Raw genomic sequence first — 262292 nt, 5'->3', positions numbered from 1 at the left:
TGTCTTCCACAATGGTTGAACTAATTTACACTCCCACAAACAGTAGAAAAGCATTCCTATTTCTCCACATCTTCTCCAGCATCTGTTGTCTCCTGACTTTTTAATGGTCACCATTCTAAATGGCGTGAGGTGGTATCTCAATGTGGTTTTGATTCGCATTTCTCTATTGACCAGTGATGATGAGCTTTTTTTCATGTTTGTTGGCTGCATAAATGTCTTCTTTTGAAAAGTGTCTGTTCCTATCCTTTGCTCACTTTTTGATGGAGTTTGTTTTTTTTTTGTAAATTTGTTTAAGTTCTCCGTAGATTCTGGATATTAGCCCATTGTCAGATGGGTAGATTGCAAAACTTTTTTCCCATTCTGTTGGTTGCCAGTTTGCTCTAATGATAGTTTCTTTTTCTGTGCAGAAGCTCTTAAGTTTAATTAGATCCCATTTGTCTATTTTGGCTTTTGTTGCCATTGCTTTTGGTGTTTTAGTCAAGAAGTCCTTGCCTATGCCTATGTCCTGAATGGTATTGCCTAGGTTTGCTTCTAGAATTTTTATGGTGTTAAGCCTCATGTTTAAATCTTTAATCCATCTAGAGTTAATTTTTGTATAAGGTGTAAAGAAAGGATCCTGTTTCAGCTTTCTGCATAAAAATATGGAACGCTTCACAAATTTGCCTGTCATCCTTGCACAGGGGCCATGCTAATCTTCTCTGTATCATTCCAATTTTAGTATATGTGCTGCTGAAGCGAGCACAAAGTATAATACTTATAATAATTGACCAGGTGTGGTGGCTTATGAATGAGCCTGTAATTCCAGCACTTTGGGAGGCTAAGATGGGAGCATTGCTTGAGCCTAAGAGTTGGAGACCAGCCTGGGAAACATAGTGAGACCCTGTTTCTATGGAAACATTAAAACATTAGCTGGACATGATGGTGCACACCTATAGTCCTAGCCATTCAAGAGGCTGAGGCAGGAAGATCGATTGAGCACAGGAGTACAAGGCTTTAGGGAGCCATGATCGTGCCACTACACTCCAACCCAGGCAACAGAGCAAGACCCTGTCTCTAAAAAAATTATAAAACCTTCAGCAGCCTGGATTATTCCTCCTGGATTGCAGGAAATCCAGGGGATTCACTGAGATACCTCTTAGTACTTCCACTCAATAAGGGCTGTCTAAGAGCTTCAGATCGCCACCTTCTCCCCTAGGTATGAAGATCACCCAATCAGCAACCAATCTAGATGAATCAGCTGAAGTGCTGGATAAGAGTGAGGGAAGTCTAGCATGGGTGGTGGAGAAGGGAGATGATGAACATCAATTATAGCCTTAGGATCATAACAGTAGTTGAATGAATCAAGCCGCCTCTTCCATTAGGCCTTCCAGAATTGCAACTGGCCACAACTTTAAAGGGAACTTTATAAATAAATGGGTTTGTATTTCCTCTTTTAGAAAAGAGCTGAAGACGTTTTTTTTAAGAGAATGGCAGCTCCATATTCTAATGTGGGAGCCATCTATAATGGAAAGGCATGCCTTCTACTCTGGGGCAGTGATTTATTTTTACCAAAATCAATATGCCTAGCATATATGGGTTTGCTTTAATTGTCTACAAGGCTTCAACCAGCACCACCATCTGAAGTTTACAGAAGGTCGTATCCTTTGGCACGTTCCCCCACACAACTTTTCTGATTGGAGAATGGGTAGGCTGTATTGGATGTATCTTCTGATGTCTTCTCAGATTTCCTCGGCCTTGACTGCTGTTGTAGCCAGCCAGCTCCACCCAGTCCCACTGCCCAGGCCTTTCTCTATGGCTGCTGTTGTATAACCAGAGTGACTAGCTGGTGGATGAACTCTCTGGCTTCTCCTGCCACTTCCACACTTGCATAAACTACTATGTAACAGGATATGAAATCCAGCTTCTGAATGGCCACCAAAGGGTCTGAGTGACATGATCCAGAAGTATAGGGCTTAACTCTCTGAGGAGCAACCACTGGGAAACAGGAGATGGGAGGTTTAGGAGGATAACTCCCATACCTGCCTCCATTGCTGGATTTCTCCTGGGCAGGGTTTCTGCATACAGCCTGTCCAAACACTTGCCACATGGTCAAGTGCACACACCTGCCAAGCAACCCGTAGTGTCTTTTGAGACTCATTATAGAGGCAGAGTAGAAACCCACCACCATGCATTGCTCCCAGCTTTCTTGCCTTAATTCTCTTTTTTCCTACTCTTGTTATTCTGAGTTACCCCCCAAATAATGCATCAGCACTTAATCCTTGATTCAGGCTCTATTTTTAGGGCAGTGGTTCTCAAATTTTGCATCCCCCAGGGGGCTCATTAAAATGCAGATTCTGATTCAGTGAGTCTGAGGTGAGGCCTAAGCTTCTAGATTTTTAATAAGCTCTCCCTGATGCTGCTAGTTGAGGACCCCACTTTGAGAACCAAGTTTTAGGGAACCTGGGTTAAGACCTAGACTTAAGAAAAAAAATTTAAGGCTAGGTAGGCTAATGCCTGTAATTCCAGCACATTGGGAGGCCAAGGCGGGTGGATCACTGAGGTCAGGAGTTCGAGACCAGCCTGACCAACATGGTGAAACCCCATCTCTACTAAAAATACAAAATTACCCAGGTGTGGTGGTGCATGCCTGTAATCCCAGCTACTCGGGAGGCTGAGGCAGGAGATTCACTTGAACCCAGGAGGCAGAAGTTGCAGTGAGCTGAGATCGCACCATTGCACTCAGCCTGGGCAACAAGAGCAAAACTCCATCTCAAAAAAAAATAAAGTTTATAAATTCCAGGCGGGTTAATTATTTACATGAAAAACAAGGCCGGGTGTGGTGGCTCATGCCTGTAATCCCAACACTTTGGGAAGCCAAGGCAGACACATCGCTTGAGCCCAGGAGTTTGAGACCAACCTGGGCAACATGGTGAAACCTTGTCTCTACAACAAATACAAAAATTAGCTGGGCATGGTAGTACATGCCTGTAGTCCCAGCTACTTGGGAGGTTGAGGTGCGAGGATCATCTGAGCCTCGGGAGGTTGAGGCTACAGTGAGCTGTGACAGTGCCACTGCACTCCAGCCAGGCTGACAGAGTGAGACCCTATCTCAATGAAAAAAAAAAATAACAATAAAATAAAGAAAAACGAATGTAAAAATTTTAGAGGAAAACATAGGAAAATGACCCAGGATCAGGAAAATGTATGGGTAGAATTCTTCATAATAAGCACTAAAGCTGACTCTATTTGCCCATGTAGGGAAAAAACGATTTCTTAAAGTATGCTGAGTCGCTCACAGAATTCCTGGTAGGACTAGAGAACTATGCTTTAGGCTAAGCTTCCAAGGTCAATATCCAAAACCACATTGCAGAACTGGACTGACGAGGAATCTCTGCTACTGCCTTTGATACCAGACCACACAACTTGCATTGCCTCCAACTTGACTTTGCTGGAGTGGCCCTCGCTGCCACCTCCAATGCCATTTCTGTGTAGAGCTCCACCTAACACACTCAGTGGACTCTGAATTCCTGACTACTCAGCCATCAGCCATTGTCACCGATGTTTAGTGCAGAGCCTGTTCCTCCCATGGCTTTATTGTGGCATCTCACATGGTGAATGTGACTGGTAGAACCCAGGTAACTTATTTGTGCCCTACCTACAAAGAAGACTGGGAAGGGAATTTTCTAGATTTTATCTTAGGGAAAAAGGACTCACATGGTGGGAAATTCCACAGACATAGAGAGTGTTCAAAAGAGGTTACAACTCATTACAGGGTTTTTATATGAAAAAAAAAAAATTAAAAAAAAAGAGGTTGCACAATCCTGAAACTATTTTAGATGCCTTATAAGATTGAACAAAGAAGTAAATACATTGATATTGTTTGGAGACAGTGTTCTCACTATGGAAGAGATATACAAATATGGAATGAGGGGTAACAAAACCCCACAAAAACAAAACAAAACCCTGTGGCTCTGAGTCAAGCAGCAGAGACAGATATTTTTAAAGGAATTTAAAATTTAGAAAAAAAGGAACCCTGTGGGATGAACTGGAGTTGTAGGTATTAATAAGAACTCATTTCTAAAATATGTGTACGTGTGTATATACGTAGATACATATGTGTGCTTGTATGTATTATATATGTACATTTACTAGTGCCAGATGCTGAAACGGTCAAGAAGTAAAGATTCCCCAGTCGCAATGAGCAAGCCTGGAACCCATATCTTGGTTTTCAAATATCATTCCGCAACCTCCAAAAAACAAACCAAACAAAACCCAGGGATCCTTGGTGAAATGGCCAATTTGATGGCAGGTGCAAGGTAAATACAGGATGAGCCCAGATTGCCTTTGTATTAGGGCTCTCCAGAGAAAAAGAACCAACAGGTTATATAGAGATAATATTAGAGGCTATATATTATAGGAATTGGCTCACATGGTTACGGAGGTCAAGAAGTCCCAGGCTCTGTTGTTGCAAGCTGGCAAACTGGTGAAGCAAGTGGTATAATTCAGCCCAAGTCTGAAGGCCTGATAATTGGGGAGCTGATGGTCTAAGTCCCTAAGCTGATGGTCTGAGTCCAAAAGTCCAGGAACCAGGAGCACTGGCATCCAAGGGCAGGAGAAGATGAATGTCTCAGCTCAAACAGAGAGAGCAGATTCACCTTTCCTCCGTCTTTTTGTTTCATTCAGGCCCTCGGAGGATTGGAGGATGTTACCCACATGAAAAAGGACCATGTACTTTATTCAGTTCACTGATTTAAAGGATAATTTTTCCAGCAATAACTTCATGGACATACTCAGAAATAATATTTTATCAGCTATCTGGGCATCACTTAGCTCAGGTAAATTGGCACCCAAAAGTAACTATCACAATCTTATTCTGTCAGAAAGTAGCTGCTTAAAAAATAATAAGAGGCTGGGTGCGGTGGCTCAAGCCTGTAATCCCAGCACTTTGGGAGGCCGAGGCAGGTGGATCACGAGGTTAAGAGATCAAGACTATCCTGGTCAACATGGTGAAACGCCGTCTCTACTAATACAAAAAATTAGCTGGGCACGGTGGTGCGTGCCTGTAATCCCAGCTACTCAGGAGGCTGAGGCAGGAGAATTGCCTGAACCCAGGAGGCGGAGGTTGCAGTGAGCCGAGATTGCACCATTGCACTCCAGCCTGGGTAACGAGTGAAACTCCGTCTCAAAATAATAATAATAATAATAAGAGCATTTCACAAAGGCAGAAGGGGAAAGAGTTAGTTTCTACTGCTCAAATCTGGAACACTTTCAGTACAAAATAACAACACTAATGAATTACAAACCATGGGGAAACAAAATAGGAATGCATGAGTCCTTATTGGTTATAAATAGATAAACAAATAAATTGGGAAGAAGGGAAGATTCTTGTGTAGAGTACAATGCCAGTGTGGAGAGAGTACTAGGGTTAGAAAAATCATCATTTGGCAACCATTGAAATGAAGTCTAGTTTAGGCAAGAATCAGAAACCGATCCTAAATCTAGGGGGGTTATTCAGATGAGGAGTAGGCTATGCATGATATTAAAGTGTCTTCCTCTAGATTTCTTATTAGTTGCAAGGGGAAAAATAGTAACTATTCAGTCGAATAGTAATACAACAGGTGTAACTTTTGACCGGGTGATCAAAATGAACATCACTCTTGATGGACAGATGGGCATCATACGTATTCAGAGGTGATGTCCTGAGAAGGATACAACATTCCTCATGCAATATTCTGGCCAAGAATCCATAGCATGAATCTAGTCATGAAAAAAACATTGGCTGGGCGTGGTGGCTCACACCTGTAATCCAAGCACTTTGGAGACCAAGGCAGGCAGATCACCTGAGGTCGGGAGTTCAAGCCCAGCCTGACCAACATGGTGAAACCCCGTCTCAAAAAACAAATAATAATAATAACAAAAAAAGAACAAAACAACAGACCTCTGGGTGCGATGGCTCATGCCTGTAATCCCAGCACTTTGGGAGGCCAACTCGGGCAGATCACCTGAGGTCAGGAGTTCGAGACCAGCCTGACCAATATGGAGAAATCCCGTCGCTACTAAAAGTACAAAATTAGCCAGGCATGATGGTGCATGCCTGTAATCCCAGATACTCAGAAAGGCTGAGGCAGAAGAATCACTTGAACCTGGGAGGCAGAGGTTGCAGTGAGCCAAGATTGTGCCATTGCCCTCCAGCCTAGGCAACAAAGCAAAACTCTATGAAAGAAGGAAAGAAAGGAAGGAAGGAAAGAAGGAAGGAAGGAAGGGAGGGAGGGATGGAGGGAGGAAGATCAGACCAATCCAAAATAAAGACGTTTTATATTTTTTAAAAACTGCATATTTGGCCAGGGGGTGGGGAGGCGGGGGGGGCGGGGGGGGACGGGTGGGGGAGGGATATGGCAGAGAATTAGAAACTAAATGACCAAGGCCAGGGGAAAGAACCAAACTAGGATCTGCGTAATCCCCTGGAGAGCCTCAGGCCTAGATAATGGTTCTTCCTGCAATTTTAGGGTTCTAGGGTGCTTTGAGGACATTTGGTGAGAGGGAGCAGAAATTTAAGCCTTTCTTGGATGACAGCTGCTTTTTGTCCAGAGAAGAGGATCATCTGCTGTAAAATGACTGCCTTCTCTTACAATGGCAGCCTTCAGGGAGAAACCTGCCGTCACCTTTCTAGCAGTGCGGCTGCAGGCTCCGTGCCTGCCCTTCCTAGGAAAGCAGCCCTCCTTCAGCTACTCAGGGCTGGCCTCTGCGGGGGTTTCCCCGACAGATTTATACAGTGAGAAGTTGTTGCCCAGATGCCTTGGGACAGCAGCGATGGTGTGGGGAAGTTCCCCTTTGGGCTCCCTGGCACTTCAGAAAGACAAAAATGGAAAGAGTTTAATAAGATACCATCTTTATTCCAAGGGGAATGAGAACACACCGCTACAGGCCTGTCCAGTCAGATGAGCAAGATCTGAAGCAGTTGAGCTGGAGGCACGGCCCTGGGATTGTACAGGAGCACATGGGGAGTTTCTTTTTTCTTTTTTTTGAGATGGAGTTTCACTCGTTACCCAGGCTGGAGTGCAATGGCGTGATCTCAGCTCACCACAACCTCTGCCTCCTGGGTTCAAGCAATTCTCCTGCCTCAGCCTCCCGAGTAGCTGGGACTACAGGCGCGCGCCACCAGGCCCAGCTAATTTTTGTATTTTTAGTAGACACAGAGTTTCACCATGTTGACTAGGTTGGTCTCGATCTCTTGACCTCGTGATCCACCCGCCTCGGCCTCCCAAAGTGCTGGGATTATAGGCGTGAGCCATCGTGCCCGGCCCACATGGGGAGTTTCTGAGGGTCCAGGAACCTGTGTGCTGTGAAGGGAGTTATCCCTGCTTGTCTTAGCTCTGCCTGGAACATCCTGGGCGAGGCAGGTAGCAGTCCCTACCTATATTTTTTTTGAGACGGAGTCTCGCTCTGTTGCCAGGTTGGAGGTCAGTGGCGCGATCTCGGCTCACTGCAACCTCTGCCTCCCAGGTTAAAGTGATTCTCCTGCCTCAGCCTCCCAAGTAGCTGGGACTACAGGTGCATGCCACCATGCCCAGCTAATTTCTGTACTTTTAGTAAAGACAGGGTTTCATCACATTGGCCAGGCTGGTCTTGATCTTTTGACCTCGTGGTCCGCCCGAGTCGGCCGCCCAAAGTGCTGGTATTACAGGTGTGAGCCATTGCGCCCTGCATCCCTACCTATTTAGTGAATGCCAGAGGATTTGTATTATGAATATTCAGGAAAATTAGAGTCAGAACTCTTCCCTGAGCACAATGGGTGCATTCCCTTCATGTCTGGCCATTGAACAGTGTTATCTGAATTCAGACTTCTCCACTATTCCCCAGAAAACTATATACACAGCTCAGATTCCTCCTGTATCAGTCAAGGGGCAAGCAGGACGCAGGTGGAACTCTGAAAAGGGTGTAAGTGAAATCAATTTGTGAAGGGAATGTTAATAGACGTATAAGCAGGATTAAGGGAAACACCAGGATGGTGAAGCATCCAGGACTGGAAACATCTGAAAAGCTCTCCCACCGAGGCCTGGAGGAACCAGCAAGGGCAGGAGCCCAGTCCCCTGAGGGCAGCCTCCTTCGCACAGAGCAGGGAAGAAAGCAGATTTGGGGAACAGTCAGAGACTACTGCATGCGTCTCCAATCTTCAGGGCACTGGCATATACCCCATGCCTTCTAGGGGGCGTTTCACACACAGAGATGAAAGGGAAAAACAGATCAGACATAACAAGGATGAATAATACATGAGGGAAAACAAGACATTGGTGTGTTCGGACTGTCAGCATCAGCACATTCGGAGGCTGAATCTGCTCCTGGATGTACCAGATTGAGACCAGGAGTCCATGGCAGTGTGTAGGAAGGGGGTCCAACCTTCTTTCTTGATCCTCCCCGAGCATCCAGTTTGAGGAACGGGTTCAGCATTAGAAATGTGCCAACAGGCTGGGTGCAGTGGCTCACACCGATGATCCCTGCACTTTGGGAGGCCAAGGCAGGCAGATTACTTGAGGTCAGAAATTCAAGACCAACTTGGCGAACACGCTGAAACCCTATATCTACTAAAAATACAAAAATTAGCCAGGTGTGGTGGTGGGCACCTGTAATCCCAGCTACCAGGGAGGCTGAGGTGGGAGGATCACAGGAGGTTGCAATGAGCCTAGATCGAACCACTGCACTCCAGCCTGAGTGACAGCAAGAATCTGTCAAAAAAATAAAAAAGGAAAGAAAGAAAGAAACGTGCCAACAGATTTCTTAATTGTAGCACTTTCCTAGGCCTCATGAAAGATAGTATCTATTTGGGGAGCAGAGTGAATGCCCAGGACAAACATATCTTTTGGCAGAAGAGGTGCTGCAAAAAGCTCAGAAGAAAACCCTCCCCCTCAATATGGCCAACATGTATTATTGCTGACATTCACTGAGAACTTACTGCGTGCCAGACACGGCTCCCCGTGCTCTCAGGACCCACTCCATCCCCACACAACCTCCCTAGGAAACGGGTGCTGTTGTGCGTCCTCCCCACCCCACATTCATGCGTTTAAGCATTAACCCCCAGAGCAACTATATTTGGAGGTGGACCCTCTAAGGGAGCAATTACGGTTAAGTGAGGTCATAAGGGTGGAGCCCTGATCCAATAGGATTAGTGTCCTTATAAGTAGAGACGCCATAGAGTGACTTCTCTCTCTCCTCTCTCTGTCTTTCTTTTTCTCTCTCTCTCACCCTCTGTCTCTCCACACACACGCCATGTGAGGACATAGTGAGAAGGTGGCCATCTACAAGCCAGGAAGAGAACCCTCACCAGAAGCCAAACTTGCCAACACTTTGATGGTGGATTTTTAGCCTCCAGAACTGCAAGAAAGTACATGTGTGTTGTTTAATCTACTCAGCCCATGGCACTTCATTATAGCAGCCTAATACAAGCGCTCTCAATAGTCCCCATTTATCAATGAAGAAACTGAAGCATAGGGAAGCTAAGTGGCTTTCTCACAGTCACCCGTTTGCCTTAGATTTTGGTCTCTTTATCTCTCAGGGTCCTGCTTTTCTTACAGGAAATGGGTGGATGGAAACAGATCAGTGGTCATAGCCCCAAATGCCAACAGGGAGGCAACAGATAAAAGAAACAAGTGAAGTTGTCTGCACGGGGGTGTGGCAAACTAGAGAAGGCAGGCCCCCTTAAAAAGAGGTAGCCTCTGGCCAGGCGCTGTGGCACATGCCTGTAATCCCAGCACTTCGAGAGGCTGAGGCAGGCAGATCAGTTTGAGGCCAGGAGTTCGAGACCAGCCTGGCCAACATAGTGAAACCCTATCTCTACTAAAAATGCAAAAAATTAGGCTGGGCATGGTGGCACATGCCTGTAGTCCCAACTACTCAGGAGGCACTCCAGCCTGGGTGACAGAGTGAGACCTTGTCTTAAAAAAAAAAATAGGGGAGGGTCAGCGCGGGGTGGGGAGTTGGGGGGAGATAGCATGGGGAGAAATGCCAGATATAGGTGAAGGGGAGGAAGGCAGCAAATCACACTGCCACGTGTGTACCTATGCAACAATCTTGCATGTTCTTCACATGTACCCCAAAACCTAAAATGCAATAAAAAAATTAATTAATTAAAAAAAAAAAAAGAGGTAGCCTCTGGTCAGCATTAACCAATCACTGGCCAAGTGTCTCATGTTCTCAGAGCTACACTTTTTCAAGACATCTGGATCTTTTTAGGAAGTGTTCTGGTTTCTCAACTGTTAGCAAGAAATTCCATCACAAAACAGTGTATAGGCCAATGAAGACACATCTATGGGACATCTCAGTGTGCAGCGGCCAGTTTGTCCTTTCTGGGCTAGATTATTTTTCTACACTCCTTTCTCCTCCTGCCTCTCTCCTCTGCCATCATTATCTGCCTTCGGCATTATTATTATTATTTTTTGAGGCGGAGTCTCACCACTCTGTTGCCCAGGATGGAGTGCAGTGGCACCATCTTGGCTCACTGTAGCCTCCACGGTTCAAGCAATTCTCTTGCCTCAATCTCCTGTGTAGCTGGGATTACAGGTATGTGCCACCACACCCAGCTAATTTTTGTATTTTTAGTAGAGACGCGGTTTTACCATGTTGGCCAGGCTGATCTCAAACTCCTGACCTCAGGCGATCTGCCCCCTTCGGCCTCCCAAAGTGTTGGGATTACAGGTGTGAGCCACTGAGCCCGGCCTCAGCATTATTCTTGTGTGCAGATGCTAAGCCCCTGCAAAGAACCAAAATGATGCAGACTTGTTCTAAGTCACAATCAGTGCAAACAGTAGACGTGGCCATGCCATATGTCTTTGAGTCGCTTCCTCTTTTGAAAGTTGGTCCAGTAACACCCACCGCACAGGAATTCCATAAAGATTAAATAAGGTGCTGTAGAGGGAAGCAATTGGTGCAGAGTGAATTCTCTATGTGTAGAACTCCTGCGTATCAGAGACATTGCGCCTATGCTTTCCATATATCTGTAAGTGACTGAGTTACGTACATACAGTTGACTCATGGTTTTAATGGCTATAATATGCTTGAAATAAACATGATTGACAAAGTTCTTTTTTTGTTCTTTTTGTTTTTTGAGATGGAGTCTCACTCTGTTGCCCAGAATGGAGTGCAATGGCATGATCTCGGCTCAATACAGCCTCCACCTCCTGGGTTCAAGTGATTCACCTGCCTCAGCCTTTCAGGTGCCTGGGATTACAGGTGCCCACCACCACGCCCAGCTAATTTTTGCATTTTTAGTAGAGATGGGTTTTCGTCATGTTGTCCAGACTAGTTTCAAACTCCTGACCTCAGGTGATCTGCCTGCCTCGAACTCAAAAAGTGCTGGGATTACAGGTGTGAGCCCCTTTGCCCAGCCATGATTGGTTCTAAAAGGCAGCAGGGGATGTTCTGTGGAGCTCAAGGGCATGGCTGGGAGGTGAAGAAATTGTCAGGAAGGGGTGAGAGCAGCAGTGATCTCACCCCTGGAAGACAGGCACAAAACAGCCTCCTCCTCTGTTCATGAGGGATTGGGTGGCATAATCAGTAAGAGCGTTTGTAATAACACACTCGAAGTCCTACTCAATGCTTAATAGCTGTGTGCAGAAATTCCAGTGGGTCCATTTTTAGTTGGGGCTAATGAGGGTTAAAAACTCTCCAGGCTGCCCAAAATACTCTCAGCGAGGCTCCCCGAGGGGGGTTTATTTACCGCACTGCTGATTAAGGAACAGTTTATCTGCTCTGGCTCATCTTTCACCAAAGCCTTTTATCAGTGTGTTTTTTTGACTGCTGATGGTTTGTTTTATTTTTTAAATAAATGAGAACAGATTATTTGTGTTCCAAGACCATGACTCAAGTTAGCTGTTTGCCAGCTGTGAGGGAGACAGAGCTGGATCCTCTGGGGCCAGCCCTCCCTTTGCAGAGCTGGAGGGAAGTCACAAGGATGAAGGAGTGAAAAATGAGGAGACAAAAATTCACTTATTTCCATGTCTTGCTGAGGAGCAGTGCAGTAGGGCAGCGATGATCTGGGGAGGACTAGCCTAAAGAAGAATGAATGGGCTAGAGGCCAGGTGGAGGAGGGAAGGCCAGAAACAAAGTGGCAAGGGACAACGAGGTAGAGCAGAGGGAAGCATCCAAGGCGGTGCATCGTCGTAGACTTCTCTGAGAAACTCAAGACATCTACGTGCAGGATCTTAAAGGGAGGAGCACTGAGCGGAGGGGAGGACCTGAGTGAAGCTGTACTCTCTGCTGGATTCAAACTGAATCAACTCTGGGCAGATCAAGAGAAAGCTTGAAGGATGTGACTTAAGGAAGAGCCTTCTACTGAAAGAGCCAGGAGACATAAAATGCATTTTCTGAACAGATAATAGAGACGCCTTTTGGGTAGAGAGCAGCACTCACTGGATTTGGGGTCAGCCCCATCACTAACCCGTGGATAATCCTGGGCATGCCCCCTCCCCTCTCTAAAGTTTGGTCCATAAAGTGAAGGGGCTGAACTACATTCCTTTTTCTCAAGCTTGGCTGCACATTAGAATCACCTGGGAGCTGTTAAAAAGCCCGATGCTGAGGCTGCGACCCAGACGGTTCCGATCAGAGTCTTTAGGAGTGGGGTCCACAGCTGGAATACTGTACCTGATGGAGTTGGGAACTTGCAGAGCTAGATGGTATCTAAAGGCCTCCACCAGCCCTGACACTCATTAAGTCTTTTTTTTTTTGAAACAGAGTTTCATTCTGTTGCCCAGACTGGAATGCAGTGGTGTGATCTGAGCTCTCTGCAACCTCTGCCTCCCGGATTCAAGCAATTCTCCTGCCTCGGCCTCCCAAGTGGCTGAGATTACAGGTCCCCACTAAATTTTGTATTTTTAGTACAGATAGGGTTCACCAGGCTCATTTCGAACTCCTGACCTCAGGTGATCCACCTGCCTCGCTTCCCAAAGTTCTAGGATTACAGGCATGAGCCACTACGTCGGCTTCATTAAGTCTTTAAGGAAAGAAAAGAGGGGAGTGGTTGACAGGCAGGCCTCGATAGAAGCAAAGCATGGATCAGACAGCTTCTTGAGGGTTCCACATTCCATAAAATTCAATGATTTGAGACCCCGTGTGAATGGGCACTTGCTGCTGTTTCTTCCCATTAATTTACTCCACAAATATTTATTAAGCATCTACTATGTGCCTGGCACTGTTGTAGGCTCCAGGGATACAACAGGACTCTCTCCTGTATTCAGTTATTGGGAGAGACCTGAAACCACAAAATTAAAGAAGAGTGCGGGGTGGTGCAGAGAATGGGAAGGAAAGGAAAATTTGGGAATGTGATTCACACCGAGTTTTTCAAACATATACATTATTTGCTCAAACCCCTAAGATCACTCTGGGTCTGTCCTCGTCCCATTAATCTCATCTTCCTTTCCTCCTTCAACTCTGGGGTCATAGATATTTGGATTTAGCAAGCAACTGTAGGGTCAGAAAAATTCTGCTCCCTGATTCCAAATCAGCATGAGCTCCCAGGTATAGATCAGGTCTTCCCAACTGAAATACAAGCCCCTCACAGTTGAATATTGGGCCTTGCATCTTTGGGGAGCAGATGGTATAGAGTGTGAGGGCTGAGACAGATGGCCTCTTAGAAGAGACTATTACTGTGTGGCCTTGGGCAGAATACCTAACAGCACCCCAGTCACCTGACTCAGCTTGCATCTGCAAAATGGGGATTGTAATAGGACCACTAACTTTTAGGTTGTTGTGAAGAGAATTGTCTAAATTAATATAGGCAAAGCAGTTACTAACAAAGGCTGGCACATGATCAGCACTCAGTTCGTGGTGACCGTTGTTATCCTGGAGCAGAAGATGTTAAATGTGCTTGTTCTGATGAAGCTTATGGAGTATGTCATGGTGGTATCTGCTCTTTCTCATTTCCCATCAAAGCAGGGGGCTGATACGTTGGTTAAGGTAACAGCAGATGCTGTAACAGGTAGGCCCTGAAATCCCAGTGGCTTCATTCAATAGGCGTCCACTCTTCTCTCACGTAAAGTCTGATGGGCCTGGGGATGGGGTGCTGGGCTCCATGCAACCATTTAGGGTGCCAGAGGCGCCATCATCTTCAAGGCATGAATCCGGAGGCATCCCAGGGCTTGACATCCCAGTGACACACCACATGAGGGAGGGAGTGCAGGGTCACATGGAAGGCTTCTGCGGGCCAGGGAGTGGCATCACTGCCACCCGCATTCCACCAGTCAGAACTCAGTCGCATGCCACAGGCACCTGGGAAAGGTAGCCTGGAGGAAGTGCAGGAGGGGCTGCCATGGTCTGAATGCTATGCTCCCCGAAAATTCACATGCTCAGATCTAATCCCCAACATGAAAGTAGGGAGAGGTGGGTTTCTTAGGAGGTCATGAGGGATTAGTGCCCTTATAACAGGGATCTCAGAGAGCTGGCTCACCCCTTCTACCATGTGAGGATGCAGCAAGAAGCCTCTATGAGGCATGGGCTGTCATCAGACACCAAATCTGCCAGCAACTTGATCTTGGACTTCTCAAAGTCTCCAGAACTAGAGAACTTAGGTTTATAAGCCAGCCAGTTTATGGCATTTTTGTTATAGCAGTTCAAACAGACGAAGACAGGAGCCTCTAGGACTCGGCCTCCAGGGTCTTCTTAGTGGGCTAGACTGTCTCCCATCTCAGGTGCCCAGACCCACGATGGCTGTCCTGCCTGTGACTTGCACTAGGGCCACTGTCCACGTGTGGGGCTCACTCCTCCCGTCTCCTTCTTCTCTGGCCTTCTCCAGTTACTTTTCTCCTCTTCCTGTTCTCTCTCCAAGGGTTTCTACCCTCTATTGAGCTCCTGTGATTCGAGAAAGGCTCACAGAGGCCTTGGTGGAGAGGTGCCCTAGGAATTTAGTGACAAAGGATGGTGAAGGGTGGAGCTGGTAGAGGAACCTTCCAGGGAGGAGAGCCATGGCCACCGCCACCTGCTTCCTGTGAGACCAGGAGAGCACAATCCCAGGCTGCCAGGCTCCCAGGAGCCTGCAAGGGGCTCTGAGCCTCTGATGCTCTCTCTGATCCGCAGCAGGCATACCACCTAGGAACTTAGGAATGCAAACTCTCAACCCCCTCCCAGACCAGCTAAATCAGAAACTCAGCTCAGAAAAGTCAGTAAACCTGCCCTAAGTCACACAGCAAGTAACAGACAGGACAAAAGCATTTGAACAAAACTTTCAGGTGATTGTGGTGCACACAAGTCTGCCAGTCGCTGCTACAGGGTCGGGGCCCAGGGGAGGGGCCAATGGGAAAGTGGTTCTTACTGCCCCCTGTGGCCACAAAGTGAACAACAGCCAAGCCTCTCATTCTGGGGACAAACTTTTGGTGTTGAGGTGGCAGCAATGACAACATATAGAAAATTAGGAAGCAAATTCTAGAAGGCACTGGGAACCCCACAATGCCCTGCATGGGGCTTACCTGGGTCTGCCTTTTGGATGGTTTTTAAGACTTGAACTAGAGTTCGGCCCAGAGCCAGACCCAAAGTCTGTTTCCAGAAGAGTGAACCCACCTGTATTTACATTTCATAGGGACTAGCCACAGCTGGCTGGAAGAGGCATCTATGGTTGGACCGATGAACCCATCAAGGATCAGGCTTCAAAATGCTGCCATCATCCTCAAGGGATACCAGGGCGGGCAGAGTCACTTCTTCCCTGGGAGAGCACAGAACTCCAAGCTGGGGGTGCAGAGTAGAGCCTGGGATGTGAGAGAGGAGGGGCAGCAAAGCCACTGCCCAGCTGATCCAGAGGAAGGACAGATGGGGCCCTGGAGCAGCATGCGGCAGCTCGGCCACCACGAGCCCAGATGCCAGTGCCCAGCCCTGCTGAACCTGGGATGGTGGTCCCCTGATGCCCTACTGTTCTCCTGGTTGCACCACATGGGCCAAAGCCCCTCAGAGTACGGATCACTCAAAAGTAACGTGGTTTTTAAAGATAAATTTCTGGCCACAGACTTGAAAGTACATAACAGCTGTCAAAATAAACATGAGAAAGCATGAATGGATCTGTGCTTTACACTTTATTCAACACAAAATTGTCATCGAAGAGCCTGACATAGAGAACCTCAGGTTCTTTTTGTTTGCTTGTTTGTTTATTTTGTTTTTCGAGATGAAGTCTCACTCTGTCTCCAGGCTGGAGTGCAGTGGCACGATCTTGGCTCACTGCAACCTCTACCTCCTGGGTTCAAGAGATCCTCCTGCCTCAGCCTCCCGAGCAGCTGGAACTACAGGCAGGCAGCACTATGCCCAGCTAATTTTTTTGTATTTTTAGTAGAGCTAGGGTTTCACCATGTTGGCCAGGATGATCTCAATCTCTTGACCTCGTGATCTGCCCGCTTTGGCCTCCCAAAGTGCTGGGATTACCAGCATGAGCCACCGCGCCCAGCCTAACCTCAGGTTTTTCCAGGAGTCTGACTCAGGAGTCCATGGGTATGGCTTGCTGGACTTTTTGCCTTGTCAGAAGACCCCAAGGACCCTCCAGTTTAAGAATCACCAGTATGGCTATCATTGTCATCATAACCAGAAGCCCAGAGTGTCCACCTCTCCACCCTGGAAGATACACCCTGGCCAGTGACAGGGCCTGGGGATGATACACCAGGATGGATTATATACCTATATCAGAGCCCTGATCTGCTGCAGCCATATCACCTACGTAGAGAAGATACACCTCACTCTGAGGCCCTGAAGATGAGGCGGGTCCAGAATGGGGGGCGCCTTGAGAGCACCAGGGCAGCTGCCCAAGAGGCTGGATGCAAAATACCTTTCTTGAGGCCCTGGCTCCATGGAATAATCCAGGCAATTGTGCCTCAAGCCTTGGGAGGCAGGAGAGCCGGCAGCAGTTCCATGCCAGGTGGAAGGCAGACTATATCTGATGCCCTCAGGTTGGCCATCAGCACAGACTCCTCCTTGGAGATGCCCCTCTGTGTCATGGGGATGGACTGGCACCTGCCTGAGGCTGAGGCTGCTCCTAGCCACCCCCTGCTCAAGGTTGATCGACGTTCCCTTTCCCAAGGAAGCTGGATGAGACAGGAAAGGCCTGCCCTGGGAATCTCAACAGTGGGGCCCACCTGGGCCTGGGTTTACTTTTCTGCAAAATGGCTGTATGAGTGAGGCTCTAGGCTTTTTTATAGGAGGCACTTATGGACACCAATGTACCCTAAAGAAGGGGAGCGGGGTGCCAGAAAATGGCCTGGAAACACAGGTACACTCTTTTGGCTTTGCCATTTCTTTTTATTACAGATTGTTTATTATTTTTACGCCAATACATCTGGTACAAGTGAGTCTTCAGTTCTTCAGAGAAATAGTATGAACACCAAATGCAAACAGTATTATTCTATTTATGATTTGTTTTCATAATTGAATTCTGAATTCTAGGTCACGATAAAGTTGCTGACATTCAGTCAAATTCAGTACAAAATTGACATTTCCAACATTTAGGTATAACCCAACAAGATATCTCAATACAGTTGCCTTTTGCTCGATTATAGGCTAACTAGAGATGGCTCGGGAGCCTTGGGGACTGCGAAAAAGGGCGCTACTGAGCTCCTCCCAGACATCTCTTGGTGCTGCCACTGGTTGGGTAACTCAAGCCTACCTCCCTCATGGGGTGTTGCAATGGTCAAATGAGATCACATAGATGAAGATGAAGCCCTTCAGGAACTGTCAAGCTCTCCACAGACGGAGCATGTGCTTAGCCCCTCCTACAGTAGGACTCAACCCTCTAGCCAAGAGCCTGACCAGCATTGCTTACTGATGACACAGTAAGTAATAATTTTTGTATTTTTAGTAGAGATGGGGCTTCACCCTAATAATGTCCCCAGGGACCCCTTCTGCACAAGAGCCACCAAGGAGCACTTTCCCAGCCCTGGACCACGCACCGGCTGGTTGTCTGGGGCATCTTCCCAAGCCAGGGACTTGGTCAGATCTGCCAAGCCCCCTAAAGCACTATTTTCAGGAGGAACCTCCCTACCCATCAACAGCCCAGGTGGTCCTCCAAAGAGGTGGCCAGAGTCTTCCAAGGCTCGAGGGCTTCATTCTAATGGGTCAGTAGTCCTCAAAAGGTGACCACTGCCCAATTATTGCAGGAACATGGGGATGCCTGTGAAAAATGAAATTCCAGGACCCATCCTGGGTCTAAGGAATCCATTTTTGGGAGTGAGGTTGAGTGATCTGTGTCTTTTTTTTTTTTTTTTATCATAAGCACTCCTGTTCATTGATGTGCACACTAAATTTGAGTTTTGGAAAGGAACTGTCATGAGATCTGGGCCCCTGCCCAGAATAGACTTCTTGTGAACCATTCAAATTCCAGAGAATCTTTCTCATTTCTAAAGAGCCCACCTTGTTTTGGAGGATAAGGAAGTGACAGGAATGCATAAAATATATCAGCCAAGTGTCCTTTGGGAAGAGTCAGCAGAGACAGTGCAGGAAGAAAACCCGAGATAAAAAGGACAAGTGGGGAGGTCAGGTTTCAAAGGCACTGGCAGCTTTTGCTAGGGGCAGAAACTTCTGTCCAAGATAGAAAACTAGAGGAGGTCTCACTAGGCAGACAAGTGGGTGCACCATCAGACTCCGCCCAAACTTCAGCCCCGCCATGCCATTTCCTCCGTCACTCCCTCCCCAGCACACCCTTCCCTCTGCAGAGTAGTGCTCGCTACTGTGCCACAGCACACCGTGTGGGCCCTCCTTAGCACTTTCTCACCTTTGAAGTTCTCCACGTGTATGTCCTCACTAGGCTAAAAGAGCTAGCATGAGGTCTTGCTTGGCTCTGCAACCCCAACCCCTGGCCCAAAGTGCTGTTAGATGTGTGTTGAATGAATAAATGAGCCAATTCCATAATCAATTTGTGGGACAAACACCCAAAGAGAAGGATCAATTTTAAGAGATAAAGAGAGAACAAAGGTTGGGTGCAGGGGCTCACACCTGTAATCCCAGCACTTTGGAGGGCCAAGGCGAACAGATCACCTGAGGTCAGGAGTTCGAGACCAGCCTGACCAACATAGTGAAACTCTGTCTCTACTAAAAATACAAAATTAGCCAGGCATGGTGATGGGTACTTGTAATCCCAGCTACTCAGGAGGCTAAGGCAGGAGAATCGCTTGAATCAGGGAGGTGGAGGTTGCAGTGAGCCAAGATCGTGCCCTCACACTCCAGTCTGGGCAACAGAGCAAGACTCCGTCTCAAAAAAAAAAAAAAAGAGAGAGCAAAAAAGAAAAAAGAAGTCTTTATTATACAACCATTATCCTTATAAATAACAGGGAAAATAAATCAAGGAAAGAGTAGACGAACCCATCGATAGTTCTAGAAGCAAATAATTCAGGGAAGTGGTGTCCTGTGAGTCTGGCCCAGTGTGGCAGTCCTGGGGATCACTAGGTCATTCCTGGAGAAAAAAAATACGTATCTATATGGCTATGAACGTCCGTCTTTCCTGTTTCTACTCTTTCAGAAGAACGAGGGCTGTGGCTGAAGCCTCGGAATGCTCCCTGCTGGAAGCGGCGGATCTCCTGTGCAGTTTGGGGGGCAGGGCCTCTTCTCTCCTTCCCTGCGTCTTCTCTTTTTTGCTGCTTCCTCACTTCGTGGCCATCCTGGGACTGCATGGAGCGGGTGTCAGTGCTGCCTTTACTGGGCAGGAAGTCACTTTTATTACCTTAAGGGCAGGTTTTCCAACCCGTACTTCCCCATCCTCCACTCCCTTCTGACATCCACTTCGTCTTCCTTTTCTGAATTACCCCACAGGACAGGGGAGGGAAGAAGAGTGCTAGGCAGGTCCAGCGCCAGCCAGACACGCTCGAGGAATCAGCCTGGCCCTTGAGGGGGCGCCCGTGGGTGGCTGAAGTTTGTTTCTCCACAGAAGCAGACGCCGCCGGTGGCTTGTGGCTTCCACAGTCTGGAGACGGCCCGCTGCACCATCTGTGTTCTTTCCCCACCACAGTCACAGATGCACCCACGGGCTTGGAACAGCCTGGCTGCCTGAGAAACAGAATCTCTACATTGTTCCCCTTCATGGGGGAAATACAAAAGCCGCCAGTCTGTAAAGAAAAGAATAGCCAGGCCGTCTTTCCAATCAGGCCAGAGGGAGGGTTTCTGAGACAGCCCAGGAGCCACAGTGGGGAGAGGCAGAGGCTGTTCTGGCCTCCCTGGGGAAGCTACTGCAGGGCGGTGCTTTCTGGGTGTGGTCCCAAACCAGCAGCTCCAGCAAGAGCCCAGGGTTCCTTGGGAACTTGTTAGGAACACAGTGTCTTGGGTCCCGCCTCAGACCTACTGTGTTCATACAAGCCTTCCGGGTGATTCGGAGGCAGCTGCAAGTTCGGGAATGTTGGAAATAGATGCTCGGTGCTGCAAAGAAAAATCAGCACTGAGACAGAGGATCTTTCAGCAACGGGATTTTTACTTCCTAGACTGCAGGAAAGGTACCCTCGCTAGAGAGTACAATGAACAAAGGAAGACACACAAATTTATCCCTTAGGCATTTGGGGTTGTCCTTACTGCTGTGTCTGATCTCCATTGGCTGGAGCCAGACCTCACAATTTAAACTAAAACCTGATTGGCTAATAACTTAAAACTTTTTTTTTTTTGCACATAAAACTTAGTAAGACTTTAATATCACCAAGTATGTACACATAGTTTACATTTTCCCAATTGTCATTATTTTTTCATGGTGTATTCAAATCAGAATTAAAATAGTCATGCACCACAATTGGTTGAAATGATCAAGTCTCTTTTAATCTAATTTTTCCTTCCAAGTTGTTTGTTAGAGATAGTGAAACATTTGTTTTACAGAGTTTCCCAGTTTTTACATTGTATTGATTTCATTGTGATAGAGCATTTGTTCATTAGAGGCTGGATAAATGCTTGATTAATTCCTTTTATTTACCAATATTCAGAGATATTTCCTTAGCATTCTATATAAGTCACTAGTAGAATTTTGCAAAATTCTATCATGGGTTCCTCGATTTAGGTATATTTGATGAGTTTCAATCCATTTCAGTTATTTTCTTATTGATGATCAAATTATACCATCTTTGGCCAGTAAAAGCCCTTTTAAATTGATCCTTGAATCTTTGCAAGTCACTCCAGATGTCTTGACAACTTTCTTTTCTTCTTTTGTAAAAGGTAAACCATCTAGTTTGCTATGAATTAATGTGCAGAATCTTCATCCTAGTAGAGTTACTTGTGACTCATGGCGGTTGGCAGGAGGTTTCTTTACTTCCTCACACATCAGCCTCTCCATAGCCTACTTAAATGTCATCATAACTTGTCATCTGTCTTCCCCTAGGGCGAGTGATCCAAGAGAGAGAAAGGCAGAAGCCACACTGTCTTTTCTGACTTCATCTCCGAAGTTTCACATGGTCACGTTCTCTATTTGTATCTTTGGCTTCTCGTGACTACTATTGTAATACTGGGGTTCAGAGCGCCCTCAGCTCCCCTGAGAGGACGTTTCTCCAGGTCCTTTGTCTCCTGCCCTCTCAAGAATGAGAGAGGAGACCACGGACTCAAAAGTGTTTGTAGAAAGTGATTTATTTAGAGAGAGAGAGAAACCTGAGAAGGAGAGAGAAAGAAACAGCTAACTCTCACACAGAGTGAGAGAATCCAGAAAGATGGAATCAAGGAGAGGAAAGCAGCTTCCACACTGAGTGGATGGGGTCTTAGAGAAGAAAGATAGAAAGATGGAGTTTAGGAGGGGAAGACAGGCTTCCACGAGAGTGTGGAAGGGGACCCCAGAGAAATCCAGGAGAGAGAAAGATGGCTTCCACGAAGGGAGTGTTGTGGAAGGGGACCCAAACATTGAGTCCGAAGGAGTGTGGAAGAAGGGGACTTTTAACCTGGGAGGAACCCCCACCTTCTCTAAGACCCCGGGCCAATGAAAGGAGTTCTCTAGAACTTCGGCTGGAGTGATTGACTCTTAGTTTCTTGCCACTTCCTTTCCTTCAGCTGCACCAGCAAAGGAAAGGAGCCGCTTGCCGTAGTCACTTTAAAAGCCTCATTTGCAGCCACTGCTGGGCAGGCCATGAGTTCCCCTGCCCCCGGGGATTTTGGTCGCCATGTTGACCCCACGAGAACCACGTGCTCGGTTGGGCCACGCCCCCAGCCACTGCCCACACAGGGACCCGCAGCGGGCGCAGGCGAAGGACCTGGGGAATCCTTTTTTACACTGCTGCCTGGGACTGAGGAACACCGGAGAGGCCTGCCAAAACCATGCACCAGGCTGCCGGGCTCCTGGTCCCCTGCAGGCTCGGGCTGTACCTCGCCCCTCCCTGCTGTTTTCTCCCAGCCCGTGGCGCTGGCGGCTACGGCTTGCTGCACGCACCTGGGCCCACCCACAGGGCTGGGCCGTGGTCTCCGTGGGTCCCCGTGGGTCCCCGTTTCCAGCCGACAAGGAGCGAAAGGCCCGGGGGCAGTGCTCCCCTGCTCTGCCCCACAGGAAAAAACTGCGCTTTTAATTCCGGCCAGCCTCGCAGCCGCTTAATAGAGGCTGGGTTATGCCTCCGAGGCGCCGCCACTCAGGTTCCCCTCGGCAAGCTGTCGCTGCTTCAGGTGAGACAGGACAGAATGGGGCTGGTTTTACTCACGGTTTTGAAGTGTTTTTCTCTGGCTGTATCCCTTTCCTGGTGTACCCCTCTTTCTGGTGTACCCCTCTCCTGGTGTACCTCTCTACTGGCTGGCTCACCAAATGTAATATTGGGGTTCAGGGTGCCCTCAGTTCTTGGTCTCCTGCCCTCTCAAGAATGGGAGAGGGGACCACGGCACAGTGCGCAGTAAATGCCGGACTCAAAAGTGTTTGAGAAAGTGATTCATTTAGAGAGAGAGAGAAACTAGAGGAGAGAGAAAGAAACAGCTAACACACTGAGTGAGAGAATCCAGAAAGATGGAATCCAGGAGAGAAAAGCAGCTTCCACACTGAGTGGAAGGGAATAAAGAGAGAGAGGGAGATGGAGTTTAGGAGGGGAAGGCAGGCTTCCATGAGAATGTGGAAGGGGACTCCCAGGGGAAATCCAGGAGAGAGAAAGTTGGCTTCCAGGAAGGGAGTGTTCGTGGAAGGGACCCAAACGTGGAGTCCCAACTTAAAACTTTTCTAAACAGGTAAAAGCAATGGAGAGCTGGGACATGCCTGTGAGCACGTCCAGCACAGATATCTTGGTTAAAGTAGAAGGACCTAGGATGTACTCTGTGCCTATAGGCATGGCATGTCTAACAGCTACATAGGATAGGGCTTAACAAAGTTATTGGCACACTTATTTAACAAGAAACTTTAAAAAGGAACTTTTCTGCTTCCCACAGGGAACCTCTGGGTTAAGGGATGGCATGGAGTCGGCCCTCGGCCCTGGGGTGGGAGGCAGGAGCTGGAGTACTGGGGATCATGCTGGGGCCTCCAGTAACAGGCTTCATCCGTTTACCCCAGTGTTGCAGAAATACATAGTACTCTTGTGTGTGTGTGGCTGAGGAGTTCCTGTGGAAGGGAGCCTCACATGGGGCCACTGGACAGGGCCTGGAGCAGCACAGCCCGAGGGCACCCAAGGGATTCCACAAAGGAGCAGGCTTTGGTGAAAAACAACGTGCTCTCTCCCATTTGACAGAAGTGGTGTCTTGGACAACTACCTCCAGTTAAGCTGAGTCACCGGGCTGTTCTCGCATAGACCATCCCATGATTTGGCGTCATGCGTCCCTAGAAATTGATGGCTAATGTTTCACCACTGCCCCATGCAATGCAGCCTTCCATCCAGGCAGCGGGAGGCTTCTGTGTGGGGGGGAGGGGGATGGGGCAAGTGACTGCTCTGCTACAGACAGGTTTGATGACATGGCTGAAATGAACTGTCACATCCCTGTCCCTTATCCTCAACACCTCACTGCAATCCAGTAAATTTCAGTAGTAAGTCTGCAACAGTTCCTGAAATGACCAGTAGGGAGGGTACTTTCCCCATCTGTGGAATGGAAATGGCTCTCTCCAGGCACAGTGCCAGGTGAGGGTCTAGCTACCAGATTTTCAGTGCTTAGGAAAAGTCAGATGTACTTGCAAGCCAAAGAGACACTGGCCTGAGGCAGAGTCATGTTAAGGACACAAGGAGAACCAAAGCCTCACTGTTTGTCTTACTGGATGATGGAGGCTGACTGAGCTGTATCTATTCAGCCTAGACCACGTTAAAATGCAAATACAATTGGGATTATATTTGAGGTTGTTGCCTGTCCTTCATATCTCATTGAGATGAAAGGAGAGAGAATATTTTGACAAACTAGAAGGTGAGCGTGAGTTCTGGGATGGACAGGGAAGCACAAGGAGCATAAAACAATCAAACTGGGGCCTCCTGAGCAGTGCAATCCTCTGCTCAAACAATCAGAAAAGCTTTGCCTCATTCCAGCACTGAGAACTGAGTCTATTCCTGCGTGTCTGTGTCTGGCAGGAAGGGCCACTCCCCCCTCACCCCCTCACCCCGGAGCTCCCATTTCATTTGCACAACGCTGTGGACTGAAATGATTTCTTTTCTTGTCCTTGAGCATCTTGAAAGAGGAACACTGTCTTTGCATTTCCAGCTCCAGCCACAAACTAACAAAACTGTAAATGCTCAATGTTGATAAGGGAATGAATAAATGTCCACGAGTAGAGAAGCATTAGATATTATGTTAGCTTATTGCAATATCATGTGGTGATGTAAAATAATGGTTCTAAAGGACACATGGAAAATGCTTATGGTGTTATGTTAAATATAGAAATTGCTTTATTCTTATGTAAAATTATGCATCCATATGAACTAAGAGAGAACAAGGAAAAATGAGTCGTGTATGGGTAGTGGGCTTGTTGGTGACTTCCTTTCTAGTTTGTTTTTTAATTTCCTTTGTTGAGGATGGTGCAATAAACATAGGAACCATTTTTCCTGCTCACAAAAGCAACTCAGTTTTGTTCTTTTGGTGCCCAAATCCCTTGGCTATGACGTCATTTGCTGATATCTCCCCTGAATTCTGATGTCTCCTGAATTCATTTTTGTTTCATCATCTTTGCTCAGCGCCGAGCACTGCACCCACGTGCACCTGCAAGTGACAATATTTTGGATAATAATTTTATTGGCAGGTGCTTATAAATAACGTTAGGTTTGAACACTGGTTCTTTCAAATCAGGCTGTTTCTTCTCAAGTGTGTGTTATCAGCAGCAAATTCCTGTTCACGCTGTTTTTTTAAAATGAGAGTCATAATGGATCTGATTCATTGAGGATCTACTGTGTGCCTTCTGCTTAAATTTAACCCTCACCACAAACCTGCAAAACAGGAAATATTGTCCTATTTAATTGAGGAAGAAACAGAAATTCAGAGAGTTTTAAGTTACTTCCCCAAGATCATAAATAGGCTCCAAACCTAAGACTGTGGGCCACCCAAGGGTCATGTTTTTATCCTGTAATCCATGATGAATACTTTTTTTTTTTTGAGGCTGAGTTTCGCTCTTCTTGCCCAGGCTGGAATGCAATGAAGCCATCTCTGCTCACTGCAACCTCCACCTCCCGGGTTCAAGCAGTTCTTCTGTCTCAGCCTCCCAAATAGCTGGATTTACAGATATGTGCCACCACACCAGGCTAATTTTGTATTTTCAGTAAAGACAGGGTTTCACCATGTTGGTCAGTCTGGTCTCGAACTCCCGAGACCAGGCCTCTCAGGTGATCTGCCCACCTCGGCTTCCCAAAGTGCTGGGATTACAGGCGTAAACCACCGTGCCTAGCCGATGAATACTTTCAAAGGGCTCACGGTATAGTTCAGGCAGGGAGGTAATGCACATAAATAACAGAAGAAAACCATTCAAGGAAACTGCCTTATGAATAAGAGTACCCCGTATTGAATAACATTGCAAAGAATGAGCATGGCTGTGTATAGTTTCTCCAGGGGCATCTTTTAAAATTCTGAGCTCCTGATGACACAATAGAAAGCTCTGGCCATGGACAAATTCTGCCCTAGCTGGAATGACCCAGAACATGTCTGTCTTGGTTTGAGGTCAAAGTATGTTTTGAAGGATTCAGCCTTTTCACTGAAAAAGAAAACATTGTCACTCCTATTTCATCCTCACTTTTGTTTTTATGCATTATGAAACTTTATAAAAATATAACGTGTCATTTTATCTCAGGGGGTTTGGGGCCGGAAGAATCAAATGTTTTCCTCATAATGGGAATGAGAGGTCTGAGAGGCGTGCTCAAGCAGCATTTGTCAACCAGAACCTACAGACTCCAACCAGAAATCAAGTTTCTGCTGATTTCCACCAGGTTGTTCTCTTTATGGTTACCATTTCATCAGGGGGTTAAAATAATCAAGATAAAGGGAAAAGTGCAAATGGATACATATAACAAGATTAAGCAAAGGCCTAATATACCACTTGTCTAAATGGAAAATGAGGCTCATCTGTCTTATTTTAATGAGTTCTTTCTTTCTAAATTTCTCTCCTGTGCTGCCTCTTCTCCTTTCTCAAGGCTATAGGGTCTCCAGGCCCCGTCTGCTCTGCCCTCCTATTCAAATCTGCTCACAAGACAGCTGTCAGATACTAGTACACATTTAAGATGAGATATTCCCTCTTAGCGGTCTGGTGTGCTAGGAAACCAAAGATATTGTATCTCCTGTGATAGGTCATAAAGGCATTTTCCAGGCATGGGATCCTGTCAAGGGCCCTGAAATTACTTCAGGGCTGGCTGTCACCTACTTCTTGCAGAAAGTCAGGGGCAGTGTGGTGAGGACAGGAAGCTGACACTGGACAGGTGGGTTACAGGAAAGAGTTGACTTCAGAAATGTGTTACTTACCAAGATTTCTTCACCTGCTATTGAAAATAAAATGGTATCTTTTTTTCTGGATGGAAGTTTTTCCCACTGAGACTCTAACTGTAAATTTTAGTGATTCTCAATGGGATCTGAGAAAGGTCTTAGATTTTAAAGTTCCTATTTCTTATAGGGTAACTGTTAATAGATAAAATGTCGTGTATTATTTTATATTTTAAAAACTTTCATGGCTTTTGCCTCAAATATTTAGCTGTTTGTAAAACTAAATAATGCTGGAAACTATCCTGAACTATACTAATTATAATTTAGATGGCATGACAACGAATGGTAGTAGCAGCTTTTTATTACTTCCTGTTGACATAGAGGTTGTATCTTCCTTAAACCACCCTAATTCTTCTGCCTGTCTTTCCCATAGGCTCCTTCTTTGTCTCCACTAACTCTTTATGTTCCATCCACCTCCTCGTTAGGAGCCTTCGATCCTTGATCCTGCCTTACTCTTTATTCGCCCTATATTCTCACATTGTCAGTCATTGATCAATGTAGTGCTAGTCAGTTTCTCCTTTCTAGAAGCAAGACCCTTTTCAGGGAATCCATAATGCTCAAACTCTTTTCATAATAATACAAAGAAGTTATATACCTTTTTCACTGCGCTGACATTTGCTATGATGGTACAAAGGTGGTGGTGGCTAAAATTGCTGCTCTACACTAAAAATTAAGTTCCGCTTGTTTACCTCTGCTTTTGCTGCCTCTGTTTTTGGTGTCATATTAAAAAAAATCATTGCTTACCAATGCCTGTGTTTCCTCCTTACATTTTGTGATTTCAGGTGTTATATTTAGGTCTTTGTTGTTGTCGCTGTTGTTACTGAGACAAGGTCTCATTCGTCACTCAGGCTGGAGTGCAGTGGTGCAACCTCGGCTTACTGCAGCTTCAACCTCATGGGTTCAAGTGATCCTTTCAACTCAGCTTTCCGATTAGCTGAGACTACAGGCATGTGCCACCACACCTGGCTAATTTTTAAATTTTTTTGGTAGAGGCAAAGTCTTATTATGTTGCCCAGACTGTTCTCAAACTCCCAGCTCAAGTGATCCTTCCACCTCGGCCTCCCAAAGTGCTGGGATTACAGGAATGAGCCACCAGATCTGCTGTCTTTATTCCATTTGAGTTGATTTTTGTGTATGATGTAAGATAAGAATCCAATTTCTTTTCTTTTCTTTTTTTTTTTTTGCATGTGGTTATCCAGGTTTCCCAACAGTATCTATTGAAGACTATCCCTTCCCCATTGTGTATTCTTGTTACTTTTATTGAAGACTAGTTGATGGTATATGTATATTTCTGGACTTTCTGTTCCATTGGCCTATATGTTTGTTTTTATACCAGTACCATGCTGTTTTGATTAAAGTTGCTTTGTGATATAATTTGATATCAGGAAGTGTGATACAGCTTTTATCTTTCTCAAGATTGCTTTAGCTATTCAGGTTCTTTTGAGGTTCCACACAAATTTTAAGATTGTTTTATTTTTGTGAAAAATGCCATTGGAATTTTGAGAGATTGTGTTTAATCTTAAGGTTGCTTTGGGTAGTACAGACATTTTAACAATAATGATTCTTCTGATCCATGCACTTGGGATATCTTCCCATTAATTTGTCTTCTTCAATTTCCTGCATCAATGCATTATAGTTTTCATTGTACAGATTTTTCACCTCCTTGATTAAACTTATTTCTGAGTACTTTATTCTTTTTGATCTTATTGTAAATGAAATTTTTTGCTTAGTTTTTCAGATAGTTCATTAGTACATAGAATGCAAGTTTTTAAATGTTGATTTTGTATCCAACAACTTTCCTGAATTTATTATTTTTAAATGTTTTTTCATAGAATCTCTAGAGTTTTCTATACATACGATCATGTTATCTGCACACAGAGACAATTTTAATTCTTCTTTTCAGATTTGGATGTCTTTTATTTCTTTTTCTTGTGTAATTACTTGTGTTAGAACTTCCAGTCCTACTAAATAGAAGTGGTAAGAGTGGACCTCTTTGCTTTGTTCTGGATCTTAGAGGAAGAGATTTCAGCTTTCCACCAGTGAGTATGATGTTAGGTGTGGGCTTTCCATAAGTGGTCTTTATTGTGTTGAGGTAAGTTCCTTCTATTTTTTTTTTTTGAGGTTTTATCATGAAAGGATGTTGAATTTTGTCAAATACTTTTTCTGCATCTATTGAGGTGATCATATAATTTTTACTCTTATGGTATATCACATTTATTGAATTGTGTATGTTGAACCATCCTTATATCCCAGGGCTAAATCTCATTTGATCACAGTGAGTATGAACCTTGTAAGGTGTTGTTGAATTTGGTTTGTTAGTATTTTGTTGAGGATTTTTGCATGCATATTCATCAGGGATACTGGCCTGTAATTTTATTTTCTTATACTGTCCTTGACTGCTTTTGATGTCAGGGTAATGCTGACCATTAGTTTGGAAGTGTTTGTTTTCTGCAATTTTATGGAAGACTTTGAGAAGGATTGGTATTACTTTCTTAGACTGTGCGGTAGAATTCACCAGTGAAGCCATCGGGACCTAGGTTTTTCTTCTATGGACAACTTTTGATTACTGATTCAATCTACTTACTTGTTATTGGTCTACTCAGATTTTCTGTCTCTTCATGACTCAGTCTTGGTAGGTTGTATGTTTCTAGAAATTTATCAATTTCTGGGTTATCCAGTTTGTTGAAATATAATTGTTCATAGTAGCCTCTTACAATTCTTTGTATTTCTGTGGTATCAGTTGTAGTAATATCTCCTCTTTTGTTTAAAATTTCATTTGAGATTTCTCTTTTTCTTACTCTAAGGCTCATCAATTTTGTTTTTTATTCAAAAAATGAAACTTCTAGTTTCATTGTTCTTTATTATTTTTCTAATCTAGATTTCATTCATTTCTGTTTTCATCTTTATTTCCTTCCTTCTACTAATTTTGGGCTTAGTTTGTTCTTCTTTGTCTAGTTCCTTCAGGTGTAAAGTTAGGTGATTTATTTAAGATATTTCTTCACGTAGGCATTAATTGCTATAACTTCCCTTTTTGCTTCATTCCAGAAGTTTTAATATGGTAATAGAAATAGAAAATATTTCTATTTTCATTTGTCTCAAAATATTTTTTGATTTCCTGTTTGATTTCTTCTTTGACTCATTGGTTGTTCAGAATCTGTTGTTTAATTTCTACATATTTTTGAGTTTTCCAGTTTTCCTCCTGTTAGTAATTTCATATCATTGTGAAATGACATGTAATTGTGTAATTTCATCATTGTGTCAGAAAAGATGCTTAATATGATATGTCTTAAGGAATATGTGATTATTGCAATTGTATTTCTTATTTAGATGTCTTTTAAAGACATTCTTTTGGACCTAAAACATAATCCATCCTGGAGAATGTTGATGTGTGCCTGAGGAAAATGTGTATTCTGTTGCCGTTGGATGGAATATTTGATATATGTCCATTAAGTCCATTTGGCCTAAAGTGTAACACAACTTGTTATACCCTTTTAAAGAATTTACCCCATTATAATTAAGGATAGTCTTCTTTGTCCTTTGTTAAAGTTTTTTTTTCTTTTTTTTTCCTGAGACGGAGTTTCGCAATCTTGTTACCCAGGCTGGAGTGCAATGGCGCAATGGCGCGATCTCGGCTCACCACAATCTCCGCCTCCTGGGTTCAGGCAATTCTCCTGCCTCAGCCTCCTGAGTAGCTGGGATTACAGGCACGCGCCACCATGCCCAGCTAATTTTTTTTGTATTAGTAGAGACGGGGTTTCACCGTGTTGACCAGGATGGTCTCGATCTCTTGACCTCGTGATCCACCCGCCTTGGCCTCCCAAAGTGCTGGGATTACAGGCTTGAGCCACCGCGCCCGGCCATTCTTTTTTTTTTTTTTTGAGACAGAGTCTTGCTCTCTCGGCCAGGCTGGAGTGCAGTGGCAAGATCTCGGCTCACTGCCACCTCTGTCTCCAGGGCTCAAGCAGTTCTGCCTCAGCCTCCAAGTAGCTGGGATTACAGGCATCTGCTACCATGCCCAGCTAATTTTTGCATTTTTAGTAGAGACAGGGTTTTCACCATTGTTGGCCAGACTGGTTGGCCACCCACCTTACCTCCCAAAGTGCCAGGATTACAGGTGTGAGTTACTGTGTATTTCTCACAAGGTAGATCTGGTGAGAATATGAAAAAATGCTCATCACTGATCATCAGAGAAATGCAAATCAAAACCACAATGAGATACCATCTCACGCCAGTTAGAATGGCAATCATTAAAAAATCTGGAGACAACAGATGCTGGAGAGGATGTGGAGAAATAGGAACAATTTTACACCGTTGGGAGTGTAAATTAGTTCAACCATTGTGGAAACAGTGTGGCAAGTCCTCAAGGATCTAGAAATAAAAATTCCATTTGACCCAGCAATCCCATTATTGGGTATATACTCATTCTATTATAAAGACACGCACACACATGTATGTTCATTGTGGCTTTGTTTAGAATAGCAAAGACCTGGAACCAACCCAAATACCCATCAATGATAGACTGGACAAAGAAAACGTGGCACATATACACCGTGGAATACTATGCATTCATAAAAAAGGATGAGTTCATGTCCTTTGTAGAGACATGGATGAAACTGGAAACCATCATTCTCAGCAAACTGACACAAGAACAGAAAACCAAACACCGCATGTTCTCACTCATAGGCAGGTGTTGAACAATGAGAACACATCAGCACAGGGAGGGGAACATCACACCTAGGGTCTGTTGCGGGGTGGGGAGCTAGGGGAGAGACAGTGGGGGTAGGGAGGTTGGGGAGGAATAACATTGGGAGAAATACCTGATGTAGGTGATGATGGGGGGATGACGGGAGCAAACCACCATGGCATGTGTGTATGTATATAACAATCCTACAAGATCTGCACATGTACCCCAGATCTTCAAGTACAATAAAAAAAAAATTCTCTTTGATTTTTGACTGGGCACAGTGGCTCATGCCTGTAATCCCAGCACTTTGGGAGCCCAAGGAGGGTGGCTCACTGAAGGCCAGGCGTTTGAGATCACCCTGGCCAACATGCTGAAACCTCATCTCTACTAAAAATACAAAAAAATTAGCCAGGGGGGGTGGTGGTGCATGCCTGTAATCTCAGCTACTCGGGAGGCTAAGGCATGAGAATCGCTTGAGCCTGGGAGGTGGTTGCAGTGAGCCAATATCATGCCACTGCACTCCAGCCTAGGAGACAAGAAGGAGACTCTGTCTAAAAAAATAATAATAAATAAAAAGGGAAAAACATAAGTTTTATTTTTGACTGCTTGAGTGCACTGTGTCTTGGCAGTCTTCTTTGGGTTGAACAGATTGCAGACCTTTGAGCTATATGTACCTTAATGTCTGTGTCCCAGATTTGAGAAGCTTTCAGCCATTGTTTCTTTATTAAATAAGCTTTCTGCACCTTCTTTCTCTTCTCCTTTATTATTTCCATAATGCAAATGTTAGCTCTTAATGTTCCATAAATCTCATAGGCTCTCTTTAATACTTTCATTCTTTTTTTCTCCTCTAGCTGTATTATTTTGAAATGACCTGTCTTTGAATTCAGATTCTTCTGCTTGATCAAATCTGCTGTTGCCTATTGCATTTTTCCTTTCTCATTGTATTCTTCAGCTGCAGAATTTGTTTTTTACGATTTCTATCTCTTTGCTGAACTTTCCATTTTGTTCATGCATTTTCTGATTTCATAGAGCCGTATATCTGTCATCTTGTAGCTCACTGAATTTTCTTAAAACAATTTAAATTTATTGTCAGGCAATTCATAGATCTCAGTTTCTTTGGATTTGTTACTGGAATATTATTGTGCTCGTTAGGTGATACCATTTTTCCATTTTTTGTTTTCTTGAAGTCTTCCATTTCTATCCTTGCATTTGAAGAAAATTACTTCCTCCAGTCTTTATTGACTAGCTTCAGGAGAGAAAAGCCTTCATCAATCTGCCTGGCTAAAAATTCTGAGGCTCTCTCATACTTCTGTGGATTCACCTGCTCCACAACCACGTTTCCACTTGGGGAAGGGGATTCTTAAGTTATATGCCTTTGCTCATTTCCACAAAGCCAGGCCAGATGCTGACAGCCTCTTGTTTGCTTCCCCTAGGGTGGTGCTCTGAAGTACTCTGTATACCTTGCTCCAATTCCACAATCAAGCCATCTGTCTCTATATTCGATGCTTGCAGCTGCCGTCCAACATGGCATGCTTGGGGAGCCAGCCTTAAGGAGATGAGGGTGAGTGCACAGAGCATCTGGAGTGGCCATGGATCATGTGGGAGGTCCATATGCAAGGTATCGCAGTGGCTGGTGGGTAGGCTTCCTGATGGGAGTCTGTGGAATGCTGAGTAGGTTCCACAGCCTTTCTTCTCTGCTTCCAGCCTTTCCCCACACTTAGCTATGCCAATCACCTCAGTATTCTAGTTGGGGCAAAAAGAGGCCTCTTAGGGAGCATCCCACACAGCTAGGGGCTGAGCACTCACTCACTATGCTATCACCTTCTCCCATGGGAGAAATCATGGACTGAGGGGAGTCTCTCTTGCCACTAAGCTGTGCCAGCTTCAAGGAGGAGTGATATAGGTAAAGTGAAAATGTTCTTCTTCCTTTCTTTAATACATCTATTCTCAGATATTTCTGCTTCAGTGGTGTGTTGGAATTTCTACATTGGACATCTGGATTCCTACAAAGGAACTACCATCTAAAAGTACTGGAAAATCAATGCTTATGTGGAAGATTGATGAAGATTCTGCCATCTTGCTGACATCACTCTCTAAAGTTACTTTTAAAGGAATAAAATATTTTAGTATCTATTTTAGCCTTCACCCTGGTAGACTTTGCTTCCTTATTTTATGTTCCATGCACTACCTTATTCCCTCTTTGCCCATTCTGAAATTTCATAATCCCTTTAAATTCCCCATGTTTACTTAAGCATCAGAATTTTTTTTAAAGCCATAGAAAAATACATAAAAAAATAAATTTATTTTGAGTCTGAAATACTGAAGAACAAGCATATAGATAAATAGTACAAAGGGCGAAAATTAGAACTTGAGTAATGACTTAAGACAGACATTTTTCTAGCTATTGCATACAGACACATTTTTACATAGAGACATATTTTTAAAGACATTTCTCCAACATTCTCAAAAGGCAAGAGCTATATTTGTGACATTTATAATAAATGCAATAGCTTTTGAAACATCCAGTTTCTTTCCTAAATCATTTGATTAAAATTCACACAAGTGATACTTACCTATTTCATTTTCCAAAAATATGACATAGTCATGTGCCATGTAACACTTCAGTTAACAATGGACCACATATGACAGTGGTCCTATAAGTTTACAATGGAGCTGAGAAATTCCTATCACCTAGTGATGCCACAGCCATTGTTACAATGCAGCACAATGTATTATCTGTTCTATGTTTGGATTATACAAATACCATTGTGTTACAATTGCCTACAGCATTTAATACAGTTCAGGTTTGTGGCCTAGAAGCAATAGGCTACACCATACAGCCTAGGTGTGTAGTAGGCTCTACCATCTAGGTTTGTGTAAGTACACTTCATGATGTTCACACAATGATGAGATTACCTAACAACAAATTTCTCAGAATGTAGCTCTGTCATGAAATCACACATTACTGTAGAATTCTAACATTCTTGTTTGATGTATTACAACTTTCACTCAAAATACAGAAAAATTATCAATTCATTTTGCGTTCTGTCACATCATATTTCATCCCCATTCTAACCAACAAGGAAAAATACACATAACATATATGTATATGCTTTTCAGAAATAAAGTATTCTAAATTTTATTTGTAATTTGTTCAAAACCTCAGGAACTCAACAAGTACATGATTATTTTAAACAACACTGATAGTTTAAAAACAAAAACAATTATTTGGGGAGACCTTAAAATATATTTTTGGCTGTTTTCACTTGTAATATAAATATCAAAGGAAGCTAATGATTGGACATATTCTGCTTGAGAAACTGACTAAAAAGGCTAAAAAGAAATTTAACAGTCCCTGTTAAGGTAGCAATCACATTTGTTTATCCAACTGTCCAGGGAATTTCTCTCTGGCTGGTTTCAAGTTTCTGTGCTACAATAATTTGGTCTATTATATGATTAATAGCATTTAATATTCTGAAAAGATCTTTGAGATCAAACTAAACACATTCATTTCATGGATGAGGAAAATACTGCCCAGAGGTTTAATGACTGTCCAGAGTTACAGGAACATATAGAAACACATCCAGGACATGGACACAGAGTTCCTGATTCTTAGTCAAATTCTTTAGGTAACACATTCCCCAGGGTCAGATTCTACATAATTTACAGTCACTTGATTACAGAGAATGTTATAATTTCAATACATATCAATGCATATATTTTGCCTGATATAATTGGGATACTTGGCCTTCCAACCTCATGTTGAAATATAATCCCCAGTGTTGAAGGTTGGGCCTAATGGAAGGTGTCTGGGTCCTGGGGGTAGATCCCTCAAGGCTTGGTGATGTTCTGTTCTTCTTTCTCTGAAACAGTCTCGCTCTGTCACCCAGGCTGGAGTGCAGTGGTGCAATCTCAGCTCACTGCAGCCTCCACCTCCGCCTCCCAGGTTCAGGCAATTCTGATGCCTCAGCTTCCCAAGTAGCTGGGACTATAGGCATGTGCCACCATGACCGGCTAGTGTGTGTGTGTGTGTGTGTGTGTGTGTGTGCACGCGCGCACACGCACGTATGCACATTTTTAGTAGAGATGGGGTTTTGCCATGTTGGCCATACTGATCTTCAACTCCTGGCCTCAAGTGATCCACCCACCTCAGCTCCCAAAGTGCTGGGATTACAGATTTGAGCCATTGTGCCCAGCCTCAGGTATTTCTTTATAGTGATGTAAGGATGGCCTAACGTACTGCCTAAATCAAAACTGCTATTCACTTCAAGGGTATTCATTACTTGACTAGCTTTTTTGGGTGCATATGAACATAATGTAAACTTTGTGGCTGATCAAATGTCATTACTGTAAAGATATTCCCTATGAGCTCAGAGAGTCAGGACATCAACAACATTTAAACTCTCACTGTAAACATGACACAGTGGTAGGCACTGTGGAAATATATTTGGTCCTATTTTCCTTACATGAGCTTGTAAAAGAGCGGACTGTTCCAACAGTGTGATGACTACTATACTCTGCACTGAAGAAAAGAATCCACTCTCCCAGCACACAGATGGAGCACGTACCCGGGCATAGCATTCCTCAAAGGAGAATGGTCATAAACATACTGCAGAATTCAAACAGCATTCAAGAGGTCTCCACTAAATGGGGACATGTAGACTTATCTGAAGTTATTACAGATTTCCCTATCTCAGGAATCTTCAAGGCAAAATACAGGATATGATACAAGAAATCATGAAATAGCCAGTAACATATATGATAAAATTGTCTTACTAGAAAGTTATACATAGAAAAAAAAAAAAAGGAAGAGAGTTTAAAAGAAAAAAAGGCAATGGGTACAAAACTACTCTATTTCAAGCTAGAGTGAAAAAAGACAGTGTTAGCATTTATCCATGATAGAAAGGCAGCCCAGAAAAGAACCTGAGAGAAAAATGAGCCTGTAATCAGACTCCTTGCCTTAATTAGAACATAATTCTAAGACCAAAGTTATGGGTAGAATCTGTACACAGAATAGTTTTTGTAGCCATTGACTGTGTGTGTTAAAAAAGTACTTTGTAACAGGAGTACACTGAGAAAATGTACTCTTGTAAAGAATGGGAAAAATCTTAGAGGTCATCTGATAGCCTGATGCCCAAGCTGTTCTTTGTGGGCGAGTGGTGTCATGTTGGTATGTTGTACTCATACTGAAGTGGCTTGGACAGTTGGTCGGCACAGTGGAAAGGCAGTCAATTAGGAATATATTGTACGTTTAGTTCTACTGGATATTTTAATGTATAAACTGCATGAACTATTATGTATCTTATGGGGACTGAACACCCCATATTACCACTTCAAAAAGTCTTCTGAGCTTCCATTTTCTGCAAAAAAGAAAAACATCTACTTTTGAAAAGTAAATGTCAAGAAGCTTACTTTCAGATACAAGACTAAAAACTGGATACAAATTAGATAAATAGTAGTGTTAACGTGATGTAAACAGAAGCATTTTAAGAAAATTTCCCTTAAATTAACAATTAAGCAAAATAATAATTACGCATTTAGAGTTCATATGGCAATTTTCACGTAAGTGTCTATTCCCCCACCACATGCAAACCCAGCCTTGGTGCTCATGTATCTCTCCAAGCACATCACATTGTCCTGAATTAGACAGTAACTTTTTCTTTCTCTTCAAATTGCTGATTCTGACTGCTTGGGTAACATAACTGTTTTTGGTTCTTGGTCTGTAGGACTGTCAGCTGGTACCTATAAAAATAATCAGAAGATTAAAAATGTACAGCATCTGGCATATCCTATTATAACAGATCAACAGTTGATGGGGGAAAAATAGCTAAATAAAAAAACATGGTTTTACATTTATTCTGTGCACACTTCTCAACAGTATAATCATAAAAATATTCACTACTTACTGCTTTAATATCAACATTTGTAATTCCTATATTTATGTTGTGTCTTCGCAGATCAGACTTGATTAATGCTGAAACAGAGAGGCATCAACGAAGTTACTATAAACTGTTATGCGAAGATTTTTTTTTAAAGCAGCTCAAAGTCTTTCTTACTATTGTCAATTCAATACACTATAATGTCATGATTTTAATAGCATCTCAACAGCCTGAAAAATGAGACAAAGATGAAAAGCACAATTCTTTTCCTTAAAGGACTCTCCAATCAAGTGAAACTTTGACATGTAAACAAGTTTAACAGTATATGAAAACTGCAAGGTATAGTGGGCAAGTGGGAGCAAAAATGTCTATGTCAACCAAAGAAGATTAGAGGCTTGCCAGAGAAGACATACTTGAAACTTGAAAAAAAGTGAGTAATAACTTGTCAAGCAGACAAGGGAGGAGGAAGGCTTTCTAGGCAGAAGGCAATACAGGTATATCTCAGAGATATTGTGCGTTCAGCTCCAGATCACCACAAAAGAGTAAATATCACAATAAAGCAAGTCGCACAAATGTTTTGGTTTTCCAGTGCATACAAAGTTATGTTTACAAAAAAAGAAAAAGAATTCATCAAGATATTCCCAAAAAAATTTTTTAAGAAGTTGTTTATATTGTAGTCTATGAAGCGTGCAATAGCATTACGTCTTTAAAAAATCCATGTACATGCCTTAATTTAAAAATATTTTACTGCTAAAAAATGCTAATGATTATCCAGGCTTTCTGCAAGTTATTATCTTTTTGCTGGTGGAGGGTCTTGCCTTGATGTTGATGGCTGCTGACAGATGAGGGTGGTGGTTGCTAAAAGGTGGGGGTGGCTGTGGCAATTTCTTAAAGTAAGACAGTGACGAAGTCTGCCATGTCAATCGACTCTTCCTTTCAGGAAAGATCTCTCTAGCATGCAATACTTGTTTGATAGCATTTTATCCACAAAACTTCCCTCAAAATAGGAGTCGATCCTCTCAAACCCTGTCACTGCTTCAACTAAGTTTATACAATATTCTAAATCCTTCACTGTCATTTCAATACTTACAGCATCTTTACCAGTAGATTCCAACTCAGGAAAACACTTTCTTTGCTTATCCATAAGAAGCAACCCTTCATTTATTCAAGTTTTATCATGAGATGCAGCAATTCAGTTATCTCTTCAGATTCCACTTCTAATTCCAGTTCTCTTGTTATTCCCACCACATCTACTGCTATTTCCTCCATTTAAGCCTTGAACCCCTCAAAATCATCCATGAGGATGGGAATTAACTTTCTCCAAACTCCTGTTAATGTTGATAGTTTGACCTTCTTCCATGAATCAAGAATGTTTTTAATGGCAGCTAGGATGGTGCATCATTTCCAGAAGGTTCTCAATTTGCTTTGCCCAGATCTAAGAGAGGAATAATTATTTATGGCAGCTACAGCCTTTTGAAATGTATTTCTTAAAGAGTAAGACTTGAAAGTTGAAATTACTCCTTGATCCATGGGTTGCAGAAGGGATGCTGTGTTCCCAGGCATGAAAACAACATTGATCTCCTTGTACATCTTCATCAGAGCTCTTAGGTAAACAAGTAATTGGTCAAAGAGCAGTAATATTTTGAAAGGAATGTTTTTCTGAGTAGCAGACTTCAACAGTGGGTTTAAAATATTCAGTAAACCATGCTATTAACAGATGTACTTTCAACTACAGGATTCAGGTTCACTGTTCCATTGATAGAGCTTAGGCAGAGTAAATTTAGCCTAATTCTTAAGGGCCCTAGGATTTTCAGAATGGGCAACAAGCATTAGTTTCAATTTAAAGTCACCAGCTGCATCAACCCCTCACAAGAGAGTTAGCTTGTCCTTTGAAGCCAGACATTGATTCCTCCTCTCTAGCTATGGAAGTCCTAGATGGCATCTTCTTTCACTATAAGGCTGTTTCACCTACATGGAAAATTTGTTTAGTGTAGCCACCTTCATCAATCATCTTAGCTAGATCTTCTGGATGACTTATTTCGGCATCTACATCAGCACTTGCTGCTTCACCTTGAACTTTTATGTTATGAAGACAACTTCTTTCCTTACCTCATGAACTAACCTCTGCTAGCTTCCAGCTTTTCTTCTGCAACTTTCTCACCTCTTTCAGCTTTCATAGAATTGAAGAATTCGGGCCTTGCTCTAGATTAGGCTTTGGCTTAAGGGGATGCTGTGGCTGGTATAATCTTCTAACAAGACCACTCAAACTTTCTCCATATCATAAGGCTGTTTTGTTTTCTTATCATTTGGGTGTTCACTTGAGTAGCATTCTTAATTTCCCTTAAGAATTTTTCCTTTGCATTAACAATTTGGCTGATTGTTTGGTGCAAAAGGCCTAGCTTTTGGCCTATCTGGGCTTTTAACATGACTTCCTCACTAAGCTTAATCATTTTTAGTTTCTGATTTAAGATGAGAGATTTACTATTCTTCCTTTCGCTTAAACACTTAGAGGCCATTGTAGGGGTATTAATCAGGGGCCTGATTTCAATATTGTTTTGTCTCAGGGAATAGGGAAACCAACAAATGGCAGAGAGATCTGGGAATGGCTGGTCAGTGGAGCAGTCAGAACACACAAAACATTTATTTTTAAAGTTCACTATCTTTTATGGGTGTAGTTCATCATGCCCTTAAACAATTACAATAGTAATACCAAAGATCACTATCACAGATGACCAAAACAGATAGAATAATAAAGCTCTCTCTAATACAATACTCAACATATCAGAGAAATTAATTTGCATATTAGATGGTACAAGCATCAATGTAAAACTAATTTTAAAGACCTATTTTCACTTTTTAATTTTCTAGACTCGATTTGTTTGAATTAGTATTCATGAATCTCACATAAAAGTAATGTGAAAGGGAATTACAAACTGCTCCCTTCTTTGATATAACAATAATACTTGATTTTTTGAGATGGACTCTCGCTTTGTCACTCAGGCTGGAGTGCAATGGTGTGATCTTCACTCACTGCAACCTCTGCCTCCCGAGTTGAAGCAAATTCTTCTGCCTCAGTCCCTCAAGGAGCTGAGATTACAGGTGTGTGCCCCCACACCTGGCTAAATTTTTTGTGATTTTAGTAGAGACGGGGTTTCACTATGTTGATCAGGCTGGTCTTGAACTCCTGACCACAAATGATCTGCCTGCCTCAGCTTCCCAAAGTGCTGGTTATACAGGCATGAGCCACCACATATGGCCAACAATAATTCTCTTTGAGAAACATATAGTACTTGCCTAGAAATTAAGAACCAACATGGAATTACTTAGGAAAGAACAATAGTTAAAGCAGTTAATGTATTACATATTTCACAGTTTTGTATGTTTTATTTTACTAACTGGGTAGAGGGAAGAACTTCCTTGTGATAAGATGACTTTCTTTGAGGAAACAGAGTGTATTTACTTTCTTTTAGCATAATAAATGAATGTTCAAGTTCCTATCATTCATACAATAATGAGTGAGTGACCTTAGGTAGTTGTGTATATCCAAAATGTTTATCACTGGTGGGATTTCATATTGAAGGTTTCACAAAGAATGATCAGGTATTCAACAAACAGTGAAAGAAACCTTGATTCACATCTTTCTGATAGATTCTATCCTCCAACTAAGTTATAACCAGATCAAAGAAGCACAGTTTTCCTTGGTATCTGCGGGGGATTGGTTCTAAGATCCCACCTCAGATACCAAAACCCATGAGTGCTCAAGTCCTTTGTATGAAATGGTGTAGTATAAGCTTGTTCAACCTGTGGCCTGCAAGCCATATGCGGCTCAGGACAGTTTTGAATGTGGCCCAACACAAATTCACCAATTTTATAAAACATTATGCGATTTTTGGCCTTTTTTTTTTTTTTTAGCGTATTAGCTATCATTACTATTATTTCATGTGTGGCCCAAGACAATTCTTTTTCCAATGTGGTCCAGGGAAGCCAAAAGATTAGACATCCCTGGGTAGCATTTGCCATATAACGTACACACATCCTCCTATATACTTAAACCATCTTTAGATTACTAATATCTAATACAATGTAAATAGTTGGATATTATAATGTTTAGGGAATGATAACATTTTAAAAGTCTGTACATGTTCAGTGCAGATGCAACCATCCATTTTATTTCCAATTAATTTCAACCCACAGTTGGCTGAATCTACAGATGAAGAACCCATGGCATACACAAAGGGCTGACTATAATCCTGAATATCCAAAACTTCTGTCCCTAATGCTGGTAAAGGGATACAGAAGGAAATTCACAAATTAGAAGCCAACATGGGCCTGGAAACTGCTGAACATAATTCTTGTTTCCAAATCTGTTGTATACCCATGTGCATAGGCAAACTTTGGACAAAAATTCTTTGACATTCTCTTTCTCTGGAGATTGGGCACTATTTTCCTTCCTGCTTACGTCTATGATGATTAAATCTAAGAAGTATAAGCACTAACTAAGGATTCCACATATTATTTCCACCACCACCACTTGGACTGCTTACCGCCTCTACCACATTATAACAATAGTAACACGTGTTAGGCACATCCCAGGTGCCAGGCACTAGAAGCTTTGCATGAACCATTTCAATTAATCCTCATGGTAACCCTATAAAGCAGGCTTTAACACTCTATTATATAAATGAGGAAAGGAGGATTTGAGAGGTTAAGCAACTTGTCTAAAGTCACACTCCCAGGGAGCAGCAGAATCGGAATTTGAGGCCAGGTCTTCCAAACTCCAGGTCTTTACTACTCTTTTTTTTATTTTGAGACAGAGTCTCACTCTGTCACCCAGGCTGGAGTGCACTGGTGCAATCTTGGCTCACTGCATCCTCTGTCTCCTGGGTTCAAGGGATTCTCCTGCCTCAGCCTCCCAAGCAGCTGGGACTACAGGTTCGTGCCACCACACCCGGCTAATTTTAGTAGAGACGGGGTTTCACCATGTTGGCCAGGCTGGTCTCAAACCCCTCACCTCAAGTGATCTGTCCGCCTCTGCCTCCCAAAGTACTGGGATTACAGGTAGGAGCCACCACACCAGCCTTTACTACTCTTATTACAGCAGTTTTGCTTGCTAGGCAGAGTAACTGTATTAAATTTGAAATCTGCAAAATGAAGTAACAGATTCATGTCCTTAGAAGAGAACAAATAATGTCCTGCTTTTGACCTCATTTTTTTCCCCTTGAGTTCTGCCAAGCCATTGAGAAGCAATATACAGGAAAATTAAATATAAACAAATGACACAAGTCCCTTTGCCAGGCAAATGCCCTAATTTACCTGTTAAAATGATGCCTATAAACATCCAGACACAGAGAAAAATGTTCCCTGCCTTAGGGCCATAGTCTGATGTGAGCTTTCCTTGAGCCAATGTGAACAAAATTCCAAATATCTAAAATACAATAGGAAAAGTAATTTGTTATTAAGTATACTTATTTAAAACAAGTATAAAGTTTTCACCAGAATTTTTCTTAACTTATTGTTTATATGATTTGGTGTCTAGAAACATTCATTGAAAAGTTGAATTGTTAAAACAAAAACCAGGGACAGGCTGGGCGCAGTGGCTCACACCTGTAATCCTAGAACTTTGGGACGTTGAGGTAGGCGGACTGCTTGAGCCCAGGAGTCCAAGTCCAGCCTGAGCAACATGACGAAAACCCATCTCCACAAAAAAACAACAAAATGAAAAATGTAACTGGGCATGCTGGCGTGCACCTGTAGTCCCAGATACTCTGTAGGCTGAGGAGGCAGAATTGCTTGAGCCTAGGAATTTGAGGCTGCAGTGAGCCATGATCGCACTACTGCACTCCAGCTTGGGTAGCAGAGTGAGACCCAGTCTCCAAAAACAAAACAAAACAACAACAACAACAACAAATAAACCCATGGTCAAACTCATTGTGTACTAGAATATATCTGGTACAATAATCATCTCAGGTTTAGAGAAATCAGAGGTTTACCTGTGCAGAAGCATTAAGAAGACCAGATGAAGTACCTTCAGATTCAGGGTAAGTGATTTCAACAGCAAATTCAAAACCCAAAGGGAGGTAACCAGTCATGAAGAAGCTAGGAAAATAAATCCAGAATTACAGAAAGAATTATCAGAAGGTCACAATCACATACTGATGCAATTATTCTGCTTCTTGGGCCTATTCTAATGACCAAATAAGTGGGTATTTTGAAGCTGCTATGTCAAAGTAAGGAACCTTTATTATTGACCAATCAGTCCAAGTTTACAGAACTGGAAAGCAACAAATACCAGTATTTTTTCTGAAAACAATTTACTCTAGTTTAATAAGTCAATTGACTTTGTAATCAAATAAAGTTACACAGATTAAGTAAGGCTCATCCATTTTTTCACCAATGGCATACCAAAAACCAATTTTAAACAATTTTTCATAGTTCTTTTTTTTTTTTTTTTTTTTTTTTTTTGAGATAGTTTCACTCTTGTTGCCTAGGCTAGAGTGCAATGGCGTGATCTTGGCTTACTGCAAACTCTGCCTTGTGGGTTCAAGCGATTCTCCTGCCTCAGCCTCCTAAGTAGCTAAGATTACAGGCATCCACCACTGCGCCCAGCTAATTTTTGTATTTTTAATAGAGATGGGGTTTCACCATGTTCACCAGGCTGGTCTCGAACTCCTGACCTCGTGATCCACCCACCTCGGCCTCCCAAAGCGCTGGGATTACAGGAGCGAGCTACCACACCCAGCCAATTTTTAATAGTTCTTAAAAAATTACATATTTATATACACTGAATCCTTTAAAGTTAAAAATATTAAAGAACCTTTGACTGAATTTAAAAAATTAAAAACCTGAGTAATAATACTTCAGAATAATAACAGCATGCTATTAATCCTCCTAAGCACATCTGATACTTACCCAAGGACCCCTCCAGTAACAAACACGATAATAATGTATCCAAGGTCCAATGTGAAAGTAAATATAACCATTCCAATAAAAGACAAAATATAAACTATCAGAGTAGTCTGTCTAAAACAAAAACAACAAAGCCGTTAGCATTTTGTCTGATCCTCCTAGGCATATAAAAATCATCACTCTTATAGAACAGATAGTAATGAACCTCTCTTTTTCAAAGTTCACCTCTTCTTGTCTATGGAAAATGTATCCACCAAAGCATAAATTTTAAAGCATTTTTAATTTAAGATTCAGCAGCAGCAGACAACAAAACCACACCATATCCAATGCTCAGATGGGGATACTTTTATACGAATAAAATCATTTTTATGCCATCAAATGGGATAGTTCCCTACCCACATTTCAAGATATGGATCAAATTCTACCTCTTCCAAATGCCTTCCAAAACCACACCAGCTTCTAAGAGTCTCTCTTTCTTCCAAAGTCCCTTATAATTTGGGCACTATAAAACTTATGACATCATTTTCGTTTGTTATATTGTTTAACTTTTCATATGTAAATGCCTTAGTTGCTCCATTTAGATCGCAGCATCTTAAGAACAGGGATCACATACTGCTGGCCATAATTTTTATCCAAGAGAGATGCACACAACAGAAGTTTGGTGAATGAATGGCAGTTACCCTGAGAAGAAAGCCACAGTGGCAAAGAACACACTTCTATGCCTATCAAGTTTTCTAAATGTACAATGGATGAAAGACTTAAGAAATTTAATCCTTTACATATGCTCCCTTCATCTATAAATCAAGCATGTTTCACTCTAAGCTATCATTTTACAATAATGAAGCTATGACAAGTGTTGTTTTAAATTATGGAAGAACTATCTTGGAGAATTTCAAGATTAGAGATACTTTTGGTGGTGTTTAGACTAATAGTATCAAATGTATCTTGAGCGTTGAAAGGTACATGGGACACAATTCTGTATTTCATTCATCTATTCATTAATAGTTGCATTCATTCATTTCCAAGTACAGGGGGAAGTTTTGGCCTATTAAAAAATGTGGTGATTTTTTAAAATCCTAGAGCAAAATATGCTGCCTCTGAAACCCCTTTCTTAAGTCTCCCAGTTGGTATCATTCACTTTTTCTTTGGTATTAGCATTTTGGTGGTTCCATATAATCATATAATGTGCAATTAACATAGTATATTCTTTCTTTTTTTTTTTTTTTAGACAGAGTCTTGCTCTGTCACCCAGGCTGGAGTGCAGTGGTGCTATCTCAGCTCACTGAAACCTCTGCCTCCTGGGTTCAAGCAATTCTCCTTCCTCAGCTTCCTCAGTAGCTGGGATTACAGGCGCCTACTACCACACCTGGCTATTTTTTGTATTTTCAGTAAAGACAGAGTTTCACCATGTTGCCCAGGCTGGTCTCTAACTCCTGGCCTCAAGCAATCTACCCACCTTGGCCTCTGAAAGTGCTGGGATTACAGGCATAAAACATTGTGTCCAGCCAGCATTTTCATATACACATTATACTACAGTTAAATGGTGCTCTAGTCTGGGGATACTTTAGCCAAAAAGTTCTTACCAAAATAAAGCCTTATGCTTAACAATATTTTTTTGATCAGAAAGAACTACATTTTTGTTTTTGTATTTAAGCTCAAAACATAAGAAAAGAACAAGATAGGCCAGGCACGGTGGCTCACACCTGTAATCCCAGCACTCTGGGAGGCTGAGGTGGGAGGACTGCCTAAGCCCAGGAGTTCAAAACCAGCCTGAGCAATATGGTGGAACCTGTCTTTACCAAAAAGTCAAAAAATTAGCTGGGTGTGGGGGCACAAACCTGTGGTCACAGCTAATCAGGAGGCTGAGGTGGGAGAATCACCTGAGCCTGGAAAGCAGGAGTTGCAGTGAGCCAGGATGGTGCCACTGCACTCCAGCCTGGGTTACACAGTGAGACCCACCTCAAAAAAAAAAAAACCACAAAAAACAAAATCAAGTCTATCAAAAGTCAAATATTTCTCAGAAATGGCTCTTTTTAAAATACAAATAATTCCTTCTGAAGTGGTAGGTAAGTACTGTTAGAAAGAAAGAAAAGGTTCATAAGCTATCCAAGTTCTCAAAATTTAAATAAATGTGACCAGTAAAATAATACAACACATAGAATATTGAAACATTTGTTAAATGAAGAGAACCTGCTAGTTAGAATCTAGGTCTTTAAGTAATAACACTTAAAAAAAAATTTTTTTTTTTCCTTTTGAGATGGAGTCTCACTCTGTTGCCCATGCTGGAGTGCAGTGACATGATCTTGGCTCACTGCAACCTCTGCCTCCCGGGTTCAAGTGATTCTCCTGCTTCAGCCTCCCAAATAGCTGAGACTACAGGTGCATGCCAACATACTAGCTAATTTTTTGTAATTTTTAGTAAAGATGGGGTTTCACTGTGTTAATCAGGATGGTCTTGATCTCCTGACCTCGTGATGCGCCCACCTCGGCCTCCCAAAGTGCTGGGATTACAGGCGTGAGCTACTGTGCCCAGCCAAGTAGTAACAGTTTTTAAATTTCTTAAAATAAAAAGCAAATTGTTCTTTAAAATCAAAATACCTTTGGTCATACACCATACATGTATTTCATTTCACTTACTTGTATGTTTTGGTATAATCCAGCCATAAGCCACAAAGAATAGAACCCACCATTCCAGCTACTACTAGTGTTAGCCCAATTCTTCCAGCATTGACTTCCCCTCCCTGAAAACAATTTGCATAAGAAGTTGGTCAAATAAATGGATTAACTAAGATTCTTCACATTTCCATACCTTTTCATAGGCAAGGAAAATAATTAGATAAAATTAACTACACAGTAGGACGATTCAGTACACGTGTTAGGGTAGGATAGAAGGGCAGGTAAAGAACATGTAAAGGCATTATATTTTAAAACCAGAAAAAAAAACCTAAAATAATAGAATAAAAAAAAAATTTTTATTAATCCTCTATGGTTAGAAGTACAATGATTTTTGTTAGGATTCTTAAGTATAGATAGTCAAGTGCTCCATAATGACATTTAGGTCAACATTGAATCATATATACAATAACGATCCCATAAGATTATAATACTGTACTTTTATTCTACCTTCTCTGTTTAGATATATTTCGATACACAATACTTACCATTGTATTACAATTGTCTACAGTATTCAGCACAGTAACATGCTATATTGGTTTGTAGCCTAGGAGCAATAGGCTATACCACATAGCCAAGGTGTGTAGTAGGCTATACCATCTAGGTTGTGTAAGCACACTCTATGACAGTCACTCAACAATAAAACTGCCTAGTGAATTTCTCCGAAGGTGTTCCTGTCATTAAGGAAGGCATGACTGTAGAGATGTCTGAAAAGGAGGTTAATGGATAGCTTTTATATAGTACAACTGCTTTATCCTTTCAAAAGCAAAGATAAGTCAGTAGGAACTTGATATTTATTTATCTATATTTATGTTTATTTCCCTTAAAATGTTTTGTCTTTTTCCATATAACCAATCAGATTATTTCCTAAAAATAAGCTTATGTATTGTCACAGGGATAGTAACTTCTGCTTTCCATATTGTGTGTTTTATAAACTGGATTAAATATGTTAAATTAAAATGATGGGAGCCCATTGTTTTGGAGGGAGCTCCCACACTAGGCCTAACAGACCAGACCACACAGAACAGTGTCACTGTGCTAGGTGCCACATAATCAAACTGAATTTTAAAATGGGGCACTTTTCCAGAAAAAAAAAAAAGGAGATTCATAGCAACCCATTGGAAGGGGCCCAGTCCCCTTTGTTTTAATCCTATAAGGAAAGTAACTTTTTAAAAACCAGTCTGCTCTTTGTTCCTTGTTTCTGCTTTCTTCAGCCTTCTTCTGCCTATAAAGCCTATCTCCTCTGCTCACCTCATCAGAGTACCTTTCTAAATCTTTACATGGGATGCTGTCCGATAAAGGAATTGATAATAAAAGCCAATTAAATCTTTAAATTTTTGGAAATTTCATTTTTTAACAACTATATTATCAATTAAAACAAATGTAAATATTTGATAGCAACAATGTCATAATCCTTAATCTCATGATCCTGCTAACACCAATTATATTGCTAAAGAAAAATCCTTGGCCAGGCATGCAATCTGATATTAGCAGAAAGAAGCTTACCTCATAATATGTCAATATCATTTGATTTAATAATGTTGAGACTGAATAAAAGGCACCAGTCATGATACCTACAATAATAAAGATGATATTGTCATGATACCTAAAATAATACATAAAGAGAATACTAAAATTTTGTCATTTACCAGTTCATGAAGTGACATGGATTATGTGACAATTGTGAAAATATATTTCTTAAGACAGTTGATAAAGGAAATTAAAAACCACTGCCATTCTCTTTCAGGACGTAGACTAATGAATTTAACACTAAATTTACTAAGATAGGATAGCAGAATTCTATCCTAACAATATTATTATTTAGATTGAGATATATTAACCATAAATCATACCCCCACATACAACACTATATATGGCAACCAGTCGAGCAATGGACTGTTTACTAAATCCCTACAGTGTACTACAGCCAACGAATGTGCAAAGCCTAACAAACTGTGTTTCAGAGAGCTTACCTTTTTGTTTCAAAGACTTACTGAAAATTCATAAGACAAAATCAGTTAAAGAATACTTTTTTTTGAGATGGAGCATTTCTCTGTTGCCCAGGCTGGAGAGCAGTGGTGTGATCTCAGCTCACTGCAACCTCCGCTTCCTGGGTTCAAGCGGTTCTACTGCCTCAGCCTCCTGAAGAATACTTTAAAAGTGAACAGTAAAAACAACTGGTTATGAGAACCACAGATAGGTTTGAATCCTGATGTTTCCTAGCATGTATTGTATGAATTTAGGTAAGACTCTTAACATAAATTAAGCTAAGACTTAAGTTTATTATTTCTCTATTATTAAATATTTTAAGCATACAAAATAATATAGAGAATATAACAAATATCCTCATATATCACTCAGATTTGGCAAACATTAACATTTTTCCATCTTTGCTTCAGATTCATTTTTCAGACTTTTCCCAATCCTATTCTTTCCCAAAGGCAAGCCCTATCTTGAGCTTGGTGTTTATCATTTTATATATTACCATATATGCATATTCATAAATAATTAGAAGTATTCTGCATGTATATAAATATTATTTGTAATGGGACTACAGGCACATGCCACCACGTCTGGCTAATTTTTGCATTTTTTGTAGAGATGAGGTTTTGGCCACGCTGCCCAGGCTGCAGGTCTCCTTTTATGCCTTTTAATGTTTTATAATTTTCTCTATGAAGTTCTTTTGGTATATTTATTCTAATAAATCTTTATAGTTTTAGTTGCTATTATAAAATATATCTTTTCATGGAAATACAATTCCTATAAATACATAGGAATGCAATTGATATTTTCACATTGTCAGTTACTTAGTAACTTGGCTAGTTTTAACAGCTGTCTCTAGGTTTTCTTGTCTTATTTTAATAGACGGGTGATCACCAAACATTTTATGTAAAGGACCAGGCAGCAAACTTTTGTTTGCTTTGTAGGACATATGGTTTCTGATGTAACTACTCAACTCTACCCTAGTAGTTCAAAAGCAGCCATAGACAATATATAGACAAACAAAACTTTATTTATAAAAACAGGGAATGGCTAGATTTGGCTGATGGGCCATGGTTTGCTGACCTCTGATATATAAAATCATATTATGAGCAATAACATCTTTTTTCGTATACCTTTTATTTCTTTTGTCTTGTGTTACTGAGCCAGCCAGGACCTCCAGTTAGATGCTAAAGTGATGACAGTAAATACCCTTAAGCAATACTTCTTATTGATTCTTAAGGAGAATGGCTCTAAAGTTTGTCTTTAGTATAATATTTGTTATAGGGTCTTTGTAGATAAACTTTATCAGGTTCAGAAAATTCATTTGTTGGCACCTAATTAAACAAAAGAGCTTCTACACAGGAAAAAAAAAAAAACCTATCAGAGTAAACCGACAACTTACAGAATGGGAGAACAGTTTTCTGACAAAGCTCTAATATCCAGTCTACAAGGAACTTAAATTTACAAGAAAAAAACAATCCCATTAAAAAGTGGGCAAAGGACATAAACAACCACTTCTCAAAAGAAGACAATTGTGGCCAACAAACATGAAGAAAGCTCCACATCACTGATAACTAAAGCAATGCAAATCAAAACCACAATGAGATACCATTTCATGCCAGTCAGAATTAAAAAGTAAAGAAACAAGAAGAAACAACAGATGCTGGTGAGGTAGCAGAGAAAAAGAACCGCTAGGCCGGGCGCGGTGGCTCACGCCTGTAATCCCAGCACTTTGGGAGGCCAAGGCGGGTGGATCACGAGGTCAAGAGATCGAGACCATCCTGATCAACATGGTGAAACCCTGTCTCTACTAAAAACACAAAAAATTAGCTGGGCATGGTGGTGCGTGCCTGTAATCCCAGCTACTCAGGAGGCTGAGGCAGAAGAATTGCCTGAACCCAGGAGGTGGAGGTTGCGGTGAGCCGAGATCGCGCCATTGCACTCCAGCCTGGGTAACAAGAGCGAAACTCTGTTTCAAAAAAAAAGAAAAGAAAAAGAAACGCTTTTACACTGCTGGTGGGAGTGTAAATTAGTTCAACTATTGTGGAAGACAGTGTGACAATTCCCAAGATCTAGAAGCAGAAATACCAATTGACCTAGCAATCCCATTACTGGGTATATACCCAAAGGAATATAAATCATTCTATTATAAAGATACAAACACATGTATGTTCACTGTAGCACTATTCACAATATTAAAGACATGGAATCAACCCAAATGCCTATCGATAATAGACTGGACAAAGAAAATGTACATTTACACCATGGAATACTATGCAGCCATAAAAAGGAATGAAATCAGGCTGGGTGCAGTGGGTCATGCCTGTAATCCTAGCACTTTGGCAGGCCGAGGTGGGTGGATCACCTGAGATCAGGAGTCCGAGACCAGTCTGGCCAACGTGGCGAAACCCTATCTCTATTAAAATATAAAAATTAGCTGGATAGGTTGGTATGCGCCTGTAATTCCAGCTACTCGGGAGGCTAAGGCAAGAGAATTGATTGAACCCAGGAGGTGGAGGTTGCAGTGAGCCAAAATCATACCACTGCACCCCAGCCTGGGCAAAAAATCGAGAAACAAACAAAGCTGTGATTGTAATTAACTTAAATCATTTACGCACAGTCAAGTTTTTTTTTTTTCCCCCCCTCAGATGGAGTCTTGCTCTGTCACCCAAGCTGGAGTACAGTGGCACGATCTCAGCTCACTGCAACATCTACCTCCCGGGTTCAAGCGGTTCTCCTGCCTCAGCCTCCCAAGTAGCAGAGACTACAGGTACCCGCCACCATGCTCAGCTAATTTTTGTATTTTTAGTAGACACAGGGTCTCAACATGTTGGCCAGACTGGTCTTGAACTGCCCTCAAGTGATTTGTCCGCCTTGGCCTCCCAAAGTGTTGGGATTACCGGCGTGAGCCACTGTGCCCAGCCCCAGTATTAAGTGATGTGGTATCAAAGACACCAAAACTCCACAGATACCTGAGTTCACTGAAGGTACCATCTAACACCCTCACTGGTGCCATTTTCTTCTTCCCTTTTGACTATTCAAATCCAACCCACTCTTCAAGGCCTAGCTCAAAGACTCTCTTCTGTGAGACTCTCCCTGCCATCCCTAGGCCTTCCCTTCATTTATCCTTTCTCAAGGATATATCCTGAAGACCTTCAGCATGCACTCACCATACAGCTCTTGTATTGTTATCCTTTTGATAAGTACCAACTATATTGTTGTTTACTTTTCAAATGTTTTTATTATCTCCCCAGTTAGATGATCAATTTCCTATGGGCAGAAATCATCTATCATGCCTCTTTCTAGCCACAAAGCATCTAGAGCACCACTATACATTTAGTTGGTATTTGATAGCTACTGATGGAATAAATAAATGAAAGAATGAACACCAAAATGAACAATAAGTGAAGCAAACATTAAGCTAGCTCTTGTAGGATTGCTTATAGAAAAAATTAGCACATAGGCCGGGCATGGTGGCTCATGCTTGTAATCCTAGCACTTTGGGAGGCTGAGGTGGGTGGATTACGTTAGGTTAGGAGGTTCAAGACCAGCCTGGCCAACATGGTGAAACCCCATCTCTACTAAAAAATACAAAAAATTACAGTAGTGTGCGCCTGTAATTCCAGCTACTTGGGAGGCTGAGGAAGGAGAATTGCTTGAACCCCGGAGGCGGAGGCTGCAGTGAGTCAAGATCGCGCCACTGCACTCTAGCCAAGGCTACAGAGTGAGACCTCATCTCAAAAAAAAAAAAAAAAAAAAAGCACATTTCAGGTAAAAGAAATGTTGGCACAAAATTAGAGAGACTAGAATTAACAGTGTATATGAACGTGGAGATGCATCTGTGTGTATGTGCGTGTGTATGTCTGTGACAGGGGTTGGTTATAAGTGTGGCTTAAAGAGAATTTTGTATAGGGAAAGTGAGCGACAAAAAAGTGGTCAGAAAAAGGCCACCTTAAGTGACAGGCAAAAGAAATGAATTTGTTCTACTATTTAACAATAAGCCACTATATTTTCTTACATGCAATTAGGAATTTTAGGTTTAACCTAAACAAGGAGGTAACCAGCAAAATTAGGACAACAAACTATGGCATGCAAAAGTATTAATATATAAGGATGAGCTGATATGACATCTGGGATTTGCTTTAAAATATTCCAGGAAAGCCCAGGCATGGTGGCTCATGCCTGTAATCCCAGCACTTTGGGAGGCCAAGGCGGGTGGATCACCTGAGGTCAGAAGTTTGAGACCAGCCTGGCCAACATGGTAAAACCCCATCTCTACTAAAAATATAAAAAATAAACTGGGCATGGTGGCAGGCACCTGTAATCCCAGGTATTCGGGAGGCTGAGGCAGGCAAATCGCTTGAACATGGGAGGTAGAGGTTGCAATGAGCCGAGATTGTGCCACTGCACTCCAGCCTGGTCAACAACAGCAAAATTCCATGTCAAAAACAAAAAAAATTCCAGGAAAAAAACTGGGGGAAATAGATGAGGCAAGAATGGCAAAATGTTGATAACTATTGAAGCTGGGTGATGGCATACACAGGACATGGGTATACAGGAATTTATTAGATTAAATGCTCAACTTTGGTGACTAGCAATTTCTACTTTAAAAAAAAATGTGTACCAATGGAGGAATGTTTAAAAAAAAAAAAAAAGGAACTAATCCTGATAGAAATGACTTAATCTGTTACAACTTGTAAAACATGTATGTACTAGGGTGTGTATCCCCAAAAAAACGTGAAACAGAGAATAGCAGTGAGTGATTCCCGGAGGCAAGTAAGACAGAAATAGAGAGTGTTGGTGGTTCATGTAAATGGTGTTAACACAAGAAACAAAGAATGAACTGTCAGAAAACTGAAAAAAACCAAGTGTGTTGGTGTCTACAGTCAAAGCTACAGTGTTAGGATGAATACCTGTCAACTATCCTGAAAGATCTGGAAAGAGAGAATATTCTTAGATGTCAGAACTGGTTAAGGTGAGTTCCTTAGTGTCTAGTTTTGACTGAGTAGTCAAAACAGATGCCAGCTAGTACAGGGTCAAAGAAAGGTATTATTGATAGCACTTCCCACATGCTTACACCAGTATAACTATAGTTCACGAATGGCCTAAAATACTCTATGAGAACTCACAAAAGAAGACAGCGTTTGTCTATTTTGAGAACTACTTTCCTTTTTCTTTCTTTTCTGTTTTTGAGACAGTCTCATTCTGTTGCCCAGGCTGGAGTGCAGTGGCACAATCTTGGCTCACTGCAACCTCCGCCTCTGGGTTCAAGCGATTCTCCTGCCTCAGTCATCCGAGTAGCTAGGATTACAAGTGTGTGCTACCACACCCAGCTAATTTTTGTATTTTTAGTAAAGAAACAGGGTTTTGTTGTGTTGACCAGGCTGGTCTCAAACTCCTGACACCCACCTGCCTTGGCCAACCAAAGTGCTGGGAGATTATAGGCATAAGCCATCACACCCGGCAAAGAACTACTTTTTAAAAATTATTATTTTTAAAAACATGTAAAAAGAAGATCCATCCTGGATTTTCTTTTCTCTTTTCTTTTTCTTTTTTTTTTTTTTTTTGAGACAGAGTCTTGCTCTGTTGCCCAGGCTGGAGTGCAGTGGTGTGATCTTAGCTCACTGCAACCCCCGCCTCCCACATCAAGCAATTCTTCTGCCTCAGCCTCCTGAGTAGCTGGGACTACAGGTGCATGCCATCATGCCTGGCTTATTTTTGTATTTTTAGGAGAGATGGGGTTTCACCTCATTGGTCAGGCTGGTCTTGAACGCCTGACCTCATGATCCGCCTACTTCAGCCTCCCAAAGTGCTGGGATTACAGGCATGAGCCACCTCCCCCTAGCCCATCCTGGATTTTCTAATTTTAGTTTAAAATTTAAGTTTATGATTATGCTACAATTATTTTTATAGCATTAACAAGCCAATCTCATTGAAGTTCAAACCACTAGGTTAAATGAAAAGAATCCACAATGCTGAAAGGCTTACACAGACATTAAAGAAAATACAAGAAAACCACTTACCATAAGTGATCAACAGAAGGACAAAAGGAATGTTTTTAAACAGGTTTCTTATTGAATTCTTATAGGAGTACTCTTCAGGGGAACTGTCTTGAAGAGCTGCTTGAGCCTGACTTGGTGGATACTGCGGTTTTTCTTTGAAGGCTGAGAACATACATGAAAAGGATTATGTATATTTAATATATATACAATATGTAATTAATTATATGTATCTTTCTCAGTGAGCAGACAGAATTCAGTTTAAATTTAAAAAGGTAGTTTAAGTCTTTTATGGTGAGGGTTTTTATTTTCACCGATTTCTAAGGGAAGAATAGTTTAACTTCATCATCTCAGTTCTCTGAAACTGACTAAAACTCAGATATGGCCAATTCACATAAGTGAACTGCAAAACCATCAACAATATGCCACAACCCTGCCTACTGATTATTCTACTTTTATCTAAGAAAGATTTGATTTTTACTACATCAAATATTTAACAATTGTATTTTTTAATTTAGTTCAACTTGTAATTGGAGATAAACATGAAGGCTGGGCACAATGGCTCATGCCTGTAATCCCAGCTCTTTGGGAGGATGAAGGGGTAAAAACTCTTCAGCCTGGGAGGTCAAGGCTGCAGTGAGCTGTGATTGTGCCATTACACTCCAGCCTGGGCGACAGAGCAAGACCTTTTCTCAAAAAAAAAAAAAGGAAAATAAAAGAGAGAAATAAAAAATTATCAGGTATGAGAAACCCAATATACTATTGAACTTTAAGAGGACTTGAGTTAGTAACCATTTTCTTCTGAAGTTTGATATAAAGTTTATCATCTTATCTAATTACACCTCTGAGACTAAAAAAAATCGAGGTGGATTCATGGAAGCAGACCTAGGTCTTGCTAACTCACTTGAGCTGCATACGGAAAGTATGGGGGTAGAGCTAAGAGACATAAAAGTATGGTATATGATATCTGATACTGTAAGTTTTAGCACTGTCCATTTTTAGTTAGAAATTTCGTAGCCATTCCAGGCAGACATCTAGAGACCACCTTTTTGATGTGCAGGAAAGGATCTACCAACTTTCCACAAAAGATTCCACAAAAGAGAGATTTCTTTAGGGTTAGGCTAATCAGAAGTCAAGACTAATTCATAGGCCACGAATTCACAGGCCAGCAATTCTGTAATTCCAGCATTTTGGGAGGTCAAAGTGGGAGGATCACTTGAATGAGACTGTCTCTAGAAAAAAAATGTTTTAACTAGCTGGGCATGGCGGCATGCACCTTTAATCCTAGCTACTTGTGAGGCTGAAGTGAGAAGACTGCTTCAGGATCACTTCACTGAGCCCAGAAGTAAAGGCTGCGGTGACCTACGGTCACACTACTACACTCTAGCCTAGGTGATAAAGCAAGATCTTGTCTGTAAAAAACAAACAGAACAACTATTTATAAAGGACTAAACTGCTAAAATACAGTACAGCAGAAATTAAAATCTAATCTTTGTATTGACTCAAAACTTTAAACTGTTTCAAAATTATTAACTCCAATAGAAGGAAAATATTGTACTTCATTCAGTCTAAGATCCTCTAATGCTTGCAGTCAATGATCTTGCCAGGTATCAACAGAAGGTCTTTACCTAACCAGGTCTCAATTACCACAAATGTTAGATGCCACTGATTATTAAAGGCAACTTCATTTCAGAGATTTCATGAAAAAGTAATATTTCAGGATTGATACAACAGGGTAAATTAAAAAAGAAAAAAGAAACCCGTAATCCCAGAACTTTGGGAGGCCGAAGTGGGTGGATCATTTGCGGTCAGGAGTTCGAGACCAGCCTGACCACCATGGTAAAACCCTGTCTCTACAAAAAAATACAAAAATTAGCTGGACATTGATGGTGGCACATGCCTGTAGTCCCAGCTACTGGGGAGGCTGAGGCAAGAATCGCCTGAACCCAGGAGACAGAGGTTGCAATGAGCTGAGATTGTGCCACTGTACTCCAGCCTGGGAAATGGAGTGGGATTGTCTCAAAAAACAAAATAAAACAAAAAAAGAAACAAAAAGAAAAAAGAAGGTAAATGGATTCAGAAAAGAATATTGTTTAAGACTCTTTAGAAATTGGGATTTCTCTGCCATCCTTAGCCAGACAGCAAAAAAGGAAAAAACATTTTTTAATAGAAATTAGGATTTCTTTGTTGTAGTTGTTGTCTGTTTTTTAAATTGGCTATTTCTTTCTTCTAATAAGGAAGACCAGCTTTGTAGTTTGAAAGAGGGTTAGATCTGATGGATTTATCAACTGGAATCATTTGGAAAATTTAAAATAATAGATTTTGAGATTCTACCCAAGGTTCAATGAATCAGAAATTCCAGGATGCAGCCAGAGAAACTGTTTTAAACACAAAACTCCCCAAATGCTTTTGAAAACCAGCCAGGGAGAAACAATCACTGGGAAAGTAAGAAATGACCCTTAAAATTTCCATGAAGTTCTGTAATTCTCTAATTTTCCCATTTGCTGCTAAAATTTTTTTAAATTAAAGTTCATTGCTGACCAAAACATTAACTGTGATATAACTAAAACTTATCAAACTAAAATATACTTCTGTTTTTACAGATCTCACAACTAATTAAAGGAGATATAACTCATAAATATTTACTTTTTAATATCCTTACATTGGAAGACTGGTACACATAAAAGGTTTAAGTTGCAAATCCTCCTCTTCCTTTCATTCTATCTGCTCTTGTACTGTTAGGATGTCTGTTGTCCTTTCCTGAGTCTTTCTGTATCCTAATCAGACAGGAAATATCTCTTTTTACTAAGATTGGTAATGCAGAACTCGCATAGTTATAAACAAAGTTTCAGAAAGTAAAAACTATGCTTACAAGGTAGTCATGGATATTTAATGAATCTTAAGTCTCTTACCATGGCAAAATAAGTCTAAATGGCCCAAATCTGAACTCAAATGCAAAAATGAAAATACTTCTGACCGGGTGCAGTGTGGCACACGCCTGTAATCCCAGCATTTCAGGAGACCTGAGGCAGGAGGATCACCTGAGGTCAGGAGTTGGAGGTCAGGAGTTGGAGATCAGCCTGGCCAACATGACGAACCCTGCCTCTACTAAAAACACAAAAATTAGCCAGATGTGGTGGATGCCTGTAATCACAGCTACCAGGAGGCTGAGGCAGGAGAACTGCTTGAACCCAGGAGGCAAAGGTTGCCGTGAGCTGAGGTCATGCCACTGCACTCCAGCCTGGGCAACAGAGTGAAACTGTCAATAAATAAATAAATGAAATAAATAAACAAAAAGAAAGAAAGAAAAAAAAAGAAGCTGTCTCAAAAAAAAAAAAAAAAAAAAAGAAAAGAAAATACTTCTGACCAGTCCTTAAATCCAATAGATTTATTTTTTAAATACAAGAGTTATCTTTTAGTTTCAGGGAGTCAAACTATCTTTTGGCAAAAATCAATCCTGTATTTACTAGCTACATGTTGTAGTAAAGTCAGACTTAAGTCTACTTGAAGAAAGAGGCACAAAAATCCATGGACCTACAACCTTGTTTATTCCTAAATGCCACTTTCAAAGAATGAAATACGGCTTTTTCTTTCTCCTTTGAAACAGAAAAATAACAGCATTCTACTGTTTTCTCTTCTCCCAACCAAAAATTTGCACCAATAAAACAACTGATGATTTGAAGCAGTTATTCTCCATTTCTGGCATTAGTCATAAAAAGCAGCCAAAATATTCTTGAGCAACACATTCAAACTTTTCCTCCTATAATGAATACACAGCAAGTCTATTGCTGTTTAGGATCACTTTTACTTTTTAAAATCAGAATTTAACATTTTAAAAATTTCATTATTTGTCCCTGTGTGATTCAGGCATATATTGCATTATTATAAGACAAATAAATGTTTAAACCCTGCCTCTGCCTCAGCTCATTGTATGACTTTGAGGAAGTAAATTCCTGTTCCCCACCTTTATAGCTTTCTCATTCATAAAATGGAAATAACAATAACAAGCTGTTATGAGGATTACATGATATAATATATGTAAAATAATTCTGTAATTATCAAGTGCAACACAAAATATATTGCCTTTTTTGAGGAATATTTATTTTAAAAAATCAGAGACTGCCTCAGGAGCTTGAAATTCTTACAGACTAAGTTAAATGTATTTCTGTTAAAAGTTTGCAGCCCACATATAGATACCCTGAATTAAGAATCGAGTGGTGGTGCTTGCCTGTAATCAGGAGGTTACTTAATTAACTACTCAGCTACTCAGGAGGCTGAGGCAGTCTCCTGCCTCACTTGAACCTGGGAGGTGGAGGTTGCAGTGAGCCGAGATCGCGCCGTTGCATTCCAGCCTGGGCAACAAGAGCAAAACTCCATCTCAAAAATAAAAAGGAATCATAAGCAGCTGGGCGTGGTGGCTCATGCCTGTAATCCCAGTACTTTGGGAGGCCGAGGCAGGTGGATCACCTGAGGTCAGGAGTTCAAGACCAGCCTGACCAACATGGAGAAACTCCATCTCTACTAAAAATACAAAATTAGCCAGGTATAGTGGTGTATGCCTGTAATTCCAGCTACTTGTGAGGCTGAAGCAGGAGAATCCCTTGAACTAGAGGTTGCGGTGAGCTGAGACCACGCCAATGTACTCCAGCCTGGGCAACAAGAGCAAGACTGTCTCAAAAAAAAAAAAAAATCAAAAACAGCTGGGCATGGTGGCTCATGCCTGTAATCCCAGCACTTTGGGAGTCCAAGGCAGGCTAGGAGCAGCCTGGACAGCATGGTGAAACCCTGTCTACAAAAAATATAAAAATTAGCCAGGCATGGTGGCACACACCTGTAGTCCCAGGTACTCAGGACTGAGGTAGTTAGATTGCTTGAGCCTGGCCAGGAGGTCGATGGTGCAGTGAGCTGAGATCATGCCACTGCACTCCAGTCTGGGTGACAGAGCAAGACCCCATCTCTTAAAAAAGAATCAAAAGTAAAATTATGCACACATGTTATACACTTACGTGTTTAAGTACACTGATATTAAATATTTTTATTGTGATTATTTTTGGCTTCTGTCATCCACTTATTTTGGTGATTTTAATTGACACATGAGTTAAATGACATAATTTACTGCTCTGCTGCACAAGAATAGCTTTTAAATACAATAGCATTACAATTTATGCAAGAATCTGAATTCAAACAAAAAATGAGGCTCAGTAAAAATTAAAATAACACATTTTTATCTGTAACTTTTATATATGGAGTTAGATTGTCTAGGCTTAAATCTGACCTTCAGTGTTTACTGTGACCTTGGACAAATTAGATTTAACTAAATTCTGTGCCTCAGTTTCCTCGTCTATAAAATGGGAATATTAGGACCTTCCTTATAGAGTCATGAGGAGTAAATGAGAAACAGCATGTAATAAGCCTCCAAACATGTTTGGCACATACCAACAAACCAAATGTTTGAGGCTATAATAGAGTTCTCCTAATAGGAATCAAGAATTAGTGTGAATTTCAGTGGAAGGCTTGGGTTAATTCCTGGACACTAGATGGCTTATACTCAATATAAGCTCCATGAGGGAGAGGAACAGAGTTACTTGGCATGAACCTTTGAGACAATATTTTAAGTAGACTGCTGAGAATCAATTTAGTACATGTCACATTGCTGAAAAAATTAATTTTATAAGAATCTGGTGGGAATTCCAAAGTAACTATGGGTAGAATTTAGAGTGAAGTAAAATCACCTTTTAGTAATTAAGGAACTTAAAATTGGTAAGGATTTTGTAAATAATCCAGTTTCCTCAATAGCAAATATTTGGGAATGAGGGAAACAAGTACATGTTCTATTTAAATGTCACTATTTTCAATTTAAGACTTTCAGATCACAACTGTGTATTATCCTGCTTTCATAATACGTTTGGGATCATAAAATTAAAATTAGAGTCTTCCAAGCAAAAGTTGACAAAAAGCCCTTTTATCAATGCCATTTTTCCCATTATTTTCCCCTCATTTCTGTTTCCACTCTCTACCTGTAAGCCATGGGTACATAATTAGTTAAATACATAATTAGCCCTCTTTTTTGATTTCTCAAATAACAAAGGGTAATATGCCAATAGCCATACCTATTATCATCATTCTTTGTCTCCCTCCTTCAACAAATAAAAATCTTACATTTGTAGCAGTTTAAAAATATACATATCACATGTATAATTTTGTGATATCTTATATGCAATCTCTTACTCTCTCACTTCTTCCTGAGACAGCAATTAAGAGGATTTAAAAAAAAAAAAGGAAAACCAGAATTTATGTGATGATACGAAAGCAATCAAAAGAAAGAGAACTTTGGCTGGGTGCAGTGGCTCACACCTATAATCCCAGCACTTTGGGAGGCTGAGGCGGGCGGATCATTTGAGGTCAGGAGTTCGAGACCAAACTGGCCAACATGGTGAAACCCCATCTCTAATAAAAACACACAAAAAAGGCCAGGCTCAGTGACTCATGCCTGTAATCCCAGCACTTTGGGAGGCTGAGGCGGGTGGATCATTTGGGGTTAGGAGTTCGAGACCAGCCTGGCCAACAAGGTAAAACCTCGACTCTACTAAAAATACAAAAATTAGCGAGGCATGGTGGCACATGCCTGTAATCTCAGCTACTTAGGAGGCTGAGACACAAGAATTGCTTGAATCTGGGAGGCACAGATTACAGTGAGTTGAGATCGTGCCACTGCACTCCAACCTGGGTGGCAGAGTTTCACTATGTCTCAAAAACAAAAACGAATAAAACACAAAAAAAATTACTCAGGTGTGGTGGCAAACACCTATAATCCCAGCTACTCAGGAGGCTGAGGCATGAGAACTGCTTGAACCCAGGAGGCTGAGATTGCAGTGAGCCCAGATAGTGCCACTGCCCTCCAGCCCGGGTGACAGAGTAAGACTCTGTCTCAAAAAAAAAAAAAAAAAAAAGAAAGAGAATTTTATATTTAAAAATCCCTTCTCTAGAGTTGTGGCCAAAAGTGAAAAAAAAAAATCCCTATTGTTGGCCAGGCACAGTGGCTCATGCCTATAATCCCAACACTTGAGGAGGTTGAGACAGGTGGCTCATTTGAGGTCAGGAGTTCTAGACCAGCCTGACCAACATGGTGAAACCCGGTCTCTACTGAAAATACAAATTAGCTGGGCATGGTGGCACATGCCTATAGTCCTAGCTACTCAGGAGGCTGGGGCAGGAGAATCACTTGAACCTGGGAGGTGGAGGTTTCAATGAGCTGAGATCATGCCACTGCACTCCGGCCTGGGTAACAGCACAAGACTCTGTCTCAAAAAAAAAAAAAAATCCGTATTGCTAATGGAAGCTCCATTTATGCAAAATGTATTTCCTATTTCATCTAGAAAATCAAACATGGCTACCCGAAAAGCAGACTTAAAAATTTGGACTTTTTTTTTTTTTTTAACAATACAAATTTCTTTTAAAACTCTGCTAAACTGCTAAAATACGATAGGAATAATGTGTACTTTTTAGTAATCTGCATATCACAAATATGCCACTCCCTAACTAACTGAAAACAAAAAACAATATGTGAATTAGACATGTCAGAATATTTCATATGTTACTGAGAGAACATTCTGCTCCTTATAGTAAGGAAAATTAAGTATGTGCGCTGAGCTTCCTATACCTGGATCCTGCAGGTCATCTACCAAGGCAGTTTCTATTCAAACACTCTAGAATCTTTAGCATTCATTTCTTTGAAAACTAAGGATTTTATATCTGGAGATCATAAGATAAGAATTTTCTATTACTATTATAGCCATTATAGAAACTAATATATAAATTTAACTCCGGCTATAATGAAATTATAAATTTGATTAGAAGATGGCCTTTCAACTTTATTAGTTCTTTTCCTTTTCAAATAAATTTCAGATATGAGTGCCTAAAAGGCAATATTATAGTTATGCTAGCAGCTATATTACTTACATAAACCTTACCTATCCTTTTCCCTGAAATCAAAAGTTTCCCATTAAAAATAAACTTTAAAAAGCAGACCTTCCCAAAGCTTCTTCCAAAATGATGATGGCTGCTTGCAGCTGATTTTGACTGACTGCTTCAAGAGACAGGCCCAGACGAGAGGACTCAGTGACGAATGGTGGCAGCCGTGCTTTGCTGGAGTGGCCTAACAAGTAGATAGTTGCCACAGTTTGAAATTCTGCTGAACAGCTTGCTGCTGCCCAGGACCATTCACTAGTCAACATTTTAAGATCTAGTTAACTGTTAAATTGGAAATCCCTGGGAGAATTTAGCATTACAAGAAAGACCACGGCCTGCGTGCATAACATCAAAGCATGACAAGAACTTGTTCCTGGCTAGGTAGGCTTAAGATGCAGACCATGTAGGCGAATATGGGAAGAGGAGGCAGGTAACATGTTTGAAACCAACAGTTAGGAAGAGGAAAAGTTAGTAGACAGATAAATGAATTAGTCTTGAAACTCTTTATGATGTAAAAACAGATGTGTAGGCCATAACATATCCCTAGGGTTGTAGCATTCATTACCTGAGCAAGACAGAGCATAGGAAGAATGAAACAAGCACATGACACTTGAGATATTATCAACAAAAATTTCCAGAGTTAGTTGTCCTCAAATTTCTATCATGCATTCATTTAAGCTTTAGGAAAAATAATTCACTTACCAATTGCTGTTAAAATAAATAAAAGTGTGGCAACAGCTGATGTCCCATAAAACATGGTGCTGATATTACAAGCCAGATTTGTGTCATTCTGTGTGTTGGGTACTAAAACTGGTGGTAGCAAAAAGCCAACTGCAGTTCCAAGCTGTAAAATACATAGTCCTGTTAATAGCTATTATCATTTGAGAAAAAAGTAAATGCAGGCAATTAACAGAATATAAAGAGGACAGCTAGTGTTTATTAAGGTGCTTTGTAAATTACTATGTTCTAATGTCTTTGTTACTTGTTAAAGGGAAATTGCTGACCAATATCTTTCCTATTCAAAAAACATTTACTGAGTTCCTACTATCTGAGTGATGCTGCCATAAAGCTGTGTGATATACAGTCCTTGCCCTGTAGATGCTTACAAACGAAAGGGGAATAAGAATATACAAAATAAGGCTAAGATGACCTACAGAATGAGAGAAAATATTTGTAAATCATATATCTCATAAGGATATAGCTTCCAGAATATATAAAGAACTCTTAGAATTCAACAACAAAAAAAGCAAATATCCCAATTTAAAAATGGGCAAAAGACCTGAATAGACATTTATCCAAAGATACACATATGGCCAATAAGCATTTTAAAACATGCTCAAATCAAAACCATAATAAGATACCACTCCACACCAGGTAGCATGGCTATTATAATAATAGCAATAGAGAAGTGTTGGCGAGTGGGACGCACCCCTCGCGAGAGGTGAGGTTGAAGCTGCCTCCACCATCTTCGAGATGGGAGACGGGCGACTGCTGTGGTCCTTCTGCTAATGCAAACAACAAAACGGGCACACTAGTCACACCCGAGGGAGGCCACCATCACTGTAACTGTTTGCCAAAGCTACAAAAGAAACGAGGGTGTCCAACTGAGCGCGGCGACACAAAGCAGCTTCCCCTCCCTTCTGCGGCTGCAGAAGTGAAGTGCCTGAGGACCGGAAGGATGGTGCGGTCCTGCTCCGTCTACGGCTGCAAGAACCGCTACAACAAGGACAAGCCCGTTTCTTTCTTTTTTTTTTGAGACAAAGTTTCGCTCTTGTTACCCAGGCTGGAGTGCAATGGCACCATCTCGGCTCACCGCAACCTCCGCCTCCTGGGTTCAGGCAATTCTCCTGCCTCAGCCTCCTGAGTAGCTGGGATTACAGGCACGCGCCACCATGCCCAGCTAATTTTTTTGTATTTTTAGTAGAGACGGGGTTTCATCATGTTGACCAGGATGGTCTCGATCTCTTGACCTCGTGATCCACCCGCCTCGGCCTCCCAAAGTGCTGGGATTACAGGCGAAGCCCGTTTCTTTCCACAAGTTTCCTCTTATTGACCCAGTCTCTGTAAAGAATGGGAGGCAGCTGTCAGAAGAAAAAACTTTCAACCCACCAAGTATAGCAGTATTTGTTCAGAGCACTTTACTCCAGACTGCTTTAAGAGGGAGTGCAACAAAAAGTTACGGAAAGAGAACGCTGTGCCCACAATATTTCTTTGTACTGAGCCACATGACAAGAAAGATGATCTTCTGGAGCCACAAGAACAGCTTCCCCCACCTCCTTTACCGCCTCCTGTTTCCCAGGTTGATGCTATTGGATTACTAATGCCACTTCTTCAGACCCCTGTTAATCTCTCAGTTTTCTGTGACCACACTATACTGTGGAGGATACAGTGCACCAGCAGAAAAGGATTCATCAGCTAGCACAGCAAGTTGAAAAACTCAGAAAAAAGCTCAAGACCGCACAGCAGCAATGCAGAAGGCAAGAACGGCAGCTTGAAAAACTAAAGGAGGTTGTTCACTTCCAGAAAGAGAAAGATGACGTATCAGAAAGAGGTGATGTGATTCTACCAAGTGACTACTTTGAAATAGTCAAAGTACCAGCATAATAAAATGAAATGTGTATTGATTTCTAATGGGGCAATACCACATATCCTCTTCTGGCCTATAGAGGAGTTTCATTTTAAAAAAATAACACTTGTTACTTATATAAAAACAGTTCAGAATATTTTTTTAAAAAGAATTCGATATATACTGTAAAATTATAAATTTTTTGTTTGTAATTTCAAGTTTTTTACATTTTAACAAAATATTTTAAAAGTTATAAACTAACCTCAGAACTCTAAGTTGGTTTCAAGATTGGAGATTTTTGGGGTTTAGTATTTATAGAAATAATGTAAAAGTAAAAAGAATGAGAACAGTACAGTAAAAGGGTGATCTAAGTTTAAAACTTAAAATTAATACTGTTTTATTGAGAGAACTAGTTATATTTTAAATCAGAAGTATGGGTCCAATCATGGGACATAACTTCTCAGAATATATGTATATGTACATATTCTCATATGCAAAATCACAAGGTTCATTTATCTTTCTGAATCAGTTATCAAGGATAAACTGGCAAGTCAGTACTTAAAAAGAAAAAAAGATTTGACTGTCTTCAGCAGAGAAGAGTCATTCCATATCTAATCAATAACTTTAGATTCTAAGAGTGGATTTTTTTTAAATGGGCTCCTATTTTTTCTCCTACTGTCTAGCTATTTAAAATTAGAAGTGTATTTTCAGTGGAAAAAACATTCTTCAATAAATAAAGTAAGGTATTGTTATCAGTGAAGTAATTAAAAAAAAAAGTGTTGGCAAAAATGTGGAGAAACTGGAACCCTTGCATACTGCTGGTGGGACTGTAAAACGGTACAGCCACTACAGACAATAGTTTGGCAGTTTCTTAAGTTTAACACAGAATTACCGCATGACCTAGCAATTCCACTCCTATGTCCCAAAAACTGAAAACAGAAATTCAAACAAATAATTATATGTGAATGTTCATAGCAGCCCTATTCACAATACCATAATAACCAAAAGGTGAAAATAACCCAAACATTTTATCAACAGATAAACAGATAAACAAAATGTGGTATAGCCATACAATGAAATATTATTCAGCTATTAAAAAGGAATGAAGTACTGATACAGTGCTACGACATGGATCAACTTTGCAAATAAGCTAAGTGAAAGAAGCCAGACACAAAAGGTCACCTACTATATGATTCCATTTTTATGAAATACCAAGAACTGGTCAATCCACAGAAAGAGAAGGCAGTTGCCACAGGCTAGGGGAGGGAGCAATGGTGGGGAGGTGACTGTTTAGTAGGTATTGGGTCTTCTTTGGGGTGGATAAAAATGTTTTGAAACTAGATAAAGTAACAGTTGCGGCCGGACACAGTGGCTCATGCCTGTAATCCCAGCACTTTGGGAAGCCGAGACTGGTGGATCACCAGAGGTTGGGAGTTCGAGACCAGCCTGACCAACATGGAGAAACCCTATCTCTACTAAAAATGCAATATTAGCCGGGTGTGGTGGCACATGCCTGTAATCCCAGCTACTCGGGACACTGAACCAGGAGAATCACTTGAACTTGGGGAGGCAGAGGTTGCGGTGAGCCGAGATTGCGCCATTGTACTCTAGCCTGGGCAACAAGAACAAAATTCCTTCTCAAAAAAAAAGGAAGTAACCGTTGCACAACACTGTAAATGTACTAAATGCCACTTAATTGCGCATATTAAAATGGTTAGTTTTATGTTATGTGAATTTTACCTCAACTAAAAAAATATGGCTGAATATCATAATCATAACAAGAAATAAAATCAAAATATTAAAAGGTTCAATGGAGGAAGATACCATTTTTAGGAGGAAGGGCATGAGGAGGAAGGGCCCAAGAAAGGAGCCTGAGGCAGAGATAGTCACACTTATCAAATACTTCATTTGCTCCCTTACAAAAAGCTAGATAGAACATAACTGGTAATTACGAGAATGTGGTAATACAGAACTGTGATTGAGGCGTAATGAGTGCCAAGACTGGGGAGACCACAGAACTTATTGTCCAAACTAGAACACTCTTCAGAATGAAAGGGACTTCATTAGTAATTATACTAGACAAAAGGTGTACCACCTGGACTATCCCAGGCAAACTGGGACATATGATCAGGATAGCTAAGAGAGTACCACCTTATATAGAAATATTACTCAGCTATCAAAAAGAATGAAGTAAAAGAAATGGGATTCAGAAAAAGTTCCTAGAGGAGCGAAGATCTGAATAAGAAATTGGAGTTGTCAAGTGAAGAAATATTCCAAGCCAAGAGGACATTACATACAAGGCCAGGAGGGAAAGAGCATGACCCTGGGAGAAACTGTAAGTATGGACAGTTCCACACAGAGCAGAGAAAGCATATGTCTGTGGGGAAAGGGGTTGTGGAGACAGATAAAGGGGAAGGGCTCGAAGGAGGCCGATCTGGAGGGTCCCATATGTCACATTAGAGTGTTTTAATTTTATCCTAAGGACAATGGAAGCCACTGCAGGGGGTAAGGATGTGCCCTGAACAGATTCACATATTGTGAAAGACCACACTGGATGAATGTGGAGAACAGAGGGAAGAGAGCAAGGGCTACAGATAGGAAGGAAAGTTAGCAAGCTCTAGGTGAGAGCTGTAGGTGGCCCAAGCAAGGCCAAAGCAATTTTGAGTGGTGTGTTCCCATGAGATATCCAAGAGATGGTTCCCATGAGACTATCTAGCTGGCTGACATCTGTATGAGTCTGAAGCTCCTTCACTTATTCAACATAGTTTTATGGAGAGTATTAAATGCTGGTGATACAATTGTGTACACTCAGATCATATGCTTATTTTCATGAAACTTACAATCTAATGGTGGGAATAAGAGAAGAGTAATAGGTAACATATAAACATGTAAACAATAACATGAGACAGTGATGAGTACTCTAAGGAGAATTAAAGTAAAATCATAATATAAAAGAGTGACTGGGCAACTCTAAATGGGATCAAGAAATGCCACTGAATATCTAAAATGAATTTAAACTGAGAGATGTGTGACAAGAAGAACGTAATCATGGCTGGGCCTAGTGGCTCACACCTATAATCCCAGCACTTTGGGAGGCAGAGGTGGGCAGATAGCTTGAGCTCAGGAGTTCGAGAGCAGCCTAGGCAACATGGAGAAACTTCTTTTCTACCAAAAAAAAAAAAAAAAACTTTAAGAAAATAGCTTCTGTCCAAACCTGCAAATGCAACCAACTCAAGTATCAGTCATAAATTATTTTGGACATACAGACAACTATAGTTCAACCTACTCCATCTTCTGTACTTTTAGATAAGAGAAATTACTATATGGTGGCTCAAGCCTGTAATCCCAGCACTTTGGGAGGCCTAGGTGGGTGGATCACGAGGTCAAGAGATCGAGACCATCCTGGTCAACACGGTGAAACCCCGTCTCTACTAATACAAAAAAAATTAGCTGGGCATGGTGGCGCGTGCCTGTAATCCCAGCTACTCAGGAGGCTGAGGCAGGAGAATTGCCTGAACCCAGGAGGCAGAGGTTGCTGTGAGCCGAGATGGCGCCATTGCACTCCAGCCTGGGTAATGAGAGCGAAACTCCGTCTCAAAAAAAAAAAAAAAGAGAGAAATTACTATAAAGCAATAAGCATGTGAATTCTTGTGCCTCAGCCACCTGAGTAGCTGGGATTACAGGCATGCACCACCATGCCCGGCTAATTTTTGTGTATTTGGTTTTGCCACGTTGGCCAGGCTGGTCTCAAACTCCTGGCCTCAAGTGATCTGCCTGCCTCAGCCACCCAAAGTGCCGAGATTACAGGCATGAGCCACCACCTCCAGCCCAGAACTTTTAGTTAGCTGTCATTTATATGTCCCTTACGTGCCAGGCACTGTGCCGACTGCTAATACATGAAACTAAAAAGGAGCTCTTCACAATGACCTCTCAAAATGGAAAAAAATCTTCCCAGAATCCAATACCTTCCTTTCACAAAGAATACACTGGTGACAAAAATAATATCTACCCAAGTCTTGTTCATTACTGCATTGACAAGTTTTCTATGCTAGGCATATACAAGCCAATACAGTTAATTATTATTATTTTGAGACGGAGTCTCACTCAGTCACCAAGCTGGAGCGCAGAGGTGCGATCTCCGCTCACTGCAACCTCCACCTCCCAGGTTCAAGTGATTCTCCTGCCTCAGCCTCCTGAGTAGCTGGAATTACAGGTGCCTGCGACCAGGCCCGGCTAAGTGAGCCACCGCGCCCAGCCAAGTTAATTATTTTATAGGTAATTTTCAAAGCAAGATGACAAAGTGGTTTGGAAAATTCTGTCCTTACAAAGAAATGTATAACCCTTTTCAATCCAAGACTGCATCCCATTCTGCAACTTCATCTCCTCTTTCATAGACAAACACCTCCTGGGGCAGTTAGTTCATCCATACAGGCCATAGTTCTCACGGCCTATGACTTTTTCTGGTCTTTTAAGGGTCCGACTTTCACCTACCACTCCAGTCCTTACCTGATTGCCCAGCACGGCGGTGGCACAAGCTGTGGACACTTCTTTGGGCCCAAACCACACTGAGGCGATGCGGGAGGGCAAGCCCAGGATGAACACCTGGGCCACGGAGCACAGGCACTGGCCCAACATGGTGACCCAGAAGAGAGGCTGCTGCACACTGCCGCACTTGATCCAGGCGCCCAGGCAGTTCAGGCCGGAGCCCAGCAGGGCGGTGAGCCGAAGGCCTCTGGTGTCCAGCAGCCAGGTAGCCGGGAAGATGAGGGGCACGTAGGCCAGCATGTACACCATGGACAGCCAGTCGATGTGCAGCAAGGTGACACCGTAGAAGCCCTTGAAGACGTTGCTGATGATGCTGTACTGGATCCACTGAAAGGCGTTCACCAGCGAGTACAGGCTGAAGATCAGGAGCACCACGAAGCGCCTTGGGGAGAGCGCCGTCCGGGGCAGCGGGGCGCCCTCGGCCCCCGGGGTCTCGGCCCCCGGGGTCTCCGCCCCCGCGCCCGCAGGCAGCAGCCGGGCCTGGGTCTCCTCTTCCGGGGCCAGCGGAGTCTGAGGCCCGCCCACGGCTCCGGAGGCGGCAGCGAGGCTGTTGCGAGGGTCCCCATTCACCGGAAGAGAACCCGCTTTGGGCCCGTTCTGCGGCTCCAGGCTCTCCTTCCCGGCGGGCGCGCCCCTCGGCAACGGGAGGTATCCCTTCGCCTGTGGGTGTCCAGCCGCCACCGCCGCCCCCTCCTCATCGTCTGGAGGCGCCATGTCCCCGGCTCCCCGGCGCCACCTCGCGCCCCCGCCCCCCTCCCCGACTCCGCACCCTCGGCCCACAGCCCAAGGTCTTCCCCGGACCCCACCTCCACCCGCTCGGCCCACCGCTCTTTCCCCGGTGGCGCGCGCCGCGAACCGCAATCCGCGCCGCCGCGTGGACAGATGAAGGCGTCCCCGTCCGTTCCGCGCGGCGGTCACCCCTCGTCTGGTCCCGCCCCTAGAGTCGCGCGTACCGCTTGACGACGGCCCTCCGGCCAATCAGCGCGCGCATTTGCCCGGCGCAAGAGCAAATCGGGAGCTATCGGGCGGGGCGGAAGCGAACTGCCGGACTGCGGAGGAGGGAAGCGGGCGAGGAGCACCGGCTGCCGTTTTCCTACCCGGAAGGATGGAGGACCCGGGGTCCGCCGCACCTGGGGGTGGGGAGGCGGCCCGCGGTTGTGTTGCTGGAAAAAGGGGGTGTCGACTTGGACCCCAAGAGAGGGTTCTCGGGTCTACCGCAGGAAAGAATTGGAGGCAAGTCACCGAGCGCAGTGGAGGAAGCAAGTTTATTGGCATCTTCTCCGTTAGAGTCTGGCATCCTCTGACTGCAGGAGGAGGAGCTCCTGTCCTTTGGTAGTCACTACTTAGGGGAAACTGTGAGAAGCTGTGATTAAACGTGGAATCTGCGGATGTGCCCACTAAAGATAGGGCTGTTAGTGCACTAATGACCATTAATCCTTCAACCTAAGCCTGCGCATGGCCATAAATATTGTGTAATTATAATTGCTGGTCAGCTTAGAATGCGGCTATTTTCAGACCTTTAGCATTAACCTTATAGGTGCCCTGTGAGTGCCTAGCTACTCACTTTAACATGAAATCACTCTGGCCGTGTTTTATTAAACCAGATGCCTGGTAAGCAGTGACTCCTCTAACAAGTGGGCAGCTTGGAACCGGGAACGAGAGGGCCACCGAAACAGAATGAGGAAGACAAAGAAGTGGGCATCACCCTCGCCTCCACAAGGGCTTCCCAAGGGCGCTGTCCCCTACGCAAGCCCAGGACGAACTTTATTTCTCGCCCCAGCATCGCTGTCCGTCTCAGTGAGACCCTGGCTTTAGGGCAGACAGGACCACGTTTCATAAATTCATGCTGTCCCAGCAGAGGAATAACGCCAGAAAGCGTTCCAGCACAACTTCCCTTGTAAAGCTGGAATCCCCCCAGCCTCACCCTGCTGACTTGAATGAAGCACTCTGAGACAGGCTGTGATGGAGCAGGTCCGGTTGCTCCACCCTTGGACCAACACGTGTAGTTAACAGTTACTGGATGGACATGCATATTCATTTGGCTCCAGGCACCAAACTTGTGTTGAATCGTATGTGCCAGACACTGTCTTGAGATCTGGAGAATAAAAAAATAAAAAAGAGATATACAGAGCACAGTAGCCTTGCATGTCTTCCTGGACTAGAGAAAATTCAACCCTGCTGCTCCTTGGGAAGCTATGTTTGGAAAAAAATAAAGAGAGAGAGAGACCCCAAAGAATTTGTTGTTATATTGAAACTAGGTGTATATAGTACAGGAATTCTTACCATGCATTTAATCGTGAAAAGTGCTGATATCCAGAACCCTAAACCCCTGCACTTTGTTTTATTGCCTCTTACATTATTATTTTGGTCATGTATGAAATATATTAGGCATCTCTCGGTACAGGTGAAATGCTACATGTTCTAAACTAAGGAATAAGCGCATTATAATGTCTTCCTTGGCCAAACTATATAAATTGCCACCTCCCCACCCCCAATATTCCTTCCCTGCTTTTTTTTCTTTCTTTCTCTCTCTCTCTGTCTCTCTCTCTCTCTCTCCTCTCTCGGCTGGTCACCAAGCCCGAGTGAAGGGATCTGCTAACTTATGCCTCCCAAAGTGCTGAGATTACAGATACAAGCCCTTGCGCTGGGCCTTTGTCTGGCTTTTTTCTCCCTGCCCACTACAATGTGAGTTCTCACAGCAGGGCTGAAAGTTCGGTTGCTTTTTGCTACCTCTACTATTTTTCAAGAATTTGTAACGTACTATGTTCGAGTACCTATCACATAGTAGATGTTCAATAAATATTTACTGAGTGTGTATTTTAAATAATTACTTGCTTTGTAAAGAAATCTATTTCTTCTCTCCACCCAACAGCCGCCGCACTGCCATCACGGACACCAGCCTTGTGCCCCCATCTAGCCAGCCAGGGTCACCAAGGTCCTGGGCAGAATCAGCTCTCAGGGAGAGCGCACACAGGTATTTATGGATGACACAAGCCACTCCATCATCCGCAGAGTAAAAGGCCCCGTGCGCAAGGGCTATGTGCTCACCCTGTTGGAGTCAGAGCCAGAGGCTGGGAGATGGCACTGAGCTTGGCTGCTCACTGGGTCTTGGATGTTGGGTTCGACCACTGGGTCCATGAGAATGGTGTGCCACGATCCGCTCCTTTATTTTATTTTTTGCCAGCCACATGGAAATTGAGATACATGTTTAAATAAAGTGTTTGTGTTCCAAATTAAAAAGCAAGAAATAGAGAGAGGTAGGAAGGAAATCTATTTCTTTGATTATTATTATTATTATTTATTATTATTTTATTTTTGAGACGAAGTTTTGCTCTTGTCACCCAGGCTGGGGTGCAGTGGTGCAATCTCAGCTCACTGCAGCCTGCACCACCTGGGTTCAAGAGGGTCTCCCTCCTCAGTTTCCCAATTAGCTTATAGGCACCTGCCACAACATGAAATCTATTTATTTTAAAAAAAAAAATCTTGCAAACTTCCAGAAGGAAGGAAGGGAGGGAGGGAGGGAGGGAAATCTATTTCTTTCTTTCTTTTTCTTTTTTTTTTTTTTGAGATGGGAGTTTTGCTCTTGGTGTCCAGGCTGGAGTGCAATGGTGTGATCTTGGCTCACTGCAACCTCCACCTCCCCAGTTCAAGCGATTATTCTGCTTCAGCCTCCAGAGTAGCTGGGATTACAGGCGCCTGCCACCATGCCCAGCCAATTTTTGTATTTTTAGTAGAGACAGGGTTTCACCCCGTTAGCCAGGTGATCCGTGACTTGACCTCAGGTGATCCGTCTGCCTCAGCCTCCCAAAGTGCTGGAATTACAGGTGTGAGCCACCGCGCCTGGCCAGAAAATCTATTTCTTTAAAGAGAAAAAAAAAATGCTTGCAAACTTCCAGAAGGAAGGGAGAAAGGGAGGAAGGGAGAGAGGGAGAAAGGAGGGTATCTATTTCTAAAAAAAAAACCTTGCAAACTTCCAGAAGGGAGGAAGGGGGTAAGGGAGGAAGGGGCCAAGGGAGGAAGAGGGGGAGGGAGGGAGGGAACTCTATTTCTTTAAAAAAAAAAAATCTTGCAAACTTCCAGAAGGAAGGGAGGGAGGGAAATCTATTTCTTAAAAAAAATAAATAAATAAATAAATAATTCTTGCATCCTTTGCAAAACACAGGACTCAAAAAGAAAGAAAGAAAGAAAACAAAAGAAAAAAAATTCTTGCAAACTTCAAGAAAGAAAGAAAGAGTTTGTGTTCCAAATTTAAAAAAAAAAGAAAGAAATCTATTTCTTTAAAAAAGAAAATCTTGCAAACTTCCCTGACAAACATGATTTTCTAAACATTGGAGATTATTCTAGATTACTGAGGCGTGTTCTCTGAATGAAGAAAAAAAAATAAGTGTGGAATCTAAATTGGGCCTTAGTTAAGAAGTTTATTTTATGAATTTCTAAAAAAATGAATTGCATTGCTTACTATTCAGCATAAAGCTGGACACACTGGCTTATGTCTGTAATCCTCGTATTTTGGGGGAGACTGAAACAGAGGATCGCCTGAGCCCGGGAATTCAAGTCTGGCCTGGGTAACATAGGAACACCTTGTCTCTAAAAAGAAATAAATAATATTCAGCACAATTATTCAATATTCACAGGGATTTTTCTGTACTTTCATGTACCATGAAACCTATATAGCTCACACACACACAAAAGCTATTTGGAAAGGGAATCTAGTGGGTTAAATTTTAAATGACCTTTCTTTGCTTGCTCCAACCATACCTCTGTTCCAGATGTCCACAGTAAACATTCAGGTATCTGCAAACTCTCCACCCCTTCCTGAAACCAGAGACTGAAACATTATATTAGATCCAATTTCCCTATTATCCAGTAGGGGCTAGACATCGTCTTCTGCCATATCTAATAGATAACTCCTCTCTGCACTGGGGAGCTTCCTGAATGTACTACTACAGGGAGGCCATTTTTTCTGACTGTTTAGGCTCCTTCTGTTTAAAGATCATTTGTCTTTTCTATGTCCTCAGCAAGGATTGGGTTGAAAATTCCCTGGGTGTCCTGGACAGCCAGTCAGCTCATAACTTTCCCAGATATTTTTATGAGCTGGCTGGCCCCTATTCCACTCTCTCTCTGTCTCTGTGTTGCCCAGGCTGGTCTTGGACTCATGGCCTCAAGCAATCCTCCTGCCTCAACCTCCCCACAAATACTAAGATTACAGGCATAAACCACTGTGCCCAGCCATCTGTCCTACTCTCGTACCCACCTTTATCATGTGCTTTCCCTGCACATATATCTGATACTATCACCACTTCCCTGGAATGTACCACCAAGGGGGTCTAGAGTATTTGGCAAGGGCATCAGAACTACAACAAGCTACCTGGGTTTGAATACCCTGCTTCAGCACTCATCGGCTATGTGACCTTGGGCAAGTTACTTAGCTGTTTAGTAATAGGATTACAGGATCCTGCTTTGTAGGATTATTATGAGGATTACGTGATTGAACAATGCCTGGCACATGTTAGGCATTCTCAGTTACAGTTAGTAAGATGATCTAGTGTAGTGATTGGTGAAGTGTTCAGGCTCTGGAACCAAGTGGCCTAGGTTCAAATCCTAGCTCTTTCACTTACTAGCTGTATGATCTTGGATTAGTTATTGCATGTATGTGTTCCTGTAAAATGAGGATAATATCTTCACAAAATTGTTATGATCAATAAATGGCTAGTAAATATAAAGCGCTTAAATGGTGCCTGACCTCTGATTTACACCACCCATCTCCTTTATTACCAACTCATATCTTTATGTTTCTCATAATCATATCTCCTTCTCATTGTGGTATCTTAGATTAGACCCCATCTGTTTCCCATCTATCTAAACCTGCTTGGATTCTCCTGTTGTTTTTGTTTTTAAGACAGAGTCTCACTCTGTTGCCCAGGCTAGAGTGCAGTGGCACAATCTCGGCTCACTGCAACTTCCACCTCCCAGGTTCAAGCCCTGCCTCAGCCTCCAGAGTAGCTAGGATTACAGGCATGCGCCACCACACTCGGCTAATTTTTTATATTCTTAGTAGGGATGGGGTTTCTTGAACTCCTGACTTCAGGTGATCCACCCACCTCCACCTCCCAAAGTGCTGGGATTACAGGCTTGAACCACCGTGCCCGGCCATATCCTCCTGTTGTTACTCCAAACTGTTTCAGATTAAATTTCTGACTATAGGGTCCATTCCTGCAGGGTGCTTTCAGGACTGCCCCTAAAGGGTGGCACACCATGGCATATCATAGCTACCTTTTGTCTAACAAGAGGTAGGTTTCTTACCACTGGAGGTGATAAATAGTTGAATGGACCACCATGTGACATTTCTATACAGCAATTAGATGATTATCTATATCAGAGGACGTGTTGTGGATAGGATTTATAACGTCTGTAAAAAAAAATTGAGCTATGTAAGATCTAATTTTTCTTTTTTTCCCTCACCTTAGATCTAATTTTTCTTCTGACTTTAAGTTGCTATGATTTATGAAAAGTAAAATAAGCTATTTCTACTGAGAGCATTAGGCACAATTACTATGCCTACCTCAACAAAGGTCCAGAAGTAAAGAACAGAGTAAGAAAAAGTGAAAACTCATCAGTATCTCTTTGTAGTGCCATTCTAATTTCTTAATCTTGTCTTCTTTCTCTGGCTTCAGTGGTAGATACTTATTAACCAGTTTAAACATGAGTCATAATTTGTATCAAATGTTTGGATGTATAACAGAAAATGAACCTTAATCTCTGTCAAAAAAGATACTACTGGGAGCATCATTTGGCTAGGAGTCAAGATGAGATTGAGCTACTTTACAGGTGTGGAATGCCAAGTCAGAGAGATTTGAATAAGTAACAGTTCAGCAATATGCGGTCTGGACAGTATCCAGGAGCCAAGGTCCAAAATGCTAATAGGAGTGATGTAGCTGTCCCTGAACAAAGGTTTCCTACAGTTTAAGAGCCTCAGAGGTTAAGATGCAAACCAGAACATGCTATTGGAATGTGCAATCCATGATGTTTCATGGGGAGGTGGGTAGATCTGGGCAGCCTTGCCTTCAGTTTACTCCTATAGCACCAGACTCTGTCTATCTGAGCAGCAGAGGCTATATGGTTCTATTCTGTGAAAAGATCAAGTTGGAAATGAAGGAGTGGAGGAGAAGGCTGGAAATCAGAATCCTCCCACATGTACTCCCCCCTCCACTGAGACATTTTATTTATATGTATGTATTCCTAAAAGAAAGAGTCCCAGGATTTTTTCTCCTGTGTGTTTTTGTCTTGCTTCCTCTTGGTCCATGATGCCAGTTGAGGTCATCAACACAGTGAAAACAAACTGGTGAGATGGGAACAAATTATTTTGTCACTTTTCTAGATCTTTTTTTTTTGAGACCGAATCTTGCTCTTTTTGCCCAGGCTGGAGTGCAATGGTGCAATCTCTGCTCACAGCCACCTCTGCCTCCTGGGTTCAAACGATTATCCTGCCTCAGCCTCCTAAGTAGCTGAGACTAAAGGTCCCCACCACCATGCCCAGCTAATTTTTGTATTTTTAGTAGAGACGGGGTTTTACCATGCTGGCCAGGCTGGTCTTGAACTCCTGACCTCACGTGATCCCCCCACCTCGGCTCCCAAAGTGCTGGAATTACAGGTGTGAGCCACTGCACCCAGCCCATTTTTCTACATCTTTTAATTGCACATCAAATCTGGAGCTGATTGCTCCACACTTGTTTAACCTGCCTATGAGGTTCAGGACAATTTTCGCAGCTCTGTGACCATCAATGACTTTGAATTCACCAATATAACCATATTCATCATCACAGTTAGAAACCAAACAATGACTTTGGAGCATGACCTAATAAGAACACCGCATTTGGGTTTCTTTTTCGCATTTATGCACACCATTATGGTGGCACAGAAAGATGATGAAAACTATTTGTACATTTTTGTGTAGAGGTACTAGAGATCTAATTCTGCAACAGCAGAGCTTCCTGCCCTAAAACATCTCCAAGGATTTGCTAAGGCAGATCCTGCCTTTCGTGTCTGGCTTAAAATTTACCTATTGGGTGATTTAAATGTAACCAATGTCAAATCATAACTAAATTTTCCATGTTACATCTGCTTATTCCTTTAGGCATGATTTAATTTATCACATTAGCTAGTTGACACATTGGTTTTAAAGATAATGAGATTTAGGCTGGGTGAGGTGGCTCAGGCTTGTAATCCCAGCACTTTGGGAGGCCGTGGCTGGTGGATCACCTGAGGTCAGGAGTTCAAGACCAGCCTGAACCAACATGGTGAAACCCCGTCTCCACTAAAAATACAAAATTAGTTGGCCAGTACTAGCAATTTTAAAACTCTCACCTTCTTTTACAATTTTTAAAAAAATGTATGTATGTATTTTTTTAAATTATACTTTAAGTTCTGGGATATGTGTGCAGAACATGCAGGTTTGTTACGTAGGCATACACGTGTCATGGTGGTTTGCTGCACCCATCAACCCATCATCTACGTTAGGTATTTCTCCTAATGCTATCCCTCCCCTAGCTCCCCACCCTCCAATAGGCCCCAGTGTGTGACGTTCCCCCTTTTATAATTTTTAATTGCTTAATTTGAATTGATTGAAACATGTACTATCTCTCTTCATCCCCACCAGAATTGATTCAGGTTTTTTGAGCCTGAAGGCTTAATTTGGGGATGGGGGTGTTATTTAAGAAACAAACATCTTTAACTTGTGGCCATAATGCAAACAAAAATAAATAAATAAAAAGAAAAAAAAAGAAACTAACATCAAATTTAAAATTTAAAATGAGGCCAGGTGTGGTGGTTCATGCCTGTAATCCCAGGACTTTGGGAGGTCGAGGCAGGTACATCATTTGCGCTCAGGAGTTCAAGACCAGCCTGGGCAACATGGCGAAACCCCTTCTCTACCAAAAAAATACAGAATTTATCTGGGCATGGTGGCACATGCCTGTAGTCCCAGCTACCTGAGAGGCTGAGGTGGGAGGATTGCTTGAGCCCAGGAGGTCAAGGCTGCAATGAGATGAGATTGCACCACTCTAGCCCAGGCAACAGAGTGAGGCCTTGTTGAAAGAGAGAGAGAGAGAGAGAGAGAGAGACAGAGAGAGACAGAGACACACAGAGAGAAGCCTTCAGAGACCCTGAAGGGTAAGCCATATTAACCTCATGGTAAATTGGCCTCTGCTCACCCCTCCCACACCTATAGCAACTAATATCTTCATTTCCAGATTTTCTCTGAAAAAAACTGCAACTGCCTCAAATGTTTTCTCTTGATTCACTACTTTGGAACTCACTTACTGAAACTCTGATGAAAGAATTGGGCCAAGAAAAATGGACCTCCAGTCTTCCTTCCCAGCCCTGGCCAATTCAGAGCATCTACGACAGAGGAGTCTTAAGGGTTTGTATGCTTAGAGCTGAGAGACCAAATAGCTGTAATTAGAGGAAATGCCATATGGACACAGGCCACAAGGAACACTCAAGCCCCTGTAAACCAAAAATGAAATATTCTAAGCCCCAACATAATCCACAGATTAAACCTCCCATCTCAGCCTCCCAAATAGCTGGGATTACAGGCACATGCAATCGTGCCCAGCAAATTTTTGTATTTTTGGTAGAAACAGGGTTTCACCCTGTTGGCCAGGCTGGTCTCAAACTCCTGACCTCAAGTGATCTGCCCGCCTCGGCCTCCCAAAATGCTAGCATTACAAGCGTGAGCCACTGTGACGGGCCTCTAACACTTATTTCTGAAGTTTTTTTTCTTCTCTGCTTTTCTGAAGCCCCTTCTTCCCTCTCTTGTTGCCTTAAGGTACCTTCACCCTGGCTGGGCCCGATTGTTCTTTCATCAGTTTTTTTTCTTCGTTTCTTTAGCCTACATACGCTCTTGCACCTGGGTTATAAAAATGTGAAGTACATCCTAGTTCCATGCTGGGCCTTATTATTAACAAGAACTTTCCTGAATCTCTCAAGATATAGTGAAAGCATGCATACATAAACTATATTGAACTAAAAATAAATAAATGGATTTCCTAAAAATAAATAAATGTGTTGGCTGGGAGCGGTGGCTCAGGCCTGTAATCCCAGCGCTTTGGGAGACCGAGGCAGGAGGATGGCTTGAGCTCAGGAGTTTGAGACCAGCCTGGGTAACACAGTGAGCCCCTGTCTTTTAAAAAAATACAAAAATTAGCCGGGCGTGGTGGCACAGGCTTATTCTTCCAGCTACTTGGGAGGCTGAGGTGGGGGGATGGCTTGAGCCCTGGAGGCAGAGGTTACAACAAGCCAAGATCATGCCATTGCACTCTAGCCTGGCAACAGAGCAAGACCTTGCCACCAAAAAATTAAAATAAAAATAAAATGAAATAAAATAAAAGTGTTTTAAAAAATGTACTGCCCACCTTTGAAGGCAGCAATGGCACTATGAATGATGTGTAATTTCTTGAGTCAGCTTCTTTCTTGAGTTCCTCCTCCATGTAGTGAGTTAGTCAGTTAGATAGCTTTTCCCTGCCCCCACTTCCAGAGTGACCTGAAGATTAAAAAAAAAAAAAAACTAGAGACATCCTCTTCTTAGAAAAGAAATGCATGAATAAAATAACTCCCCATGTAGCCTGGGCAACGTGGCAAAACCCCGTCTCTACAAAAAATTTAAACATTAGCCGGTGTAGTGGTGAATGCCTACAGTCCCAGCAACTCAGGAGGTGGAGGTGAGAGGATCACCTGAGCCCCAGAGGTCGACGTTGCAGTGAGCCTCGATCACACCACTGCACTCTAGCTTGTCTGATGGAGTGAGGTCCTATCTCGAAAAGCAAAACAGGCCAGGCACGGTGACTCGTGCCTGTAATCCCAGCACTTTGGGAGGCCGAGGTGGGCAGATCACCTGAGGTCAGGAGTTCAAGACCAGCCTGACCAACATCGTGAAACCCCTTTTCTACTAAAAATAGAAAATTAGCCTGGCATGGTGGCTCATGCCTGTAATCCCCCTCAGGAGGCTGAGGCAGGAGAATCACTTGAACCCGAGAGGTTGAGGTTGCAGTAAGCCAAGATCATGCCATTGCGCTCCAGCCTGGGCAACAAAAATGAAACTCCATCTCAAAAAACAAAACAAAAACAAACAATAACAAATTCCCCATGTAAAATATAAAGTTTTAATAAAACCAATAAAGTAGCTACCACTTACTGAGTACCTACAATGAATCTTTAGATTAGAACTCTTCTTCATGGGGGCAAGGAGCCATTTGTCCCCAGTAACCACAACAGCACCAAGCAGAATATGTGCTCAAAATGTATCAGAACATGTAATAAATTGATGCCAGACAGAATGCAAAAAGGTTTACATGCATTCCTAATTTAATCTCAACTCCTTCCTCATCACTTACCACACATACGCACAACTTGGTGAAAGCAGTATCCTTAGCACCATTTTACAGATCATGAAACTGATACCATGAGGGTTGAATGGCTGGGCCTGGTGACGCACACCTGTAATCCTAGCACTTTGGGAGGCCAAGGCAGGGGAATCGCTTAAGCTCAGGAGTTCAACACCAGCCTGGCTGACATAACGAAACTGTGATTGCACCACTGCTCTCCAGCCTGGGTGACAGAGTAAGACCCTGTCTCCAAAATAAAATTTTTTTTAAAAGAGGGTTGAGTGATTTATATTTATCCAAGGACACCTGGTTAGTAAGTAAATGATTTCTCTGACTCCAGAATCTCTCTTGACCAGGCTTCTGTGAATAGAACAAAGTTGGAATGGCACTAATCAGAATATTCCATCACCAAGGTAACATGCCAGTGGACTTGAAAGACTCTATGGGTTGCTATATGTTAAAGGTAATTTATAACAATATGCCTGTAGAAATAGTAATATATTTTATCATACAGTCCTCATTACTATGATAGTTATGATCTATAAAGATACCAAAAACGTTAAATTAGCAAATACTGAACCATTGCTCCTAGAAAGAATACAGCTGGCCCCCAACTTACAATGGTTTGACATACAATTGTTTGACTTTATGATGGCACAAAAGCAATATGCATTCAGCAGGAACTGTACTTTTCATCTTTTTCCCAGGCTAGTGCAACTAGTGCTATTTAAGGTAACAAATACATTTTAAGGAGTGGCCAAATTTGCAAATATTTAATCCATGAGTAATGAAGGTCTACTGTATATACATGTTTAGTATTTTCAAAGCCTGGGCTAGGCACAGTTGCTCATGCCTATAATCCCAGCACTTTGAGAGGCTGAGGCAGAAGGATCACTTGGGCCCAGGAGTTCAAGACCAGCCTGGGCAACATGGCGAAACCCTGTCTCTACAAAAATTAGCTAGGCATGATGGTGTGTGCCTGTAGTGCCAGCTATTTGGAAAGCTGAGGTGGGGGTTCATCTGAGCCCGGGAGGTTGAGGCTGCAGTGAACTGTGATCAAGTCACTCACTGTACTCTAGCCTGGGTGACAGAGTGAGACCTTGTCTCAAAAAAACAAAGAAAAAAAAAGTTTAAAAGCCCTTTGCAGTCTAATGCTCTCCCAATGGAGCTATTTTGGGCAGCTCTTCAAAGCTGCTTTCAAAGTCGTGGGTTGAACATATTACTTATCTCCATGTAAGAGATTGCAAAATGAATGAATTAGCAGTTGAAATTGTCCTGTTCCTATGTCACTTACAGGACCAGTTTCACAGGCATGAGACTCAAACAGTCACATAGGACCCTTTGCTCAGAGGGTCTCACAATTGGCTGAAAGTTTTACTGACATTACCTTGAAAGTCTCAATTGTTTGTTAATAAAGCGTCCAGCATTTTTATTTTCACTGGACCCTACAAATTATGTAGCCAATTCTAGTCAAACAGCAAGTAAACAAGATTAGTAATTGGGCAGAAAAGAAATTTTATCAAATTGAACAAAACTTTTTTCAAAGTGCTTATTTAATATGATAAAGTTACCACTTATTAAGGGTTGGTTGTATTAAGCTCTTGATATTTATTAGCTCATTTTATCCTTATGACACTGTGAGTTGGATATTATTTTCATTTAACACATGAGGAAACTGAGGCCCAGAGAAGGTAAGTAACTTAAACAAGATCATATAGTTAGGAGGCAGCATAGGTAAATATTAATCAAATTTTTTTTACTTAATAAATATGCTTTTACCACTAGACTCTATTACTGTGTCTATTTTGTTTTATTTAGCTCCAGTTGTAATAAGAGTTTGAATTTTGTTATCTTCATGGTGAACTTTTAACTAAGACATCTATGTTTTATTTGCAGTTCAACTATAAAATGGGCTTTTAACAAAATATAAATTAACTCAGGCTGGGGGTGGTGGCTTACGACTGTAATCCCAGCACTTTGGGAGGCCGAGGCAGGCAGATCACTTGAGGTCAGGAGTTTGAGGCCAGCCTGGCCAACATGGCGAACCCCTGCCCCCAATCTCTACTAAAAATACAAAAAAAATAGCCGAGCATGGTGGTGCACACCTGTAGTCCCAGCTACTCAGGAGGCTAAGGCATGAGAATCGCTTGAAGTTAGGAGGTGAAGGTTGCAGTGAGCCGAGATCACGTCACTGCACACCAGCCTGCATGACAGAGTGAGACTCCATTTCAAAACTAACAAACAAAAACAGGCAATTGATGAACTAACCTTTTTATTATTATTTTATTTATTTATTTATTTTGAGACAAAGTCTCACTCTTGTTACCTAAACTGGAGTGCAGTGGTGTGATCTCAGCTCACTGCAACCTCAGCCTCCTGGATTCAAGCAATTCTCATGCCTCAGCCTCCCAAGTAGCTGGGATTGCAGGCCCATGCCACCACGCCCAGATAATTTTTGTATTTTTAGTAGAAACGGGGTTTCACATGTTGGCCAGGTTGGTCTCAAACTCTGGACTTCAAGTGATCTGCCCGCCTTGGCCTCCCAAAGTGCCGGGATTGCAGGCGTGAGCCACCTCCCCCCAGCCTTAATTGTCTTTTACTGGTCTCTTCCATGATGCTGAACTCAAACTCTAGACATTAGTGTAAAAGCTATGGTTCTAAGTTCAATGATTTGCCAAGGGAAACAGGAAACAAAAAGATAAAATGGGGAAGCTGCACATGCCCGAGATGGAAAACTTAAACTGCAGTTCAGTAAAAAAACATTTCATCTCATATTCTTTACCTTTAAAAAAAAGTTTATCTTATCCTGTTAAAATTCCCAGAAACAATGCCAGGCGCAGTGATTCACGCCTGTAATCCCAGCACTTTAGGAGGATGAGGCGGGTGAATCACCTGAAGTCGGGAGTTCGAGACCAGCCTGGCCAACATGGGAAAATCCCATCTCTACTAAAAATACAAAATTAGCCAGGCGTGGTGGCACATGCCTGTAGTCCCAGCTACTTGGGAGGCTGAGGCAGGAGAACTGCTGAACCCAGGAGGCAGAGGTTGCAGTGATTGGAGATCGCCCTTGCACTCCAGCCTGGGTGACAAGAGCAAAACTCTGTCTCAGAAACAAACAAGCAAAAAATTTCCAGAAACGAATGTAGGAGTGTTAGGTTCTCCCTCACATACTGGATTAGAGAAAAATATCTTTTCTTGTTCCTACTAGTCCTTAAATTGGGGTGCAGACCTAAGCTCAACTCTTAGCCTGAGGCAGAGTTCTCAAGTGAGACACACTTGGATCAGCCAGTCCACTACTGGGCCTGAGAATAAATGTTGTTGTATGCTGCTGAGTTTTGCAGCATCATTCTGGCAATAACCGCCTAAGACAATTCTTTGCCATCTTTCAGAAAATCCCAGTCTTCCATGTGGCTCTGGAAAGGAGGAAGGGAACAAAATATGTGGCATTCTCTCCTAAAGCATTTCCATTTTCTACAGGTGTAAATCCTTGTTAGGTTTATGTGTTAGGCAGAGAGCTTTGAAAAGATACCTCTTCTTTGCTTATTTAGGAATGAAAAATTGATGGCTCTGGTAGCTTTCCTAAAAGAATGTATGTTTGCGCGATTTTTGTCACTTCAATGTGTTTCAAAGTGTTATTATAAAAATAAAGCGAAAACAATCTAAAATCTAGCAATAAAAAGAATAATTAATGTCAGACTCGGTGGCTCACACCTGTAATCCCAGCACTTTGGAAACCTGAGGTGGGTAGATCGCTTGAACTCAGGAGTTTCAGCCCAGGCTGGGCAACATGGTGAAACCCTGTCTCTACCAAATATACAAAAAAATTAGCTGGGCATGGTGGTGCATGCCTGTGGTGGTCCCAGCCACACCGGAGACTGAGGTTTGGGGGATCACTTGAGCCCAGGAGGCAGAGGTTGCAGTGACCCAAGATCATGCCACTGGATTCTGTCTGGGTGACAAAATGAGACCCCATCTCAAAAGAAACAAACAAAAAGAAAAGGTGGGGCCAGGCACAGTGGCTTATGCCTGTAATCCTAGCACTTTGGGAGGCTGAGGCGGGTAGATCACAAGGTCAGGAGTTCAAGACCAGCCTGGCCAAGATGGTGAAACCCCATCTCTACTAAAAATACAAAAAAATAGCCTCGCGTGGTGGCAGGCGCCTGTAATCCCAGCTACTTGGGAGGCTGAGGCAGAGAATTGCTTGAACCCAGGAGGCGGGAGGTTGCAGTGAGCCAAGATGGTGCCTCTGCACTCCAGCCTGAATGACTGAGTGAGATTCTGTCTCAAAAAAAAAAGAAAGAAAGGTGGTGTCTCCCACGCCAAATAATTTAAAAGACCGACTGCAGTGGCTCACACCGGTAATCCCAGCACTTTGGGAGGCCAAGGCAGGTGGACCACGAGGTTAAGAGATCGAGACCATCCTGGCCAACATGGTGAAACCCCATCTCTACTAAAAATACAAAAATTAGCAGGGTGTGGTGGCGCGCGCCTGTAGTCCTAGCTACTCAGGAGGCTAAGGCAGGAGAATCACTTGAACATGGGAGGTGAAGGTTGCAGTGAGCCGATGGCGCCACTGCACTCCAGCCTGGTGACAGAGTGAGACTCTGCCTCAAAAAAACAAAAACAGAAACAAAAGAATTTAAAATTAAAAAAGAAAAAAATTATAAATCCACATGATACACTATTACATTATCAAATATTAAATTTTTGTTACTAATGACACATGTAAATACATGAAAAATTCTCACAATAACAACATTAAAGTGAAAGAATATCAAGACTTGTAAGTAATATACTATTTTCTCATTCATTCAAATATTTATCAACCACCTGATATTCATTAGGCAATGTACTAGGTACTCAGCCAAATTTTATGTAAGAGCTTTATTGAATGGTCATTGGCATACAATAAACTGCCCATGTTTAAAATGTACAGTTTGATGATGTTTCTGACATATTCATACACCCAGGAAACCTTCACCACAATTAAGATAATAAACATATCCATCAGCCCCAAAAGTTTATTCATATCCCTTGTAATCCCTGCCTGTCACCCTTGCTGCCTGCCTTTCCCCATTCCCAAGCAACCATTGATTTTCATTTGTCACGGTAGGGGACTTCATATTTCCTAGCTTTTTTTTTTTTTTTTTTTTTTTTTTCCCCCAACACAGGGACTTGCTCTGTTGCCCAAGCTGGAGTGCAGTTTTGTGATCACAGCTCACTGCAACCTCCACCTCCTGGGCTCAAGCCATCCTCCCACCTCAGCCTGCTGAGTAGCTGGGATTACAGGCAGGTGCCACCACACCTAAGTTCTTGAATTTTTTTTGTAGAGACAGGTCTCATTATGTTGCTCAGGCTGGTCTTGAACTCCTGAGCTCAAGCAGTCCTCCTTCCTCAGCTTTCCAAAGTGCTGGGATTACAGGTGTGTGTGACCAAGCTCAGCCTAGTATTTCCTAGAGTTTTATATGCATGGAATCATACACTATACATTCTCATTTGGCAGGTTTGTTTTTTTAACTCGGCATAGTTATTTTGAGGTTCAGCCATGCCATTGTGTTTGTCAACAATATGTGAACACTGCTCAAATATATATACTGATGAATTAGCATTTCAGGTAAAAGGAATATATCTATATTATATAAATATATACATATAATATATACAAAAATATATTTTATAACTCAGTGTCTATTGTGTACATATACCACAATTTATTTGTTTATTCTGCTGGTGATGGACGTTTGGGTTGTTAGAACTTTTCAGCTCATAAAAATAAAGCTGTGGGCTGGGCCTGGTGGCTCTGCTCACACCTGTAATCTCAGCACTCTGGGAGCCAAGGCAGGAGGATCCCTTGAGCCCCAGGAGTTTAAGACCAGCCTTGGGAACATAATGAGACCTCATCGCTACAAAAAATAAAAACAAAAATAGCCAGATGCTGTGGCCTGCACCTGTGGTCCCAGCTACTCAGGAGGTTGAGGTGGGAAGGTGGCTTGAGCCTGGGAGGTAGAGGATGCAGTGAGCCATGGTCACGCCATTTCACTCTTGTCTGTCTCAAAAATACATAAATAAAACTAAAGCTGTGTAAAAAATTTTTTTTAAGCTGTGATGAACATTTATGTGTTAGTTTTCATATGTACAGATACATTTCTTTATGCATGTATATGGAGAATTTCATTTCTCTGAGGTAAATATCTAGAAATGGATCATGTGATAGGAATATGTTTAACTTTTTAAGAAGCTGCATGATTATTTTCCAAAGATATTGTACAACTTTACATTCTCACTAGGAGCATATGAGAGTTCCAGTTCCTCCATATCTTTGCTAACACATGGTTTGGTCAGTCTTTTTCATTTCAACCATTCTAGTGATATGTAGTGGTACCTCATTGTAGTATTTATTTACACTTTCCTAGTGACTGATGATGCTGAATGTATTTTTTTTTTTTTTGAGACAAAATCTTGTTCTGTCACCCAGGCTGGAGTGCAGTGGCATGATCTTGGCTCACTTTAACCTCTGCTTCCCAGGTTCAAACGATTCTGCTGCCTCACCCTCTTGAGTAGCTGGGATTAAAAGCACACACCACCATGTCCAGTTATTTTGTTGTTGTATTTTTAGTAGAGATGAGTTTTTGCCGTGTTGGCCAGGCTGGTCTCAAACTCCTGACCTCTGGTGACCCATCTGCCTCAGCCTCCCAAAGTGCTGGGATTACAGGTGTGAGCCACTATGCCCGGCCCCATTTCTTTGTCTGCTGGCTTCTGTTATTGCTTGTTGAAGAGTCAGCTGTTGGTCCAATTGTCCCTCCTTTTATTCTCTGGTTGCTTTTAAGATTTTCTTTTAAGTTCACTGTAATCTCAGAGTGGGCTTTAAAAAAAATCCTGACTGGTATTGTTTGAGCTTCTTGAGACTGTGGACTGTATCACTGTATCATTTATCAGTTCTGAAAATTTCTCAATCTTTACAAATCTTGCTCTGTCACCCAGGCTGTAGTGCAATGGCACAATCTCAACTCACTGCAACCTTCGCCTTGCAGGCTTAAGTGATCCTCTCATCTCAGCTTTCCAGAGTGTTGGGATTATAGGCGTGAGCTACTGCACCTGGCCACCTTTTTTTTTTTTTTTTGAGACAGAGTCTCACACTGTCACCTGAGCTGGAGTGCAATGGCCTGATCTCACCTCACTGCAACCTCTGCCTTCTGGGTTCAAGCGATTCTCCTGCCTCAGCTTCCCAAGTAGCTGGGATTACAGGTGCCCGTCACCACACTCAGCTAATTTTTTGTATTTTTAATAGAGATGGAGTTTCACTAAGTTGGCCAGGCTGGTCTGGTTTTGAACTCCCGGCCTCATGATCTGCCTGCCTTGGCCTCCTAAATTGCTGGTATAAATAATAATAATGAAACAGTGAGGTGTGCTCTCCAGGCACGGTGGCTCACACCTGTAATCCCGGCATTTCGGAAGACTGAGGCGGGCAGATCACCTCAAGCCAGCAGTTAAGACCAGCCTGGCCAACATGACAAAACCCCATCTCTACTAAAAATACAAAAATTAGCCAGGCATGGTGGTACACACCTGTAATTCCAGCTACTCAGGAGGCTGAGGCACGAGAATCACTTGAACCCGGAAGGTAGAGGTTGCAGTGAGCCAAGATCACACCATTGCACTCCAGCCTGGGCGACAGAGCAAAACGCTGTCTAAAAAAATAAATAAATAAAAAAGTGAGGTGGGGTGGGAGGCGTGGTGGTGGTAGTGTTATTTTATGGAAGGAAAAACAAGAAACTGGTAAACGTGATTGTGAATACTGGCTTCTGAGTCAAAAAGACAATTGATAGTATTTTTTCATTTGCTTGTAGGACAGCAAGAATCACTTGACGATTGGTTTGTGAGCATAATGGCATCTATAAGCAAAATCACTGAAATAATTGAAAAACATGGAGTGAGCAAACAACGTCTCCTGGAGGAGATAAACAGAAAGCGTGAATCCAACTGCTTGGTGGAACGAAGCAATCAAGTCAGCTTACTGAGAGTTCAAAAGAGGCACTGCCCGGGTGCTTATCAGTCCTCTACTCATACCACAGCCAAAGAGCCTGTTCCTGACAGCAGCAGGAGCTCCTGGGTTAAGCTGAGTCTCCTTGCTTACATGGAGAGGAAGCACTTTCCACCAAAAAGTAAGATATCATGATAAGATTTTTGTTTTCAGATGGAGTTCTGCTCTTGTCACCCAGGCTGGAGTGCAATGGCATGATCTCAGCTCACTGCCACCTCGTCCTCCCAGGTTCAGGCTAGTCTCCTGCCTCAGCCTCCCACGTAGCTGGGATTACAGATGCCCACCACCACAGCCAGCTAATTTTTTTCTATTTTTTAGTAGATACAGGGTTTCACCTTGTTGGCCATGCTGGTCTCAAACTTCTAACCTCAGGTAATCCACCCATCTCAGCCTCCCAAAGTGCTGGGATTACAGGCACGAGCCACCAGGCCCAGCCTACGATAGGATTCTTAACCAACTGATAGGCAGGATTTGTAGGTATTCCTAAGAATTCTTAGGAATAATCTCTGGGACTGAAAGAGGTTCCTGAGTATTGCCCTGGTATATCATAAAGGCAATCTGTTTGAAGGTAAAGTGTCATTTAACTAGCCTGGTGGATTGTAAGATCTATTATAGAACAGAGACTCATTTTTTTATGCATACAGAATCCCAGGCCCCAGCTTCAGGCTGTCTCATTTAGTAGGCTCTAGGGAAGTGCCTGGAAATCTGCATTCTCAGAAGACTAAGGTGATGCTGATGCCAATGGCCTGAGGACCACATTTTGAGAAGAATTGTTACAATAATTACAATAGACCACAAAAACTTCAGAGACCTGCCATCTCATCAGTTTCTCTGGCCTTTATAAACATTTCATGTGCAAAATTGAGGTGCAATGAAAATCCTTTTGATGACCAAATATCACATAAAAAGCCCTAATAAGATGTGGAGGGGCTGGACATGGTGCGGCCCATGCCTGTAATCCCAGCACTTTGGGAGGCCGAGGCAGGCGGATCACCTGAGGTCAGGAGTTTGAGACCGGCCTGGCCAACATGGTGAAACTCTATCTCTACTAAAAATACAAACATTGGCTGGGCATGGTGGCATGCACCTGTAGTCCCAGACTTGTAAGGCTGAGGCAGGAGAATTGCTTGAATTCCGGAGGCGGAGGTTGCAGTGAGCTGAGATCACTCCAGTGCACTCCAGCCTGGGCGACAGAACAAGACTCTGTCTCAAGAAAAAAAAAAATTGAGGAAGTTTGGTGGGGGCAGGGGATGGCATAGTGGCGATGGTGTTATTATTTTATATGAGGAGGAAGAGCAACTGATAAATACCTTCATTGTGAATACTTGTTTTTTAGTCTAGGCAGGCAGCTGATAGCATTTTCTCATTTATTTGAAAAAAAGAGAATGGGGTGTGCAATCATATCTAATACAACCAACAAATTATTAATTTAGATCAGAAACAAAAGAATTACCACATTTGAGATTTCAGTTCTTTCATGTGGCTATAACTTTACATTTGCCCAGTGTTCTTAGGAAGTGGAGTGTGATACAGTGTGGTGTAGAAAGCTGAGATTCTCCACTATGTTTAGAGTTAATCTGTAACAGTCATGTGTTTTTTTAATTCAAAAATAACTCTTGGGCTGGGCAAGGTGGCTCATGCCTATAATCCCAGCATTTTGGGAGGCCGAGGTGGGTGAATCATCTGAGGTGAAAGGACGAAGTATTGCATTTCACTTTAAATCAAAAGCTACAAGTGATTAAGTTTAGTGAGGGAGGCATGACAAAAGCCAAGATAGGCCAAAATCCAGGCCTCTTGTGCCAATCATTTATCCAAATTATGAATGCAAAGAAAAAACTCTTGGAAACACACAAATGATAAGAAAGCAAAACAGCCTACTGCCAATAGGGAAAGTTTGAGTGGTCTGAACAGATCAACGCAACCACAACATTTCTTTAAGCCGAAGCCTAATCCAGAGCCAGGCCCTAATTCTCTTCAATTTTGTGAAAGCTGAGTCTCTCTGTCACCCAGGCTGAAGTGCAGTGGCGTGATCTCAGCTCACTGCAACCTCCGCCTCCCAGGTTCAAATGCTTCAGCCTCCCAAGTAGCTGGGATTACAGGCGCCCACCACCTCACCTAGCTAATTGTTTTTTTGGTGGGGTTTTTTTTTTTTTTTTGTATTTTTAGTAGAGATGGGGTTTCACCATATTCCTAGTTCACCAGGAGGCCAGTCTTGAACTCATGGCTTCAAGTGATCCACCCACTCAGCCTCCCAAAGTACTGGGATTATAGGTGTGAGGCACTGTGCCTGGCAGGAGGCCATTATTCTAAGTGAAGTGAATCAGGAATAGAAAACCAAATATTGTATGTTCTCACTTATAAGTGGGAGCTAAGCTATGAGGATGCAAAGGCATAAGAATGATATAATGGACTTTAGGGACCCAAGGGAAAGGTGGAAGAGGGACAAGGGATAAAAGACTACACATTGGGTACAGTGTACACTGCTCAGGTGATGGGTGCACCAAAATCCCAGAAATCACCACTAAATAACTTACCCATGTAACCAGAAATCACCTTTACCCCAAAAACTACTGAAATAAAAAATAAACAAAAGAAACCACCCTATCAAAGCAACACTTCTCAACACTCTATAATCCCTTACCCAGCTTTCTTTTTCACCACAATGTTTACCATGCCCTAATGAAGACTAAGCTTTCTGAAGGCAGTGATGGTATCTGCTTTTTTCACTACTTGATCCTTGGTCCCTAGAACAGTGTCTGGCCCAAATTAGGCACTCAGGAAATGTTTCCTGGCTGACTGAATAAATGTTGGGACATGGAATATACTTTCCCAGAAGTAACTTACCTCATTCCTGTAGAGACCAATAGCTATGTCCTTAGGCAATGGCTCACAAAGTTAGAGTTTCTCACAGCAACCTTAGTTTGTTGCTGTAGAATAGGGGTAATAATACAGTACACTTTGCTGGACATATCCAGTAAGAATTGGAAGGCACTGTACTCTTTTCCTTTGCAGACCTGTGCGAGAGGAAGAAACACTCATTTACTCTTCATTCATTCAACAAATATATACGAGTGCCTACTTTATGTCAGGTACTGTTCTACGTGCTTGTCAATACAGTGATGAACAAAATCTTGCCTCAAAAAGCTTTGGCCAGGTGTGTGCTGGCTCACACCTGCAATCCTAGCACTTTGGTAGGCTGAGGCAGGAGGATCCCTTGAGCCCAGGAGTTTGAGACCAGCCTGGGCAACATAGAGAGATCCTGTCTCTATTTCTAAAAACAAAACAAAACAAAACAAAACCTAGATTTCATTGGGTAGAGCCAGATAAACAAGTTAAAAAATAGTGAATGTCAGCCAGGCACAGTGGCTCACACCTGTAATCCCAGCACTTTGGAAGACCAAGACAGGTGGATCACCTGAGATCAGGAGTTCGAGACCAGCCTGGCCAACATGGTGAAACCCCACAAAAATTAGCCAGGCGTGGTGGTGCATGCCTGTAATCCCAGCTACTCTGGAGGCTGAGGCAGGAGAATGGCTTGAACCCAGGAGGCAGAGGTTGCAGTGAGTCGAGATTGTGCCACTGCACTATAGCCTAGGCAACAAGATCGAAACTCCATCAAAAAAAAAAAAAAAGTAAATGTCAGATCAGAGAGTGATAAGTGGGTGCTATGGGGACACAGAAAACAGCAGGGTGTAGGGTGCATCGCTGCCCATAGAACTATATGGGGATTACTATCCAGGGCATGAGGCATGACCCAGAACTCCTGGGTTCCTTGAGGTGTCTAATATAAACAGGGAGAAGGGACAGAATGAAACTAGTCCTGATGATGGACCCTCAACCTGTGTGTTGAGGGGAAGGAATGGTACAGACTTTGCATCGAGTATTTGGAGTTCCGGGTGCTCCTCTTTGCTTCTATTAATAGTGACATGAAGACCAGGAAAGTTCTCTTAGAGATTTCCAGGCCCTCTTTTCAATCTTCCACTTGGAAATGTGGAGCCCAAAAAAGGGGCAGTTTATTTAATATATAGTCTTAAAAACACCTGGGTTCAAGTTTTGCCTCTGTCATTGACCAGTATCATGCTTTTAGTCTTTGATTTTTTTTTTTTTTTTTTTTTTTAGAGGCAGAGTCTTGCTCTGTCACTGGGGCTGGAGTGCAGTGGTGTAATCATGGCTCACTGTATCCTCAACCTCCTGGGGTCAAGAGATTCTCCCACCTCTCAGCCTCCCTAGTAGCTAGGATTATAGGCATGTGCCATCATGCCTGGCTAATTTTGTATTTTTTAAATAGAGACCGGGTTTTGCCATGTTTCCCAGGCTGGTTTCAAACTCCTGATCTCAAGCAATCTGCCTGCTTCAGCCTCTAAAAGTGAGTGCTGGGATTATAGGTGTGAGCCACTGTGCCCAGCTATTTGGTGTTTTTCTTTCTTTCTTTCTGTTTTTAATTGAGATGGAGTCTCGCTCTGTCACCCAGACTGGACTACAGCGGCCCTATCACAGCTCACTGCAACCTCTGCTGCCCGGGTTCAAGCGATTCTCATTCCTCAGCCTCCTGCGTAGCTGGGATTACAGGCATGCATCACCACGCCCAGATAATTTTTTTTTTTTTTTTTTTTTTGAGATGAAATCTCACTCTGTCACCCAGGCTGGAGTGTAGTGGTGCAATCTCAGCTCACTGCAACCTCTGCCTCCCAGGTTCAAGCGATTCTCCTAACTCAGCCTCCCAAGTAGCTGGGACCACAGGTGCGTGCCACTATGCCCAGCTAATTTTCACATTTTTGGCATTTGTATTTCAATAAGACATTCACCTTTTATATGGATGCCCTCTACTTCCACAGGAAGCTCAGATTCATAGAAAGCCAAAGTGTTCTGATATTTGAAGGGATATGGATAAGTCAGCTGGCTTAAAGCCCTACATCAGCCAGGACTATATAGTAGGGCACCATGTGGATAAGACTTATCAACCATGAGAATATGTTAAAAATAATAATAAACAACGCAGAACTACAGCTAATTTTTCACTTCTCAAAAGGCAAATACCCAGCCAGGCAGCAGTGGCAGATGCCTATAGTCTTAGCTACTCAGGAGGCTTGAGTGGGAGGATCACTTGAGACCAGAAGTTCAAGGCTGTAGTGTGCGATGATCATACCTGTGAATAGCCACTGCCCTCCAGCCTGTGCAACATGGCGAAAGTCTGCTTTTTCTCTTTTGGAGACAGGGTCTCATTCTGTCACCCAGGCTTGAGTGCAGTGGCATGATCATGGCTCACTGCAGCTGGACTTCCTGGGCTCAGATGATTCTCCCACCTCAGCATCCTAAGTAGCTGGTACTACAGGTGTACGCCTGGCTAATTTTTGTATTTTTAGTAGAGACAGGCTTTGGCCATGTTGCTGGTCTTGAACTCCTGGCCTCAAGCAATCTGCCCTCCTCAGCCCCCCAAAGTGCTGGGATTCTGTAATCCTGTTTTTGTTTGTTTGTTTGTTTTTAAACAAATACCTAGTGTCAAGAACTGTAAAGGATTATTGTGCCACAGTTGTCATGGGCACCTACAGAAGACATGAGGCTCCTGGTTCAGAGGCAAAGGATTTTACTACTTAGAGCACAACAAGAACACAAGCCTCATGTTTGGGTTGGTTCCCCTTGCTCTCCCCAACACCCTCAAGATCCATGAGGCAATGTGAAGATGTCCAGGTAGATGCCACACACACAGAGGTTTTGCCTCACAGCTGAGGAAAACTGAGCTTAAAGAAACCCAACCTTTGCCCGAAAGGAGACATTATCTTCATTATAGTGGATGGTAAACAGACCTGCCCTCTGCTCCAGAGGGAGTCATGATTTTCCAAAGAGATAATCTGGAACAAAGGTTGTCAGTGCCTCTGCTCCCTATATGTGCAGAAACATGCAAGTCCTGGAGAGAATTATCTCCCCACACTCAGAAGCTCAAATAAAGACTGTCAAATACAGTATTATCTTTGGCTCAAGCTAGGATGAATAATAGGAAATAAACCCATAGGTGGTAAAAGAGTGTCAGGGTATGGACAGTACATTTCTTTTTCTTCTTTTTCTTTTTGAGACAGGGTCTCACTCTGTTGCCTAGGCTGGAGTGCCATGGTGTGACTGCGGCCAGTGGAGCCTCAACCTCCCCGGCTCAAGCAATTGTCCCACCTCAGCCTCCAGATTAGCTGGGACTACAGTGTGTACCACCATGCCCAGATAATTTTGTAACTTTGGCTATGTTGACCAGGCTGGTTTCAAACTCCTGGCTTCAAGCAGTCCTCCCACTTCAGCTTCCCAAAATGCTGGGATTACAGAGATGAGCCACCACACCCAGCTGGACAGTACGATCAACACATTCCCTAACCTCAGTTCTCACTAACCCTATCCATCCTCCTCCCCTATGTGCCTCTGGTTTTATAAAACTACTTGTGACTCTCTGAACTTGCCTTATTCAACTACTTCCTCTTTACCTAACTTCAATTTGTGTAGGATTTAATTTCGATACCACCTCCTTCTGGAAACCTTCCCTTACCCCTGATCCCACCTTAGGCATTTTCTACTTTATCCTCCTCTATACACCCTACAGCAGTCTCAGGCTAAAACCAGAACCTCAAAAGTCACAAGACAATGTATCTATTTGGACTCTGACCCTACCTGAAATGGCAGAAAGTCCATATGCTCTCCACCCGCTCCCAGGAGTGTTTCATATCTGTCAGTGCATGGGTTTCCTCAGTAACACTAAATCACAGTTTCCTCCTTTTCTGCCCTGGCTTCCTGCAAAGCCCAAATGTAGTCTACTGGCGGAATTCTTTCTTGCTTGGGAAGGTCAGTCTTTTTCTATTTCTAAGGCCTTCAACTGATTGGATGAGGCCAACCCACTTTACAGAGGGTAATCTGCTTCACTCATAGTCCAGTGATTTAAATGTTAATCTAATTTACAATATACCTTCACAGAAACATCTAGAATAATGTTTAACCAATTATCTGGGTAATGTAGCCTCACCAAATTGACACATCAAATTAACCATCACAGCAGCTGTCCCCCCAAATAACCCTTTATCTTATACTGGGGGATTCTCTGGCATCTGAAAGCCCTAGGCCAATGCTCATGATTCCCAATTCCCCACTCTCTGAATTCCACTGGGGTGGATCTGGTGGACTCTGGCCTTTCCTATGCCCTTGAGAACCAGAGAGGAGTAGGGGGGCCCCACATAAAACCCATTATCCTCAGCTCTAGCAGGTAGCTCAGGAAATCAACAGGGCAGCCTTGGTACGCTTTTGGAAAATTTAGTAAAGAGTAAGGCTAAGTGGTATTCTGGAGGAATTGTAAGAAATTTGCTATTTGGGGCCAGGTGTGGTGGCTTATGCCTATAATCCCAGCACTTTAGGAGGCCAAGGCAGGAGGATTGCTTGAGGCCAGGAGTTCAAGACAAGCTTGGGCAACACAATGAGACCCTGTCCCTAAAAATAAATTAACAATATTTAAATAAAAACAATTTTGTCTCCGGGTGCAATGAATCATGCCTCTAATCCCAGCACTTTGGGAGGCTGAGGCAGGATGATCACTTGAGCTCAGGAGTTCAAGACCAGCCTGGGTAAGATGGCAAAACCCTGTCTCTACCAAAAATACAAAAAATTAGCCAGGCATGGTGGCTTGCACTTGTGGTCCCAGCTACTTGGGAGGCTGAGGTAAGAGTCTGACACAGGGTATGTGTACAGGAGGTAGGAAATAGGGAAAGGAAATACAGAGTTGAAAGAGAGCTTAAAAGTCTGGTTTTGGCTGGGTGCAGTGGCTCCCACTTGTAATCCCAGCACTTTGGGAGGCTGAGGCGGGCAGATCATAAGGTCAAGAGCTCGAGACCATCCTGGCCAACATGGTGAAACCTCATCTCTACTACAAATACAAAAAATTAGCTGTGTGTGGTGGCATGTGCCTGTAGTCCCAGCTACTCAGGAGGCTGAGGCAGGAGAATTGCTTGAACCTGGGAGGCAGAGGTTGCAGTGAGCCGAGATCACGCCACTGCACTCCAACCTGGCGACAGAGCAAGATTCTGTCTCAAAAAAAAAAAAAAAAAAAAAAAAGGTTTTATATAACCTCCTGTTAAATGTAGGAATTTCATTTATAATGGTGCTGATGGGAAAACACCCTATTCTGTTTCTTAGTCTGGTTTGGACAATCTGCCCTACTTTTGATTCTTCTGTAAATGAATTCATTTCAAAATATTTATTGAATCATTTCAAAGTGATTACATAAAATCACTTTGATTTAGGAAGTTTATTTTTTCTATGACAGGTACTTTTTCCAGCATTTGCTGCTTATATAACAAGATTAAATACCTAAGTTTTGCCATGGACCACACCTGTTAAACTACATATAAGACTTTTAAAAAAATTATAGTAAAATACACATAACATAAAATGTATCATATTCATTCTTTATGAGTGTACAGTTCAGTGGCATTAAATACCTTCACATTGATGTGCTACCATCACTACCATCTGTCTACAGAACTGCTTTTACACATGAGATTTTTATTTTTATTTTTTTGAGATTTTTATTTATTTACTTTTTTAGAGACAGGTTCTCACATCTCACTAGGTTGCCTGGGCTGGACTAAAACTTGGGCTTAAGGGGTCCTTCCATCTTGGCCTCCTGAATAACTGGCACTACGGGTGCATACCACTGTGCTTGGCTTATACTAACATTTTAAACTTAAAAATACAAAATATTACTATTCACAAGGAAGTCAGATACATTTTTAACAATGCCATTTACACTCTAAATATGTTGACAAAATTCATACCAGAACTTAAAATTGGTATATTAACGAAACTTTTGGGCTTCGTATTTAATAATGATTGTTCAAACCATTGGCCTTACAAGTCAAAAATCTAAGATCAGTGTAAAATCCTTATGCATTTTTATCTTAAAAAGAAATAACTCAAAGTATTAAAAGTTTAATTTTACAAACCTAGAAAAGAGATTTCTGATAGCATTGGACACCAGACACTCTCCCTTCACTGGCTAAATCCTATGGGAAGAAAAACAGGTGGTAAGACCACACTTTAGCCAACTCCATCCTCATCACAGTAGTGCTTATGCTCTTCCTGTGGGAGTCACCCTTCCAGAAGCAGTGGTTTCAGTTCAGATGGTGGTTCGATGTAATAGGGCAATGTAAGAAGTAGCAGTATTTTCCCAATATCCTGCCAGAACTCGGCTAACTGAAAAGCAGCAGAAGGCTAGAATCAGAACCCAGGGTTTCAGGATCCAAGCACAGTTTCCTTTCTAAGAGAAATATTTCTCTACAATTAAAATCTTCTAAAACCCTATAAAACAGCTTCTTGAGTTCAGATTCTTCATCAGAACATTTTTATTTTTCAAATGTTGCCCCTGCAGTTGATTCCATTCTGTAATGTATGGTTTTGAAGCTATTTCTGGAGCAAGTGTCGGAGCTTAGGAAACAGTTGTAATGCATTCTGTGTCGTCACTTCTATAACTTCTTCCACTGAGATCCCTTTCACCTGGGCAATATATTCTGCTGAAATAGAAATGTTCCAGGGCTCATTCCGTACCTGAAATTACACAGCAGACACAATATCAAACATGACAGTCAAAGGAAGGAGATCCTTGGAGACTATAGATAAAACAGAACAAAATGCGTTGGTAAAAACAACTGATGGGCTCCTTTTTTCTTTTTAGGGGGGGATGAGGGCTGGGAGGGAGGCATGGCTGCAATGTTGATTGGAAATTTCTGCCGCTCCTGAAAAGAAACCTGGGGTATTAATTGGAAGTCCCTAGCTCCTAGCGCATGAAGCAGCCTGCAAAGTCAGCACTTGGTGACCTGCCTGACCAATGGATTAACTGTCCTTTGGTTTGTTGCTTATGTGAACGCTTGTAAAGGTCATTGCTCTGCTGCTTGGCTGCCTACCTCACAGGCTACGTGACAGTCTGATTCAAGAAATGCCATCATGTATTGGAAAGACGGAACAGATTATTTACTGGTATTTTACTGATTCTGAGATGCATTTCCTCCCCTATGGTAACATCTCTGAAATTGATACAGTGTATTTCACTTAGATTCAGTAGTATATCATAGTGTAACTGGCATTGTTTTTTCTTTCTTAATGGTCATAAAACAATGGTAAACAATGGTGCCTCTACAATCAGTAGCATTTATATTTGATGAAATAAAGTATTATTGTTACTATCAATAAGTACCTACTGAGGATGATAATGTTCAGCAGAATAACATTATTGTTAAAGTTTAAAAAAACTCACCTAAAAAAAAATAAAAATGTGCACAAAGATTTATGTTCAAGATGTTCATCATGTTGTTTATAATACAATCTAGATGACCAATATTAAGTTAAATATATTACGGCAAACTCACATACTGGAATATTATGCATTTATTAAACATGATGAAAGGTATATTTATTAATATATACAGAGGTGCAGTGGCTTACATCTATAATCCTAGCACTTAGGAAGGCAGAGGTGGGGGATCACTTGAGCTCAGCCTGGGCAACATAGTGAGACCTTGTCTCTATAAAAAAAAAAAATTAACAAAAAAAATATATAGAGAGGTTTACCACATAAAGGTCAGTTACAAAATAATATGTCCAAGTTAATTCTGTTTTTATGAAATATATGTACATACATAAATGAACATTAAAAGGTCTGAAAGAACATATGGACTTTAGTGTTTTCTATAGATGAGGTATTGTCCTAAGCTTTTTATAAAATTTCTCATTTAATTCTCAAAATAACTCTGTGGGATAGGTATACTACTATTAGTAGTATCCTTTTTTTTTTTTAGAGATGGGGTCTTGCTATGTTGCCCAGGCTGGAGTGCAGTAGCTATTCATAGTTGCGATCCCTCTACTGATCAGCACAGGAGTTTTGACCAGCTCGCTTCTGACCTGGGCCGGTTCACCCCTCCTTAGGCAACCTGGTGATCCCCGTCCTGGGAGGTCACCATATTGATGCCAAACTTAGTGCAGACACCTGATTGGCATAGTGCACTACAGCCCAGAACTCCTGGGCTCAAGCGATCCTCCCACTTCAGCCTCCCAAGTAGCTGGAACTACAGGCATGCGCCACTGCACCCGACCATATCCCTATTTATATAGATAAGAAGGAATCTCAAATAGCTAGTAAGTAGCCTGGCTGGGCTTTAAACCCAAGCAATGTGACTTCAGAGTTTATGGACTTAGCTACTATATTATAGTGGTAACTTTGTGTGGTAGATGATTTTCTTGGTCATGATTTTCTGTGTTTGCTAACTTTCTAGAACAGACATTTTTTTTTTTTTTTTTGAGACATAGTTTCGCTCTTGTTACCTAGGCTGGAGTGCAATGAAATGATCTCAGCTCACTGCAACCTCCGCCTCCTGGGTTCCAGTGATTCTCTTACCTCAACCTCCTGAGTAGCTGGGATTACAGGTATGTGCTACCATGCCCGGCTAATTTTCGTACTTTTTTAGTACAGACGGGGTTTCACCATGTTGGCCAGGCTGGCCTAGAACTCCTGACCTTGTGATCTGCCTGCCTTGGCCTCCCAAAGTGCTGGGATTACAAACATGAGCCACTGCGCCTGGTGAACAGACACATTTTACTTAACAAAAATCACATGTGGTTAAAAAATTCATTTATCCAAAAATATTTGTTGAGCATCCCTTGCCCAAAATGCTTGGAACCAAAAGTGTTCCAAATTTTGTATTTTAAAAATATTTACATATACATAATAAGATATCTTGGGGATGTGGACCAAGTCTAAACACAGATTCTTTGTTTCTTCTTTCTTGCTTTCTTTCTCTCTCTTTCTCTTTCTTTCTTTTTGTGGGTGGGAGACCCCGCAAGTGCCAAGGCAAGGGTCTGAAGCCTCAGCCTGTTCCCATATAAATGATGAAATTAGAAATATAATCACATAAGTAATCATAGATATAGACACTTAAATATATATATATATATATATATATATATATATATATATATATATATATATATACTCATTATAATCTTTTAATGTTGCTAATACTTCTCGGGTTGCAAAGTGTGAACCTAACGTGATGCTATGAAAGAAGTGACACTAAGGCAAGATGCTCTAAGCCCTCTGTCACTCCCGCATAAGGGCTACCGGAGGGCGACTTGGCTGTGCAGCAGTGCCAGCGCTGGGAAAGTGCCAGGGCTGGCAAAGTGCCCGCTGTTTAGCCAGTTGTGGAAGGAGACATCTTGGATGTCTCCAGAGGAGTTAGGAGAAAACTCAGCTCCCACAAGCTCTTGTGGTAGGCCTGATAGCTGTCAGCGAACCCCACAGACATCCGGGGGCTTAAGTGTCTCTATGTGGGGCTGTGCTTCAGGGGTCACGTTCCATGTCTACTTTCACCTTTCACTTCTGCACCTGGTTCCTCTTTTTCTTAGAAGATATCAGTAATAGTAACATAAATCTCAAGGTCTTCTCTCTTTTTGACAAGTATGAAAAAAGTGCTGATGCAGTATGCTACTTCCCTCTCCTGGGCTACCTGAAAGTCCTGGGCCCCTGTCTCTAAGATACGTGATTTACCTGACCCTATCACCGACCACCAATGACCTGCCCAGTCTACCCTGCCCCCTGCTTTGTATGCAATAAAAGCCAGAGCGACTAGACACTCAGGGCCACTGCCGGACTCAATGCTTTGGTGAGCAGTGGTCCCTTGGGCCCAAACTTTTTCTCTTGATCTCTGTGTCTTGTCTTTCTTTTTTTCTACAATTTCTCGTCTCCACACCAGTGGAGAGGGGCTCATAGGATCCTGTAGGGTTGGACCCTACATTTTTTTTTCTCTGTTGCCCAGGCTGGAGTGCTGTGGCACAATCTCAGTTCACTGCAACCTCTGCCTCCTGGGTTCAAGTGATTCTCCTGCCTCAGCCTCCTGAGTAGCTGAGACTACAGGTGTGTACCATCACGCCTGGCTAATTTTTGTATTTTCAGTAGAAATAGGGTTTCACCATGTTGGCCAGGCTGGTCTCAAACTACTGACCTCAAGTGATCTGCCCGCCTCGGCCTCCAAAAGTGCCAGGATTACAGGCGTGAGTCACTGTGCCCAGCCCCATTTATGTTTCATATATACTTTATACACATAGCTTGAAGGTAACTTTATGCAATATTTTAAATTATTTTGTGCAAGAAATAGAGTTTTTGTTAAGTACTAATTTATAGAATTGAGGTCAGGAGTTCGAGACCAGCGTGGCCAACGTGGTGAAACCCTGTCTGCACTAATAATACAAAAATTAGCCAGAAGTGGTGGCACAAGCCTGTAATTCCAGCTACTTGGGAGGCTGAGGCAGGAGAATTGCTTGAACCTGGGAGGTGGAGGTTGCAGTTAGCCGAGATCACACCACTGCACTCCAGTCTGGGCGACGGAGTGAGACTATGTCTCAAAAAAAAAAAAAAAAAAAAAAAAGGCCAACTAGCCAGGCATGGTAGCACATGAGTGATGGAGAATCATTTGAACCCAGGAAGCTGAGGTTGCTGTAATCATCCCACTGCATTACAGCCTGGGTGACAGAGTGAGACCCTGTCTCAAAAAAATAAAAAAAAAAATAATAAAAATAAATAAATATATATATATAATTAATTGAACATCAATTTGTAAAATTCACATTGCAATCATATATAATCATAGTTTCTGAATAAACACATAGTAATTGCTACTGTTCTCAAACCTCTAAATTTTGAGTGCTAATTCTCTGAATTTGGCAGGCACAGACACACAGATCTGGTGGGGCAGAGGCACTTATTAAACTGCACATTGGGAGGTCATTGTAATAGGTAATGTCGAAAGCAAATAAAGCATACACTGTGGCTTACTTTCAGAAAATTATAAATTAAAATAGTAGCAATATGAAAAAGAGTGAAATTTAAAATATGATTCCTTGTGGCTTACAATAACAAAAAGAGACTACAGCAAAGATCATATAAGTAAACCCATGACTATATCAATACTTGTATTGAAAGAAACAGACCTTCATTATAACATGCTAATTAAAAGAAGAAAATGAACATTCATTGAGCACCTACTGTATACCAGACATTGCTAGGTACTTTCACATACATTCTTTCACGTAATACTCACCATAATCTTTTAAATTATTTATTATTTTACCCACATTTTATAAATGAAAAAGCAGTTTCAGAGAGATTAAGCAGTTTACCCAAAGTCAACTACTAGGTAGACAACAGGATTAGAATCTGTCTGACTGCAGACACTGTGCTTTTTACTACACTGGTCTGACTGTTATTATTACATACATTAGGACATGCTCCATTATCAAATAATATTCTCTGGTGCATGACAGCTAAGACCTGAAATAAAGTTAATATAACCCCTCAATCTAACACTATATGAGGATTCCACCGTATTTATACTAGAAATGTGTAAATATGGTGGAATCCTCATATCGTGCTAGATTGAGAAACACAGCTTAATAAGAAAAAAGCTCAAATGAAAGATACAATCTAAATAATATAGACATTAGAAAACCATTTACCTGTTTTTCTGGTCCTAGTGCAGGTGAATCTGTTTCTAAGCATATAGAAGTTAAAGGCAACTGTTTCACAAGTTTCTGCTTCTTAGATAAAAGAGAAAGCAGGTAAGTTTAAAACATGAGAAACAAAGAGTATTAAATCGACATGCTAATAATACATCTGATTCTGCAAGAACTTAAAATTTATGCTTTAATCTGGGCGAGGTGGCTCACACCTGTAATCCCAGCACTTTGGGAGACTAAGGCAGGCAGATCACAAGGTCAGGAGTTCGAGACCAGCTTGACCAACATGGTGAAACCTCATCTCTACTAAAAATACAAATATCAGCCAGGTGTGGTAGTATGTGCCTGTAATCCCAGCTACTCAGGAGGCTGAGGCAGGAGAATTGCTTGAACCAGGGAGGCAGAGGTTGCATTGAGCTGAGACTGGGCCACTGCACTCCAGCCTGGGCAACAAAGTGAGGCTCTATCTCAAAAAAAAAAAAAAAAAAAGCAATTGCTATGCCGGGTGTGGTAGCTTACACCTGTAATCCCAGTACTTTGGAGGCTGAAGTGGGCAGATCACTTGAGGCCAGGAGTTTGAGATCAGCCTGACTAACATGATAAAACCCCATCTCTATTGAGAATACAAAAATTTAGCCAGGTGTGGTGGCTCACACCTGTAATCCTAGCACTTTGGGAGGCTAAGGCAGGCGGATCACCTGAGGTTGGGAGTTCAAGACCAGCCTGGCCAACATGGTGAAACCCTGTCTCTACTAAAAATACAAAAAATAGCTGGGCATGGTGGTGCATACCTGTAGTCCCAGCTTCTCGGAGGCTGAGGCACGAGAATCACTTGAACCTGGGAGACAGAGGTTGTAGTGAGCTGAGATCATGCCACTGCACTCCAGCCTGGCCACAGAGTGAAAATAATAATAATAATAATAATAATTAGCCAGGTGTTGTGGTGCACACCTATAATCCCAGCTACTTGGAAGGCTGAGGCAGGAGAATTGCTTAGACCTGGGAGGCGCATGTTGCAGTGAGCCAAGATCACACCACTGCACCCCAGCCTGGGCGACAGAGTGAGACTCTGCTTCAAAAAAACAATTCAATTGATAAATGCTAACGGGATGCTTATTATGTTCTCATAATTCCACTACTAAATATTATGTTAAAATATAAACACTAATTCCTAAAAATTATCCAAAGCTTCTAAGAAAACCAAAGAATAGTAACCATAGCAAAAATGAGGTATATCCAGCAAGCAGAAATCTAAACATCTGATATCACATGCCAATAGAAACAAGGAAGTGATTTCTGTTGTTTCTCTATCATCACACTCAGTGTTTCTTTCTAACATCCATTTTAAGGCACTCAGCTTTATGTTGATAAATCTAAGGGTTTTCTTTGTTAGTTTTTGAGACAGAGTCTGGCTCTGTCACTCATGTTAGAGTGGAGTGGCACCTTCTTGGCTCACTGGGACCTCCACCTCTTGGGCTCAAGCCATCCTCCCACCTCAGCCTCCCAAGCAGTTGGGACTATAGGCACACACCACCATACTCAGCTAATTTTTGTATTTTTGTAGAGATAGCATTTCACTATGTTGCCTGGGCTGTTCTCGAATTCTTGAGCTCAAGTGATCTGCAGGCCTTGACCTCCCAAAGTGCTGAAGTTACAGGCATGAGCCACTGTGCCTGGCCCAAATCTAAGGTTCTTATGCAATTTAAATTTTATTTTATCTTATTTATTTATTTATTTTTTATATGGAGGCTTTGTTGCCCAGAGTGGAGTGCAGTGGCGCGATCTCAGCTCACTGCAATATCTGCCTCCTGGGTTAAAGTGATTCTCCTGCCTCAGCCTCTCAAGTAGCTGGGATTACAGGTGTGTGCCACCAAAGCCAGCTAATTTTTGTATTTTTAGTAGAGATGGGGTCTCATCATATTGGCCAGGTTGGTCTTGAACTCCTAACCTCAGGTGATCTGCCCACTTCAGCCTCCGAAAATGCTGGGATAACAGATGTGAGCCACAATGCCCAGCCCAGTTTAAATTTTAGATTGGGTGGTGGATGGTTTTCTTTTCTTTCTCTTTCTTTGAGACAGGGTCTTCTGTCTCCCAGGCTGGAGTGCAGTGGTGTGATCTCGGCTCACTGCAACCTCTCCTTCTAGGATCAAGTGATCCTCTTGCCTTAGCCTCCTCAGTATCTGGGACCACAGCCACATATCACAACGCCCAGCTAATTTTAGTAATTTTTATAGAGATGGGTCTCACTATGTTACTCAGGCTGGTCTCGAACTCAGGGCTCACGGGATCCTCCTACCTTGGCCTCCCAGAGTGCTGGGATTACAGGTATGAGCCACCATGCCCGGCTGTTTTATTTTCTTATTTATAATTTACTGTGTGTAGATTGTAAGAATTGCAATTAACTCAATACGTTTTATGCCAGGAACACAATTCTCTTGCTGCCACTGCACATAAAATTAAAAAAAAAAAATGGGAAGGGGACAAATGATGCAAAGTGGAACACTGTTAAGCTGTTTATGATTAAAAATTTCAAAGCATACAAGTGAGTATTCTTATGCACTGTTGGTAGATAACGGTTAAACTGGTATAAATGTCCTTGAAGTAAATGTGACAATTTATGCCAAAATTTTAAAAAAATGTATAAACTTTTACTTAGTGATTCCATTTATAGGAGACAAGTGGACAAGTGTATGCATATGTGTTTGTGGATGTACAAAGACATTCATGAAAACACTGTTTATAACAGTGAAAAGGCTAGGCATGGTGGTTCATGCCTGTAATCCCAGCACTTTGGGAGGCCTGAGATCGGGAGTTCGAGATCAGCCTGACCAACATGGAGAAACTCTGTCTCTACTAAAATTCAAAATTAGCCAGGTGTGGTGGCGCATGCCTGTAATCCCAGCTACTTGGGAGGCTGAGGCAGGAGAATCACTTGAACCCAGGAGGCGGAGGCTGTGGTGAGCTGAGATCATGCCATTGCACTCCAGCCTGGGCAACAAGAGCAAAACTGTCTCATAAAAAAAGAAAAGAAAAAAACAGTGAAAAACTGGAAACAGCCTAAGCTTTATCTAAGGTAATGCTTAAATAAATTACGATATATCCACATGTGAAATACTACTTATTCAGTATAAAAGATGAAGTAGGTCTATATTTATAGACATAAATACATATCTATGAAGCTGGGTTAAAAGAAAAAACAGTAGCATATTCTTTTATTTTATCCGAATCAATGTTAACAATGGTAGTCTCTGAGTGGTGGAATTTGGGTTGACTTGAAATTTGTTCTTTCTTTTCTGAAGTTGTTTTAATTTTCTTTAAAGTGAGAAAAAACAGCATTTGCATTTCAGTTTTGGAAGAGAAATGGTCTCAGCTAAAGATTATACTAAGAAATTTCTCCACAAATAATAAAAGTAGCAAAAATAAAAATAAATATTGGACTATCAATTAACCAAACCTGATTGACATTTATAGCACACTCCATCCAAAGCAGAATATACATTCTTTTCAAGTGTGTATGTTCCATTCACCAAGATAGACCATATTTAGGCCACTAAGGAAATCTCAATTAATTTTAAAAAGTTGTTAAAATCATATAATGTATGTTCTCTGAACACAGTGGAATTAAAGTAGAAACCAGTAACAGAAAGATATCAGGAAAGGCTGGGTGCTGTGGTTCACGCCTGTAATTCCAGCACTTTGGGAGGCTGAGGCCGGAGGATCTCTTGAGGTCAGAAGTTCAAGACCAGCCTGGCCAATATGGTAAAACCCTGTCTCTCACTAAAAAATTAGCTGGGCGTGGTGGCACATGCTTGTAATCCCAGCTACTCAGGAGGCTGAGGCAGGAGAATTGCTTGAACCTAGGAGGTGGAGGTTGCAGTGAGCCGAGATTGTGCACTCCAGCCTGGACGACAGAGTGAGACTCCGTCTCAGAAAAAAAGAAAAGAAAAGAAAGATATTAGGAAAATTCTTAATTTTTGGAAATTAGACAGCACACTTTTTAAATAACCTTATGATCAAAGATGTCACAAGGTAAGTTAGAATGTTTTGAACTAAAAAAAGTGAAAACAGAGCATATTAAAATTTGTAAAATGCAGCTAAAGCTTACACAAAGATAAATGATTGCTGATAGAGATATTTTTATAAACTTTGACTATATCTTAATTTTGCTCTCTCTTTACCTATGTTTGTTGTTTGTTTGTTTTTGTTTAGACAGTGTTTTGCTCTTGTTGTCCAGGCTGGAATGCAATGGCGCGATCTCAGCTCACTGCAACCTCCGCCTCCTGGGTTCAAAGTGATTCTCCTGTCTCAGTCTCCGAGTAGCTAGGATTGCAGGTGCATGCCACCACACCTGACTAATTTTTGTATTTTTAGTAGAGACAGGATTTTACCATGTTGGTCAGGCTGGTCTCGAACTGCTGACCTCAGGTGATCCACCCGCCTTGGCCTCCCAGAGTGCTGGGATTACAAGCGTGAGCCATCACGCTCGACCTTATTTTAATTTTACAGTTAAGTCTTTGATCAATTTCTGAGTTCATTTATACACACACACACACACACACACACACACACACAAACGTGAGGTAGAGACCTAAGATTAATTGTTGTAAAGTAACTAGAATAGTATCACAAGTATGTAAGAAAAGCTCATACTTTAACTTTTATTTCATAAAGTGTTAGATGAGTTTCAATGAAAAAATTTACCTGTCCACTTCTTATGACAGAAGGGGGAATTGAGAAGAAGTACCCAGCTCTTACTCCTTGCATGGCTACAGATGGCCGACCATCAAATGCATGCAGCAGTACCTTGTCAGCACCTTTCAAAAATGAAAGATAAAGCAGAATTCCATTTTATTTCCCATCAATCAAGTTAAATAACAGAAGTCTGAAATTTTAAGTAAATGTTGGTCACTAGGATATAAAGAAGAGGTTCTATAACTTCTAAAGGGTGGATAAATGTATGGTGTTCAAAGAGTAGAATAAAAATATAGTAAATTTTAGGCCAGGCACAATGGCTCACACTTGTAATCCCAGAATTTTGGGAGGTGAAGGCAGGCAGAGACCAGCCTGGCCAACATAGTGAAACCCCATCTCTATAAAAAACACAAAACAGCTGGGCATGGTCGCACAGGCCTGTAGTCCCAGCTACTCGGGAGGGTAAGGTGGGAGGATCACCTGAGCCCAAGATGTTGAGACTGCAGTGAGCTGTGATTCCACCACTGCACTCTAGCCTGGGCATCAAAGTGAGACTCTGTCTCAAAAAATAAAATAAGAAGAATATATGTAGGCTGGGTGCAGTGGCTCACGCTTGTAATCCCAGCACTTTGGGAGATTGAGGTGGGCAGATCACCTGAAATCAGGAGTTTGAGACCAGTCTGGCCAACATGGCGAAACCCTGACTCTACTAAAAATAAAAAAATTAGCCAGGCGTGGTGGCAGGCACCTGTAATCCCAACTTCTTGGGAGGCTGAGGCAGGAGAACTGCTTGAACACGGGAGGCAGAGTTTGCAGTGAGCCGAGATAGTGCCATTGCACCGTAGCCTGGGTGACAGAGTGAGACTCCATCTCTAAATAAATAAATAAATAAATAGAAAGAGGAAATAAATTCTTTATCTTCAGAATAAAATAGAAATATTCAGTAATTTTGGCCAGGCATGGTGGCTCATGCCTGTAATCCCAGCACTTTGGGAGGCTGAGGTGGGAGGATCTCTTGAGCTCAGGAGTTTGAGACCAGCCTAGGCAACATGGTGAAACCCAGTTTCTACTAAAAATACACACACACAAAATTAGCAGGGTGTGGCAGTGGTGTGCCTATAGTCCTAGCTACTTATGGAACTGAGGTGGGAGGATCACTTGAGCCTGGGAGGCGGAGGTTGCATGAGCAGTGATTACCCCACTGCAATCCAGCCTGGGCAACAGAGTGAGACTCTGTCTCAAAAAAAAAAAAAAAAAAAAAAAAAGAAATATTCAATTTAAAAGACAATTATTTAAATTTCCTGCACCATCAGACCTTTTCCAGAAGTCTGTGAGCCGTCAAATTGTTTCTAACAGGAGGTTTTTTTAGGCAGTCAAGTGGATTCTCTTAACAAAAATGCTAGCAGAAGAAGAAATGGGGGCCAGGCGCGGTGGATCATGCCTGTAATCCTAGCACTTTGGGAGGTTGAGGAGGGAGGATCATGAGGTCAAGAGATCGAGACCATTCTGGTCAATATGGTGAACCCCAACTCTACTAAAAATACAAAAGTTAGCCAGGTGTGGTGGGGTGCGCCTGTAGTCCTAGCTACTCGGGAGGCTGGGGCAAGAAAATCACTTAAACCTGGGAGGTGGAGGTTGCAGTGAGCCAAGATTGTACCACTGCACTCCAGCCAGGGTATCACAGTGAGACTCCATCTCAAAAAAAAAGAAAAAAAAGAAAAAGAAAAGAAATAGGAAACTAAGTGACACAAATTCAACAGTCAGAGTCGGCTTCACAAAATTACCCCCAGTTCTTAAAGGGTAGCTGCTCAGCCTGCATAAAAATCATGCTTTCAGTGACTCTAGAAGTATTAATCACTGAGAAATACAATGTTTTCTAGTTGCAGGCAATTACATTTACTTTATTATTTGACAGTGTTTTTTCAAATGGTATGACCATTAGTGGGTTACAACCATAAGTGAGTTATGAAACCAACTTAGTAGGTCACATCACAACCAATCAAAGTGTGCTTATATGAACGTGTATATCTGTGTGTGTGTGTGTAGCACACACATTTATACATACTGATACACACATACACATATAAGAACTGCTCGTTAAACTTTTGTTAGCTTTCTTTATGTGAATATGAGTCTCAAAATAAATTATGTTTCTTATTGTGGATGGAACCTTTAAAAGCTTGAAAAATAATGCTGTAAGATGTAATTTTACTTTAGGAACAACTGACGGAGAGTGTGTTTACGTATGATGGCCAAAATCTGTATTTCTGCATTTCTGTAAATTCTGCGTTTTGCAGCAGCAGCCAGAAAATATACAAAACAGTGACCCAACGTGATTGCTGTGTGATTGCCCTTCTTTGTCTTTTTTCCTTTTCCTCATTAATCAGCTGACTAAGCTGATTAAGAAATTGCAGCTGCTGGCTGGGCACAGTGGCTCACACCTGTAATCCCAGCACTTTGGAAGGCTGAGGCTGGTGGATCACCTGAAGTCAGGAGTTCGAGACCAGTCTGACCAACATAGTGAAACCCTGTCTCTACTAAAAATACAAAAATTAGCTGGGTGTGGTAGCACAAACCTGTAATGCTAGCTACTTGGAGGCTAAGGCAGGAGAACAGCTTGAATCCAGGAGGTGGAGGTTGCAGTGAGTCAAGATTGCACCACTGCACTCAAGCCTGGGCAAGAGTGAGATGCTGTCTCAAAAAATAAAATAGGCCAGGCATTGTGACTCACACCTGTAATCCTAGCACTTTGGGAGACTGAGATGGGCAGATCATTTGAGGTCAGGAGTTCGAGACCAGCCTGGCCAATAGGGTGAAAACCTGTCTCCTACTAAAAATACAAAAATTAGCCAGGTGTGATGGCAGGTACCTGTAATCTCAGCCACATGAGAGGCTGAGGCAGGAGAATTGCTTGAACCCAGGAGGGTTCCAACCTGGGTGACAGAGCAAGACTCCATCTCAAAAATAAATAAAGAAATAAAATAAAAAGAAAGTGGAGCTGCTAATTTCTTTTTTAATTTTTATAAAGTTATTAATTTTTAAATTAAGGGACAAATTATTTGATTCAACTTTTCATTTACACTATCTGGGCCTTAGAAGTATCGTAATTACACTGAAAACCTAGTAAACAATATCCTGACTTGCAAAATCATCTTAGATGATTTCCACCTCTCTTCTTGCCCCCTGCCCTTCAGTAAATCAGATTAAAACATGGGTTGCTTTATGAGAATGCAAACTGGAATTGTCAAATTTGAACATTAGCCCCATTTTTCTCAGGAAACTAAATACCTTGCTCTTGTAAAAGGTTGATGGTAGGTCTTCCAGCAGAGCGTGAGTGCACATTTCTGTTTAACAATAAAATTTCTTTTAAGTACCACTGTGAAAGTATTGTTTTTGATCTATTAAAGTAGTTCAGAGTAAAAGAAATGTAGAGCTCCATTTCAGGAGAACTCTGATCATTATTTAATTTGCTCTATAGCTATTAACATAGAAAAATAATTAACCTACAAAGGCAAATTTAGTCTTTTGGCTAATTGGATCTGTCTGATTAGGACTTGTCTTTGCTCTTCCTTCTGTTCATCAGTGCCAGCAAATCTGGGAGAGAAATCTAGTCCAACCTACAACAAAAAAATAAAAGATATTACATATTTAGGTTTAAGGAACCTCAAAAGAGATATTTTGGATTGATGCTCTCCAATAGAATATAATGAGAGGAGCAAAAGCAAGCCACATAAAAATATTAATTCTAGTAGTCACATTAAAAATATTAACAAAAACAGATAAAATTAATCTTAATATACTTTAACACAATATATTCCATATATTATTATTTTAACACATAGCCAATATAAAATATTTAGTTATTTTATATTCCTTTTCGTTTGTTTGAGACGGAGTCTGCGTCTGTCACCTAGGCTGAAGTGCAGTGGCACGATCTCGGCTCACTGCAACCTCTGCCTCCCAGGTTCAAGCGATTCTCTTGCCTCAGCCTCCCAAGTAGCTGGAATTACAGGCATGTGCCACCATGCCCAGCTAATTTTTGTATTTTTAGTAGAGACAAGGTTTCACTATGTTGGTCAGGCTGGTCTTGAACTCCTAATCTCAAGTGATCTACTGACTCAGCCTCCCAAAGTGGTAGGATTACAGGCGTGAACCACCGTGCCCGGCCTTTGTGTTTTTTTCTTTTTGGTATTAAAATTTTGAAATCCACAGTGTATTTTACACTTACAGCATATCTCAGTTCAGAACAGTCACATTTCAAATGCTCAGGAGCCGTAAGTGGCTACTCCATTGGATGGCACAGATTATAGATGACTCCTTCTGGGACTATTTTGGCATGCATTCTATAAACTATTCTGAATTTAAGTGTTATTCTTATCTTTTGTCTTTAATTAAAAATGGAATTTATTACCAAGTAATAAAAATATTTCACAATTGGCCGGGCGTGGTGGCTCACGCCTGTAATCCCAGCACTTTGGGAGGCCGAGGCGGGTGGATCACGAGGTCAAGAGATCGAGACCATCCTGGTCAACATGGTGAAACCCCGTCTCTACTAAAAATACAAAAAATTAGCTGGGCATGGTGGCACATGCCTGTAGTCCCTGCTACTCAGGAGGCTGAGGCAGGAGAATTGCTTGAACCCAGGAGGCGGAGGTTGCGGTGAGCCGAGATCGCGCCATTGCACTCCAGCCTGGGTAGCAAGAGCGAAACTCTGTCTCAAAAAAAAAAAAAAAATATATATATATATATATATATACATATATATATATATTTCACAATTGGCCAAGCATGGTGGCTCATGCCTATAATCCCAGTACTTTGGGAGGCCAATGTGGGTGGATTACTTGAGGCCAAGTGTCCAAGACTAGCCTGGCCAACATGGTGAAACCCTGTCTCTACTAAAAATACAAAAAAATTAGCTGTGTGTGGTGGCGCATGCCTGTAATCCCAGCTACATGGGAGGTTGAGGCAGGATAATTGCTTGAACCCGGGAGGCGGAGGTTGCAGTGGGCCGGGATTGCACCACTGCACTTCAGCTGGGATTGCGCCACTGCACTCCAGCCTGGATGACAAAGCAAGGTTCCATCTCAAAAAAAAAAAAAAAAAAATTCACAATTATAAATTATTTAAATAAAAAAGTTATTTAATTACAAACTCTAGCCCGTTTAAAGTGTGTTTCTAAATTACTTATGAAGAATTATAGATACTGTATTAACTCACCAGACCAAGGACCCATATTTAAACACAAGAAAAGAGAAGAAATGCTATGATTTTTCTCCAATTAAGGTAGGCCTATGGTAAGGCTTTCGATTGTTCCATTCCCAAGCTTTGTTACTTATTAAAGAAGTATCAACAAATTATTATTTGGCTAAATGAGGTGAACATAATTATTTAAGTCAGTTACAATCACCAATACTGAACGAAGTGTTATTTTCATATATAGAAGTTTGAATTAGAAGTCATTTGATCAGCCTAGTGGCTGTTTACCTCTCCAATTGCCAACAATCGATCCTTATAATTCTCGATAATGGGCAAAGCTACATCCAAATCCTGGGAGAAAAAAAGTAAAATTGTTAAAATGGAAGAGAGGAACTGCTATTTCACAAGCTCCAATTATGTGCTAGGTGCTATGCTATCCTGGTGTTTTACGTACATTTAATTCACTTAAGTAGTCAAAGAACCAGCAATAATAATCCTTCTATAATGGTGAGTACCTCTACCTGAAATTTGGGTAGAAACATATCCCATACCCATTCAGGTTATAAGAATATGACTTTTTATGAAGGGCACCACTCAAACATTGCCTTCTGTTTAGGATGTATTTCCTGACATTTAGGAGGCATTTGGACATTCTGAAATCACTAAAAAAAAGAGAGGCAAAGCACCAGGTAGTCACCTTTGCATGTGAATTTTGCGATTGCATTGTTGTGTTCTCCCCTTAGAATTTGTCTGCTTGGTGAGTTTATAATAATGATAATCCCATACTTCCTTTGCACTGTTTTCACTGATTTCATTTGTCTTTATAGTCCTGCTTTGATTACTTGTCCTAAAGGTTCAGCAATATAAACAATGAATATCTCATACATGCTTGTTAACTATTGAAGTAGCTGTGTATCATTAGTTTCAATGATATTACCTTTTCCACTCAGGAGAATTTGCCCTGTGAGCATTCCCTTCTTAGGCAGGGAGAAGAAATATATGGCAAATTGCTTCTAGATACCTTTTAGACTACATTGCAGATTTTAGTTTCAGGATATGTAAATTGCAAAGTATTTCTCCTGAGGATAATCAGAACAAGAGAGAATTAAGAAAAGAAAGGTAAAGCAGATGACAGAGGAACAGGAGTAGATTTTACAACTATGAGAGAGAGAGAACAAAGATAAAGGAGAGTTAAGTTAAGGCCTTGAAATATAGTCTAGTAGACCCAAAGAAGAATTAACATTGTCATGAGATGTGATGGGTATATGACCCTAGATGTCATAGAAGCTATTTGACAACAAGATGAGTAGGTTAAACAGTTCCAGGCAAAGCTTTTTCCCTATTACACATGCAAACTACCCTATGTCTCTGAGATCTCAGAGGGACTGGAGAAGGAGGAGAAGTCACTCAGGAAATGTCTGACACTTAGAAAGCCTGAGTCACAGAAATTACACATTTGGAGGAAGATCAGATGTAGAAAAAACCATGCCTCCTGGAATATGTATTATCTATGAAAAAACAAAACAGATTTATAGTAAGACTATTCAAATTCCTAATAAAATAGACCTGGAAGCTTTTATCAAGTCAAGAATGATAAATAGAAATTAATAGTAGAATATAATTCACATTACTTATTTAATATGTACAAATGCATTTGTGTGTGTGGTCTCTGTCATTTTATTTTAGTAGATGTCAGCATATTTATAAGGATATTTATAGGTCTATTTCTGACTTCAATTCCATCCCCACTCCCTTCATAAGGTCTCAAGTTCCTTAACAGCTAATGGGTCTACTATACTTTTCTCATTTTTGTTTTTTTTTAAAGATAGGTTCTCAGTTTATCACCCAGTGGTGTGATCATAGCTCACTGCAGGCTTGAACTCCTGGGCTCAAGTGATTCTCCTACCTCAGCCTCCCAAGTAGCTGGGACTACAGGCACATGTCCACATGCCTGCTGATATTTTTAACCCTTGTGTAGAGATGGGGTCTCGCTATGTTTCCCAGGCTGCTCTCCAACTCCTGGGCTCAAGCAATCTTCCCACCTCAGCCAAAGTGTTGGGATTACAGGAGTTGGCCATGGCACCCCCACCCTACTACGGTTTTTATAAAAAGAAGATTCTATACCCCTATCCCTTGTGACTGGGCATAATACCACTATATAATTTTCATCATTTACAAATGAGGAAATTCAGACTTGGCAAAGTTAAGTAATGTGCCACAGATCACAGAAGTCAGTAGACCAGGCCTCTCTGACTTCAAGGCTCATGAATGCTGTTTCCACCATGCTGCTGAAAGAGGAAAGGAAGGAGGGACAAAAAAGGGAATGAATGAAAGAAGGAAGGAGGACAAAAGGGATCAAGGGGGAGAAGAGATGTATTCATAATGATTTTAAATAATTAAAATCGATTTTTTTTAATTATAGAAAATGTTTAGTCTTCAGAATCTTTAGAACAGGGGTCAGGTGTTGAACAGAAATTAGTGAAGTGGGACAAGCAGACACAGTAGCTAACTGGAAAGCAAATACCCTGCATGCACAAGCAGCAGAATGCCGCCAGGGAATTGTGAGCCACCACAATTCATTGTGATTTATCCCCAGTGCCTAACTGTGCCTGGTAATAATATTTATTGAATGAATTAATTAATTCAGGAATATGTTAAAAGACTTACGTGATGCTAGGCAATTCATCTTACAAAATAAGTTAATTTGATGAATATTTAGTGCCTATCTAGCTTTGTACTACATATTTTGGAAGGTTGTGAAGGTGCAATGAGGCATACTTCCTGTTTTAAAGGGGCTTATAATCTAATCAGTAGGAGAAAACTAAACTGCAGTATGGACTACGAGTGCAATTGGAATAAAAAAGGGCCAACTCTGCTCATCTCTAATCTATTCCAGAGAATTATCACAACATTTGATGGGTTCTATCTGCTTTAATAATCAATAATTACCTATCGGTCAGGCATGGTGACTCACACCTGTAATCCCAGCACTTTGGGAGGCCAAGGCAGGTGGATCACTTGAGGCAGGAGTTCAAGATGAGCCCGGCCAACATGGCAAAAACCCATCTCTACTAAAAATACAAAAAAATAAGCCAGGTGTAGTGGTGCATGCCTGTAATCCCAGCTACTTGGAAGGCTGAGGCACAAGAATCACTTGAACCAGGGAGGCAGAGGCTGCAATGAGCCAAGATGGCGCCACTGCACTCCAGCCTGGGTAACAGAGCAAGACTCTATCTCAGAAAAAAAAAAAAAAGTACCTATCAAATTGTTGGCATATTAATTACTTTGGTAAGTTAAGCAGTCTACTCAATTCTATATTAATGGCAAATATATGCCAAATCCACCTAGTTCTCTACCTCCAATGCTAGTCCTCTGATCCAGTCCACCATTATTCATAGCCTTCTAACTTTCTCCCCTTTTCATTTTTTGCCCTCTTTAAAACCCACTCTTCATACCACAGCCAAGGGGATCTTTTTAAAACATAAATTACATCTTGGTACGCCTCACATTAAACCCTCCATTGCATGTGAACTAAAATCCAACAAGGTCCTATATGAAATCTCTGCACATCCCTCTTACCCCATCACTGTCATTCCTCTCTTCCTCTAGCCATATCAGCCCTCTTTCTGTTTCTTGACTACACTGAGCTTATTCCTACCTTAGGACCTTTGTGATTTGTTGTTTCCTTTGCATATAACACCCTGATCCTCTCTTTGCATGGCCAATTCCTTTGTAGCATTCAGGTGGCAGCTCAACTGTCACTACCACAGAGTCCTTCCTTGATGACATCATCTAACAACCAGCATCCACAACACCTACTATGTAATTTCATTTCATTGTCTTCAAAGCACTTATTGCTATCTAAAGTCTTCTTGTTCGTGTAATTGTTGACTATCTGCACCATCTAGAATCTAGCTTCCGTGAGAAGGATCTTACTCATTATTGGGTCTGCAGTGCTGACAGCAGTGCCTGGCATGTAGCAGGTGCTCAGTACACATTGTTTGACTACCTAACTAAATGAATGTCTATTAATATAAATCCCCACATAAATGAAAAAAGTGCTGCCCTGCTATGATTCCACATTTGTAGAATTGTGACTGTCTGGCAATGTAGCTAATTTTATCATACTTAACAATTCAGGATAGCTACAAGATAAGCATTTTTACCTGAAGTGCATGAATTTTATTTTGTTTAATTCCATTTTTTTTTTTTTTTAAAGAGATGAAGTCTCACCATGTTGCCCAGGCTGGTCTCGAACTCCTGAGCTTAGGTGATCCTCCCATCTCGGCCTCCCAAAGTGTTAGGATTACAGGCGTGAGCCATGACGCCTGGCCATGAATTTTATTTTGAAATAAGTAGAGCTACCTAAGGTATCTTAATATAGAAATAGAGATACATTATTATTTTTAAAATGGCCCCATATCTTAATTTATTCATAAGTAACAAAAAGTCATTACTTCTTCGAAATGGGACTATCAACCCCATTATGCAATAAAGCACTCAAGAAATTGTGCATCTTCCTGATGCTGAGTCAGGAGACAAATGTGAAATATAAGACATACCGACTACTGTGAGTCAGTGAAACCTTGTGGGTAGGATGTTTTTAGAGAGGTTATAAAATCTGCGCAATTTAATAGTTGGAGAGCAACCCTGCGGTAGTGGTTCTATGATCAAAGACAAACTACTTACTTGAACTCATCTGTTCCCTTATAGTATATGGCACCTCTGAATTTCTTTCTTTTTCTATATATTCTGTCACTTTTTTGCCAAAGCAACATGACTACAGGACCAAGAAAATGTGAAAAAAGTTACACATAATTCTACTATATCAACACAATTACTATCATTTCCGTGTTTTTGCTCCAGTCTTTTCTTTATGAATATATGTTTATGTACATGTCACTCATAGTGAATACCCCATTTGGTATTCTGCTTTTCTCCCTGTATTATACTGTAAGCATTTCCATGTGCTGTATACACTTTATAATCCTCATTTTCTGTAAATGCATTACATTTAACACTCTACAATTTAACTAATGATTTCTTTATTTCTGAACCTCTAGGCTGTTTCTACTTTTGCTCTATTACAAATAATCTTGCAACAAACATCTTTGTGAAATAAGGTAGTGTTTCCTTCTTTTGGATTATTTCCTAAGAATATAAATTAGAAAGAGGAGGGTTACTGAGTAAAAGAATTCTTTTGTATCCCAGCTACTCAGGAGGCTGAGGCAGGAGAATTGCCTGAACCCAAGAGGCGGAGGTTGCGGTGAGCCGAGATCGCACCATTGCGCTCCAGCCTGGGTAACAAGAGCGAAACTCCGTCTCAAAAAAAAAAAGAATTCTTTTGTTTGTTTGTTTTTAATGGTTTCTGTTTTTTATGACTGTTACCTTTAATGTGACACTTCTTTGGTCTTCTGGTAAAAGTCCTTGAATTGGATGAACACCCAAGCATGGCAGGACAAACCCATTATACCTAAAAATGTAGAACCAATTAAGAAAGCAGGAATAGTAGACTAGTAGATTACAATGTATCCTAAAGAATAAGTAGAGGCCAGGCATGGTGGCTCATGTCTGTAATCCTAGCACTTTGGGAGGCTGAGGCAGGTGGATCACTTGATGCCAGGAGTTCATGACCAGCCTGGCCAATGTGGTAAAATCCTGTCTCTACAAAAAAATACAAAAATAAGCCAGACCTGGTGGTGCATGCCTGTAGTCTCAGCAACTTGGGAGGCTGAAGCAGAGAACTGCTTGAACCCACAAGGCAGAGGTTGCAGTAAGCTGACATTGTGCCACTGCACTCCATCCTGGGTGACAGAGCAAGATTCAGTCTTAAAAAAAAAAAAGAGTAAGTAGAAAAGAATCTCTTTTTAGGACCACGTTAAAATGCTTTTCCCTCTTTATTCTCTTTAAAAATAGATCTTTGATATTATAAACTGGATGTCACAACTGTGTTCTTATTAGCAGCCCTCTTAATAGAAGTAGCACCTTTCTGAAAGTTGCATAATCTTTTCAAATTCTCCTGAATGTTCAGCAACCGCCACAAGGGCCACAACATTGGCCTGAAAAAAAAAAAAAGAAGAAGAATAGAGTTCCAAACAATACACATTTTATATAAATTATATAAAAATTTAAAGTTTTCTATGCATTTCAGTTATCCTTGTTCACCCATGCTCCATCAATACAATCAGAAGGGCTATCATTGAGTATTTACTATGTTTCAGGCTCTATGTTCAGTGAATATAAATATTGCATCATTTAATTTATAGAAACCTATAAAGTAGACTGTAGTCTACTGTACAGATCAGAAGACAGAGTTTTGGATGTCGAATAACTTGTCCAAGGACATCAGGTCTATATATGAGGTCCAAAGCCCACATTCCTAATTAAGCTACCACAGTGAAAGCTTGCTGTATGTAAAAATGTACTACTACCATTTCTGGCTCTATCATTTTCTGAGATGGCCACAAAATGCTAGTTACAATGAATTTAATAAACACTTCCAAAAAAAATAATTTTTCCAAACAAATCAAAACATTTCAGAAAACTTTTATAATATATCCTACATCTCCAGAATCACATGAATTTAAAAACTGAAAGACGGACCAATTTGTTCCATGGTGCTGTCGAGCACGGTAGCTATGGGAACATGTTTTGAATTCAGACTAACTTGTCTCTATCACTTCACTAGCATGTGTCTTCAGACCAGTTACTAATCTCTAGGCCTTAGTTTCCTCATCTGTAAAATGGGAAATGGTTGGCTATAAAATAATAATTTCCTCAGAAAGCTATTGTGAAATATTGAATGAGGTAAAGTACAGAAAGGCCTTAGCTCAGTACCCGGCATGTGACAAACACTTAATAAATGCTACTTAGGCTGGGAGCAGTGCCTCATGCCTATAATCCCAGCATTTTGGGAGCTTGAGGTGGGTAGATTGCTTGAGCTCAGGAGGTTGAGACCATATAATCTTGATTGCAGTTGAGATCATATAATTTTATAATTTTGATTATAAATAATACAAATTGGCTGGGTGCAGTGGCTTATGCCTGTAATCCCAGCACTTTGGGAGGTTGAGGCGGGCAGATCATCTGAGGTTAGGAGTTTGAGACTAGCCTGGCCAACATGGTGAAACTCTGTCTCTACTAAAAATATAAAAATTAGCTGGGTGCGGTGATGCGCGCCTACAGTCCCAGCTATTTGGGAGGCTGAGGCTGGAGAATCACTTGCACCTGGGAGGTAGATGTTGCAGTGGGCTGAGACTGCGCCACTGCACTCCAGCCTGGGCAACAGCCTGAGACTCCATCTCAATAAATAAGTAAATAATAAAAATTAAAATTGCTACTTATCATAAACTACTGAAACAACATCAAGGTAGTATATTTAAATTTCAAGCTGTCTTTGCTTGAAATGATAGTAAAATAAAAAACCAAAAGAGCAATTACAAATATTGACTTACCTTCTTGGCTTTCTCCAACACATCATCCAAATCCTAAAACATGCATAAGAAATCACCATTATTTTAGATGAATAAGTAACTAATCTTGGACTGTGTATGTCAATGTAGTTGAGGCATCACAAAGAATGGCAATGATAGCAATGAATGGAGTAGTGGAAAGCAAGGAGCCTACACTGACCTACCTCCTGTTTACTCTCACTCTCAGTAAAGTCTGGCTTCTGTTCCCAACACTAAAAGAGAAACCTCTGTTGTCAAATATACAGGGTATTTCTCTGTCCTCATCTCACTCTACTCCTCGGCAGCATTTGGAATCCCTCACTTCCTTCCTCCTTCCTCCTTAAAATGGTTTCCACTCTTTGCTTCTGCAACACCACTCTCTCATTGGTGGCTACTTTTCAGTCGCCTTGACAGGCTCCCCTTCCTCTTTCTGACCTCAAGAACCTCTGCTCCTTTCTCTGCACTTGCCTTGCGTAATCTCACTTCCTGTCATGGTTTTAATATCATCATTATGCTGAGTCTCCAATTTTTTTTTTTTTTGAGACAACATTTTGCTCTTGTCTCCTAGCTGGAATGCAATGGCATGATCTTGGCTCACTGCAATCTCCGCAACCCGGGTTCAAGCAATTTTCCTGCTTCAACCTCCTGAGTAGCTGGGATTACAGGCGACTGCCACCACACCCAGCTAATTTTTGTATTTTTAGTAGAGATGGGGTTTCACCATGTTGGCCAGGTTGGTCTTGAACTCCTGACCTCAAGTGATCCACCTGCCTCAGCCTCACAAAGTGCTGGGATTACAGGCATGAGCCACTGTACCTGGCCTGAGTCCCCAATTTTTATCTTTATTTTATAACCGTTTCCTGAACCCATGACTCACATTTTAAAATTATGACATCTCCACTGGGATGGGATTAGGCTTCCCAATATGCCCCAAACACAAATCTTTATTTTCTCCCCACAAACCTATTCTTTCTGCCTACCTCCCCACCTCCACCTCAGACCTTGGTCTTCCCTTATCTCAGTAAACAGCACCACCATCTTCCCTAAAGCACTAGCTAATAATCTGAGCCATCCTTGATTCCTCCCTTGCCCTTGCGATCCACACACAATTCTTCAGTACGTACTGTGGATTGTGTCTCTAAAATGTATCTTGAATCCATGTATTTCTCTCAAACTCACCTGCTATCATCCTAGTACGAACAGCCAACATCTCTCGCCTATATACTGCAAAAGCCCCCTAACTGGTCTTCTAGCTTCCACTCTTCTCCGCCATCCATTTGCCATACAGCAGCATAATGGTGCAAAAATGGATAGCATCACTCCTAGCCATTTTTGTTTAATCCTAGGACTTTGGGAGGCTGAGGGGGGTTAATCGCTTGAGGCCAGGAGTTCAAGACCAGCCTGGATAACATGGTGAAACCCCATCTCTACTAAAAACACAAGAAATTAGCCAGGTGTGGTGGTGCACACCTGTGATCCCATCTACTCGGGAGGCTGAGACAGGAGAATTGCCTGAGCCCAGGAGACAGAGGTTGCAGTCAGCTGAGATCGCGCCACTATTGCACTTTAGCCTGGGTGACACAGCCAGATTCTGTCTCAAAAAAAAAAGGAAAAGAAAAAGAAAAAAGGATAGCAGATCTTGTCACTTTCTCTTTTTTAAAAAGCCCTTTAATGAATCCACATTGTGCTTCAAATGCAATCCAAATTCCTTACTGACCTACCTCACCTATCCCCTGCAAACCTCTCCAGTTTTGTTCCATGCCTTTCTTTTTCTAGCTCATCAAGCTCCATTCAGCATTTCCGCAGTTGGAATGTGCCAAATTCTATCTTGTCTGGGGACCTGCAACCTATCTGTTTTTCTCACCAGCATACAGTCACCCCCTGGTTTGGGTGGCTCCTTGTCTTCTCAGCCTTAAGTGTCAGCTCCTGGGAGAATTTCCCCCTGAAATAAAATCCCCCTTACTTTTCTATCATTAGTCTCTAGTTTCTCATGTAATGGGTAAAACAGTTTGTAAATAATTTTATGTTTGTATTTTTTTTTATTATTTTAATTGAGACGAGGTGTCACCACGTTGCCCAGGCTGGTCTCCGAACTCCAGGAGTCAAGCGATCTGCCCGCTTTTGCCTCTCATAGTGCTCGGATTACAAATGTGAGCAACCACACCCAGCCGTGTGTGTATGTGTATGTGTATATATATATATTTTTTCCTTCCTTCCTTCCCTTTTCTTCTTCTTCTTTTCTCTCTCTCTCTTCCTCTCTCTTTTTTTCTTTTCTGTTACCCAGGCTGGAATGCAGTGATCTCAGCTCACTACAACCTCCACCTCCTGGGTTTAGACGATTCTACCACCACAGCCTCCAGAGTAGCTGGGACCACAGGCAAGCGCCACCACCCTGGGTTAATTTTTGTATTTTTTTGTAGAGACGAGGTTTCACCATGTTGCCCAGGGGTGGTCACGATCTCCTGGACTCAGGCGATACGCCGCGCCCGCCAAAGTGCTGGGATTACAGGCGTGGGCCCGCGCCCGACCTCTCCCCGATTTGAACGCGTTTTGAGGACGGCTTCCCAGGAAAAGTGGCGTCTCAGCCAGGGAGGTGAGAGGCCCGAACGGAAAAACAGGCCAGCCAAGGGGAGGTGGGGGAACGATTCCAGGAACTCAGAAGAGCAAACAAAAGCCTTGTGGAGATAGCTTACAGCGACTTCATCAGGGGAAAAAAATCGGTATGTCTGAAGTTAAATAGGGAATAGGGAAATGGGGGGCGGGTCAAATGGCCATAAACAAGGGTCTGGTGGGGGAGATGGGGTTTGGTCCCAAGGGAGGAGAGCAAAGATAACGCGAGTGGAAAGGACGGAGCCCTCCCTGCTCCCTCGGGCCCCGCATCGCCCTCACATACGCGGTCGAAGTCCGGGGAGGAGACGTGGCAGTGACAGTCCACCAACCCTATGCCCACCGTGCCCATCGCGCCCCGGTGGCCGCCGCTTTAGACGCGCCCACAGAGCCGGGGCCGGAACGTTTTGGCTGTAGCGTCCTGTTTCTAGGCGGATGCATGCTTGTTACACTAGTGGGAACCCGCTTTTCCGCTCCCAGAGTCCCGCCCACAGTTCCGACAAAAAATGGCGGGGTCTTCTGAGTTGATGGTCCTTGACCCGCCGTGGGACAAGGAGATAGTGGCCGGGACAGACAGCCAAGCCTTGGTTTCTGCCACTCCCCGAGAGGACTTTCGGGTGCGGTGCACCTCGAAGCGGGCTGTGACCGAAATGCTACAACTGTGCGGCCGCTTCGTGCAAAAGCTCGGGGACGCTCTGCCGGAGGAGATTCGGGAGCCCGTGCTGCGAGATGCGCAGTGGGTACGGGCCCAGTTAGCCAATTCTTTACTTATCATCCCCCTACCCAACACCCAAGGTCTTAGGATTCAGAAAGATCCCATGCCAGGCCTTGGCAGAATTAACGGTGCCACAGGCTACTGTAGAACCAGTGCGAGAAACGCGAGGGAAGAAAGAAATAGATCATGTCAGCTGGGTATTATTAATTATTTAAAAGAGCGCTGCCCAGTGAAAATACAAAACAAGCTGAACTTTACGTAATTTTAAATTAAAAGTAAGAAATAGGTGAAGTTAGTGGAAATAAAACATTTTGTTTAATCCAGTAAATCCAAGATATTTTAACATGTAATAATATCAAATGAATGAGATATTTTGCATTCTTTTGTTCGTACTAAGCTTTTCAAATCTGGTGTCTTGCATTTACCGCACATCTTTCGAACTAGCTACATTTAAGTGCTCAGTAACTACAAAGTGGTTAGTGGCTCACGTGTTGGACAATGCAGCCGTAGACTATGAGGAATACTCCTGGAAAGGGTAATTCTGAAAATTGGTCATTCACCCAGCCAGCATTTGGTCTTTCCTTTTGTCTGTTTTAGAGTGAAAACATTTTCCTTGGAAGTCTAAAATAGGTTTTAAAAAATTTTATGTTGGTTGTAAACTTTACTAAGATCACACATTGGTCCTTATACCGCATTTCCCCAGCCTTTCTTAAATGTTTTGCACAGCCCTGAAAGTGATAGTTTTTTGGGAAGATAAAAAATAAAGAGGTTATGTGCTTCCTTATGACAGGCACCAATCTACTTATATGTAGAGGGAAAAAATTAAAAGCTTATAATACAGCACATTTGTGAGTTATGAATGACCACAGTGCAAACAGTAAAAATAAAGGTTAAGTGGAAGAATGAAGAAACACTTCCTGGGTTGTGTATGTAGTTTTGTATATAGTAGGTCTTATGTCATTTCTTCTTGCAAGCAAGGCAAGAATAGAGATATATCTCAGGACATTTTTAGTAGTTTTTTTGGGAGAAGACTTGTTATATAATGATCTTAGAATTTGTCTGATTCTAGGAAGTGCTAGGGTATTTAAAACATTTATGTGTCTTACAGAAAAAGAGGAACTTGGCTTTAACCTATTACATTCTGTTTAATGGGATGATAAAGTGAATTATAAGATAAAGTTTCCAGGACTTAGACTACCACAGAAATTCACTTGTGTTTTATTTTAAATAAGGTAGAAGCTTTATGTTGTATCTCTGTTTAAAACTGCATAATATTAAGTAGCAGATTTTCTTTAAAAATAGTATTGGTAGGGGTCTGCAATGAATATTACAAAGACAATATATTTTGTCAGCAATTCTTTAAAGTAATTCTAGAAAATAATTAAAACATACATAGGCCGGGTGTGGTGTCTCATGCCTGTAATCCCAACATTTTGGGAGGCCGAGGCAGGTGGATCACCTGAGGTCAGGAGTTCGAGAGCAGCCTGGCCAACATGGTGAAACCCCGTCCTACTAAAAACATAAAAATTAGCCAAGGGTGACGGCGTATGCCTGTAATTTCAGCTACTTAGGAGACTGAGGCTGGAAAATCGCTTGGCTCCGGGCGGCAGAGGTTGCAGTGAGCCAAGATGGTGCCATTGCACTCCAGCCTGGGTGACAAAAGTGAAACTGTCTCAAAAAAAAAATAAGGATTTTACTTTATGAAATCTTGGAAATGTAGAATATGTACTTTAACTCATAATTATCAGTCATTTGGTTTATGTCATTTTTAATTATACAAAGGGTACAAAATATATGCTCGTAAAAAATTCAAACAATAGCATGAAGTAAAATTTTTTGAGCTTCCCTTCCCCATCCCTTTTCCTTCTAGGACGTAACATACTATTTTGGAGTGTACTTGGGGAGAGTAAACTTTCTATACCCCTTTCTATGGCTTTACCTCTTTCTCTCTGTTTATGTTTGTTTGTCTACATTAATATTGTCATGCTGATGAATTGTTATTGACCTGCCTTTTTTGAAACCAAACAAGTCTTTGACTATTACTTGTCAGTGTTATGTCGAGATTGTCTTCATTCTTCTTAGGTACTGTGTGGTATGAATATTGTCTATTTAACTCTTCGAATTTTGAATTTAGTTTTTTTCCCACAATTTAAAAAATTTCGAACAGTGCTGAAATGAACACTTCTAGCACATTCTCTGTATGCTTTTATGAGAGTAGTCCTTTAGGATACATTGCTAGATGTGAAATTGTTAAGTAATAGGGAACGTGTACTGCAGAATTCCTTTAGTCCTTTATTATTTAAAAAAAATTGATGAAGTTCAATTTGCCTATTTTTTGTTTGTGGGTTTTTTTTTTTTTGTATTTTAGTTCTTTATCTTTTAATGTATTATGAACATTTTTGACCTTACAAAAAATTAGTACAGTGGACACCATATATCTACCACCAAACTCAACAGTTGTCAAAATTGCAGTTTGCATCTCCCTCTGTCTCCCAGGCTAGAGTGCAGTGGCAATCATAGCTCACTGTAACCACAAACTTTGGGGCTCAAGTGATCCTCTAGTCTCTGCCTTTCAAGTAGCTGGGACTACGGGCATGTGCCACTATGCCTGGCTAATTTTTAAATTTTTTGGTAGAGAAGGTATCTCACTATGTTGCCTAGAGTGGTCTGGAACTGGCCTCAAGCAATCTTCTTGCCTTGGCCTCCCAGTGATGGGATTATAGGCATGAGCCACTGCACCTGGCCTACATTTGCCATTTTAAAGCAAATCTTAGATCTCATGTCATTTCATCCCTGCATACTTAAGTGTTCATCTCTCAAAAATATAGTCCTTTATAAATATAAATTAATTTTATTTTTAAGGATGTATATTTTTCTTCTTGTTAACATCAGCAGTCATTCAGCAGCATATATAGTACTTGTACCCCTGAGATTCAACAGAGCCTAAATTTGTTAGATTTTATTTTTTCTTTCATTCTAGGAGTACATTTTTTTCGTTTTTAAGAATATTCCAAAATTTTGTATCAGATTTTCTCTTGGGTAGCATAATGGCTATGAGACCAAAATGTAGGTAGGATCAGTAATTGAACTGGAATCTTCATTGAAGAGAATAATATACTAATAAGCTATCCTGCTACCTTTCTTTATATCCTCTGTCACAAATCTGGAAGTGTTATTTTACCAAAACATTTGAATTGAGTATTTAAAATTATTTTTAGTGACTTGACTATTGTGAATTTATTGCAGACTTTTGAATCAGCTGTGCAAGAGAATGTCAGCATTAATGGGCAAGCATGGCAGGAAGCTTCAGATAATTGTTTTCTGGGTATGTGACTTAACTTTTTCCATCTGTTATTAATTTCTGGGTTATTTTTGCAGCTAATTTTGTTTTGAATGCTGTTTTTTAATCTCAATTTTCAGTGTCATTTATTTTTAAGAAGTTCTTTACTAGGGGAATAATAAAGAACTGAGATTATGACTTCAGTAGTCTTCTTTGTCAATAATTTATTGGAAAATACCATAGAGCTATCTCCAGATGACAAAAGAGGCTTAGGGAATTTCTGTAATTATTTACAAAGCAAGTCGTATTTTTGTAAGTGATCTCTAGAGTGAATAGTGAAGTACCCTTAGAAGTGTAAAGTTAAATTATATGAGTACCACGTGAAGGATGAGCTTACATCTTTGTAGAAGGCTCCTTAAAAAGACAAATTTTCTTTTTTATTTTTGAGACAGTCTTGCTCTGTCATGCAGGCTAGAATGCAATGACACAATATCAGCTCACTGCAACCTCTGCCTCCCAGGTTAAAGCTATTCTCTTGCCTCAGCCTCCCGAGTTGCTGGGATTACAGGCATGTGCCACCACGCCCAGCTAATTTTTTGTATTTTTGGTAGAGGATGGGGTTTCATCATGTTGCCCAGGCTGGTCTCAAATTCCTTCCCTCAAATGATCCGCCTGCCTCCACCTCCCAAAGTGCTGGAATTACAGATATGAGCCATTACACCCAACCTTGTTCTCAACTCTTGGCTCATAGTAGGCACCTATGAAATATGTTAAATTAATGAATTATTCTTTCCTGTTCACTTTTTTTTTCTTTTTTTTTTTTAGACAGTCTCACTCTTGCCCAGGCTGGAATGCAGTGATATGATCTCAGCTCACTGCAACCTCCAACTGCCAGGTTCAAGCAATTCTCATGCCTTAGCCTCCCAAGTAGCTGGGATTACAAGTGCTTGTCACCACGCCCGGCTAATTTTTGTATTTGTAATAGAGACAGGATCTTACCATGTTGGCCAGGCTCCTCAGCCTCCCAAAGTGTTGGGATTACAGGCCTGCAGCCGGCTCCTGTTCAGATTTCATTATACATTTTAGTTGTCGCTTTATCATTTGGTGGTGCTAAGAAAGCATTTTCCTCTCTACAAAAAAGATTTAGCTGGAATACTTCTTTTTTTTTAACTGATTGTGAATAGTACGTTATTTTCTTCAGGCTAATGATTTAACTTTTGTAATGAATAAATGAAAATTTAGGGAGGGCTGCTTATTTAAATAATTATTCAGGGTAAAAAATAACTGTTATTTCTTGCCCTCAAAAGAAGGGTACCCTCACAATGTATACTACTTGGGTGATGAGTGCACTAAAATCTCAGACTTCACTACTATGCTATTCATCCACGTAACCAAAAACCACTTACACCCCAAAAGCTATTGAAAATCTGGCTAGCTAGCTAGCTAGGAAAGAAGGAGGGAAGAAAGGAAAGGAAAGATGGAAAGGAAGGGAGGGAGGCAGAGTGGGAAGGAGAGAGAGGGAAAGAAAGAGAAAGGAGGAAGGAAAGAGAAAAAGGAAAAAAAAGGATACCCTCAAAAGAACTTATTTAGTGGGAATCAATTAATATTTGTTACATGAAAGAAAGAGTATACCTGATATGCTTGATTAATCTTTATCTGATATGTATATACTGAAACATATCAGCAATTTCTCAAAATATTTCAAAAAATTATGTTTCAGACATCAGATTTCTTCCTAATAAAGCTTATGATCAATAAAATAAATAGGTCAGTTTCTAGCATAGATTTTGACACAACAGAGCAATATGAGGGAGAACATTTAAGCTGAGGACTTAGCTCTTTAGTATTTGTAACTACTTAGTATTTTCACTCTTTCAAATAATTTTCAAAATAAAGTTAGATGGATCACCTGCATTTATTTCATCTAGGGTACTTCATTTCTGGGCCCCGTCTCAGACATACTGAATCAAAATTCTGTACCCCTAACATACTCCCCAAGTGATTATTCTACTAAAGTTTGAGAATCACTCTTTTAAAACATGAAAAAGCATATGATAAAATGCAGTTAGCTAAATGAAAGAAACTCTAAACTCACAATATCTTTCAGTTTTTCCTACCATCAATCCAGGTCAGTCCTATTTCAGATCTTGTTACTCCACTCACTACTACTGTCATAGCTTTGGTTCAGTACACAGTAAGCCAAAACTTCTTAGCATCCCTGATATTAAATACCCTTTACAGTCTGGTTGTTATATATTTTATCATCCATTTTTTCTTTAATCTGTAGCAATTTAGAACTTTTCTCAGGTCCCCAGAGACTAGGATCTTGCAAATACTGTTTCTTCTGCCTAAAATGCTTTTTTCCATTTCTTTTTCCCCTACTAGTTTTTATCCATTGGACTTACACTTCTACTTCAAGCTCAAGTCTTACATTTCCCAGTCAGTCAGTTTTCCATTGTTCTGTGTCCTGATGGCATTTTGTTCATACCTCTATTGCATTTATCAGGTTGCCTTGCAGTTACCTGTTTCTTTCAGCAAACTGTGAACTCTTAGAGTAGAAACCATGTTGTACTCATCTTTGTATTTCTCTTGTTGAGGCCTAGCCTCTTCTAGATGCTCAATAATTGATTGTTCAATGCGTAAATAAATCAGTCACCAAAGTGGGGACATCCATTAACTTGCCATATTTGTTTTCCTTCATTATTTTGTGTTTTCTAAACTTAGTTTATAACACATTTCCATACAGAATGTGAACAATGAGTTTTAGGGAACTTTTTAGATATACTTTTTTTTTCTCAAATAGATTCTGACATCAAAGTACTGGAAGATCAGTTTGATGAAATCATAGTAGATGTAGCCACAAAACGTAAGCAGTATCCCAGAAAGATCCTGGAATGTGTCATCAAAACCATAAAAGCAAAACAAGAACTTCTGGTAAGATGATTTGCCTTTAAAAGTTGTTGTATATTTTAACACAATAAACACATTAAAATACAAGGTTCTACTTGGAGATAAATGACATTTTGTTGTCTTTTTCTTTCCTGCCTGAATTAGTATTGTTTGTCTCTTACAAGACTTTCTTCTTCTAAGTCATACTATGTTTTGAACACACTGGTTCAAAAATGAAAAAAATGAAAGGTATAGTGAGTGGTTAAAATTGAAATTGACGATGGAAAACTGGCAATGACTTTATGATTCTGAGACCAATGGAAAAGGAAGCTTTTAACACTTTTCTTTCTGTTTGTTGTTTGTTTTTGGCATATATTTGTATGTTTGTTTATTTCAGAAGGCCCTTTAGTTAAACTGATGATGAAGAGAGTTTGAGTACCTGTTTATAACACTGAAGTTTATTTTATGAATTGGGTGTGATTTGTTTTGCTGTAAAAGTCATGACCATCTGTGTCACAAGACCAGGAAGTCAGCTCCTTCAGCATGAGCTTTTTAGACAAGCAGAGCCATAGACTTCCTTCTTACAATTCCTGTAGATATCAATGACCAACCATATCACACCCTCATCTTTTCAGATTTATTAGGACTGGAATTTTTAAAAAATAGGAAACACACAAGAAAATTGGACCCAGATCTTCCCTTGGTGGGGTGGGGAGGTTTGCTGGGAATAGCATTGCCCCTCCAGTGAGGTACATGTTGTTTTTAGATTATGCTATACTGTTGCCTTTAGTTTTTGAAATAATTAGTACATATGTTTGCATATAAATCTTCTAGTTGCCTCAGTTTCAGGATTGTTTCAGGGCATTAAAGTCCAGGCTTAATACTTTATCTAACATTTTAGTTCTCATTCTATGAAAAACAGCATTCATGAGCAGAATTCTTAGTTTTTTTATAGCAGTTCTCAAGTACTCCATTCCATCACTTCCCCCACCCCCCAACTTGAAAGTTTTTTTCAGGAAAAACATTCAAAGTGTATTTTTCAGTGTCTCCCTTTTTACTGCCCACTACCCCCAAACCCCTAAAACTAGTAATCAGTATTGCATAAAAGAAAGATGGCAGACCTAGGTGAGGTACTGCTGTGGTGGTTTAAAAAGTGATGTAAAATGGATGAGGTGAGGATACCAAAGACCTTTTAAAAGTTTTTTCCTGTGCTGCCCTGCCCTGTACCTTTCCTCCCTTCTTCCTTCCTTGTTGCCCAGACTGGTCTCAGACCTCTGGGCTTAAGCTGTTCTCCTGCCTGGGCATCCCAAAGTGCTGGGATTACAGGTGTGAGCCACTATAGCTGGCTAAAGACCAGACTTTTTTTTCTTGCTTGCTTTCTTTTAACATTTTTGGCTTCTGCTGGCTTTGGGCAAGAATAAGGAAGAATATTTTCCTCTTTTTGCCTGAATTGTAGATTATGTGCCAGCAATTCTGCTACTATAATTTCAGTGTGTCACAGGATATATAGGCTTAGTGTGGTGGTAATGTAGCCTCGCCACTTTTTAGAGCAGAGTTTTCATGGAAATAATGCATTTTGAGTTCCAAACACTTGTCCTGACTGAACTTTTGAAACATAGTCCATTCAAAATTGGAGACTACCCTGCACTTTAAACATAAAATTCAGTCTGTGCTTTTAATTTGCTTGATGGCTTTTCCTGATTATACTTTTTTTATGGTGCCACTTCTTATTGTATGCAGTAGGTGGCAGTACTGTAAAAGACGTAATTCAGACTTAGTTTGACTGAATTGACTTACTTTGACTTACCTTCTCTCCTCCTCTTCCCTACAGACTGTAGGATTTAATTTTTTTTCCTCAAAAGAATGGCACTATTGACTCTATAGTATATCTGCCGTATTAACTGAAAGAGATGTTTATATGAAGCATTAAGTGATTAAATCTGTTTTAATTTATGTTATGTTTAGAAGCAGTACCACCCTGTTGTACATCCACTGGACCTAAAATATGACCCTGATCCAGGTGAGTCATTGTCCATTTGTGGTAAAAATGAAGCATCTGCTTATAATTTTTATGAGTTTCTCATACTCTTCTAAAAGGGTCAGCATAAAGGATATTCTCTCTTTGATGGTTTAACTTCCTACCAGTCATTCATGTTTAACTCTTCACCTAGAATTATGAGGACTAGCTTTATACCCATTGACTCAGAATTCCAGGAGTGGGACCTAGGAATCTGAACTGTTATAAAGTTCTTCCTGACCCAGACTATTATAACACATACCCATCTCTAACTTCTAATACCCTCCTCCTATCTCTGTCGTTGGACTACCCATTCTTTGCATTACAGCCAAAGCTATACTGTTAAAGCATTCTCTCACAGTGTCACACCCTGTGTAGTAACCATCATTGGTTTCTCATTGTTTCTAAAATCAAATAAAATATAATACTGAATTTAAGAAGAGATAAGTATACTCATTATGCCTTTGAACTCAGTTTTGTTTCTGTTTAGATGTATCCCGTACAACAGAGAAATAAACTTGACACAAACAAATTTATGTAAATCCAGCAACAGAACTAGCATTGCTAAAAATGTGGATTATGTATATTTTCAAATGACTATATTCTCATATTTAAAAAATTGTAACAGTTTTCCTGAGTCCTTTGGAATTTGCCTTTGACACTCAAAAATGCCATTTCTGAACTGTTAGGGTGAAACAGTTAAATCTCTAATTATTTGTATGGGATATTTATACGTAAAGCTTTGAGTACTTTGTTGAATTCCAAACTACTTTTTAATATGTTCCCCCATATTTCCCAAATAGTCTAAGCTAATGGGATAAACTGAGAGGGGGATGTATAAGCACAAAGCTACTCTGAAGTTGATTAAAATCACATCACTTACTGTGTTTGACATTAAAAATTGACCTAGGACCTAACACTCATCAGTTTTCATGGTTCACTAAAAAGGGGTAGTTGGCAATATGCAGAGGTTGACATATACTTGTTTTGGTTTTGAAAAACATAAAAACGGTAACTGAAACTTGTGGTATTATGATATACTCAAGTATTACTTTTTAGATACAATCAATTTCCCTGTAAAGAAACTTGGTTACCTTTTATCCTAGGGAAAACACACTTAGTTAAATGATCCTTTGAAACATGATTTTACTTTCACTGTTCTGATTATGTAGTATTAGTGGAAGAATCTTCTGTGTCATATGATTCTGACTTCAAAAGTCAGCAGAAGAATCAGAATCTATCTTTTGGATAAATTTTGAGTTTTTTCATTGTGTATTTTCATAATGTTAACAAGCTTAGGATAGCATCAATTCCTTACGGACAGCAAAATTACCTTATGGTTATTAACCTTATATCTTTGGCCAAGTCACTTAACTTCTTCGAGCATCAGTTTCATTATTATTAAAATGACAGATTCTAGAATTGCTGCCTGATGCTTTAGGTGTAAATTCCAGCTCTGCACTGAACGTTACACAATGTCCTGCCTACTTATCAAGGTTGTAGTATAGCTAAGCCAGGTAAAGGGCTGTATAAACTATATAACTAAAACAATACATAACTAGTAGTTTATAAGGATATACTGTGTAATAACCCTATTATAAATTGCATCCCATTTATAGTAATATACCTTATATTATTATTATTATTATTATTATTATTATTTAAAGACAGGGTTTCACCATGTTGGTCAGGCTGGTCTTGAACTTCCGACCTCAGGTGATCTGCCCGCCTTGGCCTCCAAAGTGCTTGTATTACAGGCATGAGCCACCACGCCCGGCCAATATTGCATACCTTATAATCTATTGAACTGGTAGAATCATATGAAACTGATTAAAATGTTTCAGGAAGAAAAAGGAAGGCATAAATTTCTATGGGCCTTAAAAATCTGAATCAGCTGCATGGGAACACTTTTGTGGGAACTTCTTGAAATTTTTTTTTCTTTTATTGTAATACTAAGTGATATAAAATTTCTCTGAAAACTGATACTTTTAAAGAGGGTTGTCTGGTTTTCAAAACTATTTAGGCAGTGTGTGTAGCATTGATTCAACTTAGTTACATTCTGAACTTTGGAGGATACAAAGATACAGCAGACAGATTCTCCCCATAAAGAGCTTATGTCTGAGTAGGAGAAATAAAATATGAACATAAAACAGGATTCTTTCATGCCCCCTAACTGGTTCCTTGCCCAGTTTTCCCCATTTGAGTAAGTGACATCTATACCTACATGTTGCTTTAGCTGAAATTAACCTTGATTCTTTCTTCCATCAAACTCCTCATACCCGGTCCGTCAATACATCTCATAAATTGTTCTTAGTATCATCTCACATTCATCGACTTCTCTTCATCTTGCTATTGTTATCTCTATTCTAGGTTACCATTACTCTAGCCAGGATTTCTACAAATGCTCTCTTAGAAGGTCTTCTTGTTTCACTCATGCTCTCTTCTATTTCATTCTGCATAAATAGGGCAGAGTGATTTACTTTATTCTTTGGAATATTTCAAACATAGAGAAAATAAAGAATACAACATAATGAACATCTCTGTTCCCACCACCCATATTTAAGTGCTAATCACATTTTGTCACACTTGTTTGAGACCTTTTTAGGAACTAAAATGTTCAGATATAGTCAAAACTTTGTGTCTTCCACTATCCCATTCCACGACCTCTTACCTCAGAAGTATAACCAGGATCCTCAAGCTATGTGAATCCTTGCTATTCATATTTTTATACTTATTTTATAGATATGTATCCATAAACAGTATATAGCATTTAAGTTTTTATATAAATTGTATCATAATGATCATATCTGCAACTTCATTCATCCGTTGATGGACACTTAGGTTGGTTCCATATCTAGGCTATTGTGAATAGTGCTGTAATAAAAATGGGGATGCAGATACTGCCTAGATAAACTGATTTTGTTTCTTTTGGATAAATACCCAGTGGTGGAATTGCTGGAGCATATGGTAATTCTATTTTTAGTTTTTTGAGGACCCTCCATATTGTTTTCCATGGTAGCTATACTAATTTACATTCTGACAGTGACTAAAAGTTCTCTTTTCTTCACATTCTCACCAGCATTTGTTATTTTTTGTCTTTTGATAGTAGTCCTATCTTAGGGGTAAGTCAATAACTCATTGTGGTTTTGATTTGCATTTCCCTGATACTTAGTTATGTTGAGCATCTTTTCATGTATCTTTTGCCCATTTGCATGTCTTCTTTTGAGAAATGTCTATTCAGATCTTTTACCACCTTTTTAACAGGATTTTTTTTCTTTGCTGTTGAGTTGTTTGAGTTTCTTGTATATATTGGCTATTAATCCTTCAGCAGATGAATAGTTTGCATATATTTTCTCCCATTCAGCAGGTTGTCTCATTACTCTGTTGATTGTTTCTTTTGCTGTGCAGAAGCTTTTTAGCTTAATGTAATCCCATTTGTGTGTTTTTGTTCCCTGTGGTTTTGAGGTCCTAGCCATAAAATCTTTGCCTAGATGTCCTAGAGTGTTTTTCCTGTTTCCCTGTAGTAGTTTCATAGTTTTGGGTTCATGTTTAAGTCGTTAATCCATCTTAAGCTGATTTTTCTATGATGAAAGATAGGAGTCTAGTTGCATTCTTATGCGTATGGATATCCAGTTTTCACAGTACCATTTATTGAAGGGGGTGTCCTTTCCCCAATGTTTGTTCTTGGCACATTTATTGAAAATCAGTTGGCTATAAATACCTAGATTTCCGTGACTCTATTGTGTTCCATTGGTCCATGTTTTTTTAAATATCAATATCACATTATTTTGGTTACTGTAGTTTTGTAGTATATTTTCAAGTCAGGTAGTATTATGTCTCCAGCTTTATTATTTTGGTTCAGTATTGCTTTGCCTATGGGCTCTTTTTTAGTGGTTCTGTACTAATTTTAGGATTGCTTTTTCTTTTTCTTTTTCTTTCCTTCTTTTCTTTTCTTTTCTTTTTTTAAGACAAGTTCTCACTCTGTCACCCAGGCTAAAGTGCAGTGGTGCAATCCCAGCTCACTGCAACCTCTGCTTCCCGGGTTCAAGTGATTCTCGTGCCTCAGCCTCCCAAGTAGCTAGGATTATAGGTGCACACTACCACAGCCAGCTTATTTTTTTTATTTTTTTATTTTTTATTTTTTGGTAGAGACAAGAGTTTCAGGTAGGCCGGGCTAGTCCTGACCTCAAATGATCCACCCACCTCAGCCTCCCAAAATGCTAGGGTTACACTGTGCCTCACCTAGGATTGCTTTCTCTATTTCTGTGAGGAATGTCATTGGTATTTTGGTAGGAATTACATTGTATCCATAGAGTGCTTTGGGTAGTATGGTTATTTTATAATACTAATTCTGATTTGTGCTCAAAGGATGTCTTTCTATTTGTATCCTGTATTAGTTTGTTTTCATGCTGCTGATAAAGACATATCTGAGACTGGATAATTTATAAAGTAAAAGAATGGACTCAGTTCCACGTGGCTGAGAAGGCCTCACAGTCATGGCGAAAGGCAAAAGGCACTTCTTAAGTGGTGGCGGCAGGAGAGAATCAGAGAGCCAAGCAAAAGGGGTTTCCCCTTATACAACCATCAGAGCTCATGAGATTTTATTCACTGTCACAAGAGCAATATGGGAGAATCACTCCCATGATTCAGTTATCTCCCACCAGGTCCCTCCTGTAACACATAGGAATTATGGGAGCTACAATTCAAGATCAAATATGGGTGGGGACACAGCCAAACCGTATCATATCCTCTTCAATTACTTTTATTAGTGTACTGTAGTTCTCCTTATAGAGGCCTTTTGCTTCTTAGTTACATATATTTCCAGGTATTTTATTATTATTTTTTTGTAGCTATTGTAAATGGGATTGACTTCTTGATTTCTTTTTTAACTGGTTAATTACCGATGTATAGAAATGGTACAGCTTTACTGAATTTGTCTATCAGATAGATATAAGGTTTTTTTTTTTTGTTTTTTTTTTGGTGGAGTCTTTAGGTTTTTTATATGTAAGAACATGTTATCTGCAAAGATGGACAGTTTGACTTCCTCTTTTACAATTTGGAAGCCTTCTGTTTCTTTTGCCTCATTGCTGTGGCTAGGACATCCAGTACTATGTTGAATAGAAGTGGTGAAAGTGGGCATCCTTGTCTTGTTCCAGTTCTTGAAAAACTTTTAGCTTTTCCCCATTCATTATGTTAGCTGCAGGTTTCTCATATATGGCTTTTATTATGTTGAGGTACTTTCTTTCTATGCCTAATTTGTTGAGAGTTTTTATCATGACAGAATGTTGAATTTTATCAAATGCTTTTTCTGCATCTACTGAGATGATAGTATGGTATTTGTCCTTCATTCTGTTGATGTGATCTGTCACAGTGGTTTGCACATGTTGAGCCATTCTCACATCTCTGAGATAAATCCCACTTTATCATGGTGTATCATGACCAAGTGGGACTTTTGATGTGTTGTTGAATTTGGTTTGCTAGTATTTTGTTGAGGATGTTTATGTCTCTTTATCAGGGATATTGGCCTGTAGTTTTCTTTTTCGTGGTGTTCTTGTCTGATTTTAGTATTAGGGGTAATGCTGTCCTCATAGAATGAGTTAGGAACAATTCTTCCCTCTTGAAGTTTTTGGAATAGTTTGAAAAAAATTGATGATAGTTCTTCTTTATAAGTTTGGTAGAATTTAGCAGGAAAGCCATCTGGTCTTGGACTTTTCTCTTTTCGGAGCCTTTTTATTACTGATTCAATCTTGTAATGTGTAATTGGTCTATTCAGATTTTCTGTTTTTTTTTTTTTTTTTTTCACCTGGTTCAATCATTGTAGGTTGTATGTGTCCAGGAATTTACTGATTTCATTTAGGTTTTTCAGTTTGTCAGTGTATAGTTGTTCTATTTTAATAGTCTCTAATGATCTTTTGTATTTCTGTGGTATCATTTATAATGCCTCCATTTTTTGTTTCCAATCTTGTTTAGTCTAGCTAACCATTTATCAATTTCATTTGTCTTTTCTAAAAACCAACTTTTTTGTTTTTATCCTTTGTGTTGCTGTTTAGTCTCTGTTTTGTTTAATTCTGCTCTGGTATTTATCATTTCTTTCCTTCTACTAATTTTGAGTTTTGTTCTTGCTTTTCTAGTTCCTTGAGATACATCATTAGGTTGTTTGAAATCTTTCTACTTTTTCAAAGTAGAGATGTATTGCTATAAACTTACCTCTTAGCACTGCTTTTGCTATATCCCATAGGCTTTGGTATGTTGTGTTTTCATTTTCATTTGTTTCTAGAAATATTTATTTTTATTTTTATTTTTTTTAGACATGGTCTGGCTCTATTGCCCAGGCTAGAGTGCAGTGGCAGGACCTTGACTTACTGCAATCTCTGTTTCCTGGGCTCAAGCCATCCTCCTACCTCAGCCTCCCAAGTAGCTGGTACTATAGGTGCACACCACCACGCCTGGCCAATTTTTGTACATTTTGTAGAGATGGGGTTTTGCCATGTTGAGCTCAAACTCCTAAGCTCAAGCGATATGCCTGCCTCAGCCTCCCAAAGTGCTAGGATTATAGACATGAGCCACTGTGCCTGGCTTAAGAAATATTTTGATTTTCTTCTTAGTTTCTTTATTGACACAATTGTTCAGGAGCATGTTGTTTGATTTCTGTGTGTTTGTATAATTTCCATAGTTCCTTTTGTTATTGATTTGTAATTTTTTTCAATTGTGGCCTGAGAAGATACTTGATATGATTTTGATTTTTTTTTTTTTTTTTTTTTTTAGGCGGAGTCTTGCTCTGTCACCCAGACTGGAGTGCAGTGACATGTGCAATCTGGGTTCACTGCAACCTCCTCCTCCTGGGTTCAAACAGTTCTCATGCCTCAGCCTCCCAAGTAGTAGCTAGGATTACAGGTGTGCACCACTACTCACCCAGCTAATTTTTGTATTTTAAGTAGAGATGGGGTTTTACTCTGTTGGCCAGGCTGGTCTTGAACTCCTGGCCTCAAGTCATCTGCCCACCTCAGCTCCCAACGTGCTGGGATTACAGGTGTTATCCACCCGTGCCCAGCCGGAATTTGAATTTTTAAAATGTGTTGAAACTCATTTTGTGGTCTAACATACAGCCTATCTCTGTATGTCAGAATGTTTCATGTGCTGATGAAAAGAATGTATATTTTGTAGCAGTTGTGTGAAATGTTGTGTCCATGTCTGATAGGTCCATTTGGTCTAAAGTGCAATTTAAATTCAGGGTTTCTTTGTTGCATTTCTGTTTAGATAATCTTTTATGCTGAGAGTGGGCTGTTGAAGTCCTCAACTACTATTGTGTTGGCACCTCTCTCTGCCTTTTAGATTGATAGTATTTGCTTTAATCTGGTGTTCTAGTGTTTGGTACATATATATACTTAGAATTATAATATCCTCTTTCTGAATTGGTCCCTTTATCATTATGTAATGACCTCCTTTGTCCTTTTTTACTGTTTTTGACTTAAAATCTCTTTGATCTGATATAAGTGTAGCTACTCCCGCTCACTTTTGGTTTCCATTTGAGTGGAATATCTTTTTCCATTCTTTCACTTGAGTCTACGTGTTTTTATAGGTGAAGTGAGGTTCTTGTAGGCAGCATATAGTTGGGCCATGCTTTTTTATCAATTCAGCTATTATTTGTCTTTTAAGTGGATAATCTGCTTACATTCTAGGTTATTGTTATTGATATGTGAGGGCTTATTGCTGTCATTTTATTAGTTGATTTCTGGTTGTTTTATATATCCTTTGTTCCTTTCTCTCATTGTTTATCATTGTGGTTTAGTGGTTTTCTATAGTGGTAACATTTGAGTTTTTTCTCTTTCTCATTTGTATTTCTGTTTTAGTAGTGAGTTTTATACTTTTATGTGTTTTCACAAGATGTAGATACTGTCCTTTTTGCTTCCAGATGTAGAACTTCCTTAAGCATTTTTTGAAGGGCTGGTCTGGTGGTAATGAATTCCTTCAATTTTTTTGTTTGTCTGAGAAAGACTTTATTTCTCCTTCATTTTTGAAGGATAGCTTTTCTGGGAATAATATTCTTGGCTGATGGGTTTTTTTCTTTCAGCACTTTAAATATATCATTGCATTCTTTCCTGGCCTGTAATGATCCTGCCAAGAGATACACTGTTAGTCTGAAGGAAGCTTCCCTTCTATGTGACTTTAATCCTTTCTCCTGTTTTTAGAATTCTCTTTCTTTGCCTTCTGATAGTTTGAGTATAATGTGCCTTGGTGAAGACCTTTTAGTATTCAATCTATTTGTAGAATTTTGAGCCTCCTGTATCTGTATATGTATATCTCTTGCAAGATTGTTAGGCTAATCCTTTTATCATTGTATAATGTCCTTCTTTGTCTTTCTTACTGTTGTTGCTTTAAAGTCTGTTTTGTCTGATAGAAGAATAACTACTCCTCCTTGCTTTTGGTTTCCATTTGTGTGGAATATCTTTTTCCACCCCTTTACCTTAAATTTTTGTGAGTCCTTATATGTTAGGTGAGTGTCTTGAAGACAGCAGATATTTGGTTGGTGCTTTTTTAATCCATTCTGTCATTCCGTATCTTTTAAGTGGAACATTTAGGCCATTTACATTCAATGTTAATATTGAAATGTTAGGTACTGTTCTATTTACCATATTAGTTGTTACCTAGATACTTTTTTTTTTCCACTGTTGTTTAGGCCCTGTGAGATTTATGCTTTCAGGAGTTTCTATTTAGCTGCATGTCAAGCTTTTGTTTCAAGATTTAGAACTTCTTTTAGAACTTCTTTAAAACCTCAGGCTCCTGGGGTAATGTTCCAGAGGGTAGTTAACTGCATCTGCTGCATAGAAGAGTTCCCAAAGGGAGTGAAGAGTAGTGGGAAACAGTGAGCCTCACCCAGCCCTTTCACAGTTGGCGTGGCTGGTCTTGCTCCCTCAGTGCTTTGCTCACTGGAATTAGATCCAGGTAGTCTGCTCACAGAACTCAGACCTGCCCAAGGCCATAACCATACCCCTCTCCCATCTGCCCATAAGGCCGGACACCAGTTCCTCTGCTCATGTCTGTAATATGCTTTCCAGTTACCCCATGGGTTCTGTTCAAGAGAGCTCATCCCTACTCAAGATTATATCACAAAATTCACCTGGGAACTTCTTTCACCTTATGACCCCTCCCTGAACTCATTGACTGCTTTCCCGAGGGCCCCTATGAGACAATAGTCAGGAATGGCTTCCCTCAGTTCACACTAGAGACTGAGAATGCCTACAGTGCACTTCGCTCTACTGCCTTTACTTTTATATTTCACGTAGACTAAATCAATTTCAGCTCTAGGTGGGGTTAAGGCCTTCTCCTGTGGTCTGGATTTTCAAGTCACCAGTGCGGATGTGTGCTCTGAGACAGGCTCATCCCCCTGCTTACACTCTGGGAACTTAGTTTTTCACCTGTCTCGTGCAATAGGCTCCAGCCTGCTGCTTCTTTCAGAGGGTTTGTGGATTCTTTCTGTCTTCCTGTGGTGGTTCTTAGAAAAAAGAAAATTCACAATGTGAATCTCTAGCTACTATTCTGTCGTTCTAAGTGGAAGGAGAGGCATGCTAACACTGCCTTCTATCTATTATCTTGGTAGGTAAATCAATCAATCAATCAATTGAGCCCAAGCTTGTCTAACCTGTGACCCGAGGGCTGCATGCAGCCCAAGACAGCTTAAATGTGGCCCAACACAAATTTGTAAACTTTTTTTTTCTTTTGAGACAGAGTGAGACTGTTACCCAGGCTGGAGTGCAGTGGAACAATCTCAGCTCACTGCAACCTCCACCTCCCAGGTTCAATTGATTCTCCTGCCTCAGCCTCCTGAGTAGGTAGGATTATAGGCATGCACCACCATGGCCAGCTAATTTTTGTATTTTTAGTAGAGAAGTGGTTTCACCATGTTGGCCAGGCTAGTCTTGGACTTCTGACCTCAGGTGATCCACCCACTTCACCATCCCAAAGTGCTGGTATTACAGGCATGAGCCACTGCGCCCAGCTGTAAACTTTCTTAAAACATGATTTTTTTTTTTTTTTTAAGCCCATCAGCTGCCATTAGTGTTAGTGTATTTTATGTGTGGCCCAAGACAATTCTTCCAATGTGGCCTAGGGAAGCCAAAAGATTGGACACCGCTGATCTAGTGTATTTTTGAAGCTCTCAATTATATATTTTATTTTTTTCATTGAACTCTTCAGATACAGGATTTCTGTTTGATTTTTTTAAATGATATCTCTTTGTTGAGTTTTTCATTTAGGTCATGAATTGTTTTTTCGTATTTCCTTGTGTTTGTGTTCTCTTCATTCTCACTGAGCTTCTTTAATATCATTATTTTGAATTATTTTTCAGGCATTTCATGTGTTTCTTTGTGTTTTGTTTTGTTTGCGATAGGGTCCCAGTCTGGAGTTCAGTGGCATGATCACAGCTCACTGCAGCCTTCCTGAGCTCAAGCGATTCTTTCACTTCAACCTTTCAAGTAGCTGAGAAAAAGGCATCTGCCATCAAGTCCAGCTATTTTTGTGTTTTTTTGTAAAGGCAAGGTTTTTCCATATTGCTAAGGCTGGTCCCAAACTCCTGAGTGCAAGCAATCCTCCTGCTTAATAATTTCTTTGTGATTTTTGTAGAGAGGAGGTTTCACCATGTTGCCCAAACTGGTTTCAAACTCCTGGGCTCAAGTGATGCACCCAGGTTAGCCTCCCAAAATGCTAGGATTACAGGGGTGAGCCACAGTGCCTGTCCTGTAGATTTCTTTTTCACTGGAATCTCTTGCTGGAGAATTATAGTTGTTTTGGAAGTGTCATGTTTCCATGCTTTTTTGTGTTTCTTATGTCTTTGTGTTTTTGGATTGGCTTTCATAGGAACTTTGCCTGTAGATGTATCTGTAATGTTGATTGGGTAGGATGCTTTAGCTTCGATTCTGGGTGTGTGCAATAGTATAGTCCCTGTACGATTTCTTTGAGTGTAATCAGTGTCAGTGATGTTTGTGAGTTTCTCAGTGGCTTAGGCTGTGGTTGGTATTGGAGGGTATAATAGGTCTTTATTTGGTATGGGGACTCCAGGCAGGCCTGTTCTTGGGCCCCCTGGTGGTGATGGCATGGCAAGTATGTCCATTTTTGGTTCCCTTGGCAGTGTACACAGATACTAGTGTTATTGGGTCCAGGCAGACCAATTCTTGGGCCTCCAGATGGCTTGCTCAAGTACTAGCAGTGACAGCAATGGGCTGGGCAGACAGGTGGTTTCATGAGTCCCTGGGCAGTATGTGTGGTGTTGGTGATGGCAGTAGCAGTGGCGGGTCGACCCTCAGGCCCCCAGCCAGCAAGCACAGGTGGCAGTGGTGGTGGCAATGGACTGGGCTGGCCAGTCCCCACACAGTGCATTTAGGGGGCTCCTGGTGGTGATGGTCATGATAATAACAAGCTAGTCAGGCCCATCCCCTGGCCCTGGGGAGGAGTGTGTGAATGCCAGCAGTAGTGGCCAGTGGGGTGATCCTCAGGACCCCAGATGGTATGCTCAGGCACCCTCAGTGTGTTGGCTGGTCCTGTTATCAGGCCCCTTGATGGTTGAGTGTGTGTACCTGCCTACAGGAACAGACAGAATCAGTCTATTCCTGGGCCCCTAGATGGCGATCTCAGACACTGGTTGGGTGGAGTGGTGCAGAGCAGGGTGGGCCTGTCTTTAGCCTCCTGACGGTGTGCCTAAAGTTGTGATGGGCAGGGCAGGGCTATCGATTGGACCTTGGTTAGTGTGCTCAAGCAGCAGTGGCCCACAGACTGGACCTGCTGCTAAGCTCCCTGATGGTGTGTGTGTGTGCCCCAGAAGCACCTGGCAGGGCATGTCAATCACCAGGCCCTGGAAAAAGTATGATTGGGCGCTGATGGTAGATGAGCTGGTCTGTTGTCTTGATAGTGTGCTCACACACCCACCACGACAGATAGGGAAGGGTGATTATCAGGATCCCAGGACAGCATCCGGGTGGGCCAGTCCCTAGGCACACTAAAGGCACATGCCAGTGTGTAGTGGCCTTGCTGCAGGGTGGGCCCAGGGAAGTGGCTCTCAGGCTCTGGGGAGTGTGTGCTTCAGCTCCCTCTGTCCTAGGGGCACTGTATTGCCTGTTCCTTGGGGTGGTCCTCCCTGGTACACTGCATTGCCAGTTCCTTGGGGTGTAGGACACTGTGTAGGCTAGAGTACTGGGGACCTGGCTGTATATTGGGTTCAGCCAGTGTTGTACCACTGCAGCCCTCCAGGTGGATGCTGTGGGGATGTCAGCAGGGCTCCAGGGATGTGAAGATATAGGGACTGTTGTGCCCTAGGGAAGGAGATAGTCTGGTGGGGGTTGAATTGTCAAAATGGGGCTATGCTGCAGCTGCTTGGGTCTTATGGGTATGTGAGGGACCCAGTGCTATCTCTCTGGAATTAATGTTGTAAGAACTCCAGACAGTTTCTTGTACTAGTCTCAGGGCCTGTAAGGGCCTAGGGGCTCTCCTGTGGCTACTATTGCAGGATCCTGCAGGAGAAACGTGGAACCCCAGGGATCTCTCATTTACTTTTTCCCTGCTTCTTTTTCTTTCCATGCCTCCGTTGTTCCCTGTCACTGCTTTGCTAAATTCCACTGTTTTTTCTTGGCTGCTGTCTTTGACTTATGATTATCTACTCACTGTTTAGTCCTTCTTTGTGGAGGAGGCAGGTGTCAGGTGCCTCTAGTCAGCCATCTTGAAGCCCCCTCTCCATTCTCACTTTCTTGATGGTGTTCTTTGAAAAACAGAAATTTAAAATTTGACAAAATCCAATGTACTTATTTCTTTTTCGTTGGTTGCTTGTGCTTTCAGTGTCATATTTTAGAACTATTGTCTAATATAAAGGTCTAAAGATTTATGCTTGCCTTTCTCCTAAGAATTTTTATATTTAGGTATTGATCCATCTTGATCAGTTTTCGTATATGGTGTGAGATAGGAGTCCACTTTCATTCTTTTGTGTGTATATATATCCAGTTGTTTTAGCACCATTTGTTGAAAATGCTTGAATGATGTTAGAATCTTTGTCAGAAATCAGTTGACTATAATATGTAGATTTATTTCTGGACTCTCAATTCTGTTTCATTGATCTACATCTGTCCTTAGCCCACTACTATGCTGTCTTGATTATTATAGCTTTGTAAGAAATTTTGAAATCAGAAAGTGTGAGTCTTCCAACTTTGTTCTTTTTCAAGGTTGTTTTGGCTTTTCTGATCCCTTACATGCAAATTCCATATGAATTTTAGGATCAGTTTGTCAATTTCTACAAAGAAATCAGGTGGGATTTTGGTAGCAATTGTGTTGAAATTGTAGATCACTTTGGGAGTATTGTTATCTTAATGTTAAGTTTTCTGATCCCTGAATAATGGATGGCTTTCCAGGTGTTTTGGAAATTGATTTCTTTCAATAGTGTTTTCCAGCTTTTAGCACTTCTTTTGTGAAATGTATTCCTAAGTAGTTTTGATGCCCTTGTAAATGGAATTGTTTTTAAATTTTATTTTTGGTTTCCTCTTTGCTACTGTGTAGAGACAAAATTAATTTTTGTATATTGATCTTGTATCTTACAACCATGTTGAATTCACTTATTAGTTCTAATAGTTGTTTAGTGGATGTTTTATAGGATATTATGTATAAAAGATCATGTCATCTGCAAACAGATCTTTTACTTCTTTCTTTCTCATCTGGATACTTGACATTCACTGTTGATGAGAAGTCTCCTGAGAGTCTAATTCCCATTCCTTTATAGATATTGCTCTTTCTCTTCTGACTTTGCAGATTTTCTCTATATTCTTATTGCTCTGAAGTTTTACCACAGTATAGCTAGATGTTTATTTTCTAGTATGGTGTTTGGAGTATATTATCTAGTATGGTGTCTGATGTGCGCATTTTCTGATTTGTTTCACACTGAAAATAATGTTATTGCTTTTTCTTGCTTATATAAGCAATACATGCACATTCCAAAAAATGTTAGAAGCATAAGAAACAAGTTTAAATCACATGAAATGATACACCCAGAGATAAACACTATTATATTATCATGTTTATGACCACTGACCAGTATTATGATAATATACTGCTGCCTTTACCTTGAAAACATTTCAAATCCTGCTGCTTACCAAATCTGTCTCTCCTATCACCATATTCTCTTAGCAGGACCACTGTAATAGCTTTCTCACTGATTAATGTGGTTTGAATGTTTTGTTCCCTCCAGATCTCATGGTTGAAATGTGACCTCCAGTGTTGTAGATCGGCCTATTGGAAGGTGTCTGGGTCACGGGGGCAGATCCCTCATCCGTGGCTTGGTGCACTCCTTGTGGTAATGAGTGAGTTCTCCCTCTGAGTTCACCTGAGATCTGGTTGTTTTAAAGATTGTGGCACCACCCCCGCCACCATTCCTGCTTCCTCTCTCGCCGTGTGATGTGCGCGCTCCCCCTTTGCCTTCTATCATGATTGAAAGCTCCCTGAGGCCCTACCGGAAGCTAAGCAAATGTTGGTGCTGTGCTTGTACAGCCTGCTGAATGGTGAGCCAGTTAAACCTCTTTTCTTTATAAATTACCCACTCTTACGTATTTCTTCATGGTAATAAAACAGACTAACACCTCGATCTCCTTCCATCCAGTTCTACTTTTCACACAGCATCCAAACAATTACTTTTAAAGCATAATCAGATTATGTCACTCCCTGTTGAAAGCCCTCCAGTGGCTCCCCATTATAATTCCCTTGGTCTAAGAGGCTCTCAATGATATGGTCCCTGGCTGCTTCTCTGATCTCATCTCTGACAGTGTTCACTTACCATCTCACCTTCACTTACTGTGCTCCACTAACACTAGCGTTCTTGCTATTTCAGTACATAACAAAGACCACACTGGCCCCCTGTGACTTTCATACTTGCAACTTGCTTTATTTGAAACAGTGTTGCTAACTGAAACTACCTGCCTGACACACTTCGTTCAGCTCTCTGTTCAAAGTGTCTCTTAATCTGATACACCTCACAGCCTGTGTCAGATTCCCTTATGACCCCTGGGTCATACTGTATCCCCCTTCACCTGGTTTGTTTTTCTCTGCCACTGAAAAAGATACTATATAATTTCTGTTTATTTTCCTCTTCTTTCCCCCGAGTATTGTAAGCTCCCTGTGAGCAAGAACTTTGAGGTGCCCAGTTTTCCCTAACTCTTTTTTTTTCTTTTTTTGAGACGGAGTCTTGCTCTGTCGCCCAGGCTGGAATGCAGTTGTGTGATCTTGGCTCCCTCCACCTCCCAGGTTCAAGCGATTCTCCTGCCTCAGCCTCCTGAGTAGCTGGGATTACAGGCACCCACCATCACATCTGGCTAACTTTTGTATATTTAGTAGAGATGGGGTTTTGCCATGTTGGCCAGGCTGGTTTTGAACTCCTGACCTTAGGTGAGCCACCCACCTTGGCCTCCCAAAGTGCTGGGATTACAGGCATGAGCCACTGTGCCTGGCCCCTAACTCTTAAGATTATTCTCTGACATGGTACACTCAATAAATATTTATATTTATGCAAACAATACATACTTTTATATAAAAGGTATTATATCATATATTCTCCCAAACCAAAGTTGGCTGGACACAGTGGCTCACACCTGTAATCACAGCACTTTTGGGAGGCTGATCACTTGAGCACAGGAGTTTGAGACCAGCTTGAGCAACATGGTGAAACCCTAACTCTACAAAAAATACAAAAATTGGCTAGCCGAGCATGGTCGTGCATGCCTGTAGTCCCAGCTACTCCGGAAGCTGCAGTGGGAGAATCAATTGAGCCCAGGAGGTCAAGGCTGCAATGAGCTGTAGTCCCACCACTACACTCCAGCCTGAGTGACAAAGTGAGACCCTGTCTCAAAAAAACCCAACAAGGATAGCATTGTATTTTTACTTTGTGTTTTTGGTTTCCTCTCTCTCTTCCTGCCACCCCTTTAGATAGCCAACATTAACCTGGTATGAATTCATTTATCCTTTTTTCTGTGTTCATATAATTTTTATAGAAATAAATATGCGCTGGACATTTCGAGGGCATAATTTACAGAAAGTTTATTCATGTATTCAAATTATCTGCAGTTTCCTAGCTTAAGTTTATGGTAGACAACCTCCAGTTCAACTGCCGTAGATCTAACCTTATTGTTTTAAATTGTGGTTATCTTTTAAATTGCATTTCTTGTGCTTTTAGTAATTACAAGCTTAATGTAAAATTTTTAATAATTATATATAGATATATATGAACATATTTATATTTCTATGAAATAAACCATAACCTTTCCTCCGAAGCCTGTCAGATCCCACACGTCTTCCATCTAAATTTAGATTTTTATCAATGCATTTGTATGCACATAGGTAGACACAGGGTTTTTTTTAGTTGTTTATATAAATATTATACAATGCGTTTTATTCTGTCATTGTTTTTCTTTTTTTCACTCAACAATGTAATATATAGTTGAACTCCACGGTTTTTATTGGTAATTTTTTTTGAGCTTATTTATACACACAGAGGCAATTTTATTTAAATGAGATTTTATATATATATATTTGTTTTTTTGTGGGAAATTGTTTGGTTTTGCTAGATTTCTCTTTTCTCCCATCTTCCATTAACATCTCCATATATACTTTTATCTGAGGACTCCCATATTTTAGGAAATCTTTAACCTAATCCTTCAACTTTGCTTCTTTCTCATTTCTTCTATTTTTGTATTATTTTTGTTTTTATTTTAACCTATTTTTCTTTTTTCTTTTCTTTTTATTTTGTTTATTTATTTATTTTTACAAAGATGGGGTTTCACCATGATGGCCAGGCTGGTCTTGAACTCCTGACCTCAGGTGATCCGCCTGCCTTGGCCTCCAAAGTGCTTGGATTACAGGCGTGAGCCACTGCGCCCGACTTTTTTTTTTTTTTTTTTTTTTTTAAGATGGGGTTTTACCATGTTGGTCAGGCTGGTCTTGAACTCCCGACCTCAGGTCATCCGCCTGCCTTGGCCTCCAAAGTGCTTGGATTACAGGCGTGAGCCACTATGCCCAGCCTTAGAACCTATTTTTCTTTTGTAATGTCTTACAATTTACTTTAGCTATTGGAGTTGTTTAACATTTTAAAGTCATTTTCAGATTGCTCTATTTTAATTTCATCTATAGTAAATTCCTCTCCCTGACATTGTTTATATTGGCTGTCCTTCATGGTTTTAATTTCTTCATGTATTCTAGACTTTTGATTTGTAAGTGCTTCTTGACTAGAATTTTTCATGTGCATGTCTTTCTACCACTGCTTTCACTCTCTCTGTCTAGTAGTTTTGGTTGCCTTCCCTCTGGCCCCAAACAATCCCATGTTAGAATCATATCTTAACACTGGCAGCAGAGGGCCTCTATCCCAGTATGACACTGGAGATTGGTCCAGGCCTAGGCTTAGGGGCATTATCTGCTTCCCATGATTTCTGGCGTAGCTTTAAGTAAGCTTCACTTCCTGGTTAGGGGCAGTTTTGTTTTTGTTTTTTTGTTTGAGACGGAATTTCACTCTTGTTGCCCAGGCTGGAGTGCAATGGTGCAATCTTGACTCACTGCAACCTCCGCCTCCTGGGTTCAAGTGATTGTCCTGCCTCAGCCTTCCAAGTAGTTGGGATTACAGGTGCCCACCACCAAGCCCGGCTAATTTTTGTATTTTTAGTAGAGATGGGGTTTCACCATGTTGGCCAGGCTTGTCTCAAACTCCTGACCTCAGGTGATCCACCCACCTCAGCCTCCTTAAGTGCTGGGATTACAGATGTGAGCCAACGCACTGGGCTGGTTAGTGGCAGTTTTTTCAGCCTCCTTTTCAGGGTGAGAAAACTCTGTCTCAGCCCTAGGCCTCAGACAGTGAAGCTGACTTCGTTTCCTGTTCCTCTGGAATACTTTGAACACCATTTATCTTGTAGGAAACAAATTCCTGGCTGCTTCTGCCTACCAGCAGGTCTGCAGCTTTAGCCTGACTTGCAGCCTTTTCTCTTTTCCTTTTTTCTGGTTCATTGAAATGTTTATTTTATATATGCTTTAGGATATGTCATTTTAATTTTCTGTATTCAGTGATGCTTTTGGACAAAGGAAGGGAGTTTTATGAACTTCTGAAACCAACTTGACTAAGAAGTCTAGTAAAAATGCAAATTAGTTTTCAGTCCTCTGCTTGAAATTCTAAACTCTAGACTTCTTAGCATTCCCTTAGGTGGTCTGGCCCCTGCCTACCTCTCCAGATTTATTTCAGGCACTTTCCTTTTTGCTGTGGGTTTTTCAGTTCTTTGAAAGTGCCTCAGTTTCACACATGCATTCCCCCTCACCCAAGTTTGAGATCTTCCCAGTTTTCCTTTCTCATTTAAATGTTACCTCCTCAGAGAGATCTTTCCTTACCATCCTCTTTAAAATACTCTCCCCAGTTGTTTATCATGACACCTGTTTATTTCTTTAATAGCACTTGTTACAGTTTATAAGTATTTGTGTTTATTTCCTTGTTTATGCTGTCTCACAAAACTGAAAGCTCCATGAGTTTTTAAATATTATATTAGCATTATATGTAGCCATCATATAGCAGCATGCTCAATAAATACATTGTGAGTGACTGTTACTCGTCTTTCCATTCAGTTTTATATATTGAATGTCTACTGTATGACAGAACTGTTCTCAATGTGGAAGATTTAATACTAGTGAGCAACACAAAGTTCTTACTCTGTAGAGTTTATATTCTAGTGGGAGAAGAAAAGTAATTAACAAATACAAAAATAAATAAGTTACATCAGCAGTTGAGGGTGATGTGTTTAGGTGATGGGGAAACATTTTTCTGAGGTAGTAACAGGAAGGAATTTATCTGATGATGATCAAGAAAAGGAGCTCTCCAAGCAGAGGGAAGAGCTAGAATAAAGTTCTTAAATCAAGAATGAGCTTGAGTATTCACGGAACAGAAGACCACAGAGGCTAGCGTGGAGTGAATAATAGAGGGAAGGAGCATTGCAAGGTAATGTCAAAATCTTGGCTGAGGCCAGATAATATGAGCTAGGGTCAGGAGTTTGAAAGTGTGCCTTAAGAGAGGTGCAACATGGTACTGAAGGAGGTGGTGAGGTGCAGGTGGGAGGGTGTGCTGCGGAGGATTTTGTCTACTGAGCAAGCAGGTTCAACACATCTCTATAAATTGTAGCAAAGGGTTATCTTTCAGAAAATCATAAATCACTGCTGAGTTTTTGGTTTCATTTTCACCAGGGATGCTGCTTTCCAATTCTTGGTTCTGATGGCTTAGTTACCTCTTTAGAAACCAATAGAAGCCACACATCCGATGCTGTGCATATTTGCTTGTTTATATTCATAAAATACATAGGAAATAGAAAGGAAGTACTCAGTTAGTGCTTTTTTTTTTTGCTGAATTTCTGAATTTGGGCAGGCTTTTGGAAGTTCATGTTTCCTAGTTTAGTCAATATTGTGACCTGAAAGCAAAACTAGGTTGATTGCTCAATCTTTCATTTCCACTTTTTCATTTCCCTATGTTTTAGAAAGCAAGTGACTAGCAAAGGCAGTGTTCTCAAGGGCGCCTAACTTCCACATTTTTAAGAGCAAACTCTTTTTAAAACTGTCTTTATAGCAATCTACTGATCAGCTGTCTGCCAATAAGATGTGATCTCATTTGATAGTTACAACCTTTGATAATCCTATTGTAATGAATAATTGCTTTCATATTGTCTTTTTTTAAAGTTCTTTGAAATTAATTGAAGAGATTCCCTTTTTTCCCTGTCCTTCACTAAAGATGTAGCAATGGCAAGGAGCTATTTTAAGTTTCTGTGTGGTAAACTTAATGATACTTCAGTTCTTTTGCTGACCCTACAAGCCGAGGACTCAGAGGCAGTTCCTCTTCTTTCCTAATAGTGCTGTCTTGCTTAAGCCGCTGTCACAGTATTTACAGGTAGCCACTCACAATAGTTATGTTTTAAAAATTCATACAAGTCTGAGTTTTGGAATTTGAAATACATTTCCCACTGGAAAAAAATGTATACCTAAGTAAATCAATATGTTTCTAGGCAACCCTTTACAGGCCTGTGAAACCTTAATCTATAATATAGCTGAAATACTACACATTTATGATGAAAAAATTAGGAAAATCGTATTTCAGATGCATATTAGTTCCACTATGTGACATTTAAGTAGGACTTTATATGGAATAGTTTGGATCCTTTAACACCATCGTTGGTGGTGAGAGGGGTAAGTAGTGGTATTGTGAGGTTCTAGAGAGAAGGAATGGTCCTGGAGAAAGCCCCTCCCATCTCCTGCATGGCATGGACCAGCCATCTGCATGTGAGACATTCGTAAGTCAGATACTTGTATATCAGGAGTATTGTATGCTCTTACTAGTTGCAAAATGTGAAAAAATTCATTTATAATAGTCTTGAGTGAGGGAATGAAAAGTTTATATATTTTGAAATTTCCTAAGCAGATATTGTTGGAAAATGCCTTTTTCATGCATTTACAAACAATATATTCATATATTTCGTGATCATTTTTAGTTGTGTATGTTTTCCTTCATCTTTAAAAAAAATGGTTTTATTAATAAAATTATTGGTGCTACTTAGTTTTAAATGCAAAGGACTTAATTCATTTAACTAAAAAGAAAAATAAGACACCATAAAGTTAATAGTTAAAACATTTAACTCTATAATTGTTCTAGAGCTTTAATGTTTTAATTCTTTACCAGGCACGATTATTTTTATTTCAAGAGATTTTCATTATGTTAAAGCTAATTTGTTTTACCATTGGTTAACTTACATTCTTATGAGGACAGTGTAATTCCTGACAAAGCAATATTTTGTAGAGTTATAGAATGTAGAAGAGTGTGTGCTTTGGATTCTAGGTGGGAGATGTGAGTTCTTATTCAAGTCTAGATACATTTCTCAGCTTCTGTTTCTTTATCTTCAAAAGGAGGCTGATGAAACCCACTTGCCTCCTGGGTTGCTAAAATTGCATAAGATTGATTGAGAATGTATGTGATCCCATACTACTATAGGAATGGGCTGTCCATGGAACAGGTAGGGAAAACTTTCATGCCATTGTGTTTTTCTTCCTTGTACTCTTCTTCCTTTTATAACTAAGTTTCTCAAAATAAAAATCTATACTCAGTAGGTTCACTTCTAATCTTTCATTCTTAAAAAAATCAGTAGTATTTCATATTTATATTGTTATGACTATGTAAATGTTATTCGATCTGAGTCAGGTAATTATTATTTTGTTCCTGAGTCAGGTAATTATTACTATGAATATATTCTTTCTTGAATAGCTTTCTACCCATTTTAGAACAGTAATTGCTTTATTATTATTTGTGCCTTTGAGACAGTCTTGCTCTGTCACTCAGGCTGGAGTGCAGTGGCATGATCTCAGCTCACTGCAACCTCTGCCTCTTGGGTTCAAGCCATCCTCCTGTCTCAGCCTTCCTAGTAGCTGGGATTACAGGTGCCTGCCACCACACCCAGCTACTTTTTTTGTATTTTTAGTAGAGATGGGATTTCACCATGTGAGCCAAGCAGGTCTCGAAATCCTGACCTCAGGCAATCCACCCACCTCAGCCTCCCAAAGTGCTGGGATTACAGGTGGGGGCCATTGTGCCTAGCCTGTTTTTCTCTTTGCTTTGTTTTCTGTTGTACCTAACAGAACTGTAAAATTAATCTCAATATGGCAAACACCTAAGGTTATCTCTCAAATCCATTTTTAAACTTTTTTTTTCCTTGGATACTTCTCTCTTCCATCCTCCTAGTCCAGTCTGGACTGGCTGCTGTGTAGGCCCGCCGCAAAACTTTCATCCTGCCTATTCCTTTCATCATCATCCTGGGAATTTCTTTTACTTCTCTCCTGTTTTGAAGTGTTTCCTGGTTCCTGTTTTCTCCTCTTTCTTGATTTATTCTTTTATCTTCGGTGGAGCACATCCTCTGCCACCCACCTTGTGGCTCACTTAGCACAAATCCTCTATTAAGGCAGTTTTCTTACATCACCTGTGAAGATTTTCCTCTCCCTTTAGTTCCCTTGTTAGATTGATCTCACCCTCCTTTGTACCTCCATGACACCCTCTGTCATAGCCTTGGTCCATCATGACTATTGAGCACCTACTGTACACATCAGGCACTGTGTTCAACATTAGGGATGCTAAGATTAAATAAAAGTATGGTTCCTGTTCCCAAGAGAGTTCTAGAAGTTAACGCCAGAATTCTCACTGGAGTTAGTACTGCCCTCTAGTGGACCCTTTGAAAAAGTGAAAAAAAAAAAAGTTTTTGGTTACCATAGTAATGGGAAAGTGTAGGTGACACTTTGTAGTCAGGGGCCAGGCATACTAGATGTCTCATATGTCCAGCACAACTTTAGAATATCTCACTAGACATTGATTTGTTTAAATCTGTTTATAATTATTCAGCGTAGGACCTAACTCCATTTTACACACAAACCCAACTACTCTTAGCACTTTTTACATTGTCATTGCTTATGCAACCAATAGAAAACAGCTGTTGTTCAGCAGTGTGAGTTTATAGACAAATTTCTTTTTAAAGTAGCATGAGGTATTTTAGGAATTCTTTCTATTGGTCATTGATAGTGTTTAGTCTCTAAGAATCCTAGTGAAAGGCTTCACAAATCAGTGAATATAGTTATCAGTACTGTTAATTTAAAAAATTAAGCATACACCAGCCATAGTAGCTCATGCCTGTAATCCCATCACTTTGGGAGGCTAAGGCAGGAGGATTGCTTGAGTCCAGGAGTTTGAGGCTGCATTGAGCTATGGTCGTGCCACTGCACTCCAGCCTGGGTGACAGAGTGAGATGCTTGAGCCCAGGAGTTTGAGGCTGCAGTGAGCAATGATCACATCACTGCACTCCAGCCTGGGTAATAGATTGAGAGCCTGTCTCAAGAAAAAAAAGCAGAATTCCTTAGGTGATGGATTATTTTGTAAAGTTTATAATGTAAACCACACATTAACAACAAAGAAGACTATGATTACCTTACCCTATTCATAAAAGATAACTTTCCATATTAAATGTTAAGAAATATTTTGTTATTATATTGTTTACTGAATACAGCATAGGAAAAAAAAAGAAAGAAATTTAAAAAAAAAGAAATATTTTGTTCATTATTGTGTGTGTGTGCATGTCTGTTGCAGTATAACATATGTAATATGTAATATACATCTTTATCAATTTATATACATGCATACACCTACACACAGGTAACTGCCACCATGATCTAGAGATAGAGTATCTGTATAGTTGGAAAATATAGGATAAACTTATTTTTAAACAGTATGTTATATTTTTGAATGCTGTGCCGATTATGTTTTCATAAATACAATTCAGTGTCCAAAAAATCTGGAAGCATAAAGAAAACAGTGTGTTTATTGTATTTTTAAAAATATTCACGATTGGGGCCATTGCTTTAAATTTAGAAGTATTTTACTAGAAAAATATATTGAGGTCAAAGAAAAATATATTGAGCATATTATTTGAAAATGTAACTAACACATATTTATCCTGTTTCCCATCCTTTTGGATACGCCGTGTAACATTTCCAGTGACCCAAAATGTTTCCCATACCCCTTTTTGGTCATTATACCATTTCTACCAGATGTAACCACTATTCTGACTTACATCATGATAGATTTTTGTTTATTCTTGGACTTCATGTAACTGGAATCATACAGTATGTATTCTTGTGTTATCTTCTTTAAATCAATGTTATTCTTATGAGATTCATCCATGTTTTGAGTGTAGCAGAAGTTCTTTATTGTTGTGTAGTATTCCATTGTGCGTCTATAGACAGTTTATCTCTTCTGTTGTCACTTGGTTTGTTTCCAATTTTGGCTATATGAATAAAGCTACTTCTATGAACATTCTTATACCACATTTACACTCGTCTCTCATAGATATATATCTAGAAATAGAATTTTTGGGTCACATGTAGGCATATGTTTGGCTTTTATAGCTACTACTAAAAAGTTTTCTGAAGTGGTTATTTCAATTTATATGTCTAACAGCAGGTACAATAGTTACAGTTGTTCCATATCCCTAACAACACTTGATAGTGTTATTATATTACATAATATTCAATCAGTGATAAGTAAAAATTTAACAGATGATGTCATATCATTAGAGATATTTGAAACTGCAAGAAGATGATATAAATCACATTAAAGTGAAGGAATTAAAATATCTACAATCATATAATATTTGAAAATAAGGCTGGTCATGGTGGCTTATACCTGTAATCTCAGCACTTTGGGAGGCTAAGGCAGGAGGATCACTTGGGGTCAAGAGTTAGAGACCAGCCTGGCCAACATGGTAAAACCCCATCTCTACCAAAAAAATACAAAATTAGCCAGGCATGGTGTCATGCATCTGTAGTCCCAGCTACAGGTGGCTGAGGCATCAGAATCACTTGAACTGGGAGGCAGAGGTTGCAGTGAGCTGAGATCGCACCACTGCACTCCAGCCTGTGCGACAAGAGTGAGACCCTGTCTCAAAAAAAGAATAAAAGAAGAAATAAAATAAATCTCACTGGGAATTTTATTTCTACCTAAGATAGGCCTAAATTTATTGCTTTGAAAATACATTGCTCTCATGTTGTATTAGTAATCTATTGCTGTGCTGCCTAACAAATTATCCCAAAGTTTAGCTGCTTAAAATAACAAATGTGTTATCTCTTACTGTTTCTAAGCGTTAATCTGATAGCAGCTTACTTGGTAGTTCTAGCATAGGGCTCGCACAAGGTTGTAGTCAAGATGTCATCTGGAGCTGCAGTTATCTCTCAAGGCTCAACTGGGACTGTGGGAAATCCACTTCCAAACTCACTCACATGGTTGTTGGCAGACTTTAGTACAGTCCTGGCTGGTTGTTAGAGACTTTAGTTCTTTACAACGTGGGCCTCTCTCCATAAGTTTCTTGTAACATGTTCTTGCAGGATGAATGATCTGAAAGGAATAGAGAATGAATGAATGAATACCCAAGACAGAAGTTGTAGTCTTTTTTATAACCTAATCTTGGAAGTGCTTTGCTATTATTTGAGCTGTTAGTTACTGGTCATGCAGGATGACCTATTACACTGTGGGAGAGGATTGCACAAGGAGGCGTGAATACCCTGCACAAGGCAGAGATCACTGGGGAGCCACCTCTTTTTTTTTTTTTTTTTCCACTCAGTTGCCCAGGCTGGAGTGCAGTGGTGCGATCTCAGCTCACTGCAACCTCTGCCTCTTGGGTTCCAGCGATTCTTGTTCCAGCCTCAGCCTCCCTTGTAGCTGGGACTACAGGTGTGCACCACCATGCCTAGCTAAGTTTTGTGTTTTCAGTAGAGATGGAGTTTTGCCATGTTGGCCAGGCTGGTCTCGAACTTTTGGCTTAAGTGATCCACCCACTTCAGCCTCCCCAAGTGTTGGGACTACACGCTTGGGCCACCCAACTTGGCAACAGGGGCCATCTTGAAGGCTGACTACCACATATATGGATGCTATTTTTTTGTTGTGGCAGTGGCAAAGTACGCATAAAATGTACCATTTTAACCATTTTAAAGTTTATAATTCACTGGCAGCACAATCATAAAGTTGTGCAGTTCATCTAAGCAGTTTCTTATAAGATTATGAAGTTTGCCACATCAATTGACTCTTCCCTTCATGAAATAGTTCTCTGTAGGATGTGATACCATTTGATAGCATTTTTACCCACAGTAGAACTTCTTTCAAATCCTCTCAGACCCTGCCACTACTTTATCAACTAAGTTTACATAATATTTTAAATCTTTTGTTGTCATTTCAGCAATTTTCATAGCATCTTCAGATACAAGGGTAAATTAAAATACGCCAAGTCTTTCTACCAGATTTCACTTGGTCTTGCCATGATTAAACATTCTCTCGGTTGGTGAAAACCTTTGACTGTTTTCCAGATTTTTGATAAAGTTGATTGTGACAGATTTTGCCAGCTTTTTTCTGTGGCGGGATGGGCTTTCGGAATCTCCTATGCCACCATTTTTGATGATGTTACTCCTATGCATTCTATTTTTAAAAGATAGAGTGGTTATATTCCAAGATTATATGTACTAGATATTTAAGAGTAAGAAGCAAATGAATTTGAAGTAGACGTGGAACCTGTTAATGAACATGTGGAGGAAGGGAAAATTGAGCTAAAAAAGCGAACAAACTAAACAAAAATCTTTGCAGCTAGGGCTACATTTATTTAATCAGTAAATGTTTTAGATTCAGTTGAGACTTTCACACCTCTTTTTTCCTAAGAACACTGAGTTGCTTAGAGCATTTCCAACAATTTTAATTAAAAGGGATTTTAATTAATGCAGTATTTAGTTATTGTGAAAGTAGCAAAGCTGATGGAAAATACGTAGCAAAGCTGATGGAAAATACGTAACAAAGTGTGAGAGTCCTTTTCCTAGAACTAGAACCAAATGTTACTGAATTAACAGAAGCATACAAAATATAGGGATCTCATTTTTTTAAGCAAAAGTGGTTTATATTTCCTATTATCAAATGAAATATGAAAAATTGTATTTTTATACCACAATGATAAGAAATTATGTGAAGATTTAAATGTTTAAAGTATTCTAATTACAGTTTTGAATTGCCTGTCTTGAGTGTTACTCATATTAACTACAGAGGTCACCATATATCGTCTCTATAGTTTCTTGTTTTAATGCTTTTGCCTAATGCATCCTCTATTTCTCATCACCTTTCAATAGATGATGTCTGAAGTCTTTTTAAGTTAAAGTATAATTGACTATAGTCTAAATTATGGGAATTTTGAAGCAGAAGATATGTTTTCTGTTAGACTTTAATCTTACACTTTTTCATGTTAGAGGGGATAATTTTGACACTACACTTTTAATAAGGCCATCTCATTTGTAGAAATAATGTACTTCCTAATTTTCACCATTTCAACAGCCAATATGTTGTCTTGATATGTTATCTCTATTTCAGTTTTTCTTCCTCTTATCAGATTCAAATCTAATCTGTTATTTCTTATGTAACATTAAGTTTTATTCAAGTTCCATCCATACCTCTGATCTTTTGTTTTCTGTATAGAATGGCCTCAAGTGTAAATTTTCTTTTTTTTTTCTTTTTACTTTTATCGCAACAACATGCAAAAGGTGTAAATTTTCTCAAGTCCAAGCTTACTCATTATAAGTAGGCACAAGTCTGAGAGTACTTCATTATGTCTTCTGGTGCAATTGGGTCTGAGCATATTTAAACATATTAAATACATATTTTATTTCGATGAATATTATTTCTCCCTTATATCTCTATATGTGTAGAAATATAACCTATGAATTTTGCTTTAGAATGGTAATGGAATCTTTACAAAATATGTTCTGAAGCTGGGGGTGGCGTTGGGTCAGGTCTGATAGGGTTGAGAAATTTATTCTAAACAAATTAGTGCAATGATGTCTTCCAGGCATTATACTAGAACTGCGCAGGGCCCAGTGGGAATCTGTAGCAAGGCAGGGTCTATTCAGGCAGGAGGTGAAGTATATAATCCCAACATCATGGAAACATGAGACTACCCAGGAAAAGTTTGAGCTAATTTTGAAGAACTTCCTGTGTGTTTCTGTGTGTTTCTCTCTTCTAGACTGAATGTTCCTTGAGGGGCAGGGATCATTTTTACTTATAAGTACCTACTGCTCAGCTATATTAAGTCTGTTCTCACACTGCTATAAAGAAATATCTGAGACTGAGTAATTTATTAAAAAAAGAGGTTTAATTGGCTCATGGTTCTGCAGGCTGTATAGGAAGCATGATACTGGCATCTGCTCAGCTTCTTGGGAGTCCTCAGGAAACTTACAGTCATGGCAGAACGCAAAGGCAGAGCTAGCACCTCACATGGCTGGAACAAGAGGAAGCTGGGTTAGGGCTGAGGTGCCACATACTTTTGAACAACCAGCTCTCATGAGAACTCACTTACTATCATAACACAGTACCAAGGGGGAAATCCGCCCAAGATCCAATCATTTCCCACCAGGCCCCAGCTCTAACATTGGGGATTACAATTTGACATGAGATTTGGGTGGGACAGAGATCCAAACCATATCATAAGCCTAGCCCATGGAAGATACACAGTAAATGTTCATTAGATGAACAGATAGCTCCTACACAGGTGTGCAAGCTTGAAGAGAGACTTAAGTGTGGCTAGAATCCATATTGCCATAGGAGGACCAAAGGATGAATTATTTATTTGCCATACCACAAAGAAAATTTAACAATTGTCATGATCCTGAGTACTTTTGGGAAATCTGCTCAAATTGTAAAGAATAGAAATTATCATATTATTCCAAGGCAAGGGGCCTTAGGATATAGGGGATAAAGTACATTTTTATTTTGCTAGCCTCAAACTGAAATTTAGCATTTCTTTCCATTTTGAATGTAGGTAATAGTGGTTGATGTTATCATTTTCTTTCTGCTACTTAAAGCCACAGGTATCTTCATTTTCTGTTGTTGTGGATACCTCACACTGTTGTTTACACTCATTGTTTTTATATTATGGTAATCATTATGCCATCAATTTTGTTATTTAGATCATCCGTAAAGGAGCATGTATATTACCTATCGCAATTTTCTAATTACATTTTAAATTTTATTTTTAAACATTCTGAAATACTAGAATAAGCAAAACTAATGTATAGTGATAAAAATCAGAAAAATGGTTGCTTCTTATGGAGAAGATTGGGAAAGGGGCACAAGAGAGGTTTCTGTGGTGATGAAAATGTCCTTTGTCTTGCTATACACTTGTCAATTGAATGCTGAACTGTCTATACATTTCACGTACATAAATTATACCTCAACTTATAAAACAAGTACATTAAGAAATTTTTCTGAGAAGGTGTTCATAGGTTTCACCAAATTGCCAAAGAAATCTCTGGTACCCCCCAAAAAATGTTAACCCCTTTGCTGATATTATCCTGTTGCCATTGTCTGTCTCCTTCTTTGAGTGCCCTCTTTCAGTAAGCTGTTTTTGTGGTTCATTTCCATTTTTCTAAATGTGTTCTCACTTTTTAAAGATAAACCTAAGACAAGTCATAAAAAAAGAATAGCAGCTATGAAAGAAATGTTTTGCCTGGCTTATTGACCAGTCTCTTCTGGCCAGTAAAACTGTGGCCCTCCTAATTTAGGTGTATACTTGCTTTGACTCTAAGAAATTTCTAATCACAACTACGCTTCCAAAAACTAATTCATGGAGCATTTCATAATAGAATGGTTTTTTCTTATTTTCAGTTTTGTTTGGAGTTTTAGTAAGATTTTTATCCTTCTGTATTATTGAATGTGCAGTTCTCTTATGGAATAGCTGTAAACATTTATAACAAAGATTGGAAGAAGAAAATATGTATTAGAAAATAAGACAAGATAAAGTAATATTACTGATAATCTGTTTCAGATTAATTCCATCTTAGCATGGCCTCAATGCAGTGTGATTGTATATTCTAAGATCACATATGTGTTACTTTTATAAAATTCAGAGTAATATAAAAAGTATAAGGTTATATTTATTTAAAAATGTGATGATAGTGCTCAAAGATGTTCAGCGTAGTGGTAGGTAATATATACAATGAACATTGAACTCTCTTTTAGGGGCACACAGTGTTATGACTAGTCATAGTAGAATTTTGTCTACCATCTTATGCTTGTAACTTTTAGTTTTACTCTATTGTTATAATGGTCTCACAGCCTTTTCATTTATTTAGATAAATTTAATAGGATACTTGTTTTAATAGATTACAAAGTATTCTGAGAAAGATTAAGCTGAGGTGAATCGTCCTAGCAGATTTTATCCAGATGGCATATATATACTTTTTATGATTTGCTATTAGATAAAAACCTAAAATACTGTTTGGCAATTTTTTTGCAGCCTCTCATATGGAAAATTTGAAATGCAGAGGGGAAACAGTAGCAAAGGAGATTAGTGAAGCCATGAAGGTAAAAGCTATATGCTAAAAAATTATAAAATGAACAAAATATATGGCTAGGTATTTGCATTCAATATTCGTATGTGTTTTAGTCTGCTGTAACAGGAATTCTCAGCAGGGTTTTAAATAAATCTCCAGTTCTCAGCAGGGTTTTAAATAAATTCAACAATAACATTCAGAATAGCTACCACTTATCAGGTACCTACTGTGTGCCAGGTATATTTAAAGGTTGATTATATTTTTGTGTTCTGGATATTAACAGTTCACCAAACAATTTTGGATAATAATACCAGCTAAAATGTATTGAATAATTGGTATGGGCACCATCCAGCTGCTTTACACGTATTGCCTTATGTAATCCTTATATTGTACGAGACAGATACTGTTATTTATTTTATAGATGAGGAAGCTGAGGCACTGAGAGACTCAGCAGGTTGCCCATGTAAATAACCAGTCCACTATTTAAAGCCTGGATTGGCAAGGGCACGGTGGCTCATGCCTATAATCCCATCAGTTTGGGAGGCTGAGGCAGTCAGATCACCTGAGATCAGGAATTCAAGACCAGCCTAGCCAACATGGTGAAAGTGTGCCTCTACTAAAAATAGAAAAATTACCTGGGCATGGTGGTGCGTGCCTATAGTCCCAGCTACTTGGGAGGCTGAGGCAGATGAATCGCTTGAACCCAGGAGGTGGAGGTTACAGTGAGCTGAGATCGCGCCACTGCCCTCAAGCCTGGGCAACAAGCAAGATTCCCTCTCGAAAGAAAGAAATTTAAGAGTATTGTGTCCATCTCTATGTGTTTGTGTTTCAACCTGAGATTAATGTTGAATGTTACTATTTTTTTGTTTGAAGTCCTTGCCTGCATTAATTGAACAAGGAGAGGGATTTTCACAAGTTCTCAGGATGCAGCCTGTTATCCACCTCCAGAGGATTCACCAAGAAGTCTTTTCCAGTTGTTATAGGAAACCGGATGCTAAACCTGAGATCTTCATAACGCAGATGGAAACTACACCAACAGAGACTGCTTCCAGGAAAACCTCTGACGTGGTACTGAAAAGAAAGCAAACTAAAGACTGCCCCCAGAGAAAATGGTATCCATTGCGGCCAAAGAAAATTAATCTTGATACATGAGCTCTCTTTGTTTATTTTGGGAGTTGAAAATAGGCGCCATCATTTAGATTACAGCCTAATTAATACCTAGATGAGACTTCATTTGAAACAAGAAATAACTCTTTTACTAGTGATTCATTATACAAATATAATGTCTCTATACGGGAATATGACATAATATTGTATTTCCTTGCCATTTTATCGTAATGAAAAGCATTTTAAAAAATATTGACACAAAGCCCATCAGTGGGCATTAAAAGTATTAAAAGTGCAGATTTACTGTCCTTAAGTGCCATCAACTCTCAACTCCTTTGTAGCTTTTGTGGGATTTAACAAGTAACAAATTCTGTTGGGTTTCCCTATACATCTTTCTAGAAAAAAAAGAGAGCTGTATAATCATTCTTCATTTTCCTGCTGAAAAGTAATTATCAGTTCTGCACAGCAGCAGATGCAGGAGTTTTTTTTTAAGATGTAGTTTGAAATGTGCAAATGATAATACTGGCTTTGACTTTGTTACTCTGTGCTCAGCTAATTTAGGTTTGCGAGATTAATTTTAGGATTTTTTTGTTGTGTAAGACAATGATGACTATTTGTGCAACATTACTCTTTGAAATAAAAATTGGCTTGCAGCCAATGTTTCCTGCCCACACTTACCTTTTTCTGTAGACCTTTAACATAATTTAACATGGAACTAATGGTTTCTTTTTAAGATTTCTTATTTATTTCCTTATAGATCATTCCAGTTCAAAATATATATCAGATTAATACATTGACAAAGTGTCATTTTGGAACAAATGTAATCATATTGAACTATTTTACTTTTGAAGATGTTTATATATCAGATATATAATCACTGGGAGAAGTCTGAGAAAGCTATATTGCCTTCTAACACTTAACTATAGTTTCTCATAACTCTTACCATGTGTCTTACATTATACAGTGTGGGCAGGACCATCGAACTTACCAACTGTTTCCCCTTTTGATGACTCTGATACCTTCATTCATTTTCAAAGGGATTTACTGATCATGAGATTGGAAAATCTGTATTTCTCTTGCTTATTATGTATTAATAATCATAAATGTCTAGATTCACCAGAAGTCACCAGAAGGTCTGTCTCAGTGAAGAAGACTTATAAAAAGCCACTTTACTGCATTTTGTGTTTTCATGTTACAATTTGAGATCTGTATATTTGTACACACCAATGTGTTTTTATTAAAATAATGTATGATGTGATCTTAACGCTGTATATTTTTATAAGTTGTCTTAGGCATTCCTGAGCTGAGCTTCAGTTGGATGTTAGATCAGCACCCTGCATTTCTGAACATACTAGATTTCAGTTTAAAACTGTTTTGAGGCTGCCTAGTATGTTGCTATTCTTACAGTGCTAACTTTTTTATAGTATTAAAATTCTATGTGATTTCACTTCAGAGTTCCCCAAACAAAAGAATTACTGTTAATTCTATTAGATTATATAAGCTAATTGCATTTTGATTATATAAGAACATGCCCCCTCCTGCTTTTTAAGAGCGGTATATTGAGCTACATAGAGTTAAATGACATAATGTCTTAGATTTGCTCTGAAATATTCAGCAGAAAAAAAAGAAAAGGAATAGATTAAGGAAATACAAAAATCTTGTTAATGTTGAATCTGTGTAATGAATATATTCTACTTTGTGCTGGAAATTTTTATAATTAAAAAAAAATTGTTATATTTTTAAGTCCCCAGACGGACAGCTGAGACTTTAAATCCTCTTGAGAGCCCAAAGTTTTACTCCACAGTTATAGCAGCATTTAAAATAGAAACACCACTGGGAAAGACAGTACATATTAGCATTATTAACTAAGAAAAGCATGACCAATAGCAGTAATAGTATTGAATAAGTATGCTCTGTAAGAGGAGAAGTTACATTTCTGCATAGGCCAAGAACTAGTAAGCTAAGAGGATTAAAAGTAAGAAAGTCTGTAGTTTTAGGGAATCTTGGAAAGGTTGAAGGAAAAAATTAAAAATCAAATCTTGATCTATGGTAAAAAGAAATCTGGATTGAATAGGGTCTTAAAATTCTCTTTCAGAAAAGAAATAGCTGGGCACGGTGGCTCCTGCCTGTAATTCCAGCATTTTGGGAGGCTGAGATGGCAGATTACTTGAGCCCAGGAAATTGAGACCAGCCTGAGCAACATGGTGAAACTCCATTTCTACAAAAAATACAAAAATTAGCAGGGTGTGGTGGCACACACCTGTAGTCCCAGCCACCCAGGAGGCTGAAATGGATCACTTGAGCCCGAGAGGCAGAAGTTGCAGTGAGCCAAGATGCCACCACTGCACTCCAACCTGGGTGACAGAGTGAGACCCTGTCTCAGAATAATAATAATCATGCCTGTAATTCCAGCATTTTGGGAGGCCAAGGTGGGTGGATCACCTGAGGTCAAGAGTTCGAGACCAGCCTGGCCAATATAGCAAAACCCTGTCTCTACTAACAATACAAAAATTAGCTAGGCATGTTCGTGGACGCCTGTAATCCCAGCTACTTGGGAGACTGAGGCAGGAAAATCACTTGAACCTGGGAGGCAGAAGTTGCAGTGAGCCGAGATCGCGCCATTGCACTCCAGCCTGGGCAACAAGAGCGAAACTCTGCCTCAAAAAAAACAATAATAATGTAGTAAAAACACAAGAAGATTAAATCTAATCTCAAAGGAGAGAGAAGACTGTCAAAGTTGATTTCTGAAAACTGGTACCAAAACCTACATTAGTTTATTTAGGCTGCTATAACAGAATACCACTGGCTGGGTGGCTTAAACAACAGATATTTACTTCTCACAGGTCTGGAGGCTAGAAGTCCATGAGAAGGTGCTGGCAAATGCAGTTTCTGGTGAGGGCTGTCTTCCTGGCTTGTAGGTGACCACCTTCTTACTATGTCCTCACATGGCCTTTCCTCAGTGCGTGCGTGTGGAGAGAGTGCAAGCTCTCTGGTGTCTCTTCTTATAAGAACACTAATTCTATCAGATCAGGGACCCACCCTTATGGCCTCATTTAACCTTAATTATTTCCTTAGAGGCCCCATCTCCAAATATAGCTACAGCCACGTGGGAGTTAAGGCTTCACCATATGGATTTTTGGGGGACACAAAGACTGAGTCCCTAACACAATCCTACAGAAATCTTATCCTAGACCTCTTTCCCTGGGCCTTTATGGCTTGAGCTCCATAGAGAACAAAGTTAATAAAATCAAATTTTTTGTTTGCTTCAACTCTGTCTCAAAAAGAAAAGCAGAATGAAAAATAAATCGTGGCATATACATATAATGAAATACTATAGGAATAAAGAACAAATTACTGATAGAAAAATGTGGATAAATATCAAAGATATGATATTGAATAAAAGTGAAACCAGGCACAAGAGAATACATACTGTATATGGAATCATAGAATGGGCAAAACTAATCCATAGTGGTTCCCTCTGGGGAGAGGGGAGATATTAACTGGAAATGGCAGGGGAAACATTTTTGGGTGAGCGAAATGTTCTGTATCTTAATCTGAGTGGTGCTCGCGTGGCTGTATACGTATGTAAAATTTTGTTGAACTATACACTTAAAATTTCTGCACTTTATTTTCAGTAAGTTTTATATTTTAAAAATGCACAAAACTGATTAACCGAATATTTGAGGAGAGTCTCCAGCATCAAAGACAGACCAAAAAACTGTAAGTCCTTTAATGGCAGAAATCTTTGTTCCGTCCACCTTGAATAATTGCTGGCATATGGTGGGCCCTTGATGCATAGCGGTTAACTGAGTGAATTACAACAAAAACCAAAGAGAAAAACGGACCGCAAAGAAAACAGATAACATAAAAGCAAAATTTTCCCAAAAATAAAACATAAAGATTAAGAGATGGCAAATTAGAAAGGTAAGAATAAAGAGAATAAATTCATGAAGTCCAATGTCTAATTGATACCCATTCCAGAGACAGCATGCAGAAAAAGCAGCAGAGTCAAAATTATCAAAGAGATAATGCAGTTACCCTACTGCCCAGCAATTTTACTCCAGTTCTAAACCTAGGAGAAGTGAAAACATTCCCACACAATAACGTACACACAAATGTTTGTAGCAGCAACTTGAACGTTCAGCAACTGATGGATAGATAAATAAAATGTGGACTGTCCACTCAATGGAATATTATTTGGCAATAAGAAGAAATGAGGTACTGGTAAATGCCACAGTGTAGATGACCCTTAAAACATGCCAAGCAAAAGAAGCCTCTCTCATAAAAGACTGAGGCTCCCAAAACGCAAAGTCCACAGGATGCTAACTAATCAGCAGATTTGAAGGATAGTCTAGGCAGACCAGGTTGGAATAAAACTATGTAGGAGAAAATAATAAAAAATAAAATTAAATTAAAAAATAAAACAACAGAAAAAAATAAAACAACACGAGCAATAATGTTAACTATGTGGAAAATTGTATAAAGGAGAAACTTTGTAATATGATTAAAATGTTCAAAGAAACAAAATCAGGCAACTATTCACTACAGTAAAGGCAGAAAGCTATACAAGAAAAGAAATGTAATGATGATTACAAATTAGTTCTCCAGTGAACAATATATAGTCATAATAACCCTGAATCTGAATTCAGTAAAAAATAAAACAAAAAAGGTGGGGGGAACAGTTATACTGGGAGGCTAAAGGATGAGAATTAGCAATTAGTACAGCAGGGGCACTGAACAGTCAGATGGACATTGGTTAAAGCCCCAGGGTAGGGTGTGGAGGCCCTTATAGCTGCTGGGTCCTGGGGCAGTGTAGGGTGTCCCAGGACATGAAGCTGGAGCAGCCAGAATGGCAGGGATAGTGAGGAGGCTTCTGTGCCAACCAGTACAATCCATATTGTTGTAACAGGGTGACTCTGAACACCAGCCTTGACATGATGTTGGGGAGTGAAATCTTCACCACAATTGGAAGTCAGTGGATAGTGTCTGAAAAGCTGATTCAAGGTCATACAATATGGATATTATTTAGTAAACAGCAGAATCAAGAGCTGACAAAGTGGGAAGTATTAACTCTGTAGATAGATGGGGGAAGTGGGCCAGGGGCTGACATTTTTTGATAGAAGCCTCATCAATTTGATTTTTTAAATTAAGTGCATATAGTAATTAGGTGAAAATAAATTTGGTTTTCAAATCATTGTAGAACTGTCACAAATACAAGTTAACACGAATTACCTTCTCACTTCATATCATTGAGTATTAAGAGACAAATTGTCCCCCAGAACCTTTCTCAGGGTTTCAGTTTTTCAGTATTTCAGGTTTTTCGGGGTTTCAGAAGCTTTCTCAGGGTTTCAACACAGCTGTGTGCCACCATGCCTTTTTTAAATTTTTTTTTAGAGATGGGGTCAAGCCATATTGCCCTGGCTGGTCTTGAATTCCTGGGCTCAAACGATCCTCCCCCCTCAGCCTCCCAAAGTGCTGGGATTACAGGAATGAACCACTCATCTGCAATCTCGGCTCACTCATCTGCAATCCCTCCCAGGTTTAAGGGATTCTCCTGCCTCAGCCTCCCAAGTAGCTGAGACTACAGGCACTTGCCACTATGTCTAGCTAATTTTTATATTTTTAGTAGATATGGAGTTTCACTATGTTGGCCAGGCTTGTCTTGAACTCCTGACCTTGTGATCGCTCACCTGGGCCTCCCAAAGTGCTGGGATTACAAGCATGAACCACTGCACCCAGCCCTAAAACAATCATTCTTTCTTTTTTTTTTTTTCTTGAGACAGAGTCTCGTACTGTTGTCCAGCTAGAGTGCAGTGACGCAATCTTGTCTCACTGCAACCGCTGCCTCCCGGGTTTAAGCAATTCTCCTGCCTCAGCCTCCCAAGTAGCTGGAACTACAGGTATGTGTCACCACACCTGGCTAATTTTTGTATTTTTAGTAGGAGATGGGTTTTGTCATGTTGGCCAGGCTGGTCTCAAACTCCTGACCTCAGGTGATCCACCACCTCATCCTCCTAAAGTGCTGGGATTACAGGCGTGAGCACCACGTCCAGCTGTAAAATGATTTTTCATAGCCACACCTTTTATTACACAGATACTTGATGAATCTAAGTACTGTGCTAAGAGTTGTGTGGATGTACACCTGTAAATCAAGGCACAGACCTTGCCCACAAGCAATTTGCCATCAGTTACGGGAGCCATCGGTAGCATCTGGGGATTAGTGGGAAAAGAGGGAGCTGAGGGAGAGGCTAGGAGCCCAAGTAAACATGCACTTCTGCTCCTAGAGGGAACTTGAGAGTGAAACTCATGGGTTTGGAAACTTCTGTGGAATTAGCTGCTTGCAAGAAATGATTTTGTCTGGTTTTAGAAACTATGATGGAACATTAAGATATTCCTGTAATTGACTGGCAAGTTTTAACATTTACTGCAATTTCTTTTTGTTGTAAGCCCAACCCATGAATTCTTCCTTTAAAAAAAAATTTCAGATTGACAAATAACTGCTTCTTTAGAAATACTCTTTACTAAAACTACCTCTCATTTCTTTTTCTTTCATATTCAAAGAGAACAATGTTCAAATACACAAATAAACACTGCTCTCTGCCAGAGCGGTGGACTCTGTGGCCTCCCCATCCCCAGCATCCTAGTCTTGCCCTCCTGCACCGAGGGCCCTCCTCAAGTCCAAGTGACAGGAAACAGAGAATGGAGAAGCTGAGATGTGGCAACAAAGGGGACTGTGATCAAGTTTACCCCTGAAGTCGCCTGTGAAGGTATTCCATTCTCCAGAGATCTCATCAAATGGTATATGTGATGTGCGATAAGCCTGTGGTTCCCTTCACTATTTCATACATCAGATCAGAGCCTCAGAATTCTCAGAAACCATTTTTTTCTAACATAAAACTCCTGTTCTCATTTATATCTCCCTATAAATCTGATTTGAAAACAATTGTTTAAACTCACAATGTCAGATTTGTTTCAGCTATATGAGCTCACAATTCATCTACTATTAGTAGTTCAAGATAAAAGATTACCCAAAGAAAAGGAAGAGATTGAGTAAAGCCACAACTGTAATAGTGACCCAGATAGGGTAAAAGACCATTAATAAGTAGTGTGAATTGTAGAATGGTTTAAAGCAGCATATTTTAAAAACAGGCATATAAAGAATCCACTAGATGCCCGGAATTGTACAAAAATACTTTAAATTAATGTTTAAGTATAATGTTATCAACTTATTTGCTAAAAGTAATAGCAATATAATACTAGTAGTTAACCATGTATTGAGTGACTACTACATGCCATGATCATGTTAAAAGCTTAATGTGCATCATCTCATTTAATCCTCAAGACAATCCATTAATTAAGGACTATTATCATGCCCATTTCATGAAGAAGAGGTGGAGATAAGAAGGGAAGTGCCTGGCCACCTTCCCAGTGGCCCACAGACTATGTGGAGCAGAGTGAGGCCTTCTGACTGCAAGCTCTGCTTCCACCTTCTCCCCGTGGGTCACAGCAAAGGCCTTGTCCAGACGCCCTCACCACTACACAACAACGACCTCATTGGTTCTTGTTATTTTTTTTTCAATGACACATAGCAACAGAGGGTATCAACAAACATTTTTAAATTTCCCGACAGTTAATGAATAATGAATATTACCAGGTAATACCAGCATCTAAGAAAGCCCAAAGTTGTTTAAAGCAATTTATGATCTTAATGAGGTTGAATAAGAACTTTTGCTGTTAATTCATTGGGAACTATAAATCATCATAGCTAGTCATTCTTTCATCATGGGAAGCTGACAGTCCTGACTCTTCAGGATTATAATTATAATAAATTCTGAATTGGTGAACTGTGAATTTAAGAAGGTTACAAAACAACTTCTAGATAACTGAGTCATAAAGTTTTTAAAGGAAGCATGTGCCACACATCTAATTCATTGTCCTTTCTCTCCAGTGGCATAGTTATGGTATTAAACTAAATTGCAAAGGAATCATTTTAGTTGACTGCTTCTTGAAATTCTATCACTTTTCCAAATTTAGGTAGTATCTGTTACAAGGAGAATGTTTTGGCAACATTAACTTGACTGATACTCATTTCCCTAGTTAAGTGACCTTCCTGCCATGGGCTGAGTGCCGGGGCTTACTGCCCCTTAGTAATTTAGAAGGGGATCCTGGGCCCTGCCTGGACCAAAGGGTTGTGGAACAGCTCTGAGTCTCTAGGAAGTCTTGGAAGCCATGTATAGTTTTCAGAGAAAGAGATTTTCTAAATTCCATTCAACCCCATTTAACACATTGGGAGCCAGGACTGGTGGATTAGCTCCAGGGACAGTCTAGGAGAGAAAGGGTCGGGGAACCTTCATCCCTTCTGCCTCTGGTGAACTGCAGAAGATGAAGAGGATGAAGCTGGGCAACCCAGAGCCCACCCTCCCCTCTCTGGGCAGTTATCTCCAAGGCCAGAGTAGACTGGACTGGAGGGTCTCTGAAAGGACACAGTCAGGAAGCAAACATTTTAAATTTCCCAGCAGTTAATGAATAGTGAATGTCCCTGTGCTCTTCACCCACCATGAGGAGACAGGACGGGGAAGTCCATGCTGTGTGGTGTCCATCAGAGGGACCATTCAGCCCCTGGGACCCACCTCAGCTCTATTTTACACAGAAGGCATTTGGAGATCTCCATGTGCCATGTGGAGGATTGTGGGAGGAGCCCACCAAGGTGGCCGGCAGTCTCCCGGGGACATCCGGGAGAGTGACCCAATCACCCTGCATTTGAGGGGTGCAGAGCGGCTCACCGGTCTGGACATTGAAGAGGAGCCAACCTCAGGGGTAATGCAGTGCCGCTGAGAGCCGAGATGAGCCAGGTGGTCGGGGGGACACATGCCTAGACCAAATTCAATAAACCAGCGATAGACGTTATCACTGGATGTGCCCAGAGACAAGGTGGACAGGGGCATTTGCTGTGGAGACCAGAGGGCCAGAGAGAGTACAGGGGCCTGCAGAGATGGCTCCAGCACCTCTTTCTCTGCCTACACCCATATGCCATCTTGAAAAAGAACAACGAAATCTGAAAAATACCGAGTCTTCCAATAGACAGTATGACCCCTCAAAACTGTCTGAATAATTGGCTTGCGCTGGATTTTCTGAACTGGACTCATGCTATTGTTTTGTGAGTTGTTTTCTTCCTACTGACTAGAGTAATAGTTTATGGGGGACATCTGATCCTTTCATTTTCTCCCAGACAGCTAACCACCTGTTCCAACACCGTTTATTGAATAGTGCCTCTTTCCCCCAAACTGATGTGAGATGCCACAATTTTCATCTAATAAAATCTAATATATATTTAGATCTATTCCTAGTCTGTTCTTTCCATATGCCATACTGTGCTGCTTTAACTCTCTTATGACTATCTTCCTCCACTTGTTATTACTATTTTTCCATAGAGTTCCTGGCTACTTTGGCTTATTTATTTCCCTACATGAACTTTAATATCAGCTTGCCTGAGATGCCAAGGATATCCTGTTGGTAACTTTGGTGGATTGCATTAATTTTATAGTTTATTTTAGGGAAGATGGATTTGGTAATTCTTATCCAAAAACTTGATATGGACTAGGTTTTTTAAAAGGTTTATTGCTACCATGACTCTGCTTTATTTTGTTTTATTTTATTTTGTGATTTTTTTTTTTTTTTTTTTTTGTACAGGTGAGGTCTCACTGTGTTGTATAGGCTGGTCTTGAACTCCTGGGCTCAAATGATTCTCCTGCCTTGGCCTCCCAAAATGCCTAGGATTACAGGCATGAACCACCATACCTGCCCTCTGCTTGCTTTTAAATTTCTAAACATGTAGTCTATCAAAGTATCTTGAAACTGCCTTGGAAGATCGTATATTCCTCTTCTGTCTTCAGAAGTGATGAGATTTTTAAGTTATCAGTTGCTTGTATTAAAAAAAAAAAAATCCCCAAAGTCCTGGCTTAAAACAACCGAATGATTATTTGCTCACAATTCTATAATCTGGGCTGGGCTTAGCTGGATGGTTCTTCTGCTGCGTTCAGCTGGGTTGGCTGGAGACTGGGTTCTTTGGGACACTGGAATGTCTGAGCTTCTCTCCCTTTCCCTGTAGTCTCAGGGCCACTCCCTTTCCAAGTGGACTCTCCACATGATTTCTCCAGCAGAGTAGCAAGTCTTTGCTCATGGTAGCTAAGGGATCTCAAAACCACAAAAGCAGAAACTGCCCGCTCTTCTTGGGCTTACACCTAGAATTGGCACAACACTAGTTCTACTATATCCTGTTAAGTAAAGCAGATCACAGCCCAGCTCAGATTCAGGAAGGGGTAGGAGACTACATAAGGGCATGAATACTTAGAGAAATGGTTCAGTGTGGGCCAGCAAATTGGCAGTCCACTACAATCATCTTAAAAATTTCAGCCGGGTACAATGGCTCACGCCTGTAATCCTAGCATTTTAGGAGGCTGAGGCAGGTGGATAGCTTGAGCTCAGGTGTTTTAGACCAGCCTGGACAACATGGTGAGACCCCATTTCTACTAAAAACACACACACAAAAAGCTGGGTGTGGTGGTGTGAGCCTGTGGTCCCAGCCACTTGGGAGGCTGAGGTGGGAAGATCACTTGAGCTGGTGAGGGGAGGGGGAGTGAGGTTGCACTGAGCGGAGATCACACCACTGCACTGCAGCCTGGGTGACTTTGATATATAGATTTGTTATATGAAACTTGCCTGAAACCACTTACTTTAAAAATGACATAAAGTTCTAGCTCTTGGGACCTTGGTAAAAATAAAATAAAATATCTAAAAAAAAAAATTCAATGGGCACTACATCTCCACTACCCAACAGTGCTTGGCTCATAGTAGGCTATCAATAAACATTTGTTGAATGAATACTACTGAAGGACCTGGCTAAGACTGCACATATAAGCAGCACCACTGGAAATGTAGAACAGGTTCTGAAGGCAAAGTCCGAGCAATTACTTGCAAAGTCACACCTGCACCTTTGTTTGCTGCTGATATGTTGGGGTCATTTACATATCAAGCTAGACACCATCTTCTCAGAAGTCATCATCTGTAATTATATCTTTCCTGAGAATTTATTCAAAACACACATTCAGCTAATATATACATTGCAGCATTTACGTTCTGTGAAAACAAAAAGGAAGTTATTTGAGGACAGTGGTTAGTGTAGAAGGAAGCCAGGAAGTGTCATTGTTCTTGTTAGTCAGGGAAGACTTCCTGGAAGAGGTAGTTTCAGGAGCCTTGCAAATGATGAGAGAAGATAGAGGTTCCTTGGGGGTGTTCTGGGCAAGTGGTAAGAGCTTAAATAAGATGTCAGAGACACAAGAGTAAGATGAATAAAAGGGGAGTGGTGAATAACTTTGCAAAGAATAAAGGGCCAATTTCAGTAGGTGTTTGACAGACTAGTCCAGGCACTTTCTGCAAAAGTAAAGGCCTTGAGTGCCTCTGCAAAGGTTGAGTGTTGATGAGTCTGAGATCTCGAAGGATGATCACTTTGGCTCATCACTTTACTGCTAGGGCTCCCTCCCTCTCTGGATTCCCAGTTACTTTTAGAAAGATTCCATGTGAGGCATAGAGTAAGCATGGCTGTATCTCATAGGTTCACCAGCACTGGTGTGCAGCAATACACAGTCTCAAAGCCATCACGCTTAAAAGTGGCTTCCTTAGAAAGAAACGAGGAAACAAGAAGGAGTCCACTTTGGTAAGCCCCTACTACTTAGACACTCACTCCAAGTTGAGTGGAAACCGCTCCTAAGAAGCCCGAGCTCCTTGAGGAATATAATCTGCAGGACACACCCCCTGCCTGGGGCCTTTGGGGTCTCTCAGACAGTCTTTGTGATCATCCCTTTGTGACCAGGTGCATGTAGGGAGAAGTGGCTGGGAAATGGGCAGGAAGCCTGCATTATTTTTCCTGCTCTATCCACCACTACTGAGTAACCAGCAAATTCCTGGAACTGCTTTTACTGTTTTTTTGTGACTTTTAATAGGAACCACACTCATGAGTCATACAACCAGTAAGGATTACCAAATATTTGCCATGGGTAGAATCCTAAGCCAGGTCCCGAGAGGGACCACATAAAGTCAGAACTGAAAGGAAGCCCCCAAAGTTATCTGATCCAGGTTCCTGCTTTCAGATAGGTGAATGTCAACAAGGTAAGCTAGTTGTTAGAAGAAATATGCCTTGCTCTCAGCCTCTCAGAAGGCTCAAGGGATACCTCAAAGTGGCAAAACAATTGGAGAATGAGTTTCACGTGCCAAGAGGGAAGACATCGAATTGATTCACCCTTGAGGAGAGCAGGTTAAAGTGTGGTACTTAAGTTCTGTAGAAAAATCACAGGCAGAGCTCCAAGCCAACGCTTCTCTGCCTCCGCTGGGGAAAGAACAAGAGGAAATGGGTTTGAAAAACAACGTGTGGGACCAAAAATAAATGTGAAGAACTGCCGATCATCAGTGTTTTGAAGTCTGGAACGATGAAAGCAGTGCAGACTCTTCATTAAAAGAAAATGAAAACCCAAACCTCAGGTGTAATCCTGCCTAGACACAAACCAAAAAAGATCTAAGACAATCTAAGATCTTTCTATGTTATCAGCAGTTGTCTCTGGGTAAAGGGATAATTGGTGGTGACAATAACTTCATTATTTTAACTATGTATTAATTAAATATATAATAATTTATTATTAATGATCAATAATTACCATTGCTTTTTTCTGAATTTTTAAATTTTTGGTACTGTCCCTTTTGATAATAAGATGAGAATCTTTGTTTATAGGAATCTCTCTTGTCTTCTGTGACTTAAAAATTTATCATTCAGTTTTTAATAAAGTCTGGAATTGCCTGGTATATAAAATTGTACCCATGCAAAATATAAAAATTCATGGCTACTTTTATATATAGATATGTTGTATGAAACTTGCCCAAAATCATTTACTTTAAAAATGACATAACATTCTAGCTCTTGGGAACTTGGTAAATAATAATGCTACTACTGCTAATAAAATAATAATGATATAAAGGTATAGTTAGACTTATTCTTTGTAAATCCTTTCATATTATGCAGACCATTGAAACTATCAGCTAACAATAATTACTCCAAAATCTGCCATCAGCTAACTAGCTTGAAGATACAAAAGTTCAAAACTCAGTGGAGTGCTGCCCACTTGGACATAAAAGTCAGACTTTTTTTTTTTTTTTTAGACAGAGTCTTACTCTGTCACCGGGTTGGAGTGCAGTGTTGTGATCTTGGCTCACTGCAACCTCTGTCTCCCGGGTTCAAGTGATTCTCTTGCCTCAGCCTCCCAAGTAGCTGGGACTACAGGCACCCACCACCATGCGCAGCTGATTTTTTTGTATTTTTAGTAGAGACAGGGTTTCGCCATGTTGGCCAGGATGGTCTCAATCTCTTAACTTTGTGATCCACCCACCTCAGCCTCCCAAAGTGCTGGGATTACAGGTGTGAGCCACTGTGCCCGGCCAAAGTCAGACTTTTAAAATAGATTTTTTGAAATGCTCAACACCACTAATCATCAGGGAGATGCAAATCAAAACCATAAATTAGATACCATCTCATAACAGTAAGAATACCTATTATTAAAGTAAAAAAATGCCAAATGTTGGTGAAGTTTCATGGAAAAGGGAATGCTTGTACACAGTTGATGCGAATGCAAATTAGTACAGTTTCTGTGGAAAGCAGTTTGGAGATTTCTCAAAGAACTAAAAGTAGAATTACCATTCAACCCAGCAATCCATTACTGGGAATATACCCAAAGGAAAACAAACTGTTCTATCAAAAAGATACCTGTACTCATATGTTTATCACAGCACTGTTCGCAATAGCAAAGACATGGAATCAACCTAGGTGCCCCTTAGTGGTGGACTGGATAAAGAAAATGTGGTACATCTACACCATGGAGTACTACACAGCCAAAAAAAGAATGAAATCACGTCTTTCGCAGCAACATAGATGCAACTGGAGGGAGGCCACCTGTAATCTTAGCACTTTGGGAGTCTGGGACAGGCGGATCACCTGAGGTCATCAGAAGTTCAAGACCAGCCTGGCCAACATGGTGAAACCCTGTCTCTACTAAAAATACAAAAATTAGCTGGGCGTGGTGGCACACACCTGTAATCCTAGCTACTCAGGAGGCTGAGGCAGGAGAATTGATTGAACCCAGAAGGCAGAGGTTGCAGTGAGCCGAGATTGCACCACTGCACTCCAGCTTGGGCAACAGAGTGAGACTCCATCTTAAAAAAAAAAAAAAAGAATATTAATAAAGGAGAGGCACTTTGCCTACAAGCCAATAAGATAGATGTAAAGAAACAATAAGACACGTCTGCTCTGAATCATTGAGACCACCCAGCGGTTTCCCAGATGTGTGCAATATAATGCCAAACCATGCAGTCACTATGACAGATGTTCTATAATGATCAAGAAAGTCTCCATAGAGGGAGCATTTGAGCTACATTTAAAACATAAATAGGATTTTGGTTGACAGAGAACATGGTATTTAAAGAAAATGACATGGTCAAAAGTGTGTAGGCAGTGAAGGGATTTGAGCAATATATAGAATTCAGCAATATACATTAAAAAAGAAAATTGGCCAGGCACGGTGGCTCACACCTGTAATCCCAACACTTTGGGAGGCTGAGGTGGGTGGATCACCTGAGGTCAGGAGTTCAAGACCAGCCTGATCAACATGGAGAAACCCCATCTCTACTAAAAAGAAATACAAAATTAGCCAGGCATAGTTGCATGCCTGTAATCCCAGCTACTCTGGAGGCTGAGGCAGGAGAATCGCTTGAACCCGTGAGGCAGGTTGCAGTGTGCTGAGATCATGTCACTGCACTCCAACCTGAGCCACAAGAGTGAAATTCCATCTCAAAAAAAAAAAAGAAAAGAAAAGAAAAAAAATTATACACCATAACCAAGCAGAGTTTATTCCAGGAATGGAAGTCTGGTTCAATTTTTGAAAATCAATGTAATCTACCATGTTAATAGGCTAGAGATGAAAAATCATATGATCACATCAATTGATGCAGAAAAAGCATTTGAAAACAAAATCAACAATGATTCATGATCAAAATTCCCAGAAAAGTAGGAATAGTGGGGAACTTCCTCAATTTGTTAAAGGACAGCTACAAAAACTCCACAGCTAATATTATTATACTTAATGGTAAAAGATGGAATGCTTTCCCCTCTGAGATCAGGAACAAGGCAAAAACGTCCGCTCTCACAAGTTTTATCCAACATAGTGCTGGAAATTCTAGTCAGTGAAATAAGGAAAGAAAAGAAAAGAAAAAGTATATAAAAGGAAGAAATGAAACTGTCTCATTTTCAGAAGACATGATTATCTACACAGAAAATCCCAAGGAATGCACCAAAAACTCCTAGAACTTACATATGAGTTTAGCAAGGTCACAGGACATAAGATAAACCTACAAAAATCAGTTGTATCTCTCTATACTAGCAATGAATGAATGGACACAGAAATAAAAAAATATAATACCGTTTGCAATCACTCAACAAAAAGTGGTTGGGTGTAAATCTAACAAAACATGTATAGGACTTAGATGCTGAAAGCTACAAAATATTGATGAAGGATGTCAAAGATATAGATCAGGAAACACAACATGTTCATGGATAGGAAGACTCAATCTGGCCATTTCTCCCCAAATTTATACATATGTTTAATGTAATTTCTATAAAAATCCCAGTAAGTTTTAAAAAATGCGTATACACAAGATTATTTTAAAATGTATATGGAAAGGCAAAGGAATTAGAATAGCTAAAGCAGTTTGACAAAGAAGAAAGTAGAGGGAATCAGTCTATGCAATTTCAAGACTTATTATATAGCTATAATAATGAAGACCGGGATATTGGCAGAGAGGTAGACACACAGATCAAGAACACACAGAATAGAGAACCCAGAAGGAGACTCACATAAATATGGCCAGCTGAGTGTTGTCAATGGTGCAAAAGAAATTCAAGGAAGAAAGATAAGTCTTTTCAACAAATGGTACTGGATCAATTGAGCATCCATGGGTAAAAGAAACAAATATTTGGCCAAGTGAGGTGGCTCATGCCTGTAATCCTGGCACTTCGGGAGACTGAGGTGGGTGGATCCCTTGAGGCTAGGAGTTTAAGACCAGCCTGGCCAAAATGGCAAAACCCCATCTCTAGTAAAACACAAAAATTAGCCATGTGTGGTGGTGCATGCTTGTAATCCCAGCTACTTGGGAGGCTGAGGCATGAGAATTGCTTCAGCTTGAGAGGCAGAGGTTGCAGTCTGAGCCTAAATTGGGCCACTGCACTCCAGCTTGGGCAAGAGAGTGAGACTCTGTCTCAAAAAAAAAAAAAAGGAACATCTACCTACGTCTCACACTTTATGGAAAAATTAACATGGGTCACACACTTATATATCAAATGTATAACTGAAACATTTGGAAAAAATTGAAGAAAATCTTCGGGATCTAGGGCTAAGCAAAGAGTTCTTAAATTTGACACCAAAAGGATTATTCATTTTTAAATATTGATAAATTGTAACCATGAAAATTAAAGATTTTGCTTTTTGAAAGATGTTGTTAAAAGGATTAAAAAACAAGTTATAATCCAGCAGTTTGAGAGGCCAAGATGAGAGGTGTATTTGAACTCAGGAGTTCAAGACTGGGCAGCATAGTAAGACTCTATCTCTACAAAAAGTAAAACAAAACAAAATTAGCCAGGAGTGGTGGCACACTCCTATAGTCCCAGCTACTTGGGAAGTCAAGGTGGGAGGATCACGTAAGCCCAGGAGATTGAGGCTACAGCAAGCTGTGATTGCACCGCTGCACTCCAGCCTTGTCTAAAAAAAAAAACACCTCTGAGAACTCTTAACTGCAAAACAGCAAGACAGCAAGCAACGTAATTATAAAATGCACAAAAGACATAAACATTTCACGAAAGAGCATATATGGGTGGCAAATAAACACACGAAAAAATGTTCAACATTAATAGTCAATAGGAAAATGCAATTTAGAATCATAATAAGATATCACTACACACCTATCAGAATGAGTAAAATAAAAAACTGTCCTGGCGGGGTGGCTCACACCTGTAATCCCTGCACTTTGGGAGGCCAAGGTGGGTGGATCAAGAGGTCAAGAGATAAGACCATTCTGGCCAACATGGTGAAAGCTCGTCTCTACTAAAAATGCAAAAATTAGCTGGGCATGGTGGTGTGTGCCTGTAATCCCGGCTACTTGGGAGGCTGAAGCAGGAGAATCACTTGAACCCCGGAGGCGGAGGTTGCAGTGCGCTGAGATCACGCCACTGAACTCTAGCCTGGGGACAGAGCGAGACTCCCTCTCAAAACAAAACAAAACAAAACAAAAACAAAAACAACAGAATGTTCAACTACCAAATGACCCAACAATTGCACTCTTGGGCATTTATCCCAGAGAAATGAAGACTTATGCTTACACAAAATCCTGTACACAATTTTTTTTTGAGACAGAGTCTCACTGTGTTGCCCAGGCTGAAGTGCAGTGGCATGATCACAGCTCACTGAAACCTCCATCTCCCAGGATCAAGCAATCCTTCTGCCTCCGCCTCCTGAGTAGCAGAGTCTACAGACACACACCACCACGCTTGGCTTATTTATTTATTTATTTATTTATTTATTTATTTAGTAGAGACAGGGTCTCTCTATATTGCCCAGGTTGGTCTTGAACTCCTGAGCTGATGCAATCTTCCTGCCTCAGCCTCCCAGAGTGCTGGGATTTACAAGCATTAGCTACCATGTCCAGATACACAAATGTTTATAGCAGTTTTATTTGTAATAGCCAAAAACTAGGAAACAGCTCAGATGTCCTTGACAATGGTTGAACGAACGAACGGTAGTACATCCATGCCATATATGGAACACTACTCAGCAACAAAAAAAGGCGCAAACTATTGATGCAGGCAGCAACGCAACCTGCATGAAATCTTCAGAGAATTTTGAAGAAAAGCCAATCTCAAAAGGTTATGTGCTGTAGGATTACATTTATATAATGCTCTTGAAATGACAAAATTACAGAAATGAAGAACAGATTTGTGGTCACCAGGGGTAAATGTAGGGGGTAGGTCAAGCAAGATCAAGAAGTGGTTGTGACTAAGAAAGGGCAACAGGATATATCCTTGTGGTGATGGAAACGTTTTGTGTCTTGGCTGTATCAATGTCAATATCCTCTCTGATTGTGACGTCATACAGAACATAGGTTTGCAAGATTTTACCATTGGGGGAAACTGAGTATAGGGCACATGAAATCTCACTGCAAGAGAATCTACAAATATGTCAAAATATAAAAAGTTTAATATGTAAAAAGTAACAAAAATATAAACACAAAATTTAGGATAGTCAGGTGGGGAAGAAAGGAGCTGGAATAGTGAAGAGAACAGAGGTGAATGAAAAGGATTGTCGGTGTTCTGGTTCTTGGATTAGGTGATGGGTTTAGAGATATCTGTTATATTATTTACAAGCAAATAAGTAATAAATAAACACAAGAAGTACACTCACGAAACAACGATGTCAGAGTATCAGGAACCAAGGCTAAAGGTTAATCCAGTTTTGCATACATGAGGTCTATTAGAGGGAAATAACAAACTGGCTCTGCTTTTTTTTTTTTGAAAAGCAGACTGAAATGCTGAAATGCTAAATTTGTTTGTTTGTTTTTTGTTTGTTTGGTTTTTAGACAGAGTCTCTGTTGCCCAGGCTGGAGTGCAGTGGCATGATCATCACCTCCAACTCCTGGGTTCAAGCAATCTCCTGCCTCAGCCTCCCAAGTAGCTGAGATTACAGGTGTGTGTGTGTGTGTGTGTGTGTGCGCGCGCGCGCGCCATTTTTTGTACAGATGGGGTCTCACTATGTTGCACAGCTGATCACAAATTCCTGGGCTCAAGCAATCCTCCTGCCTGAGCCTCCCAAAGTGCTGGGATTACAAGTGTGAGCCACTGGCCTAAGGCTCTTTCTGTCCTAAATGATCAAAGAGTGTGGGGGGCGCTATTGTTGAGAAAGAAAAGATATTTCTTGAAACAGCCCCAGGCATCCACTTTGAGTGTTGAGGGGACTACCAAATTGTGAGTGTCTTTCTAAGGAAATCTACTGCTGCTAGAAGTCATTCGTGGTTTGTTCATTCAGCAGATGTGTGACCAGGATTGTGGGCACAGCTCTGTGCCAGGCACAAGAAGTTGGAAATGGATCCAAGGAAATGCAAATTAGTTGTTGGTGGTAGTAGGTCCTACAGGAAATGAATGAAATTATTTTTTGAAGTAAGTCACAAATGACACATATCTTAATCATGGTTTAACACAAAATAATGAGCAATCTCTTCAGATAATATACTACTGTAATTCTCATGGTGTGGGATCATTTAGGGCTGCAGTAGAAGCTAGCGTTACACGACTTTAGCAAAAACACGGTTTTGCTAGATGCCTCTCCCTAGGAAACAAAATTGGGGGAAAAAAGAAAAAATAAGTTATTGCTAGGTGTGGTGGTTCACACCTGTAATCCCAGCACTTTGGAAGGCCAAGGTGGGCAGATCTTTTGAGGCCAGGAGTTCGAGACCAGCCTGGCCAAAATGGCAAAACCCTGTCTCTACCAAAAACATAAAAATTAGCTGGGCTTGGTGGTATGCCCCTGTAATCCCCGCTACTTGGGAGGCTGAGACACAAGAATCACTTGAACCTAGGAGGCGGAGATTGCAGTGAGCCGAGATCTCATCACTGCACTCTAGCCTCGGTGACCAAAGCAAGATTCCGCTTCAAAAATACTACTACTAATAATAATTTCTTAATTTTTGAATGAAATATGCCACCACGATGCATGTAAGTCATTAAAAATCCTCATGTGTACTTTGATTGTATGTGCTAGACCTCTTTTTGGGGTAACTCTTCTATCTAATCCAAATGTTAGTTGAAGGAACATGACTGTTTATTCACTATTGACCAATTAAAACTTTATTAAGTGCATGCTCTGCCTGAGTTTGAGTCCTAGCCCAGTCACTTCTCTGGGTAACCTGGGCAAGTCTCTTAAATTTTCTGTGCTTCAATGCCATCATTTCTAGTGCTGGTTATTACTACAGCTAACACTGGGCTGGGAGGGGGCCAGAGTAATGAAGACAATGCCTTTGTCCTCTCACAGTTTGCAATCTAGGAGGAGGAGACAGATTTGTAAATGAGTGGTGCACTAATATACATATATAAAATCTGGGGGCCGGGCGCGGTGGCTCACGCCTGTAATCCCAGCACTTTGGGAGGCCGAGGCGGGTGGATCACGAGGTCAAGAGATCGAGACCATCCTGGTCAACATGGTGAAACCCCGTCTCTACTAAAAATACTAAAAATTAGCTGGGCATGGTGGTGCGTGCCTGTAATCCCAGCTACTCAGGAGGCTGAGGCAGGAGAATTGCCTGAACCCAGGAGGCGGAGGTTGCAGTGAGCCGAGATCGCGCCATTGCACTCCAGCCTGGGCAACAAGAGCGAAACTCCGTCTCAAAAAAAAAAAAAATCTGGAAGGATACACACCAAACTAATGACTAGAACTGAAAGTGATGATCATGGCTGGGAGCAATGGCTCACCCCTGTAATCCTAGCACTTTGGGAGACCAAGGCAGGTGGATCCCTTGAGGCCAGGAGTTCGAGACCAGTCTGGCCAACATGATGAAACCCCATCTTTACTAAAAATACAAAAATTTCACCTGGCATGGCGGCAGGTGCCTGTAGTCCCAGCTACTTAGGAGGCTGAGGCACGAGAATCACTTGAACTCAGAAGGCAGGGGTTGCAGTGAGCTGGAATTGCACCACAGCACTCCAGCCTGGGTGACAGAGGGAGACTCCATCTCAAAAAAAAAAAAAAAGAAAGAAAATGATGATCACTTTCAATTTATCTGTAATGGTTAAATTCCATTTTATTCTGGGAATGCATTCATATATTTCTTTCTTTAAAAAATGTTTTTCTGTACTTGCTTTCTTCACATATATTTCTTATTAAATAAAAACAAAACTTTAGAAACTTTATAACGGAGCAGTGGAAAAAAAGAAATGTTAATTCTAACTGATTGTCAAGGAAAGGCTTTCTGGAGGGAGAGATGTTGAAGCTACTTCTTCAAAGAGGAGTACATGTTCATGAAGTTGACTGAGTTAGGGGTGGGGAAGGGATATGCGCAGAGAAAAGAAAAGGGATCGAGAAAGACAAAAGCCATAGAGAGTAGAGACATCTTGGCATGATCCGGAGGTTCCCAAGCAGTGCTTCTATTTGATGAGCATGAGGGTGAGGTGAGTCAGGGGAAAGGAAAGTCAGAGCAGCCTCTAGAGAAAGCCTTGGATGCCAAGCAGAGCTGCTGTGCTATGCCCTGGCAGCAAAGGGGAGCCATGGAAGGGTTTTAAATACTGGAGTCACATGACAAATTGGGCCAGAGACCCTTGAGAGCAGAAGGAAGGCTTGTCACAGGGCTGTTGCTATGGCCCAGATGAGAGGAGGAAGGAAGGGAGGAAGGAGATGAAAGGAAGAGGAATAGAGATTTGTGAAGATAGAAGTGGAGATGGACTCGCCATGAAGCTACTAACGTTTAAGCTTCAGCCCGTCCATCACTTAGAGCCACTTCCTAGGACCTGGGAGGGGACATAGTTCTGTGTTCACCAAGACAATCTTTTTTTTTTTTTTTGCAAAAGAAAGCTATTTTGACTATAATGAATGAAGACTGCTGTCTCTTTCCACTCCAGCTTTCCCTTTGACATATATTCTCTCAGGGCAGGTGGCATGGGGTGGCCATGGGCATTTTTGAGAGAGAGTGAAGGGGAGTTGAGTTGGTATGCAGTGAGTCTGGGTTTCACTTGGGAGTAGAGTTGCTATTGCTAGGATACTGGTGAAAGTGAGGCTTCCAGGCTACATACTCCTAACACACACCAAGCCAACTTACCTGGCATGGAGATGCCAAGGTGCAGTGCCAGAGGTGCCTGGATATGAATGTGCCCTACAGCGCCAACACCAGAAGCAAGCAGGCAGTGGAGGCTCGAAGTACATGTGGTAGAAGCTAGCTGGTGGCAGAGGCTGCTGATTATTAGCTATGTAAAAAAATTTAGGATTCTGTTCTTTTTTTTTTTTAAGATCGAGTCTCGCTCTGCCACCCACGTTGGTATGCAGTGACACGATTTCAGCTCACTGGAACCTCCGCCTCTCAGGTTAAAGCAATGCTCCTGCCTCAGCCTCCCGAGTAGCTGGGATACTCCCACCACTATGCCTGGATAATTTTTGTATTTTTAGTAGAAATGGGGTTTCACCTTGTTGGCCAGGCTGGTCTCGAACTCCTGACCTCAAGCAATCCACTTGCCTTGGCCTTCCATAGTGCTGGGATTACAGGTGTGAGCCACCACACCTGGCCTAGGATTCTGTTCTCATGGAAGCCTAACCCAAAATAAACGTTTTCAGTTGCCTGGAATATACTTGACAATATAGCTGATACAATTACAAATGCGTATACTTTATAAAATTTTTATTTGTAGACAGGGTCTTGCTCTATCACCTAAGCTGGAGTGCAGTGGCACAATCATGGCTCACTGCAGCCTTGACGTCCTGAGCTCAAGTGATCCTCCTGCCTCAGCCTCCTATGTTGAGGGGACCACAGGTGTATGCCACAACACACCTGGCTCGCTTATTTATTTATTTATTTTTTGTAGACACGTGGCCTCACTTTGTTGCCTCAGCTGGTCTCTGAACTCCTGGGCTCAAACAATCCTCCCGCCTCAGCCTCCCAAACTGTTGAGATTACAGGCATGAGCCACTGTGACTGGCCTGTATATACTCTTTGATGGGAATCATAGAAAATGGAATTGATCAGAATTCCTGAATTTTTGTGAGTGAACAGCAAGTATATCTCTGGGTAGAATCAATCACATGATTTATATCATCTCAGATATAAAAAATACAATTTTAATCACAAGAGTGAACTATCTTTCTATTCTCTCTATAAAAATAACTTTCAAAAGCATTGTTAATACGAAGAAGTGGTCAGTAAGTATGCAGCCAAAAGCAGATAATAAAAGCATGTGGAGTGTGTTAGCCATTAACAGAAAAAAAGTAGGCAGTTTTCTGGAATTTTATCGTATTTGCAATAATTTGTTAAGATTTATTTTCTCATTCTACTTAACATTTAACTTGAATATCTAAATTTGAATGATTTTTCTTAAAGAGGCAATCCCTAGTAGTATCAGCTTTAGGCCCCACAAAACGTGGCTCAGCCCAGGAGTAGGGGTTACAGCTGTAGAGACTGAGTGAGGTCCACAGAAAGTGTGGCTACGGCCTCCGCCCGGGTGGCTGGGCAGCCATTGGCACAGGTCCCTGGGACGGGGCATGAAGAGGAGTGCATTTGGTTTGATGATAAACTTATGCTGAGCATGCTGAATCTGAGATGTCGGTGGGATATCCCTGGAGAGGCCCAGGAGACAGACTGGTCTCCTTAGAGACAGGGAGGAAGACAGGAGGGAGAGGGAGGGAGGGAGGATAAGAGGGAAGGAGGGAGAGGGAGAGGGCGAGAGAGAGAACACCAGGACAGAGAACCAGTCACTTACCCAGTCTCCATTCCAGAACCTTCTATGGCCCAGGTAGAGTCACTTGTTGGCATCCCACCATGACCTTCTTTTCTGTCTCCTTCCCCCACCCCGACTTTTTTCTCCTTTAGGCTTTTCTTTTTTTCTCTGTCCTTTTCCATAACCAACGCAATGTATAGAAGTAAGAGGATAGTGTTCTCCCCCAATCACTCCCCCATTCTTTAGTAGAGGTGAGATGAATGCCCAGGTGTGACGTGTTTTCTTCCTAGTCTTTCCTCTGTGAAAGCAGGAGAAAAGCCTGCCAGATGAGAAGTTTGAACGGAGCAAATGTGGTGATGCCTTTTGGATTAGGCTGCAGAACTAAGAGAGTCAGCCTGGGTTGCCGGCCCCTTGGGGAATCCTGGGCTCCAGGGACACAGCTTCAGGGAGTTGATGTAGAACTGCCTGTGAAAGGGAAGCAGCTAAAGCAGACCTTAACAGTTGGATGGGGGCAGGGGATGGGAGGTCCCCATCCCATATTTATCTCTTCCTGTTTTCTTCTCCTTCATCAGGATTCAACAAGTGATCTGAGAAACAAATTGAGTTCTTTTGACCCTGAAATGTAGCCCACCTAAAAAGTTACCTAATAAGCTGGTAAGATTTTCACACACTCCTGTCAGGACTTTTAATTGCAAGGCCATTTGGCAATATGTGTCCAATGCCTTGAAGATACAAATATTCCTTATTCTCAGCAATTCTATTCCTAGTGATTAAACCTAATTCCTAGTGATTAAACCTGATGCCTAATGTGGTGACTCATGCTTGTAATCCCAGCACTTTGGGAGGCCGAGGAGGGTGGATCACTTGAGGTCAGGAGTTAGAGACCAGCCTGGCCAACATGTGGAAACCCTGTCTCTACTAAAAATACAAAAATTAGCTGGGTGTGGTGGCACGTGCCTATGATCCCAGCTGCTTGGGAGGCTGAGGCAGGAGAATTGCTTGAACCTGGGAAGGTGGAGGTTACAGTGAGCCAAAATTGTGCCACTGCACACCAGCCTGGGCAATAGAGTGAGACTGTTTCAAAAAAATAAATTAGGCCAGGCGTGGTGGCTCATGCCTGCAATTCCAGCACTTTGGGAGGCCAAGAGGGGAGGATCTCAAGATCAGGAGTTCAAGACCAGCCTGGCCAATATGGTGAAACCCTGTCCTACTAAAAATACAAAAATTAGCCGGGCGTGGTGGCAGGTGCCTGTAGTTCCAGCTACTCAGGAGTCTGAGGCAGGAGAATCACTTGAACCCAGGAGGTGGAAGTTGCAGTGAGCCAAGATCACGCCACTGCACTCCAGCCTGGGTGACAGAGCGAGACCAAAATAAATAAATAAATAAATAAAATAATCAATTTAAAAAACCCAAAAGTCATAATCAGACAAGTGCAGACATATGTGAGTACAATGATAGTAACAATGTTGTTTCATCGTACATAAAAGTTGAAAACAACAGAATAATAAGGACTTATTTAGACCATCTATGGCGTATCTCTGCTGTGGAAACTGTGCATATTTAAAATAATGACAGATGTATGTTTATTGTCATGGAAAGATGCTCTATTACATTAAGGAAAAAGCAGCTTATAGTATTCTTTCTTTCTTTTTTTTTTTTTTTGAGATGGAGTTTTGCTCCTGTTGTCCAGGCTGGAGTGTAATGGTGGGATCTTGGCTCATGGCAACCTCTGCCTCCCAGGTTCAAGTGATTATCATGCCTCAGCTTCCCAAGTAGCTGGGTTTACAGGCACATGCCACCACACCCGGCTAATTTTTATATTTTTAGTAGAGACGGGGTTTCTCTGGGCTGGTCAGGCTGGTCTTGAACTCCTGACCTAAGGTGATCCGCCCACCTCAGCCTCCCAAAGCGCTGGGATTACAGGTGTGAGCCACAGTGCCCGGCCTAGAGTATGATTTCATGCATATTAGTACGTGTGTAGTATATACTTGGGTAAAAAAAGCGGGAACACAATAAATGCCAAAATATTAGCAGATACCTCTGTGTGGATGCTTGGACTATGGAGAATCTTTTTCTTCTCTATGCTTTTCAATTGATTCTAGATTGTATTATTATGGATAACCAAGTGTCATAAAATATGGATGGTTATGGCTCCCATCTGTAATCGCAGCTCTTTGGGAGGCTGAGGTTTCCAGAAAGATCACTTGAATCAAGGCGTTTCAGACCAGCCTGAGAAACATGGCGAGATCCGGTCTCTAAAGAAAATACAAAAGTTAGCCATGTGTGGTGATGTGCGCTGGTAGTCCCAGCTACTCAGGAGGCTGAGGTGGGAGGATCACTTGAACCTAGAAAGTTGAGGCTGCAGTGAGTCCTGAGCATGCTACTGCACTCCAGCCTGGATGACAGAGCAAGACCCTGTCTCAAAAAATAATAACAATAAATAAAATAAAATAAAATAAAATGTGGAAGATTGTAAAGTTAGCTAGCTATTAGATGCTGCCCATCTCTACCACAGTGTCACAGACTGTCGAACAGGGCTCTGAGTTAGGAAAGGAATTTTCTCATTCTAAAAAAAATAAGTACAGGGCAGGGCACAGTGGCTCACACCTGTAATCCCAGCACGTTGGCAGGCCAAGATGGGCGGATCACTTGAGGTCAGGAGTTCAAGAACGGCCTGGCCAACATGGTGAAACCCTGTCTCTACTAAAAAACAAACAAACAAACAAACAAACAAATTAGACAGGCATAGTAGCACGTGCTTGTAATCCCAGCTACTAGGGAGGCTGAAGCAGGAGAACTGCTTGAACCGGGGAAGGCGGAGGTTGCAATGAGCTGAGATGACACCACTGCACTCCAGCCTGGGTGACAGAGCAAGACTCTGTCTCAAAAAAAAGTACAGCCGATTACAAATTTTAAAAGCTGACAAACACCAAAAATATTAGAAAATCTGGAAAAATACTATGTTTTAATTAACTTCTCAATATCTCTTTAATACTTTATTCTTCTACTGTACTTTTTAGCAGCATGCTTTTGTTCTCCTATTCATAAGACAATGATTCCATAATACCATTTTCTACAGACTAGAAAGATAATTCAGTCTTTTCATGTAATGAGTAAAAAATTGATATAAAAATAGTCAGATAATTTTGTTTCCACTTCACAATGCATTCTTTATTGGTAGTGTCATATAATTTTTAAGAATTGTTGGGCCAGGCGCAGTGGCTCATGCCTGTAATCCCAGCACTTCAGGAGGCTGAGGCAGGTGGATATTCTGAGGTTGGGAGTTCGAGACCAGCTTGACCAACATGGAGACACCCCGTCTCTACTAAAAATTAAGAATTAGCGAGGCATGGTGGCACATGCCTGTAATCCCAGCTACTTGGGAGGCTGAGGCAGGAGAATTACTTGAACCCGAGAGGCAGAGGTTGTGGTGAGATGAGATCGTGCCATTGCACTCCAGCCTAGGCAACAAGAATGAAACTCCATCTCAAAAAAAAAAAAAAAAAAGAATTGTCAGATTTGAGAAAAACCTCCATTAAGTTTTTTTATATGTGAGTTGTAACATTTCAGCGTATTTCATATTTTTCTTTTCCAGTGATTCATTTTAAATATTCTTAGAATTGATGACACTCATTAACCAATTTGTTATAAATGTCCTCATTGTGTTGGCATATTATGAGCTTAGTATCATCCTCATCGATGTCAATATTTCAGCTGAGAGCAACAAGAATTGTAAATGTTTTACCATTGTGTTTATATGATCCATTCTTCCTCATTATTGAATCATCAAACAACCCAAAAGCCTGTTCATCGCTTCCATTTGCCATTTATCTTTTTCTCTGAATAAACTATTGCTTCTTTTTTTTTTACCCACATCACAAACTTTTGCTCCAAGAACTATGCTTCTAATATAATCTGAAATATGTTGTGACAAATTGCTTATTAATATCCAAAACATTTCTGTTGATTTTAATTGCTTATCCTTAGCTCTTTCTTATGTTTCATAACATAAGAAAGTTCTTTAACTTTCAGTTCTTTAACACACATACAGTTAGAGATGAAAAAGGATAGTGCCCTTCATATACGAAAAATGTTTCACAGCACATTTCCAACAGCAGTTAAAATGTCAAATATGCAACTCCAGATAACAAAGAAAAAAACCCTTCTGGGTTTTTTCAAAACACAATTTGTAGTTGTATAAGCTGTACTGTTGCATTCATTCCCAACAGGAGATAATTTGGTTTTGACCAGTGCAAACAAGAAATGAATCCTCTGTTTACAGCTTAATATGTATGTTGATTTGAAGAATTTTCACAGACTACTTCTGGGGCTCCCTTCCACCACCATGATACATATATGTCTGGTGCAGGGCAGTGTAGGACATATTTATGTCTCAGTACAATAGATGTTGTCTAGTGAGTTAGCACAGTGCACAGCAACCAAAGCGATCCCGTAAAAACTCAGGTCAGATCATGTCATACCTCAGCCCAAAGGCTTCCAGAGTTTTCCATCTCATGCCCAGTTAAAAGCAAGTAACCCAGGGCGCTCCGCATGACCCGGCTCTCACTGCCTTTTTGACCTCATCTCTTGGCGTCCACCCCTTCCTCACTCCACTCCAGCGACAGGAGCCTCCTGCAGTCTCCGGAGTGGCGAGGCAGGCTTTCACAGGGCTTTGCATTTGCTGTTGGTGCAGCCTGGACCACCTCCCTCTCTCACCTCCTTCAGAGAAGCCTGGCTTGACCTCCCTATTTAAAAATGCTCCTCGCCCTGAATCTAGTCCCTATTCCCTGCTTTGTATTCTGCCATTAAATGTACCACCCTCTAACACACTACTGAATTTTGTGTATTGTCTGCTTTCCTCCGCTGAGATGAGAGCTCCGGGAGGTGTGGATGGTTTTTTTGTCCGCTGCTGTATCTCAGTACCTAGAACAGGACCCAACACATAGTGGCTGACTTTTGGCAAACACCACGGATTCCGCTTTTAGCTTTCTCTTCTCCAGTCCCACCGGCAGCCCACAGGACCGCCTTCCGAGGAAGGGCAATGAGAGTACAATGACTGAAAGTCCAGTTTCCCTAAAAGAGAAGAGCAAAGGTGAACTAGTGGTAGGGTTTCCTAGCATTAGAGTAATGCATTTTTTTAATTTTTTATTTTTTATGCGGAGTCTTGCTCTGTCACCAGGCTGGAGTGCAGTGGTGCAATCTCGGCTCATTGCAACCTCCGCCTCCTGGGTTCAAACGATTCTTCCGCCTCAGCCTCCCGCGTAGCTGGTACCACAGGTGCGTGCCACCACGCCAAATTTTTTTGTATTTTTAGTAGAGGCAGGGTGTCACCATGTTGGCCAGGATGGTCTCTATCTCTTGACCTCGTGATCTGCCCCCTTGGCCTCCCAAAGTGCTGGGATTACAGGCATGAGCCACCGTGCCCGGCCAGGAGTAATGCATTTTTATGAAGAGCTGTCTTTTGTGACGTGAATCGCCAGAGGATTTGGTCACTGAGCTACAAACCTCTGGCACCTCCTCCCCACTCCCAAAGATGTAATCTAGGGTAATTATGGGATTAATAGGAAATTGTCAAATCATATAATTTCCCTTCCCGGTTCAAGGGAAAAAAATGCAAAGAAAAATAAAAGAAAAGGCAGAGAAGAAAAGGAGACATTTGAAATGCTTGTTCTTGTTTATCTTTTCTTCGTTTTCATTTTTCTTTCTCCTTCTGACTTAAGAGAATAAAATAAACCAGAAAACATTACACAAAAGCAAGGAAAATGTCTGTTATTAGAGCAAACCCCTTGATCAGAGAAGTGCTGGCATTCTGATTTAGCCAATGAGCTTAGTGCCAGGGAAAGGGATCAGATAAATATATTTATATCACTTATACATATGAAATGTTTTAAGATGCTAACATAATAAAAACAATTTTTCAACAAGTACAGGTAAAAGAAATTATAATGCCACCATTATGAGAGAAAGGCTACCATCAGGGTACGTTTCCTTCCGATCTCTTCTCATATGCATACGTTTTTACATACTGTTCATGTCATATATGTACTTTTTGTAACCTGATTTTTTTCTCACTTTATTTCAGATCAAATAAACATTCCATGTGGCAAATTTGTCTGCATGTTTGTAATTTTTTTTTTTTTTTTGAGACAGGGTAGCACTCTGTTGCTCAGGCTGGAGAGCAGTAGTATAATCATGGCTCACTGCAGCCTTGAACTCCTGGGCTCAAATGATCCTCCCACTTCAGCCTCTAGGGTAGCTGATACAATAGGCGAAAGCCACTGCACCCAGCCTGCATGCTTGTAATTTTAAAGATGAATAACATTCTATCCTGTGGCAATAACATATTTTGTTTAGCCATTCAACTATAATTAGACATTTATGTTGCTTACATTTTTCACTCTTAAAATGTTATCATGAACTTTTAGTGCATATAGTATTTTTCTCTCCAGTATTTTCAATGATCATCCTAGAATAATTTTCTAGTAGTGGGGAAATTGAGTCAAAAGTGATGACTCTTTTATGGTCTTGAAAGTGACAGTAAAACTGCTTTCCAGCAGGTTTGTGCCAATTTACAATGAAGCCAGTGAAACGTGAGCACTGATTTCACCACACTCGCACCAGCATTTGATATTACTACTTTTTATGTTGCTAATTTAAAAAGGATTCTTATTTTAATATGTATTTTTCCTGTATATATTTTTCTTGATTACTTCTTTTGCTGGGAAATACCATTTCATGTCACTTCTGCAATTTACCTTTGCAAGTTGTCTCAGTATTTTTCTTATTCTTTTCCATAGGCTGTATATTAACCCTTTCTCATATGCACTGTATTTATCCAATCTGTTTGTTTTAAATTTCTGGCTATACTGTCATCTAAAACAACTTAGCCCTTTTATGTAGATCAGATCTTATCAAGGCCATTTCTCCTATTACATGTAGCCTTATAAAATCTCCTTATCTTAGCTCCACCACTTTATTTTATTTTATGTATTTATTTGAGATAAGGTCTTGTTCTGTTGCCCAGGCTGGAGTGCAGTGGTGCAATCATAGCTCACTCCAGCCTCAAACTCCTCCTGCCTCAGCCTACTGAGTAACTGGGACTACAGGTGTGCACCGCCACACTCAGCTAGTTGATTTCTTTCCATTTTAGGTAGAGATAGGGGTCTCACTATGTTGCCAGTGCTTCCAGGACTAAAATAAGGATTTAATTCTGTTTTAGCTCTCTGATTTTCATTTCTGTATCTAGCTATTTAATCCAGTTAGATGTATGATATTTACATCAAATTGACCTCTGCCTTAAATGCTACCTAGTTAACCAAGACTATATTTGAAGAAACACTTGCGTAACACAAGGCAGTAGACTATGCCTATAAAAAGAGTTCTTGTGTGCTGGGGCATGGTTCCAGGCTCCCTGGGGAGAGACAGAGAGGATGCGGCCCCAAAAGACTTAAAATGTGAGGTGGCTGAGAAAAGTGGGCATGACCAGAATAAAGCGTGGGAGTGCACAGGAATGTTTCCGAGATGTTTTTACCTTGCCCTTTCCGTGCATAAATAACACTGGGGAATGAAATCGCTTCTGTAAATGATAATCCCTTGACTCAGAGGTTTTCCTAGCTTGTTGAAGTCCTTTCAGTGCTTCAAGAATGAGGGCTCTCAGCTGACCTAGTGCAATGAGCACCCACTGTGTGTATGTAGAGTGCTGTGCTAGGCACCTGTGTGGGTAGCTGTGTGGGATGCAAAATAGTCCCGAGGCAACCACGCGTTAAGCTGAGTGCTGAAATAAAAGGGAGATGAGATTAATCTGAGCAGATAACCCAACGTAGCGCTGGCTCTGCTGCGCAGCCTTGCTGGGGTGGAGTGTGGCGTGCGACTCATGGGCTTTGTCCACCTTCTGTCTTCCTCCCCTCCTCTCAGTTGGCCGAAGCTTCTGATCACACAGACAAGAATCTCCGCTCGCTTTCCTGCTGGCAGCAAGGCAGCCAAGTTCACTCAAGTTCTCTCAAAGCGCTTGCAAGAATGGGTCCTAAATCCTGGCAGCGGGCAGGTGCACTCATTTGAGATTTTAAAAGGAATCGGAAATGCCTGTCCCCCATGCCCACTGCTGCCCACGAACCTGAAGACCCAAGCGACCACACTCGGTAGGCACTTCTGCCCTTCTGGTCTGGTTCCCACTCGCCCATCCAGATTCGCGGTTATCTTTCGTTCCCGGTGCTCACAGCATGCAGACCACAGCCCGTAGCCTCTAGTGTTTCCTTTGCTAGGACCACGTATGTGTCTTGGCTTCGCAATTTTGATGGGTAGGCAGGTGGACCGGTACTTGTCCCTAGCTTTGGCACAAGCGGATAAATCTTGAAAAAGAAAACGGATCTGGGCTATTTAACGGTGGCATGGCGGGTCCAGATCCCCAAACCTGTCACTAGTGACGTCCCACGTGGCAGATTCACTCTCAGGGAAGCCCGTCACCGTTTCTGTCCGGGACACCCCCCTACCCATCCTCGGCTCTGGGAATTCACCCTCGGGGCCGCCCCGCCTCGCTCCCTCCCACAGCCCGGCGGGAACCGGGACAAGAAGGGCAGGCGCTACCCGCAGAGTCCCTGGGGCGGCTGCGGCTCGGGGTGCCCGGCGGGACTTGGTGAAGCTGCTGTCCTCGCCCCAGGGCCGCGCCTCCGGGGCCGCGGGAGGAGCGAGAGTGGCGCTGGGATGACTGATCGCCGCGGAGAAAGTCCCCCGGGACGGTGACCCCCGCGCTGGGGGGCGGGCACAGGGCGTGGCTGACGCGCAGGAAGATGCCGCGATGGGACCGGGGAAAAAAATACGGACCCCGAAACACCCACTGTGTTTCTCAGCCTGAGTTCCCCGGGAGCGGCCGAAGGACTCCAAAGGCTGCGTGGCGCCCCCCTGACCCCCAGCCGCCCTGGAGTCGCCTCGCGTGGGTGGGCTTCGCGTTTCCTCCGGGGTTTCGGAGCCACCACGTGACTTCCACGAAGCGCCGGCCCAGGCGGAAAGCGCGGCAGGGGTGGGATTTGGGACCCCGAGGTGCGGAGAGAGGGCGGGCAGAGGAGGAAACGAGGCGGGGGTGGGAGAAAGAGGGCGGGGCAGACGTGGGACGGGAAGGACGGCGGCCGGGACTGGCGCGCGGGGACACCGGGTGGACGAGCGGAGCCGCGGGGAGAGCGGGAAGCCCGAGGGGGCGGGGCTGGAGCGGGGCTGCGGGTGCAGCACGAGGATGCCCACGGCGGGACAGCGCCCGTAGGCAGCCCCGCGGGTAGGGCGCGCGGGTGGGCGGGTGGGGCAGGAGGAGCACCCGGCATGTCTCAAGGGCTCCCGGCCGCCGGCAGTGTCCTGCAGAGGAGCGTCGCGGCGCCCGGGAACCAGCCCCAGCCGCAGGTAGAGGGTGAGAGGCTCAGGGAGGGCCGTGGGATGCGGGGGAGCAGACGCGACGCGGGGGGGGCGAGGAGGTGGGTGCCGGGGTTCCATGGTGGTGACCGCAGAGGTGGGGGGCGCGGCCAGAGACGAGCGGAGTAGGGGCGTGAGGGAGTGGGGGCGATCCAGAGACCCTGGCGTGCGCACAGTAGCCGCGGCGTCTGGAATGGCTCCTGAGCCAGCTCCTGCGCCCTCTGTGGGGGAGAAGCCCGAGGGCGCCGACTCCTGGCTGGGCCGGGCATGGCCGGTGCTCCCCGGCACGTGGCTCCGCACTGCCCCGGGGGCTACCCCAACCTAGTGTAGGCAGCTACTGCCATCCCACCCTCCACGCCTGTAGCCCTTCCGGGCCACCCCGGGAATGGGCAGCCACGGGAATGCAGAAAGTGGACTGGTCAACCTGGGAGGGGGGACCCACAATGGGCAGACTCTGCCCCCAACTGGTGGAAGCCCTTCGCCCCCTTCCCAGTCAGCCGTCCCTGGCAGCGTGTACAGCTGCACACTCAGGAAACAGACCGGGTTGGCCGCAGGGACAGCTATCCGGAAACTTTGCCTGGGTCTTTGCCACCTGTCTTTTTGTCCTTACTCCCCACCTTCCCAATTCAGCGCCCAGCACATGTCATCGGGTGACACTGGAGTGTCACAGAGATCTGAGTTTGGGCCTCCGCTTTGCCACACGCAGGCTGAGCAGCCTTGAGCAATTTGTTTAACCTGTCGGAGCCTCTGTTTCCCCATCTATAAAATGAATATACTAACATCAACCTCTCAGAGTTTTTGAGACTGAATGAAATATGGTTAATAACAATACTATCTTTAACTTTTGCTTACTATCTCTCACTTTCTGACTTGATTAAATTTCTGCTGGGTTGGCAGGTTGTGACCATGGTGATGAGTCCAGTTTAGAGTCAGCTCCCCGAGGGCAGTATGCAGGCTGCTTTCTTGTGCCTGTGACTTTTTGATTATGGAGAACAAAGAGGCATGAAAAGCACTATGCAGAATACATTTATTTTTAAGCAGCAACTTCAACAAAGGCAGGTAACTTCTTGAGGGCATACTGTGTGCTGGGAGCTTTAGAACAAAATCTCATTTCATCATATCCTAATCCTAAGCATTAGACTGTTGGCACCAAGTCTGCAGAGTTCACTGGCCCTTTGTTTAGTGCTTGTATCTCAAGTGTCTAGGACAGTGTCTGGCACATGGTAAGCGCTCAGTTAATCCATATTGAGAGAATGAATGAATCATGCTTGCAATAAATGAGAAAACTGAAAACTCAGAGAATTTAAACTATTTACACAAGACCATGTTGACACTAACAGACAAAACTAGGATCTGTGTGATTCTGAAGCTAAGTGCTGTCTTCTGACCACATGTTCCCCTGTAATGTTCTGGTTTTGTTTATCAAGACTTATTTGAAGACTGTATTTTTATACCTTGTCTCTGTTCCCTTAAGCTTCTATTTGCTATGTATATCATTTATTCTTCTCCTTTTTATGCCCTTATGTTCTTGCATATGCTGAAAATTCTTACCTGCAGTAACTTGGGAAGATGTGTGTCTTATTTGGAATACAAGGTGAGATCAAATGATAACTGAAAATAGCCGTTATTTTTTTATTAATATTTGCATTCCTTGAGTATTACTAACGGAGTATCTTTCCCACATTTGTACCTCTTGGCTTTTAAACTTTGTACATGTAGTGTTTTTCCAGTTTGGTGGTGTCTTCTCATGGGGTTCCAGAAAGAAAATAACGCTCTACTTTTCCGTGCTTTCTATAACTGATTGAAGTGTTTTTACCATGGTGCATTTTTCCACCTGTCTGTTTCATAATCACTCTTGAGGGATTTGATTGAATTTGGCTAAATCTTACATATAGCTAACAGCTTTCAAGACACATCAAAAATTTGCTTTCTGATTCAGTCCGACTTCTGAAACAAAATGTCAGCCAAGCATTGTTCAAATGAGTACATTGTCAGTGGGGTTTGAGATCATTTGGTGTGTTGCTAGAGTTGTGTGGTTGCAATTAGTTGTAAGTGTGATCGTGATTTGCATGCAGTATCAAAAGTACCTTTTATGCGTGGTGGCGTAAGGCCTGGCAAACAGCGAGTTCCAGATAGCAGATCTCTCCCCCGCCCCCGCCCCCACCCAGCTTTCCAGTCTCAGATGGACAACATTGACACCACAGCTCTTCCAGGCACACGCCCTGTGGGCTAGAGGTTTATGAACGTTGGTTTGGAGACCAGCAGACCTGAGTTCCACTTCCCACTCACACACGTAGTGGCTATAATACCTGGAGCAAGGTCCTTAACCTCTGTGAGTTTCTTATTCCTCATCTTTGAAACGGCAGTCACACCGCACACTCCACACACTCACATGGTGAGTGCCCCTGGGCCAGGGGCTGCTGTGAGCCCACTGTGCTGCTGTCAACTGCAAAGCAAATGGTGACGTTCAGTGAGCAACGCTAGCGACAAGATGGGGCAGAGAAGGGTAAGGCGAGGGGCCCCGACATCACACCGCACCCAATGTTTTCCCCCAGAGCCCTGAGGATGATGACAGGAAGGTCCGAAGGAGAGAAAAAAACCGCGTTGCTGCTCAGAGAAGTCGGAAGAAGCAGACCCAGAAGGCTGATAAGCTCCATGAGGTGAGACCGTGGTGGGGCAGCCACCTTAGAGCCACACAGCCTCTGCCCTTGCACGGGAGTGGGGGTGATGTTACTGTTCTCCTCATCACGATGTCAGCAGCACTCATATCTAATTTCTGCCGGGTCCTTCCAGCCCAGTGTTCTCTCTCTTTGCTCACGGACATGTTCATTTCTTCCTCATCCACTGGGTGTTTCTCATGCTCAAGTTTCTTTCATTATAAAGCAAAACAAAGCCTCTTCTGGACCCTGATTCCCTTTCAAGTTCTTTCTCCATTTCTTCCCTTCCCTCACATCCTTGCTTCTTCAAGAGAGTAGTTACACCTGTTTTCTCTGTCCCCAGTTCCTGGTTATTCCCCAGTCCTCCGTGACTTCATTTCTGCTACCCCCTCTCCACCCAACACACACATATGTGCACACAAGCACACACATCCACACATATACCCAATGCACATGTGTACACACACACACACACACACACACACACACACACACCCCCTACAAAAGCTGCTCCCACTGCAGCCACCAGTGCCCTGGCACTGGCCTATCCAGGACGCCCTTTCTGGTCTCATGATCCTTGACCTTGTTAGAACATTTGACACTTTGACCCTTCTCTTCTTAAAGCCTCCCCCTCTTTTGCTTCCAAAATACCAAATGTTCTAGTTTTCCTGACCCTCTTCAACATTTTTCTCCATTTCTTTGTTAGCTTTCTACCCCCTAGTTCTTAAATGTTGGTGATGACCAGTGTTTCAAACTCTGCCCTTTTTTTTTTTCTCATCCTGGAGGATTTAATCTATTAATCTGTTCTCCCAGGATCAGCTCCCAACATTGATTACTCCAGGCAGGCCCTCTGTCCTGGACCCTAGACCTCACAACTTCAGCATCTGCTGAGCTGTTTCCCCACGGGTCCACTGCAGGCTCCTCTGCTGTGGAGGAGGAGTGTTATTGTCCATTTACCCTGAGACTTTCTCTTTCCATTGTCTTCAAAAAACAGGAAAGTATGGCAGGAGACAGCTAAACTAAATAGTTAATGTAGTTAGTGGAGCAAACCATCTTTCTTCTCACTCAGATCAGAAGTCTAGGATTTATCCTAAGCTATTCCTTTTCTCTCTACCCTCGTGCATACACCTGCATAATCCCACAGTTGGGACATGGAGAGGCTCCATACCAGGAACTGGTCTCAAAAGCATGCAAGGATCTATCTGAGGAATGGGTGGCCATCCATGTCCTTCTCTTTGTCCAAGGTTGGTGTGCCTAATTAAAGATTTTAGTTTAGCTCTCTCCTGCTGTGCCTAATTAAAGATTTTAGTTTAGCTCTCTCCTGCTGTACTTCTTGTTGTTTTTTTTTTTTTTTTTTTTTTGAGACAGGATCTTGCTCTGTTGCCCATGCTGGAGTGCGGTGGCATGATGATGGCTCACTGCAGCCTCCACCTCCCAGACTCAAGCAATCTTCCCACCTCTGCCCATATTTTTGTAGTTTTGTAGAGATGGGGTTTTGCTGTGTTGCCCAGGATAGTCTCAAACCCCTGGACACAAGTGATCCATTTGCCTTGGCCCCACAGAGTGTTGGGATTACAGGCATGAGGTGTTGTGCCAGGTCTCCTGCCGTACTTGTCTCAGCAAGGCCATTCTGGGGCATTGGCAATACAGAGACGCTGAGGTGTGTTGGGGAGAGCAGAGGAAAAGGGCAAGCTCTTAAAACTCTGCCAATGAACAGAGAACAAAGTTAGAATGCACATACTGCACAGAGAGGTGACCCTCTGATATACATTCACAGTGTGGCATAAATCATAAACATCAGATTCTTTCCTGGAAGTAAGAAGGCTGGGCCTTAGACGGGGGTCTCTAGACTAGCATCACGGAAGGTCCTTCGCAATCTTTGTTCTGCAGAATTTCTACAGAACAATGGCAATGCCCTTTGCCTCCTTTCTTCCTTCCCTCTTGCTCCTGAAGCAATTGTGGGTCTAGCGTCCTGTTACCAAAGAGCCCCAGAGGGGACCTGTGGCTCCCAGCTAGTGCACAGCCCTGTATTCAGACACGTGCTGCTGGATGACCAAAGCGTTACCCCTCAAGAAGCCCCTAGTCCCAGCCAGGTGCTTTAATATTTTTAAAAACTAGTTTTAAAGAAATATCAGTTGTGAATCTGGACTGAATATGTATCCAGAGGACAAGATCTTGGACAAGATCTTTCATGGAACAAGGTTGGTTGAGTAGATCCATTTCACAAATATGAAGGCATTGCCACTGAGTCACAAAGAGAGGTGGAAGATATCCTGCCTTGCCTGTCAGTGGGAAGCCTAGAATTTCCTAAGGAAAGGATGTTAATTTCCTACTGCTACTGAAACAAACTCTCACACATTTGGTGGCTTAAAACAACACAAATTTACTATCTTAGACTTTTGGCAGTCACACGTCAGAAGTGGGGCGCACTGGATCAAAATGAAGATGGCGGCAGGGCTGCCTCCCTTCTGGAGGTTCTGGAGAAGGTTCGTTTTCTTGCTCTTTCCAGCTTCCAGAGGCTTCAGTGTTCCTGGGTTTGTGGTCCCCTTTCATCTTCAAAGCCAGCAATAGCTGGTTGCATCTTTCTCAGGCTGTGTTACTCTGGCGCTGTTTTCATTGTTGCATCTTCTATGACTCCCTGACACCCTCTTTCACTTACATGGACCCTATGATGGCACTGGGACTGCCTGGATAACCCAGGATAGTCTCCCCATCTCACGCTTCTTAGTCACATCTGCATAGTCCCTTTTGCCGTGTAAGGTGACATAGTCACAGGTTCAAGAGATTAGAATGTAGATTTCTGTGAGGGGCAATTAGATTATGCTGTCTACCACAGAAGGTAATGTAAATACTCACAGAGCTTCACTACAGTATCAAAATAGGTACATGTATGAAGCGTTGGCTCTCTCGCGCTTTCTGTCACTGCCGCGTTTGATAACTGAGTGAACCAGGTGCCTGGGAACTTCAGAGTGGTGCCACATTTACCCCCAACCAATTCCTTTCTGAACCGTGGGGTAGAGACCCTTTCTTTAGGGTCCCCAGTCTGCTCTCCAGCCCAGTGGCTGTGTTGTATGACAGTCATGCCCGCTGCCCTTTTCAGAAACGGGGTGGGTTGATCTGAAGTCCAGACCCTCCATGGAAGAGCCACTTCTCCTCTCTCTCTGTGGGGCTGAAGGAATGGCTCAGGATTACCCACTACTGGCAGATCACCTCAGCAAGGCCAGTTTTATTGAGAAACTCAGGGTCAAAAAGGCCAGGACCCCAGAGCTATAGCTTCACCTTAGCCTTACTCACTACACACATGTGTCACTGGTCACAAGTGGGTGTGAGGAAGCAGGTGACTGACTTAGGAAAATGGAAATATATCGCAAACCTTCTGCAGAACCAGAGGAACATGATCTCTAAACCAAAGGGTACCACGTGAGTAATCCCTTCCCTGTTCCTTCCCAGCCTCCTTCCAGGAGAGCATGGTAGCTGTGGGGATCTACATTCATCATGGCCAACAGTTAGTGGCAGGACATTGGATGACTACATCTACTATTGGAGGAGAGGGATCTGGTTTAAAAATGGTGTAAAGAACACTTTTGCCAAGCTCCAGTGAGTTAAGCATAGGTGGCCTTGCACACAGCTGTGGGTCATGACGGAAAGCCCCTTGGGACCCCTGGACTTCCCAGGCCAATCTAGGATGAGGACACCACGCATAGGAACCTCCTCAAATCTGGAGTGAGGCCAGCTCATTGGGAGACACTAAGGGATCTAGAAAATAGCCACTGCCTGCTGCTCCCTGGAGACTGTAGCCCATCAAAAGGGCTTTCTTCATCTGTTCCTCTATCCCACACTGCAGGGGTTGCATTCCTAAATATCTCAAAGTAACTCAAGCTCTTCACTTGCACTTCTTGCATCTCCTGATATCTGGAGGATATTTGGAGCAAGACTTGTTTAAAGTTTCCACTTTTTGGCCAGGCACAGTGGCTCATGCCCGTAATCCCAGTACTTCGGGAGGCTGAGGTGGGTGAATCACTTGAGCCAGGAGTTCAAGACCAACCTGGCCAACATGGCCCATCTCTACTAAAAATGTGAAAATTAGCTGGGCGTGGTGGCGGGCACCTGTTATCCCAACTACTTGGGAGGCTGAGGCAGGAGAATCGCTTGAACCCAGGAGGCAGAAGTTGCAATGAGCCAAGATCATGCCACGGCACTCCATCCTGGGCAACAAGAGCGAGACTCTGCCGCAAACAATTAAAACAAAATTTCCACTTTTCTCTCCTCACCTTACTCACATGCTCCACCACCTGTACTTGAACCTCTGGTTTTTGTTTTTTGGTTTTTTTTTAACTCTTTCATCTTCCTGATTTAAAAAAAAATGGAACAGTTTATGAATTTGCATGTTATCCTTGCACAGGGGCAGTGCTAATCTCTGTATCATTCCAATTTTAGTGTATGTGCTGCTGAAGCGAGCCCTTGAGCCTCTATTACCTCCAACACCCTGAGAAACTTGCTCCAGCTTGAGTTTTTCGGCCAGATCCCTCCCCTCCTTGTTCTCCATCTCCAAAGTCCTAGAAGTGTCCATCAAGGCTGGACCTTTGTGGAGGGGAGAATGGGGGAGGAGGCTGCACAGGCCAAACCAGAGAGGCAGGGGCTGGGGTTCCCCTTCAGGTAGAGTTTTCTGGTTAGTGGTTGCTGGCAGTTGGACTACGGTGATGAGAAGCAGTTCCTAACATATGTCTGTATACCTCAGAGTTCACTGTAGGCTTTCAAATCATTCCCCCAACCCGCTCACACCTCCCATGGGGATTTCGACCTGCATTCATCTCTGAACACCAGACGCATGCCTAAGTCCACGCTGACAAATGAGAACCATAGTGAACAGTCAGGGTCTCATCTCAGCCAAGCTGAAAGGTGGCTCAGAATTGGGTCAGCCTGGTTCAGCCAGGCACCCCAAAGGTGTAAGACTGAGAAAGAATTTTGAGTCAGAAAAGGAAAGCAGCAGTGCCATCCTCAGGAGCCAAATGTCACAAACTGATGAATGGCTTGGGCAATGTGATTGTGGTGTGTGTTGCCATGGTGTTTTCAGATATTGCATGTTCTAAGAGAAAGCTTCATGCCAGCACCCACGTGGTTTAGAAACTGATTATGACACTCGTTTGTACAGCCCTTGCTGGTAACATGATTTTTGCTGGGAAGTGCATCAGTGAAGGCTTGGGAATAGACTTACTCTAAAGCCCTGAGATCTTATGGCTTCTTACTTCTGGTAACCCCCGTGGGGAAATCTGGACCAAGGCACTGCCAACCAAAAGCAGAACTGTTGATGCTACCAGAGAGTTGCCGTTGACCTTGAAGTTAGGAGTCAGATCCCAAATCTGTGTCACCTTGGAAAAGTCACTATACCTCTCAGAGCTTCCGTTTCTAACTTGTGAAATGGGGTCTGTGTGTGGCTGTGCCTTCCTGGTGGCCTGTTCCTACTTCTTTCCTTCTCACCTTAGTTGTCATCTCTGGTCCCTGGTACCCACTTCTTTACCGGTCCTTGATGCTGTCTTCAGTCTCAGAGGCACCCTGGACCCTGCATATCCCCAGGCAGCCCCTTGACCCCAGTCACCTGCTCTTAGATGCCCAGAACAGGGCTTCTCAGCCTCAGCACTGTTGACACATGGGCAGCAGAACTCCTTGTCACTGGGGGGCTGTCCTGTGCACTGCAGGACGTTGAGCAGCATCCCTGGCCTCTATCCAAGTGATGCAGTAGCATCCCCCACCAGCTGTGATAACCCAAACCGTCTCCAGACACTGCTGGTGTTCCCTGCAGACTGGGACAGTTGCCCTACTTGAGAACAACTGCCTTAGGCAGCTTAATTTTTGAGGCAGAACTGGGATCCACCGTGATTCCACCACCTCTAATTTTTAGGTGTCTGCTTTGAAACTGTCCCAGCAAATATCCAGAGAGGGAGTACGGTAACTTCAAACCCTCTGTAGCAAAGCAGTTGGAACTTGGCAGAATTTGAGCTAGATGGGTCACATTTCCGGAAATAATAAAGAGTTTAATGCTCTTTGCTTACTTTTTGTTGGCGTTAAATCCGGTAATTTCTTCTGGGTGTGAGGTGGGTTTCATTCCTTCCCGCTTTGCTCCCATTCAGTGCTCTCTGGCCTCCTCATTCTTCCTTCCCCGCTCCTCTCTTTATTTTTGTAGGACTTGTCTCACCTAAAAATTTTGACTTCTTTTCTTCTTATTCCCTCAGCTCAATAAAAGTCCCTCATCAGGTTCATGAGTAAAATTTAAATCTTAAAAGAGAAAGTCCCCGTGGCAGATGAGGGGCCCACAGGGCACCTGTGACGGGCAGCTCTGAAGATTCTGAGCAGGGGTTGGGGATGGCAGTGGGACCTCAGGGAAGCCTCGGGCCACAGGGCTACGCACAGCTCCCAGAGACAAAGCTGGGAAGCTCAGAGCATCTTGCCGCGGAATTCAGTATGTGTAGAAAGGCAGCTTGGAATATTCTACCAAAGGAAGAGAGCTTCCCATCCTTTGGAATCTACCTAAAATGTTAGCATGTTGGAACTATTCAAATGTACTCCCCATCTTACTTGAAAGTGAAGGGCATTTCCAGCTGCAGGATGGAGTGTGTGTGTGTATATGTGTGTATGTGTGAGTGTGTGTGTGACAGTGTGAGGTGTGTGTGACTGTGTGTGTCAGAGTGTGTGTGTGACTGTGAGAGTGTGTGTGTGGCTATGTATGACAGTGTGTGTATGTGTGTCTCTGGCTGTGTAGGAGTGTGTGTATATGTGTGACTGTGGCAGTGTGTGTGTGAGAGTGTGTGGCTGTGTATGAATGTGTGTGTATGAGAGTGTATGTGTCTCTGGCTGTGTATGGGTGTGTGTGTATGTGTGTGTGACTGAGTGTGTGTGTGAGGGTGTGTGTCTGTGTCTGTGTATGAATGTATGTGTACGTGATTATGTGAGTATGTGTCTGTGGCTGAGTATGAGAGTGTATGTGTGTGTGTGTGTGACTGTATATGACTGGCTATGTATGTGTATGTGTGTGTGACTGAGTGTGTAAATGTGGCTGTGTATGTGTGCATATGTGTGACAATGTGACTGTGTGTGTGACTGTGTGACTGTACATGTGTGAGAGTGTGGCTGTGTATGAGTGTATGTGACTGTGTGATTGTGAGTGTCTGTGGCTGTACGAGAGTGTGTGTGAATGTGTGACTGCATGAGTGTGTGACTGATTGTGACTGTGTGTGACTGAGTGTGTGTGTCTGTGGCTGTGTGTGTGTGATTGTGTGACTGTTGACTGTGTGTAACTGAGTGTATACATGTGTGTATGTGTGTGGCTGTGTATGAGTGTGTGTGACTGTGAGAGTGTGTGGGATTGTGTGTCTGTGGCTGTGTATGAGAGTGTGAGTATGTGTGTGTGATGGAGTGTGACTGTGTGGCTGTGTATGAGAGTGTGTATGTGACTGGAAGTGTGTGTGTCTGTGTGTGTTTGAGGCTGTGTATGAGTGTGAATGTGTGTGACTGAGAGTATGTGTGACTGTGTGTAGCTGTGTATGAGAGTGTGTGTGACTGTGAGTGTGTATGTGGCTGTGGCTGTGTATGAGAATGTGTGTATGTGTGGCTTTGTGTGTGTGTGTGTGTCGGTGGCTATGTATGAGTGTGTGTGTGACAGAATTTGTGTGACTGAGTTTGTGTGTGTGTCTGTGGTTGTGTATGAGAGTGTGAGTGTGTGTGTGACTGTGTGAGTATGTGTGACTGTGTGTGTGGCTGTGTATGAGTGTGTGAGTATGTGTTTGCGTACGTGTGTGTGGTGTGTGTGCTGCAGCATTTGTCATCCCTCTGCTGCCTGCAGGATTCCCTTGACACCTTGGCTTCCATCCCATCCTCCCATCCAGAATCCAGACTTTCCCCTTGCCCACAGAGGACTTGTTGCTGGGTTTGTAGACACAATTCCAACTCTAGAACTAGAGCTTGTCAAAGGCCAGAGGAGGGTGTGAGGGCTTGGGAGTGGGAGGCAGGGAGGAGGATGGAGGCAGAAAGGGGCCAGTGTACTGGTGAAGCCACATGGCCCCAGGACAGCCTGCTGCCCTGGAGAGTGCCCCAGACCACCCCAGGAGCCTGCCTGGGGAATGGCTCAGATAGAACCTACAGGCAGCCCCTCCAGACCCCTTGGTTCTGAAAGGAAGGAAGATGTGAGAGTCCCTTCTGAAAGGAAAGGATGGGGTTAAGGAAGAGACAGAGGATGAGGACTGAGGAATCACTGGGCACATAAATGCTGGTGCTATGGCTCATCAGGCGGGGGTAGAGGAGAGGAGTAGCAGAAGTTCCTAGGTCCTTTACATTTCTGATGTTTCGGGAGAGACATTACTTAACATGAGTGAGATTGACTATGATACAAAATCGAATAGAAAACATAATAAAAGATGTGGTTCCTGTAGGTGCTGTAGTCAGGGAAGCCTTTCTGGAGGTGGTGGGCTTGAGCCAGACCCATGCAGAAAAGGAGGAAGGCAGTCCAGTTGAGGAAAACTGCATGAGGAAAGGGACACGGTTGAGAATTTGCATGTGTCTTTGGGGGCTATAAGATCAGATTTCTTTAGTGATATTTCCTCAAAATTACTAGTGAAAGAGAAAGTGTGATGAGTAACACAACTGGGCCCTGAGCTTGGGAAACGCGTGGTGTGCATGGTACAACAAAGCCTTACTATGAACTAGAAATGAACGAAAACATTTCAGCAAGATTTAAATAAGATTGCCAGACTAAAAAGGGTTTTATTGGCATAGTGTAGAGTTCTGCCATTGGCTGTTTATTGTAGAACTTATTAATGACTTGGATGAAGAAAAGGAAGACTGTGTGTTAAGTTAGTGACTGGCTTAAAGCTGTATACTACCACCATTCATGAGATGACGCAACTGAGATTCAAAAAAGATTTTCCGATTTTGCTGGGCTGGAAGATGCCCAAATAAGGAATGAAATTGAGTGGAGATGGATGTAAAACACCCTTAAGCTCCATAGCATCCATCATCATCCAAGGACAGACAGGGAAGCAGCATATGCAGATAAAGCATGCACCTCTCTGCAGGCTCAGGGAGAATCCTCAGCGGCTTGGACCCAGCACAGGAGAGGCCACTGCCACACATTTGCCCTTGGCATGGTCCCCAGAATCGTGCATTGCATCCTGAGAGCAACATTTTCTGAGATACTCTGGCAAATTGGAGGGTATGTTGGGGAGGGCTCCCAGAAGGACAAAGGAGCTGCAAGTCCTAATGCAAGGAACTCAGGACCTGAGAGAGTCGAGCTCAGGGAATACCTAAAGGGAGGTGGTACGGGGCTGTATCCTAACATTTCAAGAACTGCGATGTTGAAAAAAAGCATTGCATTTGCCGACGTGTTCTATTACATGGAACCAAGCCCAATAGGTACGTTTGAACTTGAGAGTTTGGATCAGTGCAAAGAGGAGCTTTCTTTTTCTTTACTTTTCCTTTCTCTTGTCTTGTCCGTCCGTCCTTCCTTCCTTCTTCTTTCTCTTTTTCTTTCTTTCCTTTTTTTCTTTTTTTTTTTTTTTTTTTTGAGTTGGGATCTTTCTCTGTTACCGAGGCTGGAATGCAGTGCTATGATCATGGCTTGTTGCATCCTAGAAATCCTGAGCTCAAGCAATCCTCCTGGCGGAGCCTCCAAGTACCTGGGAGTACAGATATGCATCACCATGCCTGGCTAATTAAAAAAAAAATTAGAGATGGGGGTCTCACTGTGCTGCCCAGGCTCCTCTCAAACTCCTGGCCTTAAGTGATCCTCCCACCTTGACCTCCGAACGTGCTGAGATTACAGGCATGAGCCATTACACCCAGCAAACAGGATTTTTCTAGCACAGCAGCTCAGAAATTACAGAGTCTGTCCACTGAGGGGAGAAGTGCCCAGAACAAGTTGGCTACAGATAGTTTCTACACTGTGTGGGTTGGGCCAAGGGATCTCTCTGATCCCCTACAGTTCTACACCTCTATAAACCCTGATGGAGGTGAGTGCTAGAGCGAAGCCAAGGCAAGGGATGGTTTCATTCATTTGTTAGTGCAATCAACAAACATTTGTTATGTTTCAGGTACTGTTCTAGGTGCTGGGGATATAGCCATGAATCCAACAGGGACCTTCAGAAAGCACATCAGCAACTGGGGGGGACTAACTGCCCAGGGGCATGAGGGAATTTTTTTGGAGTGATGGAAATGTTCTATTCATCAACACAGGTGTATACATTTGTCAAAACTCATTGGATTGTACTTAAAATAGATATATTTTGTTTTATGTAAGTGATACCTCAATAAATCATTTCATCCCAGTGGGAGGGGAGAGACACTCATCAGATGGACAAATCTGAGTGGTGGAGGGGACATGCGTAATGAGCCAGCTTTCATGAGCAGGAGGCAAGCATCGTGGTGCGGGAGGACAGAGGAAGGGAACACCACTTCAGAAAGGATTTTGCCCATCCTTTGTCTCCCCCAGGAGTATGAGTGCCTGGAGCAAGAAAACACCATGCTGCGGAGAGAGATCGGGAAGCTGACGGAGGAGCTGAAGCACCTGACAGAGGCACTGAAGGAGCACGAGAAGATGTGCCCACTGCTGCTCTGCCCCATGAACTTTGTGCCAGTGCCTCCCCGGCCGGACCCCGTAGCCGGCTGCCTGCCCCGATGAAGCCGAGGACACTCCTCTGCCCAGCGAGGAGGCTTGGTTGTTTTCACACCTGAAAGGAAGGGTTTCCCTTCACAATTGTATACAGGGGGCACCTGTGGCCAGGCCTCTTCCTGGGTGCTCCAGGACCAGCCAGCTGTGTCCCCTGCAGACTGGGTTCAGCACGACGTCCAACAGGCGCCAGACTCACAGAGCCCTTGTGCAGATCCAGCATGGAGGCCACCCTCAGGAGTGGCTTCTCATCCACCCTGGCAGCTAGTAGGTTCTGCTGCTATGCAGAGCCATTCCTCTAGAATTTGGATAATAAAGATGCTTATTGTCTCTCCTTTCTCCAGTTCTTGGAATTTAGAGGCACAATACACTTCCTCTTCCTGGAGAGGTCATCTTCTGACTGCTCGGGGTGTTCTGTGGCTCATGGGGCCTGGCTGGCTGCTCTCCCACAGCCACATCCACGGCAGACGGGGGAGGTGGCTTTAGGGGGCTGTGTTGCCACTTCTAGGCCTTCAGAAATCTTTGACCCAGCTGGGTCACAGAGGTGCATGCTGGGTGCGACCCGCGTCTGTGTCCTGCTTTGCACAGCCTTCCACCCTGGCCAGCTCTCACACCCATGCTGCACTGGCATGGAAGATTCTCTCTTCCAGGTTGGTTTTCTCAACTGCACCATCCACTCCCAGGTCACCTTGTTGTATAAGTTCTTGGGGGATATAGGATGGGGGGGAACTTTGGATTAGTCTGAATCACAATTGAGTGGAGAAATTTGTCTCTTTATTTAAACAGATATTTGGGTAGATGAGAAGAGGACCAATTTCTTTTGTAAAGCCCTGTCTACCCGATTCTCATCTTTCAGGAAAAACAGAACCAAGCCAGGATGAGGCTGGCCCCAGCAAGGAAAACCACCTGGGAAGACACTCCCTGTCCTCCAATTCTCTTTTTCCCTGGAAGAGAGGTGGTTCTGGAGGGTGGGGCCATTCTGTCATAAAGGGAACAAGAAATGAGAACAGAAAGGAGAGTGCTTGGTTGTAAATGTAGTTGGTTAAAGAAGAAAAGAAACAAGAAAAGAAATAGAAGGCAGCCCCTCCCAGGGGTGAAGGACTTGCTGACTATTGGCTACTCCTCACACTCCCCGCCCAGTTTCCTAGGGAGGGTTCCTCTTCCTTCTGGAGGCCTGCCTGGTCTCTAACACTCACAGGCTGAAGCCTGCAAACTTGCCCTTGTCAGACGTGTTGGAAGGCTGCTGTTGGAGAGCAGGGCTCATGCCTGCTGGGAGTTGAGGGGCAGAAAGAAGGATGCAAGTTTTTAGTATAAGAGACATTAAAATCATCCATTCTGACCCCTCCACTTTGCAGAGGAGGGGCTCAGGTGCAGCGAGGGGAAGAGACTTGCTCCAGATCCCCCGCGGGAGAGCAGCAGAACCAGGCTGAGACCTCAGTGGTCTCCCTTCTGATCCTCTGTGAATTGAGTCAGGCTGATGCAACAAGGAGGTAAACTGGGTGCGGCTCAGCTAGTGTGTAAATGTGGCCAGTCCTTCCGTCCACACAGTCCAGATGAGCACCCTGTCTGTGATGGTGGACTTGGAGCCAGGGTCCCAGGGATCTCTGCAGCTGTGAGTAGGAACATACAAAGTGTGTGCCTGGCACATGCAGGAGTTTCACGGCTGCTGACTTTCAACTCCAGGCATGTGTGGCCCTGCAGGAGTCTCGCCCTGATCCTGCAGAACTTTCAAGTTCTCCAGGGATGTGGACTCCTCTGGCTGACCCGACTTCCAAAACTCATCTGCCCTGACTTTCTGCTGACCTGCTCCGACCCTTATGGTCATTGCTGTTCTACTGCCTGCTCCCCTCCTCCACTGAAAACCCCAGGGTGCCCAGGCCCGCTGGCCTCATTGGCCTGAGTATCCTTTAGCTGTCCAGCCTGACCTCATGTGATCCCTGGCTTCGCGTCATCATCCTTGTTAGTCCCCTAGCTTCCATTCGCTGTGCGCCCTCAAGGCCTTGCAGTTCCCCAGCCCCTCTACTCTGACTGGGAGGCTGGGTAGGAGAGGGTCCATGGGGGATGAGGCAAGGGACTGTGTCCCAGAGGTGACAGTGCATCACTTCCCCACGATTCAGTGTCCAGAACGTAGTCACCTACCCCCATCCAGTTACAAGAGAGGTCGGGAAATGAAATTTAGTCAAGCGCTCAGTGAGAGGAAGAACTGGGTTTGGTGAATATCTGTCAGGCTCTACCATAAGATCCAGCCTTTGCTCCCACCCCCTCACTGGAACTGCCTCCTTGGAGTTTGCCAGTAAGCTCTGGTGACTAAATCTAATGGTCACATCTCAAGCCTTCTTTTCCTTTACTTCCCAACGGCCTATGACAATGGCTTTTACCTTTCTTCTCTGTTCTACTGCTTCTTCTCAGCCATCATCTATCCCTATGCTGATAACTTTCCCATCTGTACCCAGAGCTCAGCTCTCTCTCCAAGGGGCTGTCCTGTGGATCCATTCAGCTGCCTGTTAGGTGTCTCTGAGAGGATGTCTCACAGCGCATCCCACTCAACATGGCCCAGGATACACTCATGAGTGTATCTCATTGTCTTCCCCTCAAACATGCTTCTCAATCTGTTTTTACCTATTTATTCAAAAGTCCATCACCCACCTGGCTAGAAACCTATTGATTTCTCTGTGTTCCCAAGCTAATCTACCAAGTCCCGTGGATTTTGTCTTCTAAATATCTCCCAGATCCAGCCACTTTGCTGCAATATGTTAATTGCTTTATCTGTGATCAAGAACTTTATTCAAATTGGCCACTGAACTCAGGCATCTTTCTCTCTAGCTGCTGTGTGGAGCTTGAGGTTGAGCTTGAATTTTGGGGAGATCAAGACTGCCTCCACTTTCAATGAGAAAGCAACAAATTTGGAAGCAGGGAACCAAAACGAAGCAGCCCATGATGCTGGGGGTCAAGACCCCTCTGAGATAACTTGTAAGGGGACCAGAGTCCTCAGAAACAAATGTCCCCTGGGCTTACTCATGCCTGAAAAAGTAAAAATTCTGGAGAGTATAAGCCTGAGAAAGTGTTGTATTCTTCCAGGAGGGACTGGGGGAGTAGACAAGCTGCTGAGGACTGGATTTGCGTGGTTCTAGTCACACTGCCGCTGGGCACCAGGCCTTGTGCTGGGCATCTGCATCTCAAGTCTCAGAACGGCTGCCTGCTGGGCTTGGGGAAGGAAGACAGCCTGAGAAAGGCCCCCTCGGCAAAGAAAGTATCAGAGAGGGAGGAAGTCCTTCCTTCACACCCACATAGCCACACCACTTCCTGTCCGCAATTCCACCCTGTATTGCACCAGCCAGCCTTGAACCTTGGGGTTTCCATTCAGTAATCAGGACCCAATTTTGGCCCCAAATCTTAAGAATGATGACTCTCACAGACAGGAAAGTGAGAATCCCAAAAGCCCCTCTCTTCTTTCCCATCAATGCTAGGGTCTCTGCCCCCAGAGGGGGTATTTACTGACACAGGGCTGTGGGCTTTGCCCCAGCAAGAGCTAGAAAAAAAAAAAGGGAGGTCCCAGCTATCAGTGACACCCCTTCCTTCCCTGGAGGCCCAGGAGGTCCTGGCAGGGTCATCGTGCTGTAGGAAGGAGGCTTGTAAAAGTGAACCAGGGAGCAAAAAGAAAGAAGCAAGAATGGAGAGGAGAAAGGAGAGAAGGAAGGGAAGGAAAGAGGGATGGAAAAGAGAAGGAGGGAATGGGGATCCTTGTTCTCTGAACCTAAGCCATCCCTTCTCCTGGGGAGGGTTTGCCAAATCCACAAGAGGGTGTGCTGGGGGGAAGTTCCCCCACGCCACCATAATGCTGCATAATTTGAGGTTTGAGGGTGTGGCCAACCAAGGTCCCAATCTCTGGAAACTCTTATATGCTTGGAGTCATGGGAACTTTTCTGGAGGACCCATCTGGAAATGGACCATCTTGATGAAAGTGTCCCACCTTATCTATGTGGGACAAAGAAGATAGGTGTGGTCAACACCATCACCATGGACACCATCACCATTAGCGTGACCCACACCAAAAGTTTGTATTTAGCAGTGGTGGTGTGCTTGGCGTGGTATGCTTAAAGGGCTTGAACCCCAAGTCCAAGGCTGTGTTCAGGACACATGGACCCTTGAAACAGATCACCTGCTCTCTTGGGTGTTCTAGCATAACCTTTTCTGGAATGATATTCTCAAGAAGACCAGAAATATCACAGATCAGAACAAAGTCTACTAGCCCAGAATCTAACCACAGACCTGAGGGAAAGTGCAAGGGAGAGTCCAATGTTTGCATTCTACCACACTGTCCTGAAAGGCCAGAGATGAGCTCTGGAACTTCCCTGATTTCCCTTAATAACCTGCTACTTATCTGTTCATTTCTAAGTCAAGACTCATCTGGAACTGGTTTAAGTCTTCAGTTGCCTTGTGCAGGATATAAACTTCTGCTGTGCTCTGAAATTGGCCCCTGTGTTGTCTGAACTTGAGGGTGACAGGTTCTTGGACAACGTGTCATCATTGCTGTTGCCCAGAAGCCGGGGAGGAAGGACCATTTTCCAAGCATCCTCAGCTTTCACAGAGCTTCCTCAGGCTTTCCTTCAGGCTAAAGACCAAAAAGTACCTTCCAGAATGTCACAAACCCACAGAAGGCTCAATTCACCTGGCAGTACTTTTTGAAATTGAGAGAGAAAGTTTGAGAAACACCAGTGGCAGCTAGCAACCTGAGGCTGAGAGTAGAAAGAGTAAGTGAAAGTACCTCCCAGCAGTTCTTTAATTGTTACAGCTAATTTGCAAATTAGCTGTAACAATATGGAATATGAAATCTTTATTAGGAATAAATTATGCTAATTTAAATGATATTAATTATAAACAATTAAATATTAATTTATGCAAATCATAAATAATAATCCTGTTTCAATAAACTAATAATTTTTATAAAAATAAATACTAATAGGGTCGGGCGCAGTGGCTCACGCCTGTAATCCAGCACTTTGGGAGGCCGAGGCGGGTGGATCACTAGGTCAAGAGATCGAGACCATCCTGGTCAACATGGTGAAACCCCGTCTCTACTAAAAATACAAAAAATTAGCTGGGCATGGTGGCGCGTGCCTGTAATCCCAGCTACTCAGGAGGCTGAGGCAGGAGAATTGCCTGAACCCAGGAGGCGGAGGTTGCAGTGAGCCAAGATCGCGCCATTGCACTCCAGCCTGGGTAACAAGAGCGAAACTCCGTCTCAAAAAATAAATAAATAAATAAATAAATAAATACTAATAATATAAAAATAATTAAAATAATGATTAATGATTCATTATTATTAATTTACAAATTATTGTTCAGACAATGAATGGTTAAGTGCCATTCATTGTTGATGAACAAATAATGAATTCTGCGTGTTCTGGAGAAACGAGACACACAAGGGAAAGACACATTCCCCCAACCACATATACCTTAAGGGGCGCCCTTATCATACAACTTCTAAAATCTCGCCTTTAGACCTGGCTCATTTTCATCAGAGGAAATCTAACGCTTTCCCCCATCTGGTCTGAACAGGGAACATGCCTACTGAGATCGTAAGCAACAGATTACAATTGCTTAGAAGCAGTATTCATTCCTATATGCCTGGTTGCTTAGCACCATGCCTAGCACATGGTAAGCATTAAAAAAATGTTCTGTGTGACTGATTGAATGAATGGGTACTCCCTCCCTAGTCATCTTCATCCCAGTTAAGCCCTCACCCCTACTGAAACCCCTACAAAATCACTTTCTTTTTTTTTTTTTTTTTTAAGACGGAGTTTCGCTCTTGTTACCCAGGCTGGAGTGCAATGGCGCGATCTCGGCTCACCGCAACCTCCGCCTCCTGGGTTCAGGCAATTCTCCTGCCTCAGCCTCCTGAGTAGCTGGGATTACAGGCATGCGCCACCATGCCCAGCTGATTTTTTGTATTTTTAGTAGAGGCAGGGTTTCACCATGTTGACCAGGATGGTCTCGATCTCTTGACCTAGTGATCCACCCGCCTCGGCCTCCCAAAGTGCTGGGATTACAGGCGTGAGCCACCGCGCCCGGCCCACAAAATCACTTTCATATTTGTGATGTGACTTTCTCATTGTTGTTTCCCCATTTAGAAGCATGGACATGACGTACTTTCTTTGCTCATATAATTCATCATCTAGATCAGTTTGCCTGTTATAAATATGGAGTTCCCATAAATCAGTGAAGACGTTGCTTAAGAAAGGCCTTGTAATACCAGTGATAAAAGTGACGATAGATTGATGATGACGGTGGAGATGTGAGACAGAAATAAACACAGGACACAAATCTCTTCAGTTGTTTAATTTCATTTAAATGCTGCAAATGTAGTTATCACATTTCTATCTGTTCTACATCATTACCACGTAAGTCCTTAATATTTGCTTAGGATTACTTCATTTATCACATGTGCACAGAGGAGTTAGGTACACAAATCACCCGTGGTCCTGGCCAGAGGAGACAAAAAAGAAGAGAATTTGACAGGTTGGCCCCGTAGGGAAAATGTGCATTGTCTGGGGGACACCGCTCAGGTTATCTGATAATAGTCCCGCAGCCTCTTTGAGCTTTGACAACTCTGTCAATTGTAGCTGATTGTAACAATGCAAAATCATTATCTATAGACATGCAAATTATGTCCTGCCCGTAGAAGAGCAAGTTTTTTCCTCCTCGCTCTCCCTCGGAAAGACCAGTTTGCCTCCATTTGCACATTCACTTCGATATTCCAAATCTGGAAACATGCCTGTTTTTTTCAGAACATCTTTTGAACTAGTTACAACCGCTTGGCTCCCTCATTGATTAATGATTTTCAATAAATAAAAGTCTTAACGCCTGTATATTTCATATACAAATAAGAGCATAATTTTGCCTTTTTTTTAAAAAAAATTTTAAACAGTGTCAAATGAAGCTAGTGTTTTCAGAAGATGTTTATTTACCCCACATGCACAGAAACACTGAGAAAGCCAGGGCATGTATCGACTGTGTAATTTCCAAGGAGCAGAGAGTTCCTGGGTCACCTCACCTGTTCTGCTGTCATGGGCTGCCTTATCCTGAATCAGGTCCTCATATCTGCTATTCCTCCTCTTCATTTCTCTCCAACTCCTAGGAACCTTTAGGGCACAGGCTAGACATAGCTTCCTCAGAAGACTTCTGTGATCTCTGACAACTTTGAGAGAGGCTTTTCGCATGTGCTTCCCTTGATTCTGAATCACAATTATATATATTTTTTGAGACGATGTCTTGCTCTGTTGCCCAGGTTGGAGTGCAGTGGCACAATCTCAGCTCACTGCTACCTCCACCATCCGGGTTCAAGTGATTATCCTGCCTCAGCCTCCCAAGTAGCTGGGATTACAGGTGCGTGCCACCACTAATTTTTGTACTTTTCATAGAGACAGGGTTTTACTATGTTGGTCAGGCTGGTCTTGAACTCCTGACTTCAGGTGATCCACTCACCTCAGCCTCCCAAAGTGCTGGGATTACCAGCGTGAGACACCTCACCCAGCCATATTGTTGTTGTTTATTTAAGTAAAGGAGTAAACAAATGACTGTGTCCTGCTGTGAAAGATGCCACAAGCATCTCTTATCTACCTCTTCCGGTGTCTGGGGTCTGACTTCAGTGAGAAAACGCCTTGGGCCTCAGTGAAATATTTGTGGTGGCGTTTCCCTCTTCTCTTCCACAGTGGACGCATCACCTTCTTTCTTTATTATTTCCACATGCTTGGGAACCCTTCCTAATCATCTGTTCCATCTTTTCTGTTTCTTATTTTTCTCTTTGTCTTTCTTGCTTCCCTCCTTTATCCTTTCCTCTTTAAATAAACTGCGGAACACATATTCGAACCTGTATTTGTGAACAAGCACTTTGAAGGCGGCGAGATCCCAGTCTCTGTCTGTCCTCCCAGAGGCCAGGGACACTTCGTGGGCAACTCCCTGAGGTTGACCTGTGAGTGACCTTGAGGCCAGTGTGAATAGGCCCTTCCCACCTCCAAACGAAAACGGTAGCATGTGCTCCTGCGAGGCGTCTGACCCCTGTAGAAACTAGGAAGGTAGAAAATTGCAGAAAACTAAGAGGCCCTCTGGAACCCAGAGCTGACTGAGCAAATCTGTGCACTTACCTGGACCAATTCTTTACATTAATAAGAAAAAAGATGACTCATTTTAGAAATATCGGGACCCCCCTTTCAGACCTGGATTTCAGAAAGGCTCTGCCGTGTAGCCCCATTTCACCCATTGCTGCGCAAATGTGCTTGGTGGTCACCGAAGCGTCTTTGCCTCCAGCTTATTGGGTGAGAAAATATGGAATCCTGTGTCTTTAAGAACTGAAACCGTCTAGAAACAGGATTTGATACCCTGTAGGAGACAGGAGACTTCCCTTTTGCTGTTCAAGTTTCATCTTCAGTTATCAGGAACTGAGCCGGGGGGCACCAGGACTTGGAGCAACAGCAACACGGGTCTGTGAAGCTGCTGCTCTCTGGAGATGAATACACTCTTTCTTTTTGAATGTACCTCACCACCGTGAAAAGTACGTTTAAGAAAAGTCCCTGGTTGACTCCGCGTGCCCCATGGGTTTGCTGGAAAACAGGAGCACCAGTTGGAGTTCGAGATGCTGACCAGTCCCCAGCCTCCCTGGCCTCCCCGGCACGCCCCCGGCCCAGCACTGCTCCTCTCTGCCTGGGGTCGAGCCCCAGTCTGTGCTTGGTAGGAGGGCCAGCTGACTTACAGCAGAGTCAGAGGACTCTCTGCGGAAGGCCACAAAGTTCACTCAACTGATTGGTTCAGCCTACTCATTTTGCAGTTGGAGCAGTCAAGGCCTAAGATGCCAGCAGCATGACTCCCAGGACGCCCAGTGTGTGGCAAGGACAGGGATCCGAGTGTCCTGACTTCTGTGCTATGGTTTTTCTATCATTCCTCTGAGTTACCCATGTCCCTGCTTTTACACTGGCTGTGTTCCAGTGTGGCTGTGTTGGTATCTTGCTTGCTCCTGACCCCACACGGCTGTTCCATTCTCCACCCTTTGCTCCTGCTCCCTGACCGCTGACTTCCAATCAGCATTAGCCAGTGGGAGGCACCAGTGGGGGACTGAGGGGAGAGGAAAGATAACCTCCCAATGATGGGGGTATTTTTTGTCTGCGCCTCCTTGATTCAGAGGCTTGGCCTGGCAGTGGCTGCATTCTTCCAGAGCCCAGATCTTCCTCCACAGCCCTCGTCTCCACTGGGCCAGTAATACCACGCTCTTCTTCTGCCCCTCTGGCCTCCATGTGGTAAGAGCTTCCGCTGTTGAGAGCTCCTGTGTGCCTCCACATCCCTGGTCGGCTCCCTAACCTGGCTCTCCTCCCTGGAAATATCTTTTATTAAAATCTCTTTGGTGGAACAATGTGAGTAGAATCCTAGAACTGGACTCCACTGGTCAAATTTGTTTTGGAATTCTAAACCAAGGGACAATTGTCTAGGGACTAACGGAGTTCATGCTAAACAACAAGAGCACGGAGAAGATTGCGTTATATTAGCTCAGCCCTAAGATTTAGCAGCTGTCCAACTGATGCTTAGAGCACATCTTTCTCAGCAGCAGGATCTGCCTCATGGACGAAAAACCTAAAAGGCAGCTGGGGTCAGCCTGTCTCCAGCTCTCTGCTTTCTGCCCTCCGGGGTCCACTTGCGGGGACCGAGTTTCTGAACTCTCTGGAGGGCATGTAGACATCATGCTTCTCTCAACCTCTCTCTCATCCCCCACGCCATGTAGAAAACTAACCTGCTTTCCATTTCCCAAATCCTGGAATATTAAATCATTATCCACCCAGCTTCCCAAGCTGGAGACCAGAGTTAATTGGATTTTTTTTTCTTCCACCAAGTCCAGTTGGTGTTCATACACATCCTGTCTTCCATCTGTTCTCCCTTCTCTGTTCCCACAGGCACCACCTTGTTTGAACCCATAGTTCTCAACCAGGATCAAGCAGGGAGTTTTGTTTTCTGAATTCAGATGCTTACGTGGGCACCCAGACGCTGGCGCTGTGCAATAGCATCTCCTTTGAGGAGCCTCCCTCGGTCACCTCATCAGAGCTCTTTCTTCCTCCGTGCTATTATAGGAGGTCATGTGTGTCTCTGTCAAAATACTGGTCTTATTTTTTCTATTTTAGATTCATTGTATTATTTTTAAAATTCCATATAAATTTATATCTGAATCAGCTTGTCAATGTCTAACAACTCCAGCTGTTTTCACACAGGATTGTACTGAATCTTTAGATCAGTGTGGGGCGAACTGACATCATGCTAATAGTGAGTCTTCCATTCCATGAATCTGGTGATACATCTATTCATTTATTTAAATATTCTTTAATTTTTCTCAGTGACTTTTCTTGTTTTGAGACAAGGTTTTGCTCTGCCACCCAGATGGAGTGGGAGGATGGAGTGCAGTGGCATGATCCTCTAGGCTCAAGTGATTCTGTTGCTTCAGCCACCTGAGTAGCTGGGTCTTCAGGCGTGCACACCATGCCCAGCTAGTTTTTGTATCTTTTATAGAAATGGGGTTTCACCTTGTTGCCCAGGCTGGTGTCGAACTTGTGGCCTCAAGCGATCCACCTGCCTTGGCCTCCCAAAGCTCTGTGATGACAGGCATGAGCCACCATGCCCAGCCTCTGTTATGTTTTATAATCTTGAGCCTAGAAGTCTTACAAATCATTCATTAAATGTATTCCTAAATATTTCATGCTTTCCAAGGCTATTATAAATGGGATTTATAAAATTTTAATTTTTCAGTCGTTTGTTGCTAGTATATTTATTTTTGTATATCACCCTGATATCCTTTAACCTTGCTAAATTTGCTTATTAATTCTAGAAGGACTGGGATTTTTTTTAAGATTCCGTAGGATTGTTCGTGTAGACAATCATGTTACCTGTAATTAGAGAAAATTTGACTTTTCTTTCCAACCTTTATGACTCTTACTTATTTTCCTTGCCTTAGACATCGCTAGGGGCTGCAGCACAGTATTTCACAGACATGTTAAGAGCAGTTATCCTTTCATTGTTCCCTGTCTTAGGGGAAAGCATTCAGTCTTTCTTTCATAATGATGTTGTTAGCTGTAGTTTTCATCAGATTTGCCCTTTGTCAAGTTGAAAGAGTTCCCATCTATTCTTAGGTTGCTGAGAATTTTTATCATAAAGGGATATTCATTTTGTCAGAAGCATTTTCTGCATCAATTGGGATGATTATTTGATTTTCTCTTTTATTATGTGGAGAATTATTAATACATTGTAATACATTGATTGATATATATTTTTTTTGAGATGGAGTCTTGCTATGTTGCCCGGGCTGGAATACAGTGGCAGTTCACAGGTATGATCATAGTAACTACAGCCTCACACTCCTAGGCTCAAGTGATCCTCCTGCCTCAGCCTCTCAAGTAGCTGGGACCACAGACATTGACTGATTTTTTAATGCTGAGTCAACCTTCCATTTGGTTATGCATATTCTTTTTATATATTGCAGATTGAATTTGCCAGTATTTTGCTGAGAATTTTTGCATCTATGTTCATGAAGGATATTGGTCTGTAATGTTTTTCTTAAAGTGTTTTTGTCAGATTTTAGTATAAAGTTTTATTTTTTGCATTACAGTTTAATTTTTGATAATGCATAATTTGAAAATTCAATAGTGCTAGAAGGATTATGGAACAATTAGAATTACTTTTAGCAACAAACAACAGAAAAACCCAAAATATTTGTGCTTAAGATTTGTATAGATTTTCATATAAAAGCAGATTAAGAGGAAGGGAGCCAAGCTGGGAGGGCCACTCCACTGTGTCATTAAAGGCCCAGGCTCATTTTTTTTCTGTTCATCCATAAGGTCACTTCATATTCCAAGATGGTTGCCAGCACTCTATCCATCAGCTCCACATTCCAGGCCAAAAGAAAGGTGAAGAAAAAGAAAAGGGTGTCCACTCCTCACTTTTACAGAGCCTTTTCCAGAAGTCTCACATGACCTTTCTATTTATGCTTCATTGGGCATCATTTTGTCATATGACTACCTCTATTTGCAAGGAAGGCTGGGAAGTGTAATCTCTCAGCTGGGGATATTGCCCAGGATTCAGTTACTAAGGAAGAAGGGGAGGATGGATGTGACATTATACTAAGCAGGACCCAAAAAGAGTACATAGTATATGATTCTAATTCATAGTGACAGAAAGCTCATCATTGATTGCAGACCAGGAGTGAATGAGACAAGTACAAGGAAACTTTTTGGGATAATGAGAATCTTCTGTGTTTTGACTGTGGTGATGGTTATATGAGTATATAAGTTTATCAAAATTCTTCCAAATGCATACTTAAAATAGATGCATTTTTGCACATAAACTATACCTCAATAATGTTAATTTTTATAACTATGGAAAATCCCAATGCTGTAACATAACTACTCTTAAATTTTGTTCATTTTTCAAGTCTTTTTTTATTTGCTTATCTTTACACAGCTGAAATTGGAATGCATATGCTGACTACTGTCACTTGCTTTTCTCACTTTACATCATAAAATTTTCCTCACTGCTATATTAATCTTCATAACCATAATTTTTAAATGACTATATAATCCTTAGGGAATTTAAAATGTAATACATACAGACAGGAAAAAAGAAATCAAAAGTACCAAATAATACACAGTGAAAGTAATTCTTCCCCCAGCTCCGGTCTTTAAGACCCTTTAATTGGTGGCTCACGCCTGTAATCCCAGCACTTTGGGAGGCCAACGCAGGCAGATCGCTTGAACTCTGGGACTCGAGCGATCTGCCCGCCTTGGCCGCCCAAAGTGCTATTACAGGCATGAGCCACCAAGTAAAGGGTCTTAAAGGCTGGAGCTGGGGAAGAATTACTTTCACTGTGTATTATTTGGTACTTTTGATTTTTTTTCTGTCTGTATATATTACATATATATATATATTAAGTGCTACAGCTGATTTTTCATGCTAGTAACAGCATTTTTTTTTTTTTTTTTTAATAAGACAGGGTTTCACCATGTTGGCAAGGCTGGTCTTGAACTCCTGACCTCAAGTGATCCGCCTGCCTCGGCCTCCCCAAGTGCTGAGATTACAGGCGTGAGCCACCACACCCGGCCTAGTAACAGCCATTGTTAGGGTTTTTTTTTTTAAAGCTCTCCTTTATTGTATTCTCATGTATACATTAAATAAATGAGCAAATAGTTGAGTTCCTTTGCTTATGAATTAGTTCCCTCATAAATGGCACAAAAGTAAGCTTTGTCCCTATCACTGAGTTGTTACAAAGTCTGAGCATTGTCCAGACAAATGACACTTTTCTAAGACCTGAGCCAGGCCTGACACCAGTTTCCTTCCCATGCGCCACAAGCCCAAGAATTAGTCAGGGTTGGGGAGTGTGTTTTCCTGAACAAGGCTGAGCAATCATTTTCGCTGCTCTGTAAAGACAGCTGGTAGGAGCCCACTTATTATCACACCCCCCTGCCTGTGCGGGGGCGCGGTGGGTAAAGAGTGTTGCCAGAGAAGTGAAGAGGCTGCTTCTGGAGCCTGCTAGGTAAATTACTGTGTGTTTTCTCCCTGAGTCATCAGGGCAGGGATAAGGCTGGAGGAGTGGGGTTTTCCTGCCAGTATTTGGGTTTTCTTTGGGTGTGAGAGGACGCAAATGACTCTGGCAACCAGGCCTACACTGCCTCATTTGCATGATGATTTACATGGCTGAGGCTTGGATGCTCAAGGGTAGGCATTTTTCTAGGGTGTTTAGGCAGATTCATCCTTTATGCATATGTATGCAATTAAGGAGTTGTGGGGAGTGAAGAAGGATCAGGGAACTCTGTTTTTGGCTGTTACCCCATTTCTGCATTTCCACCAGCGATGCCAGCTGCTGATGTCATCATAGCTGTGAAGTCGCAGCATCTAACAAGGGTCTACCTTACCAAGAGCTTTATGTGGGGCTCTTGGAGTTAGGAAGAATGTGAAGAGAACTAGTGAGCACAGCCTTGGCTTTTCAGGAACTGACAGGCAGGAGCGGAAGAAAAGACAGATCCTGAGAACCCTTATGAAGGAGCTTTTGTGCAAATGGGTGTAGAGGGCACAAGGTGGTGACCACGTGGAAAACTTAGGAGCTATGGCCTGGGGAAAAGCAGAGATGAATTCACAGTGCCCTTGAGGTCTCAATTTCCTCCTGGTACAGTGAAACTGCTTTAAGGATTAAATAAGATCATGGATGTAAAATGCCTAGAACAGTGTCTGGCTCTAAGTTGTATCTGTCATAATATTAATTATTATTAATAAGATGAAACCACGGAGCAATCAAGATTCTGTCTTGCATATTCTACTTCTTTGCTGCCTTTTTCATTGTGAGAAAAGCCTGCCTTGAGCTCCCTCGCTCCTTGAAACCTTGGGTTTTCTTTGGGATCTACAATATCAACGAATGGCTGGACAGACTGCAAGATGCCATCTGTGACCCCCAAACAGGACAGGCCAAGGTGTGACTGAGTAGCTCACTTGAGGGTAAAACCTGGAACTACAGCCTCAGGGACAGCGTAACTTCCCACCCTGCAATCAGCAGGCTATAACGAGTTGGGAAATTGGGGCTCCATGGGAGAGTAGAAAGAGCACCTAGAGTTCCTAGAGTTCTAGGAATGTTTTGTTCTAGGATTTGAACAAAACTGCGTTCAAATCTCGCCTCGGTCACGAGGTGTATAACTTTGAGCAAGTTGTTTAAACTCTTTGTGCCTCAGTTTCCCGATCTGTTAAATGGGGATGATAATAGTACCTACCTCATAGGGATGGTGTGTGAATTGAAAGTGTTAACACATACAGTTGTCTCTCAGTATCTTCAGGGGGTTGGTTTCTTTGGATAAAGGGAACCCAAATACTGGCAGGAAAACCCCGCTCCTCCAACCTCGTCCCTGCCCTGATGACTCGGGGAGAAACCACACAGTAATTTACTTAGCAGGCTCCGTGGACATTAAAATCCAAAGATACTCAGGTCCCTGATATAAAATGTCTTAGTATTTGTATTAACTTATGCACATCCTCCTGTATACTTTAAATCAACTCCAGACTACTTATAATTCCTAATACAATACAAATGATATGTAAATAGTTGTTATACTGTATTGTTTAGGGAATAATAACAAGAAAGAATGTCTGTAGATATTCAGTACAGGCGTTTGATTTTTAAAAAATATTATCTATCACAACTGGTTGGACCCACAGACATGGAGGGCTGAATCTATAAAGTACTCGGAATGGTACCTGGCCCAGAGTAAACCCAAGACAAATGTTAGCTATTCTCATTTAGTGAGATCCTTGGATGTGAAAATTTGGCTTTTGATAATTTTTGATGGGGGGTGACTAGGGTGTGTAAGGCATTGTGTGAAGGATGTGTGGGCAGAGGACTGAGGACCGCCGGGTGGGCAGGCAGAGACCTCCACTTGCCACCGTCTATGCATCTTTAGAGAAGGAAAGGACAAATATGGTGGCTGGGATGGAGAAGGACGCGCTTGTGCAAAGTCAAACAAACTTCCCAAGCACTGTCACTAATATCCTAGCAGCTTCCACAGATCTCAGGGCCCTGCCCAGGCCACCATCTCCTCATCCTGCAGAGGGAGGATGACTTGTGTCTGTGTGATCCTTTTGTGAACCACACCTGCCAACTCCAGTCTGTGCCAGCTCCTCCTTGGCTACATTGGTGCATGAACCTTGCCCTGGGGATGTTTGACTTCTCCTACCACTATTTTACCTTCTTTTCATTTCTGCTTTACTAAAAGAAAAAAATCTTGCTGAATTATATGTATTAATATTTGTATTAGCCATCTTAGGTTATTCCTGGAATAGGCAGAGAATAAAGAAATAAACCACCTCGTTTCTAGAGTTCTTATTTAACTTTCTTCAAGTTTTTAAAGCAGTGGTTTTCCAATTTTATTTTCAGAGGATTCCCCTTTTAAAAAATGAAATCTTTTCTAGAACCCCTAATATATATAAGCAGCTTGATCAGGTTAAAGCAGGGAAAAGGACCTCAGCACCCACCCCCTGCTCACCCGCTGGCCACCCCCTGCCCGCCCGGCCTAACCCCTTGTCCCCTAAGGCGTCTTCACCAAGTCCTGTCCCTGAGGAGCACTGTTTGTAAATATGAGTCCACTCCATGGAAACCACACTGCAATGTCTGGTATATCATTTTGATGCAAAAATAAGGAAGTGAGTTGGTTTCCTATGACCTTTTGGACAATTTCCTAATTATTGGTAGACATTAACTGCTGAAGAATGAATATTAGTTAACCTGTAAGAGGAAATAACAAAATGAACAAAAACCAAAGTCCTGTTTACCTTTCTATCACAGAAGACCATCATTTGTGAGTTTAAGCAACAACTGAGCTTTAATTACCACTGACAGAATGAAAACAAGAGCTAGATGCAGATCTTCAATGTGAAATACAAACAGAATACAATACAAAAGTAGTTTAGAAACTGAATTGTAACTAATAATCAATGTAACCTCTACCTCAGCTACCCCTGGTCTTCCCCCATACAGGGAATTCTCCATTCCTCAGATTGTCTCTACTTTCCCATCCTTTCCTTTCCGTTTAACCCTCTCCTCCAATCCCAGCTCCTTCGTGAAGCCTCTATGTGATCTACCTAGTCCAAACCCAGTGGCGCTTTATTAAATACAGTCTGCTCAATTTTAGGGTGTGGACTTAGTCCCCTCAGTGAGGGGCCAACATGGCATCTGGGCCACTTTCACACAGTGGTCAGCCCCGCTGAGGGCAGTGGACACCCAACCACTGCTCCTTCTATTCTCTCTTTCATTCTCCCTGGTTCTCAAGACGGTGCCTGCTTCTGAAAGAGTTAAAATTTATGTGACTGTGTTGGTAGAAAGACAAATACAGGCTGGGCACGGTGGCTCACTCTTGTAATCCCAGCACTTTGGGAGGCCAAGGTGGGCAGATCACAAGGTTAGGAGTTCAAGACCAGCCTGGCCAACATAGTGAAACCCCATCTCTACTAAAAACACAAAAAATTAGCCGGGTGTGGTGACAGGCACCTGTAGTCCCAGCTACTTGGGAGGCTGAGGCAGGAGAATTGCTTGAACCCAGGAAGCAGAGATTGCAGTGAGCGGAGATAACGCCATTGCACTCCAGCCTGGGCGACGGTGCGAGAATCCATGTCAAAAAATAAAAAGAAAAATACATTAAATACTATATATTAAAACATTCTCTTTCAACATCAAGGTCATTTTTCTTCTGATTTTAGAAGAAATTAAAATATTTACATAAGCCCCTAAAAGCATGATGGGCCCTTGACGATCTACTGTGCAGGTAAGGCTGCCACTTTGCTAGCTATGTGGACTTGGGCAATTTGCTTAACTTCTTCTTTAGTTTTCTCATTTGTAAATGGAGATAATAATAGCACCCAATTTGCAGGATGAAATGTCAGCTATGACTTGCCTGTACTGCAAAATTAAAAATAGAGAAACACAAAGGATAATATCTTCTTGATTTCTTTTTATGCTCTGATCCAATATCAAACCTAGCTTTTCAACTTATTTTTGGCAAACACAGACTTCCTCTTTCAAAGGAAAAGCACGGCAAAGTACAAACAAAACCAAACCAGAAGCTCTTCCGAGATGTCCAAGGACTCTTGCCAAAGAGCAACTTGATGAGTTCACAGTAAATGAATCAGAGACAGTGGTTCAGATTCCCCACTCAGAGTGTCAGAGGGACGGACACAGGAAGGCCGAGGACTCCAGAGAGCTGCTGCTGTGTCAGCCCCACTCTGCCAGCTGAGCAAGAGATCACGATGCCTTCGAGCCCCTCAGATATCTCCAGATGATCCTTTCCCCCAGGCTCAACTCACATTCTCATTTCACTCTGTCTTCCCCCAGAGAGAAGATGTCACCAAGGAACCCTAACTGGAAACCAGATAGTTACCAGGGTACCCAAAACCCAATATTTGGTTATTACTTCATCCTTGACCTTCATTCCATTCATTCCCAGCTGCAGACAGGTAGGATTTCTAAGGAAGAGTTACGAGGGTAGAGGTGGTGGACTGTCTCTCTGTGATTGACGTTTTCCAGGAACTCAGCTTGTTGCCAGAGAGATGTCACACACTAGAATGTTCCCAGTGACCAGCAGGGGAACTCTGGAATGACTCATGTGAAGACCTGCACCGGGAAAGGGAGGGTTATGGCCTAAAACCACACCCCACCCGACCCCCATTGTATCGAACTGCAACCTTTTCAATGTCAGCTTCAGCCCCTCCCCTTCCCCCACTGGGAAGCCTTCCTAGATGAACCAGAAGCAGTTTCTACCCCAAGCCACCCTCACACCTCCAACACTTCATTTGCATATGTGGTTAGCTTTTTAATGATATCAGAGGGATCTGCGAACAGCTTCAGCAGGGGGCCCTCTGACTGAATTGAATAAATTAGATGGTTAAAGATCTGATTGAGGCCAGGTGTGTTGGCTCACGCCTGTAATACCAGCACTTTGGGAGGCCTAGGAGGGAGGATTAATTGAGCCCAGGAGTTTGAGACCAGCTCCAGGCAACATAATGAGATCCCCATCTCTAAAATATAAAATAAAAATCAGCCAGGTGTGGTGGCAAGTCTGAGGTGAGAGGATCGCTTGAGCCCCAGAATTCGAGGCTGCAGTGAGCCATGATTATGCCACTGCACTCCAGCCAGGCAACAGAGTGAGACCCTGTCTCAAAAATTAAAAAGAAAATCTGACTGAGAGCCAACTTGGTAAAGTCATCAGAGCCAAAGAGTCAGGCAGTCAGTCAACACACATGGAAGGATTGCGCGCTGGGGAACTGCAGGGCAAGACAGAGATGTAGAGGCCAAGACCTGACTCTCAGAAAAGTCAGGAAAGACACAAATAAGAACCCCAAAGAACCCCCAGACCCAGACCTCTCCAAACTGACTTGTTAAGCTTTTGACCAATCACGGAGGAAGCAAGGGCTCCACACCATATAAGCCTGGGTCAAGGCTAAGGTGCCGGGGCCACGTTCTTCTCTGCTCAACCAGGCTTTATGTGGAACACACTCTCTCTCTGGGACACAAAACAAGCACCATGCCCCCTCCGCCCTGGCGCCCTCACCCTCTCAGAAGGGGCTCCCTGGCCTAGCAGAGAGCAAAAGGCTACAGCTCTCACCACTCAAAGCTGGGCACCACCACCCCAAAGCAGAGAAGTGGAGGAGAGGACGCTTGGTAACTGCACCCGCAGGGCTGCGCATGAAGCCAGCACCCGAGAGCAGACAGGAGGGAGGCAGAACGGAGCCAGAGCCTGTGGTTTGCGGTGGTCACTGCGGCCACTCTAATTACCATGAGCCAGGCCAGGGCCTGTGCTGGGTGCTCCTGAGCATAGAGATATGCAAGACACGGCCCTTGGGGGTGGGATGTCCTGCAGGAGAAATTAGCCAAAAACACGAGGCTGCCTGCATTGAATGCCACATGATGGATACACATCATAAGTGTCAGAGGAAAAGAAATATTTACTGAGTATTTACTATGTGTCAAAGCACCTCTAAATGGTTTAGATATATTTAATTTTTCCAGTGCTAGCCTCAGCATTACATACACTACTAAAATTGGAAAGATATATTTAATTTTTCCAACAGCCTATAAAGTGATAACTAGTATTATTTTCACTTTATGGGTGAGAAAATTGAGGCTCAAAGAGACTTAAAGAACTTGCTTGGTGTCACAGTTTTTCATGGTAGATCCAGATTTTCAACTCAAAATTCTACCTCTCCAAGTGCATGTGCGTGCACCCATGCATTAAGTGATGGGAGAGGACTTTGGGAAAGAGAGGTGACAACGGGCACAGGACTCTGGAACTTCGATGGCTGAGTTTTCAAGCAGAGGGATGCTTTTAGACGTAGTCTCTTTCTGTCGACAGGTTGGAGTGCAGTGGCGCGATCTCGGCTTGACTCACTGCAACCTCCGCCTCCCGGGTTCAAGCGATTCTCCTGCCTCAGCCTCCGCAGTAGGAAGGACTACAGGCGCGCACCACTACACTCGGCTAATTTTTTTGTATTTAAGTAAAGACAGGGTTTCACCATGTTGGTCTGGCTGGTCTGGATCTCCCGACCTCGTGATCCGCCCGCCTCTGCCTCCCCAAGTGCTGGGATTACGGGCGTGGGAACCAAGAGCTCATGTTTGATGTTTAGTTGCGTAGTCGTTAAGTCTGCGAGTTGTGATCCTGCTTCATTTGTGCTGTGGGAGGGCAGTGGGCCAGGACTGGCTGGCCGAGCTGGGGAGGAGCCCAGGGAAAGAGGAAGGGAGGGCAGGGGAGGGGAGAAGCAGCTGCCCCCGGGCTGGCTGGGAGTCGCTGGGGAGTCCCAGCCCACCCTTGGGCCTAGAGCTCCCTGATACGGCCTCCTCTCTTCGCAGGGCCAGGGGGCGAGGAAGGAGGAGGGAGGGAAGAGGGATCTCGGTGGGGAGTGGGAGAGCGTCCTCCACCAACTAACGCTTGGGTCTTCCGCGGGGCAGCCTCGGAGAGGGTGGCGGCAGGGCCCGGAGTCGCCTGGGTCGCAGCGCCATCTCGTGGCTGCTGGCGGGTCTGCCTTGGGCTCTCTTGCGCACATAGGAGGAACCCGGCGTTCTTCCCATCAGTGGCAGGTGCCCGCCGGCCCGCAGTCAATTCCAGGGGATTTCTCCAGCGTCAGGGAGCCAGGAGGGGAAGGGGGCACGGGTGCTGGGACCAGATTTGCCTGGGTCTGTGCTCCTGGGTAAGGGCTAATTGTCAAGAGTGGGCCTCCAGACCCTGCGGGCCTTGTCCTTTTGCTGGGAGCCCCCACCTTTCTCCCCTGCTCTCTCCCGGCTTCTCAAAAGATAGCATAATGGAAGAAATCATCCTTAGAGTATGCAGGCCAGAACCCTGCCCCGTGGCTTATGAGCTGTTGTCCCCACGCCTCTCTGGGCATCGATGGTCTCATCTGTTAAAGGGCATAATAACACCAGGAGAATATTTTTATAAAGCCTCTAGCACAGTGCCCTCAAGTAGTAGGAACGTAATCCATCATTGATGGCGACATCATCATCAGTGGTTACGACAGATCTCAATGTTGCCGAAGCTCATGCTTAGCAGATGGTAGGTGTTCCGGAATATTCAAACCTCATAGTGACGCCTTCTTAGCTCCAGCCCAAGAATGGGACAGTCCTAGTGCTAGATGTTTGCCTATTTCCATAGATGGTAACTGTCCAGCTGGTCTTGCAAACCTAGTAAAAATAGCTGTCTATTCTACCATCAGCCCAGGAGAATGCTCCTGTGTCCTAGTGACTCCCGCTCCCACTTTTGCCTATAGGAAGCCGTCTTGGAACAAAAGTGTCTCACTTCTGGGAGGCATCCAGGTAGTGAGGGGAGAGGGCAGTGGAGTGGAGTACACAGACTTGGGGCTCCCAAACCGGGGTAGGACCTGGGCAGGCCACTAACCTCTCCTAACCCCATGTTTGTCATCTGTAAATCAGGGATATTATTAGACTTCCCACCTCTTTAGGCTTTCATGGAGTTAAATGAGCTTATTCCTGTAAAACACTTAGCATGGTGGTTTGAGTGCATCAGCATCACCTGAGGATTTATTAAAATGTAAGTTGCTGGCCCCACCTCAAGGTTCTGAATCAGTAGGACTCTGGTGTGGCTAATAATTTGTCTGTGTTTCTAATTTGCATCTCGGGGTATGTTGGTGCAATCTGTCCAGGAATCAGACTTTGAGGACTAATCTAGCACATACTAGACCTTTAATGAATTTTTATTGTCATTCCCCACACACCCATGTACAAATCAAAAGAGAATATGAGAACATATGGGAAAATATAACCCAAATCCAGTCAAGTAAAACTATAAAACCCACATCTAGCCAGACATAATAACAGTTCAATTCATCAAAAGTTAGTTGAATGCCTTTTTCTATTTCTTCCGTATACTTTGTTGGGTAGGGATTCACTCACATGCCCCATCTCTTTCGATGCTCATAACGATCTTGTGAAGTGCATCATGATCTCCATTAAGAGGTAAGTGACTTGCTTACAGTCACAAAGCTCTGGGAGGCAGAGCATAGCCTCAGTTGGAATCCGTTGACCCTGGCTGGGTCCTTTGGAGTACATCTCAGACACCTCAGCGTGCTCATGGAGGCCGGCTGGGCTGATATCAGTCTGCTTCAGCTGCTGTCTTCTGAGAATTTCTGTCTTGACTAAATTTCCTGGCCAAGCTCACTCTCTTAACCAGCTCACACTGCTTTGGGGTCAAGTGTGGATTGGTTTATCCTTGCCGGGCTCATTGGCTCTCTCTTCTCATCCACTGAACACTTGGTCCTTTCAGAGCATGGCTCCCAGCAGAAGGACGAGGCCGTCAGGGCCTGGAGTAGACTAGAGACTCACCCTTGACAATCAGTCCTTACCCAGGCCCTCTAGGTCTCAGGAGGAGTCCCCTTCTCCCCCATCCTGGGCATCTGAGAGGCCTCAGTATCGAGTCACTTGGAGACGTGGGAGGAGCTGCCATCCGTCTGTACTCAGCGCCTCCTTTGCCTCTCCTGAGTGGGGTGAAGGAAGGGAAGAGCACTAAACCTGGGTGGACTCTGGAATGTCAGGATTCTCTCCTCCAGTTTCCTCCTCCAGAACCCAGATGGTTTGGGTTTTTATGGTTGGTGGAATGAACACGGCCTTAAGAGCAAAACCTGATTTGAACCAACACCAGGTCTCTGCTACCAAAATACTGGGTGGTCATTAGGAAGTCTCTTAACTTCTTTGTGTTAGTTTCCTCATCAGCAAAAATAGGCACAGGAGGACTTGCCTTTCAGAACTACTGTTTGGCTTGAGTGACATCTCTGTGTTAAAGTTGCTGGCACCTAATGAGCAGTGTCTTAGATCATCCATGCTGCTGTAGCAAAGCACTGGAGACTGGGTGGCTGGGAAGTCCACGATCAAGGTGCTAACAGATTCAGTGTCTGGTGAGAACTGCCTTCTTGCTGCGTCCTCATATGGTAGAAAGGGTGAGAGGTCCCTCTTGGGCCTGTTTTATAGGGACATTAATTCCGTTCACGAGTGCTCCACCATAATCACCTCCCAATGGCCTATGATTGGGAGGTGATCACCTCAAACAGCCCTCATCTCCTAATACCATTATGTTGAGGTTAGGATCTCAACATATGAGTGGTTGGTGCTGGGGGCAGGGGGGGCACAAACACGCAGACCAGAACAAACACCAAATAACTCCATTTTCATCCATTTGATACTTACTAAGCACCTACTGTGAGCCTCTCCATGGGGGTACACAGGTGAGTGAGTCAAAATCCTTGTCTGCTGGGAGCTTCCACCCCATACACTTATCCTACGTGGACAATGTGGCAGGCCTGAGACCAGATCTCAGTGGGGGAGTTGGGTGTACGAGGCAAGGCTGCTGATTGGGGATGGGTGCTCAGGGTGTGAACTCTGCAGCCAGGGCGACTGAAGCTTGCTCTATGCCTGCTGGGCTTGAATCACAGCTAATGGTTTTCACAGCTTTGCCTTGGAGGCATGGAGAGCCCTTTGAATCACCGAAGGCTCCTCCACTCAGCAGCCTCTGCTCTGGCATCCTTTGTTACATGTCCATTCTCTCATTCATTCATTCATTCATTCATTCATCATTCATCATTCATTCCACAGACATATCAGAAACCCAAAGTGTGCTGGACCCTGGGGCATGGAATGTGGAAGACAGACTTGATGGGCAGGCTAAGAGGGGATTATACCCCGCCCATCCCACCTCTCCTCACTGGGCCCTAAATGGGGTTGGGAGTAGGGGAGTAGCAAATTTTCTCCCAGTTCTCAAGGCTCACCTCATGGGGTCACAGGGAAGCCTGATAAAGGAGAAGTTTCTGAGGTTGCCTGGGCTGGTCGTAGCTCCTGAAGGGATATGGGATGAGGAAGGAGGAGCCATCGTGCAGGGGGATGCCTGACACCTGGCTTGGAGGGGAAGGAAACCAATTTGGGTTCAGTTTCAGTGTTCCCTTGAATTTCTTCTCTTTTAGGAGATGAAAAGAGAGTCAAGCAGCACAGAGTGGAGGATTGGTGGGTGAATGCTTCCAAGGCCCTGCCCCCTCCAGCCCTCCTGCCGGGTCCCTCTGTCTCCTCCACTTCCCTCCCTCTGCAGGCCATCCTCTCCTCTACTCTCTTGTCTCTTCAACGTCTCCCCCTACCCTGAAGACTAAGTCTGAAGCTCCCAAGGAATAACGGAAAAGTGCAGCGACCCCTAAACCTGCTCCCTCCCATCCCACTCCACCTCTGCATCCAGATTTTGCTTCAAAGTTCTGCCCCATGACTTGTAACCAGAAAAGAAGTCCTGCTTAGAAAAAAAAAGTTGTTTTGATTAGAGGGTGGGAGGAGCAAACAGCCTCCTTCGCGCTGAGTTACGGGCTACTCTGCTAGTGAGCTGGTGAGCTGTTGTTAGTGGGTTGTCCATGCCACCAAAGCCCATTTAAATCCTGCAGACTAGGGACATTGCTCTTAGAGGTCTCGTTCAAGGTTAGCTGACGGATGTTGACGGTTCAGTGACTTGTCTAACAATACGCCGTTATGATCATTCTCTCCCCTTCCTTCTCGAATTTCCTTGGGGAGGTCCCAGCCATTCTTAAGATCTCCCTTGTCATCTCTGTGGCCACAGATCAGCTTCTGACCTCTTCCCCAAGCGCCAGAGCCTCATGGTGGTTAGGTGCTTTGGAGCCAGGGGCCTGGGTTCTTACTATCTGTGGGAACTTGGGCAAGTACTTAACCTCTTGGAGAGGTAGTTTCATCATCTATGAGATGGGGATAACAATGTCTGCCCTTTGGGGTGTTCTGAGAATTAAATGGGATAATGCATGTGAAGGGCTTAGCACGGTGCCTGGTAGAGAGTAATCTCTCAATGTGTATCAGCCAATTCTAATGACAGTAATAACATCTCCACTTGGATGACCTACAAATACCTTAAGCTCGGTATTTCTTCCCTGTAAACCAGCTCCCCGGTCTCCCTTTCTAGTTCCCTTTGAAGGAATCAGCATTCTTCCTATAAGTCTTTTGGGATAAGGTCACCTGGATTCTACTTTGTGCCTTTCTTGTGACCTTTCTACCATTCGTTTATGACCATGTTCAGCCCTTCATTATGCGAAAGGAGTCCAGGGAGTCCTTCCCTGGATCCCCTGATGCCAGTTTCCTCTCCACAGAGACATCAGATTTGGCTTTTAGATTATGTTAGTCTCCTCCTCAAGAACCTTTAATGGCTCCCTAGTGTCCACTGCCAAAGTAACTACATACTTCTTACACTTCTCTCTACCATATGCCCTGATACACCTGACCACCCACCTCCATGCCCTCCCCTTGCCCAGCTTTTCTCCCTGGAAGTTTACATAACTGTCTCCACCCAACTCTTGCTCTCCAGTATGTGTATCATCAGCAGGACAGACCTTCAGCACCTATTCTGGGTGAAAAAGAGAATCTTTCGGTGCTACCCTCAACCTACCTTGTCCTTTCTCCACTCGGATTCTTCTCAACATTGACCCTCTTGAAAGGATCATAAAAACTCACTTTAAGGCATATATGAGGAGTTTTGTCTCCCGGGAAGGTTTGCATCGTATCTCTAATGGTGGCATCTCAGGCACCGACTTCTCAGGCAAAGGAAGGGTGATTGGGGCTGGGGGGTCTTCCTGAAACCTCTGAAGAAACACACACTGGCACCTCTGCCAGTCAGCTGCGTCCAGGACCAATGTTCTCCCTGGGTCCGGTTCACTCTTTTGAAGCTTTGCAAGGCCCAAAAGTTAATTCCAACCCTTTCTTTGGTCTCTCTTTGGTCCAGGCACAGCTGTAGGAAAAATTGTGAAGCGGCATGAAAAAAGTGAAGGGTTTAGTGTAGTAAATTCTGCAATTTTTCTTTAAAAAAAATACTGCATTAAAAAAATAAAAATACTATGTCTTCTTATAAGGGAAATGTATTTCTACATACACATATACGCAAATATACTTAAGGGATAGTTCAGTTGAAAGTAGTTATACATCTTTATCATAAAAATCCTTGATTTACCCAAATTAATGTTTCTCTAATGAGAAACTAATTCATAGGATGTGAGCATCTAGCAGGTACCCAATACGTGTTTTATAAACCTGTATCTAAAATGCAAATACTCTGGGCTGGGCAACATGGTTTTCAGTTTTGCCTGTGTGTGTGTGTGTGTGCGCGCGCGCACACATGCACGCGCGCATGTTTAGACATTCTTATGCATTCTATCCAAATGATATTGTTTCTAAAGAAACAATACTGTGGCTTTGATGCACTTGTATTTTTTTCCCATTGTGGCTGGTTTTGGATATACCCACAATTACTGTTGTCAACGCAGTTCCCATTTCACCCTCTATAAATGTAGATTTACACAGTGGTGGCATGTATACCGTGGTGACTTCACAGTGATGAAAGCTGACACTGAAGAGCTGTTTCAGCCCTGTTCTTCTCACCTGCTGGCGTACAGGAAGAGCCCTGGTTTCCTCTGTGCCAGTCTGGACACTTCTGGTTACCCAGACTGGGATTCCAGGGCAAACCCCGCGGGTTCTAGTTTGTAAACTGTAAATGGAAACAGCTCTACTTCCTTACATGTACACTTTGGAAATAAAGCCCTAAAAATGAAAAAAAGAAAAAGAGTAAAGGGCATGAAACCAATCAGAAACCACAAAAAGCGTTCATCCATGAGAGGAAGAAGACCTTGCTGCCAGGCCAGTGGGGAAGGAGGAGATCCTAGAGACTCAGGGAGGCCAAAAAGTGGAACCCAGGGCAAAGGTGTGTGTGTGCGCCCACATGCACAGCTGGGAACACAGCTCTGGCATTTTAGGTGTCTCAGCCCACAGCTCTGCCCAAGCCCAGCAGAGGCCCACTCTGCCCCTTCTTATTTGCCCCTTTGCCCAAATTTCTCAGATGCCAGGATCCAGGCTCTATCCCTATGGCTCCCTGTGGAATACCCTGGGCACCTCCTCAGGGTGCTGGGGAGACCACCATAGGGTAAGACTCACAGGATAAGACTCAGGAGGCCTGGGTTCTCCCTCTGCTTCTGCCTCCCTATCCGCCTTAGATTCTTCTGGTATAAAGAGGCTCAAAGATCTCCCAGATCTCTTCCAGCTCCAACAACAGATGATTATTTTGGAAAATAGTGAAATTCAGAGACTCAGTTTATCAGAATGCTTTGGCTGCAAATAATAGAGATATGAAGAATAAAAACGTGGGGTTCTGTTAGCAAGAAAGGGAAGGGGAGTAGCAGTTGGGTGGCCAACAGTGCCTGCCACAATCAGGGGGAATGCTTTCAGGAGCGAGAAACCAAGACTGTCTGGTTGTTGTGACCAGGAAGGATATTTATTAGAAGAAAGGTGTGGTGTGAGTCTGGAGGAAACAGGCTGGAAAAAAGTAGGAAGCACAATAAATGTCTTCTAGCCGGAGTGGCCTGGTGTGGATTCCTCATCACAGCAGAAGAATTCTAGGGCTTCTAGGCTGTGTGTCACTCATTCAAGATTGAAGTCTTCGCAGCCATATAGTATTGGCTCAGACTGGGATTCAGGCCTATGGCCTGGATAGCTGAGTACAGAGAGAAAGAAGACTTGGCCTTTTTAGTTTCCAAAGTGGCCACCTATCAAGACCTTATATAATAGGAGATTCCCCTCCAATACGAAAGAGGAGTTGGATACTACCCGGCCAAAACAAAGCCAGATGGCCCAGCTAATATCCAGGAATTTGAAAAGCCCTTATTGAGCCTGTGGCCTGGGAAATGCAGTACTTGGGAAGGCAAAGGTTGGACTTATTTATGGCCACCATGATTAATTACCAGGAAGCAAGTAAGGACTATATGCTTCATATCATTTTGCAAGTCTTATTAACAGCTGGGTAAGTTTATTTTGATTATAACATGAATATCTATGTCCACCAAGTTTGTAGTGTGATTGGTTGTTCACAATTTTAAGATATTATAAGAATAGAGTTGTTTTTAAAGCAAAAAAGACTTAGAAGGAACATTTTAAACAATTAGTCTCAGAGATTGCCAGCTGGATACATCACACCTGAGTGAAACGATGGAAAGGCTCCAAGACACCAGAGCTGGAAGCAGTGCCCTCAGCTCCCTAATACATTGGCGAGTCCCCGGAAGGTCTGAGGTTCCTTTTTAAGTGGAAAGATAAGTAATACCTTTTCACCTCAAAGTAAGGCCGTTAAGCTCCAGATGATCCTCAATGAGGGATATAATCCTCTCAATATTAAAAAATCACCCCTCTACAGGGGCCTCTAGACTGCCCATTGTGGGATATGACAGAAACCAAATCCTGCTCCTGTCTTCCTTGGACCTGACTTGATACTACTTTCAGCAACTCATGGAGCCAACTCAACCTAGACAGTGAAAGGCCAAGACCCACGGAACTACCACCGCCCCTCTGTCAGCAGGAAGCAGTTACAGAAGACTGATCTTCATCCACTTTCCCCCAAAGCTTTGGGGTCTTGGACTCTTGAGGCAGGGGAAATGTTACAGTAGGTAGCTAGTCAAGTATGATCAGGGCAGGAGAGGGCTCCCCACCACACATGCACCAGAAGTGTTGAGCAACCATCAGGTGATGGTCAGGCAGTTGTTAACAGTTTCTTTAAAGTAATAATTGGTCAAAGCTGGTGCCAGGGAAAGGGAGGCTCCTAATAGATAGAAAACACCTGAAACTGATCAGCAGCTTCCCAATCAGATCCTGGAAGTATGGCAGCGTATAAAACCCCAAGTCAAGACGTCAAGCTGTGCACTTGGTTTCTCGAGTCGCCTGCTTGGTCCTCTTCCAAGTTGCACTTTCCTTCTTTCCTTTCCTTTTTTTCCTACTGTCCTAAAGCTTTTAAAATAAACTTCCACTCCTGCTCCGAAAAAAAAAATTACTTAGTCAAAATTTATTTCAAGGCCTGAAAACATTCAGACTAATCAAAATAGTACTACTGTAACTTCTTATAATAGATAATTAATTAATATAAAACTTTGTAAAATGTAGATACAGTTAACTAACCTCTGCACACCATACCATCCATCTTAAAAGCAATGGCTATTTAACAAAATGTAAAGTGACGATAAAGTATTAAAGAACATTCACACGCTTAACGAGAACATGATTAACAGCAAGCTAGTCAGACAAAACAAGCACAAAGCTTTTCACATTTTCCATGTTTGTTTTTAACTTTGCTTCATAAAGCCACTTATAATTGAGGAGTCTTTCAAGTATAGGATTTCTAATATTAAAAATAGTATTTTCTACATATCTCTATAAAGAAATGAAAAAGCCACAAGTTGCATTGTTTGCCATAAATTCATACACCAAAAAGTAAAACACAATCCAACTAAATTTTTTTTTTTTTTTTTTTTTTTGAGACAGAGTTTCGCTCTTGTTACCCAGGCTGGAGTGCGATGGCGCAATCTCGGCTCACCGCAACCTCCGCCTCCTGGGTTCAGGCAATTCTCCTGCCTCAGCCTCCTGAGTAGCTGGGACTACAGGCAAGCGCTACCATGCCCAGCTAATTTTTTGTATTTTTAGTAGAGACGGGGTTTCACCATGTTGACCAGGATGGTCTCGATTTCTTGACCTCGTGATCCACCCGCCTCGGCCTCCCAAAGTGCTGGGATTATAGGCGTGAGCCACCGCGCCCGGCCATAGTGAATTATTTTTAAGATTACCTTCTATATACTTCTATCCCTCCACCAAATCAACCACCAAATTTATTGCTAAAGTGAACAGTAATGCAATATACTATTTGAAGGGGCCCAACGCAATCTGTAATTTTAATTTCCTAAATATCCAAAGATTTCAACTTTCTGCCAATATCAACAAAAAAGACTCAAAAATTACAGTCAGTAGGAGGAAAAAATCTAAAGTATGAAGATAGTTTTAACAAAACCGATGCCTTTTCCTCAAGCTACAAGCATTCTTTAGCGTTAAATTACATTGTGCATATACAACTACACCAGTTTAGATTTGTCCTGGAACATACATTAAGAATAAATAATTTCCATGGACTTACTTTGTATTCTTAGAGTATGGGTTCCATCCTATGCGCACCACCATTTTGTAGATATCTCCACTTCCAACACTGGCCCAACCATAATAAATGCCAGTGCATGCATCAGCTGGATGAGTACTACTTGTTCAGGTAAGTTCGCTGTGGCCATGCCCAGTGCTTGGAGCGGTAGTCCCTGGCCTGGGCAGAAGTAGAGCAGGTAATTCAGAATGCAGTCCCCTCGCTCGGGGCACGGGGTGTGGTCCGATCCACCCATTGTCCAGACCCCTGCTTAAGGAGGTCCATCGGGGGAGGGGGTGTGAACTCTGTGCCAGGCAGATGCCCAGGACACTCAGTGGTGCAGTGGGTGGGTCCCTCACGCCGCTGACACCAGGAACAGCTTCTGAGGCAGCTGGACTAGGGAGGACTATGACCTGTACCTGCTTCTCCCACACACTTCTCTGATGGGGGCCCGCAGGGACGACACTGATGGGAGCAGAGGCTTCTCAGGGATGATTTGGATGGAGAAGGCAGAGAGAAGCAGGTGGATTATGCAAGTTCTACTGTATTGATACAAAACTTCGATTTGTCTGCACCACCTCCATTTAAAATAAATCAAACATGTGTTTGCACAGTTTCACCATGCCTGTGACCCAGGTGGAGGCGAGGTTCGCCTAAGTATGCAGCAAGATCTCGTTCAGTCAGCAATGCGCATGCGCACACGCGCACCCGCATGCGCACCCGCGCACCCGCACCCGCACATGCGCACACAGCACAAACACGTGCGGATGCGCAGTGCTGCCTCGCCGCCAACAGACGGCGGTGGAAGTGAAGTGAGATCCGAGCCGGATGCCAGGCCAGTGAGCCTTGAAAGTCCTGAACTGGCTGCTCCTGTTTTTGGAGAGAGCAGAGTCACAAGGTCTATTGAGGTAAATGACTGGATTTTAATTGGTGCTCTTTGATGGAGGTCTCAGGGTAAGGTTCAGTCTTACACTTCATGACAGCCCAGGCTCCCACCCCGGCCATCATCTTAGGACATGTCAAACGTCCTGTCCAACAACCACTACAATTCAGACATTTCAGAGATTTAAGTTCTTCCCCTTGGTGCAAAGAAACCCTGCAATGGTGGTTCTTGCATTATCTAAAAAGAAACAGTCTCTTCTCAATTAAACTAATTCTTGAGTATTCAAATCCAGTGACTAGGCATTTTTAATCATCCTCTCTAAAACAAACAGAAATTTCCTCCAGATTATCAGGCCCACTTAACTTCCTGAAGCCAGTCCCTGAAGGAGTATCACCAAGTCTCCTGCTTAGAGACCACTGGCCTTGAGGCAGCTCTGGACACCTGGTGGGCACAGTCAGGGAAAGTGGGAGAAGGGAGCAGAGGGGTGCCACCTCCTTCTGCCATCTGAGTTCCTCTGTGTCTCAGGGCCATTCAGCTAGAACCCTCCCACTGCTCTCACACACCTCACACTCAGATTTCCAACTTAAATCCTCTTTCCCTCTCCCTGGCCAGGTCACAGGCTGTTTCCTGTCTTGGTGGAGCCGCAGGTGTGTGACAACTTGGTCTCCATTTGCCCACCAAACCCAGCCTCCTCACTGGTCCCTCAAAGCCTGCTCTCCTTGAGACTTCTTTCCTATCTTGCCTCCAGTGACGTTGCACCCCAGCCTTACTCTCTTCATCACCATCACTAAGGAAGGCTTTTCTTGCCTACCAGTCAAACACCGGGCTTCTTCCCTGGGCAATTTATTTTTCCTAGCTCAAAGGTTACCCTTCACCCGTGGTGTTTATTGACATGATTTCACTGAATTACAGATGTAGTCTGTGTGGCAGTTGGGGTGTGGGGCAGAAACAAAAGTGGCCTATACCATCTACATGTGACATTCCTTTCAGTTTTCCTTCCCAGTTCATTTGTTTCTTTGTTTGTGCATCAAACATTGCTCATTTGTCATTTGTCTGGTTTTGTGAAAGACATTGGGCATAAAAGAAGGTAGATAAGACACGGTTTCTCCCCTCAGCCCCCAAGAAAGCTCGGAGTCTAGTAGGACAGTAGTTAGAGGTTCACAGCAGATAGGGACAATACAGTGTAGTGAGTGCAGTGATAAGGCATTATGAGAGTGATGCAGAGGGACTCCGAACCTGGGTGGGGAGGAGGCTCAGCTGAACGTTGAAGGATGAGTAGGCAATAGCCAGGGGAAGGTGAGGGTGAGGGAAGGGAAATCAAGGGACAGTGGTATAGCCGGGAGACGGAACTTGTAGTCTGGGGGCCGGAAAGTCACCATCACGTGTGCTGAGAACTGAAGGTAGTTCGGAGTTGCTGGAACTGAGGTTTAAGGCAGAGAGTGGTGAGTGACGAGGCCAGAACTACTCTAACTCTAGGGGATGTCATACCTACTGCAGTCATCACGATAGATAGCCCCTGTTGTGCACAATTTTTCTGGCCTTAGACCATAGCCCTGAATGCGGCTGAGAGGTAAGGCTAAGCTTGGTGATAAGGACTATAACCTGATAAGGGCTAAAGAACTTGAACTTTGCCTCATGCTACCCCAGGTGACTGGGCCTCCCCCATGCTGTGTCCCTCTAGGCACCTATGTGCTAGTCTTTTCCTTCTCACCCCTTCCTCCTTAGATCACAGGCTGTTAGGACTAAAAGAAAGCTTAAATGCCATCAAGGGCAACCCCCTTCTTTTCAACAAATGAAATGACACTAAAACAAAGGCTCAGAAAAGGGATTGGTGTGCCAGAGGTCACATAGTCAGTGGTAAAATCTTCCAGGTCTGTTCTTCCCTAAGACCCACTTAGCTACTGGCAATATCCCCAGTGTCCACCCTGCCCTGAACTTCTCTTGGTGTTTTCTTTCAGACATTTGGATGTGGCTGAGGCTGATTTGCCAAATCCTCTCCCTAAACCTTATTGTTTATGAATTGGGGGTGGGTCCTGGCCGTTGGACAATGAGGCCCCGGGAGAGGTTTATTGGGGAACTGTAGGAAATGCACTTCCTTCCTCTTCTGAGCGAACTTCCAGAAGTACCAGGTGCTCCTGGATGTGTGGGTGGGACCTGCACACAGCCACTGGGTAGAAATTCTCAAAGGAAGTTTGGAAGAAGGGGAGCCTTGGGAGACACACAAATGTAAGCCAGCAGAGCTTCCAGCTTTAACATTTCCCCTCACGCCTTTGGGAAAGACTGTCAGAGACACCTGTACAACCTGGTGTGTGGTCTGGGGTGACTGTAGAGAGAGGCAGTCAAAGGAGGACTTTCCTGTTGCCACCTACTTGGTAGTATCCTCAGGGTTGGGGCAGGAGGCAAATACTTGGAATTTCAGGCCATGATTGGGGAGGGAGCAGCAGTCCCCCCACCCCATCCCAGTGATGCTGGGAGGGCTGGAAGGAGCCCAGGATACTCAGAAACCCCTGGTGCCTGTGCAGCTGTAGGCCTGGGTTGCACATGTATCAATTCTGTGTATCAACAGCAGGTGTTTATCCTCTCTTCCCCTATTTTCTGTCCTCTTGATGTCAGGCTGCCCTGTGACTTGTTTTGGCCAATGGAATATGAGAGCAGCACTATCAGGGGTTTTAAATGGGTTTGTGTGTTTTGGCTTTGTCTCCTGAGCGTCACTGGTGATGAGGAGAGCTTGTTCTGAGTGTCTGCTAGAGCTCCACGACATCCGACCTGCAGGCTATTAAATGAGAAATAGATACAATTGCCATCTTAGATTTCAGGGTTGTTTGTTAAGCAGCAGGGTCAGAGCAAATCCTAGAATACAGTTCTTTTGAGAGAGACTGAAAACACAAATGACCAGCGACTTAACACAAAAAGGTTTTCTTCTCTCATGTAAAAGTCAAAAGGAGTCACTGAGACCCGGGACCCTTTCAGCTTTCAGTTTCATCCTCCCCAGGTTGTGGCCTTCATCCTCATGATCCAAAGTGGAATGAGTGATCAGCGTCTACATTCTAGCCAGCAGGAAGGAAGAGTGAGGGGTGGCAGAAGGACATGCCTGTCCCTTTAAGGAGACTTCCTAAAAGTTTTACACCAGGAGTAATTTTGAAAATATTTAATGACCAGTAAGGCACAAGTTTCAGTTAATCAGAACCAATGCCAGCTATAAACAACAGGTACATCTCTGCTTGGGCATGTAGGGTAACTGTTGGCCCTGATCACATCTTTCCACTTACAGATCTCATTGGTAGATCTTAGTCACATGACCCCACCTAGCTGCAAGGAAGGCTGGGAAACATAGTCTTCCCTTCTGACAGTCATGGATCCAAACACAACTTGGAGATTCTATTACCAAGGGAGAAGGAGAAAGAATTTACAGTGGGACAGCTAGTGTCCCTGCCACACTATTAAAGGCACTTAGCAGAGCTCTTGGTACAGGTCTGTAAGCCCTTTCCACAATTTAAAAAAGAATTTTCCAAGTTTCTCTGAAAACTTTTATGAAAAAGTATTTTTCATAAATCATTAGTCAGCAGAATCTGACCTAATGTGTCTATTCCATCTGGTGTGAATATTCATACATTTGCTGCAGAAATATAGTGTGTTTGATTATGAGGTACTGCCCTGCATCCCTCTACATACGTATAGTATATATACGCATACACATATATGCGTGTACACAGTATTACCTTTATAAAATCTAAAAAAAAAATTTAAATTTGAGCACATTTGCCCCCCAGGGTTTTGAGTAAATCAGGTGATCGTACATCCCAGTTTTACAACTGTAGTCCTGGTGAGATTATTGATAGCTCCCCCACCCCTCCTTTTCACTTTCAAAATTGCCTGGTTTGCATGATACATTACATGTTCAACCTGTGGATAAGGGATTGTGAATCTGTACAAAGTTAAGCTCTCAATAAACGGCAGCAGTTATTACCATTCCCAAGTCGAGCTCTTATAATGCCTATGTATATACAAGAATATACTGAAGTTTTTTAAGGTAGCCATCCAGTTCCTCAAGCCTAAACAGTACCCTCATCCCCAAACAGTACCCTCCTCCCCATTTTGGCTCCATTATTTATGAATTGGCTTCCAAGACAGCGTGGCAGCCAGCTTCATCCCAGCTGCCTCTTAGCGGTCACAGGCTTGGAAGTAGTGAGCACTAAATCAGGGCTGTTTTACTGAAGCAGGAAAAGGACCAGCACATTTTGAATGTTGACAGGCTTTTCTTTCTTTGTTTATGGGGAATTTAAAAATAGGTCTGGAGATGACTTTTTGCAGCTGAACTCTACATTCGTGATATCCCCTTTCCACAGAAGAGATGTGGGGCACATCTGACTGCAAAGTCCGTTTCTTGACTTGAGGCTCTTCCTCCAGGTTCCAGTCGGGACCTCAACGCCTGGGATAGGTGCCAGTGTCTGTCTCAGCAGGGCCAGCCCTGAGCAGCACTGTAGATGGTCCCTTTCTGTTCCCTCCTCCCTGCATTCCCTCACCATCCCCACTTCGACTTACCCTCTTTCAATTTCCCACGGCAAAGCACAGTGTAATATTTCCTAAACTTGGCTCGTCTTCACTTGCACCTGAGGGTGTTTGAAAACACAGATTGCTGAGCCCTGCCCCCAGGAGAGTGACTGAGGAGTCTGGGGCTGGGGCCAGGGCCAGGAATCTGTATTTTTAACTGTCCCCTTGGTGATTCTGAAGAGCACCCTAGATCAAGAAACACTGGGCCAGGCACAGTGGCTTACACCTGTAATCCCAGCACTTTGGGAGGCTGAGGTGTGAGGATCACTTGAGGTCAGCAGTTCAAGACCAGCCTGGCCATATGGTAAAACCCCATCTCTACTAAAAATACAAAAATTAGCTGGGCGTGGTAGTGTGTGCCTGTAATCCCAGCTACTCCAGGGTCTGAGGCAGAAGAATCACTTGCACCTGAGAGTCAGAGGTTGCAGTGAGCTGAGATCATGCCACTGCACTCCAGCCTGGTGACAGAGTGAAACTCTGTTTAAAAAAAAATAAAAAAGTCTGATGAAACTATGGGACAATCACAAAGACTTTGGAAGAATCTTTCCTTCTCTTGAGATCTTTAAGAAAAGGTCAGTTTCTTTTTTCTTTTCTTTCCTTCTTTTCTTTCTCTCTCTTTCCTTCCTTCCTTCCTTCCCTCCCTCCCTCCCTCCCTCCTTCTTTCTTTCTTTTCTTCAGAGTTTGGCTCTGTTGCCCAGGCTGGAATGCAGAGGTGCTATCTCAGCTCACTGCAACCTCTGCCTCCCAGGCTCAAGTGATCCTCTTGCCTCAGCCTCCTGAGTAGCTGGGACTACAGGTGCCACCATGCCCAGCTAATTTGTTTGTGTTTTTGTAGAGACCAGGTTTTGCCATGTTGCCCCAGCTGGTCTCAAACTCCTGTGCTCAAGCTGTCTGCCAAGTGCTAGGATTACAGGCATGAGGCACTGCTCCTGGCCAGAAGAGGTCAGTTTCTAGCTTTTGGGGTTGTTCAGCACATTTCTGTTTAGGGTCAGAAGAATGGGCTGAGGCTTCTGGGGCCATCTTCATCCCTCCTGTCCTTTCTCAGAGTGGTCCCTTTCTCCCTTCTTCAGGAAATGAGGCACCCAAGCCTTTGTGGCTGAGTTGACCTGCCCCTTAGCAATCCTTCGAGGCTTGCTTTATAGGAACCTCCAGAATGCCTAACCCCTGATCAGGTTCCAGAACAATGTCCCAGAACATTCTGGGCACTTGACCGGCCATACCCAATGAGAGTCAAGTATAAGAAGGTCAGTGTAGGGAAACGTAAGGGGAGAGGAGAATAGGAAAGTGCTGTCACAGGAAGTAAGATGTAAATAAAATGTCTGTTTCCAAAGAGGCAGTACAGCCCAGGGGCTGTGTTCTCGGGCACGCACACTGTCAGGTGGTTTTGACAGGGCATGGAGCTGAACCGGACCTCAGAGTCAAGACAGGAGAAAGGAGGCACAGGCATGGCAGCCAGATGCTTTTTCTTCCTCTGCTTTCTGTTGGGTGGCTTAGAGGATGCACGCGGAACCCAGACTGCACTCTTTCCTCTGAATGACTTCCAGTCACATCCCTCCTTGACCCCCAACTGAAAGCCATTCTACTTTAATATTTCTCTTGGGAAGTAGATTCCAAAATTTCCCTAAGTCTTCCCGTAAGGGGAGCCTCTGATTTCCAGTAAATCCAGGGTCACATAGTTTTCTATATTCATTTGCATTTGGTTTGCATAAATTAGCATGCTACCAAGTCCTGGACTCTGAGTCAAAGCAAGCCAGGGAATGAATGCAAAAAGGCTCAAGCTTTTGTGCCCCTGGGAATGGCAGAGGAAGACAGCTTCAGCCTCAGAGAGCACAGCACTGAATTGTAGGTAACAGGTCTCCTCATCCCCTTGGCCAGCAGATTTTCACCCTGGGCCCGCTGAGAAGCCTGCCAGGGGGTCCTCTGTTGTCTGCATCCTGAGGTTTCATCCTCAATGTGTTGGAGCCTAGGAGAGAGGATTACAGTTATGTGGTATGTGAGGGAGTTGTGTTCGATGGGGTAGGTGTTGGGTGAGGAGGGATCCTCAGATTTGGGTAAAGGCAAGAAGGCAAGGAAGCCAAGAAAAAGCAAGGAATTGGAATAAAGATGGCGTGTGGGGAAAGGGAGTGAGCTGGGTACAGGGGTGGGAGCAGCTGCAGAAGGAGGAGGACAGAGAATCTGACTCACGATTGAGACAGCCTGTGGGAAGTGGACCCCTAGAGTAGGAACTGGAGAGCCAGAGAGGAGAGTTAAAGCGGGCAAGAGTGGGGTGAAGCAGAGGCAAGCAGCAGGCAAGCACTGCATGGCTAGTTGAGAATGGAAGGGGCACATGGTGATCTAGGAAGTTTCTGTTTAAAAGCAGAGAGTGTATGGTCAGGCAGTTTCCCCAGGGGGAAAAAAAAAACCTTTCTGTTTTCTTTTGCCAGGCAGGTTATGTTAGACTAGGGTTTCTTGCTGGGGTCTGTCCTGGGACTGTCTGTGGTGTCACAAAGAGCTCACAGGTACAGATCACAGATTTGAAAGTGACTCCAGGTGGAGCAGATGACAGTGAGATGGGACTTTAAGTTGTTTTTCTAGAAGTAACAAGCTGCTCCACTACCCACACATACAGCTCATTCTCCCGGTGGCCAACACACTCCTGTGCCTGAGGGAAAGGCAATGCCTATGGCAGAAATGGAGCGATCCCCCAGCCAGGGGAGAGAGTGGCATCTAGTATGCTACCCAGTGCTCTAATGCATGGAGCTTATTAACTGCTGACCGTAGACCAGTCACTCACCACAGTATAGGTTGGAAGCCTCTAAGGCCATGCACTTTGCAGAGTCAGCCCATGGTGGGGCCAGGAGTGTGGGCTCCAGAGTCAGCCCCTTGGGATTTAATCCTGGCTCCACCTCTAGGGGACTTGGGTATGTTCTTGCAACTCCTCTGTGCCTCAGTTTCCTCACCTGTGAAATGGGAATAATAATGCCTACTTCATAGAGTTGTGGAGAAAGAACTAAGCACAATAATTGCTGTAGAGTTCTTAGAAGAGTGGCTGGCAGAGAGGAAGCACTCAGTAGAGGCTATGATGACACACAGCAGCCCTGATAAGATGCAATAGAAAGATTGCAGAGCTTGGAGAGAAACACCGGATGGGCTCCCAATTGCTTGGCTCTGTGCCCGATGTGGCAGCTGCTCTTACAATTTCAACTTCAGTTACTGCAGCCACGGCAGCAGGCTGTGTGGATGAAGGCCAGGTTCAGGCTCTGGCCAACCACAGGTTGGGAAATGACACTGTTAGCTGGTGATGTTTCATCTGGCCTAGTGATGTTTCTTCCTGTTTTCAGTTTTCCTTTCCTTTTTAGGGGAGTATAAGGGAAAGAAATTGCCCCTTTCTTTTTTTGGAGAGAAAGAATCCATGGGCTGGAAGGAGGGACCCTGGCGCAAAGAAAGGCATGGGACCCTCCATGACTCGTTTCTACCACTCCGCTTCGAGGGCTCCTGGGGAGGGTTTCTTAGTCTTGATCGGTGGGCAGGAGAAACCAAAAATCCTTAGAAGGGTTTCTCCCTGCCCTAAGCCTCCTGTCAGAGCTAGCAGAGATCTGCTGGAAGGAGGCCGTCATGCCTGGGTGCAGGAGCAGAAGGATTTTATAACAAATATTTGTGGAGCTCCTAATATGTGCCAGACTGTGGCAGACCTGGATACCCAGAAACACAGCCATTCCCCTAAAGGAGGTTGCAGGCTATACCAATTAGAATAATTATTTCAGTCCCTTCTTATCAACAGAGTTGTCCATGGAGACTATTTCTCCCCCTGCCCCAGGCACACAGAAGCCTTGAGACTTTCATTGTGGCCCCATGGTGACGTCCCTGACAGCACACGCAGGTGGCACTCTCAGCTTATCACTGATTTGCAGAGCTGCTGTCTTGAAGCTAAAAGCAATGCACCAGTGGATTAAAAAAAAAAAAAAGTTCTGGAAGGCTTCTTAGAAGGTCATTCTTCACATCGCTAACTATTCAGATTCCAGAACACGGTGCCAACCCTCTGCGTTTACCCCAGCCTTGCTCTTCCTCTCAAGATCTAGCTGCTAATGCTATGGGATGGCTGGTGGCCCCACTTGGGCTCCCCCAACCCCCGCCCTGAGCTTCCGCCTGTTTGGAGCTGTTATCGGAGGAAACAGGCTTGAACACGACGGAGTTGCTGTTGCTTGGGCCTGGCCAGAGAGTTGTGTTTTCTTAGCCTATATCACCTCAGATTGACCCTCAGCCTGACTGCAGTCCTTACCAGCTAAATTCACCATCCCTAGATGCCCAGAAGATTTCAAAAGTGGTCTGTAGGCTGCCAGTTGATGTTAGAGTTCAGAGAATCCCTGAACTTCAGCATTAGAAAGGAGCAGCCGCTGTGTCGGGGTGTCAGGGGCTGGGTGCAGGGCTGTTGCTGTGATCTCAGCTTGCTCCCCTGACAACCCACTCATCCATCTCTGAAGACTGGGACCAGAGCCAAGGCTGGGACAGGCCTCTCTGGGAACAGGGGCCTGTTAGCATTGGTTTCATTCCTTCACCGAGAGGCCTAAAGGCATTGGAATTATGAGCAATTAATGTGAAACAGAAACAAGTGGCTTTAGTTCCAGGCATCCGAAACAGAAAGGAAGCTGTTGACATTCTTTGAGACCCACTATAGGCTATGATTTATGCTGTGCTAGCCAGCATCTGCTACTTACTTGAAGTAGGACCTTGGGAAAGTCCCTTCTCTAGGCCTCAACTTCCTCATATGTAAAAGTGCATCTGGGATTAGTCAAGACCCTTCCAAGCCTGACATGCTATAGTCTAAGTGTCGTAATAATCTCTGTGTCACCCAGGGATCAAAGATTTACAGATGTATAGGAGAGATGGGGAGGAACAGAATAAGAAATATCCTTGTGAGTTTAGTTAACAAAAAGGGTGGGAGAAAGAAAGGAAAGTAAGAAAATAAAGTGAAAAGGTAGAAGAGGGCAGAGTGTGAAAGAGGGAGATGAGGAAAGTACCAAAGATAGAGATGTCTGCTGCAATTTCTCAGCACTGTTCAGATACATCCTGGCCAGGTTTACTTTCTTAGGGACCGGGTAGATAGTTAGGGTGTGGCAAATGGTATTTTTCTAAGAGTCACAATAGTATTGCCATCCCACATGCTCTTACACAATGTGATCTTGACATTTCTCTACCAAGATAAATGCAGTCTAGTTCCTTTCCCTTTAAATCTGAGCTGGCCTTAAGACTTGCATGAACAATAAAATGTGGTAGAAGTTATTCCAAGTGACTTCTCAGACTTGGTCAGAAGCAGCTTCCCTTTAGTTACTTTGAGACGTTTGTTCTGAGGGTAACCTGAGGCCGTCATGCTGGAGAAGCCACACATAGGCGTTGTTGTTGACAATCCTAGCTGAACCCTGCCTTCTAGTCATTTCCCTCAAGGTTTATCAAATAAGTAAATGAAGCTATCTTGGACCCCTCAGACCAGCCCATGCTCCAGCTAAGTATTACTGATCAATTTCACTTTATACCACAGGGAGCAGAAGAATCACCTAGCTGAGCCCTACCCAAATTCCTGCTGTGTATGTGCCTAGTTTTTTTTTTTTTTTTTTTTTTTTAATAAAACAAAACGTACTAGAACAGGATGGTAGGATTTTTTTTAAAACTCTTGTCTCAAACAGCAATGAAAAATCCTTTAAAATTTAAAAATAAGACTTCAGGATTTTAAGAGGTATGAAATTTCAAAAGCAATCTGAAAGCCAACTTTTAATTTGCCCATTAAGGACTTTAGTACAAAACTACCATCTTCTATAGGTCATCTTATTCTTTTTGTTTTTGTTTGTGTTGATACAGAGTCTCACTCTGCCACCCAGATTGCAGTACAGTGGCACAATCTTGGTTCGCTGCAACCTCCCGTTCCCAGGCTCAAAACATCCTCCCACCTCAGCCTCCCAAGTAGCCAGGAATACAGGTATGCACTACCATGCCCAACTCATTTAAAAATTTTTTTTAGTAGAGGTGAGGTCTCACTGAAGCAGTGCTATTGTCTGGGATAAATACCTGGGTTCATCATCTCAAGCCAAGAAGATTAAGGACATGGACACACATCAGGAGTAAGTTTAGGGGCAGAGGTTTAATATGCAAAAGAACGAGAAAGGAGAAGAGCTCTCTCCCTTGCAAAAGAGAGGGGCTCCCAAAGGGGAAAACCCAGCCCGCAGTGGACTACACCTGAGTTCTTAGAAGAGTGACTGGCAGAGAGGAAGCACTCAGTAGAGACTATGATGACACACAGCAGTCCTGATAAGATGCAATAGAAAAATTGCAGAGCTTAGAGAGAAACACCAGATGGGCTCCCAATTGCTTGGCTCTGTGTCTGCTTGAGCAGACAGTGTCTGATTTACGTAGGGCCCACAGAATGGTTTGACCAGGTATGAGGTTTACATAGTGTGCGGGGAAGGCTGCTCACCCCACCATAATCTTATTATGCAAATGGAGTCTTTGCTTGGCTGGTGCCATATTGTCTTCTCCTTACTGTACCTGTGGTTTGACAAAGGGAAGGGAAGATGGAACTGCCATTTTGAACATGCCTAGTCCCAGGTAGCCTTTTTCTATTGTCACAACTGCTGGCATTCACCTGTGCAGCTTCCAGCTCGTTTGTCTATGTCTGCAGCTTGATTTTACAGGCTGCTTTTTGTTAGAAGAAAAAAATGATTTGGGGGCTGTTTTTCATTAAAAGAAAACCCTTACCGAGGACGCCCATGCCCTCACTATCTGCCTAAGTAATTTCTCCTTAACTCCTATATCATTACTACATTGACCAGGCTGGTCTCAAGTTCCTGGGCTCAAGTGATTCTCCTACCTCAGCCTCTCAAAGTGCTAGGATTACAGACATGAGTCACTGTACCCAGCCATATTGTATTTTTTAAAGTGTATTTTATCATGAAAAAGGGAGAAAAGGTACTACATCTTACCAGAATAGCTAAAATGAAAGAGAAAAACACTATCAAATTTTGACAAAGATATGAAACAACCAGAACTCTAATATATTCCTGGTGGCAGTGTAAAATAGCATAGCCACTTTGGGAAATAGCTTGGTCATATCCACTAAAGCTGAAAATATTCATCTATTCAATTATATTGTTAAGTATATACCCTAGAGAAATTTATGAGCATTTTAACCAAAAGATCTGCGTATAAATGTCCACAGCAGTAATCTTTTCCTTTCTTTTTTTGCTCCAGTCAAGGGAGAAGCAGTAATATTTTAGTATCCAGAAAGTGGAAATAACCCAAATACCCATCAACAGCAGAATGAATAAATAAATTATAGCATATTCACACCATGGAATGTTGTATAGCAAAGAGAATGAATGAACTATTGCCAAAAAAGACAAGGACAAATCTTATAAACATGATGCTGAAATAAACCAGAGTCCAAAAAGTACATATTATGTGATTCCATTTATATAAAGTGGGAAAAGGAAGCAACATTAACTTATGGTGTTGGAAGTTAGGATAGTGGTTACCCTTAGGGGTAGTGACTGAAAGAGAACATGAGAGGGGTGTTGGGGATGTGCAGTGATGTTTGGTTCTTCATCTGGGTGCTAGTTGCATGGGGTTGCTCACTTTGGGAAATATCATTGAGTGTTATGCTTCTGACCTGTGCACTGTTCTGCATATGTGTTATACTTCAAAACAAAACATTAAAACACAGGAGGAAGGACATGGTCTCAAAGCAAAGGACAGGTTTTTTTGTTTTGTTTTGTTTTTGTTTTTGTTTTTGGTTTTGGTTTTGGTTTTGTTTAGTTTTGGTTTGAGACAGAGTCTTGCTCTGTTGCCCAGGCAATAGCTCACTGCAACCTCCACCTCCCGGATTCAAGTGATTCTCCTGCCTCAGACACCTGAGTAGCTGGGAGTACAGGCATGAGCCACCAGACTGGCTAATTTTTGTGTTTTCAGTAAAGACAGGATTTCACCATGTTGGCCAGGCTAGTCTTGAACTCCTAACCTCAGGTGATCTGCCTGCCTCAGCCTCCCAAAGTGCTGGAATTACAGATGTGAGCCACCACAGACATGATGCCAGATGTGAGGCCAGAACAGGTCTTTAAAAAGTAAGTTTAACTTTATGAAAAGTTTTATGAAAAATGTACTACATTTGTCCACATTTTTCTCATCTCTCCTTGATCCAGTGTAAATTGCTTTAGGACAGGGTTCTGGGGCTATGCCAAGGTCAGTGGGAAAAGAAAACAGGGGTGACATGATTGGCATCAACTGATGCTGTGAGGAACAGGCCAGCTCTCCGAGGAAGGTGCCTCTCAACTGCTCCTGGCTGCTGCGCTCAGAGTTCACACGCACTGTGTTGTGTGCGTGTCTAGGCAGATGCTTCCCAACCTTTTGCAGACCATGGCATACGCAGAAAATGACAACATTGGAATGGCACACTGGCATACCAGATGGAGCTCCTGGCAGTCAGTGCTGACTGGCCTCATCCTTCAGCCGCCCCCAGAAAGAGAGAGATCAATACCTTGGCACATCTGTGGGAAAGCTCCAATTAGAGAGTGAGGGGAAGACATGGGGTTCCGCAACACATTTCAGGTTCTCTAAACTGACAAAGCAGAAGAGTCTGGGCTTCCTTTGCCCTTTTGTTCTTGGAGAGCCCAGCTGTGCACACCCCTCACCCCTGCACTATAGCTCCCATTTGGGTAGTGAAAATCACAGGACTCAGGGGAGTTATGCAGCATTTGGGAATGGAGACCTGGAAAGCCACGCTCCTCCTTGCTTGCCCGTGAGCCTCTCTTCTTGCTGTCCCCTTTACAAACCAACAGTCCCTGCAGGGGGAAGACGCTCTGCTTTAGTCAGTTCCACCTCCCTTCCAGGTCTCATCCTCCTTCCAGCCTCATTTTCCCCACATCCTCATGCTCCTTCCCACTGCTCACCCTCACCCCCAACTCTCCTCCAGCACATCACACATTGCACCCGGCATGCTGCGCTTGTCTGCCATCTATGAACAGACCCACGTCACCCACACCCTTCTCTTTCCCTGTCGTGCCGGAGCCTCTGCCAGGAGCGCTCAGCCTGCTGTCTCCACGCAGACCTCCCCTCTCTGCAAAGCCTCCTTCTGCATGCTGCCTGAGAGCCACTCCTCTCTTGGGTTTGTGTTACTGCTGTGTGTGGCGGCATCTCCACGCTGCCTGATTTCCCGTCTTGGCCTATCGTAGGTGCTCAGCAATCGTTTCTCAAATAACCACCAGGTTGCAGAGGGACCCCGACACTAACTCCACCCCACCCCGACTCTTGGCAGTCATTCATTGCCTCCTTGAGTTGGGATCCCAGCCTCTCAGAGGACCTGTCTTGCCGCCATTCTACACTCTGTCACCCCACTGCCAGGAGTGGGCTCCCTGGGCTTCCATGGCCATGCTGCCTGGATGAGACTCATCGTTATCAGCTCCTAGCTCTGGTGGCTGCCTGCTCAGGGGTGGCTGCGGGCCTAGGGATTGGGCTGATTACAGGTGAATCAGCACAAGGCTGACTGTGGTGTGTGTGACAAAGGGGAAGGGTAACTGTCTCAGCCTCAGTCCTGGCTCCCCTCCTTCTGGCCCTGACCTGCAGTAACAGCATATGGCCACCAGGGGCTCTACTGGGTGACTCATGCCCCACAGAGAAAGGCCCATTGGGAGCATCTGACCCCAGCTCCCAGCAGATGAGAAAGGAAGCATTTGGGAGTCCTCTTCTCTCAAAGGTCTCTGGCGCTGAAGCCCCGCAGCCCCACCCAGCTGCCTTATCCTTGTGTTTTGCCCCTCATGGGTCTAGAAGCTGTTGTCTCACACCTTAACATCTTCCTCCTTGCTTGCCACGAGCCTTCTCTGCAGGCTGCCCCCTTTATAGAACAGTCAAGGTAGAGGGAAGATGCCTCCACTTTTAGGAGAGTGCCAGGCCTACTCCCTGTGTGCTCCATCTGCCAGGGCATGGAAAGGACAATTGTCCTGTTTCATCTTTTCAACACCTCTTGACTCTGTCCTCCTGGTCTCCCCACAGCCAGCTAGGTTCAGGGCCTCCCATCTCTGGCCAGGATTAGTGCAACAGCTTTCTGAAGGGTCCTGGGCTCCAGGGAGCCCCTTGCCCATCAAGTCTCCACCCTGGAGCCAGACAGCCCTCACTCCCTTCAGACATCAGCCTCCAGTGGCCCCCAAAAGCCCGACATCCACACAGTACCCCACAGCCCCAAGATCCAGCTGCTTGATTTTCCTGCCCTGTGTCCCTCCTGTCCCCTGGCCCTCCCACCCAGAAATCGCCCCAACACACTATGATGTTTCAAGCCTTTGTATTTTGCATGCATTCTTCTCCATGGCCCAATTCCCTCTCTCCACCCCTCACCCCACCCCTCCTGCGCCTTTACCCTTGTTCCCCGTTCTTTTGTCACCGGGCACAGCCCTATTTATCCTTCAAAACTGCCACTTCCTTTGCAAAGCCTTTCCTGACCCGGGTCCCAGTACTTCTCCTCTGAACAAATCTTGTTCCTGTTCCCTTAACATGTGTCTCTCATTGTATCTGTCACTCAGAGTTGCAATAATTACTCACACACGCCTGTCCTGTGTCCTCCACTGGCCCCGTACCTCCATGTGGGACCTGTGGCCAGCACACATCGGTGCTGCCCGAAAGCTGTTGCACTGGAGTCGCTTCCTCTGTCCCATCACCTCCCACCTTAAGCAAGTCCTTTAGATGACCTGAACTCCAGTTTGTTGATCTGTAAAATGGAGAGATGTGAGAATCAGAAGAGAACACGCAATGAAAGGGTGTAATAAACTGCTAGGGGCTGTACAAATTTTTTATTGCATTTTTGTCTACTAGTGTTTACCTACACTTGCCTGTGTGGAAATCAGAAGATTAAAGGAATGAGATGTGATGTTTTTGTAATTTCCCCACCTTGGTTCAAGGGAAAAGCTGGTCAAGAGTAAACCATTAATTCATCTCCCTACAGCCCCCCTTGTCTTCTCTAGAGCTCTGGGTTAATGATTCTGAGGTTGTTCTCCTCAGAGCCAATTCATATCTAATCTTTGGCATGTTGCCCCCTTTATTAAGAATAACTTGACTCACTCCAATAATTCCTCATCCTGGAGCCTTGTTTTGCAGAAGGAAAGGTGGCTGTGTGTAGGTCTTGGGCCTTCTTTCTGTCTCAACCCCCTTTCTTTCATGGTTTCCTGCCCCCAGTCCATGCCTACAATTCCCTCTATGGACAGAAGAGACCTCTCCTTACCTGTGTAATGAAGTCTATGACTTTTCTCAAAAGTAGCTTTAGGAATTAACTGTGGAGGTCCAAGTAGCAAGGATGCTGTGACCTAACTCATAACCCCCTCATGTGTGGTTTAATTGCTTTTGGAATCCCAGCAGAGGAAATTTCCTGAAGATTTGGTATGGAGAAGCCATTCTGAGCCTGACTTTTAAGCGTTTTATTAGCAGCTCGGGGAGGACTGGGCTGAAAGAGATGCAACCCCCATCAGAAGCGGTCCCTGGTTGGGAGCAAGGCCTGGAATTCCAGGAGGGAGGTCTGTTTATAGCTGAGGCAGAAACTGGGGAGCGAAGCCTGGGAGCCAGACACGGCTTAAGGGTGGTCTGGACACTCTTGAGATAAGGCCAGCTAAGGACTATGAGCTCACTGAAGTTCCAAAGCCAGTTCACAGCGGCTCACCACCAGGCATCTCCCCTGCCCCCACATCCCCTCCTCTCAATCCAGGAATTTTGGTGCTCATCTCCATACAGTTTTAGACTCTGGCGGTAGGAACCTGGTAAGTCTCAGGTTCTTGCATTGCCCAATTCTCCTTGGATTTGCTGGCTTTGCCTCCTTCCCATGTCTCAGACAGGCCTTTGCATAAAGAAGTGGGCTGGGAGATCTGCAAAGGTCCCTCTCTGTCCCTCTCAAGTTACCCTCTTGAGCCTCAGTGTCCTTTTCTGTAAAATAGGGATATCATTCTTTCTTTCCCAAGGCTTTTTATAATAATGTCATTCACATCTGAACCTTCACAAAATGAGCCTTTCAGGCTTAGATCCCTTTTGTGCATACATAAAAATGAAAGTATTAAGGAGAAGGAATTGGTGAAGATATGTCTGGGGCAATCAGAATTGCCATGGTGATTGTAGGACCATTCTGATTCCAGAGGTATTAAAATACGAAACACAATATTGAAATGCAAAACCCAACAAAATCATAAACAACCTTGTGCCTACCTCCTTGCTTAAGAACTGAAACAATTCCCAACACCAGTAAGAGCCTGTGTTCGCCTCCTTGATCCAATCTCTTGCCTTTCCACCCCAGAGAAAACCACTGTCCCAAATTGTTCCCCATTCCCTTGGTTTTGTTTTCCCAAACATGTATCAAATATGTACCATATTATTTTTATTTGATCTTGTTTTTTAGAATGATATCTTATTCTGCAATTTGCTTTTTTAAAAACTTTAACGTGATGAGCAAAATGTATCTATGCTAATATGTGTAGCTGCCATTGATTTGTCACTGCATATAACCCTCTCAGTTCTGTTCATGGAAATTTAGACAGTTTCCAGTATTATTTTGCTATAAACATCCTCATGGCTGTCTCCTGGAACATGCGTGTTTCTCAGGGGTATACTTAGGAGTGGGATTGCTAAGTCTAGACAATGCTCCTCCCCGCTCTGGTTGCCAACACATGCTGCTGCTCCCTTACTCCCTCCCCTGAATAGTCCAAGGGGCAAGAGTTCTGTTCTTGCTTTGTCTATGGATCTCCCGGAGTTGGTGGGGGGGCAAGTTTATAAAAAGTATGGGGAGATGGTGGACCATAGTCCTGGGAACCAAAGCCGGGAAGAGGTTGAGGAAAGCTGGAGCACGTATCTGGGCTCTGCTGAGCGTGAGTGTGAGGTGGGGCTCACCTTGGCTGGCTCCTGGGGTCTCAGGCTGCAGCACAGTTGACATCACAGAATCCATTGTGAGGTCGCTGCTAGGCTGCAGGACACAAAAATTCAGCCATCAAGCCATTCTCAGATGTATGGTTCTTTATTTAAATGGCTGTAAAGAATGGTGGAATAGGCTCTCCAGGGACAGTCCCATGAGCTCTGGACCACTTTGTGGCTTGCAGCTCGGGGTCCTATTTAATGGACTTCAAAGGCCACTGTCTCCATAATGTCAGATGTCATAGAACCAACCATCTCCAGCCCCTGGCCACCCTCTGCTGTCTCGGCAATGGCCACCATGGTGCTCCTCTCCACTGTCTTAGCCATGATGTCGTCATCTCTGCCATGTGGCGCACCCACTGCTTTTGTAGTAAGGTTAGCTCTGACGTTCTTCAGGAAAGAGCTGATCCTGCCGAGTCTCTTGCCGGAACCGGAACTGGTGGTCAATAAGCTCCTCCTGGATTTGTGAGAGGTGCTGGACTCCTTCAAGATGGGCGTGTGGCTGGCGCCTTTATGCGAGCCCCCATGCCCGCCGCTCCCCGGGCTTCCATGGCCTTTCTTCTTTTTGTCATCTTTACTGGCTCTATGGCTGGATGCGGACCTGCTGGAGGACTTTCGGGCAGTCTTGTCCCCTCTTGTCTTGTGGCAGCTTTCACCTGTCCTTTGGCGATGGGAACTTCTTCTGAGAGCCCTGTCCTTTTCCCTCCTCTCCTTGCGGGCTTCAGCTCTGGCCTGGGTTCGCTCCATTCCATGCTGTCCACTCAGGTTGCTCTTGCTCTGCCGTGTGGAGAGGGGAGGTCCTGCTGCTGCATCCGTGTCTGTTTCTGCAGCAGTCCTGCTGGTCCGTTCTACTCCTGCGATGGCCAGAGTCATGCTGCCCTCTGGGGAAAGGCTTGTGGATGCGCTGGAAACGCACTCTAAGGACTTGCCTGCAGCCCCTGCCACAGCCACCTCCTTGCTCTTTGGAGCCATGCTGGCAATTCCTGCAAGGGCCGTGTTGCCTTTGCTTCCTCCTGTACCTATGGTGGCCGTCCCGGCGATGGCTGCGCTCACCTGTCCAGGGGCAGACTTGACTGCTGCCACACTCAAGGCACCTGCTATGCTGCCTGTTGCTGCCCCTGCAGCTGCCCCTGCTGCTGCTGGCTCCTCAGCAAGCTCTGTAGATGTTTCAGGGGTAGATACATTGAGACTGTCAGTGGGTTTGTGACAGTCATGTTGGAGTCTCTCCCCTCCAGCGTAAGCAGCAGAGGTGGCCTCACATACCTCAGAGACGATGTGGAGGCTCCGGATGCTGACCTGGTCCTGATCCCCCTTTCCTTGAAGATCCGCGGCTCCCAGACTCCTCCTCTCTTCCTCAAACACAGGCATGCACATCACGTCTTCAGCTGGAATGGCGCAGGTACTGCTGTTACTCTCCATGGGTGGCCGCAAGAGGTAAATTAGCTTTTCCCAGTAGGCAAACAGGTCATCCCGTGTGTCGAGAGCGGGACACAGTTGCAGATAGCAAGATCTGCCAGTGGCAAACTTCAGGCGCAGCTGTTGTTTCTCATGGTCGTGAATAGAAATCCTTACAAACTTCAGGGGAAGGAGCCTGGTGAGCTCTAAGGTCTTTGCTACCTTGCATTTCTTTCTCTTGGTGGCCTTGCCACGTCCAGCATACTCTTCGCAGCCAGTGGCCGGTCGCGCCAACAGCATGATGTCTGGGAGTGGGAGGATGGGGCTGCTACACGCAATGCCCATGGTCACCATACGGACACGGTTGTGCACATCAATCACTTCTCCCCTTTTGGTGATCTGGATAAAGTCGCTCTCAAATATCGGTGCATATTTGAATATATCATACTCTCCCTTGTACAGTTGTTGCTGCAGTTTCCCCATGGTGGTGTTGAACATGCTCATGCCGGAGCCGCTCTGGGCCGTATAATATGGCAGCAGAGATTCGCTGTTCATGGCTGTCTCAGCACAAGGGCAGCACTGGAAGGCAGGTCTCTGTGTCTTCCTTGGCCCTGGTGGCAGATGAGGAACCAGTGATGCCTCTGGGTCATAAAGATGGCTCTGCAGCTGGTCTCTCAATCCCACCCCACCCCACAGGCCCCTGCCGTTGCCTCAGAGCCTCCCAGAGGCTGGGGTCGGGGTGGGAGCACGATGATTGCTCTGCAGGATACTGTACCTGGACTCCAGCCTCTTCCAAGATGTAGAGATGCAGGGTGGGTTCCAGAGAGGTTTTCTTCTGAGTCTAACCCCCTCACCTCCACCTCTGATTTTTTTATCTACAGTTTGTAGACTCTCCCTGAGAGTTTCAGACTCTCCCTGAGTCTACAAACTATAGTCCTAGTGACAGGAAGTGACCACCCTCTCTGCCTAAACCCCCTTTGCAGCCATATTTATCTTCTGCTTCCCTTTGTGACCTGTCGCTGTCACATACCCCTTTGTTCTCATCCCCCAGGCCAGGGCCATCATCCTCTCACTAATACTCCATTGCCTCATAGAGGACAGCCCCTCATTGCTAGATACTTGGGTGGGTGCCAAAATAAAACTTTTTCAAATGAGAAAATGTTGTGTGGTTGCTTCCCTTCCTCATCCCCAATTCAAAAGATTCAGCAACTACATGGGGTCAATAGGAATGCAAGATGATGAGATACATTTGAACCATTTGAGTACATGGTTTAATTTTTTTTTTTTTTGAGATGGAGTCTCACTCTGTCTCCAGGCTGGAGTGCAAGGTGCAATCTCAGCTCACTGCAATCTCCACCTGCCATGTTCAAGCAATTCTCTTGCCTCAGTCTCCCAAGCAGCTGGGACCACAGGTCTGCACCACCACACTCAGCTAATTTATGTTTTTTTTTTTAAGTAGAGATAGGGTTTCACCATGTTGGCCAGGATGGTCTCCATCTCCTAACCTCGTGATCTGCCCACTTCGGCCTCCCAAAGTGCTGGGATTACAGGCATGAGCCACCGCACAGCGCCGGTTTAATTTTTTTTTTTTTTTTAACCTAGAATTGGCAGTCTTGGTTCTCAGCCCACTCTTCCATAAAATCTCAGTTCATGCTGACCATGGAAATCTTTAGTAATAACCTTTAATACTAACATGAGAGATTGCTTCTCCTAGGTGGCATACTATGTATCAAACTCCATTCCAGTTTGATACTATTGCAACTCTTCTCATCTTACAGGTGAAAAACTGAAGTTGTGTAACTTACCTACATTTGTAGAACTCCTAGGCAATGGAGGCATTGTTTGAATACAGGTCTTGCTACTTTTAAAGTCTTCCTTCTGAACCACTACAGAACTTACAAAAAAGCTTGGGGAAGCCAAATAGTTGCATAATTAATTCTCTCCGTGTGTGTGTGTGCACGCGCGCACGCACATGTTACCAAGAATCCAGGACAACCACTTCAGGAAGGGGCTGGGCTGAGTTGGGGATTAAATTATTCAGGGGGCCACCTCTGTTCCTCCCCTCCATCAGGCTTGTACCAATATCCTGTGTCAGGGAGCCCAGATATTCTCTCAAAGCACCTAGTGTTTACCCCTCACCCTTCTTATCCCCTACCCCGTGAAATCCAGGGAGAAAAGGGTAGGGTGGAAGGTGTGAGCTTACATTCCAGGAGCCTATCAAAGGCCCTCCTCTACTAACCTCTCTACCATGCAGAAGTAGTTTGCAAGCCCTTTACACCAATAGGGAACAGGTGCCACTATACCCCCTGCCTTGCCATACCCACAGAGCTAGCCCAGGAATAAGTAATTTCCAAACTGTTACCTGAATTTCTGACAAGGAGCCCCTGCTTCCAACTCTCTTTTCTCCCCATTTGATGTTAGGCCCGAGATCCTACTTTAGAAATTCAGTCTTTGAAGATAAAGGCTAGCTCTTTCTTAAC

General features: G+C 42.7%; 7 protein-coding genes, 1 long non-coding RNA gene, 2 other non-coding genes and 1 pseudogene across 17 annotated transcripts; 5 read left to right on the top strand and 6 right to left on the bottom strand.

The window, feature by feature from the left end:
- Positions 1-635: 635 nt before the first annotated feature.
- Positions 636-742, bottom strand: LOC135277630 (U6 spliceosomal RNA). The gene has a single exon (XR_010345240.1). It is a non-coding gene; the product is annotated as a U6 spliceosomal RNA (small nuclear RNA).
- A 33009-nt stretch (positions 743-33751) lies between these two features.
- FLVCR1 (FLVCR choline and heme transporter 1) lies at positions 33752-70701 on the bottom strand. Its single transcript, XM_012459621.2, has 10 exons — positions 69949-70701; positions 63579-63720; positions 54933-55073; positions 48433-48500; positions 46891-46994; positions 44257-44367; positions 43338-43443; positions 42661-42772; positions 37375-37442; positions 33752-37210 (listed from the first exon to the last, which is right to left on the bottom strand). The coding sequence occupies exons 1-10, from the start codon at positions 70699-70701 to the stop codon at positions 37136-37138; spliced, it is 1680 nt and encodes a 559-aa protein (XP_012315044.2). The 3' UTR covers positions 33752-37135.
- On the top strand, positions 64555-65480 carry LOC135277420 (THAP domain-containing protein 1-like; annotated as a pseudogene).
- Positions 70702-71235: 534 nt separating the features above from the next.
- LOC110566982 (uncharacterized) lies at positions 71236-98660 on the bottom strand. The gene is made up of 7 exons (XM_064383495.1): positions 98376-98660; positions 92254-92423; positions 80400-80527; positions 76291-77326; positions 74746-74802; positions 73036-73150; positions 71236-72082 (listed from the first exon to the last, which is right to left on the bottom strand). The coding sequence occupies exons 4-7, from the start codon at positions 76323-76325 to the stop codon at positions 71615-71617; spliced, it is 675 nt and encodes a 224-aa protein (XP_064239565.1). The 5' UTR covers positions 76326-77326; positions 80400-80527; positions 92254-92423; positions 98376-98660; the 3' UTR covers positions 71236-71614.
- Positions 72927-89544, top strand: SPATA45 (spermatogenesis associated 45). The gene is made up of 2 exons (XM_064383458.1): positions 72927-72961; positions 89216-89544. The coding sequence occupies exon 2, from the start codon at positions 89254-89256 to the stop codon at positions 89542-89544; it is 291 nt and encodes a 96-aa protein (XP_064239528.1). The 5' UTR covers positions 72927-72961; positions 89216-89253.
- Positions 97486-124281, bottom strand: TATDN3 (TatD DNase domain containing 3). Of its 6 annotated transcripts, none has more exons than XM_064383492.1 (10): positions 124168-124281; positions 121278-121310; positions 119809-119882; positions 119212-119296; positions 114112-114174; positions 112132-112241; positions 111913-111968; positions 108634-108746; positions 103933-104013; positions 97486-98435 (listed from the first exon to the last, which is right to left on the bottom strand). In XM_064383492.1, exons 1-10 carry the CDS (start codon positions 124231-124233, stop codon positions 98376-98378), a joined length of 741 nt encoding a protein of 246 aa, XP_064239562.1. In that variant the 5' UTR covers positions 124234-124281; the 3' UTR covers positions 97486-98375. The 6 variants fall into 6 exon arrangements, with proteins under 6 accessions (XP_064239562.1, XP_064239559.1, XP_064239564.1 ...); XM_064383489.1 differs by lacking the exon at positions 97486-98435 and adding an exon at positions 98757-98976 and having other exon boundaries at positions 103933-104010; positions 124168-124278; XM_064383494.1 differs by lacking the exons at positions 97486-98435; positions 124168-124281 and adding exons at positions 98757-98976; positions 121460-123658.
- Positions 124282-124361: 80 nt separating this feature from the next.
- NSL1 (NSL1 component of MIS12 kinetochore complex) lies at positions 124362-165069 on the top strand. 2 transcript variants are annotated; one of them, XM_012459618.3, is made up of 6 exons: positions 124362-124621; positions 127843-127921; positions 130680-130810; positions 132731-132785; positions 162662-162729; positions 163673-163717. In XM_012459618.3, the coding sequence occupies exons 1-6, from the start codon at positions 124388-124390 to the stop codon at positions 163679-163681; spliced, it is 576 nt and encodes a 191-aa protein (XP_012315041.2). In that variant the 5' UTR covers positions 124362-124387; the 3' UTR covers positions 163682-163717. The 2 variants fall into 2 exon arrangements, with proteins under 2 accessions (XP_012315041.2, XP_012315040.2); XM_012459617.2 differs by having other exon boundaries at positions 124366-124621; positions 163572-165069.
- Positions 165070-196665: 31596 nt separating this feature from the next.
- BATF3 (basic leucine zipper ATF-like transcription factor 3) lies at positions 196666-210387 on the top strand. Its single transcript, XM_012459616.2, has 3 exons — positions 196666-196743; positions 199308-199412; positions 209887-210387. The coding sequence occupies exons 1-3, from the start codon at positions 196666-196668 to the stop codon at positions 210073-210075; spliced, it is 372 nt and encodes a 123-aa protein (XP_012315039.1). The 3' UTR covers positions 210076-210387.
- LOC135277640 (U6 spliceosomal RNA) lies at positions 203767-203870 on the bottom strand. The gene has a single exon (XR_010345249.1). It is a non-coding gene; the product is annotated as a U6 spliceosomal RNA (small nuclear RNA).
- Positions 210388-230375: 19988 nt separating the features above from the next.
- Positions 230376-256399, top strand: LOC135277419 (uncharacterized). Of its 2 annotated transcripts, none has more exons than XR_010345017.1 (4): positions 230376-230685; positions 231325-231424; positions 252739-252937; positions 253872-256399. It is a non-coding gene; the product is annotated as an uncharacterized LOC135277419 (long non-coding RNA). The 2 variants fall into 2 exon arrangements; XR_010345016.1 differs by having other exon boundaries at positions 230376-230709.
- A 2105-nt stretch (positions 256400-258504) lies between these two features.
- Positions 258505-260776, bottom strand: GARIN4 (golgi associated RAB2 interactor family member 4). Its single transcript, XM_012459217.2, has one exon. It carries the CDS (start codon positions 260365-260367, stop codon positions 258616-258618), a length of 1752 nt encoding a protein of 583 aa, XP_012314640.2. The 5' UTR covers positions 260368-260776; the 3' UTR covers positions 258505-258615.
- Positions 260777-262292: the final 1516 nt, after the last annotated feature.

Source organism: Aotus nancymaae, unplaced genomic scaffold (genome assembly GCF_030222135.1).
Source record: "Aotus nancymaae isolate 86718 unplaced genomic scaffold, 86718_ANA_hifiasm-v0.15.2.pri h1tg000032l_0, whole genome shotgun sequence".
In the NCBI taxonomy this organism is placed as follows: Eukaryota; Metazoa; Chordata; class Mammalia; order Primates; family Aotidae; genus Aotus; species Aotus nancymaae.
The sequence above is the reverse complement of the archived record's forward strand: the minus strand, read 5'-3'. Positions and strand labels throughout refer to the sequence as shown.

What these genes read in the sequence shown, in the direction of transcription:
- FLVCR1 (XM_012459621.2), bottom strand. Translation starts at nt 70,701, where the DNA reads ATGGCGCCTCCAGACGATGAGGAGGGGGCGGCGGTGGCGGCTGGACAC. An exon ending in CCGCCGTGCTGGGCAATCAG is followed by an intron (nt 63,721 to 69,948) that starts GTAAGGACTGGA and finishes TGTATTTTACAG; the next exon opens with CTTGGAACTGCAGTTGGCTT. An exon ending in TATAGGCATCATTTTAACAG is followed by an intron (nt 37,443 to 42,660) that starts GTAAATTAGGGC and finishes TCTCTGTTTCAG; the next exon opens with CATTAATCAAGTCTGATCTG.
- LOC110566982 (XM_064383495.1), bottom strand. Translation starts at nt 76,325, where the DNA reads ATGGTGGTCCATTCAACTATTTATCACCTCCAGTG. An exon ending in ACTATTTATCACCTCCAGTG is followed by an intron (nt 74,803 to 76,290) that starts GTAAGAAACCTA and finishes CTCTGGTTTCAG; the next exon opens with GAAGGGGTGGAGAGTTTGCA. An exon ending in CTGGCTCTGACTCCAACAGG is followed by an intron (nt 72,083 to 73,035) that starts GTGAGCACATAG and finishes TTTATTCTCCAG; the next exon opens with ATCTCAAGACAGTGTCTGGC.
- SPATA45 (XM_064383458.1), top strand. Translation starts at nt 89,254, where the DNA reads ATGGCATCTATAAGCAAAATCACTGAAATAATTGAAAAACATGGAGTG.
- TATDN3 (XM_064383489.1), bottom strand. Translation starts at nt 124,233, where the DNA reads ATGGGCACGGTGGGCATAGGGTTGGTGGACTGTCACTGCCACGTCTCC. An exon ending in TGTTGGAGAAAGCCAAGAAG is followed by an intron (nt 119,883 to 121,277) that starts GTAAGTCAATAT and finishes TTTTTTTTTCAG; the next exon opens with GCCAATGTTGTGGCCCTTGT. An exon ending in GATTGTTGGCAATTGGAGAG is followed by an intron (nt 112,242 to 114,111) that starts GTAAACAGCCAC and finishes TTTTTGTTGTAG; the next exon opens with GTTGGACTAGATTTCTCTCC.
- NSL1 (XM_012459617.2), top strand. Translation starts at nt 124,388, where the DNA reads ATGGCGGGGTCTTCTGAGTTGATGGTCCTTGACCCGCCGTGGGACAAG. An exon ending in TGCTGCGAGATGCGCAGTGG is followed by an intron (nt 124,622 to 127,842) that starts GTACGGGCCCAG and finishes AATTTATTGCAG; the next exon opens with ACTTTTGAATCAGCTGTGCA. An exon ending in AGATTAGTGAAGCCATGAAG is followed by an intron (nt 162,730 to 163,571) that starts GTAAAAGCTATA and finishes TTTTGTTTGAAG; the next exon opens with TCCTTGCCTGCATTAATTGA.
- BATF3 (XM_012459616.2), top strand. Translation starts at nt 196,666, where the DNA reads ATGTCTCAAGGGCTCCCGGCCGCCGGCAGTGTCCTGCAGAGGAGCGTC. An exon ending in GGAACCAGCCCCAGCCGCAG is followed by an intron (nt 196,744 to 199,307) that starts GTAGAGGGTGAG and finishes GTTTTCCCCCAG; the next exon opens with AGCCCTGAGGATGATGACAG. An exon ending in AGGCTGATAAGCTCCATGAG is followed by an intron (nt 199,413 to 209,886) that starts GTGAGACCGTGG and finishes TGTCTCCCCCAG; the next exon opens with GAGTATGAGTGCCTGGAGCA.
- GARIN4 (XM_012459217.2), bottom strand. Translation starts at nt 260,367, where the DNA reads ATGAACAGCGAATCTCTGCTGCCATATTATACGGCCCAGAGCGGCTCC.